The sequence below is a fragment of the Acipenser ruthenus genome, chromosome 5 (genome assembly GCF_902713425.1).
Source record: "Acipenser ruthenus chromosome 5, fAciRut3.2 maternal haplotype, whole genome shotgun sequence".
In the NCBI taxonomy this organism is placed as follows: Eukaryota; Metazoa; Chordata; class Actinopteri; order Acipenseriformes; family Acipenseridae; genus Acipenser; species Acipenser ruthenus.
Window position 1 is genome coordinate 1,347,938 of NC_081193.1, and position 262,063 is coordinate 1,610,000.

The 262,063-nt window shown below is 41.3% G+C and overlaps 7 protein-coding genes and 1 long non-coding RNA gene across 16 annotated transcripts; 4 read left to right on the forward strand and 4 right to left on the reverse strand.

Annotated features, from left to right (window-relative positions):
* Positions 1 to 47,274: 47,274 nt before the first annotated feature.
* On the reverse strand, positions 47,275 to 65,544 carry LOC117402409 (glutaminyl-peptide cyclotransferase-like). Its single transcript, XM_034921213.2, has 7 exons — positions 65,356 to 65,544; positions 58,848 to 58,994; positions 56,435 to 56,716; positions 54,813 to 54,980; positions 52,436 to 52,535; positions 49,447 to 49,563; positions 47,275 to 49,016 (listed from the first exon to the last, which is right to left on the reverse strand). Exons 1-7 carry the CDS (start codon positions 65,467 to 65,469, stop codon positions 48,871 to 48,873), a joined length of 1,074 nt encoding a protein of 357 aa, XP_034777104.2. The 5' UTR covers positions 65,470 to 65,544; the 3' UTR covers positions 47,275 to 48,870.
* A 2,594-nt stretch (positions 65,545 to 68,138) lies between these two features.
* On the forward strand, positions 68,139 to 85,584 carry mocs3 (molybdenum cofactor synthesis 3). The gene is made up of 13 exons (XM_034004500.3): positions 68,139 to 68,396; positions 68,658 to 68,799; positions 70,535 to 70,627; positions 71,234 to 71,354; positions 74,161 to 74,235; positions 74,617 to 74,734; positions 75,014 to 75,122; positions 77,164 to 77,226; positions 78,337 to 78,500; positions 80,293 to 80,340; positions 82,084 to 82,180; positions 82,672 to 82,779; positions 84,714 to 85,584. Exons 1-13 carry the CDS (start codon positions 68,307 to 68,309, stop codon positions 84,869 to 84,871), a joined length of 1,386 nt encoding a protein of 461 aa, XP_033860391.3. The 5' UTR covers positions 68,139 to 68,306; the 3' UTR covers positions 84,872 to 85,584.
* A 150-nt stretch (positions 85,585 to 85,734) lies between these two features.
* Positions 85,735 to 88,317, reverse strand: LOC131737077 (uncharacterized). Its single transcript, XR_009328641.1, has 2 exons — positions 88,051 to 88,317; positions 85,735 to 87,203 (listed from the first exon to the last, which is right to left on the reverse strand). It is a non-coding gene; the product is annotated as an uncharacterized LOC131737077 (long non-coding RNA).
* An 82-nt stretch (positions 88,318 to 88,399) lies between these two features.
* On the forward strand, positions 88,400 to 200,072 carry LOC117402894 (serine/threonine-protein kinase D3). 3 transcript variants are annotated; one of them, XM_034921398.2, is made up of 19 exons: positions 88,400 to 88,494; positions 89,543 to 90,465; positions 145,561 to 145,699; positions 151,449 to 151,580; positions 152,783 to 152,940; positions 156,384 to 156,576; positions 158,262 to 158,339; positions 163,334 to 163,517; positions 164,189 to 164,312; positions 166,476 to 166,553; positions 180,191 to 180,467; positions 186,591 to 186,643; positions 187,071 to 187,143; positions 187,270 to 187,376; positions 187,925 to 188,086; positions 188,396 to 188,494; positions 196,192 to 196,465; positions 197,115 to 197,200; positions 197,349 to 200,072. In XM_034921398.2, exons 2-19 carry the CDS (start codon positions 90,172 to 90,174, stop codon positions 197,520 to 197,522), a joined length of 2,685 nt encoding a protein of 894 aa, XP_034777289.2. In that variant the 5' UTR covers positions 88,400 to 88,494; positions 89,543 to 90,171; the 3' UTR covers positions 197,523 to 200,072. The 3 variants fall into 3 exon arrangements, with proteins under 3 accessions (XP_034777289.2, XP_034777291.2, XP_058879486.1); XM_059023503.1 differs by lacking the exon at positions 88,400 to 88,494 and adding an exon at positions 89,236 to 89,329; XM_034921400.2 differs by lacking the exon at positions 89,543 to 90,465 and having other exon boundaries at positions 88,442 to 88,494.
* Positions 200,073 to 204,784: 4,712 nt separating this feature from the next.
* Positions 204,785 to 222,545, reverse strand: LOC117402896 (protein arginine methyltransferase NDUFAF7, mitochondrial-like). Of its 4 annotated transcripts, none has more exons than XM_059023506.1 (10): positions 222,241 to 222,545; positions 219,506 to 219,681; positions 218,990 to 219,070; positions 218,448 to 218,558; positions 216,545 to 216,758; positions 215,295 to 215,353; positions 213,792 to 213,905; positions 211,699 to 211,842; positions 209,779 to 209,952; positions 204,785 to 208,377 (listed from the first exon to the last, which is right to left on the reverse strand). In XM_059023506.1, exons 1-10 carry the CDS (start codon positions 222,308 to 222,310, stop codon positions 208,165 to 208,167), a joined length of 1,356 nt encoding a protein of 451 aa, XP_058879489.1. In that variant the 5' UTR covers positions 222,311 to 222,545; the 3' UTR covers positions 204,785 to 208,164. The 4 variants fall into 4 exon arrangements, with proteins under 4 accessions (XP_058879489.1, XP_058879493.1, XP_058879491.1 ...); XM_059023510.1 differs by lacking the exon at positions 219,506 to 219,681 and adding an exon at positions 219,408 to 219,456 and having other exon boundaries at positions 222,241 to 222,542; XM_059023508.1 differs by lacking the exon at positions 219,506 to 219,681 and having other exon boundaries at positions 222,241 to 222,542.
* Positions 221,774 to 236,015, forward strand: cebpz (CCAAT enhancer binding protein zeta). Of its 2 annotated transcripts, XM_059023505.1 has the most exons (18): positions 221,774 to 221,874; positions 222,651 to 222,853; positions 227,025 to 228,538; positions 229,027 to 229,258; positions 229,766 to 229,928; positions 230,234 to 230,322; positions 230,736 to 230,789; positions 231,168 to 231,270; positions 231,537 to 231,605; positions 231,763 to 231,829; positions 232,638 to 232,744; positions 232,982 to 233,045; positions 233,436 to 233,638; positions 233,765 to 233,794; positions 233,954 to 234,052; positions 234,457 to 234,527; positions 234,683 to 234,764; positions 235,694 to 236,015. In XM_059023505.1, exons 2-18 carry the CDS (start codon positions 222,701 to 222,703, stop codon positions 235,837 to 235,839), a joined length of 3,246 nt encoding a protein of 1,081 aa, XP_058879488.1. In that variant the 5' UTR covers positions 221,774 to 221,874; positions 222,651 to 222,700; the 3' UTR covers positions 235,840 to 236,015. The 2 variants fall into 2 exon arrangements, with proteins under 2 accessions (XP_058879488.1, XP_058879487.1); XM_059023504.1 differs by lacking the exon at positions 221,774 to 221,874 and having other exon boundaries at positions 222,585 to 222,853; positions 233,436 to 233,627; positions 233,763 to 233,794.
* LOC117403037 (protein CEBPZOS-like) lies at positions 235,451 to 239,275 on the reverse strand. Of its 3 annotated transcripts, none has more exons than XM_034004879.2 (5): positions 239,198 to 239,275; positions 237,703 to 237,821; positions 236,633 to 236,677; positions 235,894 to 235,981; positions 235,451 to 235,758 (listed from the first exon to the last, which is right to left on the reverse strand). In XM_034004879.2, exons 2-4 carry the CDS (start codon positions 237,818 to 237,820, stop codon positions 235,896 to 235,898), a joined length of 249 nt encoding a protein of 82 aa, XP_033860770.1. In that variant the 5' UTR covers position 237,821; positions 239,198 to 239,275; the 3' UTR covers positions 235,451 to 235,758; positions 235,894 to 235,895. The 3 variants fall into 3 exon arrangements, with proteins under 3 accessions (XP_033860770.1, XP_033860772.1, XP_033860771.1); XM_034004881.2 differs by having other exon boundaries at positions 235,451 to 235,806; XM_034004880.2 differs by having other exon boundaries at positions 235,451 to 235,981.
* Positions 239,276 to 257,002: 17,727 nt separating this feature from the next.
* LOC117403350 (hepatocyte nuclear factor 3-beta-like) lies at positions 257,003 to 260,137 on the forward strand. The gene is made up of 2 exons (XM_034005431.3): positions 257,003 to 257,442; positions 258,239 to 260,137. Exons 1-2 carry the CDS (start codon positions 257,374 to 257,376, stop codon positions 259,406 to 259,408), a joined length of 1,239 nt encoding a protein of 412 aa, XP_033861322.1. The 5' UTR covers positions 257,003 to 257,373; the 3' UTR covers positions 259,409 to 260,137.
* The last annotated feature ends 1,926 nt before the right edge of the window (positions 260,138 to 262,063 follow it).

Consider the following 262,063-nt stretch of genomic DNA (forward strand, 5'->3'; position numbering starts at 1 on the left):
AGTATAACAACTGATATGTTTTTTGGAACTGAATATTATAAATCTTGGAATAATTGTTGCTGTGTTGTGTGTACGCAAAAGCTGATGTTAATGTATTCTATAGAAGCTGAACAACAGCTTGGGGAGAATCGGAAACCTTCCCAGCAGTGGCGTCATTTAGGGTCGGCTCCTTCAGTTCGGCAAAAACATTAGACTGTATGCTGGTGTTGACAAATGTGAAAGCGAGAGAGGCTACCCCTTTTGGTTTTTTCGTGATTATCTGTGTAAAACTTTACTACATATTTCTACTTTCGACATTCACAGAATGGTGGTGCTTATATTTAGCTCTTTATGTTCATTGGTTTATATTTGATACAAAGTGTCATTCTTTATGGAAAGCGGATGAAATGTATCAAACTGAACTCGAGGTTGTGACTCTGTGAATACAGGACCTTTTTCTTTCAATGATCTGAAATAAGAGTAGTCTAAAGTCCCTAGCTGCTAGTGTAAAACGGGTTTTAAAACACGATGCTGTAGTGCTATTTTTTATCTGGGATATCAGAAGCTGGCAGCAGAGCGATTCGGTTACGTTCAAGCCTTTACCCACTTTTAAAACACAAAAGGTTCAGTGAAAACAACGACCGTAACATTACGCACTTTATTACTGTAAAATGAGACTTCGTGGAACAACATTTTGGAGTTTGTTATGAACCAGTGCCCTGAGTTAAAAATACTCGCATTGCACAGTTTGTATAATTTATTTTAAGAATGAAAAGAACGTTGACAAAGCACAGCACGCTACCTCATTGTAAAGTGCATGTTTTTTTTCTCATTCATGAATGCTATTTGGCACACAGAATGTTCAATGTTGACACAACTTTGCCCCCCAGATTGTTTTTGACATGACGCCCGTTTCCCAGGAATATAGGCGGAGCTCTGATGGAGGCGGAGCTTGTTGTGGCGGAGCTTGATGTAGGCGGAGCTCTGTTTTGCTTCTGTCACTCAGTGGCTAGTTGCCTGTTCTGTCGGACAAGCATGTTGCCAGATCATGAAAAAATGACTAGACTTGGAGCGAAACCCTCCAGATTTCTACTTTACTACATTGATATGAAATGATGGAAAAGGGATGACATTGAGCATTCCTACGGGTATTGTTGAAAACAAAAACAAAAATTGACTGTAAAAATGAGCTTATTTTGGTGATTACTGGTGTTTGAGAATCAGCCCAGAATCTCGGACATTATAAAAGCAAAGCGGCCCAGAACTCCGAAAAAGCAGTCTATATGTAAAACTGTGATTACATTACAGGTAAAGGAAAGAATCCTGTAACAAAACTGGAATAGTGGGCAGGATATATATTTGCAATTAAAATAAATCACACAAACGATTATACAGTGCCTTGCGAAAGTATTCGGCCCCCTTGAACTTTGCGACCTTTTGCCACATTTCAGGCTTCAAACAAAGATATGAAACTGTAATTTTTTGTGAAGAATCAACAACAAGTGGGACACAATCATGAAGTGGAACGAAATTTATTGGATATTTCAAACTTTTTTAACAAATAAAAAACTGAAAAATTGGGTGTGCAAAATTATTCAGCCCCCTTAAGTTAATACTTTGTAGCGCCACCTTTTGCTGCGATTACAGCTGTAAGTCGCTTGGGGTATGTCTCTATCAGTTTTGCACATCGAGAGAATTTTTGCCCATTCCTCCTTGCAAAACAGCTCGAGCTCAGTGAGGTTGGATGGAGAGCATTTGTGAACAGCAGTTTTCAGTTCTTTCCACAGATTCTCGATTGGATTCAGGTCTGGACTTTGACTTGGCCATTCTAACACCTGGATATGTTTATTTGTGAACCATTCCATTGCAGATTTTGCTTTATGTTTTGGATCATTGTCTTGTTGGAAGACAAATCTCCGTCCCAGTCTCAGGTCTTTTGCAGACTCCATCAGGTTTTCTTCCAGAATGGTCCTGTATTTGGCTCCATCCATCTTCCCATCAATTTTAACCATCTTCCCTGTCCCTGCTGAAGAAAAGCAGGCCCAAACCATGATGCTGCCACCACCATGTTTGACAGTGGGGATGGTGTGTTCAGGGTGATGACCTGTGTTGCTTTTACGCCAAACATAACGTTTTGCATTGTTGCCAAAAAGTTCGATTTTGGTTTCATCTGACCAGAGCACCTTCTTCCACATGTTTGGTGTGTCTCCCAGGTGGCTTGTGGCAAACTGTAAACGACACTTTTTATGGATATCTTTAAGAAATGGCTTTCTTCTTGCCACTCTTCCATAAAGGCCAGATTTGTGCAGTATACGACTGATTGTTGTCCTATGGACAGAGTCTCCCACCTCAGCTGTAGATCTCTGCAGTTCATCCAGAGTGATCATGGGCCTCTTGGCTGCATCTCTGATCAGTCTTCTCCTTGTATGAGCTGAAAGTTTAGAGGGACGGCCAGGTCTTGGTAGATTTGCAGTGGTCTGATACTCCTTCCATTTCAATATTATCGCTTGCACAGTGCTCCTTGGGATGTTTAAAGCTTGGGAAATCTTTTTGTATCCAAATCCGGCTTTAAACTTCTCCACAACAGTATCTCGGACCTGCCTGGTGTGTTCCTTGTTCTTCATGATGCTCTCTGCGCTTTAAACGGACCTCTGAGACTATCACAGTGCAGGTGCATTTATACAGAGACTTGATTACACACAGGTGGATTCTATTTATCATCATTAGTCATTTAGGTCAACATTGGATCATTCAGAGATCCTCACTGAACTTCTGGAGAGAGTTTGCTGCACTGAAAGTAAAGGGGCTTGTGGCAATGCGCCCCGCCCCTGTGTGCATTTGTGTGTTTTGTGTGTATGCGTGCGTATGTTAATGTTGGTGTATAGATTGGTACACGGGATATAAACGGGTCTGTGTTTCACGTGTGTTTAAAGTGTATAATTATATTTAGGCACGAGGATGGCACATCACTTCACGTGCAGATAAAATGTGTATAATGTGTGGCACGGGGTTGCACGTAATGAATTCACGTGCTGGGATTCAAGTGAGTAATTAATTAGTAATTGAATCCCAGCACAACAGTATATATAGATGCACAGTTTCACTCAGTCGGGGTTGGGTGTTCGGAAGAGGAGAACGGGTGAGAAAGAGAGAGAGGAGTAATTTAAAGTAAAGATCGTAAATAAAGTGTTTGTACTCACCGTGTTTGTTTGTCTGTCCGTGCACCGTTTGTTAAGTGTTTAGTCCGTTTTGTATGTCTATTTATTTTGGCGTGTAGTGCCGTGTCCCGTGTTTTGTTGTTTCAAACCTTTTATTTTCTGTCTGTTTATTAAATGCTGAACGCGATCACGCGTTCAGCCTCACCAAAACCCCATCTCTCTGTCATTTGTGTTCCTGTTTCTGGTCTGACGCCACCCACTCCGGCCGTCTTTGTGACACGTGGTGTCATCGTGGGATAGCCGCGCCTCCAAGCGTCAGACCAGGAGGGGTTTTGTTTAAAAAAAAAAAAAAAAAAAAAAAAAAGGATTACAAATATTGTTTTTGGGGGAAAAAAAAAAGAAAAAAAGAGAGTCAATGGCAGAAGACGCCATCAAACTGCGGGGCTGGTTCCTGGAGAATGCTGGGCTGGAGGCCCAGTCTCTGCCCATGGTCGTCCGGGCTCTGTGGATGATGGACTGTGAGAGATGGGAGGCATATCAGGAGGAACACACCCCAAACACCTTGGAGGAAGGTGTGGAGTTTGTCCTCAGCTACCTGGAGGCAACCATAAATGGAACAGCAGCCCAGGTAGCAGGACCACCAGCAGAGGAGTACCTGCTGTCCCCATCTCCACCAGCAGAGGGTGAGTACCTGCTGTCCCCATCTCCACCAGCAGAGGGTGAATGCCTGCTGGTTTTGCCTCCACAGCCCGAGCGGGAGGAGCCTGAGCGTCCACAGCCCGAGCGGGAGGAGCCTGAGCGTCCACAGCCCAAATGGGAGGAGCCTGAGCGTCCACAGCCCAAATGGGAGGAGCCTGAGCGTCCACAGCCCAAATGGGAGGAGCCTGAGCGTCCACAGCCCAAGCGGAAGGAGCCTGAACGTCCTACGCCTGAGTGGGAGGAGCCCGAACGTCCTACGCCTGAGTGGGAGGAGCCCGAACGTCCTACGCCTGAGTGGGAGGAGCCCGAACGTCCTACGCCTGAGTGGGAGGAGCCCGAACGTCCTACGCCTGAGTGGGAGGAGCCCGAACGTCCTACGCCTGAGTGGGGGGAGCCCGAACGTCCACAGCCCAAGAGGGGGGAGTCGGTGCGTCCACAGCCCAAAAGGGAGGAGTCGGTGCGTCCACAGCCCAAAAGGGAGGAGTCGGTGCGTCCACAGCCCAAAAGGGAGGAGTCGGTGCGTCCACAGCCCAAAGGGAGGCAAGTCGGGGCTTCCACAGCTCTGGGACCCAAGCCACCAGCAGAGGGGAAATGCCTGCTGGTTCAGCCCCAAGAGCCGGAAGGGGAGGGGTTACAGGCTCAACCCCCTGAAAATTTTTGGGGGGGAGAAGGGCAGGATGCTGGTGTCCCCCAGCAGCCTCTCGCTATGCTGCTGAAGGCAGCACGGCGTGCACATGCCCAGCCGCCACAGCAGAGGGAGCCAGCACCGCCAGGAGCAGAGGAGCAGGAGCTGCCTCTGCCTCCGCCACCACCACCGCAAGGAGCAGAGGAGCAGGAGCTGCCTCTGCCTCCGCCACCACCACCGCAAGGAGCAGAGGAGCAGGAGCTGCCTCTGCCTCCGCCACCACCACCGCAAGGAGCAGAGGAGCAGGAGCTGCCTCTGCCTCCGCCACCACCACCGCAAGGAGCACAGGAGCAGGAGCTGCCTCTGCCTCCGCCACCACCACCGCAAGGAGCACAGGAGCAGGAGCTGCCTCTGCCTCCGCCACCTCCAGAAGCAGAGGAGCAGGAGCTGCCTCTGCCTCCGCCACCACCACCGCAAGGAGCAGAGGAGCTGGAGCTGCCTCTGCCTCCACCACCGCCAGGAGCAGAGGAGCTGGAGCTGCCTCTGCCTCCACCACCGCCAGGAGCAGAGGAGCTGGAGCTGCCTCTGCCTCCACCACCGCCCGGAGCAGAGGAGCAGGAGCTGCCTCTGCTGCCCGTACCTCCGCAGGGAGTACGGTGGCCGGAGCCCCACAGGAGGGAGCTGCCGGCTACGAAGAAGGGGGAGGTCGGGGGACCACCTGCCCCCGCAGCTTTTTCGCTGCAGGACGGGACCAACAGGCTGTCAGCCGTGCCACTACCGGCAGGGGTGCTGACAGCATGGCCAGCCATGGGCCCACTGAAGCCTCCCTTCCCAGCCCGAGACTTTGTCCTGGACTGCTGGGTTTTTAAGGGGGGAGGTGGCCGTTGAGGCCATGTGTGCTGCGCACAAGGGGGGGTATATGTGGCAATGCGCCCCGCCCCTGTGTGCATTTGTGTGTTTTGTGTGTATGCGTGCGTATGTTAATGTTGGTGTATAGATTGGTACACGGGATATAAACGGGTCTGTGTTTCACGTGTGTTTAAAGTGTATAATTATATTTAGGCACGAGGATGGCACATCACTTCACGTGCAGATAAAATGTGTATAATGTGTGGCACGGGGTTGCACGTAATGAATTCACGTGCTGGGATTCAAGTGAGTAATTAATTAGTAATTGAATCCCAGCACAACAGTATATATAGATGCACAGTTTCACTCAGTCGGGGTTGGGTGTTCGGAAGAGGAGAACGGGTGAGAAAGAGAGAGAGGAGTAATTTAAAGTAAAGATCGTAAATAAAGTGTTTGTACTCACCGTGTTTGTTTGTCTGTCCGTGCACCGTTTGTTAAGTGTTTAGTCCGTTTTGTATGTCTATTTATTTTGGCGTGTAGTGCCGTGTCCCGTGTTTTGTTGTTTCAAACCTTTTATTTTCTGTCTGTTTATTAAATGCTGAACGCGATCACGCGTTCAGCCTCACCAAAACCCCATCTCTCTGTCGTTTGTGTTCCTGTTTCTGGTCTGACGCCACCCACTCCGGCCGTCTTTGTGACAGGCTGAATAATTTTGCACGCCCAATTTTTCAGTTTTTTATTTGTTAAAAAAGTTTGAAATATTCAATAAATTTCGTTCCACTTCATGATTGTGTCCCACTTGTTGTTGATTCTTCACAAAAAATTACAGTTTCATATCTTTATGTTTGAAGCCTGAAATGTGGCAAAAGGTTGCAAAGTTCAAGGGGGCCGAATACTTTCGCAAGGCACTGTATATATATATATATATATATATATATATATATATATATATATATATATATATATATGCTATTTGATAGAAAAAAGTAGATCACCACAGAAAGCCAATTCTTACATTCGTGGATAACATAACAATTTATATAAAGTAATAGGTAACAGTCACCTGTTGTTTGTTATATTTGTACAGCAAAATAACACATTATTTTTTTTTAATTGGAAGGTTCTGGAAAGCAGATCTCTCTCTCTCTCTCTCCCTCTCCCTCTCCCTCTCCCTCTCTCTCTCTCTCTCTCTCTCTGATCACAATGCCTCTAAGCTTTTCCACTTGTGTTGATGTCATATTCCTGTGACAGTAAAGGACCAATCAAAACGCGAGGCTGTTATGCGGTTCCATCCGGAGATAGAACAGTGTATGTCTCGCGAGGGCAGTTTCCTGGGCTTCACAGCTTTGTATATTTTCTCCTGGGGTTACATTGGCACATGATATTTCACATCACAACCACATCTGCCATGTTTGAGGGAGGGTTTGAATTCATTATGAAAATAATTAAAAAAGAACCTCTAGAAAAACCTCTTAAAATCCACATTTACCTTTAAAAAAAACCTTTGTTAAATTCTTACCTCCAGAAATCCCTGAGCTAGGAATAAAAACCTCTGACAACCCTGCTGACAAATTCACAGACACTCCACTCTCTAGGGTGTGTCCCGTGAAAATGGGTCCCCTGAAATACTAGAGGCAGGTAATAAGTTCCTAATCCCTGACTATACTAACAATGGGGTAACATGATATAACTGAATACAGCTCATATCATAATGATATCTATTAAGTGTTGTATCAGGATTTTAACTTTGTAACAGCTACTACAGCATTTGCTGTGCTAATGTAACACAATGTTATTAAAACAAAGCCGAAGCACGCCTGAAGTATTATTTAAATAGGATTTATATTAAAATTGAAGCTGTAGTTATTATGGTCTACATTTTCAAAAGACGGGTGCTGCTCACTGTAGATTAACTGCATCAAACAGTTATACATGCTTCGTATATTTTTCGTATTGCATTTCATGTATTAAATGTGCCATGTTTTTCAAAGTACTGGAGGAAATGCTTAGAAAAGACGACCCTTTGTACAGTAGTATCTAACTTTTTACAAATCCCTCAGCTTTACCTAAGTGTGTACTTTTGTACATGGAGGAGGAGGATGAGGAGGATTCAGACACGTTATGGGTTTTCTATTAGTTGTGTTTTATGTATCAGTAGAAAAAAAGATCACATTCCTTTCAAACAGAGTCCATGTTTGTCAGATTTATGAATGCAGAAACTCCACGTGTTTCAATAGTTCCTCCTAGTCTGCATTCTTGGAGCTCAAATATTCAAAGCTGTTTTTTAAATCCCCCCTTCTGGAGCTTGAACAAACGGTTTGCAAATGTGTTTTTTTTTTAATGCCATAATTTTCAGACTCTGATCTCACAATCTTTAAAACATGTTTTTTTAGATTGTTAATTGAAAATAAAACTGTGCTTAAACATAACCTTTGCATGTGTGACTCTGCTGTTAACCATTTTTACAGAAAGAGGGGGACAACAAAAAATAATTCTTTTAAAATGCGACCAAAAACTAAAGAGTGAGAGAGAGAGAGAGAGAGAGAGAGAGAGAGAGAGAGAGAGAGAGAGAGAGAGAGAGATCATGTTCAGTATCTTTATAAAAGAAAGTCACAAAAAGGAAGAGAAATTGAGCTGACTGCTCCATTTCTACAAGGTCTGCCAGGCTCTGAGTATTTCACATGATGTACACAGTGTCTATCTATATTTTATACTGCAGATAGCCCCATGTCCACTAGCAGGACAGGAGGTGACCTGCAGGGAGGTCATGGAGTGGGAACCAATGGGAACAATGATGTAAACCTTTACATATCAAGCAGCCCCTATCAGATGGTAAATATAGCTCTATTCTGTGTGCTAGCATTATTGTGGGCAGTGTAAGCTAATACAGGACATTTTAAACATATTTACTGTTCTTTAGGTCAGAGGGCAGGTACTTCCACGGAGAAGCAGCTATCCATGAAAAAAGAATTGTAATCTTTAAGGAAGACAGGCAGCCCTCGTGCTTGGGGATGTGTTTAAAGACAAACAGATCTGATTGAGAATGAAGAAACAAAGAAAGTGTCCTTTAGAGAAACGATGTGCAGACTCGAGAAGACAAAGCTTAAAGGCAGCTACATGTTTGGGATATTTCAGTTTTGATCTGTTTATTACCTTGTTCTATATGTTTTTGACCTGTTTATTATCCTGTTCTGTGTGTTTCTGACCTGTTTAATATCCTGTTCTGTGTGTTTTTGACCTGTAATATCCTGTTCTGTGTGTTTTTGACCTGTAATATCCTGTTCTGTGTGTTTTTGACCTGTTTAATATCCTGTTCTATGTGTTTTTGACCTGTAATATCCTGTTCTGTGTGTTTTTGACTTGTTTAATATCCTGTTCTGTGTGTTTTTGACCTGTAATATCCTGTTCTATGTGTTTTTGACCTGTAATATCCTGTTCTATGTGTTTTTGACCTGTTTAATATCCTGTTCTATTTGTTTCTGACCTGTTTAATATATTGTTCTGTGTTTTTGACCTGTAATATCCTGTTCTGTGTTTTTGACCTGTAATATCCTGTTCTGTGTGTTTTTGACCTGTTTAATATCCTGTTCTATGTGTTTTTGACCTGTAATATCCTGTTCTGTGTGTTTTTGACTTGTTTAATATCCTGTTCTGTGTGTTTTTGACCTGTAATATCCTGTTCTATGTGTTTTTGACCTGTAATATCCTGTTCTATGTGTTTTTGACCTGTTTAATATCCTGTTCTATTTGTTTCTGACCTGTTTAATATATTGTTCTGTGTTTTTGACCTGTAATATCCTGTTCTGTGTTTTTGACCTGTTTATTATCCTGTTCTATGTGTTTTTGACCTGTAATATCCTGTTCTATGTGTTTTTGACCTGTAATATCCTGTTCTATGTGTTTTTGACTTGTTTAATATCCTGTTCTGTGTGTTTTTGACCTGTAATATCCTGTTCTATGTGTTTTTGACCTGTAATATCCTGTTCTATGTGTTTTTGACCTGTTTAATATCCTGTTCTATTTGTTTCTGACCTGTTTAATATATTGTTCTGTGTTTTTGACCTGTAATATCCTGTTCTGTGTTTTTGACCTGTTTATTATCCTGTTCTATGTGTTTTTGACCTGTAATATCCTGTTCTATGTGTTTTTGACCTGTAATATCCTGTTCTATGTGTTTTTGACCTGTTTAATATCCTGTTCTATTTGTTTCTGACCTGTTTAATATATTGTTCTGTGTTTTTGACCTGTAATATCCTGTTCTGTGTTTTTGACCTGTTTAATATCCTGTTCTATGTGTTTTTGACCTGTTTAATATCCTGTTCTATTTGTTTCTGACCTGTTTAATATATTGTTCTGTGTGTTTTTGACCTGTAATATCCTGTTCTATGTGTTTTTGACCTGTAATATCCTGTTCTATGTGTTTTTGACCTGTAATATCCTGTTCTATGTGTTTTTGACCTGTTTAATATCCTGTTCTATGTGTTTTTGACCTGTTTAATATCCTGTTCTGTGTGTTTCTGACCTGTTTAATATATTGTTCTGTGTTTTTTACCTGTAATATCCTGTTCTATGTGTTTTTGACCTGTTTAATATCCTGTTCTGTGTGTTTCTGACCTGTTTAATATATTGTTCTGTGTTTTTGACCTGTAATATCCTGTTCTATGTGTTTTTGACCTGTAATATCCTGTTCTATGTGTTTTTGACCTGTTTAATATCCTGTTCTGTGTGTTTCTGACCTGTTTAATATATTGTTCTGTGTTTTTGACCTGTAATATCCTGTTCTGTGTTTTTTACCTGTAATATCCTGTTCTGTGTGTTTTTGACCTGTAATATCCTGTTCTGTGTGTTTTTGACCTGTAATATCCTGTTCTATGTGTTTTTGACCTGTAATATCCTGTTCTATGTGTTTTTGACCTGTTTAATATCCTGTTCTGTGTGTTTTTGACCTGTTTAATATATTGTTCTGTGTTTTTGACCTGTAATATCCTGTTCTGTGTTTTTGACCTGTAATATCCTGTTCTATGTGTTTTTGACCTGTAATATCCTGTTCTGTGTGTTTTTGACCTGTAATATCCTGTTCTATGTGTTTTTGACCTGTTTAATATCCTGTTCTGTGTGTTTCTGACCTGTTTAATATATTGTTCTGTGTTTTTGACCTGTAATATCCTGTTCTGTGTTTTTGACCTGTAATATCCTGTTCTGTGTGTTTTTGACCTGTAATATCCTGTTCTGTGTGTTTTTGACCTGTAATATCCTGTTCTGTGTGTTTTTGACCTGTAATATCCTGTTCTGTGTTTTCGACCTGTAATATCCTGTTCTATGTGTTTTTGACCTGTAATATCCTGTTCTATGTGTTTTTTATAATTCTATTTTGTTGTTTATGCCCATACCAGTATTTATTAGGTTTATTAACTAATGTGCTTTAAAACCAAAGAAATGAAAGATGAATTCCTAAGTGAGGTGGGTTTTGTTTTAGTTGAATGACCATTAGGTTTGTGCAGCTGTATTATTATTATTTATTTCTCAGCAGACGCCCTTATCCAGGGCGACTTACAATTGTTACAAGTTATCACATTATTTTTTACATACAATTCCCCATTTATACAGTTGGGTTTTTACTGGAGCAATCTAGGTAAAGTACCTTACTCAAAGGGTACAGCAGCAGTGTCCCCCACCTAGGATTGAACCCACGACCCTCCAGTCAAGAGTCCAGAGCCCTAACTACTACTCCACACTGCTGCCCTAACCACTACTCCACACTGCTGCCCTAACCACTACTCCACACTGCTGCCCTAACCACTACTCCACACTGCCGCCCTAACCGCTACTCCACACTGCCGCCCTAACCGCTACTCCACACTGCCACCCTAACCGCTACTCCACACTGCTGCCCCTAACCGCTACTCCACACTGCCGCCCTAGCCGCTACTCCACACTGCTGCCCCTAATCGCTACTCCACACTGCTGCCCCTAACCGCTACTCCACACTGCTGCCCTAACCGCTACTCCACACTGCCACCCTAACCGCTACTCCACACTGCTGCCCCTAACCACTACTCCACACTGCTGCCCTAGCCGCTACTCCACACTGCTGCCCCTAACCGCTACTCCACACTGCTGCCCCTAACCGCTACTCCACACTGCTGCCCTAACCACTACTCCACACTGCTGCCCCTAACCGCTACTCCACACTGCTGCCCCTAACCGCTACTCCACACTGCTGCCCTAACCACTACTCCACACTGCCACCCTAACCGCTACTCCACACTGCTGCCCCTAACCACTACTCCACACTGCTGCCCTAACCGCTACTCCACACTGCTGCCCTAACCACTACTCCACACTGCTGCCCTAACCACTACTCCACACTGCTGCCCTAACCACTACTCCACACTGCTGCCCTAACCGCTACTCCACACTGCTGCCCTAACCACTACTCCACACTGCCGACCTAACCGCTACTCCACACTGCTGCCCTAACCACTACTCCACACTGCCGCCCTAACCGCTACTCCACACTGCTGCCCCTAACCGCTACTCCACACTGCTGCCCCTAACCGCTACTCCACACTGCTGCCCCTAACCGCTACTCCACACTGCTGCCCTAACCACTACTCCACACTGCTGCCCTAACCGCTACTCCACACTGCTGCCCCTAACCGCTACTCCACACTGCTGCCCTAACCACTACTCCACACTGCTGCCCTAACCACTACTCCACACTGCTGCCCCTAACCGCTACTCCACACTGCTGCCCTAACCGCTACTCCACACTGCTGCCCCTAACCACTACTCCACACTGCTGCCCTAACCACTACTCCACACTGCTGCCCCTAACCACTACTCCACACTGCTGCCCTAACCGCTACTCCACACTGCTGCCCCTAACCGCTACTCCACACTGCTGCCCTAACCACTACTCCACACTGCTGCCCTAACCACTACTCCACACTGCTGCCCCTAACCGCTACTCCACACTGCTGCCCTAACCGCTACTCCACACTGCTGCCCTAACCACTACTCCACACTGCTGCCCTAGCTGTAATTGCTGCCCCTCTACAGCTGTCATTTTGTAGATAGATTTCCCATTTACCAGCTCTCAGTTAGTAAGCCTGATAAATATATTTTGCAGGGTTTGTAAACCTGGTCAATAATTATCTAAGCAGAAACAATGAACACGTCAAACAGGTAGACTATTGAATATTATGGAAGTGTAGATATACTGTACATATACTGTAAATACCCTGTAAATGTAAATACCGTGTAAATGCAGCAGTGTGGAGTAGTGGTTAGGGCTCTGGACTCTTGACCGGAGGGTCGTGGGTTCAATCCCTGGTAGGGGACACTGCTGCTGTACCCTTGAGCAAGGTACTTTACCTAGATTGCTCCAGTAAAAACCCAACTGTATAAATGGGTAATTGTATGTAAAAATAATGTGATATCTTGTAACAATTGTAACAGGCAGGAGTATTTGGTCTCTTACCCTCGAGCACAATTACACTGTTAGAGTGCTAAGCCCAGTTTGCATACCAATTAAAACCTTGATGTTGTTCTTTTTCAGTTAAGGGGAGATGTAGGGAAAGAGGGAAGCTTAAGGGTTCATTTTATCAACCTGCACTATTGAGCCAAGATAAGCCACAGCTAATCACCATGGATGGCATCACCCATCAATGTGAGCTGAACCCGGGATTAGGCTACTCCTGTGCTCTTGAAGGGACTGATAAAACACACAATGGGGTTTAACTGTGAACTGCATCTGAGGTGTTAGTGAACTAGTTCTCTCTGCAATCCTTTTTACAAACAATAGACTATACAGTGGAAACAAATACTTCCTATTGTTTGCTGCAAGTGTAAACACAAGGGGTACTTTGATCATAGATTAATCATGAAAACTATGGGTTACTAATTTACATGACCAGCAAAAGGACCTACCATGCTAAGAAGCAGCAGTAGGTTTATCTTTGTACAGAATCTAGCTTCAAGGCTACCAGGTTTCCCAGTTAAATGTTTGTGCTGTGCTTTTTGTGAAACAAATACTGGTACTGGATAGAAAAGAGCAACTGTACAGTGTGTTTTCTGAAAGTTCATTTAATACAAATGTGGGTTCCTTCTTGGAGAAGAAATCACTACCACACACAAAGAGTTGTGTGTTTTACCACTAGAAGAAAAAGCAGTACATTGTAAATACATTCCATGCCTTAGATTACTAGAATACTAATAGAGAAGTCTCTTTCCTTGGTACCAGAATTTTATCTTGTAGCCTTTCTACTGTATTAGAAACTGTGGGAACTGCTACCCTTTGACACCGATAATGCGTTTGGTATTGTACGTGTTGATCTGGTGTTGATTCATCTGCCATCCTAACACTATTACGCATAGTGATTTATTTCTGGGTCCTCTTGTTTTCTGTTTATTATAGTGAAAGCTTGGCTAGTCAGAGACCTGGACCATTAGCGCTACTAAGCTGCACATGCTTCTGTATTTTAATAAACCAGTTATATATTCTTCTATTCACATTTAACCAGTGAGTTTCTTTATCATTGGAAGATGCATACTCTTGAATTTGCTGGATTGTACACTAAATGAAATAAGCTATTTACACTGTTGTAACCAGCTCCATTAAAGTATGATTGAGACCATAACTATATAATGCAACCTTTCTAAATTCCAAAGAAATATATAGTGCAGCCTTGTCTTTATTTTTCATTAGAAGGAAAGTCTTGTTTACATACTCTAAAGTAGATTTTAAGTTGTATCTTTCTCTTCCATCTAAACACTTTTTCAACCCCTTTCTCAATCGTGGTGTCAAAGAGCTGCATACATTCTGTGTCTGCAGTTGTAGAATTTCATTTTTCACGTTTTGTAAAGTAAAACACTAATGAAAAACATTGTTTCTGTTATGATTTTAAAACCAAGCCCATGAGTCAAAGTCATACACTCAGACAGGAGAACATCTGTTTCATAGCCATTTCTGGGCAGGTCACTGTTTCAACAAAACAACAAACAATCTTTGATGTCTTTACCAAGCAGCTTCAAAACACAGCTTTTGATGACTCTTAGCTTTTGTACAAGAGTCATCTTCAATTATTGTTTGTAGGGGAGCCTTTGTGGTGGTAGCTTGTAGGGAGGACAGATTTAATTATTCGAGTCCTTCAGTTTTGTTAGGTTTCTCGTTTCATTATACTTGACCATGATGGTGGGCTTGTTGAGCTGCTCCACGTTTAATTAAAGATAGATCCCACACAGCAGTTTACCGGACATGCTGTACTCAGCGAGGCTCTTGATTATCTAAGACGTAGCAAAACACGAGTGCGGGTGTTTACACATGAGTTCATGTGATCTTTCACATCTTGTTTTAACCCTTTACTGCCCAGGGTATGTTCTCATACCTATTTAATGCTGATTTTCTCAATGTCAAATCCACTGGACACCGGGCAGCAACACCTTGTTTTGGCAGTGCTTGTCCTAAAAGGCGCTATATACTGTAATGTATATAACTGTAATGTATATGTTACGGCCAACATCCGGGCATTGTTGTCAGTGCCCAAGAGCAGCGGCCAATGACAGCATTGGCCGGGCAATGACAACATTGCCCAGTAGTAGTTGGTCAATGTTGAAAAAATCGTATTATTACGACTAAAATAAAAAAATAAAAAAAAAAGTATTGCTATTCAACCAGATAATGCTCTGACAAAATCTTTCATTTTAAATAATAAAAGTGAGATTTGGCAAAGCACAGTGTGTAGGAGTGTTTTATACATTATACAATACAGCTGTATTCAACCAAATGTACTCAATATTAATACAGCCAAAGACACAGAGCTAGTGTTAAAATCAACACGATGTATCCTTTTTTTTTTTTTACAATACAATATTTTTTCTTTACAGTGTACTTCTTGCAGCATGACAGGTTACTATGACACTTACAGTTGCACAGTTTACCATTAGCTTTTTTTTATGTACACTTATTGGTAAAACTTTGTTTTGCAAGAACCTTTTTTTATAACAACAACACAAAAAATGTTTATTTTCAGTGTAGGCTACTTATTGCTGCATGACAGACTACTAACTGGGAAGCTGGCTTGAAATTCGTTAAATTCATGAAAAATCGAGCATATCACAGTGGCATTAGAAGATCCCCGTACAAAGCAATGATCTAAAGCTAGAGTCGGTGGTCTGAAAGAAGCGATGGCAAAAGTCATTAGTGCGTTTTAAAACCTCAGTAAATTAAATGGTAAGTTATTAAATTAAATTGACGTCATTGGCCGTAACATATATATAACTGGAATGTGTATAACTGTTGCAATTCAAGCCCACTAAATCAAGGAGCATCTCTATAATTAAAGGCAAAGTAGTAGATAAAACATTCTTCATTAATGGTGAGGCAATACCAACAGTGTCTGAGAAGCCAGTGAAGAGTCTTGGGAGATGGTACGACAGGGATCTAAAGGACACAGTTTGTGTGGGAGAAGTTAGACAACAAGCAGTGGAAGGGTTGAAGAGCATAGACAGCTGCGCTCTACCAGGTAAACTAAAACTCTGGTGCTTTCAGTTTGGTCTACTGCCGAGGTTGCTGTGGCCACTGACTGTGTACGAGGTTTCTTTGACAACAGTAGAGAAGCTGGAAGCTTTAATCAGTTCATACATCAGGAAATGGTTGGGAGTTCCACGCTGCCTCAGCAGAGTGGGACTTTATGGTAAAGGAATACTGCAGCTACCAGTCTCTGCTCTAACCAAGGAGTTTAAGTGCGCCAAGGTCAGACTGGAAATGACATTAGTAGAGTCACGCGATAAATGCATAAGGGAGGCAGCACCTGTGTTGAAAACTGGAAGAAAGTGGGCGGCAAAGAAAGCTGTGGAAGATGCAAAGGCTGCCCTTCGAATTGGTGATATCATGGGGCAAGTTCAGCATGGAAGAGGGGGTCTTGGTTTCAGTTCAGCTTCTCCTACATGGCACAAGGCAGCCCCAGCTCAAAGGAGGAAGCTGGTAGTCAACGAGGTGCAAAAGCAGGAGGAGAGGATGAGGTGTATAAAGGCCATTTCCCAGGCCAAGCAGGGAGAATGGATAGGATGGGAGAGTGTGGAACAACACAAGATTGGCTGGCTAGACCTATGGTCAATGGAACAGAGCAGGATCAGTTTCCTCATCAGGTCAACATATGATGTTCTCCCATCACCACAGAACCTAAACCTCTGGGTAGGAGAGGATCCCTCATGTCCTTTGTGTTCATCACCTGCAACATTAAGGCACATTTTGACAGGATGTAAGGTGGCTCTTAGCCAAGGACGGTTTACTTGGCGCCATGACCAGGTGCTGTGATGTTTGGCCTTAGCATTGGAAGACAAGCGTAACATGACCAATAAGTTGTCACCTGTTCCATCAAAACATTACACACAAAAGACAACATTCCTCCGCCCAGGAGAGCAACCACCAAGAAAAGGTGTTAAAACCAATCCTCGCCCAGGACAACTGGAAGCTGCTAGAGACTGGAAAATGCTGGCAGATGTTGGTCAACGGCTTATTTTTCCACCTGAGATTGCCACCACTAACCTTCGACCAGATATTGTCTTGTGGTCTGGATCAGCACGCCTTGTTCACCTGGTAGAGTTAACAGTGCCATGGGAGGATGCTGTAGATGAGGCGTATGAGAGGAAGAAACTGCGGTATGCTCAACTAGCCACTGAAGCGGAACAGCGAGGATGGAGAGTTCGGGTTTACCCAGTGGAAGTGGGTTGTCGAGGATTTGTGGCACACTCTACAACCCGGTTTCTCAGAGACGTCGGATTCAGTGGCCAAGAGTTGCGTCGCACAGTGAAGAACTTATCTGAAGCAGCAGAGAGGAGCAGCAACTGGCTGTGGTTGAGACGGAAAGATTCTGGCTGGGGAGGCCGCACTGTGGTTGATCCCCGGAGCCAGCATCGCAGCCGTTGTGTGTGCTGATGCGCCAGGGAGGCAAAATAAGCTGATCCCTGGAGCCAGCATTACACTTCAGCCATTAACACCAGACAGAAGGATATCTACATCATCATATGGAAGGAAACGTAAATGGATGGAGACACATATGGATCACATTAGTTTACTGTAAAGCTACGTCTTAGTTGGTGCTTATCTTGGCGAGAGCCAAGTTCAAATCAGCATGAAGTTTTAACATCTACTCTCGTGTAATGGAAATCATGTAGATTAAGGTGTCATGAGCTAGTCGACGAAACACCAGGGATGGAAGGTGCCCACTTGAAGAGAAGTACTCTACTAAGATAAGCTGAGAAGGTACAGCATGACAGCAGCAGGGCACATACAGCGATCCATACAATGCTGTGCTACCGACGGGATAACCCGTATTTAATCTTGCAAATGCACTGTAAACAATACAATACCAAAATACAACATACATCTACAGCAGGGGTGCACAATTCCGGTCCTGGAGGGCCGGTGTCCCTCCTGGCTTTTGTTCCAACTGTGTTCTAAATTACTTAATTAGACCAATAATTGGTAATAATTGGTCCAATTAAGTAATTTAGGGCAAGGTTGGAACAAAAGCCAGGAGGGACACCGGCCCTCCAGGACCGGAATTGTGCACCCCTGATCTACAGCATAGAGCCCTGCTTTCAAACAAGCATTTCAAGGATCTCTACACAAGTGGCAATTGAAAAAGAGCTCCTGGACTTCACAATCTAGTCCACACTGCCAATTAAAACATGACCAGAAAAGTATCTTACTGTTGTCTTTAACAATGTGCAGTGAATTGGCATCCTTGAAGGAACATGCTCTGAAGTGGAGTGTTGCAAAAAGAAGATCTGTACCCTTAAGTTAAACTCCCTCCTAGTTTTCCACTTAAGTGTTCCTTGAGGATAAGGATATTGCAGAAAGCAGATTAACACATTTAAACCAATACCCTAGATAAGGGATAATGTGTCCTGAAGTGTTAATCTTAAACTTGATACCGAATGGGGTTTTATGCATCCAGACCCTGATTCTCGAGACATTTTATACACTACAAAAGTCTTCAATAACACTCAATGGTAGAATGTGTCATATTGTACATGTATTTTATATATAATGTGTCCTCTCCTAATCCCCAGGGTCCTAAAGCCTGAAATCTATCTATCTATCTATCTATCTATCTATCTATCTATCTATCTATCTATCTATCTATCTATCTATCTATCTATAGATAGATAGAGATAGATAGATAGATAGATAGATAGATAGATAGATAGATAGAGTGATGGAATGGATGCTTCTATCAGGCTTTAGGACCTTGGAGGGCCATCTTGCTAAAGGCCTCCTAAATTGGATCATTTATTGTGTAATTAAGGATAATGAGAAAATGATCATCAGCTGCAACCTATAACATTAATAAATAAAAAGGCCCCAGGTTGTGTGTTCTGGGGGTTGCTGTGTTAAGGCTAAGGCCTGTGTAGAAAGAAAGAAAGAAAGAAAGAAAGAAAGGTATTTACTGCTTATAGTTCTGTAAATGTGGGGTTTTGTGACGGGTGAACAGCTAGCGGTCCCGTAGAGTTAGAACTTAAGAGAAGTTTAGTTAGAGCTCTCTCTCTATCTATCTATCTATCTATCTATATATATATATATATATATATATATATATATATATATATATATATATATATCAGTGGCCAAGTTTGTCTGCCCTTTAAAATGAGACCCAGCACACAAAACTTGACGTTTTAGCGGTTACGCGCACACTTAATAATACACAAATAAACAAAATAAATACCTAGCTCCTTCGGAGCACCAGCAAACCACTCGAACAGCCCTGTCTAGCCCAGGACCGCTAAGCTGTTTGCCCGTTATAAAACACAATACACAGTTTTACAAAAATGCACAATATACTTCGTACACACAGTACTCTCTATGGTGACTGATCGGAAACAGCGCACACAGCCTTTTGTTTCCTTCTACTCAGCAATCCTGAATTAATAAACTGCAAGGCTTATATGCCCCACAGTAACAAGTGTGGGCAGCTGGCTCTAATCTACAATGATCATGCCCACTGCCAAAATAATTAATAAGTAATTCAATTAAATAAACGTGCATTTGCATGTGTTCTGGCAGGGAGGCTTTTAACCCCCCACTGCCCTGTTACAATGTATATATATATAGAGTCAGTGCTTGGAAATCCCGGCCTGTGATTGGTTAAAATATTTTTGCACCACTCAGTTCTTCTGAATGGAGACAGACATCTGTTATAGATGCAACTAGAAACACACAAGTCTGTAGTTTAAGGGATGTGCTTTAAAACATTCAGAAGGGTTCTGGGGTGTGTTTAAAACATTCAGAAGGGTTCTAGGGTGTGTTTAAAACATTCAGAAGGGTTCTGGGGTGTGTTTAAAACATTCAGAAGGGTTCTAGGTGTGTTTAAAACATTCAGAAGGGTTCTGGGTGTGTTTAAAACATTCAGAATGGTTCTGGGTGTGTTTAAAACATTCAGAATGGTTCTAGGGTGTGTTTAAAACATTCAGAAGGGTTCTGGGGTGTGTTTAACACATTCAGAAGGGTTCTAGGGTGTGTTTTGTTCTTTAAGTATGAGCTGGTCTGAAAAGGCCAGGTTAGGGCGGGGTGCAATGTGTCTGCGTCAATAGGAAGTCAGGGCTGGCTGCCCTGGACCGGACCGCAAGTGGTATCCCGCTTGCAGCTTGTTCAGAATGCCGCCACTAGAATTCTGACTAAAACCAGGAAAAGTGAACATATTACCCCTGTTTTGGACTCTTTACACTGGCTCCCTGTGCAGTATAGAATTGATTTTAATATTTTGCTGTTAACTTACAAGGCCCTGAATGGATTAGCACCTAAGTTATTTGCAGCAGTTACTGACCCCGTATCTTCCAAACCGCACTCTGAGATCACAGGATGCGGGGCTGCTGGTTATTCCTGGGGTTAACAAAAGCAACACGGGAGGGAGGAGGGCTTTTTCTTGTAGAGCTCCTAAATTATGGAATGCTCTGCCTTCGTTCGTCAGGGAAGCTGGGACCGTTACAGTTTTCAAGTCAAGACTAAAAACGCACTTTTATAAAATGGCTTTCTTATCTTAGTGGGTTTAATGTAACTTTAAAGTTGCTGCTTTTGTATTGTTATGTGTATACTGTTTAAATGGTCTGACACTTGTATGTGTGACATGCTATACAAATGTACTGTGGTTTGTTCTTTTTTCTGCTATGTACTGCACAGTGCTTTGCAATACTTTGGTATAATAAGCACTATATAAATGCTATATATATATATATATATATGAGGGTCCAGGAATTCTGCTGAAATAGTTAGTAATTGTTTTTTTTAAAGCAGAAACAACAATATATAATCATTCAGGAACACACATAATATGATATTAAGAAAGTCAAGGAGGAATACATCTATAATTAAATCAAAATCTTAAAGTGTTGCAGGAACGCAGCATTTATTTTCTTGCTAGTTTTATAAAGTTTCAAAAAAAATTCCACTCTGAAAATTGGTTTCTGCCTTTGAAATTGTTTCAAAACAGGGCCCTGAAGTAGTGTGTTGGCTTGGCAAAGTACATCTGTTGTTCAACATCTCTGAAATGTGTGAAATTTCTGATTTTCATGCATGAGCTTTTGGTAATCCACTTACAGTATGTTCACGATCCTGCTGGAAATAGCTGTACTTGCACATTCATGTTTAAGTAGGACTGTAACTAAATTAGAAAACAGCAGGAACCAGCTGGCTGCAAGCCACATACAGCTTGATAGCAAAGGCATTCCACCTGTCCTGTTTACCTGTCCTGTTTAACATCACTGTGATTCAATCACACCCTGTACAATCCATTACCTGTCCTGTTTAACATCACTGTGATTCAATCACACCCTGTACAATCCATTACCTGTCCTGTTTAACATCACTGTGATTCAATCACACCCTGTACAATCCATTACCTGTCCTGTTTACCTGTCCTGTTTAACATCACTGTGATTCAATCACACCCTGTACAATCCATTACCTGTCCTGTTTAACATCACTGTGATTCAATCACACCCTGTACAATCCATTACCTGTCCTGTTTAACATCACTGTGATTCAATCACACCCTGTACAATCCATTACCTGTCCTGTTTACCTGTCCTGTTTAACATCACTGTGATTCAATCACACCCTGTACAATCCATTACCTGTCCTGTTTAACATCACTGTGATTCAATCACACCCTGTACATTGCAACACTCAGCAGCTGCTTGCATCAGATTTTCAGCTCCCCCCCCCCCATGTTTGTAGTTTGTAATTTTCAAATCTAGTTGGTATGTGCTAAGATGTACTATACTTCCAGTACATAGAACAAACAGTCATTGGTGATACTCATTAAACTGTTGTGTATGTAATTACACAGCTTTTGCACCAGCAGGTAAAGTAAATTAGAAACTGCCATTATTAATAGGCCAATTGGATCATCTAGTATATTTGAAAGATATCTAAGAATATTTGAAAGATAAACTGTAATATTAGTATTTATTACTGTGAACTGTTGAGATTTTTAAAGGATCTGCTATTTTACATCTGGCCATATCTCTGATTACATGCAGTACAGTACTTAAAAAAGCTCTTTATTACAGGTCTGATTACATGCAGTACAGTACTTAAAAGAGCTCTATTGCAGGTCTGATTACATGCAGTACAGTACTTAAAAGACCTCTTTATTACAGGTCTGATTACATGCAGTAGAGTACTTAAAATAGCTCTTTATTATCTGATTACATGCAGAACAGTACTTAAAAGAGCTCTATTGCATGTCTGATTACATGCAGTACAGTACTTAAAAGAGCTCTATTGCGGGTCTGATTACATGCAGTACAGTACTTAAAAGAGCTCTATTGCAGGTCTGATTACATGCAGTACACTACTTAAAAGAGCTCTATTGCAGGTCTGATTACATGCAGTAGAGTACTTAAAAGACCTCTTTATTACAGGTCTGATTACATGCAGTAGAGTACTTAAAATAGCTCTTTATTACAGGTCTGATTACATGCAGAACAGTACTTAAAAGAGCTCTATTGCAGGTCTGATTACATGCAGTACAGTACTTAAAAGAGCTCTTTATTACAGGTCTGATTACATGCAGAACAGTACTTAAAAGAGCTCTATTGCAGGTCTGATTACATGCAGTACAGTACTTAAAAGAGCTCTATTGCAGGTCTGATTACATGCAGTACAGTACTTAAAAGACCTCTTTATTACAGGTCTGATTACATGCAGTAGAGTACTTAAAATAGCTCTTTATTACAGGTCTGATTACATGCAGAACAGTACTTAAAAGAGCTCTATTGCAGGTCTGATTACATGCAGTACAGTACTTAAAAGAGCTCTATTGCGGGTCTGATTACATGCAGAACAGTACTTAAAAGAGCTCTATTGCAGGTCTGATTACATGCAGTACAGTACTTAAAAGAGCTCTATTGCAGGTCTGATTACATGCAGTACAGTACTTAAAAGAGCTCTATTGCAGGTCTGATTACATGCAGTACAGTACTTAAAAGAGCTCTATTGCAGGTCTGATTACATGCAGTACAGTACTTAAAAGAGCTCTATTGCAGGTCTGATTACATGCAGAACAGTACTTAAAAGAGCTCTATTGCAGGTCTGATTACATGCAGAACAGTACTTAAAAGAGCTCTATTGCAGGTCTGATTACATGCAGAACAGTACTTAAAAGAGCTCTATTGCAGGTCTGATTACATGCAGTACAGTACTTAAAAGAGCTCTATTGCAGGTCTGATTACATGCAGTACAGTACTTAAAAGAGCTCTATTGCAGGTCTGATTACATGCAGTACAGTACTTAAAAGAGCTCTATTGCAGGTCTGATTACATGCAGTACAGTACTTAAAAGAGCTCTATTGCAGGTCTGATTACATGCAGAACAGTACTTAAAAGAGCTCTATTGCAGGTCTGATTACATGCAGAACAGTACTTAAAAGAGCTCTATTGCAGGTCTGATTACATGCAGAACAGTACTTAAAAGAGCTCTATTGCAGGTCTGATTACATGCAGAACAGTACTTAAAAGAGCTCTATTGCGGGTCTGATTATTATTATTATTTATTTCTTAGCAGACGCCCTTATCCAGGGCGACTTACAATTATTACAAGATATCACATTATACATTATTTCACATTATACAGATATCACATTATTTTTTACATACAATTACCCATTTATACAGTTGGGTTTTTACTGGAGCAATCTAGGTAAAGTACCTTGCTCAAGGGTACAACAGCAGTGTCCCCCACTGGGGATTGAACCCACAACCCTCCGGTCAAGAGTCCAGAGCCCTAACCACTGCTCCACACTGCTGCCCAGTACTTAAAAGAGCTCTATTGCAGGTCTGATTACATGCAGTAGAGTACTTAAAAGAGCTCTATTGCAGGTCTGATTACATGCAGTAGAGTACTTAAAAGAGCTCTATTGCAGGTCTGATTACATGCAGAACAGTACTTAAAAGAGCTCTATTGCAGGTCTGATTACATGCAGTACAGTACTTACAAGAGCTCTATTGCATGTCTGATTACATGCAGTAGAGTACTTAAAAGAGCTCTATTGCAGGTCTGATTACATGCAGTAGAGTACTTAAAAGAGCTCTATTGCGGGTCTGATTACATGCAGTACACTACTTAAAAGAGCTCTATTGCAGGTCTGATTACATGCAGTACAGTACTTAAAAGAGCTCTATTGCGGGTCTGATTACATGCAGTACAGTACTTAAAAGAGCTCTATTGCAGGTCTGATTACATGCAGTACACTACTTAAAAGAGCTCTATTGCAGGTCTGATTACATGCAGTAGAGTACTTAAAAGACCTCTTTATTAAAGGTCTGATTACATGCAGTAGAGTACTTAAAATAGCTCTTTATTACAGGTCTGATTACATGCAGAACAGTACTTAAAAGAGCTCTATTGCAGGTCTGATTACATGCAGTACAGTACTTAAAAGAGCTCTTTATTACAGGTCTGATTACATGCAGAACAGTACTTAAAAGAGCTCTATTGCAGGTCTGATTACATGCAGTACAGTACTTAAAAGAGCTCTATTGCAGGTCTGATTACATGCAGTACAGTACTTAAAAGACCTCTTTATTACAGGTCTGATTACATGCAGTAGAGTACTTAAAATAGCTCTTTATTACAGGTCTGATTACATGCAGAACAGTACTTAAAAGAGCTCTATTGCAGGTCTGATTACATGCAGTACAGTACTTAAAAGAGCTCTATTGCGGGTCTGATTACATGCAGAACAGTACTTAAAAGAGCTATATTGCAGGTCTGATTACATGCAGTACAGTACTTAAAAGAGCTCTATTGCAGGTCTGATTACATACAGTACAGTACTTAAAAGAGCTCTATTGCAGGTCTGATTACATGCAGTAGAGTACTTAAAAGAGCTCTATTGCAGGTCTGATTACATGCAGTACAGTACTTAAAAGAGCTCTATTGCAGGTCTGATTACATGCAGTACAGTACTTAAAAGAGCTCTATTGCAGGTCTGATTACATGCAGAACAGTACTTAAAAGAGCTCTATTGCAGGTCTGATTACATGCAGAACAGTACTTAAAAGAGCTCTATTGCAGGTCTGATTACATGCAGAACAGTACTTAAAAGAGCTCTATTGCAGGTCTGATTACATGCAGAACAGTACTTAAAAGAGCTCTATTGCAGGTCTGATTACATGCAGAACAGTACTTAAAAGAGCTCTATTGCGGGTCTGATTATTATTATTATTTATTTCTTAGCAGACGCCCTTATCCAGGGCGACTTACAATTATTACAAGATATCACATTATACATTATTTCACATTATACAGATATCACATTATTTTTTACATACAATTACCCATTTATACAGTTGGGTTTTTACTGGAGCAATCTAGGTAAAGTACCTTGCTCAAGGGTACAACAGCAGTGTCCCCCACTGGGGATTGAACCCACAACCCTCCGGTCAAGAGTCCAGAGCCCTAACCACTGCTCCACACTGCTGCCCAGTACTTAAAAGAGCTCTATTGCAGGTCTGATTACATGCAGTAGAGTACTTAAAAGAGCTCTATTGCAGGTCTGATTACATGCAGAACAGTACTTAAAAGAGATCTATTGCAGGTCTGATTACATGCAGTACAGTACTTACAAGAGCTCTATTGCATGTCTGATTACATGCAGTAGAGTACTTAAAAGAGCTCTATTGCAGGTCTGATTACATGCAGTAGAGTACTTAAAAGAGCTCTATTGCGGGTCTGATTACATGCAGTACACTACTTAAAAGAGCTCTATTGCAGGTCTGATTACATGCAGTAGAGTACTTAAAATAGCTCTATTGCAGGTCTGATTACATGCAGTACAGTACTTAAAAGAGCTCTATTGCAGGTCTGATTACATGCAGAACAGTACTTAAAAGAGCTCTATTGCAGGTCTGATTACATGTTGAACAGTACTTAAAAGAGCTCTATTGCAGGTCTGATTACATGCAGTAGAGTACTTAAAAGAGCTCTATTGCAGTACCTTTCCTGCAGAATCAGTGTGAACTGAATAGACTGTTGCTGCTGTTTTTAATGTCTGAATTCAAGGAATAAATCGTACAGTAACAGTCACAACTGGGCTTGCAGTTAGAACATAACCAAATACTATGTGTTGCAATCAACCTTAATGTATTGTTAACTGTCTAATTTCCTAGTACTATAAGAGTCTGGAACTGTGGTCATAACCGATACCTCATGTGTCAAGTTTCATAGTCCTGTTTCTCAGAGAAAGATGGATAATTTAAGTTTGGCTGTACCATGCTCCTTTGTTATTTCACGATACGATAATTCACAAATTCGGGTTATTCACAGCAAGCCGACGTCAACAGTAAACGAATTGTCATGTACTGTACTTAACTGTAAAAAGGATCTTCACTAGTTCACTGTTTTCAATATTTCACAAAAAGGAGAACTGTATTGCAAATGACTTTGTTTACAACATATTCAAATGCTGTGAGTAAAACCAGTATATATATTTACAACATATTAATTACACTATGTAACACAATTTTTGTTCCTGGGTAGTAAGTGTTATTTCCTAATTGCTTATGCCTCAAAAGTATAGAAAATGGCTATTATTCCCCACAAACTTTGCTTTTGTGACCAGGACAGTGATATTTTGAAATTTACCTATTTCCAATGAGAAAACGGGCGAATTTGTGTCTTTTCGTTCACATAAAGTTAGAAAAAAACAACATATGAATCCAAATTAACATGTATTTATACTAAAGTAATACAAAAATGACTACAAATGATTTAGAAGTGAGTAGTTTTTCGAGATTTACGATTATACTGTAAATCACTTTCACGAATCAGCCCCCAAATGTAGTCTCCCATCATGTTCTCGTTATACTGTCCTTGGTAGCGGCGTTCAAAGTCCAGTATATCCTGGTGGAAGCGCTCGCCTTGCTCCTCCGAGTACGCTCCCATGTTCTCCTTGAATTTATCAAGATGAGCATCAAGGATATGGACTTTGAGGGACATCCTACAGCCCATTGTGCCGTAGTTCTTCACCAGAGTCTCAACCAGCTCCACATAGTTTTCGGCCTTGTGATTGCCCAGGAAGCCCCGAACCACTGCGACAAAGCTGTTCCAAGCCGCTTTCTCCTTACTAGTGAGCTTCTTGGGGAATTCATTGCACTCCAGGATCTTCTTTATCTGTGGTCCGACGAAGACACCGGCTTTGACCTTTGCCTCAGACAGCTTCGGGAAGAAGTCTTGAAGGTACTTGAAGGCTGCCGACTCCTTATCTAGAGCTCTGACAAATTGTTTCATAAGGCCCAATTTGATGTGCAGTGGTGGCATCAGCACCTTCCGGGGGTCCACCAGTGGCTCCCACTTGACGTTGTTCCTCCCCACAGAGAACTCGGTCCGCTGTAGCCAGTCCCGCCTGTGGTAGTGCGCCTTGGTGTCCCTGCTGTCCCAAAGGCAAAGATAGCAGGGAAACGTGGTAAAACCGCCTTGGAGACCCATCAGGAATGCCACCATTTTGAAGTCTCCTATGACCTCCCAGCCGTACTCGTCTTACTTCAAGGCGTCCAGCAAGGTCTTGATGCTGTTGTAATCCTCTTTGAGGTGCACTGAGTGAGCCAGGGGAAGAGACGGGTACTTGTTACCATTATGGAGCAGCTATTTATATTACTGGAAAGTTCTAGAAAGTTCTAAAAGTTACTCCAAGTTTACTCAGCACTGAATCTATCTGGAATGTTCTGGAAAATAGGTAAATTTCAAAATATCACTGTCCTGGTCACAAAAGCAAAGTTTGTGGGGAATAATAGCCATTTTCTATACTTTTGTGGCATAAGCAATTAGGAAATAACACTTACTACCCAGGAACCCAAAAAAAAAATAAAACATTTGTTACACGGTGTTATTAGCTGGAAGTGTCTGCATCTAAACTGAATGATTAATTACCGGACCACTACCTGGTCCCAATAAACCCAAATAAAAAAGTAGTTTGCAGGGTGCCAAGGTTCTGGAATGGCAGTGCTGTGCATTTCAAGCCAAGGTTCTGGAATGGCAGTGCTGTGCATTTCAAGCCAAGGTTCTGGAATGACAGTGCTGTGCATTTCAAGCCAAGGTTCTGGAATGGCAGTGCTGTGCATTTCAAGCCAAGGTTCTGGAATGGCAGTGCTGTGCATTTCAAGCCAAGGTTCTGGAATGGCAGTACTGTGCATTTCAAGCCAAGGTTCTGGAATGGCAGTGCTGTGCATTTCAAGTAGGCTAAGCCAGTGCTTGCAGACATCTTGCAGGGAGTAGGCCAGTTACCAGACAGTCAGTGAGCCACACTGCCTAGCCATGACACTGTAATGGAGCTATAGGGGTCATGTTTGTAGGATGCCTCCCCTGTCACTTTAAACAGAACGTCTCCTTTCTTGTTTACAGGACTATAGTGCTCTTTCGGAAACATTTCTTTTATGATATTTCCTCTTTACGAGTGTTTTCTGCGTCTGTCGTAGGATTTCGTAGGAAATGTAAAGGCTCTTTCTATCCACAGGCTCTGTCCCATTGTTAGTATGCATGGAAGGGCTGCCCTCTGCAGAACCTCTTCCTAATTACACAGCACACACAAGGCACATTCCTTGAGACTCCTCTTACATGGAATAGGCTGAAACTGTCTGTTGCGATGAAGGTCCATTAGCATGGTCGCTGGTGGAAGTGACTGCTTCTGTCCTGATTCTTTGCTTGCTTGACCAACGGCTCTCCAGACCATGAGTGGGGAATCCCTTCTCTCCTGATAATTGGGGGGGGGGATTCTTCTCTCCCAGATGTGTCATTAGAAAGAAACAATGTCACAGTGATGTCTGTGCTTTGATGTCACAGTGCTGTGCTTCGATGTCACAGTGCTGTGCTTCGATGTCACAGTGCTGTCTGTGCTTCGATCTCACAGTGCTGTCTGTGCTTCGATGTCACAGTGCTGTGCTTCGATGTCACAGTGCTGTCTGTGCTTCGATGTTACAGTGTAGTGATTCGATGTCACAGTGCTGTCTGTGCTTCGATGTCACAGTGCTGTCTGTGCTTCGATGTTACAGTGTAGTGATTCGATGTCACAGTGCTGTCTGTGCTTCGATGTCACAGTGCTGTCTGTGCTTCGATGTTACAGTGTAGTGATTCGATGTCACAGTGCTGTCTGTGCTTCGATGTCACAGTGCTGTCTGTGCTTCGATGTTACAGTGCTGTCTGTGCTTCAATGTCACAGTGCTGTCTGTGCTTCGATGTCACAGTGCTGTCTGTGCTTCGATGTCACAGTGCTGTCTGTGCTTCGATGTTACAGTGCTGTCTGTGCTTCGATGTCACAGTGCTGTCTGTGATTCGATGTTACAGTGTAGTGCTTCGATGTCACAGTGCTGTCTGTGCTTCGATGTAACAGTGCTGTCTGTGCTTCGATGTAACAGTTCTGTGCTTCGATGTCACAGTGCTGTCTGTGCTTCGATGTCACAGTGCTGTCTGTGCTTCGATGTTACAGTGCTGTCTGTGATTCGATGTCACAGTGCTGTCTGTGCTTTGATGTCACAGTGCTGTCTGTGCTTCGATGTCACAGTGCTGTGCTTCGATGTCACAGTGCTGTCTGTGCTTCGATGTCACAGTGCTGTGCTTCGATGTCACAGTGCTGTCTGTGCTTCGATGCCACAGTGCTGTCTGTGCTTCGATGTCACAGTGCTGTCTGTGCTTCAATGTCACAGTGCTGTCTGTGCTTCGATGTCAGTGCTGTGCTTAGATGTCACAGTGCTGTGCTTCAATGTCACAGTGCTGTCTGTGCTTCGATGCCACAGTGCTGTCTGTGCTTCGGTGTCACAGTGCTGTCTGTGCTTCGATGTCACAGTGCTGTGCTTCGATGTCACAGTGTAGTGCTTCGATGTCACAGTGCTGTGCTTCGATGTCACAGTGTAGTGCTTCGATGTCACAGTGCTGTCTGTGCTTCGATGTCACAGTGCTGTGCTTCGATGTCACAGTGCTGTCTGTGCTTCGATGCCACAGTGCTGTCTGTGATTCGATGCCACAGTTCTGTCTGTGCTTCGATGTTACAGTGCTGTCTGTGCTTCAATGTCACAGTGCTGTCTGTGCTTCAATGTCACAGTGCTGTCTGTGCTTCGATGTCACAGTGCTGTCTGTGCTTCAATGTCACAGTGCTGTCTGTGCTTCGATGTCACAGTGCTGTCTGTGCTTCGATGTCACAGTGCTGCCTGTGCTTCGATGTCACAGTGCTGTGCTTCGATGTCACAGTGCTGTCTGTGCTTCGATGTCACAGTGCTGTGCTTCGATGTCACAGTGCTGTCTGTGCTTCGATGTCACAGTGCTGTCTGTGCTTCGATGTCACAGTGCCGTCTGTGCTTCGGTGTCACAGTGCTGTCTGTGCTTCGATGTCACAGTGCTGTGCTTCGATGTCACAGTGCTGTCTGTGCTTCAATGTCACAGTGCTGCCTGTGCTTCGATGTCACAGTGCTGCCTGTGCTTCGATGTCACAGTGCTGTCTGTGCTTCGATGTCACAGTGCTGTCTGTGCTTCGATGTTACAGTGCTGTCTATGCTTCGATGTCACAGTGCTGTCTGTGATTCGATGTTACAGTGTAGTGCTTCGATGTCACAGTGCTGTCTGTGCTTCGATGTAACAGTGCTGTGCTTAGATGTCACAGTGCTGTCTGTGCTTCGATGTCACAGTGCTGTCTGTGCTTCGATGTTACAGTGCTGTCTGTGATTCGATGTCACAGTGCTGTCTGTGCTTCGATGTCACAGTGCTGTGCTTCAATGTCACAGTGCTGCCTGTGCTTCGATGTCACAGTGCTGTCTGTGCTTTGATGTCACAGTGCTGTCTGTGCTTCGATGTCACAGTGCTGTGCTTAGATGTCACAGTGCTGTCTGTGCTTCGATGTCACAGTGCTGTGCTTCAATGTCACAGTGCTGTCTGTGCTTCGAAGTCACAATGCTGTCTGTGATTCGATGCCACAGTGCTGTCTGTGCTTCGATGTCAGTGCTGTGCTTCGATGTCACAGTGCTGTCTGTGCTTCGATGTCACAGTGCTGTGCTTCGATGTCACAGTGCTGTCTGTGCTTCAATGTCACAGTGCTGTCTGTGCTTCAATGTCACAGTGCTGTCTGTGCTTCGATGTCACAGTGCTGTCTGTGCTTCGATGTCACAGTGCTGTCTGTGCTTCGATGTCACAGTGCTGTCTGTGCTTCGATGTCACAGTGCTGTCTGTGCTTCGATGTCACAGTGCTGCCTGTGCTTCGATGTCACAGTGCTGTCTGTGCTTCGATGTCACAGTGCTGTGCTTCAATGTCACAGTGCTGTCTGTGCTTCGATGTCACAATGCTGTGCTTCGATGTCACAGTGCTGTGCTTCGATGTCACAGTGCTGTCTGTGCTTTGATGTCAGTGCTGTGCTTAGATGTCACAGTGCTGTGCTTCGATGTCACAGTGCTGTCTGTGCTTTGATGTCACAGTGCTGTCTGTGCTTCGATGTCACAGTGCTGTGCTTAGATGTCACAGTGCTGTCTGTGCTTCAATGTCACAGTGCTGTCTGTGCTTCGATGTCACAATGCTGTCTGTGCTTCGATGTCACAGTGCTGTCTGTGCTTCAATGTCACAGTGCTGTCTGTGCTTCGATGTCACAGTGCTGTCTGTGCTTCGATGTCACAGTGCTGCCTGTGCTTCGATGTCACAGTGCTGTCTGTGCTTCAATGTCACAGTGCTGCCTGTGCTTCGATGTCACAGTGCTGTCTGTGCTTCAATGTCACAGTGCTGTCTGTGCTTCAATGTCACAGTGCTGCCTGTGCTTCGATGTCACAGTGCTGTGCTTCAATGTCACAGTGCTGTCTGTGCTTCGATGTCACAGTGCTGTGCTTCGATGTCACAGTGCTGTCTGTGCCTCAATGTCACAGTGCTGCCTGTGCTTCGATGTCACAGTGCTGTGCTTCAATGTCACAGTGCTGTCTGTGCTTCGATGTCACAGTGCTGTGCTTCGATGTCACAGTGCTGTGCTTCGATGTCACAGTGCTGTCTGTGCTTCGATGTCACAGTGCTGTGCTTCGATGTCACAGTGCTGTGCTTCAATGTCACAGTGCTGCCTGTGCTTCGATGTCACAGTGCTGTGCTTAGATGTCACAGTGCTGTCTGTGCTTCGATGCCACAGTGCTGTCTGTGCTTCGATGTCACAGTGCTGTCTGTGCTTCAATGTCACAGTGCTGTCTGTGCTTCGAAGTCACAATGCTGTCTGTGATTCGATGCCACAGTGCTGTCTGTGCTTCGATGTCAGTGCTGTGCTTCGATGTCACAGTGCTGTCTGTGCTTCGATGTCACAGTGCTGTGCTTCGATGTCACAGTGCTGTCTGTGCTTCAATGTCACAGTGCTGTCTGTGCTTCGATGTCACAGTGCTGTCTGTGCTTCGATGTCACAGTGCTGTCTGTGCTTCGATGTCACAGTGCTGTCTGTGCTTCGATGTCACAGTGCTGTCTGTGCTTCGATGTCACAGTGCTGCCTGTGCTTCGATGTCACAGTGCTGTCTGTGCTTCGATGTCACAGTGCTGTGCTTCAATGTCACAGTGCTGTCTGTGCTTCGATGTCACAATGCTGTGCTTCGATGTCACAGTGCTGTGCTTCGATGTCACAGTGCTGTCTGTGCTTTGATGTCAGTGCTGTGCTTAGATGTCACAGTGCTGTGCTTCGATGTCACAGTGCTGTCTGTGCTTTGATGTCACAGTGCTGTCTGTGCTTCGATGTCACAGTGCTGTGCTTAGATGTCACAGTGCTGTCTGTGCTTCAATGTCACAGTGCTGTCTGTGCTTCGATGTCACAATGCTGTCTGTGCTTTGATGTCACAGTGCTGTCTGTGCTTCGATGTCACAGTGCTGTCTGTGCTTCGATGTCACAGTGCTGTCTGTGCTTCGATGTCACAGTGCTGTCTGTGCTTCGATGTCACAGTGCTGCCTGTGCTTCGATGTCACAGTGCTGTCTGTGCTTCAATGTCACAGTGCTGCCTGTGCTTCGATGTCACAGTGCTGTCTGTGCTTCGATGTCACAGTGCTGTCTGTGCTTTGATGTCACAGTGCTGCCTGTGCTTCGATGTCACAGTGCTGTGCTTCAATGTCACAGTGCTGTCTGTGCTTCGATGTCACAGTGCTGTGCTTCGATGTCACAGTGCTGTCTGTGCCTCAATGTCACAGTGCTGCCTGTGCTTCGATGTCACAGTGCTGTGCTTCAATGTCACAGTGCTGTCTGTGCTTCGATGTCACAGTGCTGTGCTTCGATGTCACAGTGCTGTGCTTTGATGTCACAGTGCTGTCTGTGCTTCGATGTCACAGTGCTGTGCTTCGATGTCACAGTGCTGTGCTTCAATGTCACAGTGCTGCCTGTGCTTCGATGTCACAGTGCTGTGCTTCAATGTCACAGTGCTGTCTGTGCTTTGATGTCACAGTGCTGTCTGTGCTTCGATGTCACAATGCTGTGCTTCGATGTCACAGTGCTGTCTGTGCTTTGATGTCACAGTGCTGTCTGTGCTTCAATGTCACAGTGCTGCCTGTGCTTCGATGTCACAGTGCTGTCTGTGCTTCGATGTCACAGTGCTGTGCTTCAATGTCACAGTGCTGTCTGTGCTTCGATGTCACAGTGCTGTGCTTCAATGTCACAGTGCTGTCTGTGCTTCGATGTCACAATGCTGTGCTTCGATGTCACAGTGCTGTCTGTGCTTTGATGTCACAGTGCTGTCTGTGCTTCGATGTCACAGTGCTGTCTGTGCTTCGATGTCACAGTGCTGTGCTTAGATGTCACAGTGCTGTCTGTGCTTCGATGTCACAGTGCTGTGCTTCAATGTCACAGTGCTGTCTGTGCTTCGATGTCACAGTGTAGTGCTTTGATGTCACAGTGCTGTCTGTGCTTCGATGTCACAGTGCTGTCTGTGCTTTGATGTCACAGTGCTGTGCTTAGATGTCACAGTGCTGTCTGTGCTTCAATGTCACAGTGCTGTCTGTGCTTCGATGTCACAGTGCTGTCTGTGCTTCGATGTCACAGTGCTGTCTGTGCGTCGATGTCACAGTGCTGTGCTTAGATGTCACAGTGCTGTCTGTGTTTCGATGTCACAGTGCTGTGCTTTGATGTCACAGTGCTGTCTGTGCTTCGATGTCACAGTGCAGTGCTTCGATGTCACAGTGCAGTGTTTCGATGTCACAGTGCTGTCTGTGCTTGTTGCACTCATATAGAGTGCACACTATTGCTACTCTCGGTGCTTCCACCTCACAGCTCAGCCCTGATAAGTGATGGCCATGCATTCAGATTGCTCATGTTTTATTGCTGCTTTACTTTTAGTCTATACAAAAACAACATGCATCATAGGTGAGAATCTACTAAGAATGTGTGATTCCTCCACTTTAAAGGTTCCAGCACTAAATGAACTGTATGACTTGCAATGAAAAATCCCTGAATCCACTTCAATAGAAGTAGGGGCGGAAGAGAAGCCAGTAAAGCAAAGCCAGATTAAACACAATTGTGATTGCCTGTTTAAAATGGCAGTTCTACATGCCTGTTTGTGTTCTTAGAAAAAAACCCTGCCTAACATACCTGAGTTGATAATTGAAATTCACTGTGCGCTTCATAGAGGAGGCCCCACCCATGGCTCGGGGACTCAGTGACTTGGGGAACTTGGCTGCTTTGGAATATGGAGAGGCCTTTCTGGGACAAGTGAATCATTCCATTGTTATCACAACAGGCCTTCCTGTCAGGGAGTCAATAGCAGGCCCAGCGGAATCCCCAGCAGAGCCATGGCAGCTCCTGTGATGTCACAACACCTGTTCCGCTCTGGAATCACACAATAGCTGCTTAACTGATGGGAGGCATGCAGCCAAGCCCTTTGGATACAAATAATAACAGACACTGCTCACAACTTCCAATAACGATAGGTGGCAGGATAAAGGACACGTCAAAACTATTGACTTGTGCATCATCCAAAGTTAAAAATAAATACAAAATACACATTCCAATACAGCAATAAGCAATGCCTTAGAATCAAGTCTTTAATAGAGTGATTTGCATTTGGAACAGTTAATTCAGTTCAAATGGATATTATCACATTTGCTTTGTTTATTGTATGGACCCATCATTTAAATATAATTTCAGATCTGCTATTTTCTACTTGTTACGTACAGTAATGCAGATAGAGACAGGAAAACACATAGACACATAAAGAGATATGAAGATATAAAGAGAAAGTACAACCTTAACCACATATTTATAGGAAGATCACATACACAACATATTTCTAACAGACATCATCAAACAACATTTCAATGAGGCACTGTGACAACAGAATGAGTTTCAGAATTATATTAAACATTGCTTAACATTGTCATACTGCAGTGTAAAACACATAGGGAATCTGATGTGAGTCAAGATATAGAGACTGAAAGAACACAGGGAATCTGATGAGTGAGTCAAGATATAGAGACTGAAAGAACACAGGGAATCTGATGAGTGAGTCAAGATATAGAGACTGAAAGAACACATAGGGAATCTGATGAGTGAGTCAAGATATAGAGAAAGAAAGAACACATAGGGAATCTGATGAGTGAGTCAAGATAGAAAGACTGAAAGAACACAGGGAATCTGATGAGTAAGTCAAGATATAGAGACTGAAAGAACACATAGGGAATCTGATGAGTGAGTCAAGATATAGAGACTGAAAGAACACATAGGGAATCTGATGAGTGAGTCAAGATAGAGAGACTGAAAGAACACATAGGGAATCTGATGAGTGAGTCAAGATATAGAGACTGAAAGAACACATAGGAGTTTATGTTGACTCAGAAATGTCTTCATCTAGACAATGTGGGGAAGCTATAAAAAAGGCTAACAAGATGCTTGGATATATTGTGAGAAGTGTTGAATTTAAATCAAGGGAAGTAATGTTAAAACTCTACAATGCATTAGTAAGACCTCACCTAGAATATTGTGTTCAGTTCTGGTCACCTCGTTACAAAAAGGATATTGCTGCTCTAGAAAGAGTGCAAAGAAGAGCAACCAGAATTATCACAGGTTTAAAAGGCATGTCGTATGCAGACAGGCTAAAAGAATTGAATCTATTCAGTCTTGAACAAAGAAGACTACGCGGCGATCTGATTCAAACATTCAAAATCCTAAAAGGTATAGACAATGTCAACCCGGGGGACTTCTTTGACTTGAAAAAAGAAAAAAGGACCAGAGGTCATAAATGGAGATTAGATAAAGGGGCATTCAGAACAGAAAATAGGAGGCACTTTTTTACACAGAGAATTGTGAGAGTCTGGAACCAACTCCCCAGTAATGTTGTTGAAGCTGACACCCTGGGATCCTTCAAGAAGCTGCTTGATGAGATTCTGGGATCAATAAGCTACTAACAACCAAACGAGCAAGATGGGCTGAATGGCCTCCTCTCGTATGTAAACTTTCTTACGTTCTTCTTCTTACGTTCTTATAGGGAATCTGATGAGTGAGTCAAGATATAGAGACTGAAAGAACACATAGGGAATCTGATGAATGAGTCAAGATATAGAGACTGAAAGAACACATAGGGAATCTGATGAGTGAGTCAAGATAGAGAGACTGAAAGAACACATAGGGAATCTGATGAGTGAGTCAAGATAGAGAGACTGAAAGAACACATAGGGAATCTGATGAGTGAGTCAAGATAGAGAGACTGAAAGAACACAGGGAATCTGATGAGTGAGTCAAGATATAGAGACTGAAAGAACACATAGGGAATCTGATGAGTGAGTCAAGATATAGAGACTGAAAGAACACATAGGGAATCTGATGAGTGAGTCAAGATATAGAGACTGAAAGAACACAGGGAATCTGACGAGTGAGTCAAGATATAGAGACTGAAAGAACACATAGGGAATCTGATGAGTGAGTCAAGATAGAGAGACTGAAAGAACACATAGGGAATCTGATGAGTGAGTCAAGATAGAGAGACTGAAAGAACACAGAGGGAATCTGATGAGTGAGTCAAGATATAGAGACTGAAAGATCACATATGGAATCTGATGAGTGAGTCAAGATATAGAGACTGAAAGAACACAGGGAATCTGATGAGTGAGTCAAGATATAGAGACTGAAAGAACACAGGGAATCTGATGAGTGAGTCAAGATATAGAGACTGAAAGAACACAGGGAATCTGATGAGTGAGTCAAGATATAGAGACTGAAAGAACACATAGGGAATCTGATGAGTGAGTCAAGATATAGAGACTGAAAGAACACATAGGGAATCTGATGAGTGAGTCAAGATAGAGAGACTGAAAGAACACAGGGAATCTGATGAGTGAGTCAAGATAGAGAGACTGAAAGAACACATAGGGAATCTGATGAGTAAGTCAAGATAGAGAGACTGAAAGAACACATAGGGAATCTGATGAGTGAGTCAAGATATAGAGACTGAAAGAACACATAGGGAATCTGATGAGTGAGTCAAGAAATAGAGACTGAAAGAACACATAGGGAATCTGATGAGTGAGTCAAGATATAGAGACTGAAAGAACACATAGGGAATCTGATGAGTGAGTCAAGATAGAGAGACTGAAAGAACACATAGGGAATCTGATGAGTGAGTCAAGATAGAGAGACTGAAAGAACACATAGGGAATCTGATGAGTGAGTCAAGATAGAGAGACTGAAAGAACACAGAGGGAATCTGATGAGTGAGTCAAGATATAGAGACTGAAAGATCACATATGGAATCTGATGAGTGAGTCAAGATATAGAGACTGAAAGAACACAGGGAATCTGATGAGTGAGTCAAGATATAGAGACTGAAAGAACACATAGGGAATCTGATGAGTGAGTCAAGATATAGAGACTGAAAGAACACATAGGGAATCTGATGAGTGAGTCAAGATAGAGAGACTGAAAGAACACAGGGAATCTGATGAGTGAGTCAAGATAGAGAGACTGAAAGAACACATAGGGAATCTGATGAGTGAGTCAAGATAGAGAGACTGAAAGAACACATAGGGAATATGATGAGTGAGTCAAGATATAGAGACTGAAAGAACACATAGGGAATCTGATGAGTGAGTCAAGATATAGAGACTGAAAGAACACAGGGAATCTGATGAGTGAGTCAAGATATAGAGACTGAAAGAACACATAGGGAATCTGATGAGTGAGTCAAGATATAGAGACTGAAAGAACACAGGGAATCTGACGAGTGACTCAAGATATAGAGACTGAAAGAACACATAGGGAATCTGATGAGTGAGTCAAGTTAGAGAGACTGAAAGAACACATAGGGAATCTGATGAGTGAGTCAAGAAAGAGAGACTGAAAGAACACATAGGGAATCTGATGAGTGAGTCAAGATATAGAGACTGAAAGAACACAGGGAATCTGATGAGTGAGTCAAGATATAGAGACTGAAAGAACACATAGGGAATCTGATGAGTGAGTCAAGATATAGAGACTGAAAGAACACAGGGAATCTGATGAGTGAGTCAAGATATAGAGACTGAAAGAACACAGGGAATCTGATGAGTGAGTCAAGATATAGAGACTGAAAGAACACAGGGAATCTGATGAGTGAGTCAAGATATAGAGACTGAAAGAACACAGGGAATCTGATGAGTGAGTCAAGATATAGAGACTGAAAGAACACATAGGGAATCTGATGAGTGAGTCAAGATAGAGAGACTGAAACAACACAGGGAATCTGATGAGTGAGTCAAGATATAGAGACTGAAAGAACACAGGGAATCTGATGAGTGAGTCAAGATAGAGAGACTGAAAGAACACATAGGGAATCTGATGAGTGAGTCAAGATAGAGAGACTGAAAGAACACAGGCAATCTGATGAGTGAGTCAAGATAGAGAGACTGAAAGAACACAGGGAATCTGATGAGTGACTCAAGATATAGAGACTGAAAGAACACAGGGAATCTGATGAGTGAGTCAAGATATAGAGACTGAAAGAACACAGGGAATCTGATGAGTGAGTCAAGATATAGAGACTGAAAGAACACAGGGAATCTGATGAGTGAGTCAAGATATAGAGACTGAAAGAACACATAGGGAATCTGATGAGTGAGTCAAGATATAGAGACTGAAAGAACACATAGGGAATCTGATGAGTGAGTCAAGATAGAGAGACTGAAAGAACACAGGGAATCTGATGAGTGAGTCAAGATATAGAGACTGAAAGAACACAGGGAATCTGATGAGTGAGTCAAGATATAGAGACTGAAAGAACACATAGGGAATCTGATGAGTGAGTCAAGATAGAGAGACTGAAAGAACACAGGGAATCTGATGAGTGAGTCAAGATATAGAGACTGAAAGAACACAGGGAATCTGATGAGTGAGTCAAGATATAGAGACTGAAAGAACACAGGGAATCTGACGAGTGAGTCAAGATATAGAGACTGAAAGAACACATAGGGAATCTGATGAGTGAGTCAAGATAGAGAGACTGAAAGAACACAGGGAATCTGATGAGTGAGTCAAGATATAGAGACTGAAAGAACACAGGGAATCTGATGAGTGAGTCAAGATATAGAGACTGAAAGAACACAGGGAATCTGACGAGTGAGTCAAGATATAGAGACTGAAAGAACACATAGGGAATCTGATGAGTGAGTCAAGATATAGAGACTGAAAGAACACATAGGGAATCTGATGAGTGAGTCAAGATAGAGAGACTGAAAGAACACAGGGAATCTGATGAGTGAGTCAAGATATAGAGACTGAAAGAACACAGGGAATCTGATGAGTGAGTCAAGATATAGAGACTGAAAGAACACAGGGAATCTGATGAGTGAGTCAAGATATAGAGACTGAAAGAACACATAGGGAATCTGATGAGTGAGTCAAGATATAGAGACTGAAAGAACACATAGGGAATCTGATGAGTGAGTCAAGATAGAGAGACTGAAAGAACACAGGGAATCTGATGAGTGAGTCAAGATATAGAGACTGAAAGAACACAGGGAATCTGATGAGTGAGTCAAGATATAGAGACTGAAAGAACACATAGGGAATCTGATGAGTGAGTCAAGATATAGAGACTGAAAGAACACAGGGAATCTGATGAGTGAGTCAAGATATAGAGACTGAAAGAACACAGGGAATCTGATGAGTGAGTCAAGATATAGAGACTGAAAGAACACAGGGAATCTGATGAGTGAGTCAAGATATAGAGACTGAAAGAACACAGGGAATCTGATGAGTGAGTCAAGATATAGAGACTGAAAGAACACATAGGGAATCTGATGAGTGAGTCAAGATAGAGAGACTGAAAGAACACAGGGAATCTGATGAGTGAGTCAAGATATAGAGACTGAAAGAACACAGGGAATCTGATGAGTGAGTCAAGATATAGAGACTGAAAGAACACATAGGGAATCTGATGAGTGAGTCAAGATATAGAGACTGAAAGAACACATAGGGAATCTGATGAGTGAGTCAAGATATAGAGACTGAAAGAACACAGGGAATCTGATGAGTGAGTCAAGATATAGAGACTGAAAGAACACAGGGAATCTGATGAGTGAGTCAAGATATAGAGACTGAAAGAACACAGGGAATCTGATGAGTGGGTCAAGATATAGAGACTGAAAGAACACATAGGGCAGTGATGGCGAACCTATGGCACGCGTGCCCAGAGTGGCACGCAGAGTCGTATTTGTTGGCACGCCGAGTGAGCAGTTATCTGCTTTTTTTTTTTGCACGCCCTCTGAGTGGCACTTTGGAAAGCCAGTCAGTTTGATTTGCAAGGACGGCCCCGCCCCCAGTAATTAAGCAGCGCTAACTGTAGCCGTTATTATCTACACGTTCATGATTGGCTGTTTATGCTGCTGAGCTGCTTTATTCAAGTACCCTGGGAACAGAAAGTTGATCAAAAACAGTAAGTCTGTCCCATGGAGGATCAAATGTAATTGTGGTCAGCTATGGATGTGTCAGCGGGACACGCGGGGAGGAAGGGATCGTTAGCCTGATGCTCGTAGCATTTTACTGACTGTCATCTGCTCTACTAATCTTTCATACTTTACACTCGGGGTCGGGGGTCTGCGAGCCTAAAATAGGTTGAAATTACATAACCAAGCACTTTCGGCTTACGTTTTTTGTTAAAAAGATGTACAGCTTTTCGCACACGTGTTAATGTGCAGTGCAAGGTCTTTTGCAGGTGTCACTGGCGGCAACACGTGCATTGAACTTTAAAGCAAATGTCCCACGCAGTTTTGATTGTCAAACCTTTCCCTTGTCATAAATACCGAAAATATATTTCACTGTCACATACTCGTATCTCAAACTATGTAATCTTTGTTTGATGCACTGTTTTTTTTTTTTTTTTTTTTTTTTAAATACTATTTTAATCTTAATTACGGGTCATACTGTGGTATGTTACCCCTCTTCATACAGTGGGGAAAAGCAGGTTGTAAATTCTCAAAAAACAATCGTCTCAAAATAAATTATGCCTCTGATATGTAGAGTACATTTGTGGATACTCCTTTTTTTTCAAGGTAGTTTGACACCACAGAAATCTTTTAGAAATATGTATGTTATCTGCTACTCGTCTTTTAAATAGTTATTTTACAAAATGTAAAATCAGTAGATATGTTTTATGTAAGTAAATATACAGCTGGAAAAAAATGACGGTACAGCGGTAATAATGGCTGCCACTGTGTGCAACTGCAAGCAAAAAAACAAAACCATTATGGCCAGGGTTACTGGTGCAGCGCGCCAATTGAGCAAACGTCTGATATTTATTGTATGATGCACTGTGATTGTTGCTTTTACTGATGTTTAGCATTATAATTCTAAACTTAATGCGTCATGAAATGTGATTTATGTATTTTACGGTAGTTTAGCAATATAATATTCAAATTATCTATTTATTGTATGATGCACTGTTATTCTTCTACATGCTGTGAAGTGCTTTGAGATGATGTTCTACTATGAAAGGCATTATATAAAATTAAGATTGATTGATCTTACTTGAATAAGGATTAAAGAGTCATTGTCCAAAATATATAGAGGGGCATATGCAAAGGTTGATGGGTCCCTGTGAGGTGTACTATCACTATTGCTTTTTATGTCTGTAAATTTACAAAAAAAAAATGTGCAGTGTACTTAGGGACAGGGAATGGGGAATGTAAGGGAATTGCTTAGGACAGATTGCGAGTTCTCAGGGACAAGCGGAAATTATGGGAGGTGAGGGGAGACCAGCATTAAGTGCCCAGTGAAGTATAAAGGGGAACAGGAGTGGGATGGGGTTGGAAGAGAGAGAGAGTGTATGTTTGGTCTGGCAGTTATGATGGGGATGGGGATATGGATGGGATGGGGGGGAGGGGATGTGGTGCAATATTAACTGTGGTCATTTTTTGTTAGGTATGGCACCCAGCAAATATCTGCAATAGTGGGATAGCTGTTCATGCTGAAAGCTGCTGTTGTATAGATACCTCTTCTGGGGAGATGGTAAGACAACCTGTTTCAGCGTGCTTCTATGAACCACGGGTTGAAAAAATGTCAGTGGATATTCAGCAGCAGAAGTCCCATTAGTCATAGGAATGTAAATATTGTTCCCCCACACCTGCTCTCCAGACAAGAGAGGGGGAGGGGGGTTCAGGGTTTGGGGAGGTTGCGAGGTGATGAGGGCTGATGGAGGGGTTCTGTCCTAGTTCATGTAATGTTCTTGATTATTTTGTATTGTGGATTGCTGTTTTTTTGGTATGTTTGCTTAATAAAAACTTAATTACAAAAAAAGGAAAGTAAATATTATTTTAAAAAGTTACCGTTTAGCCGCCAGATAACCTTTTACACGCCTAATTAATCATTGGCACCCTTGGCACTTAGTGATGTATATTTAAAAAAAAAATCCAACTTTGGGCACTCCAGCCAAAAAAGGTTCGCCATCCCTGACATAGGGAATCTGATGAGTGAGTCAAGATAGAGAGACTGAAAGAACACAGGGAATCTGATGAGTGAGTCAAGATATAGAGACTGAAAGAACACAGGGAATCTGATGAGTGAGTCAAGATATAGAGACTGAAAGAACACATAGGGAATCTGATGAGTGAGTCAAGATAGAGACTGAAAAAACACATAGAGAATCTGATGAGTGAGTCAAGATATAGAGACTGAAAGAACACATAGGGAATCTGATGAGTGAGTCAAGATAGAGAGACTGAAAGAACACAGGGAATCTGATGAGTGAGTCAAGATATAGAGAAAGAAAGAACACAGGGAATCTGATGAGTGAGTCAAGATATAGAGACTGAAAGAACACATAGGGAATCTGATGAGTGAGTCAAGATAGAGAGACTGAAAGAACACAGGGAATCTGATGAGTGAGTCAAGATATAGAGACTGAAAGAACACATAGGGAATCTGATGAGTGAGTCAAGATAGAGAGACTGAAAGAACACAGGGAATCTGATGAGTGAGTCAAGATATAGAGACTGAAAGAACACAGGGAATCTGATGAGTGAGTCAAGATATAGAGACTGAAAGAACACATAGGGAATCTGATGAGTGAGTCAAGATATAGAGACTGAAAGAACACAGGGAATCTGATGAGTGAGTCAAGATAGAGAGACTGAAAGAACACATAGGGAATCTGATGAGTGAGTCAAGATAGAGAGACTGAAAGAACACAGGGAATCTGATGAGTGAGTCAAGATATAGAGACTGAAAGAACACAGGGAATCTGACGAGTGAGTCAAGATATAGAGACTGAAAGAACACATAGGGAATCTGATGAGTGAGTCAAGATATAGAGACAGAAAGAACACAGGGAATCTGACGAGTGAGTCAAGATATAGAGACTGAAAGAACACATAGGGAATCTGATGAGTGAGTCAAGATATAGAGACTGAAAGAACACAGGGAATCTGATGAGTGAGTCAAGATATAGAGACTGAAAGAACACAGGGAATCTGATGAGTGAGTCAAGATATAGACTGAAAGAACACAGGGAATCTGATGAGTTAGTCAAGATATAGAGACTGAAAGAACACATAGGGAATCTGATGAGTGAGTCAAGATAGAGAGACTGAAAGAACACAGGGAATCTGATGAGTGAGTCAAGATATAGAGACTGAAAGAACACAGGGAATCTGATGAGTGAGTCAAGATATAGAGACTGAAAGAACACAGGGAATCTGATGAGTGAGTCAAGATATAGAGACTGAAAGAACACATAGGGAATCTGATGAGTGAGTCAAGATATAGAGACTGAAAGAACACAGGGAATCTGATGAGTGAGTCAAGATATAGAGACTGAAAGAACACAGGGAATCTGATGAGTGAGTCAAGATATAGAGACTGAAAGAACACAGGGAATCTGATGAGTGAGTCAAGATATAGAGACTGAAAGAACACATAGGGAATCTGATGAGTGAGTCAAGATATAGAGACTGAAAGAACACAGGGAATCTGATGAGTGAGTCAAGATATAGAGACTGAAAGAACACATAGGGAATCTGATGAGTGAGTCAAGATAGAGAGACTGAAAGAACACATAGGGAATCTGATGAGTGAGTCAAGATATAGAGACTGAAAGAACACATAGGGAATCTGATGAGTGAGTCAAGATATAGAGACTGAAAGAACACATAGGGAATCTGATGAGTGAGTCAAGATATAGAGACTGAAAGAACACAGGGAATCTGATGAGTGAGTCAAGATATAGAGACTGAAAGAACACATAGGGAATCTGATGAGTGAGTCAAGATAGAGAGACTGAAAGAACACAGGGAATCTGATGAGTGAGTCAAGATATAGAGACTGAAAGAACACAGGGAATCTGATGAGTGAGTCAAGATATAGAGACTGAAAGAACACATAGGGAATCTGATGAGTGAGTCAAGATATAGAGACTGAAAGAACACAGGGAATCTGATGAGTGAGTCAAGATATAGAGACTGAAAGAACACAGGGAATCTGATGAGTGAGTCAAGATATAGAGACTGAAAGAACACAGGGAATCTGATGAGTGAGTCAAGATATAGAGACTGAAAGAACACATAGGGAATCTGATGAGTGAGTCAAGATAGAGACTGAAAAAACACATAGAGAATCTGATGAGTGAGTCAAGATATAGAGACTGAAAGAACACATAGGGAATCTGATGAGTGAGTCAAGATAGAGAGACTGAAAGAACACAGGGAATCTGATGAGTGAGTCAAGATATAGAGAAAGAAAGAACACAGGGAATCTGATGAGTGAGTCAAGATATAGAGACTGAAAGAACACATAGGGAATCTGATGAGTGAGTCAAGATAGAGAGACTGAAAGAACACAGGGAATCTGATGAGTGAGTCAAGATATAGAGACTGAAAGAACACATAGGGAATCTGATGAGTGAGTCAAGATAGAGAGACTGAAAGAACACAGGGAATCTGATGAGTGAGTCAAGATATAGAGACTGAAAGAACACAGGGAATCTGATGAGTGAGTCAAGATATAGAGACTGAAAGAACACATAGGGAATCTGATGAGTGAGTCAAGATATAGAGACTGAAAGAACACAGGGAATCTGATGAGTGAGTCAAGATAGAGAGACTGAAAGAACACATAGGGAATCTGATGAGTGAGTCAAGATAGAGAGACTGAAAGAACACAGGGAATCTGATGAGTGAGTCAAGATATAGAGACTGAAAGAACACAGGGAATCTGACGAGTGAGTCAAGATATAGAGACTGAAAGAACACATAGGGAATCTGATGAGTGAGTCAAGATATAGAGACTGAAAGAACACAGGGAATCTGACGAGTGAGTCAAGATATAGAGACTGAAAGAACACATAGGGAATCTGATGAGTGAGTCAAGATATAGAGACTGAAAGAACACAGGGAATCTGATGAGTGAGTCAAGATATAGAGACTGAAAGAACACAGGGAATCTGATGAGTGAGTCAAGATATAGACTGAAAGAACACAGGGAATCTGATGAGTTAGTCAAGATATAGAGACTGAAAGAACACATAGGGAATCTGATGAGTGAGTCAAGATAGAGAGACTGAAAGAACACAGGGAATCTGATGAGTGAGTCAAGATATAGAGACTGAAAGAACACAGGGAATCTGATGAGTGAGTCAAGATATAGAGACTGAAAGAACACAGGGAATCTGATGAGTGAGTCAAGATATAGAGACTGAAAGAACACATAGGGAATCTGATGAGTGAGTCAAGATATAGAGACTGAAAGAACACAGGGAATCTGATGAGTGAGTCAAGATATAGAGACTGAAAGAACACATAGGGAATCTGATGAGTGAGTCAAGATAGAGAGACTGAAAGAACACATAGGGAATCTGATGAGTGAGTCAAGATATAGAGACTGAAAGAACACATAGGGAATCTGATGAGTGAGTCAAGATATAGAGACTGAAAGAACACATAGGGAATCTGATGAGTGAGTCAAGATATAGAGACTGAAAGAACACAGGGAATCTGATGAGTGAGTCAAGATATAGAGACTGAAAGAACACATAGGGAATCTGATGAGTGGGTCAAGATAGAGAGACTGAAAGAACACAGGGAATCTGATGAGTGAGTCAAGATATAGAGACTGAAAGAACACAGGGAATCTGATGAGTGAGTCAAGATATAGAGACTGAAAGAACACATAGGGAATCTGATGAGTGAGTCAAGATATAGAGACTGAAAGAACACAGGGAATCTGATGAGTGAGTCAAGATATAGAGACTGAAAGAACACAGGGAATCTGATGAGTGAGTCAAGATATAGAGACTGAAAGAACACAGGGAATCTGATGAGTGAGTCAAGATATAGAGACTGAAAGAACACAGGGAATCTGATGAGTGAGTCAAGATATAGAGACTGAATGAACACATAGGGAATCTGATGAGTGAGTCAAGATAGAGAGACTGAAAGAACACAGGGAATCTGATGAGTGAGTCAAGATATAGAGACTGAAAGAACACAGGGAATCTGATGAGTGAGTCAAGATATAGAGACTGAAAGAACACAGGGAATCTGATGAGTGAGTCAAGATATAGAGACTGAAAGAACACAGGGAATCTGATGAGTGAGTCAAGATATAGAGACTGAAAGAACACATAGGGAATCTGATGAGTGAGTCAAGATATAGAGACTGAAAGAACACATAGGGAATCTGATGAGTGAGTCAAGATATAGAGACTGAAAGAACACAGGGAATCTGATGAGTGAGTCAAGATATAGAGAGTGAAAGAACACAGGGAATCTGATGAGTGAGTCAAGATAGAGAGACTGAAAGAACACAGGGAATCTGATGAGTGAGTCAAGATATAGAGACTGAAAGAACACATAGGGAATCTGATGAGTGAGTCAAGATATAGAGACTGAAAGAACACAGGGAATCTGATGAGTGAGTCAAGATATAGAGACTGAAAGAACACAGGGAATCTGATGAGTGAGTCAAGATATAGAGACTGAAAGAACACAGGGAATCTGATGAGTGAGTCAAGATATAGAGACTGAAAGAACACAGGGAATCTGATGAGTGAGTCAAGATATAGAGACTGAAAGAACACATAGGGAATCTGATGAGTGAGTCAAGATAGAGAGACTGAAAGAACACAGGGAATCTGATGAGTGAGTCAAGATATAGAGACTGAAAGAACACAGGGAATCTGATGAGTGAGTCAAGATATAGAGACTGAAAGAACACATAGGGAATCTGATGAGTGAGTCAAGATATAGAGACTGAAAGAACACATAGGGAATCTGATGAGTGAGTCAAGATATAGAGACTGAAAGAACACAGGGAATCTGATGAGTGAGTCAAGATATAGAGACTGAAAGAACACAGGGAATCTGATGAGTGAGTCAAGATAGAGAGACTGAAAGAACACAGGGAATCTGATGAGTGAGTCAAGATAGAGAGACTGAAAGAACACATAGGGAATCTGATGAGTGAGTCAAGATATAGAGACTGAAAGAACACATAGGGAATCTGATGAGTGAGTCAAGATAGAGAGACTGAAAGAACACAGGGAATCTGATGAGTGAGTCAAGATAGAGAGACTGAAAGAACACAGGGAATCTGATGAGTGAGTCAAGATATAGAGACTGAAAGAACACATAGGGAATCTGATGAGTGAGTCAAGATATAGAGACTGAAAGAACACATAGGGAATCTGATGAGTGAGTCAAGATATAGAGACTGAAAGAAAGTGGTTGTCGTAGTCATGGTCTGCACCAGAGCTGGCTAATCAATACATTAAAATTGTATTTACTATAAAACCGGTTCAGTTATTCTGCCACGGGTAAATGGTTGATGAATTACATAACTTTTTTTTTTTAAAAAGTAATGGTATCTATTTATGTATGTGTATTTGTAAAATACGGGAGACATTTAATTAAGTTCCTGTCCTTTGTAAACAGCGAGGATGTTGACTGCAGTTCCTCCGCACCCCACTAGATGGTGCTGTATCGACAGTGGGATGCAAGTATGTGCTGAGTTTCTGAAATTGAATGAGTAAATCACAACTTTATCAGTGTTTATAATGCAACTAAAAGAAAAGGATTAAAAAATAAGCTGAAAAAACTAGTTGAATACAACTTTTCAAATGTATGCATCAACCTTGTCTGCAAAATGTTATAAACCAGCAGACACATGATTTTCTAATGGAAATAACCTTTGATGTGCGTTCCATTACAAGGTATGACTTAACTGTGGTTTAATATTTGTTGTAAGAAGATGAGTCTAGAGTTGACTAGACTCATTCAAACAGGATGAATACTGGCTAATCTGGGGGCTTTTCATTGGTTTGGGAATATTTGTATTTTACTGCACAGCAGTTTGTGTTAATGATGTCCAGCTCAACAACACCGCTGTGGTTGAATTCAAACTAAAGCCATACCTACATAAGACACATTTCATTAAACATATTCCTGTCATTTTATTTAACATCATGTAATCAAACGCACTACAAAATTAAATCGCCATAACAGTAGTGCAGTATTTTTCGTTAAGTATATGGGAAACTACAAAGTGGTATGTAATGCAATATGTTAATGATATATGTAATGATATTTCATTGCCTCAACCCCACAGATGACTGCTATTGTAGCCTTACGGCTTTAGGTACTCCAGCACAAAGACTTGGAGAATCTTATTCAAGTTTTCAATGGTGGATGAGTCAAGGTTTTCTTCATTGTCATCCATGGTGTGCCAGACTGCAGGGAAAGGCGTTGGTATCAAGTGCAGAATCCGAACTCCTTCAGGAAGATAAAAGAAACATTGCTGTTAATGTGTGCCCCTTCTCAATCAAGACAGATCTGTGACAGGAATGAACTACTACTGGATCTGTTGCTTGTCTTGTTTAATCATTAGTCTGGTAAGGATCATTTTGGTAACGTATTTGTCTACCACCACAAATTTTGGACAATACATATGGCTTGTGTTACCTGTACTGTAAACACAGCTTGAGTTACCTCTATTATAAACAGAGCTTGAGTTACCTCTATTATAAATAAGAACATAAGAAGAACATAAGAAAGTTTACAAACGAGAGGAGGCCATTCGGCCCATCTTGCTCGTTTGGTTGTTAGTAGCTTATTGATCCCAGAATCTCATCAAGCAGCTTCTTGAAGGATCCCAGGGTGTAGGTTTCAACAACGATATATTCAAAATATTATTTTCCAGTACCTCTATTATAAAACGGTACGTGATCATCATCAACAGGCCCAACATGAATGTTAGGCCAAAAATATTCAATTTCAGCGTGGTGATTCTTGAGCTCCCCCATCGCATGCAGCCGTCGCTCTGTATTGTATAAAGAAGAAGAACAGCAAAGAGATACATTAGCTGGTCAGGCATCACGACAGCGTCTATGTGCTGGAAGACATGCTTTACTGGAATTCACACGCAGGCAAAGGGCATAAACACACGTTGTGCTTGCTGGCCAGCGACGTTGTGCAATAAAATGAATCAATATGTTACATCATGCAGTGCAAGGGGACAGCCAGGCCACTGTTCAGGTGCTGTTCTCAAGCATTTACTGCATAATACACAGTAATTCACACTGCCCTATCAGCAGTATTCACACTGCCCTATCAGCAGTATTCACACTGACCTATCAGCAGTATTCATACTGACCGTTCAGCAGTATTCATACTGACCGTTCAGCAGTATTCACACTGACCGATCAGCAGTATTCACACTGACCTATCAGCAGTATTCACACTGACCGATCAGCAGTATGAGAGCAGTATTCACACTGACTGATCAGCAGTATTCACACTGACCTATCAGCAGTATTCACACTGCCCTATCAGCAGTATTCACACTGACCGATCAGCAGTATTCACACTGACCTATCAGCAGTATTCACACTGACCTATCAGCAGTGTTCACACTGACCTATCAGCAGTATTCACACTGACCTATCAGCAGTATTCACACTGACCTATCAGCAGTATTCACACTGCCCTATCAGCAGTATGAGAGCAGTATTCACACTGACTGATCAGCAGTATTCACACTGACCTATCAGCAGTATTCACACTGACCTATCAGCAGTATTCACACTGACCTATCAGCAGTATTCACACTGACCTATCAGCAGTATTCACACAGACCTATCAGCAGTATTCACACTGACCTATCAGCAGTATTCACACTGACCGATCAGCAGTATTCACACTGACCTATCAGCAGTGTTCACACTGACCTATCAGCAGCATTCACACTGACCTATCAGCAGTGTTCACACTGACCGATCAGCAGTATTCACACTGACCTATCAGCAGTGTTCACACTGACCGATCAGCAGTATTCACACTGACCTATCAGCAGTATTCACACTGACCTATCAGCAGTATTCACACTGACCTATCAGCAGTATTCACACTGACCTATCAGCAGTATTCACACTGACCTATCAGCAGTATTCACACTGACCTATCAGCAGTATTCACACTGACCTATCAGTAATATGAGAGCAGTATTCACACTGACCTATCAGTAATATGAGAGCAGTATTCACACTGACCTATCAGTAATATGAGAGCAGTATTCACACTGACCTATCAGTAATATGAGAGCAGTATTCACACTGACCTATCAGTAATACGAGAGCAGTATTCACACTGACCTATCAGTAATATGAGAGCAGTATTCACACTGACCTATCAGTAATATGAGAGCAGTATTCACACTGACCTATCAGTAATATGAGAGCAGTATTCACACTGACCTATCAGTAATATGAGAGCAGTATTCACACTGACCTATCAGTAATATGAGAGCAGTATTCACACTGACCTATCAGTAATATGAGAGCAGTATTCACACTGACCTATCAGTAATATGAGAGCAGTATTCACACTGACCTATCAGTAATATGAGAGCAGTATTCACACTGACCTATCAGTAATACGAGAGCAGTATTCACACTGACCTATCAGTAATATGAGAGCAGTATTCACACTGACCTATCAGTAATATGAGAGCAGTATTCACACTGACCTATCAGTAATATGAGAGCAGTATTCACACTGACCTATCAGTAATACGAGAGCAGTATTCACACTGACCTATCAGTAATATGAGAGCAGTATTCACACTGACCTATCAGTAATATGAGAGCAGTATTCACACTGACCTATCAGTAATATGAGAGCAGTATTCACACTGACCTATCAGTAATATGAGAGCAGTATTCACACTGACCTATCAGTAATACGAGAGCAGTATTCACACTGACCTATCAGTAATACGAGAGCAGTATTCACACTGACCTATCAGTAATACGAGAGCAGTATTCACACTGACCTATCAGTAATATGAGAGCAGTATTCACACTGACCTATCAGTAATACGAGAGCAGTATTCACACTGACCTATCAGTAATATGAGAGCAGTATTCACACTGACCTATCAGTAATATGAGAGCAGTATTCACACTGACCTATCAGTAATATGAGAGCAGTATTCACACTGACCTATCAGTAATACAAGAGCAGTATTCACACTGACCTATCAGTAATACGAGAGCAGTATTCACACTGACCTATCAGTAATACGAGAGCAGTATTCACACTGACCTATCAGTAATACGAGAGCAGTATTCACACTGACCTATCAGTAATATGAGAGCAGTATTCACACTGACCTATCAGTAATATGAGAGCAGTATTCACACTGACCTATCAGTAATATGAGAGCAGTATTCACACTGACCTATCAGTAATATGAGAGCAGTATTCACACTGACCTATCAGTAACATGAGAGCAGTATTCACACTGACCTATCAGTAATATGAGAGCAGTATTCACACTGACCTATCAGTAATATGAGAGCAGTATTCACACTGACCTATCAGTAATATGAGAGCAGTATTCACACTGACCTATCAGTAATATGAGAGCAGTATTCACACTGACCTATCAGTAATATGAGAGCAGTATTCACACTGACCTATCAGTAATATGAGAGCAGTATTCACACTGACCTATCAGTAATATGAGAGCAGTATTCACACTGACCTATCAGTAATATGAGAGCAGTATTCACACTGACCTATCAGTAATATGAGAGCAGTATTCACACTGACCTATCAGTAATATGAGAGCAGTATTCACACTGACCTATCAGCAGTATTCACACTGACCTATCAGCAGTATTCACACTGACCTATATTCTGCAGTCTGGAGAACCATCTTGCAGTGCTTGCGAACTGGCTGCCAAAGCGGGGATTGGGCGCACCAATTAAATCCAGCAGCACAAACAGATCCTGATAACAAGAAAAAAGAGAAAAAGCACTAGTGAGGAATGGACTGCGGTTCTCTGGACAGATGAATCCAGGTTCCATAGGGGTCAGTCCTCAGAAAGATCCAGAGATACAGGTTCTATAGGGGCCAGTCCTCAGAAAGATCCAGGTTCTATAGGGGCCAGTCCTCAGAAAGATCCAGAGATACAGGTTCTATAGGGGCCAGTCCTCAGAAAGATCCAGAGATACAGGTTCTATAGGGGCCAGTCCTCAGAAAGATCCAGAGATACAGGTTCTATAGGGGCCAGTCCTCAGAAAGATCCAGAGATACAGGTTCTATAGGGGCCAGTCCTCAGAAAGATCCAGAGATACAAACACAGTACAGCAGGTGCATGTATAAATATAAGCGTGACATACGGTACATAGGTATAGAGCAGACGTACAGGCTCCTCCACATCCCCAGATTCTCATTGTCTCAATATCTTGTGTTGTATAATAGTGTTCTCTAGTTTACAGTGTCAATATCTTGTGTTGTAGAATGGTGTTCTCTGGTTTACAGTCTCAATACCTTGTGTTGTATAATAATGTTCTCTGGTTTATAGCCTCAATATCTTGTGTTGTAGAATGGTGTTCTCTGGTTTATAGTCTCAATATCTTGTGTTGTATAATAATGTTCTCTGGTTTATAGCCTCAATATCTCGTGTTGTAGAATGGTGTTCTCTGGTTTATAGCCTCAATATCTTGTGTTGTAGAATGGTGTTCTCTGGTTTACAGTCTCAATATCTTGTGTTGTATAATAGTGTTCTCTGGTTTATAGTCTCAATATCTTGTGTTGTATAATAATGTTCTCTGGTTTATAGCCTCAATATCTTGTGTTGTATAATAGCGTTCTCTTTTTTATAGTCTCAATATCTTGTGCTGAAGAATAGTGTTCTCTGGTTTCATCCCAATAAGCCATTCTCTTGACATATTTAAAACCAAGTTCATGCCAGTGTGAACTATACACCTGTAGGCAATGATGCCCTGTGATGGTCACACTGCCACACTACAAAGAAGGGAGTTACTGAGACTACACTGTAGCTGTAATATCTGGGATGTTTGACTAAACGATTGCCTTTTACATATACAATGGAAAGTTGAATCTGCTTCTCGGGTAAAAGCCTGGCAACACATGTTACTCCTATCGTAAAGCACTAGCCAGAAGGCTTATCTACCTTTCTTGTAAGTTCTACACACTCCTATGAAAGAACACAAGAGGGATCTGGGAGTGTATGTGCTGTGCTCCGCTGTCATGACCGCTCTGTACTCACTGTCCTGTGGGATCTGGGAGTGTATGTGCTGTGCTCCACTGTCATAACCGCTCTGTACTCACTATCCCGTGGGATCTGGGAGTGTATGTGCTGTGCTCCACTGTCATGACCGCTCTGTACTCACTATCCCGTGGGATCTTGGAGTGTATGTGCTGTGCTCCGCTGTCATGACCGCTCTGTACTCACTATCCCGTGGGATCTGGGAATGTATGTGCTGTGCTCCGCTGTCATGACCGTTCTGTACTCACTATCCCGTGGGATCTGGGAGTGTATGTGCTGTGCTCCAGTCATGACCGCTCTGTACTCACTATCCCGTGGGATCTTGGAGTGTATGTGCTGTGCTCCGCGGTCATGACTGCTCTGTACTCACTATCCCGTGGGATCTGGGAGTGTATGTGCTGTGCTCCGCTGTCATGACCGTTCTTGTACTCACTATCCCGTGGGATCTAGGAGTGTATGTGCTGTGCTCCACTGTCATGACTGCTCTGTACTCACTATCCCGTGGGATCTGGGAGTGTATGTGCTGTGCTCCACTGTCATGACTGCTCTGTACTCACTATCCTGTGGGATCTGGGAGTGTATGTGCTGTGCTCCACTGTCATGACTGCTCTGTACTCACTATCCTGTGGGATCTGGGAGTGTATGTGCTGTGCTCCACTGTCATGACCTCTCTGTACTCACTATCCCGTGGGATCTGGGAGTGTATGTGCTGTGCTCCACTGTCATGACCGCTCTGTACTCACTATCCTGTGGGATCTGGGAGTGTATGTGCTGTGCTCCACTGTCATGACCGCTCTGTACTCACTATCCCATGGGATCTGGGAGTGTATGTGCTGTGCTCCACTGTCATGACTGCTCTGTACTCACTATCCTGTGGGATCTGGGAGTGTATGTGCTGTGCTCCACTGTCATGACCTCTCTGTACTCACTATCCCGTGGGATCTGGGAGTGTATGTGCTGTGCTCCACTGTCATGACCGCTCTGTACTCACTATCCCATGCAGCTGATTCGTGTCCCTGGCACCCGGCGGGTGTGAAGTGGATCCCATCTTCTGGGCCAGGTGTCGTGAACCATAGAGAGAGTCTGTGGAGGACCACTGGTGCAGAGCCTCCTCTCCATCGAAGAAAATCAGCTGCAGAGAGAGCTCTGGATTGGAAGTCTGCAATTGAAACAAAACACATTTACAATGGCTACAAACTCACAAGCTGGAAAGACTAAAAAAAAGGTGATGCTGACACCTACTGGATTAAAGATGTAATGCAGTATAATTACCACAGAAGGACTGTGGCATATTTTGCAAGTATTGTCAGATTAGAATTCTATTCTTATTAATTTCTTTAAATTTTGTCCAAATCAGTGCTGTGGTAACAGGCTAATCTGACGCATCACTAAATATTCACCTTTTGGCAAATATCACTAACTGCAAAAAGATTTAAAAACAAAACCAGTGTACAGTAATGAAACAGGCTGTGCAGTTCAGCAGCTTGTTCACAGGGAGCTTCCTGTGTCACTGACTCCTGGATCATACTGACCAAGCTGATCAATCAACATCTTCCTGTTTCGCTCAGAGAATCTTGCAGTTTTGCTCAACTTGGAATAACGACTAGAGGGCTCCATCGGTAAACAATGGTAAAAAAAGTCTTTCTCCTCTGATGAGCGCTGGTGGCCTTTGTGAAAAACAGCCTCGGTTGCCAAACCACTATCAGATGACCTTCATGGCATCCTTTAGGCTGTCTCCCACAAAGGCCACAGATTATCTGGGAAAGAGAACTAAAAGTTCAAGGTTTGAACGAAAAAGTAAAAAGTAATCATAAGGTAACAGTGCTCCTGTCTAAATGTGTTTGTGAAAGCGACCACAAGGCTTAGTAACAAAAAACTGGTTTTGAATGGGTTAATATAACAGGTAAATGAATAAGACTTTTCAAGACTCCAACTAATGATCTCAGTAAAGTGAAAGGACACTGCGGTCTCAATGAGCTCCAATAACAACAGGCATCCTCATTCCTTTATAACTGAAAATTCATCCTGCTTCAATTTGTGCTTAAATAGTCTTACCCTATTAGTGACCAGCTGACATTCCTTAAATATGAGTGACTTACTTTACCATGTACCCCTTAAAAACAGACAGGGACACCAGAGACATCTCTGATCTTACTACACAGATACCATGTACCCCTTAAAAACAGACAGGGACACCAGAGACATCTCTGATCTTACTACACAGAGAGCACAATACTGCAGGTGTAGCATGGGCCATCTCTGATCTTACTACACAGAGAGCACAATACTGCAGGTGTAGAATGGGGCATCTCTGATCTTACTACACAGAGAGCACAATACTGCAAGTGTAGAATGGGGCATCTCTGATCTTACTACACAGAGAGCACAATACTGCAGGTGTAGAATGGGGCATCTCTGATCTTACTACACAGAGAGCACAATACTGCAGGTGTAGCATGACAGCATCTCTGATCTTACTACACAGAGAGCACAATACTGCAGGTGTAGCATGGGGCATCTCTGATCTTACTACACAGAGAGCACAATACTGCAGGTGTAGCATGACGGCATCTTGTGCCAGCGATGACTGTGTTGATAATGTATTTGCCGCACCTTTCGTGACAGGAGCTCCTCGTCCTGAGCCTGTGCCAGTTCTAGCAGCATGGCACACGGTGCTGCCGAGTCAGTTGCTCCGACAAACTGGCGCCTGCTCTGCTGCGGAGGGAAGTACTTGGAGTCGTAGTGGCAGGCGAGCACGAGGCGCCGCTTGGCTGCCGGGTTCACGGTGGCGATTATGTTGGAAAAGGTCAGCGGACCGTAGGGAGTGTCCGCCTGGAATGTATCCTCCTCCGTCTCCCAGCCTGCACGGAGTGATCCCAGTCTGTTCAAAATGTGCTGTGAAAAAAATTAAAAGGGATTTAAAAAAAAACAGGGTAACCCAGATAGACATGAAGCTCCTGGAGCCACTGATGTTTAGTGGCTGGAAAGTTTGCATTAAAGGAGCGATAAGCAAAACTTCCATCAAATCTCTCATTGCTTATTAGCCAGCAGCATCACCACTGCTCCCCTTTTCCTTGTGCTGATTTCTTTTTCAACCGCCACGCTATACATTTAACCTCACATCAGCTGACCTTGCTCCCTTACTGTCATAGTTCCAGATTCACTCAAATAAGAGGGAACTACAAAATAAGCAGCAAGTTTGTAAAATCTAGATGGCCGGTTTTAGAGACCATAATTACCACTAATCTTAGGCTAGCCATGGTACCTGAGATAACCCATTAGTGCTAATGGGGGTCTGGGAAACCAGGTGATAGTGCACTTAAAAAACAAAAATTATCTTAAACTCCTTATTAGAATAAACAGCTGTTTTTACAGCTGTGTAATTGTACTGAGCTACTTGGATCACGTTTTTGCACGGCACATTTCAAATAACAAATAAACTACACATGGCTCTACACAGTAGAAATGTGTGGACATCATTGGTTTGATTGCCCCGGGCCCCTGATGAGCACGTTGCTAATTTGTTCAGAGCCAGATTCTCCAGGAACAACGTTTTAGGAGCATCTCCACATACATCTCATCCTAACCTTAAAGTCACTATCAGACTGCAAAATCACTGCTCAGCCCCCCGATGAAGGCTCTACCGTGTGTTAGAGCCTTCATCGAGAGGGTGATATCGTTATCAGAAAACCAGTTTTTGCATTATTTTCTTTCAGAAAGAGAGTATTTATTTTATTTAGAATTTTCTGTCCAATAGATGTGAACTGAGCTTTCATTAAGGCAAGTCAAAATGAAAAAGCCGGCACTTGCACAGATTGATTTTAAATTTGATTCACAGGTGATGCGGTGACGTTCCAGCGGGCAGACATTTACTGTCTATTAGAACCCTGCTAGAGCTGGAAGCTGATTGGCTGATGATACTGAATCGTTTTCTAATGAAATATTATTCTCTATACCAAAGATACGCTATTCAAAGTGTGGGAACATTTTATACTAGACGTACCAACAACCTGCACCTGAAGATGCAACCTGCACCTGCAATAAATACAATGTACCCCACTGAACTATAAAACCAGGATCTGCATTTAACCACAATATCAGCAAATCTCTACTAGCCTTGCATTTAAAGTAATCAACTTTAAAGAAACACTTTATCTGGTTGCTGTGCACTGTTGCACAATGTTTTTGCATAACCCACAGATCCTGACAGTCACTGACCTGGCACACAGCAAGACTGCCTGATGAGCCCGGGTATCTCTGCACCAGCAGGGGTCGCTCATAACCCACAGATCCTGACAGTCACTGACCTGGCGCACAGCAAGGGTGTCTGATGAGCCCGGGTATCTCTGCACCAGCAGGGGTCGCTTATAACCCACAGATCCTGACAGTCACTGACCTGGCGCACAGCAAGACTGCCTGATGAGCCCGGGTATCTCTGCACCAGCAGGGGTCGCTCATAACCCACAGATCCTGACAGTCACTGACCTGGCGCACAGCAAGACTGCCTGATGAGCCCGGGTATCTCTGCACCAGCAGGGGTCGCTCATAACCCACAGATCCTGACAGTCACTGACCTGGCGCACAGCAAGGGTGCCCGATGAGCCCGGGTATCTCTGCACCAGCAGGGGTCGCTCATAACCCACAGATCCTGAGTCACTGACCTGGCGCACAGCAAGGGTGTCTGATGAGCCCGGGTATCTCTGCACCAGCATGGGTCAGAGCTCATAACCCACAGATCCTGACAGTCACTGACCTGGCGCACAGCAAGGGTGTCTGATGAGCCCGGGTATCTCTACACCAGCAGGGGTCGGAGATCATAACTCCCAGATCCAGACAGTCACTGACCTGGCGCACAGCAAGGCTGCCCGATGAGCCCGGGTATCTCTGCACCAGCAGGGGTCGCTCATAACCCATAGATCCTGACAGTCACTGACCTGGATCACAGCAAGACTGCCTGATGAGCCCGAGTATCTCTGCATCAGCAGGGGTCGGAGCTCATAACCCACAGATCCTGATAGTTACTGACCTGGCGCACAGCAAGGCTGCCCGATGAGCCTGGGTATCTCTGCACCAGCAGGGGTCGGAGATCATTGTGCCACATCCGGGTGACATCAGTCTGTGCTAAGACTCGCTGGGTGTCTCGTGTGGTCATCAAACTGGGCTTGTGGAACAGCTGATACAAAAGACAAATAAGACAGATATTACAGAGATGAAATACAGAACACTAACAGCATGTACTATATTACTATACTATATACAGTATACTATATAACAGATTTCAAATTGTGAGCTAAGATCAGGTTTAGAATGCAATGCACACAGTCCTGAACTGCTTTTCCACAACAGCCCAGTCTGCAGTCCAATGATGTGTCCAGACACTGGGAATGCTTCCTCATATCTGTAACAACGTCCAGTTACTGAGGTATCTATGGATCAGATACACACCATGGGATGCTGCATGCTCTTTCCAATTGAATTCCTTCTAGTGTTCATTATATAAAGAACTTAACTAAAACTTCTTTACAAATGTAACTAGGTTATTTTATAATGTAATCAACAGCTGCGTATGCACTCATGCACCTTTGAAATGTACACTATTTTCCCATGCCCGTTTCTACGTTTTGTTTTTGGACAGTAGTCCTACAGATAAGAGTCAGTCACTGTGACTTCATTAAACTGTAACAGCCTGTAATTAGCAGTGCAATACACACTACCCCTCTATTAAGCATTTGGATGAAAAGTGCATAAGAAACAGTTAAGCTGTCCCTTCTAGGATTGTGAGAGATCTATATTAAGGGAGAATTGGTAGTAGATTGAACATTTACCTGCCATGGAAGCATTAAAAAATTCCAGACTGGATCAGAAAAATCCTCAAATGACAAAGTGCAGTTAAAATGTCCTAGACTGCAGTTTTTTTAAACACAAGCAGCAATATGGCAAGTTATATTCCTTTATTAATGTGTTTTACCAGAAAAGTTATATATTCTCATATTCAGACCCCAGGGCAAGTTTCATCATGTTATAACAGAAAACACTGAGCACTAACCTAAATCATTACACATTATAAAGTAAATAATACTGTATTAGAATTCAGCCAGCTGTTTCTTTATGACGAAGGCTGAAATAAATCCACAGTTTTTTAACATCTGCAGAATATCACACTTTACCTTTGGCAGCCAAATTACCTTTTCCAAAAGACAAAAAAAGAAACCAGCTAACTGCGCACACTGCTATCCAACAGTTAGTGGCTCACCCCTATGTCTCAATACTGAGAATTGCTGCTTACATGTCACGGCGACAGACAACCAGCCAGGCAACTACACAGCACACAGGAGAATGGGTTTCGTCATCTCCCCTAAAGGAATCTTGCAAACTCTTTTTATGGTACTTATTCAGTTCTATGTTTTCCCCTATATGCAGAGATAAGGAGATGTTTGTGGTTAAAGGAATACTTTATTATTTATTATTATTATTATTATTATTATTTATTTCTTAGCAGACGCCCTTATCCAGGGCGACTTACAATCGTAAGCAAAAAACATTTCAAGCGTTACAATACAAGTAATACAATACGAGCAAGAAATACAATAACTTTTGTTCAAGTAAAGTACAAGTTTGACAAACCACAATTCAATAATACAGCAGGTAATAGTGATAGTTACATCAGGATATGATTAAATAGTGATAGTTACATCAGGATGTGATTAAATACAAAGTACTACAAGTTAAAAACTTGGCAGATTACAGTATTCTGAAGTACAGGATTAAATGCAGTAAAATAGGGGCTGATAAGAGCAAAATAAAGCACATTTACATGAAGGGTGATAGTGTCCCAGGATACAAACAGAGGAGTTCTACAGGTGCTCTTTGAAGAGGTGAGTCTTAAGGAGGCGCCGGAATGTGGTCAGGGACTGGGCAGTCCTGACATCTGTAGGAAGGTCATTCCACCACTGCGGAGCAAAGGTGGAGAAGGAGCGGGCTTTGGAGGCAGGGGAGCGTAGCGGAGGTAGAGCTAGTCTTCTAGTGCAGGCGGAGCGGAGAGGTCGAGTGGGGGTGTAGGGAGAGATGAGGGTCTGGAGGTAGCTGGGTGCAGACTGGTCAAGGCATCTGTAGGCTAGTACAAGAGTCTTGAACTGGATGCGAGCGGTGATCGGGAGCCAGTGGAGCGAGCGGAGTAGTGGAGTAGCGTGGGCGAAGCGAGGCAGAGAGAACACCAGGCGGGCAGCAGAGTTCTGGATGAGCTGGAGCGGACGGGTGGCGGACGCAGGGAGGCCAGCCAGGAGGGAGTTGCAGTAGTCTAGGCGGGAGAGTACCAGGGCCTGGACCAGGAGCTGGGTAGCATAGTTGGTGAGGAAGGGTCGGATTCTTCGGATGTTGCTCAGGAAGAATCGGCAAGTGCGTGCCAGAGTGGAGATGTGCTGGGAATAAGAGAGGCAGGGGTCCAGGGTGACTCCAAGGTTCTTAGCTGAGGAAGAGGGAGAGAGTGTGGTAGATTCCAGAGGAACAGAGATGGAGAGATCAGAGGAGGGGGAGGAGGAGGGAAAGAAAAGGAGGTCAGATTTAGAGAGGTTGAGTTTGAGGTGATGCGAGTGCATCCAGGAGGAAATAGCAGACAGACAGGTAGAGATACGGGAGGAGATGGTGGAGTCAGAGGTGGGGAAGGAGAGGAAAATCTGAGCATCATCAGCATAGAAATGGTATGAGAAACCATAGGATGCGATGAGGGGGCCCAGGGAGCGGGTGTAGAGAGAGAACAGGAGAGGACCCAAGACTGACCCTTGGGGGACCAGTTAAGAGAGGGTGAGGTGTGGAGGTTGCTCCACGCCAGGTTACCTGGTAAGTGCGGTTGGAGAGGTAGGAGGAGAACCAGGCCAGAGCAGTGCCAGAGATCCCCAGGTCAGCAAGCGATGATAGTAGAATAGAGTGATCAACAGTGTCAAAGGCAGCAGAGAGGTCGAGGAGAATTAGGACAGAGGAGAGAGAGGCAGCTCGGGCACATTTAAGTGAGTTGGTGACAGACAGGAGGGCGGTTTCAGTAGAGTGAGCAGAGCGGAAGCCAGATTGGAGAGGGTCCAGCAGAACCTAGCATTTTAGCATTTCTGATCAGTGCCTGATACTGTAATTGTAACCTCTTCACTTGCTCTAGACTCAATATTTACTCAGTTCTTTGAGGTTGGCTAACATGGAATTCTTCATTGGCCCAGACTAGTAGATGCAGTTTTGCAAAAATTCTGTTTGCTCTTCATTGGAAGAAAACAAAGACACATCATTACAAAAATGTGTTTGTTCGATATTTAATTGAACTATATTTTTAAAATGACACAAACAGTATTGTACTGTGATTCTTGAAATGTATTTTTGTTTACGACTGTAAGTCGCCCTGGATAAGGGCGTCTGCTAAGAAATAAACAATAATAATAATAATAATAATAATAATAATAATAATAATAATAATAATATTGTAATGTTTATTATTGTAAGTAATTATATTTGCCATTCCACTTCCATATTCTTGTTAAGCAGAACACAAATGGCACAGACTATGGTTCCCTAATTGCAGTGCTCTGCGTGATGTATATAATTTTTTCCCCTCACTAAGCAAAGAAACTTGTATCTGCCTATCCATCCACCAATAATTACATATAATAAGTGTTATTATCCAAAGCAAAGGGATGTGTGACGGCAAATCCCCTTCTTTCATTATACCTTGTTTTCTAAAGTGCTAAGTTCAAATGTGGTCATTTATCTTTCTGATACACTACAGGGGGATGAACAAAACGTCATTTTTCAAAACATGTTGTGTGAACACATCTGATTCAGCGTTGAGGCAAATGCAAGAGAAGCTTGCCAGGTAATGTATGTACCTATGAATACCAGATCCAGGGTTCAAAGTGGAAGCGCCAGCTCCTCTAATGCTAAAGGAAACAGAAATGAATTGAGCACATCCTGTAATGCAGAGCATGACTGTAGGTTGATGTGTTTGTGAGGAGTTGTAAATGACCTTCAAACTGAGCTATGTTCAGAGCTCTCATTGGTCAAAAAGTCAGTCACTTCCAGAGAAACATGCAAGACAATGTTTTCACTCTTTCTATAACAGGTAGGACCCACAGAGTTATTAGGAAAAATCAAGTGGAGTGTGTTATTAGGCTTCTTGCACCCTGCTTTCACAATGGAATCCAATTGAAATACAGTCACACACACACACACACACAGACGCATACACACACACTGACACACACACACACACTGACACACACACACACACACAGACACACACACACACTGACACACACACAGTCGCACACACACACACACTGACACACACACACACACAGACACACAGACGCACGCACGCACACACACACAGACACACGCATGCACGCACACACACAGACACACACAGACACACAGACGCACACACACAGACACACACAGACACACAGACACACACACACACACACACACACACAGACGCACGCACGCACACACACACACACACACACACACAGACGCACGCACGCGCACACACACACACACACAGAGACACACACAGACACACGCACGCAAGCACACACACACACACACACACACAGACACACGCAAACACAGACACACACACACAGACACACACAGACGCACACACACAGACACACACAGACACACACACACACACAGACACACACACACACACACACAGACACACGCACGCAAGCACACACACACAGGCACAGAAACACACACATTTAAAAGTCTGTAAGGCTGGTGCATGGACTATTTTGAGGGATTATTTGCTCAAGAATACAACTAAAGTAAGTTTACAAATACTTTTAGACTATTTTTACATACTGTACACATTAAAGTAAAATACAGAAATACAAGATATACAAATAAACTCTTTCTTGGTGTCTTCCAGAAATAGAACAGAACACAGAAGAGCTATAATCACATGCTGTGAAACAAGATCACCTTCTTAGAGAAGAGAGGCAAGGCTAGAAAATACAGGAAACGAACTGGGAGACAGTGTTCTGTGATGCTTTGGCACAGCCTGGATCTTCACCCAAGCAATGCAGGGAACAAGGCAACACAATACAGCACCATTGAAAATACAGATTTAATTGATGCTTTCTATCAGTGACAAGTTTCAGATGCTAGTATATATTGTAAGTTACATTCACATGACAAACTGTTTTAAATGTGACCAATGGGATAAAATGGACTGCACACTATTTCATAAAATAACACACAGGGCGCGGCAATCCACAGACAGGCGGAGGGCGAGCGCGAACCCCGGACCTCTCACACTAAAGCCTAGCGCCGATACCGCTGTACAAAATAGTCGGTTCCTTTGTAAGGCGCGTATATCGGGCTTATGTCCCTGTGTGTGATTAAGTGACCTACCACCAGTCCCAGTGCACGCATGTCCAGGGCCCTGGTCCGGTCCCGTTAGAGCACGCCAGCGGACATGACAGCTTTTGTCGACCAGTGGGCTCTAGTGGCGTGCTATGTATATATACTAGGATCTATATATTTTTACATTTTCTATCACATTGAGAGTGCATAGCACAGTTGTATGGTCATTTTAGGCTAGTAAGCGCTCTTTAGGTGAAAACTGTTCTGAAAAACACTGAAAAACAGCAATGGGTCAGCTTCAAATGTGTCTAATAAGAGATCAATAATGAATGCAGTGTGTTACCATAGCAACAAGGCACCGAGAGGAGAAATTCAGAAATAGATTAATTGATTTACCTAGAACCACGTGGTACTGGCATTTCTGCAAGCACGGCAAACGGCTCTCTAAATTACAAGTAATATTTAACACCAGTGTTACTTTGTAATATAATACAGGACATTGCTAAAAAGGACATATGTTTACATATTTTAGCAGATGAAAATAAATAAATCATATTCTATTACATTACATTTGTGTTTAAATCTGTGTACCAAAAAACATCATACATTTTTATTTGATCTTGTATGCAACCTATGAAAAAGCAAGGGGTTTTAATTTTTAAAATAATTATTTTAGACAGACATTAGACAGACATGAAAAAACTGAAGCAAAGCAGCACACTTAAAAGGAGTTCCTGTCTATTCTGTACAGACCCAAATCTGCCTGCCTCTGCTGTACTTGACAACAATATTTTGTTTAATTTCTTTAAGTCGCTTTAGCGTCAGCTAAATAATAATACCACTAGGACTACTACGACTACTACTACTAATATACCAGTATACAGTATATCAAATCGTAGTTATTTATTTTAATTTAGTGTTGATGGTTATTGTCGAACTACAACTAATTACATGTAAAAAAAAAAAAACTATTTTAGAACTGCATGTGCAAACAAAACAAACAAAACAAAAACAAATAATGATTAAATGGAATTATATAATAATAAACAAACACGTCTCTATATTATACCAAAAGCGTATGGCGTACTTTAATTCAACAGTCTTTGGTCATATGACAAAATCTTTGTTTTAAAAGCTCAGCCTGTTAAGCAGGTTTCAGTGAATGTGTTTTTTGGAACCAATACCTTTTCTTGCGTCCATGGTACTTTACCGGTCTGTCCTGTGGCCCGGCTGATAATTACCATCAAACAAAATCCAATACCTAGATACATCACAGTGGTCCTGCAGCAGCCAGACATCTCTCCGTGTTGGACACACACATACACACACACACACACTGGTCGCTTTCACCCCCCCGCATCGACAGTATGTATGTAATGTGAGTCACAGAGGGGAGGGCCCGGAGCATTCGTCTACGTCATTCATCCATTAATTCAATAATTCACCCGCAGCACGAAAAGTCAAAGTGAGCGTTTCTAAGAGAACGGTCTTCACATTCCAATGTATTATTTATGAATCACATGGGTTCTCCCATATCTGGACAAGACAATCACAGTATATCTCTCTACCATGCCCACTGTCACCCTCCCATGCTGAACCTACTCACTCAACCATTATGTGTATGCAGAACCAATTGACCCAGGTTACTTTAAAGGTTGTGCAGGTTTTGATCTGTTTGAATATTTCTGTGAGAACACAAGCTACAATGTAACAGCTGGGGTCAGTCTTGTGTTGGGCTGGGAACTTTACCCTGGGAAAGGGGGTGACGTTTGAAAACTTTGACAAATGCTTACTTCTGTGTAGAGAAACATCACTAATAGCCCTGTTATTCTCAGAAGACTAGACACAGAGGCTACAAGTAGCAATGGGGTGTGACAATACCCCATTTACCCCGCAAGATACTATTATTGCATTCAAAGGGTATTTTCTTGGAAAAGGGCAATAAAATATGAATATCTTTCTTCAGCTCCAGCATAAACGACATTTTTTAATGAACTGAAAACAAATCTGAGGTGTATCCATACGTTAATTGATCAGTCTGAGGTTCCATGTGTTAATTGATCAGTCTGAGGTTCCATATGTTAATTGATCAGTCTGAGGTTCCATACGTTAATTGATCAGTCTGAGGTGTATCCATACGTTAATTGATCAGTCTGAGGTGTATCCATATGTTAATTGATCAGTCTGAGGTTCCATACGTTAATTGATCAGTCTGAGGTGTGTCCATACGTTAATTGATCAGTCTGAGGTGTATCCATACGTTAATTGATCAGTCTGAGGTTCCATATGTTAATTGATCAGTCTGAGGTTCCATACGTTAATTGATCAGTCTGAGGTTCCATACGTTAATTGATAAATCTGAGGTTCCATATGTTAATTGATCAGTCTGAGGTTCCATACGTTAATTGATCAGTCTGAGGTGTATCCATACGTTAATTGATCAGTCTGAGGTGTATCCATACGTTAATTGATCAGTCTGAGGTGTATCCATACGTTAATTGATCAGTCTGAGGTGTATCCATACGTTAATTGATCAGTCTGAGGTTCCATGTGTTAATTGATCAGTCTGAGGTGTGTCCATACGTTAATTGATCAGTCTGAGGATCCATACGTTAATTGATCAGTCTGAGGTGTATCCATACATTAATTGATCAGTCTGAGGTTCCATACGTTAATTGATCAGTCTGAGGTGTTCCATACGTTAATTGATCAGTCTGAGGTGTATCCATACGTTAATTGGTCAGTATGAGGTTCCATACGTTAATTGATCAGTCTGAGGTGTATCCATACGTTAATTGGTCAGTATGAGGTTCCATACGTTAATTGATCAGTCTGAGGATCCATACGTTAATTGATCAGTCTGAGGATCCATACGTTAATTGATAAATCTGAGGTTCCATACGTTAATTGATCAGTCTGAGGTGTTCCATACGTTAATTGGTCAGTCTGAGGTGTGTCCATACATTAATTGAAGCACTGTACTCTACACATACTGCACAGTGTTTAAGTGCACTGTTAATCAGAAGTTCATATATAAAGGGGTATTTTCATCTGGGTTAAATAAATAAACGGAATGAATGAATTGTAAAGTTGCACCAAAATACCTTGTGGATTACATGCAGTTTATTGTCATGTTTAATTTGTCTGACCACAATAATAACAAGCACGAAGATCCCAGCTGGCTATCGGGTGCAGTATGTTGCTTCTAACAGTTGGATCAGAAAATATTAGGCTACCACAAATGCATAGATACTTTCTTTAATCCAAATATTTGATATGCTGTCTTCTCTGATAATCACATTGACTTAATTTGCAGAAGAACAGGGGTGTTCTGTGAAGTCCAGTAAAGGTCAATCAAACTGTGGCTGCCCCCAGCCCAGAATCAATAAAAAAAACACACATCTGCTGATTTATGGAGCGAATATTCTGTGCTGACATGCCATTAACAGTTTCGGGAGCTTGTCTTTTTTCCCTATAAATATTGAACAGCTTTCCTTTACGATTTGCTTTTAATTCGATCAGTTCAAAACAACATCATACGCATTTTTAACAGTAGCTATATAAAACTGTACTGTACACCTTGCACCTTGAAAATATTTCATTAGAGCGATATGCCTGCAAAATATTTTGCTGTAATGATAGTAAAAGGGTTATGCTATAGCTGCAAAAATAGTTGTATGCAACCAAACCTCCAAGATTCAAAATCGATTCACTAACGAAATTAGACATCCTGAACACTGTACACATAATTTCACAGGTAGGTGAACAAGAACGCATTTTTCTTGCATTCCACTGAAAAAAAGTTAGTTTCCACCAGACCAGACGTCCTTAAAAATAAACGAGTACAACACGTATAGAAAAAGCTCAATTTGCCATGTCACATGAGGGTTAACAGGCTAACGATTAGCCTTCTCCCCCAAATGATACATAACCAGCTATGGTTGGGATCAGTGTGGAACCTTGGCGATCGCGTCATTGTAGGGGTGGAGTTAATGTGCGCGCCGGCGTCTGAGAATCACGTGATGAAGTCCACGTGGGCCGCTCCAGTTGTACAGCCAGGAAGTAGAGAAATAGCGAACAGCGGTGTGAATTTTGATCAAGATTTACATTTTACAGAGACAAGAATAAAGCTGTTATGGAGCGCGAGATAGAAAGCTTGAAGCAACAGTTGTTGGCGAAAGACAATGAAATAGCCGTCTTAAAGGAAAAGCTTGCATTGCAAAAGGTATTTTGCCATCAGTGCCTTACTACAGTGTGGACGATATTGAATCATTCATGTGTGTGTTCCAGTCCAGTTTATTAGGTTATAAACACGTAAAGTAAATAATAAATATGAAAATCAGTTGCTCTTTAGGAAAGATTGTGATCCTAGTTTTTGATAACAACTCAGCAAAATAAATACTGCAGCAGCAACTACTGCTCTGTGTAGGAAAGGCGGAGACCAAACAGACAGGTCCTGTTTTATGTATACGTCCTTTTCCTTTAGGATTCCCGGTGCACTTCTTCAACAGCTGGTTTACAAGTAGTAGTCACAGAGCTGAGCCGTTTGGAAGAAAGGACAGCCCTTTCCAATGAAGAAATCATGAGGTATAGCAGACAGCTTCTCCTGCCGGAGCTCGGTGTCAAAGGTACCTGTCTACACTCCCAGCATGCTCCGGGGTTCCTTTGCTCATTTGAGGACTACTTTTTAAATTTTTGGAGCATTTTTAACTGGCATATCTACCTGCTGTTTTAATTTTGTCATTAGCAATATTGTTGTGTAATTTGCTCCTAACCGGAAAAAGTTGTCTAAAATATAACGTATCAAACTACATAGATACTTCTTGAACATTCACGATTACTGCATATTTAGGGTTCTGATTTTTTTCAATGACAAATCAATTTGGTACTTAAATGGTTTAAATTAGCTAATATTTATTTTTCTCCCAAATTAATTACATGATTGAAGTAATGTTATTTCAGCACATATGCAGAATGTAATGTTGGTGTGTGTGTGTATGTGTGTATGTGTGTATATATATATATATATATATATATATATATATATATATATATATATATATATATATATATAATATAATCACATGTTGTGGCGTAGAAATAAATATAAAAATGTAATTAGTAATCGGTTCAGTTTATTCCAACCCCTCGATGCTATTAAAATCGGTGAACTTAACCCTTGAATATTATCTGGTTGTCACTCAAAGACCAGACTCGAAAGCACCAATTTGAGGACTGAAGGTGCTGTAGGTTGCTGAAATATTTGTTTTCTTTTAAAAAGAGGAGTGTAGGTTGCAACACGTATATCTCCATGCTACACATTGTTTGCGTTATAATGTGTTTATTTGAATTCAATATATGATAATATTTCTAAAAACAGCCCTTATATTTGAATTGCGTTGAAATGTTGCTTTTAACTGATTAACACAGCTGAAACAATACAAAAAACTCTCTTCTAGTCTTTATATGGAGACATATGGAAGACGGAAATGCATGACAGCCTCATATGATGATACAATTTTTCCCCATATAAAGCAATGGAAAAAAAGAGTGTAACACTTTGCCATCTGTAGTCCCATTCTTCCCCAGCAGATGGCAGTATTACCCACAAACACATTTGTCAAGAGGTGGGAAGAATCTGAATGTTGTTGAAACTTTGAGATAAGTCCCCCTAACCCTCTGTATTTTATTAAGGTATGAGGTTATTGATTTGAATTTTAACTCCTAGGATTCAGTCACCCATGTAGTGTAAAGACTTCAGGACCTAGTCCTAAAGAAGAACATTATATGTTCATTATAAACTTAGACGTGTTGTGTAAACTTCAGCTCCTTACTGATTTCCAGTGCCTGGGAACAGGAGGTTTGAAAATAAAAGAACGCTTTCCAGATAATTGCATTCTGTTTTAGTAAAGCAGACTGCTATAGTGTTCCAAATCAAAAACTACTGCATATGCTGCTGATATTTCAGTGCTGAAATAACAATGTTCTTCAGATGTTTTTAACATTAACAAAATCTGTGATGGTCAGTTGTGCTGAAACTTTTTTTTATTGGCTGATTTAAGTTATTATTAATCTATATTCATAGACCTACTTGTATTTTCCTAAAAGAGAGAGCAATACAATGTAATACCTTTAGCTAATTGGGTTAGCTTTCAATTATAGGTTTGACTGCTGAGAATTTAAAGAAATACAGCATCTTAAACGCTGATGTCATCGTATTTCATGTTTTGACCTGAGAACGATGGACTGAGCTTCAGCATTTGGACATTTGGAGAATGTTGCATATTTTCTTTTTTTTTGTTGTTGTTGATCATACTATATTATTTAGGTTGAAACACTTGATGCATGTGATTCTGGTTGCAGGTCAGTTAACCCTTTCAAACACGTCTGTCCTGGTTGTTGGGTGTGGAGGGCTGGGATGCCCTTTGGCACAGTACGTTGCAGCAGCTGGCATTGGTAAGGAACTTAAACATAAAGGGTCTGATCAGAATGGAAACAGATCTGAAATACATGAAATGTCATTTAAGTCACATATTTTTACAGGCAGAAAAGACACTCTATAGAATGCACTGTGAGATGTTTGATTTTGTACACTACTTTTTTGGCCTCAAAGTTTCTTCTTTTTTATTTAATATGTTTTATAAATTTAGACGGTCCGATTACGTTCCCTCACCGCAGCTCAGGAGAACCGACGGTTCAGTGGGTGTCCTCCGATCCACGACCGAGCCAGTCGCCTCTGTATCACCACTCAATCTGTCTTCTGAACATTATATCGCAGCACACTTGTGTGTGAATAAATCTATCTTCAGAAGTGTGCAGCAGTATGTCACTCTGAATGCACCGTTAAGGCCCTGTCCACAGACCGTTTGAGCAGTGCAAGCCCCCTTGAAGCTGTGAGGCAGCTGCAGGCGTCAGCGTGTTCTCTAAAGTGTGCTTGCTGTTTTTCCACCAGCTGTGCTTTTGTTTGTTGATTGCAGGGAGAGCACATGCTTGATTGACAGTATTGAGTGTGTTCAGTCTACTTGCAGTCCTTGTACTTCTCCTCAATGGGTTTATTAACAGGTCGTTTGGGGCTGCTTGATTATGATGGGGTTGAGCTGAGTAACCTGCACCGGCAAGTTCTACATGGAGAGGACAGACAAGGCAGGCCCAAAGCACTGTCTGCAGCAGAGTCACTGAAGAGGTATGGGATTCACTGTACACCTGCATAGTGTTCTCTGCCTGGCCAGTGTATACCAGCAGCGAGAGCTTGCATGGACTGGCAATAATAATAATAATAATATTGAATGCATATGTGCAGCCACTGCAGTAGCGTCTTAGAACCTTGTGTGTGTGTGTGTGTGTTTGTGTTTGTATATGTATATATATATATACACAGTGCCCTCCATAAGTATTGGGACAGTGAAGTCAAAATTGCTATTTTGCTGTACACTCAAACAATATGAAAACATGAGTAAAAGATTAATATGAGGCAAAAGTACAGAATGTCACCTTTTATTTCTGGTGGTTTCAAGACATACATGTTTTACCAACTAAGAATAACAGCACTTTTAGAGTTCCATCCCCTCATTTTATGTGAGCATAAGTATTGGGACAATTCAACTTAAAGCAAGTATAAGAAGTATAAAAGCTAGTATTTAGTCGCAAATCCCTTGCATGCAATAACAGCAGTGAGTCTGCGACCCATTGACATCACTAAACTCTTGGTATCGTCCTTTGAGATGCTTTTCCAAGCCTTTACTGCAGCCATTTTCAGCTGTTGCTTGTTTTGGGGAGTTTCTGACTTCAGTCTCCTCTTCAGCAAGTGAAATGCATGTTCAATCGGATTTAAATCAGGAGATTTACTTGGCCAGTCTAAAACGTTCCACTTTTTTCCCCCTGATGAACTCCTTGGTTGCGTTGGCAGTGTGTTTTGGGTCATTGTCCTGTTGCATTGTGAAGTGCCGCCCAACGAGTCTGGTGGCATTTTCTTGTACATTGGTAGCCAAGATGCTTCTGTACACTTCTGAAGTCATTCTGCTGCTGCCATCATTCATTACATCATCAATAAAGATGAGTGAGCCTGTTCCAGAGGCAGCCATGCATGCCCATGCCATGACACTACCTCCACCATGCTTCACAGATGAGGTGGTATGCTTTGGATCATCTGCAGTTCCTTTTTTCTCCACACTTTTGCCTTCCCATCACTTTGATGAAGGTTAATCTTCGTCTCATCTGTCCATAAAACTCTGTTCCAAAACTCTACTGGCTCATCTCTGTACTTTTTAGCAAATTCTAATCTGACCTTTCTGTTTTTGGTGGTGATCAGAGGTTTGCATCTTGCAGTGTAGCCTTTGTAATTCTGCTGCCAAAGTCTTCTGCGAACAGTAGATTGTGACACTTTCACCCCAGCATTCTGGAGGTTGTTGGTGATTTCACTGACACTTATTTTAGGGTTGTTTTTCACAGCTCTGGTCATTTTTCTGTCATCAACTGCTGTTGTTTTCCTTGGCCGACCTGGTCGTTGCGGATTGCTGAAGACACCAGTGGTTTCTTTCTTTTTCAGGACATTCCAAACTGTTAATTTGGCTATGCCCAACTTTTGTGCTATGGTTCTAATTGAGTTCCTTTTTTCTTTTAGCATCCAAATCGCTTGCTTTTCTTTCATAGACAGCTCCCTGGTCTTCATGTTGGATTATGCCTACTGACACCAAGTGCAGACTCCAAAGGCAAAAGCAAAGGATAGAACTGAGACTACACATTCATAGCTCTTTTATGTGTGAACAATCAGTGCAACAGGAAACACCTGATCAATTAGAAACATCTGTGAGCCAAATGTCCTAATACTTATACTCACATAAAATGGGGGGATGGAACTCTGAATGTGCTGTTATTCTTAGTTGGTAAAACATATGTGTTGAAACAGCCAGAAATAAAAGATGACATTCTGTACTTTTGCCTCATATTCATCTTTTAATCGTATTTTCATATTGCTTGAGTGTACAGCAAAAATAGCAATTTTGACTTCTGTCCCAATACTTATGGAGGGCACTGTGTGTGTGTGTGTGTGTGTGTATGTGTGTGTGTGTATATATATATATATATATATATATATATATATATATATATATATATATATATATGTAAATAATTGTGTTTCATAAAGTCGAATGAACCCTGTTACGTTGAGATTGAATTACATATCGCTTTGTAGTTTTTCATATACTTAATGAAAAGCTGAAAAAAATTGACAAATGTGACCTTTCGAAGTGTGTTTGAAAACAAAGAGTAGAGGTACTTGGAGGCTTTTGATGCCATGGCAACCACACTCACTCTATTCTATTTAAAACTATGAATGTGTTTGTGATGTACTTTACTATATGTGATGTAACAATCTACTATTCCTTTCTATTTAAACACACCTTCAGGCATCATGTATATTGGTCCATGCAGTTTCCTTTATTCTTCTGTATTGTACATTATCTAAAGTTAATGTAGGTCAGATGTAGGTCATTCATGTTATGTGTTTTATGTAAATCTTTTGTAAACTGTTGAACTATTGCTTCATTTACTTTTTTATTTAATGTTTGACCTGTGATTTATGTAAACAGGACCTTTTCATGAGACATGAGAGGTTTATAAATGATTTTCCATTCCAATGGAAAAAATAATTCTTGTATGATTTAGTTATTTAGTTAGTTTTTATTTCATTAGTGTTCCAAAGCTTCCCTTTATAATGTTGCATTTTCTTTTGTAGTTTACAGGTTCAGTGATGAAAATCCATTCCTAAAAGTACTGCTTGTAGCTACTATATAGGAGATGTGTTGCTTTGCTGTATTTTGTTTTATTTAATACAAGTATCCTATCCTTATCCTATTAAAATGTAGACATGACTGACAGTAGCACTGCGTAAAGAAATGTGTTGCCTGCTGTATATAAGTGTACAAACATCATCACTGCTAAATAATGCATGAGTGTAATTGGAACTGAACTGCTGTTTCTTCATGTAGGCTCAACTCTAAAGTACAGTATGTACCTTATAACATGCAACTGACTCCTGACAATGCCCTGCAGCTCATTCAACAGTATCCTTTTGTGTTGCAAACAGTCTCAAAACTAAACTCAGATGTGCTACACAGGCTCACTGTTACAGTTCTGAAATATGTCATACCCATACATGTGTCCTACCTGTGTCCTCTGCACTGTGCATGTGCAGGACAGGTGGCAGTCTTGTCTGTAGTTTGTAGACCTGTGGTGTAGTTAAACAGTGAGAATAGGTCATGTTAAGTGCACAGTACTATACACACCTTTTACAAAGGGATCAAGAGCGGACCATGTCTTTCAAAACAGCATGGCTTGTAACTGTATGACTGTATTTTAACTGCTACTAAGTAAGTATTATTTAGCCGTTATATGAAATGGTTGTAATGATGAAGGGTGTTTTTCCTGAATGCTGATGTTTTTATGTATGACATTGTAGCTGACTGCTCAGACAATGTCCCCACACGCTACCTGGTTAATGATGCCTGTGTTCTCAGTGGGAAACCTTTGGTTTCGGCCAGTGCTCTGAGAATGGAGGGACAGGTAGGAACATCTTGAATGTCAACCAGGGCTGATCTTTCTACATTATGGGGTGAATGTTAAAAATCTACTGTAGATAGTAGCAGATCTTCATACTGTCAAAACTGTACATAAATCACATTAGTGTTTGGCTATGGGGCGATTCATTCACCCACTGGTCTCAACACTGCAGACCGGTATACAGATCTAGGAAAGATAATTCCACTCTGCAAATAACTGAAAATCTTTAAGGAAACAGCTAGGTTTGTCCTTATGTAAACTCTCACTGAAATGTGCCTTCAGCTCACCGTGTATAACTACAGAGGCGGTCCGTGCTACAGATGTCTTTACCCAAAGCCTCCTCCACCGGAGACCGTTACCAACTGCTCAGACGGTGGGGTTTTGGGTGTTGGTAAGTCTCCTCTTTCCTGCATTGTGAAGTCAGAGGGAGGGGTTCTGGGTGTGGGTAAGTCTCCTCTTTCCTTCATTGTGTAGTCAGAGGGAGGGGTTTTGGGTGTTGGTAAGTCTCCTCTTTCCTGCATTGTGAAGTCAGAGGGAGGGGTTCTGGGTGTTGGTAAGTCTCCTGTTTCCTGCATTGTGAAGTCAGAGGGAGGGGTTCTGGGTGTGGGTAAGTCTCCTCTTTCCTGCATTGTGAAGTCAGAGGGAGGGGTTTTGGGTGTTGGTAAGTCTCCTCTTTCCTGCATTGTGAAGTCAGAGGGAGGGGTTCTGGGTGTGGGTAAGTCTCCTCTTTCCTGCATTGTGTAGTGAAGTCAGAGGGAGGGGTTCTGGGTGTGGGTAAGTCTCCTCTTTCCTGCATTGTGTAGTGAAGTCACAGGGAGGGGTTCTGGGTGTGGGTAAGTCTCCTCTTTCCTGCATTGTGAAGTCAGAGGGAGGGGTTCTGGGTGTGGGTGAGTCTCCTCTTTCCTGCATTGTGAAGTCAGAGGGAGGGGTTCTGGGTGTGGGTAAGTCTCCTCTTTCCTGCATTGTGAAGTCAGAGGGAGGGGTTCTGGGTGTGGGTAAGTCTCCTCTTTCCTGCATTGTGAAGTCAGAGGGAGGGGTTCTGGGTGTGGATAAGTCTCCTCTTTCCTGCATTGTGAAGTCAGAGGGAGGGGTTCTGGGTGTGGATAAGTCTCCTCTTTCCTGAATTGTGTAGTGAAGTCAGAGGACTGGAGAAGCAGAGTAAGCCCAATGCTTGATATCAGTGGGAAAGGGGCTCTCAGATCCTGCAAATCATGCACCGGCATTACATGCTATAGAAGAGCAAGGCAGTGTTTTCATCACTGTGTTGCTGATAAGCTGTAGAAATGAGCTTGCCCTCAATTATTTATGGGTTGAGTTATTTAAAAATAAGCCACTCTGTGATATTGGAGCTACATGAGACTGTGACATTCTGTTGAGAGTACTCCAACTTAGACTTTACTACTGGTAGGATAAATGTGTTTTTCTTTTCATGAAAAAATGAAGCAGGGCACACAAGAACATTTTGATAGTTAAAACTTCATATGTAGAAATATGAAATAATATCTTCCGTGGTCAAACTTGGTCATTTCGCTGGTGATTTGCCCCTGTTATGGTTTAATGAGACTGACCTCAGTCTATACTTTCTTGTTGAGTGTGCTTTTTTCACAGGCGGTTCCTAAGAGATTTATTGGCATTTTGGTCAAGTAGTTACAAGACTCAAAGCCAGGAGGTTCTGGGTCTGAATCTCAGGACAGCCACTGACCCCAGTGTGTGCTCAAAGGCATCCACTTCACTTCCTTGTGCTTTTGTCAATCCAGCTGTACAACGTGGTAGAAAGGTTGTACACATCTAGAAACAGGCTGATGTGTCTGGGCAGGGCTGCCCTGTGGAAATAAATAATGCTAGAACAGAGTGTCAATGTCAGTGGCTGTGGTTTAAATGAGTATAATTTATTTCTTTAATACTATTACTCACTTCCCTCATTGGTTTCAAATAATGTTTACTAATGTGCATAGCAACAAGAAAGCTTCTGCTTTACTGGTCGTTTTACAGAAGGCAGATTGTGTCTTGGTTGGCTTTATTAAGACTGCAGGATGGTCCTGTTCTAAATACAAAGTGCGAGTTTAACAATAAATAAACAAACAAGGCACTCGTTGATGCAACAGGTTCATTAACACTGCTGTCACTGCTGGGGTCCTGGGGTTAAACTAGTGACTCTAGTGAAAAGAGTTTGGGTCTTGTTTTGACGCAAGAGCAAAATTAACAAAGTAGAAAGCAGCTTCATTGCAGTAACTGCAGGAAAGAACCATTGTTATTGTTTGGAGTCGTTTCTTGTAAGTTTTATTCCTCTCTGAAGAACCACAGTGCAGGAAGCAAAGTGTCTTCAGTCCCTATATTTCCATAATGGTATCCCACACTGATCGTGAATAAGTATTATTATAAAATGACTATATTATTGATGTTTAATGACTTTTATATCCCCTCTAATGTAGTTCCAGGAATCATGGGATGCATTCAAGCCCTGGAGGTCCTGAAGATCGCTTCTGGAAAAGAATGTATCCTTTGAAATATATTGGAATCTGTTCTCCAGACTTTGCATACAGATTCATCTTTCAGGGATATGCTGATTGTGCAGAGATGGGTGCGCTGCAGTGCAAAAGTCTCAACTGAATAGCCCCTATTGTACACTTAAAGAAAGATCTACAGTATATACTGGCATGATTTAATATGAACCCTCACAAATGTTTTGCATCTTTTTATGTGGGGAAAAAATACACAGAAGCATATATGGTTTGAGAGGATGGTTTTTAATAACTGAGAAAAAAGGACATTTTTAATGGCAAATGGTGCAACATGTAGATCTGCCCTTGTTTACATCTGCAGTTAGTGTAGTTACTGCAGTGTCAGGGCAGTTCCAGAGGCAACAGCAGAACCCACATCCCTTTACTGAGTCCCTTCGCTACAGTTAGTGGTGACGTAGCTTTCGGGTCTCAGTATCGTACAAGCACAGCCCTCTCACTGTTGGATTGTCTTGCAGATGCTCTGTAGTTTGGGGAAACCTCATGGTCAGGGTTGGATTAGTTCAAGCCAACTTCCACTGAATAAGAGGAAGTGAAAATGTTTACTTCTGGTTTGTTCTTTTTTTCTCATGATGTGACTTTAAGTGCGGTTTAGCTCAGATTTTGGAAATTTTAATTTAAATTGTAAAAGATGAAGATTATTTGCAATATGTATTTTGCTACTCTTATTATTTCTTTTTTTTACATATTTATCATACGGTAGTCAATGCTTCTACTGCTTTAGTAATGAATGTTCATTCTATCGAATATGGTAGAGGTTTCAGACTAAATAATGCCAAATACTACTCTATTCTTACAGTAATGTGCAGTTATCATGCTGCAGTGACAATGTGAAGTCACAAGGGGAGCTCCATTGTTGGTAAGCTCACAAGCATTTCCACTATTGTGTGTAAATAATTGCAATGAGTGTTTATTAGACCATCGTTTGCCAGCATTAAATTATATATATATATATATTTTTTTTTAAAGTTCTGCATGCTGTATGATAAGAGCTTGTTGGATGAGGTTGGATTCTGACTTGATTTCCTCTTCTAATATATGCTCCAGTATTCCAGTTGCCCTTTCCTTTACTGTGCCGTTCATCAGCTTCGTATCGGCAGCAGATGTTACTGTTTGACGCCCTGGATGCTCGCTTTCGTACAATTAAGCTGAGACCCAAGCAGGCTGGCTGTGTAGTGTGTGGAGAGAATCCAACTGTGAAAGCCCTCGTGGACTATGAGAAGTTCTGTGGGTCTTCAGCAGCTGACAAGGTCAGAGCAAGCTTTGTAGTTCAAACTTGTATCAGTGTAAATAAAGCAGTGCTCTGTTCCCCTGTTTATATGCACAGTCTGTACCTGTGTGAGGCATGGATTCCATGATTCTGCTTGGACACCAGTCTAGAGCTGGAATAGGGTGGTGGTGCGTGGGCACTTGTGTTTTCTATTATTATTATTATTATTATTATTATTATTATTATTATTATTATTATTATTATTATTATTATTATTATTATTTATTTCTTAGCAGACGCCCTTATCCAGGGCGACTTACAATTGTTACAAGATTTCACATTATACAGATATCGCAGTATTTTTACGTACAATTACCCATTTATACAGTTGGGTTTTTACTGGAGCAATCTAGGTAAAGTACCTTGCTCAAGGGTACAACAGCAGTGTCCCCCACTGGGGATTGAACCCACAACCCTCCGGTCAAGAGTCCAGAGCCCTAACCACTACTCCACACTGCTGCCCTAGGGTTAAAATAGTTCATTACAAAAGTATTGATTCACTGTGCATGAAAACATATATATATCATTTGTTTTTATCCCTTAAAAAATCAATTAAAAAATAAAATAATAAAATATCCCTGGCTTTTTTTTTTTTTACTGGACATGCACATGCTCAAGGCTACCGCGTACCTTCATGTTTGGTTCAAGTTAGGGTTAACAACCTATACTGTTTTCCTTCCAGTATGTCTTATATTTCATCAAGGGACAGTCTGTGCTCCATTTGAATCCACATTTGGCAGTCTGTTGGTTTCAGGCTGTGGTCGTCTGGAAATATATTTCTTGTGACCATCAGGGCCATAACTGGCAAAAACAGTTTAAAAAACAAAGAGCTTGACTTTGTAAATACAGCTTGTCCTTGTTTTAACCGGCCCTCCCCTTTGAGAGAGATAGATAGAAATACATTCTTCATTATTATGATGTTAATAAACCAGCTAATAATTCCAGTGTGAACAGTCCACACAAACACTGCTATCTGTTACTATTCTCAGTGCATCTGCAAGAAAATATAAAAGCAGGCTGTTGTTTATAGTTGGAAATAGAGAGATAACATTACAAGCAGATTGTGTGAATGTTTTAATACAATGAGTCTAGTGTGTGCATGCTTTTTGTTTTTATCTCTGCTTCTTGGAGCCAAGATGTCCTTGGAAATGAGATGAATATTCTCAGTAGGATTATTCCTGATTTAAATGTTGTACACAAGGGACTATTAACAATGACTGACATATTAGGGGGTTGGGGCTGGCCAAGGGTGAGGTTGATACTCTTGGTTAGACTAGCAGTCAGACGTGTGGGACAGTTTTATATTGGAATATGGTCGACATAGGCTTGGTGATTTCTTTCTTCATGAGAGTGAAAGCTCTAATATTGTATTTATAGCCATGATGTATGTTACAGACACATTCTTGTTAAAGATAAATGGGACAACTGTTTCAAACTGAGATTAAATGTACCACACAGAAAAATAGCTGCAGAAGAACGGGGTCATATGCAGGGCAACAATGAGAAAGTGTTTTAAACTAAATGAAAGTTGGTCATGTGGTATTAGTGATTATGTTGTACTTTCTGAGAACATCATTGATCATTGAAGTGTAATGTGTAAGGATCGGAATTTTAATCTGTACATTTCCCAGAGAATGTTACATTTATTACAATTTATTACACTTGTTAGCCATATTAGACTTTGGCAAGGACTTCAGCTGTCTCAGCAGTTTTTAACCCTAACTTTATATGTTGTTTTTTTTCTTCTTTTTATGGTGTTCTGGCATTTCCAGTGCAGGAAGTTATGTTTGCTACCAAAAGAGCAAAGAATATCTGTGCAGGTAAGGTTTCCAAAGCGAATCTGTCTGTGTGTTTAACTGCACCTGCACCGGGGAGGAGTACAGGGAGTAAGAGAAAGAAGGATAATTCAGTATCCCATCAGGGGAAGTTGTATGAGTTTGCAAACCTACATCCACACCGACTCCTGCTAATATCTGTCAAACCGGTTCTGTTGGCAGCTTCACATTGCCAGTGTTATGGAAGCTCCTCAAGAACCCTTCACTTTGAGATGTGACCTCAAGGGGACGTCGGGTTGGGGTCATGTGACTTTGGGGGTTTTTCGGCATCATACTCACTACTCCCTAGTCAGCTTCGATCATGGGTGCTGTACAAGAAAAGTGAACCCTTGCCTGACCGTTTTTTTTGGAAAGCTGCCAGCACCACAGTGTCAGAGCCTTGTGATTCAGAAACTGTTTGTGGTAGATACTTTCTGTTCGCAGGATTGTGTTGCTTACCAACAGCAAGGTGCCATATTAAGGTCAAGGTCACTTTTGAAGCTGCAGCTGCACAGAGACAACGTGCACTTTGACTATGTGTCTTAATGTTTTGTACATGTCTGTATTCTTAGTTTTTAGTACTGAAGTTCTGTTTCCAGTGTTGTCTAGTAAAAGTGAAACATTTTACTGACGCATTATTATTATTATTATTATTATTATTATTATTATTTGTTTATTTAGCAGACGCCTTTATCCAAGGCGACTTAGAGACTAGGGTGTGTGAACTATGCATCGGCTGCAGAGTCACTTACAACTACGTCTCACCAGAGCCGGTATTTGAACACAGCCTCCAATATGGCCAGACTTCAGCGTCTGGCCATATTAAGGATACAGACCGCTCACAGATAGTTTTTCGAAGTTGTATTCTATGATTGTCTCAATCCAGTTCCGTTACAGGTGGTGTCCAGTATAAACCTTCACTGCTGCACTGGTTTTAACCCCAGGATATACCAGTGAGACGATCTTTTTTCAGAATTCCAGTTTGCTTCTTGTTTACAAACCATTCCATCTAATATGATATACCTTCGATTAGGCTACAGGGGATGTTTTGCTTTTTGTTCACAGAAACTCCCATTTGTAATTTTTTGGTTGAAGATTGAATATTCTGAGCCCTGTTGTACGGCTCTTTACAAGTTGAGGACCTATAAGACTTTTCAGAGATGGGTGAAAATGATATCCCCAAGGAGCTTGGACAATCATTGGGAAGTAATTCAGGGATGGAGATAAGACTCCTATGGCATATGAGTTTCACCCATTCCAGGTTTTATCACGAGATTGATTAGCCACAGTGTATGGGTAACAAGTATAGTTGTGTCTTATTAAATTCAGGAACAGACCACACTGCTATGCAATGGGAGTGTTATTTCCATCCCTGTAATTGCTCTGGATCTCAGGGCTCCAACATGTACAAAGCCAGTCTGTGGTACCAACGTTCCTTCTCTTCCAAGCCATCCCTCATCCAGACAGAGCCCCACAGGTATGCTCTTGGGGTTTTGTACAGCCGTATACAGGAGGTGGGTGGACATTTAAAAGTGCATTGGGTTTGCCAACTCCTCAACCATCCTCGCCTGTCCCACCTAAACGGAAAGCTTCAGTTGGCTTTCATTTTGACTTCACATGGTAACATATCATTTTGACCTGTTTTGTAAAGCCATTCGTAGCAAGGCATTTTGCATGAAACGTTTATTTTGGGTTGCTGGAAAGCAGGACCAGACTGAAAGATGTGATCACGTGTTTTGTATTTTGCAGGAGTACAAACAGGTATTGAATACCCGGATCCCTCACCTTCTCGTGGATGTCCGTCCACCTGTAGAGGTTCACATCTGCCATCTGCCTTTTTCACTCAGTATCCTTTGTGGCCGGTTACCTGGTTATGTATTTCTAGTCCTATTAGCAACACAAGTATTGTTCCTGTCTATTCAGTTTGTTAATATAGATACTGTATTTTGAATGGATATTTACAGCAGGCACCTTGTGTGCTTTTCTTTAAGGCTTGTGCGATAAGACATATTGAGGTATAGTGTTGACATTGAATGTGTTGTCATGTTTATAAAACAAATCCATGTTTTCATGTATACTGTGATAGGGGTCACAACTAAAAAAGGGGTTGCTGAATAAAGTTGCAAAAGAGCTGCCATTTTTATGTAACAGATGCTTTTCATAGTCGCACTTTTAGTCAAAATAAATAAATACTTTTTTGTTGTCTGGTTGTAACTTCTTGATGTAATTATCTGTAAAGGGATTTTTAAGTGCATTTCTTTTTTATATTTCTTCCTTCTGGTGTACCCTTTTTTCTGTTCAATATAATATGTAATGTTTCTTTTACACTGTGATCAGACATTCCTCTTGCTAGTTTAGAAGACAAGAAAGCACAAGAGCTAGAACTTCTGAAAGAGAAAATCGCTGAAGTGAAGCAACAGACAAACCAGGAATCTGTTTTTCCAGGTACTGTACAGTACTACGTTTTTGGCTTCTTGCAAGCAAAGTTATCATTTTGTCTCTGAAAAGAGAGGCATCTGTGTAAGAGCAAGGATGCAAACCGTGGAAGGTCCCTCTATAGTGGAATACCCCACATCATCCAAGATGCTAGGAGTACGCTTATTGTAGCAGAAAAGGTAAGAAATTGATTCTGGTCCCTCTATTCAAGCACAGATACCTTTCGATTGAAGTCCACCCCACAATACAGTTTTTTTTTTAAGTGTAATATTTATTAAACAGTTCCATGAATATGAAACTTGTATTTACTTCTAAAGAAGAGCCAGTACCACACAAGTTCAGCTGCATGTCTGGCATACAGTGGCTCTGGTAAGCTGTGCATTCCCCAGCCACTGCAGTGAACATGTCATTTTCTTCTGAGGCAGTTTGCTCAGCTCACACAATAGCCTTTTTGCAGTCCAATGCCCCTTGCTGTTTAGCAGGTAGGAGCTAGAATTGAACTGAGCAAAATATAACCTGAGCTTCTTCAATCTATTTAAGCCTTTGTTGCTGTAAATCAGTCCTTCTGGACATCCACACTGCAGAGCAAAATGACATGGTTGCCAGGTGATGCCCTCTGTGTAGAAATATTATCCGTGTCACATCACAGCTGCCTTGATGATACATATTTAACTCTTTAAACACTTGCACAGAACATGCAGTACAGGGGCAGGCCTTTTTATTTTACTACTTTGGGTCACATTCCACATTTCCAGCATTAGAAGAAAATAAAAGTACAATAAAAATGATTCAAAGCTTTTTTCTTGCATTTCCTGCAGAGATCTGTTGTATGAATGCATTTAGCAGAGGGCTCCACTGTTAGGAAGCCACAATCTGGAGGCACTCCTCTGTTTATGCCCTATTTGGACTGTTAAGATTCAAAGTTTTGCATTGCATATATTGATTCCAAAGTGATATTGGCCCACCCTTGACGGATGCCATCTTGTGAAAAATAATCCAGTTTTGATTATTTTATTATTTGCACAATATTTAGCATTTTGTGGCCCCATAGTTACATTTTTATGCAACTGTCAACTGTGGATATCCTGATAGTGATCCCCCCCATTACTGTTACAAAATTCTTGGCTCATGTGTCTGTGTGTCTCCGTAGGTATTACTATCAATGTGCAGACACAATTTTGAGAAAATGTCCCCACAAAGATAGTAACTCCTGAAAAAACGACATTGTTGTGATGTCCCCACTTTGTAAAACACCTTTTTAATAACTAAATATGCCTTCAAAAAAAAAGTGCCAAACTATTTTGTTTGTTGTCGACTTTCACCCTGTGTGGAGTTCTGTCTGACTGGAGTTAGAAATAGTAAATAAAAATATAGTGAGAGTCAATGACAATTCCGCACAAATATAAGAATGCAAACGTGTGCGTCAGTGTGTGTGTGCAAGTGCGTCAGTTCGTGTGTACGCGCGCGCGTCAGTGTGTGTGTGCGTGCACGTATGTGCGTCTGTGTGGTCAGTGTGTGTTTTTGTGTGTGCATGTGTGCGTGCGTCAGTGTGTGTGTGTGCGTTCGTGCGTGTGTGTATATAGAAACTGTCCACACTTTTAGATTCCCTTGTCCTGTTTCTGTATAGCATGTCTCACTTCACTTTCTCTCTTTCATGTCTCTGTCTTGTGACAAAGTGCAGTTCAGTATTCAAGCAGACAATAACCCTGTGTCCTCCAGATGTGGGGTAGACTGTCTTTGAATACAGCATTATTTATTTCAGGGCAAAGCATTTATGACATATTGTAAGTCATTTGTTGTCTGTTTGGGCATTTGAATGTATTCCAAGGCACCAAAATATTGAATAAAGATCCTCTAACTGTATCCAGATAACATGACTCAACCTGATATGTGCTGCACTGCCTTTGTTGTTTCAGTGACTATGTTTTCTCTTTTTCCTTTAGTGTATGTGATCTGCAAACTTGGAAATGATTCTCAGAAGGCAGTGCAGATTTTGCAGATGATGTCAGGAACAGAACTGCATTCTGTGCTAGTAAAAGATATCCAGGGAGGATTAATGGCTTGGGCTCGCAAAATTGACCCAACATTTCCCCAGTATTAACATTTTCACTGTGATCTAATCTGTGTTTAGTTTTTTTTAATTTCAGACATGTTTTGCATATATTTACATGTGATCTGTTTTTCATTATCATTCATGTTTACAGTATTAATAGTTGATCACATTTGCTCCAACATAAGGTACCAATTAATTTTTGATAGTAAAGCATTTCAGTTTTACTATAGACCATTTGCCAAATCTTTTAACACCTGTGTACCTTACAGAACCATTATACCATGGCAAAGGTGAATATTTACACATTCTCCTTATCTAATAGTCTTTTACTAACCCATATTGATTAGTGGTTTCAGAGGGTTTGTTCAAAATATGCTTTAGTAAGTCCATTTCACACAGTAGCAATAAGAAACTGCAATGTACAGACTAACTTTAATGTAGAAAGTATTGATACAACTGTGACGTTCGTTGGGGTTATGATTAATCTGTGTATAATTATCAAGCATGTCTATTTGCAGTCACTGAAAAAAATCAGGAATTTCCGTAGGGTCTTTTTTTTCTCCACACAGATAAACTTTAAAATCCACTTTTACCTTGCCAACATCCCGAAACAAAAGATGTACTAATTCATCTTAAAACGTTAATGATTCATGATGTTATTATATGGTATTCAGGTATTGTGTTGGTTATAAAATATGAATTGCTATTGATGGTTCATAAACATTTGCCACCTATTGGATTATTAAACTCGTTCCATCATACACATGGTTTAACAGGTTTACAACAGATAAATCAATGATGTTTAATTTCTAATTATGTATGGTTTTCTAGTGAGGTATGATACATTTCACACATGACTTTGTGTACTTTTGCGTACAAAATGCATTAAACCAGTGGTCTGGAGACAGATATTAGCCTTTCAAACAATCATTTTTATTGCAAAATGTTCATTTCCATTCTTACTACATTATAAATGTCTTAACATTGGTTATCTTTAAAGTCTAGGTTCAGATGATCATTTCAAATTGTATTTGTTTATATGTGTGCAGTTGCTATTTGGTTTATTTGGCTTTGCGGTTTACATAAAGTGTAGCTACAGTTTTTTTTTTTTTTTTTTTATAAGCATGGCATGATACTGTATGAATATTTCAAATATACTCTAAACAGCTGTGGTGTTCTACTGGAACCCAAGCTGTTTAGAGTACACTATGAAAATGTGTGTTTGTCTATTTAAAATATTTATCTAGGAGAGTGGAACATTTAATCAGTTACAGCAGCAGCAACTAACTTGTTTCTATACAAAATAGATTCAAGACAAAGACAAAATTACCATCTGCAGTGGGTGGCAAACATCAACAGAAATTGCTCTAAGTGTGGCTGGCACACCTTGTGTATGTAAACCCTGACAGAAATTCAATTTGTTTTTGCTTTGTTCATGGTACAAAGGAAAAGCCTGTGATGCTATCTTGGTAAGATTTTTAAATGATCTAAGGAATACACCAATATAATATTTCTGTGGAGTCCTAGAGTGTTTTCTAATCAACTGTTACTGTGTGCTGCATATAGAATAATATACTACTGGCTTTGAAGTTTCTTCACACAACAACTAAAACGACCCCACAGTGGCTTCAAAAAGCATTGGAACACCCCTGATTGTTTGTGGTACTTGGACATGTGTTGCCCATTTTATCCCTCTCAGCCCACATGCTTACTAAATATCTTTGTAACCCTAAATAGAAAATATTCACCTAAAGTGAAAGATTTGAATTAGTATTACACCCCACATGGGCAGCAACACCTCACATGTTATCAATGCACTACCTACCAATTGTGAATTTCAGAGAGGAGATACTTGTTTCTGCAATGGTAACGGCCAAGAGGGGTTAAGGGACAATTAATATAGATTCTGCCGTTGATCATTCAAAACGGGTAACATTTTGGGTGTACTGCTTGCTGTGGTGAGACGGGACAACTTGTTCATTAAAATATTTATATATATATATATATATATATATATGTATATATATATATATAAATACCGGACAGTTCTCTATTCAAAGGTATATAGTTGCCAAGCAGTCTGCGTGGGGTAAAGCACCAGCCATACTTTTAGAGCCTTGTAGGTGGCTCTCAATTGAACATTTAGTGCTGGTGATCATTGCTACTGTACAGTGCAAGTTGTGGAGGCGTGTCCCGTTGAAGACTTCACCAAAGCGTCACAGATGGCCTGTATCCATTCACGCTGCTCAGATTCACTGTTTGCTTTCAGGAAGAATGTCCTCTTGCCCCCCTTTGGAGTAATTGTCCAAGTGAATGTCATCTCATTGCCATCGACTTCTTTAACATGGGCACCTAAAAGGCTGATTTTCTTTTGTACTGCCTGCGTTTAAATAAACAAGATGTAAGCATGAAGTCCAAACTCACCAGTGTTACAATGCTACTGAGGAATTGAAATGTACAATTTCACTTACTACATGCTCAAACTGGACTTTACACGTATAAGCAAACATTTAACTTGTATAAGCAAGTTAACTGCTCTTAGTCAAACCCACTCTTACATGTAGTTATTTCCTGTAGTCTCTGTTTTTTGCTCTTATTTGAATTTGATCTTTTGCTATGAGTTTTACAGTACTTTACAACTGCTCTTATCTGTAATGTGACAGGGAGGGTGGAATGGAAAGAGCGAGGGAGGGAGGTAGTTATATTGTTCAAAGGGAAGGGGACAATGTTTTTTGTGTTTAAGTTCTGTAATTTTATTTCTGTTTTATTATTTCTGTTTTGTATTATAAAAGCTTTGGCAATACCCGAGCGCTCTCGTCATGCCAATAAAGCATTTTTTTTTCCTGTAATGTGATACTTTATAATGTGATAACTTGTAATGTGATATTTTGTAACAATTGTAAGTCGCCCTGGATAAGGGCGTCTGCTAAAAAATTATTATTATTATTATTATTATTATTATTATTATTATTATTATTATTATTATTATTATTATTATAAACTGCTACAGTATATTTTGGTTTTGAGAACAAACATAGTTAACAGTATTCATACTAACAAAATCTAGACTGTAATGGTTCGCTTTAAATGACACTAGATGAATTCCACAATGCAATGTACAGTACCTGTGTTTGGGAAACACTTGCGTTGTTGCCCTGGAAACAGAAGCGTTGCCATAAGCGACGCTCACTTCAGAACTCCTAGCGAGCAGTGCCGTGTTTTCTTACCTTTTCATTCTCCCCATACAAAAGCTGTGTTTCTTTTATCACGAACCAGGCAGGCTTCCAGCGATAGGTAAACTGTGTTCGCTTTGATAACCATCCCTTTTTATCTGAAACTAGTTCTGCTGAGTCTCTTACTACGCCGTTAGAGGTCGCAGGCGCTTCAGCCATCATGAAATCACAGCGAATAACGGAATAGTGGGCTGTGTTTGGCATGCGCGGTGAAAACACCCCTCTCCCCTCGTGATGTTATCTGGGAGATGTAGTTTTTTGATGAGCAGTAACCAATACACGTAAATGGGAAAGCTGGTCTTTTGAACTACAACTACCAAACGTTTCCAATTCTTCGCTTCAACTGAGAGGATAGGGGCGGGGGGAACACACATCTGGAAAGGGATAATAAGATGCGCATGAACTACGATAAAGAAAACTTTTGAAAGAGAAACAAATGTAAGTGTATTGTTTGTTTTAACGTAATTTGTCAAATCCCATCTCTAAGGGCAGCAGTTTGGTTATTAAGAGCACTACAATAAAAAAGGGTATGGATTAACTTGTGTTATTGTGTGCTTGTGTACGAAATTAGAGTTACAACTTTTCGTGCAACGTTTTTGTCAAGGAAATAAAACCGCCCATGGAAAGAAGAAGTCGGTTTTTATTATCAAATAAAAAAAACAAACAAACAAGCAAACAGTTATTTTAACACAAGTGTAATTATTATGTAATAATAAGTACATATTAGCAATTGGGTGGATACGAAAAATTCCTTAACACTGCGATTCTTTGTTGCTGGCATATTTTGTGTAACTCCTGTAACGGGATTTGATCAGCCAGCCTTAGGAAGTGGAAGAGTCCACGCAGATAGTAAGCCGGGTCCCCAGATGTGAACAACATGGCTTTCCAGTAAAGCTGACCTTATATATTACAGGAAAGATTCCACTTTGTAAACCACGTACAGAACATCGTGTCTTAAAGACAACGTTTGCAGATAGATGCTCAACATCTCGCAACATGTTCTCTTTTGCAGCCTTGACTTAATATACTGTGCAGTCTTTACTTATTTTAGCGCCTGGGTCTACATAATACCCAAGCAACCGTCAATGCATTCCCAGTGTTATTAAATACACAGCTGAGAAGAGTCTTCTATTGACATACAGTGGCTTGCGCTAAGAATACCCAGTTAACAGTAGATTATATGTGAAGTGTTTCTGTGAGCTGCATCGGGAAATGAAGTTTCGCAGTACTCGGATTAATTGTTTTGTTTTTTTTTGCAGTTATTAAACAGAAGGTAATGTTACTGTTTTTAATGTCGTGAATATTTTAATAATGATAATCATAAACCCTGCACATATGTATCCTACTCTGTCGTACATTAATACGAAACGATTGGTAATCCTCCCAGAATAGTTGATTTATTTATGATTCAACACTACCTCTCTGTCAAAGCAAGAATATATATATAATTGTGTGTAACAAAACCCCTGTCTTTTTTGTGTCTCAGAAATTGCTGGAGATTTCCGGCGGCGGAGGTGGGGCGTCGTGTTGATAGTCTGAGCTAATACTATTCAGGGAGAATGCGGTTTTGAAGAAGCTGGCTTTACATACAGTTCAATTGAGGAACTCAAACGACAAAGTCATTAACGCGCTTGTGGAGTTTGGAAAAAGTCATCATTGCAAAAGTGGCTTTTTCTGTTTGTTGTCTGAAAGTTTTTTTAATGCGAAGGAGCGAGGAGACAAACAGAAAAAATCCAGGAGGGGCAAGAATGAGACAAAATTCAACGGGCTGCGGCTGACTGCACACATGAGAAAAACAATTTTCTACCCGCAGTAACTTTCTGGGGGGAACGTTTGCGAAAAGACTGGCGATAAATGTAGTATTCACCAATGCATTGGATTTAAACAGCTGAACACAAAATAGGACACGTGTCTTTTACCAAAAAAACACAGCTGCTGATCGCTTGCATCTGTTTATCTACGTTTGTGTCGGATAGCAGCACCGTGTGCAGGTTACGCTGAACATAGTTCAATATACCGCTACACACATTCCTCATTCATCATCTTTACTAACTTCTTCAAACAGAACACCACCTTTTTTCATCATCAGTATATTCATCTCAAAAAGGAAATCAAATGTCCTCCTGTAGCAGCGGCTCTCCTCCATCCCTGCAGAAATCTTACCCCCATCCTCAACACCCAGCTGCTCCACCGACTCCTTCGCCGTCCCCAAGCCCACCGACAGCTTTCTACAGCCGGTTATCAAACGGGAGCCTGAGCGCTCCGAGTCCTACGAACTCTCGAAGTTCTGTCCATGGGGTATCTTTCCTCCTGCAAATCGGACTGACCAGGGAGACTGTGACCATCGAATCTCAGGAACCCTCACTACCCGCTGTGAAAGACCTAGTCTGTTCTATTGTGGACCAAAAGGTAAATTAGTATTTATTTATTAATAATAATGTTATTACAAAAACGGCGGGGGTGGCTATAAATTGTGAACTAATTACTAAAACGATGGTTTTTAATCCTGCAGTTCATCTGGCGTACACAAGTCTGACAATGTCACAACACACCAATGGGATTAATTATTTATGTCAACGTTTCCCTGTAAAGTCAAATGAGGAGATTGTCAATTCAGTGCTGTTCTGCGGGGAGATTCGGTTTCGCTCTTGTTTTAATTTATCTAATGGATTTAGAACTGCACACTTCCCAGGGAATACAGGTATGATTATTTAATGAACGCGTATTTAACACATGCATTTCAAACATCCGTTTTATTGAAGCTTTCGTGCTTTTTTCAAATGCTTGATCTAGGGTAAGTGATGAATAGCTGTATAGTTTTCACTTTTATTCGTTTATCTTGCTATGTAACTTTATTAAACATGTTGTGTCCTACATTGGTTTCTATGCTGGTCAGTGTTCAGGTGTATACCTGCTGTTTCCCGTTATTTTATACCTCGGATTAAAAAAGTACATGTACATTAGAAATGCAGAAGAGGAGCCCTAAAAGTGGAAGCTGTTTGCATTGCCACATGTGACGTTAAAGGCACATGGTCAAACCAGCAAATTAAACACGTGAGAGCTCTCATTGATCCTGTAACAGGCCTCTGTTAATGAAAATTGTTTATTTTTGAATGCACATGTAAGCGTCTCTCTGTATGTATGGATAAAGGTAATCTTGCTGTGTTTTGTACTGTACTTTCCTAATTGTTAGTTAATCAGCTAGTTCATCTTTATTCTGACACTTCTATACAGTACAGACCCACACAACCATTTATCAGGAGTCATTTAAAGGGTTTCTTTATTTCCACCCACAGAATGCACAGTGTACTCCCCCACATCCAACTCTTTTGAATTCTTATTATATTGTTAAAGCCTGTCTGGCTAGGCGTTCTAGTTTTAAAGTATCATTTACCAGATTATTTTATGATGGCTTTCTTGAACAAATTGCGTTGTTGTTGGCATTATTATGATAAGTGACAAACTATGTTCTTTTACTATTTGGTAACTGACCATTCCCATCCGGGCTATGTGGACAGTAAGCTGTTCCTGTTACTGCAGTGCTTAGTGAGGCTTCTGAACTGGGGCATGGCAGTTAGATAGCAAGGGAGCATGGCAGTTCAATTAGCAGCATATGGAAGCTGGGCCAACTCAGAGTGAATTCAGTGAGGCTCCTCCTGGGCCATTCATTTAACATGGCAACCCTGTGGCTGCTCACTGTGTTGCTCAGGTCCTTGTGTTAGTACAGAGCCATTCATCTAACATGGCAACCCTGTGGCTGCTCACTGTGTTGCTCAGGTCCTTGTGTTAGTACAGAGCCATTCATCTAACATGGCAACCCTGTGGCTGCTCACTGTGTTGCTCAGGCCCTTGTGTTAGTACAGAGCCATTCATCTAACATGGCAACCCTGTGGCTGCTCACTGTGTTGCTCAGGTCCTTGTGTTAGTACAGAGCCATTCATCTAACATGGCAACCCTGTGGCTGCTCACTGTGTTGCTCAGGTCCTTGTGTTAGTACAGTCTGGACCATTCATCTAACATGGCAACCCTGTGGCTGCTCACTGTGTTGCTCAGGTCCTTGTGTTAGTACAGAGCCATTCATCTAACATAGCAACCCTGTGGCTGCTCACTGTGTTGCTCAGGTCCTTGTGTTAGTACAGTCTGGACCATTCATCTAACATGGCAACCCTGTGGCTGCTCACTGTGTTGCTCAGGTCCTTGTGTTAGTACAGTCTGGACCATTCATCTAACATGGCAACCCTGTGGCTGCTCACTGTGTTGCTCAGGTCCTTGTGTTAGTACAGTCTGGACCATTCATCTAACATGGCAACCCTGTGGCTGCTCACTGTGTTGCTCAGGTCCTTGTGTTAGTACAGTCTGGACCATTCATCTAACATGGCAACCCTGTGGCTGCTCACTGTGTTGCTCAGGTCCTTGTGTTAGTACAGTCTGGACCATTCATCTAACATGGCAACCCTGTGGCTGCTCACTGTGTTGCTCAGGTCCTTGTGTTAGTACAGAGCCATGCATCTAACATGGCAACCCTGTGGCTGCTCACTGTGTTGCTCAGGTCCTTGTGTTAGTACAGTATGTGTAAAATGACTGCCCAAGTATAAATAAATGTTTGGTTAACTGTTTGTAGTATCTTCTTTTTTTTCTTGTGCAAGATAACTACTGTACTATGACAAGTTCTCTAACTTGCTATACTGGGTAATGGGAAGCCCAATAAGCTGCGTAGTATTTTCATTCGGAACCATGCAGTAAAGCATTTCAAAATGTTTTCCTAAGATGTTTGCATGAGAGAAATTGAGTTATTGTTGATTAGATAACATATTAAGATCAACATCCTTTCCCATGGAAATTATTCAGCAGTTGCTGGTAATTCCGACAGATAAGGCTTTTAAACTTGGAATGGTGTGTTTGTTTTTTTCTTTTACTGTCATTGTCATAAAACAACACGCCGTAAAACTTTAAATAAATGGCCTGCCGTTTATTTACAATATTTGCCTGTAGCTCGGCGCCTATCTGAGACTCAGCGTTTATTATGTAAGATCACTAACATCTGCAAATTCTTCAGAGGCAATTATGAAAAAGCTGCCTGCACACAACCTCATAGAAACAACATAAGTAAATTACAACATTCCAGCAACGTCATTAAAGGTTTTAAAATGAATAACGTCATAAAAAAACTGTATGCATTACGTGTACCTTAAAATAAATTAAATTCTGTTTCCTTATCATTGATTCTGAGCCTCAGGGTCTCTTCATCGCTGTTGAAAAAAAAATTGGTAAGCTCGCTATACAGCCATGTGTGTGTATTGACTGGAACATTCAGTATGACGCTGTGACGGAAATATAATGAGTTCTGGTTGTAAATCTCCCTCTTGACCTGTGAGGGCACTAAGTAGTGAAAGGGAAAGGCTTTGGACAGGTTGGCCTGACAGTTCATTCCCTGGATTGGGAAGTCAGTCAGCCTGGAAAAAGGCAAGACTCCGTTGCAGGAATGTATTGACCTGGAAGGTAAACGAGGTAGCAGCTGCAGGCAATAGAGTCAGCTGCAATCGTTTACCAAGGGGTCGTGCATAACAGCATAAAAGGGGCTGGAGAATTGTAAGTCTTTTCCTTCGTTTTTGGTTTTGAAATAGACCCGGAAGGACCCGTGCACTGTGTATTACAAGTATCGTGAGTGTTTGTTTTGTTTGTCTTGTCTATAATTGTTACTTGTGTGTTTATAGATGGCTAACATGTTCCGGAGCTGTCGCTAAGAGCCAGCACTGAACCCGGAACAGCACTGCACGATTTGTCACTAATTAAACTGTATCACCCACCACGAGCACCACAGCACGCACCCAGGACTGGTGACCGTGGTTGTATATTGTGGGAGAGATACTGTGTTTATTGTTTAGGGCTGCAATCCCTGTTACTGTTCTCCGTGTTTTACGCATCGCTGTGTATAACCGGAGTTTATTATTTGGTCACCAGACCTGGATTATAACGAAAATAAAACTTATATTTTTTCATACTGGATTACAAATCTGTCTGTTTATTCCTGCACTGCATCACCTCTGCACCTGTACATAATCAGCAACCACTTTGCCACAGACACGCATCATAGTATAATTCATAACCTGGCGTTTAAGAGACCTGGTGTCTAATTACCATATTTCACAGAAGCCCCAGCACTTATTAGAGACCCGGCAAGTATTGGAGACCTGGCGATTTATTTGAGGTTTTGCAGTACACTGGTTTGTTGGCATGTTGCGTTCTATGAACAGAAACAGGTTGTTCTTTATAAATAAATGAAAATATTATCGTTCCTTGACCATTGTTTCTTTATAGTTCTACCATTTGTGATTACAGTGCACAGTGCAAAGAGGTTTGATGATGGGATTATACATGACTGTGGGGAGTTCTGGTGAAGTGGTAACACACTCCAATAGTTGTCATGTTCATTTGATTGTACTGTGTGATTGTACTGTGTGATTGTACTGTGTGCCTAAGCAGACCTTTTCGCATAGTTCACTGTGTGTTTCTAGTTCGTTTGCACAGGGGCAAATATACTGTCATAGGAATGTGTATGTTGTCTTGATCTGATTCCTGGCTTTTTTTAAATTTCATTTTGTTACCTTTTTATTGGGTCAACTTAAACATGCTTTCAAGGCAATGATTTATCTTAATCAGGTGCGAATTGAGTGAGATGATGTGAAAAGATGGCCTATACGCTGACATTGTGTAGAGAACCTTCAGAATTCCTGTTTGTCACACACACGACACTATTAAATCCTAACCTAGCTATTCGTAAGTAATTAACCTGTAAAAAGTTCAGTATTAAAATGGAGAAGAGTTGAGCTACCAACCTAATTATTAAAGTGATACACAATTTAAACAGTAGGACACAGTAGTTTATTCTGCTAAATTACAATTACATATTCTGCATGCATTCTTCACTGCTGTTGCTTGTGCTTGAGCAGGTAGTAGGAGTTGGTGGAGGATGATGGATTTGGGACAGTCCCATGTGTCAGGGAAACCCCCCTCCCCTGCCCTCTGTCTCTCCCCGTTCCAACGCCCCTGACTTTCACAGAGCAACAAAAAGATTAAGATAGTGTTTTGCGATAAAGATATTCGGGGCGGGTTAGAGTACTCAAGTACTCAAAATAATTATAATTACTCGAGCACTCATTTATTACTTGAGTACTAAAAAATTTAAATAATATCTCCATGAATGTAAGTTTAATATATTGAACCGACCCGGTCAGTTCAGGTTGGCAGACTTTTGTTTCATCTGGTCCTGTGCATTCACGTTATCTGTATTGTTCCGAGGTGGGACCATACCACTAGTTTCAGTAGTGTGGGTGTGTCTGTGTGTGTGTATGTGTGAGCTGCTGTTGGGTGCAGACCATGTCATCTAGACGCCCTTGCTCTGCCCCCCCCATGAGAGTAGTGGTCCGCTCTCTTCTCTGTGTGTGAGGGGACTGATAGAGCTGGAGATTGTGTGTGTGTGTGTGTGTGTGTGTGTGTGTGTGGAATAGAGCAAGATAAAAAGTGAGTGAGTTTTTAGGATAGAGACAGGAGGAAGGATTTATTGTTTTTGTGGTGTGGTCCTGACCCAGACCCTGGACAATATTTTATTCACATATACCACCTTAACACTAGCTACGAAGTCATTTTGATGGGTTGAGGTTTTCAAATTTAAATGACTCGTATCTGAAAGTTATGTGGCTGTCTGTTTATGACTTTCCCTAAATAAATACCCTGACGGTGTTTGAAAGGCAGGATCACGGAAATAAGGAAGTTATAAGCCCACCCACCTAGCAACAAAGCCGTCATTTTGACTGACTTTAATACATGTTTTTATTTTGAATGTAACCTACAATATTATATATATATAATTACACACAGCCACCAGTTCCTTTGTTTAATACAAGGACTGCACCAGGGAAAATATCAGTAGGAGAGATTTCATCAGAAGCTAGCCACTGCGCTTCGGCAGAAACATTTCGATCAGAAAACTGCAAAGCTGCAGGCTGCAGCAGCTCAACCTGGATTCTGTGCGGCACCAAATGACACACGCAAGATCTAACACATGTTAGTTTCATTTTAAATTAAAAACTACTTTCATTTTTACAGTTTTGTATATACCTGTTTACACACTAGTTTCTTTTAAACTGTTTATTATGTTTTAGTCATTTTTTGAAGTAGTGCTTTATGTGTGGTAAGTTAGAAAATAAACCCTTTTGTGTTTAATTGTTCATTTAAATATGGCGTTTCGGCTGTGCAAATGTTTGAAATGACTTTTGAGTTGTATCCAATAGTTTGTCTTTCATTTTAGTATTGATGTTGTTTAAAATGTACCATGATAATGACTGTACAGCGGTGGGTTTTAGATATGAGTATAACCACAGCGGTTCTAGTGGTAACGTGGTCATTTTTGTGGAGCGTATGTAGAATAATATTGTCTGGCATTAGGTTCGAGTACTTGAGTACTCAATTTTTAACGCTCGAATACTCAAGCACTAAGTTACTCGAAATTCCCACCCCTAAAAGATATACACCTCTTTATTAGTTGCAACTGTGGTGCAGGCTTTTTGTGAGGAAACATGCAATCTATGTACTGTATCTTAAAAAACATTTATGGTCTTTTTTCATCCTGTTAATACTTAATATGTCTGTGTACAAAAAAATAGAATTCCAGACGGTACAGAAATTATTGTGGCCTTTTATTTGGGAAGCTGCTGATCATGTGACGTCTCCCTGCCCTCTGTGCCTTTACTAAGTGATCCATTACAACCATGGACAGTGGAACAATTACAAGGGTCAGTAGTGTCAATTGTCATATTAGTTGCATTTTTATAATTCTCTTTCTATTTTGTGATGTTTCCCGGTTTTGAATTTGCTTTAGAACTTGTCTGAAGAACCCTAAATGCCTGGACTGAACATAAGAAAGTTTACAAACGAGAGGAGGCCACTCGGCCCGTCTTGTAAGATCTTAGAATTATATTACACAAGCATTCCAGTTTTACTTGCATAATGAAGGTTACAAAAATGAGAGGAGGCCATTGTTTCAAGACAATGAGGCTTATTGTTCCAAGAATCTCATCAAGCAGCTTCTTGAAGGATCCCAGGGTGTCATCTTCAACAACATTACGGGGGAGTCGGGGCTCCCGAGTGGCGCATCCAGTAAAAGCACTCGCTAGAGTGCAGGATGCGCTCTATAGCCTGGACGTCGCGAGTTCGAGTCTTGGCTATTCCACAGCCGACAGTGGACGGGAGCTTCCAGGGGGCAGCGCTCAATTGGCCGAGCGTCGCCCGGGGGGAGGGAGGATTAGGTCGGCCAGGGTGTCCTTGGCTCACCGCGCACCAGCGACCCCTGTAGTCTGGCTGGGCGCCTGCGGGCTTGCCTGTAAGCTGCCCAGAGCTGCGTTGTCCTCCAACGCTGTAGCTCTGAGGCGGCTGCACGGTGAGTTCGCAGTGTGTAAAGAAGCGGGCGGCTGACGGCACACGCTTCGGAGGACAGCGTGTGTTCATCTTTGCCCCTCCCGAGTCACCGCAGGGGTGGTAGCGGTGAGCTGAGCCTAAAAAATAATTGGGCATTTCAAATTGGGGAGAAAATAATAAAAACTAATTGGCAACGACTAAATTTATAAAAAAAATAAATGTAAAAAAGTGCCCCCTATTTTCTGTTCTGAATGCCCCTTTGTCTAATCTCCATTTGTGACCCCTGGTCCTTGTTTATTTTTTCAGGTAGAAAAAGTCCCCTGGGTTGACATTGTCAGTACCTTTTAGAATTTTGAATGCTTGAATCAGATCGCCGTGTAGTCTTCTTTGTTCAAGACTGAATAGATTCAATTCTTTTAGCCTGTCTGCATATGACATGCCTTTTAAACCCGGAATAATTCTGGTTGCTCTTCTTTGCACTCTTTCTAGAGTAGCAATATCCTTTTTGTAGCGAGGTGACCAGAACTGAACACAATATTCTAGGTGAGGTCTTACTAATGCATTGTAAAGTTTTAACATTACTTCCCTTGATTTAAATTCAACACTTTTCACTATATATACGAGCATCTTGTTGGCCTTTTTTTTTTTTATAGCTTCCCCACATTGTCTAGCTGAAGACATTTCTGAGTCAACATAAACTCCTAGGTCTTTTTCATAGATTCCTTCTTCAATTTCAGTATCTCCCATATGATATTTATAATGCACATTTTTATTGCCTGCATGCAGTACCTTATATATTAAATGTCATTTGCCATGTGTCTGCCCATTTCTGAATGCTGTCTAGATCATTTTGAATGACCTTTGCTTCTGCATCAGTGTTTGTCACTCCTCCTGTTTTTGTGTCATCTGCAAATTTAACAAGTTTGCTTACTATACCAGAATCTAAATCATTAATGTAGATTAGGAATAGCAGAGGACCTAATACTGATCCCTGTGGTACACCACTGGTTACCTCGCTCCATTGTGAGGTTTCTCCTCTAATCAGTACTTTCTATTTTCTACATGTTAACCACTCTCTAATCCATGTGCATGCATTTCATTGAATCCCTACTGCGTTCAGTTTGAGAATTAATCTTTTATGTGGGACTTTGTCAAAAGCTTTCTGGAAATCTAAATAAACCATGTCATATGCTTTGCAATTATCCATTGTCGATGTTGCATCCTCAAAAAAATCAAGCAGGTTAGTTAGACACGATCTCCCTTTCCTTACTGTTACCATATAGTTTCCATAAGTTGCATTCAAGTCATATGACAACACTATATGAGCTCTGCCAGCCCCCTACTCTGTTTATGTGCAGAGTGGAATCTCCAGACAAGCTCAAAACCAGGGAGAGACAGATCCGCACAAAAATGAGAATAACTACTTAATAGTGGAGCAACATAATCCAGAACTGTTTAGAATGATGGCAAACACCACAGAACACTAAGGGAAATGCAAATATCTATTACAATGACATTTACAATGATGGCAAACACCACAGAACACTAAGGGAAATGCAAAGATCTATTACAGTGACATTTACAATGATGGCAAACACCACAGAACACTAAGGGAAATGCAAAGATCTATTACAATGACATTTACAATGATGGCAAACACCACAGAACACTAAGGGAAATGCAAAGATCTATTACAATGACATTTAGAATGATGGCAAACACCACAGAACACTAAGGGAAATGCAAAGATCTATTACAATGACATTTAGAATGATGGCAAACACCACAGTGCACTAAGGGAAATGCAAAGATCTATTACAATGACATTTAGAATGATGGCAAACACCACAGAACACTAAGGGAATTGCAAAGATCTATTACAATGACATTTAGAATGATGGCAAACACCACAGAACACTAAGGGAATTGCAAAGATCTATTACAATGACATTTACAATGATGGCAAACACCACAGTGCACTAAGGGAAATGCAAAGATCTATTAAAATGACATTTAACCTACTTACAGTACTGTTAATCTGTGTTTTGTTTATTCTTACAGTATACTGTAAGTCAGCAATGTCTTTACTTCCAGTAGGATTGTTACGATACACCAAAGTCATGATACAACAATATTTTTTGATTTTTATGTGTTTTAGGGTGAGCATCCTGGATTTCCCTTTGCATGGATTTATGGTTTTTACTTTTATGAACGGAACTATATATTTGTGATTTCCAATTGATGAAATATGTACCAACCTTAAATGATAAGGGAGGCATGTGTTCATGGTCACGGATCGTGCGTACAGTATGAATCATGATACTACACAGTACTGTATGCACCACAATCTGAGTTTGATAGCTGGTCGCAGGCGTTGTATCTCAGTTGCTTTCAGTTTGAATTAATTCCATGGACGTGGCTATCAACACAGTCCAGACCTATTAGAAATGTTGTTGTACTACAAGTCTACTGTGGTACACACCCCAGGCATGCCTCATTGAGAATGACTGCAGTTTGTACTGAATAACACACCCCGGGCATGATTCTCAGTGAGGCATGCCCGGGGTGTGTTATTCAGTAGAACACACTACAGTGATTCTCAATGAGGCATGCCCGGGGTGTGTTATTCAGTAGAACACACTACAGTGATTCTCAATGAGGCATGCCCGGGGTGTGTTATTCAGTAGAACACACTACAGTGATTCTCAGTGAGGCATGCCCGGGGTGTGTTATTCAGTAGAACACACTACAGTGATTCTCAATGAGGCATGCCGGGGGTATGATATTCAGTAGAACACACTACAGCGATTCTCAATGAGGCATGCCCGGGGTGTGTTATTCAGTAGAACACACTACAGTGATTCTCAATGAGGCATGCCGGGGGTATGATATTCAGTAGAACACACTACAGTGATTCTCAGTGAGGCATGCCCGGGGTGTGTTATTCAGTAGAACACACTACAGTGATTCTCAATGAGGCATGCCCGGGGTGTGTTATTCAGTAGAACACACTACAGTGATTCTCAGTGAGGCATGCCCGGGGTGTGTTATTCAGTAGAACACACTACAGTGATTCTCAATGAGGCATGCCCGGGGTGTGTTATTCAGTAGAACACACTACAGTGATTCTCAGTGAGGCATGCCCGGGGTGTGTTATTCAGTAGAACACACTACAGTGATTCTCAATGAGGCATGCCCGGGGTGTGTTATTCAGTAGAACACACTACAGTGATTCTCAATGAGGCATGCCCGGGGTGTGTTATTCAGTAGAATACACTACAGTGATTCTCAATGAGGCATGCCCGGGGTGTGTTATTCAGTAGAACACACTACAGTGATTCTCAGTGAGGCATGCCCGGGGTGTGTTATTCAGTAGAACACACTACAGTGATTCTCAATGAGGCATGCCCGGGGGTATGATATTCAGTAGAACACACTACAGCGATTCTCAATGAGGCATGCCCGGGGTGTGTTATTCAGAAGAACACACTACAGTGATTCTCAGTGAGGCATGCCCGGGGTGTGTTATTCAGTAGAACACACTACAGCGATTCTCAATGAGGCATGCCCGGGGTGTATTCTACTGAATAACACACCTTGGGCATGTCCAATTGAAAAAGTTTAAGAAATATAAAATGTAAACACCAGTAACTAAATTAAAAAAATAAATAAACATGTGGAATATATTTGACTTTATTAATGATTCAATGGAATCAACCAAAATTACACATTTCTCAAATTATAAATTTATTTCCAATTATTCACAATTATTGGCCCCCTTGTTTTCAGTACTTTGTGCACCCTCCCCTTGCAAGGATAATGGCACTGAGTCTTTTTCTATAATGTTTAATGAGATTGGAGAACACATTGGGACGGATCTTAGACCATTCCTCAATACAGAATCTTTCCACATCCTTGATATCCTTCAGTCTGCGCTTATGGACTGCCCTCTTCAATTGAAACCACAGGTGTTCAATGGGGTTCAAGTCCAGAGACTGAGATGGCCATTGCAAAATGTTGATTTTGTGGTCAATTAACCATTTCTTTGTGGATTTTGATGTGTGCTTGGGGTCATTGTCTTGCTGGAAGATCCACTTGCGGCCAAGTTTCAGCCTCCTGGCAGAGGCAACCAGGTTTTTGGTTAAAATGTCCTGGTACTGGGTAGAGTTCATGATGCTGTTGATCTTAACAAGGGCCCCAGGACCAGTGGAAGCAAAACAGCCCCATAACATCAAAGATTGAAAGTGCCTCTCTTTCAGTTCGATTGAGGTGAAGTTCACATTCCTGCAGCACAGTGTAATGTTGTTTTGCTTCCTGCGGTCTTCGGATCCTCACTTACTAGTTATCTTTGGTCTTGGCTCATAGAGCAGAACATCCAATTACTGCTGATATTTTCTGGGCTGCAGTAATGCATCGGCAAAAAGTATGAATTACAATTGGGATGGGAAATTAAATGCTGTGTTGATACAGAAGAGGGTTTTATTACACATGACTATCTGTATTCTGTTTAACTGTTGACAGACACTCTGTTACAGACACATTTTCTATTTTAATTTTATTGTTCTGAAAATGATCTAATTTACAGTAACTAGAAGGTCACACATTCAGTTACTAGTCTGCTGGTAAGTAAGTGCCTTTAACAGGTGGAACTTCATGAGTAATAAAGAACAGGGTATTTTATTTAAGCTGAAACATTATTGAGAATCACATTTGACACAGTTAGATCTGAATAAAGATGCATCTTGAATGGTAATGTCTAAAAAACACACCTTTTCCTTTCTCTAAACTCGAGGTCACTTCAATAATATCTGTCTTCAACCCACATGTTAATCAGTTAAACACATAGTAGGAATGCCCACTATAAATTATTGTTGTAGTACTGATAGTGATAGAAATGACTGGGGTTCAAACCCACAACCCTTTAGTTTGCAGGTGTGCTCAGTTCCTCTATGCCACTGGGGCTGCTGATAGTACTGTCCAGTAATAGCATTATTCATTAACAACAAATGCGTGTGACGTGAAACGCAGTGGTGTTCTGATTGGCTTGCTAGAATAGTTCATCAAAGGATGTTTGTTTTTTGAGACGACCCTTGCCAAAATATTTGAATTTTAGTAGATACAAGTCCTTACCATACCCTTGGAAGATGACGCCTGTACATGAGTGTGCATGCAAGTGTGAACATCTGGATACTGTATTGCCAAAAACAAAAAAGTGAATTAATTGAGAGACCCTTTTGTCATGTATGAGCATTTATGGGTCAGTGTAGTCAATTACATGAAAATAAAAAACAATTCGAATAGCATATTACATGTTCGAGTACACGAAAAAGTCTCATATTAGCTACTAGTAGAAGCAAACGCGTCTTTTTTTTTTTTTTTTTTTTTTTAAATGCTGTCGCTTGACAAGTGTTCAGAATCAGTGTAATGCGTTCATGCGAATGAGATTGGCATACTAAACATGAGGACCCCAATTAATCATGCAATGCTTGTAACAGTGAAGTTCTATAGTAAACGTATTCTGTTTGAAATTGTAGCCAGTTTTGTTGCCTTGTTTTCAACTAATGTTAACGGAGCCCCTGTAAGGACTGCACACAGCCGCTGTTGAAACTTGGTAAACAAATGGATATAGCAAGTGCTGAAAAGGAAGCCAGACTTTAGTAACATTGACATTAGAATGCTAATTTATGTTTATGTTGAATATAAAAGGCATACTAAATGCTAAGCAGAACACCACAATCGCTGAGAAAACAGCGTGGAAGTAGTTTTTTTTTAACTCTGTGGACTGCAGTACAATGTAAAACATCTACTGTTGACTTTCTGTGAATGGATGGAGTAACGTCAGCATTTGCACTGACCATTAAAAGTACAACCAGGTCCTTGTTTTGAATTATTTACAGGTTATTGAATAAACCAAGTAACTTGAACAAAGAAATCTTATCATGGGTATTATTTGTAGACTTTGTGAACCCGGACGGCTCCTCCGAAGAGTGAACTTTAACTTTAGCGGCTTACACTTCTTATGCTGTCTGCTGTAGTGCACTTTATTTATTTGATTCTTTATTTCGGGTATTTGAATACACGAAAATGCTGGCCCCCGTGTATTTGAATAGGAAACTATTTGAAATTCCCATCCCTAATCTGCAGGAGTAACCCTGAGTTTCTCAGAGAGTGAATAAAGATGGTGCAGGAGGGAGGGGGGGTCTTCTCTTGTACAGCCCCAATGTTGTGGAATGCTCTACCATCTTCAGTCAAAAAAGCAGGGCATCTTTCTACTTCTAAAACCGCATTGAAAACTCATTGTCCCCGGTTCAAATCCCACCTCAACCACTGACTCATTGTATGACCCTGAGCAAGTCACTTAACCTCCTTGTGCTCCGTCTTTCGGATGAGACGTAACTGTAAGTGACTCTGCAGCTGATGCATAGTTCAAACACCCTAGTCTCTGTAAGTCGCCTTAGGCGTCTGCTAAATAAACAAATAATAATAAGAAGAATCACAGTACAAGTATTAATACAATTAAGAGCAAGATAAAATACAATCACTTCTAGCACGTACAAGTATATGACAAAATACAATTCAGTAACGGAGAAGATAACAGTGTCAGTTATAGTTACATCAGGATATAATTAAATACAAAATACTACAGATTAAATGATACTTGACAGATTACAGTACTCTAAAGTACAGGATTAAATGCAGTAAAATAGGGAGCAGATAAGAGCAAGTAAAGTGCATTTAAGGAAGAGTGATAAGTGTCCAGATGGAACACTTATAAGTTTAGCACTGACTGTGTATCGTTTTAGACAGTCTTTTGAACTGTTTTATAGGAATTCTCTTTGTCTTTTAAATGTTGTATAATATTGTAAAATGTTGTAAAGCACCTTGAGGTCCTTGTGATGAAAGCTGCTATATAAATGTAAATAAATAAATAAGGGACTGGCTCTGACTGCTTTGTGTTTCTAAGGGACTGGCTCTGACTGCTTTGTGTTTCTAAGGGACTGGCTCTGACTGCTTTGTGTTTCTAAGGGACTGGCTCTGACTGCTTTGTGTTTCTAAGGGACTGGCTCTGACTGCATTGAGTTTCTAAGGGACTGGCTCTGACTGCTTTGAGTTTCTAAGGAACCGGCTCTGACTGCTTTGTGTTTCTAAGGGACCGGCTCTGACTGCTTTGTGTTTCTAAGGGACCGGCTCTGACTGCATTCAGTTTCTAAGGGACCGGCTCTGACTGCTTTGAGTTTCTAAGGGACTGGCTCTGACTGCATTCAGTTTCTAAGGGACTGGCTCTGACTGCTTTGAGTTTCTAAGGGACTGGCTCTGACTGCTTTGAGTTTCTAAGGGACTGGCTCTGACTGCTTTGTGTTTCTAAGGGACCGGCTCTGACTGCTTTGTGTTTCTAAGGGACTGGCTCTGACTGCTTTGTGTTTCTAAGGGACTGGCTCTGACTGCTTTGTGTTTCTAAGGGACTGGCTCTGACTGCTTTGAGTTTCTAAGGGACTGGCTCTGACTGCTTTGTGTTTCTAAGGGACTGGCTCTGACTGCTTTGAGTTTCTAAGGGACCGGCTCTGACTGCTTTGTGTTTCTAAGGGACCGGCTCTGACTGCTTTGTGTTTCTAAGGGACCGGCTCTGACTGCTTTGAGTTTCTAAGGGACCGGCTCTGACTGCTTTGAGTTTCTAAGGGACTGGCTCTGACTGCTTTGTGTTTCTAAGGGACTGGCTCTGACTGCATTGAGTTTCTAAGGGACTGGCTCTGACTGCTTTGAGTTTCTAAGGGACTGGCTCTGACTGCTTTGAGTTTCTAAGGGACTGGCTCTGACTGCATTCAGTTTCTAAGGGACTGGCTCTGACTGTTTTGAGTTTCTAAGGGACTGGCTCTGACTGCTTTGAGTTTCTAAGGGACCGGCTCTGACTGCTTTGAGTTTCTAAGGGACCGGCTCTGACTGCTTTGAGTTTCTAAGGGACCGGCTCTGACTGCTTTGTGTTTCTAAGGGACTGGCTCTGACTGCATTCAGTTTCTAAGGGACTGGCTCTGACTGCTTTGTGTTTCTAAGGGACTGGCTCTGACTGCATTCAGTTTCTAAGGGACCGGCTCTGACTGCATTCAGTTTCTAAGGGACCGGCTCTGACTGCATTCAGTTTCTAAGGGACTGGCTCTGACTGTTTTGAGTTTCTAAGGGACCGGCTCTGACTGCATTCAGTTTCTAAGGGACTGGCTCTGACTGCTTTGTGTTTCTAAGGGACTGGCTCTGACTGCATTCAGTTTCTAAGGGACTGGCTCTGACTGCTTTGAGTTTCTAAGGGACTGGCTCTGACTGCTTTGAGTTTCTAAGGGACCGGCTCTGACTGCATTCAGTTTCTAAGGGACCGGCTCTGACTGCATTCAGTTTCTAAGGGACTGGCTCTGACTGCTTTGAGTTTCTAAGGGACTGGCTCTGACTGTTTTGAGTTTCTAAGGGACCGGCTCTGACTGCATTCAGTTTCTAAGGGACCGGCTCTGACTGCATTCAGTTTCTAAGGGACCGGCTCTGACTGCATTCAGTTTCTAAGGGACTGGCTCTGACTGTTTTGAGTTTCTAAGGGACCGGCTCTGACTGCATTCAGTTTCTAAGGGACTGGCTCTGACTGCTTTGTGTTTCTAAGGGACTGGCTCTGACTGCATTCAGTTTCTAAGGGACTGGCTCTGACTGCTTTGAGTTTCTAAGGGACTGGCTCTGACTGCTTTGAGTTTCTAAGGGACTGGCTCTGACTGCTTTGAGTTTCTAAGGGACCGGCTCTGACTGCTTTGAGTTTCTAAGGGACCGGCTCTGACTGCTTTGTGTTTCTAAGGGACTGGCTCTGACTGCATTCAGTTTCTAAGGGACTGGCTCTGACTGCTTTGTGTTTCTAAGGGACTGGCTCTGACTGCATTCAGTTTCTAAGGGACTGGCTCTGACTGCTTTGAGTTTCAAGGGACCGGCTCTGACTGCATTCAGTTTCTAAGGGACTGGCTCTGACTGCTTTGTGTTTCTAAGGGACCGGCTCTGACTGCATTCAGTTTCTAAGGGACCGGCTCTGACTGCATTGAGTTTCTAAGGGACTGGCTCTGACTGCTTTGAGTTTCTAAGGGACTGGCTCTGACTGCTTTGAGTTTCTAAGGGACTGGCTCTGACTGCATTCAGTTTCTAAGGGACCGGCTCTGACTGCATTCAGTTTCTAAGGGACCGGCTCTGACTGCATTGAGTTTCTAAGGGACCGGCTCTGACTGCATTGAGTTTCTAAGGGACCGGCTCTGACTGCATTGAGTTTCTAAGGGACTGGCTCTGACTGCATTCAGTTTCTAAGGGACTGGCTCTGACTGCATTCAGTTTCTAAGGGACTGGCTCTGACTGCTTTGAGTTTCTAAGGGACTGGCTCTGACTGCTTTGAGTTTCTAAGGGACTGGCTCTGACTGCTTTGAGTTTCTAAGGGACTGGCTCTGACTGCACAGGGATCTAATAGCAATCCAGCAGCTCCTGATCTCCAGAAATGAAACAGCCTTCTGAGTGGTTGGGGATTGAACAGGAAAAGCGTTTGAAGCACCGTTCTTTCACGCTGGAACATGATCTTGGTTGGGAGCATTGCCTTTCCTGAGATCTGCAGTAGCCTTGTGGTTAAGTGCTTTACCAGTTATTGTAGTGTTTTACAACTTCTTGGCAAGCTGTTAACCCTTTCCTACTGTACATTACAGACTACCAGGTAGATTAGCAATCCAAAAGAGTTGTGGGTTCAAGGTAATACTGTTTGATGGCAATTCAGTCAACTGTTCCTTACTTTTTAGTATTTTCTAAAGAGATGATTATGGAATAATTAATTGTAAAATACCTGCCCCCATACATTGCATACACTAGGCCTCCAATGAAAACTGATCTCAAATAAGACTTTTTTTCTGCTGATATTTTCTGTTCAATATCGTATGCAAATTAACAGTGAAACATCTGCCTACTACCGAGAGTACATAGAATGTATTAAAAATTACTACAGAAGTATTTTAATTCTTCTAAATACTGGGGCTACAGTAGCTCAGCAGTTTTTAGTTAATGGGTAAACACCAGCAGAATGAGTCTAGATTTGAGAGCCTCAGTCCCCTGATTTTAAATGCTCAGTTACTTCACTTCCTAGGACCTTTTTTTATGTTGAAAGTTTGTTATTCAATTAAAAGGTCTGTAATGTTTTCCTGTATTGTGCTTTTTTAGATTGTATCACCACCACCTCTGAATTCATATGGTCACCACAACTCTTTGTAATGTAACATTTCACAAACGTCAGTACAATCAGCACTCAGATATCCATTACCCAGATACACATCCGTCACGTTTTACCACCCTTGTATTAAGAATAAAATCAATCCCTATTATTATTATTTATTATTATTATTATTATTATTATTATTATTATTATTATTATTATTATTATTTATTTCTTAGCAGATGCCCTTACCTAGGGCGACTTATAGTCGTAAACAAAAAATACATATATATGTAATAAATTAATGCACTTACCCGTCACACGCGATTTCCGACTCCGTCACCAGTTTTCTGATACAAAGCCCATCTCTTCAATGTTACAATTTATTTGAATATATGTCACAGCTGTCTCGCATGCCACATCAGTCTCGCATGCCACATTATTGTGCAGTTACACAGTGCTTCCTCCAGTTTCACATGACGAAAATGCAGCCAAATCAAAGCGAACGAGAAAGTAATGTAACAGTTAATCATTAAACAGTTTTAGATACTGTGATGTGTTTATTTTTTCAAAAAGTATGTACTGTACTACAGACAACGTGTCGTCTCTTTTGGCAAGTATTTTCAGAATCCTATCGTTCTGAATTAAAATGAAAATATAGTACTGTGGGGCTCCCGAGTGGCGCATCCAGTAAAAGCACTCGCTAGAGTGCAGGATGCGCTCTATAGCCTGGACGTCGCCGGTTCGAGTCCAGGCTATTCCACAGCCGACCGTAGACGGGAGCTCCGAGGGGGCGGCGCTCAATTGGCCGAGCGTCGCCCGGGGGGAGGGAGGGTTAGGTCAGCCAGGGTGTCCTCGGCTCACCGCGCACCAGCGACCCCTGTAGTCTGGCTGGGCGCCTGCGGGCTTGCCTGTAAGCTGCCCAGAGCTGCGTTGTCCTCCAACGCTGTAGCTCTGAGGCGGCTGCACGGTGAGTTCGCAGTGTGTAAAGAAGCGGGCGGCTGACGGCACATGCTTCGGAGGACAGCGTGTGTTCATCTTCGCCCCTCCCGAGTCAGCGCAGGGGTGGTAGCGGTGAGCTGAGCCTAAAAATGATTGGGCATTTCAAATTGGGGAGAAAATAATAAAAACTGATTGGCAACGACTAAATTTTAGGAAAAAAAAAAAAAATATATAGTACTTTACCAACAAAACCAATACTGTACATCTAAACGGGAGCCTACTTACTTTAAAACACAGTCCTTTCAGGTATGTGTTTTTGCTATTGTATCTTTTTTGGGTTCCCTGAAAAACAGACAAGGGTTGGAACGGACCAAAGTGAAATAATGGGATATGCGTCACACTCGTTTAACCGTCGCTGAAGTCTGAGTTACAGGGTTGGATATGTGAGTGCTGCCTGTATGCTGTCATTTGTCTTCAGTCTTGGCACACATGTTAAATAAAGCCTGCTGCTTACAGCTGTCTTGGCAGTTTAACATCAAACCTCATTTTTCTTCTCTAAAATTACTAAATAATTTACCAGCTTACATGTATGTGGCAATTGAAATCAGTTGCGAGTTAAATTACACAGAGCTAACCATTTATCCAGTAAATCCTTCCTATATGTATTACCATCACTTTGCAGACCTCGCATTTTCCTATATGAGTAGCAATTAGTGAACAGAAAAAATGGTGAAAGCTTTTTCCCCCGTTCTGTACAAAGTGCTGTAAAAGTTTGTTTGCAAGTACAGTAGGACTTTTTGAAAGCAGCAGGTTGGATTATTTTTGTATTTTTGAAGTTCTTCACAAAGTCTGCTACTCAAGTGCACAGCATTTGCTCTGTTTTTGAGGTGTATGGCTCTATTCACAAAGTTAGGCAGCAGCGTGCAGTATTTGATTTTCACAAAACTCTTCTGTCTGTCTAGAACAGTTTATTGAGTATCAGACTATATTCATATAGTGTATGCTGCAGTGAATTCAGGCATCATACAGCACTAGGTACTTCTGAATGTCTCCCTTCCTTAGGGTGTCCAAACAGAGAGCTTCATGCACAAATGGAACTGTTCTTAAAGATTCCGAAAGAAAGATTCTGTTATCACAAATGAGGCAGCGCTGTGCAGTAAAGCAGTTCTATTTTCTCTCATGCACCAATTTCAACACCATCCTCCTGAAGTATCATATTTTGTGTAACTCTCCAAACTATTTTCCTGTCAAAGGTGAACTTGCAGTCCTTTCCAAATGATCCCCTCATGGGCCATTCCATTGAAAGGGCTGTGTGCAGATTTACAGTAAGCCTATGAGAAAGATTATTGTTATGGATGAACCCTGCCGTACCATCCAGCCCTTATTAAAATGCAGTGACTAGCGCCCCACATAGACTGATGTTAATCAGACATACCTTGAACAAACTTGCAATGCTTCACTTTACTTCAGTCTCTATGAATAATCTTCTTTTTTTCAGCTTGTCAGCATGAAAGGTTTCTTTGGTTGTAACACTATATTTTACAGCATCATTACTTCCTTAATGAGTCATATCTACTGTAATTTGGTCATGTAGTCAAAGTTTCCTTTTCAGCATGGTACCCCAGATCTGTGAACCATGTGGTAGCCCGAGCCCGAGCTGACCAGCCTTTGAAACCTGGCATTTCAAACCTGTTGTGTGATATGCTTTTATATTATTTCTGTTTGTTATATTTGGTGGAATACTTTGGTACATATTACAAGTTCTGCCAGCTAAGTATCACAAGGGAGCAATGTGATCTGTTTAACCCTCTTCTGGTCTTTCTATGGGGACATACTGAAGACACAAGTAATATGTGATTGCAGTTTGGATTATGGACTGCAGATGGAACTGGCAGCTGCCTGGTTGGATACTGGAACGAGATGAGTTTTACACACTGCTTTCATGGTGTAGACGGAAACAACTCCAGAATTCTAGAATGTACTGCACTGTATCAGAGAGCCCTTTTCCTGCAGGTGCAGCCTGCTGACTTTGCAAATCAAAACGAATTGTTTGTCATTGACAATTACATTTCAAGACTTAAGTCTTATGATCTGTCAAAAATATAAAGGGTTTGTAATTGATTTGGAATTCATTTTTCTAAAGTTTTTCCTGGTGTATATCTTGGCCTAATAAACGGAGGGGATTCAAAAGTCAGCAACTCCGTTTCTGTCAGAAGCGATGATTAAGCTTCCAGAGGAAGGACATTTGCAGTTTTTGGCTCTGGCGTTGGAAAAAACTGTAAATGTTTCCTCAAAAGGCAGTTTTATGAACACAGTGCCTAGGTTTTCTGTGTCTTGTTGTAGTAATTAAGTACTTGTCTTTCATATGCATTTCCAGTGTATAGCCTAATTATTTCTGTACTGTATCTGATTACGCATGATTTAAAACCCAATACAACATTTTTAGAGGACTGTGACAGGATGGACCATAGGGGTCTTCAATTGTAAAACAGGAGAGTTTGTTTCAACAAATTCAGGTTTTTGTTAAACTATTTTACACAACAAAGGTTTGAAAACGAAACAAGGGTGAAACCTGAGGCTATGTTTCTTTAACAAAATAAACAAAACCGTTCACATCATAAAGACAGCTTCGTAATGCCAGTGCTCCTCCTGGTTCTGGTGCTGGTTGCCACACGTCTGTCTCTTATTTCTTCAATCTGAAAAACACTGTTAGTTTTGATTTGAATCTTAGTTTCACCCATCTCATCCCGACCCGACCCGTCCCGTCTCCTTTGTTTACATCCAAAGCAACCCCAAGTAAGGCAGAGCATTCCCTTTTGTACACAGAGCTACGCTTCTGTAGTGCGTGAAACACCAATCTAACTACGTCAGGTGTTTATAATTTCCATCTGACTAGAGTGACTGACCTGCGCACATGCCCTGCCCCCTTCACCAAGATGGTGTCCCCCATAAAGGTGACTGACATCAGTCACATGATCCTGGTGAAGGAAACCTGAAGCTGGCTCAGCGCCCTCTTTTGGTCTGGAGGTGGGATTACTGACCAGACCCTCCCTAACCCATCACAAGGACAGACTCAGATGATAGTCAGGTAACCCTGTGTTTCAACCGATTGTCTGATAACCAAGATATGATTGTAAAAGAGTACAAATAACTTTTAGAAACAAAGAAAATAAGTGTTTCTGGTGACAAAGAAAATACGTTCCCATATTGCCTGGTGTGGTGTTCTAAATTACAGCTATGGCCAAAACATTTGCATTGCCTCGAATTGAAGGATTGACACAACTGTATTCCTTTGAATTTAAAATGCACCTCAAATTTCCCACCCTCAATTTTGAGAAGAAAATAAAACATCAAATAAATCTGCATTTACAAAGATACAACCTCAGTTATGCATATGGAGGCAGTTTGCGGCCGTCTGTTATCACACAGAGCATTACAGTTACGCGCTGTTTCTCATTTCCAGTCGTGATTACTCACACCTGTTTTTCTCTCAGTTTGTAAATTGTGGTATTGCTTGGCATGTCAAAAATACGGGGGCCTGATCAGCATTTCCGATCTGTCCAAGCTGGTCCTGTTTGTTAGAAATGCTGAAATTGTAAAAGCTTCTCTTTTGAATTCCTCAGGAAGCTAGTGACGCTTCTTTGAAAATGGCTGCCTGTATGTCATGGGTGAGATCGGTCAGGAGCGTTTTGGCTCATCTTTTCTCAGCCTTTGGGCAGTGACATCTTTGTTATTTTCTCGGCAGTCAGTCACGTTGCTGTTTGTGTAGTCGGGTTGTCATGTCTTTGTTTGTTTTTTCTCAGCAGTCAGTCACGTTGCTGTTTGTGTAGTCGGGTTGTCATGTCTTTGTTTTTTCTCGACAGTCAGTCACGTTGCTGTTTGTGTAGTCGGGTTGTCACGTCTTTGTTTTTTCTCGGCAGTCAGTCACGTTGCTGTTTGTGTAGTCGGGTTGTCATGTCTTTGTTTTTTCTCGGCAGTCAGTCACGTTGCTGTTTGTGTACTCGGGTTGTCATGTCTTTGTTTTTTCTCAGCAGTCAGTCACGTTGCTGTTTGTGTAGTCGGGTTGTCACGTCTTTGTTTTTTCTCAGCAGTCAGTCACGTTGCTGTTTGTGTAGTCGGGTTGTCATGTCTTTGTTTTTTCTCGGCAGTCAGTCACGTTGCTGTTTGTGTTGTCGGGTTGTCATGTCTTTGTTTTTTCTCAGCAGTCAGTCACGTTGCTGTTTGTGTAGTCGGGTTGTCATGTCTTTGTTTTTTCTCGGCAGTCAGTCACGTTGCTGTTTGTGTAGTCGGGTTGTCATGTCTTTGTTTTTTCTCGGCAGTCAGTCACGTTGCTGTTCGTGTAGTGTCTTTTTATTGCTTATTTTTAATACACGCATCACTATACTGTACTGTAACTTAAGACGCAGGATATTTAAGAAGCAAAGATTGTTCCAGAAGTGCGTCTTAAATTAAACAAAAACCCTATGTGAGCATAATTTAGATATTTGATTTAACGTCATGTAATCAAAGAAACCACAAAATGATTTTGGGAAAGTCTACTGGAAGCCTTGATAGTAGTACAGTATTTCATGTTGGATTTCGAAATGTCACATTTTTCAATTTGTGTCAGCTTTTCATTAAGTATATGGAAAACTACAAAGCGGCATGTAATTCAAGATGTTACCGTAACATTATTCAGCAGGTTTCATTCGACTTGTGGCCATAGCTGTACACAGCTTTGAGGGTGTTTTTATTCTTCCTTGCATGGTTTTCTGAGTTGAATTTGAATAATGTCATACTAAATGGTAAAGCCTGTGATTGAAAAGCTGCATACTGCTTAGTAACGGACTGAGCTTTACATTGCCCTGCAGGTTCGTGGAGAGGATCATTCTCAACATGTTAAATGTTGCTATGGAGACAGAGGCTAGAGGCTTGGAAGTACCAACAGGCCTAAGAGAAGCTGCAGCTGGGAGAGTGGCAGGGATGTGAAGTACTGGGAACGGGAGAAAGGGAGCGTCGGCTGGCTTGGGGGCTTTACATGCTGCTAAACAAAAGGGAGTTTAAAGCGAGGACCAAAACACATACTTGGAATACAAAAATAAGTTCTATATAGCGATGTAACCTTGCCCTACGTTAGATGTTTAGATGATTATCAATCACAGAATTGAAATTGTTTAATGTAATATATAAAATGTGTAAAGGTCATTGCTATCTATGATGGAATAGTGTGCATTACTGAATCAGAAATTGACAAAATTAATTAGGAGGGTCATATTGGTACTTTTCAAATACTTTTTTGGTATAGATTTAAAATACTACTGTACCATGTTTTCAAAAGAATCATCAATTGTGAAGTATGTAGCAGGTTTAGATGCTTTTCTTCCTTCTAGGGAAACCCAGCCTACATTTGAAAAAGCCCAGATTCGTCATTCGTCAGCGGGAACGAGCGCTAGTGTCCCCTTCATGATCATCTTTCCACCAAGTCTGCATTGACTACACACATGGCATTTGTTGTATTAAAGCTGAAATTCGTTGCCTTAAAAGCGATGTGATTATGCAAGTTCTGCCTGTGGTGGAGGGGACACTTCCAAGGCAGCTCAGGCAGGATGTCGCAGGCTCACAATTGCTAAAATATATAAACCTGTAATGTTTGGATTTGCTAAGTGCTGTTACCAGCTTAAAACAAGAAAGAATGTGTTTCCATGAAAAGATCAAACATCTGTGAATGAATTATTCCTCTAACATCATGCTGTTTTTCTGTTCGAGATGAATATAGCAGCTGATTTATATTGCAGAGATCTTTACATGTTATCAGTCCATCACTAGAAACAATGAAAATGAAAGAAAGACATATATGATCACTGTTGCAAATGAGTGCTTGAATTGAGTTTTGTTGACCTGAAAGTAAATATGTCTGAGAACACAGGCATTGCAAACTGTGTTTTTTGTTAACAGTGTTTTTTGCAAGGCTGTATGCTAGAAAAGTGACATTGGAGGTTTGCTGGCAGAACTCGATTTGCATTGCATCCAGTGCTTGTCTTACTTTTAAAACAGGGGCAAGGCATCAACCCTGCGTTTTATACACTGAGGGCAATCGACCCTGCGTTTTATACACTGAGGGCAATCGACCCTGCGTTTTATACACTGAGGGCAATCGACCCTGCGTTTTATACACTGAGGGCAATCGACCCTGCGTTTTATACACTGAGGGCAATCGACCCTGCGTTTTATACACTGAGGGCAATCGACCCTGCGTTTTATACACTGAGGGCAATCGACCCTGCGTTTTATACACGGAGGGCAATCGACCCTGCGTTTTATACACGGAGGGCAATCGACCCTGCGTTTTATACACGGAGGGCAATCGACCCTGCGTTTTATACACGGAGGGCAATCGATCCTGCGTTTTATACACGGAGGGCAATCGACCCTGCGTTTTATACACGGAGGGCAATCGACCCTGCGTTTTATACACGGAGGGCAATCGACCCTGCGTTTTATACACGGAGGGCAATCGACCCTGCGTTTTATACACGGAGGGCAATCGACCCTGCGTTTTATACACGGAGGGCAATCGACCCTGCGTTTTATACACGGAGGGCAATCGACCCTGCGTTTTATTCACATTGAGTGCCAGAGTGATGAAAACAATCCAACAGGTTTACAGTGCTGAGCATTGATTTACGACCTCTCTGCACATGGGCTTCGTCACACTAATGTGGATAAATAATGGGATACACAGGCCAAATAATATGTGTGCAGAAAGACTTTAGGAGCGTGGCTAAAGTTATTTTTTTAAAAGTGGGTGGAATATTAAGAATGATATACAGTACATGCTATGAAAAGTACTTTACATCATATTTAAAATACAGTCCAACTGCCTTGACAAAAAAAAAAAAAAAACTACTAACTTTTGATCTGTTTTTTTACAGTGAGATTCTTTTCTTTCTACTCTTGAAAGGCCAATTATCGTGGTCTTACAAAGTGTCACAGTACTTTTTTCCTCAATAGAAAGGAGCTGTAAAGTGTACTATTCATTATACTAGATCATGGCTCTCATCGTTCCACCTAAACTGAGAATCTGATACATTCTGTTACCTTATAACTGATAAAGGGATGTGGAATCTCTCTAAATAGGCATTTAACATTATTACATTGTTTGTTTGTTTGTTTATTTTTGTTGCTGTTCTGCAAGTTTTACAAGTTCTTACCACTCAATACTTGGTCATTGTAATTTTGAAATTCGCTGTATCTCGGTGTCTTGAAGTTGTCTGGGTCTTCTCGTCAGTCTGGTATCTATCTATTTATTTATTTATTTATTTATTTGTTTGTTTGTTTATTTCTTAGCAGACGCCCTTACCCAGGGTGACATACAGTTGTGTACAAAAAATACATATCAAGAATTACAGTACAATTAAGAGCAAGATACAAAATACAATGACTTCAGTCCTAATAAAAGCAAATACAAAACACAGTACGATCTGATATTGGGGCAGTTCAAGAGCAGATAACAGTGTTGATCAGGGTTAGATAAGAGTGCAAGTGAAATACAAGATATTACAGATTGGGTTCAGTGCAGGATTAAATACAGTAAAATAGGGAGCAGATAAGTGCAAGTTAAAGTGCATTAAAGGCAGAGTGCTGTATTGTCCAGAAGGGAAGAGTTGAGTTTTACAGGAGTTATCAGAAGAGGTGTGTGAGGAGGCGCCGGAAGGTGGTCAGGGACTGGGCAGTCCTGACATCCATAAGGTCGTTCCACCACTGCGGGGCGAGGGTGGAGAAGGAACTGACTCTGGATGCAGGGGAGCGTAGAGGAGATACAGCCAGTCTTCTAGTGCAGGCGGAGCAGAAAGGTCGGTGGGGGTGTAGGGAGAGATGAGGGTCTGGAGGTAGCTGGATGCAGTCTGGTCAAGGCATCGGTAGGCGAGTACAAGAGTCTTCAACTGGATGCGAGCGGTGATCGGAAGCCAGGGGAGGGAGCGGAGCAGTGGAGTAGCGTAGGAGAAGCAAGGCAGAGAGAACACCAGGCGAGCAGCGGAGTCCTGGATGAGCTGGAACAGACAGGTGACGGATGCAGGACGCAGGCCGACCAAGAGGGAGTTGCAGTAGTCTAGGCAGGAGAGTACATTATAAACTCTACAGCAGCAATTTCACACGTGTCATTTGATATAAGAAGGAAGGATTCGTCACAATCAATGTTAGTGTTTTAAAGGTCTCGCCTGGGCTGTATACTGAATATGTCTGTGTCAAAAGCAACCTGTCACAGTAACATCTGTGTGTGTGTCATAGAAAACCCCAAGGAGAATTGTAAATCCAGAATGGTGGATTTAGGGCAAGGTTATCTATCTTTTCATGATACTGATGCTAGCCCTAATTTTGTATTTACAGGCATGGTGGAGTCTTATGTTAATAATTTCTTATGAGTGCTATGAGTTCAGTGCTACAAATATGTTAACAAACTGAACAAGCCTGATTTGAAACCTGGGTAAGATAGAAAAAACAAATGAAATAATATACAGTACTGTCAATCATGCTGACAAGTGCACAAACAGAGTGAGGATTTACCCTTGTTATGAAGTGGTACTGTATGTTTATATGATTCTACACGTCCCCGGTCACAGTGTCTGAAGTGTACGATTCTACACGTCCCCGGTCACGGTGTCTGAAGTGTACGATTCTACACGTCCCCGGTCACGGTGTCTGAAGTGTACGATTCTACACGTCCCCGGTCACGGTGTCTGAAGTGTACGATTCTACACGTCCCCGGTCACGGTGTCTGAAGTGTACGATTCTACACGTCCCCGGTCACGGTGTCTGAAGTGTACGATTCTACACGTCCCCGGTCACGGTGTCTGAACTGGTGTGCAATTGTGTTTTTTTTAAGTATTTGTAATTCGCGGGATACGCTGTATGGATGGAAGCTTCACTAACACTGAATGTCTCCTGTGTTTTTAATGTGTTTTCCTCTGTGTGTGCACAGCATGTTTCACTTGTATTCATAGAGCACAGGCATCCTCTCTGAATCTGCACAAGACAGAAGCAGCTGCCCTTCAGTCACAGAAAAACAGCAATGCTGCATTAAGAGACTAACATGAGCAAGTGAGGGCTTTTATTCAGGGATTCTTGTATTTATTCAAATAGCAAATTAATAACAAAGCACCGTGGTTAGAAATGTTGCTTATTTTGGTCCACCGGCATTAACCAAGATTCTGACGGAGGCCGTTTTTTAAATTCTGTTCATGATATGCATGGTTGCCAAATAAAATAGTAAAACTATGTATCAAGGACTAATACAGTAACCATCTGTATTTGAATGTGCAGCTTTGGTTTCATCTGTGTAAGTGTAAGAATGATGGAAAAAACATGTATATTTTAAATCTCAAAAAGGACCTTCCCCTTTTACAAAGATAAAAGCGAAAGTACTTATGTTTTTGAGGGACTGCCTGTTTTAGTAATGTTTTGTACAGTACCCCTGCAGTGTACTTTTAATGACAAGATAAATTACCCACACGTTTTGGATTTCAGCCAATCAGAGGTTTGCGCAGCATTGTAGCAACCAATCCGCAAACAATATTGTATGTTGCTAGGAGCATTCGTTAAACAGAAACTGTCACATGCGCCCTAAAACCGCTGTGATATTAGTGCTACAGTACCACTTCACCAGATACCCTCAATCGAGCAAAGGGCGGTCCCAGACTGTTATACTGCTGCAATTGGACACTTTTGTATCCCTGTACCAATTCTCTCCTAATGACATAATGTTATGCCTCAGAAGAGGTCAGTAGTCACAGATGTAACAGAGACAATACAATAAAGTTACTGTTAGTGCTCAGAAAAGGACACATTTCTAACCATTATGTTAATGGATGCAGGTTCATGCAATGAAAACCATGTGTGGCATTTTCACTTTCTTTTACCTCACTCAGCGCTGTAGTATTCATGGAAACGGCTGTGGTGGAGTAAACAGATGCAAAAAATAAAAAGGGGTCAGCGTTTTGAAGTGTTGTCTTTGCTTGGTTTGTTTTTCATGATTTTGAAAGGAAGTGCACTGGGTTGTCTCAAGTTCCCTTTTCTTAAATGTACTATCTTGACATTTCTATGTTTATACCCATATCTCACCTCATAGAAATTCAGGATTCCAGAGGAATGATTGTTTCTGATAATGACTCTACTCCTTGCGCAAATTCACTGCCCCAAACTTGATTTGGAGGGAGAAAACCTTCATTTTATCTTCTGACCCTGTAGAACTATGCTTTTTGTAGTTTTATGTTTATAAAGAAGTTTATAGTATTAAGTATACACTGGAGATAACAGTAAGTTATAATCAAAGTGTGTTCCCACTAGTGTGTTCTGGGATCTCTGAATGGTTTCATCTGAATCAGAGTTTTACTTTTTAGGGGACTGACCATTATGGCTTAATTATACAATTGAATACAGGATTTCCATACCTAATCAAAGGTGTGTTTTTTGTATACTGTACATTATAGCATACAGGGTGGTAATTTTGCTTTAACTGCTGAATCTCATAGAAAAGAAGCGTGGCCTGTTTTGAGAGCAGAGAGCACATTGTACCTGTTTCAGTTTAGTTTACTCCTGCTGTACTACCACTCTGTAAACACAGAAAGACTTCATTAATTAACACATACATGGATTTCATTGGAGGCATCAGGAATAGAAATAAGAGTTATGTTCATAGCGGTTTGATCCCATCCAGGCTTTACAAGGATCTAGATTAGCATCTGTATATTCGTGACAAGTTCTGGTATGTATTTATTCTTATAATAAAACCAATAATGGCTCAAACTATCCTTAGGGTATTCACAGGAAAAGAAGAAACAATAATTGCTTATAAAAGCTGTCAAGACCACAGTTAAAGGGCCATCAATAAATCTAGTAAGAATAAGGTTAGCCAGATACAATTGGGTAAGATTGGTCAAACACTTGGTCATGCAGAGACTATCGGTGAGTAAGTATGCTTTTATTAAGTATTTTGTACAGTATGCACATTTACAGTAATCAGTAGCTTCATAGATTGGAGTAAAACACTTCTCAAGAAGGAACTCGTGTGAGCTGATTCTCATTCTAAATGCATGTCTCATTGACTTTTAAAGTACAGTGATGGGTGCACTATCTACACACACTTTGCAAAGTAAATGCTGCTGTGCTCTGGTATACAGGCTACACAGAAGCCAGCATGCTGATAAGGTCTTTTGAGCCATAGCTTCTAGTCATTCAAACTGTCTGATGGTGCAGAAGAGGATGTCAGCATGGGTCTGTAGTCCACTGGAAAATGAATTGAAAATGATCGTCTTAATAAAAATAAATCTAAAACCTGGATGTGGGAAGGCCAGATTCCATTGTGCAATTACTTTGGCATGTAGTTAAGGGGGAACAAAGGGAGGTGTCGGGGAAACACAATATGAGTACGTCTGGCCTCTGTGAATGGAATGTGTGATACGGCTGTGTCAGCCTTGGTTTAACGGCTCAACCCTAAAGAATTGTCCTGTGGACTGGGAATGTGTCCCACTTTACACAGTACAGTAATTGTACACAGAGTCGGGCTCCAATTCATATCTGCCTACACTTTAACAGAACATTGTATTGCAAGAAAAGCAGGGGATGTTATTTAAAAAATCATCAGTGTTAAATTTTACAAAATTATTAAGTGAGGTGCAACATGAGGGGAAGATGAACTACGAGAGAAAGAGAGTTGGGCCAGTCCATTCAAACTTTCTAACGTAGATGAGGCCTGATCTATCAAATCAACTAAATCAGGTTTGCTTTTTTCTGTACTTGATCATGATCTGCATAATTTACACTGTGCATTAACTTGAGTATTTTACCAGAACATTTGAATACAAAGAAATAGTTATTGCAGTATTCTAAAACTGTTCAAAGCATTCATTTCTATAATAAAAATGAGGAATTTCACAAATTAAAGCCACAGCAGTGCAAAACCAATCATTGATTACCAATTGATTACTGCATTATAAACCATGTATGAAGATTAAAGGCGTTTTTACTGGAAATTAGTATTCCCTGTTTAATATGTTACTGAGCAGTGCAGTTTGTGATTGGATTCCCAGCTATCCCAGCAGCCCCTGTATGCAATGCAAACCAGATGAATGATGAATGGTAATGGTTGTACAGATGTGTTGTGCAGTTGGCTCTTTGAAGCCTTCTGCTCCAGCTGTGATGTATTTAGCTTGGCTCTGCACTGCAAATAGGAGCAGCTAGTTTTAATATGTAATGTAAAGCACACTTCTTCAATGTAAAGGCTCGTGCACAGAAACAGAAGCCAACCAAAGCATTCAGTCTGAACAGAGCCTTTTCAAATAGGGTTAAGAGCACCCATTACAAGACAAAAGTACACCATACTGACAACGTAGGGTGCAAAGTGTTACAATCCACATGGTGATCAATCAGAAACGTTTCCGCCCTGGACAGAGCAGATATGAAGTTGCATTGATCCTTCTGCATGCTCATGCTTGCTTCCCTCCAAGTATAATAGAAAGTTTATCAGCATAGAGGATGCTGCTAGACCTGCAGACGGTGTGATGCAGTATTTCATCTGGACTTGTGCTATTATTATACATGATCCCCTGATACAGTACACATGATCATGTAACTATAAAATAACACTAGAGCTTAAAGAATTTGTTTAGTGTTTCTCTTATTTTCCCAGTAATGTGTAGTACAATGACTGACACACAGTGAATCGCAACACCCCTAATGCAAACAAAATCTAGAAAGTTTATGAAATCCCACGGTCATTCCATGGTATTACTGACAGAATCCAGAATGTTTATGAAATCCCACGGTCATTCCATGGTATTACTGACAGAATCTAGAAAGTTTATGAAATCCCACGGTCATTCCATGGTATTACTGACAGAATCCAGAAAGTTTATGAAATCCCACGGTCATTCCATGGTATTACTGACAGAATCTAGAAAGTTTATGAAATCCCACGGTCATTCCATGGTATTACTGACAGAATCTAGAACGTTTATGAAATCCCACGGTCATTCCATGGTATTACTGACACAATCCAGAAAGTTTATGAAATCCCACGGTCATTCCATGGTATTACTGACAAAATCTAGATGCACAGAATGAAAGGACATCATCACATATTCCCAGATTTGATACAGTCAATAAATTGTGCTAAAGAAAAGCCTTGTCAAGGTTGGGTGATTTAAATCAAGTCGATTTTTAAATTATTTGATTTAAAAAAAAAAAAAAAAAAAAAAAAAAAATCATTGATTTTAAATATTCTTTTACTGCCAATTTTATATAGTTTCTCAAGGAAAAGGCATGAAAAGTATGTTTTAAAAACCTTTTATTAACACAAACATCTTAAACTCTTACTGTCTATGAACTAAAATGTGCCCCAAATTTTATATTAAGGCCTAATTTAATTAAAATTATGAAGCATTTGTAGTTCTCTTATCAAGTAATTCAAGTGAATACATTGTTGAGTTTGCATGTTACCTCAATCTGCTAAGGATCTTTCTGGAACCCATTTACTTATAAACAGAAAATAAACTCTTAGTTGTTTTAGAAATTATTTTGTAAACAAAATGTCTCAGACCAATATGACCTGAGATATATAATCATTGAAAACTTAAGCTGAAAGATGGATTAGGATGTATCATTCTGAGTGTAAAAGACAAGGCTGTTCTGATGCAGTACCTAGTTAAGTGTGACAGGGGATTTCACTCTGATGCACATTAAAAGGCAGTTAACATGACAATGCGTGATGTAATAATAATGGCCGTGGTGAAACTCCAGAAAACCTTTTTAGAATGCAAAACATATTGTAGTTCACATGTAGAGGATGCCACAATGATAAGTAATTTTGGTTTGGTATATAACTATTCACAAACCATAATTTGCAACATCCTAAGAACGTTAAATTTACAGTATTTGGAGGTAGAGCTACAACTACGGTACTATTAAATCAATTTTACATTTTTAAAAAAGTCAGATTTAAATTATAATTTTTTTTTAATCGCCAACCCTTGTCAAGGTTCATCACAAATGGATAAGCTATGGCCAGATATGTCAATTTGATAATTGCTTTTTAAGGAGGCTTTGTGGTCCAGTGGTTAAAGAAAAGGGCTTGTAACCAGGAGGTCCGCGGTTCAAATCCCACCTCAGCCACTGACTCATTGTGTGACCCTGAGCAAATCACTTAACCTCCTTGTGCTCCGTCTTTCGGGTGAGACGTAGTTGTAAGTGACTCTGCAGCTGATGCTTAGTTCACACACCTAGCCTCTGTAAGTCGCCTTGGATAAATGGGTCTGCTAAATAAACAAATAATTATAATAATAAACTGCAGTGTTCATACAGACATACAAACACTAGCTCAGTGATTGAACATGCACCCCCCCTCCCAGGAGGTGATACAAACACTAGCTCAGTGATTGAACATGCACCCCCCCTCCCAGGAGGTGATACAAACACTAGCTCAGTGATTGAACATGCACCCGCCCCCCTCCCAGGAGGTGATACAAACACTAGCTCAGTGATTGAACATGCACCCCCCCCCCCCCCTCCCAGGAGGTGATACAAACACTAGCTCAGTGATTGAACATGCACCCGCCCTCCCAGGAGGTGATACAAACACTAGCTCAGTGATTGAACATGCATTACCCCCCCCCCTCCCAGGAGGTGATACAAACACTAGCTCAGTGATTGAACATGCACCCGCCCCCCTCCCAGGAGGTGATACAAACACTAGCTCAGTGATTGAACATGCACCCCCCCCCCCCCTCCCAGGAGGTGATACAAACACTAGCTCAGTGATTGAACATGCACCCCCCCTCCCCCTCCCAGGAGGTGATACAAACACTAGCTCAGTGATTGAACATGCACCCCCCCCCCCCTCCCAGGAGGTGATACAAACACTAGCTCAGTGATTGAACATGCACCCCCCCCCTCCCAGGAGGTGATACAAACACTAGCTCAGTGATTGAACATGCACCCCCCCTCCCAGGAGGTGATACAAACACTAGCTCAGTGATTGAACATGCACCCCCCCTCCCAGGAGGTGATACAAACACTAGCTCAGTGATTGAACATGCACCCCCCCCCCTCCCAGGAGGTGATACAAACACTAGCTCAGTGATTGAACATGCACCCCCCCCCCCCCTCCCAGGAGGTGATACAAACACTAGCTCAATGATGATGTGAGTTTTCTATTTCAAGCTCTTTATATTTTGAGTACAGTGTAAACACCTACAATGATCGAGAAGGAAAACACCCCTTTCTTTTAAGGTGTTTTTTTCCATTACATTTATACTAGCAGGCAATTTGATAAATGGACGTCAGTAGTTGAACAGGGTGTTGCTGGATGCAGTAGTGGAAATGCAGATTACTTGAATGATTTTTTAATTTAAATAGAAACATACCCTCCACTATCTGGAGACTAGGCTTGTTGAGTGAAAACAGAATTTGGCTGTGAAACATGTTATTTTCTTTACATACAAAATATGAGACCAATATTTGGGCCCCCGACATATTGAGCGTTGAGTATTCTGAACATCCGTACCCACGGACTCTACTGACGGTAACGCTGGCAATTTCAAATGAAAAATGTTGGGTACACTGAACGAAAGGACCGAGCAGGTTATTGGCTGTGGTATAAATAAAAATTCCAGTACGGTATTCCATCTCTGAACCAGCGACACTTGAATGAAGACCGCAGATAAAGCCCCTCAGACCCGTGCAGTATACTAAATGTACACAGCAAGAGGATTGCTTTCACGCACGACTGCTGTACCTTCAGTAAATATCGAGTTGTTTTCATGAGCACTCTCGCTTTCACACACGACTGCTGTACCTTCAGTAAATATCGAGTTGTTTTCATGAGCACTCTCAATTGTATGTGGTGATAGTAATGTAGTTGGCCTTTAAAAATGCTAATAAAAGATGATATTAATATCAGCACACCCACCCCTCCTTCAAATACTGTGCCCTTCAGCTTCCTGTTGGGTTGAAGTGGGCAGCAGGTTTAATTAGTCTCATGAAAAGTACAGTGAGTTCAGGTTAACTTTTTTATGTACTCAAAACAGTGCAACATGTTTTCTAAATATATACCTGTACATGAAAGGGTTTAACAGAATATTGTTTCTAAGTGTTTTCTGGTCTCCAATTTCTGCAAAGCCCAGTGACCTCGGGTAGATTCTAGAGAACAGGCACTGGTGATAGAAATCTGAAGCAGCTCAGTGCAGTTTCCTGTAATGTTTTATTGGGCCCTTCATTCAAGTGATTAATGGATATCTTAAAAACATTAGTGCAGTTAAAGCTGCTGCATGTAATGTGGTATTTATATTGTATAATTAATATAAACGGAAGCTTTATCACTGTATGTTGTAAATGCATCCTTATATTGACGTATTTAATGTGGTGTTTATACTGTATAATTAATGTAAACGGAAGCTTTATCACTGTACATTATAAATACAGTGATTTATATTAAGAAGTTAAAGTTATTGATGTATTTAATGTGGTGTTTCTATCATTTGATTTTCGAGCTATAGAACTAAAAACCCTAATTAACGTAGATTCAAATTTAAATAAACTAAACAATTCATTACAATGCCATTGAGTGCCTCCACTATGTGCCTTGTAAAAGATATACAGTTTACTCTACTGTATACATTGTATATTGTGTGTTTTAAATTGAAAGTATTATAATTAATTATTTGAATTTGCTCAGTTTAATGAAGGGACATGCACTGTATAAAGACAGAGCAGCTGTTACCTGTATGGACTCAGTTCTTCCACAGTGTAATGAATCACCCGTTTGCAAAAGCACATCTACTCTGTGAGCAAGCATCCGCTTTCAGATGATAAAGATACGAAGGCAGAGCACCACAGTGCCTCCTTAGATACTCTTACAGTGACAAGGCAATGTGAACACTTTCTCTCTTGAGTTTTTCCCAGTACAATATCATATTTATTTTTGTAGTTTTCTGTTTGTGCTCGTGGCATTTTAAACGCATTTACTGTTGATAAGTTTTGTTTTTTAAATAAATAAATACACTATACAAAAATGTTGAGCACTTCAAAACAATGTTTATTCAAAAAGTACTGTTTAAATACAAATATAAATCAGGTTTGAGTTTTTGTGTTTTGCTTTAAATGGTAAAGTAATCATGCTTATGTATGTGGAGTACATTTATTCACCTGTTCACCTTGCTTGTGAGCTCAGTTACTGCTGCTGAGCAAGGGTTAAAGTGTTGATGTTGTTATCCCCAAGCAAAAGTGCACCACGCTCGGAGAACACACGTTTAGCTTCATGGCTCCGACTCTTTGCAACTCTCTCCTGGCTTCCGTGCGTGATGCTCCCACCGTTGCTCGCTTTAAATCAACTCTCAAGACCCTCCTGTTCTCTCTTGCTTTCCATGATCTTTAAGCCTGATATCTGCTATTAGCTGCTGTGTTGCTACTATTTCATGTGTTGCATTGTTTTTTACTGAATATCATGTATTATGCATTTCTCTGTTACTGCATCTTGTAAAGTGCTTTGTGATGGTGGTCCACTATGAAAGGCGCTGTATAAAGTAGATTGATTGATTGATGTGTGAGGACTGGCGTACTGCAGCAGAGAAAGGATTCACGTGCAGTTACTTTTCTTACCAGTCCCCAGTTCTTTGACAGGATTTGCAAGATCAGTGTCGGATTATATAGTCTAAGCAAGGATTAGGACTGCAAAGCTCTTCAGCCATGGTTCCAACCTAGGGGTACGAATTGTATTGGTGGGGGGGGGGTCATTTTGCATTGCGTTTGTGTGGAGTGAATATTTATAAATATGGTCCAAAAAGGAATGCTGTTTCACATTATCAAAATTCTGGACTTTTTGTTTTTAAAAATGATTCAGCAGCTTTTGATATCTAAATAAATTGAATTTACCAGTCTTTAGCATGTCAAAAGTCTCTGAATTGGATTAACTGGAATTACTGGAGACTGGAAACTTTAAAGCCCATTCCCACCCCTTTCTAATCCTGCTATAGTTGGATTTTCCTCGTACTGTCAGCACTAACCTTACCCTATTAAAAATAATGTCAGTATGTGATGTGGATTAGAAATACTGCACCTTGCAGCGAATGTAGAGAGTACATAATTACACAGTTTGGTTTCAACGTAGTTTTCTTTTAGTGTTTTATAACATTCACACATCTCCCTGGGCAGTTTACAGGCAAGCCCGCAGGCGCCCGGCCAGACCACAGGGGTCGCTCGTGCGCAGTGAGCCGAGGACAACCTTGGTCAGCAAAGGAATAGCCTGGACTCGAACCGACGACGTCCAGACTTTAGGGTGCATCCTGCACTCCACGAGGAGTACCTTTACTGGATGCGCCACTCTGGAGCCCCCTAAATGACCACTCCTGACACGATTCACTCATTCAGCACTGTACACCTATAGTTATACTTCAGGAAAGTTGTCGAAAGCGAAGTTGCTTTTAGTATTACTACATAACCTACTGTTTGTATATTAATGGCTGAACACTGCAGACGTGTGTGCAGGTCTTTGGGGAGATGACTCCACTCACACAGCAGACCAGTCTCCTACCCAATAAAGGCACTCCACCCACAGCGCAGGATGCGCCCTATAGCTTGGAGATCCCCGGTTTGAATCCAAGCTATGCCACTGCCGACCACCGACGCGAGTTCCCAGGGGGCGGCGAACAATTGGCCAAGCCCTGCCGAGGCAGGGTAGGGGTTAGGTCGGCTGGGGAGTCCTTGGCTCAACGAACACCAGCGACTCCTGTGGCTGGCTGGGTGCCTGCAGGCCGGCCTGTACGCAATTCAGAACTGCGCGGTCCTCTGACGCTGTAAGTTCTGGATATGGCTGCACGGCGTGCTTGTAGAGTGGACTGCTGACGGCACTCATTTCAGAGGACCTGAGTGCTCGTCTTTGTCTCTCCAGAGTTAGTTCGGGGGTTGCAGCAGTGAGCCAGGTTGAATAATAATCAGGTTGAATAATAATTCCAACATCAGGAAGCATAAGATGTATAGCTGCAGATATATTTATTACAATGTGAATGTAGAGTTATGTGGTGCAGTAATCCTGCTGGCTAGTACAGTCTGTAGACATTATACCTTGTGTCGACTTTACATAGAGGATTATTTCACCTTGAAAAAAATTTTATTTGTCTGTGCCTTATTTACCAGTTTATTACACATTATTTATGTATGAGAAGAAGAACCCACTTAATTATCTAACACAATATTGCTATGCGTAATTGTTCAGTATTTACAAGCTCATTGGCGTAGACTCCTGGTAATAAGAACACATGTTTTTGCTGTTACTGTATCTTGAAATTGATCTTAACAAGAGATGTTTCATGCTTAAGTTTTTCAGCATGTCTGAAAATTACCGCCAGTGCCTGATCATGTTTACAACAAAAATAAAGGTAGAACGCTTGGATAGTAGAGCTGCTATTCCTGGGAAAACCATGTACAGACGTCGTAGTGCTGCGCCAGTGGGGGTCACTTTCTGGTAATTCAGGCTAGTATTACTGTACTATTAAACATGCATTGCTATACAAAGGGTGTTTACAGCAACTTTAAGATTTTCGAATGACACTAAAGAATCATTCAAATTGTACCAGTGAAGTAACTGGAGCATTCTGCTTGTCATCCTCTCCAAGGATGGTTAGTGTAATCATTGTTAAATGTTTGTCTTAAGATTCTGTTGTAGCTCCAAAGAGATTCGTTAATGTAAAGTTTTGCGTGTTCTACCGATGCAAGCTGCTCTGTCCTCCCTGCGCGTTCACTAGCTGAAGTGCCCAGTGAATGATCAAAGCATACCGAGGAGGCCTGCATTTTAAAACCATCACATGGGTGCAAATGTCAAAAATGAAACACAGAGCAGTCAATGTGTTAAGGCTTGTTTTTAATTTTCAAGCCATTGGCAGTGTAATAGGAATGTATGGTTCAGAGAGTATGGAGTGCGATTCTCATGTTCTGCTACAGTATCCAACGAGACAAGGACAGTATGCTGATCATCACATGCTCAGCCTCCCTTTTACTTTGTTTGGAATATCTATTTATTTCAAACATGTTGCTGTCAGGAAGCCTATCATTGCTTATGTAACTAACAGCAAAGCAAGGTCGCGGCAAACAGTAAACGCATTGTTGTGTTGCCCCCTCGGCATGTCAGTGGTTTCTTTATGTTGCCACTGCAGTTGCCAGGCTTGCTGTTCCAGAAGGTTCTGTTCTACTGTAACTGAGCCTGTAGGAGATGGTTATTCATCTGTTATGGGTCAAGGCATTCAAGCCATGGATATCATAGTATGTTGTAAAGCTGTTTTGATATTGTTACATAAGCACAAGACAGACTGCGTCTCACATTTCTACCAGGTAAGGGATAAAGAAAGCTTTCACACAGGAGCTTCTTCATGTGTACTGTGCACCAGTAAGGGCATGTTCTTATTGGTCAGAATGTCTTGCGCCCCTTTCACACTGGCATGCTCTACCCGGGTCAGGACCCAGTGTCATGCGGGTTGGGTATGCGATTTCACACTGCGTCTAGCATTCTATCTCGCTCAACCCGGGTCAAAGCGTGTTGAGGTTGGTCAACCCTGGTACGACCCAGGTACGTGGTTTCACACTACGCAGGATTGTGACCCGGGTAGCCAGAACCTGGGTCTGGACCCGGGTAGGAGTGCCAGTGTGAAAGGGGCTTTAGTCACAAGCAGGGATCGCTTACTGTTAGACTGGTAAAAGGAATTCGCTAAAACCATGGTTACTGTCAGTCATGTTTTCCCTTTACTGGAAGTGGATGAAGAGGTGAAAGTTCTTTAATAAACCAATGCAGCAAATGCACAGCAGCTTTTTGGGGTGTGCGTGCGTACGTGTGTGTGTGTGTGTGTGTGTGTGTGTGTATATATATATATATATATATATATATAATATATATATATATATATATATATAAAACCTCGGTACCCGCCTGGTTTTAAATGACCCAATTTGACCCCGGTCTCATTTTACTGTCCGGGTATTGATTATTCATTTGAGACTTTAAAGAAAATGTGTAAAATATGACAATGCAGTTGTAAGCGCGGGTCTCTGTCCGGCGTAATAAAGACAACGTTAAAACAAGCTTTGCATTAAGCCTTTTCTTAACTGACAGGATCTCAATGTTTTACAGAAAACAATAACACAGCGAGCGGCAAGCACACCTCAATAATAAATGCGGTGACTATTCTTCTCAGGAACTAAATTGGAAAACAAAACAACATAACATCCTGTTGGTTTATGTCAGTGATAGCTCTGCGATCCATTAATAATAACCGGATGGCTTTCAATACGGAATGATTTATTGCACACATATGAACTGTTTTCGTTTTGTGTTAAATAAAAATATATGTGTGGAGCACATTAAGTAAGTGTGCTAGTGCTTCCTCCTCTGAGTGAAATTTCCTTGGCAGAGTTTGCAAATTCCTTTTTCTCCTACTTTGGGAAAGAAATTCCACACAACGTTCCTTTGCTGGATGCTATGTTTTAAAACAACAACAGCGGAATATAGCAAATAAATATCGCAAAGAATCAAAATATATATATATATATATATATATATATCCTCTCCTCTCTAGCTTTGCTCATTGCTGGATAGGTGCATTGCTTTGTACTGTTTTAAATGACAAGTGTTTTGGTCATGCAGTTCTAAGTTTTGTATAAGGGTGTGTTTAGTTCACCAGTGTGATGAAAGTCGCTGGGGTAAAACACTTTGGAAGAGGAACCCTGTTGCCTAGGCTACCCTGTTGCAACAGCATTAAGTATTGATTAGCATTAGCAGCTAACAAAGTATGCCATTACTACAGAAGAACTTTTCATGCATGTATTGTACATGATCACTAGCACACTGGCGAGCTCTAGTGTTTGTGCTCTGTTGAGTATAGAAACAGGTTGTTGAGCACCACGCTTTCAATTATTAACAATGTGTTTGCAATTGTTCCGAGTGGGGGACAGGGGAATATAACATTACTGCCTAATGGTTTATTTATTTAGATAGAGATGGCATTAAAAGGAAGTCCTTCAGTTTACCACACAGGTATATATCAGCACATCCAAACACACAGTTTACCTGTGATTAGTTAAAGATAACTGGAATGTAACATTACAGCAGTCCATTGACTGTCCCTTACAGTGTTCTAAGCACATTTGAAATGCACTAGGTTGTTTAGATGTCACTGGATTGGCATGTGTTCTTATTTATGCTGACATGCGATCTCTTGTGGATTTTGTTTCAGACGGTTAAGCCCGCCGCACACAGCCCGACTCAAGCCGTCTCGACTCATCTCATCTGAGTTTGCACAGATTCTACGATCAGTTGTGCTCAGTTTTGGTTTGACGTCACAATTGAGTTTTTCCCGACTGGGTGTCGCACACTGCTAGACTGAATTACTGACCACAACTAGATACCGGTGATTACTATGTGTGCACATTTAATTAATACTGCCCTGTACACATTTTTGTATTAACTTAGCCCACCATAGCGACCCTCATATTATGCATGGCCTCGTATGCTGATTAGACAGCGGAGACAGCGCCGTGAGGCAACCAAAAGAAGTGCTTAGCCTATTAATTTAGCTACTGACCATTCACACCGTGCAAACGTTTCAGGCAGCGTTTGACTTTTTGTATAGTTTGTCTACTACACTTTAGCCTGTGGTAAATAAAATCCAACATACAGCTACTCAGAACTACTCAATAAGCTGTCAAGTGTTTGCCTGGAATTGGAAATGTACAGTAGTTTACTGTATTTTGCGTCATGTGGGGCATAGCTGTTTCACATTTGTATTTTGTTTCCAGTGTTTGTGCCCTTGCCCTATGACATGGATGTATTGTACAATTGCAGGTGCACTAATTTGCAGAGTCCCTGCTTTACTGTATTGCTTGCTTTTACCCGAGGACACATTCCTATTGTTATAAATGCTATTGTTAAAAACATGCTGTACACAAGGCCCCAGAGAGAACAGCTGTGTGAGATGGGCTTGCATATATATACACACAAAAAAAACACCCAGAAACAGGTGTGTGTTGCTATACATATAGGTTTTTCATGCACAATGAGTGAGGCTTACTATATGAGGTTTACATACTGGGGTTATTCCATAACAACTCAACCAGAGCTGTTGCCCGACCTAAAAAAATTCACCTAGGCCTGCTGAGTTCAGAAATGCTAATCAGACCAGAAACATACCCTGGGCTCAACTTAGACGCTACCATCATGTCGAGAAATACCTTGTTCGAGAAAAAAATACCAGGAGCACCTAACTCACTTTTGGCAAGTTGCCAGACGAGGGGTAAGTGACGAGTTTTATTCAAACTTCAGCTCATCCCTTTACCCTATAGGGGATGCAGGTCCTAAAATGTTAGTATTGCTGTAAGAACCTTAGGGACACCTCTAACTTTTGGTTTCAAGTACCCCCCAACTGGTCAATAAGCCCCTGTGAAATTTGAATTTTTTGTATTTCATCCAGTTTAGGCCAAAATAAGATTTTGGATTTTTGGCAGATTTTTGAAGTTTCATTTGTCATGCATTCAAGCATTGCTTATGGCCACTTTGGTGAGGCTAACGTACCACATAGTCCTAACCGAACTGGCGTTATTGTTCAGTTTTGCATTGTCTGTGGTTAGATCTACAGTAAAAAGGGACAGGGTGTGCATCCAGTGGTACTAGCTTGGAGCTGAGGGGTCATGAACTTTCATGTGGAACTTAGATTTCTTTGTTACAGTGATACACTTGAAACTAGCAAAACCTCACTTAGGTGCATTTTTAAAAACTACAAACTGATAGTCGAACGAGGTTCTACACATGATGGTAGCGTCTAAGTTGAGACCAGGGTGATTTTTCTGGTCAGGGTCATTTTTTCTCTTTAGGTTGACCTTTGCCAGGTTACAGGTCGACGGGGAAATTAAAAAAAAATTCTGAACTCAGCGTTTCTGAAACCCCCCAGGTGAATGTTTCTCGCAAAATCTGAGATGGTCAGGCAACGTGTGGAATGAGCTGGTGTGGAATGACCCACTGACATTGTTTACTCAAAGCTTTTAAAGTTTTGAGAATGTTTTAGAGGTTAATAGATCAGATGCTATTTATTCACCTTTTCTGGTCCCAGTGGGTATTGGGTTTAATATCAAGAATGAAACTCTAGTGGTGTGCTGACTGTGTATCTTTTAATTTCTATAAAGTGGAACAGTAATGGAGGGTATAAATCATACAAAAAAAATAGGAAGTTTGAACTCTGAAAAAGACATTAGGGCTATTAATGATTTGCGTTTAAAAATCTAAGGAGATCATAATTCCACCTTATCTGTGTGGAGTAGTGCAGTGTGTTATCTCTAAAAGGACAGGGGAAATAACTCTAAACAGTATGTTGTGCTGTACTGTTGCTCTCTCTCTCGCGCACGCATGAAACGCATGAATGGCTGCAAACACACAAATACAAAAATGGCAACCAGCTTCATTTCAGGGCTGTTGAAATGAACTTTGTTATTGTTGTGACCTCTGCAAATAAAAATCTGATTTTACATTTCACGCCTATTTCGTATTTCGTGCCCCTTCAGTCTGAATTTGAGACCATGATAAAAATGATCACACAATGCCATTGAATCTACAGTGATAATTTAGGCGATGTTATTGTTGTATTATTATTTAGACATCTGGCGATTTAGCAGCTGACTGACATTTTGTAAAAGTCCTACTGTATGCCTATAATATAAACAGCTGTGTAGACTTGCTTTAGATAAGTCTAACTGGACCAGGGAAAGCTTCAGTTCATTTCACTGCATCATTTTTCAACAATACAGGGAGTCTAAGCATACATAGATCTGGATGTGCCAATCATTAGGCAATCATCCCGTCAAATATTTCTAAACCATAGAAATAAATGAACATTTTTCTGAGGCATTACTATTGTGGCATGTCTGATAAAGCCTAGATTTTCTTTTTCAGCTTTCAAAAAATGTGTTCTTTTTAAGGCAAGGTGGAAAAGAAAACAAACCACACCACTTGCATAGAATTCCCTGTGTTGCTTTTAAGTGGAGTCATCAGAAAAAATTCTTTGGCTTGTCCTAGTGAGAGACTGTGCCATGCACGTCCTGCTGAAGCTGCTGCCTGACCCTGAGACATAGCCTTGTTGCACAGGCACCTCTCCTGTATTCACTCCAGTATTGTCATATCATAAGGGTATGGGGCCAGGAGAACTCCTGCCAGGATTGGGAGTGATTGGAATTATCATTAATATTGCTCAACAGCAGCTGTTTTCCATTTAAATCTACACCCTTTTCCTCTCTGGTAAATTATATAACTTTTTTTTTCTTGTTGTCCTTCTTAATTATGAATGGAGATTGAGAAAAGGCAGATTTTGTATTTCAAACCTTACAGTAACAGCCAACAAGACCAACAATAAGAAACCATGCCATTCTTCAAAGTGTCTGTAGAAGCAATAAGAAATCATGCCATTCTTCAAAGTGTCTGTAGAAGCAATAAGAAACCATGCCATTCTTCAAAGTGTCTGTCCTTGCAATAAGAAACCATGCCATTCTTCAAAGTGTCTGTAGAAGCAATAAGAAACCATGCCATTCTTCAAAGTGTCTGTAGAAGCAATGAGAAACCATGCCATTCTTCAAAGTGTCTGTCCTTGCAATAAGAAACCATGCCATTCTTCAAAGTGTCTGTAGAAGCAATAAGAAATCATGCCATTCTTCAAAGTGTCTGTCCTTGCAATAAGAAACCATGCCATTCTTCAAAGTGTCTGTAGAAGCAATAAGAAACCATGCCATTCTTCAAAGTGTCTGTCCTTGCAATAAGAAACCATGCCATTCTTCAAAGTGTCTGTAGAAGCAATAAGAAACCATGCCATTCTTCAAAGTGTCTGTAGAAGCAATGAGAAACCATGCCATTCTTCAAAGTGTCTGTCCTTGCAATAAGAAACCATGCCATTCTTCAAAGTGTCTGTAGAAGCAATAAGAAATCATGCCATTCTTCAAAGTGTCTGTAGAAGCAATAAGAAACCATGCCATTCTTCAAAGTGTCTGTAGAAGCAATAAGAAATCATGCCATTCTTCAAAGTGTCTTCAAATTGTAGAAACAATAGGAAATAATTTTGTAACAGCTGTAAGTCGCCCTGGATAAGGGCGTCTGCTAAGAAATAAATAAATAATAATAATAATTATAATAATATTAAAAAATGTATTTAAATTGGACCTATCAAAGTTTTTAAAATCATAAAACAATGGTAATCAACATATAGTAGTTCAGTACAACTAAAACTAGTAAGACCAACATGCCCATCTTGTATTCCTCTAGCAATAGAAATCCTAGCAGGTTAGGAAAAATAATGTTTTTTTGGATACAGTAGACATAGCAATTATTAGAAAGGGGATTTGCATTGCTGGACAATTGTGTAATAATGGTTGTACTTAGTTTTATTTTTTTTGTATATGTTGGATTGTTTTCAACATTCAGAGTTTGTATTTCTCTGGCTGTGATCTGGTGCACGCTCAGCTCCTCTCGCAGAGTGCAAGTAAAGAAATAGGATGTTGCTTTTCCTATTGAAGAGGCTGCTTGCACAGCTGCTGCAGAGCGCTCGTGTGTCACATGACCCTTAAAGGGTCAGCAAGTGTGTACATCCAGCTCTGTGTGCAGCGTGAGCCCTGCTGCCCCTTCACAAGAGGAAGTGACTCGCCATCAACACCGCTCGCTCACATCCTCAACACAATATTGGGTGGACTTTTTATTTTTTTACTGTCAGGATGTTTACCATAGTCTCTTCAAGTGCCGGTATGACAATGAGGTTGTTTCTTTCAAAACAGAAAACTTGGAACTGTATTTCAATGATATTTTTTGTAGGGCTTTGAAAACTACTGTCTTAAGTTTTTTAATTAATGAACTCAAACTCGATGCAGCTTTGTTCTCTAGGTTACATTGTTCAAGCAGTGTTAGTCGCTTCTTTGCATACAGTAAGTTTACGATTACGGTGTAAAATAAGCACGTTTTTAATAAGGCAGTGTTTAGATTCATAAAGCGGAATTGTATGCATTCAAACTTTCATAATCTATTTATTAAATGGACAACTGATAATGCACCATAGCATGGAATACATTAGTACAGTGAACTACAGACGTGCTCAAATTTGTTGGTACCCTTACAGCTCATTGAAATAATGCTTCATTCCTCCTGAAAAGTGATGAAATTAAAAGCTATTTTATCAAGTATACTTGCATGCTTTTGGTATGTCATAGAATAAAGCAAAGAAGCTGTGAAAAGAGATGAATTATTGCTTATTCTACAAAGATATTCTAAAATGGCCTGGACACATTTGTTGGTACCCCTTAGAAAAGATAATAAATAATTGGATTATAGTGATATTTCAAACTAATTAGTTTCTTTAATTAGTATCACACATGTCTCCAATCTTGTAATCAGTCATTCAGCCTATTTAAATGGAGAAAAGTAGTCACTGTGCTGTTTGGTATCATTGTGTGCACCACACTGAACATGGACCGGAGAAAGCAAAGGAGAGAGTTGTCTGAGGAGATCAGAAAGAAAATAATAGACGAGCATGGTAAAGGTAAAGGCTACAAGACCATCTCCAAGCAGCTTGATGTTCCTGTGACAACAGTTGCAAATATTATTAAGAAGTTTAAGGTCCATGGAACTGTAGCCAACCTCCCTGGGCGCGGCCGCAAGAGGAAAATCGACCCCAGATTGAACAGAAGGATAGTGCGAATGGTAGAAAAAGAACCAAGGATAACTGCCAAAAAGATACAAGCTGAACTCCAAGGTGAAGGTACGTCAGTTTCTGATCGCACCATCTGTCGCTTTTTGAGCAAAAGTGGGCTCCATGGAAGAAGACCCAGGAGGACTCCAGTTTTGAAAGAAAAACATAAAGCCAGACTGGAATTTGCTAAAATGCATATTGACAAGCCACAATCCTTCTGGGAGAATGTCCTTTGGACAGATGAGTCAAAACTGGAGCTTTTTGGCAAGTCACATCAGCTCTATGTTCCCAGGCGAAAAAATGAAGCTTTCAAAGAAAAGAACACCATACCTACAGTGAAACATGGAGGAGGCTCGGTTATGTTTTGGGGCTGCTTTGCTGCGCCTGGCACAGGGTGCCTTGAATCTGTGCAGGGCACAATGAAATCTCAAGACTATCAAGGCATTCTGGAGCGAAACGTACTGCCCAGTGTCAGAAAGCTCTGTCTCAGTCGCAGGTCATGGGTCCTCCAATAGGATAATGACCCAAAACACACAGCTAAAAGCACCCAAGAATGGATAAGAACAAAACATTGGACTATTCTGAAGTGGCCTTCTATGAGTCCTGATCTGAATCCTATCGACCATCTATGGAAAGAGCTGAAACTTGCAGTCTGGAGAAGGCACCCATCAAACCTGAGACAGCTGGAGCAGTTTGCTCAGGAAGAGTGGGCCAAACTACCTGTTAACAGGTGCAGAAGTCTCATTGAGAGCTACAGAAAACATTTGATTGCAGTGATTGCCTCTAAAGGTTGTGCAACAAAATATTAGGTTAGCGGTCCCATCATTTTTGTCCATGCCATTTTCATTTGTTTTCTTATTTACAATATTATGTTGAATAAAAAATCAAAAGCAAAGTCTGATTTCTATTAAATATGGAATAAACAATGGTGGATGCCAATTACTTTTGTCAGTTTCAAGTTATTTCAGAGAAAATTGTGCATTCTTCGTTTTTTGTGGAGGGGTACCAACAAATTTGAGCACGTCTGTATGTACTTTGAGATCAGTGGTGTAACCAGGGGTGGTTTTAGGGGTTTGAACCCCCACCCCCCCAAATGAATTATTCAACTACAATTAAAAATGTCAGCCATGTGGAAAAATCTCGATCCATCACCAGCCCCCCTCCCGAACGAAATCCTTGCTACGCCAGTGTTATTAACCATCATCAAATCTCCATCCATCCCCAAAACAAAATCCTGGCTACGCCACTGTTTTTGAGGTCCATAATCACAGGTGGTTTCACTGCTCTACCGACTGTGTTGTCTATTTAGAGTTATAAGGACACAACAGCTGCCGCATGGTTCTGGTGCTCACACTGGTACTGAGCGTCCCTGTGAGGTGAGGGTGCTGTCTGGTGCTCAAACTGGTACCGAGCGTCCCTGTGAGGGTGCTATCTGGTGCTCACACTGGTACCGAGTGTCCCTGTGAGGTGAGGGTGCTGTCTATGAGGGTGCTGTCTGGTGCTCACACTGGTACTGAGCATCCCTGTGAGGTGAGGGGGCTGTCTGGTGCTCACACTGGTACTGAGCATCCCTGTGAGGTGAGGGGGCTGTCTGGTGCTCACACTGGTACTGAGCATCCCTGTGAGGTGAGGGTGCTGTCTATGAGGGTGCTGTCTGGTGCTCACACTCACACACTGGTACTGAGCATCCCTGTGAGGTGAGGGTGCTGTCTATGAGGGTGCTGTCTGGTACTCGCACTGGTACTGCGTCCCTGTGAGGTGAGGGTGCTGTCTATGAGGGTGCTGTCTGGTGCTCACACTGGTACTGAGTGTCCCTGTGAGGTGAGGGTGCTGTCGATGAGGGGAATTGTCATTCCACTGCCACATCTACTTTAGCTCCTGAAATCCTCAGAAACCCTTTGAGAAGCCAACTACATATTTGCAGTGTTATGGAGACTTCTCAGACAAATTCTTAACTTTGACCTGTGACCTACTTTAAGATGGGTGAACATGTGACTTTTTGGTTTCTGGATGATAAAGACCTAATATTTTGAGATACTGGCTTCATACTCAATACACAGCTGTATTCTATAAGCCTCTACTGTAGGTCACTTTTGTTCATGGGTATCTTACTAGAAAAGACCTGGATACTTCGTTAAGTAATTTTACCAAGCTGCTGACGCCACAGTGTCAAAGCCTTATCTCTCTGACCCGTTGAGTCACAAGTGTCAAAGCCTTATCTCTCTGGCCCGTTGAGTCACAAGTGTCAAAGCCTTATCTCTCTGGCCCGTTGAGTCACAAGTGTCAAAGCCTTATCTCTCTGGCCCGTTGAGTCACAAGTGTCAAAGCCTTATCTCTCTGGCCCGTTGAGTCACAAGTGTCAAAGCCTTATCTCTCTGGCCCGTTGAGTCACAAGTGTCAAAGCCTTATCTCTCTGGCCCGTTGAGTCACAAGTGTCAAAGCCTTATCTCTCTGGCCCGTTGAGTCACAAGTGTCAAAGCCTTATTATTATTCATTTCTTAGCAGACGCCCTTATCCAGGGCGACTTACAATTGTTACAAGATATCACATTATACAGTTATCACATTATTTTTACATACAATTGCCCATTTATACAGTTGGGTTTTTACTGGAGCAATCTAGGTAAAGTACCTTATCTCTCTGGCCTGTTGAGTCACAAGTGTCAAAGCCTTATCTCTCTGACCCGTTGAGTCACAAGTGTCAAAGCCTTATCTCTCTGACCCGTTGAGTCACAACAGTGTCAACAGTGACTAAATAAGCCTGTGACTGATCATTGGCCGCTGATGTAATATGGCTGCCGTATTGAGGTCATGTGGCTTCTAAATCTCTGGGGTAGGCCAGATGTTTTTCACTTACCCATTTTACTTCATGTTTACAGACTGTTCCATTTGAGATGTCTTTCCCCTTGCAGTGTGCCTCTGGGGATGCCTCTAGGGGGGTTCACAAATGGAAGATGCTTTCAAAACTGTTTATTAAACAGATGTATTTTACCCCCTTGTGCTAAAGGGTATCCAGTGCTAATTAGCATACAAAGCACAACTCACATTGGATTGCATGTTGTTCATTATTTGATGCCAGGTATTTTTTATTGAATAGTCTAAAATACCGTAATTGAATATAGTGCTATTATCTATGTGTTCAATTGTGGGAATGGTGAAAAGAGATCCTATTGGAAAAGAACATCAGATTTTGTGGGATGTTTGTAAATTGTAGAATTTGGGCCCTTTTAATTAAACATACAGAAAATACACAGCATATGAAATGATTGTAGAGTAGATGAGGCCTCACCGACACAGCGGGGATTTACTGTATATTCAGCTGAGCAGATCCTTAAGGTGCATACAGTCTGTGTTAATCACCAGGGAAAGGCTAATGATTATAGCATCCTATACATGCTGTGCATACAGTAATAGGCTGGTGATTATTGCATCCTATACATGCTGTGCATACAGTAATAGGCTGGCGATTATTGCATCCTATACATGCTGTGCATGTGTAGTAATAGGCTGGTGATTTATTGCATCCTATACATGCTGTGCATACAGTAATAGGCTGGTGATTATTGCATCCTATACATGCTGTGCATACAGTAATAGGCTGGTGATTATTGCATCCTATACATGCTGTGCATGTACAGTAATAGGCTGGTGATTTATTGCATCTTATACATGCTGTGCATACAGTAATAGGCTGGTGATTTATTGCATCCTATACATGCTGTGCATACAGTAATAGGCTGGTGATTATTACATCCTATGCGTGCTGTGCATGTACAGTAATAGGCTGGTGATTATTGCATCCTATACGTGCTGTGCATGTACAGTAATAGGCTGGTGATTATTGCATCCTATACATGCTGTGCATGTGTAGTAATAGGCTGGTGATTTATTGCATCCTATACATGCTGTGCATACAGTAATAGGCTGGTGATTATTGCATCCTATACATGCTGTGCATACAGTAATAGGCTGGTGATTATTGCATCCTATACATGCTGTGCATGTACAGTAATAGGCTGGTGATTTATTGCATCCTATACATGCTGTGCATACAGTAATAGGCTGGTGATTATTGCATCCTATACATGCTGTGCATGTACAGTAATAGGCTGGTGATTTATTGCATCTTATACATGCTGTGCATACAGTAATAGGCTGGTGATTTATTGCATCCTATACATGCTGTGCATACAGTAATAGGCTGGTGATTATTACATCCTATGCGTGCTGTGCATGTACAGTAATAGGCTGGTGATTATTGCATCCTATACGTGCTGTGCATGTACAGTAATAGGCTGGTGATTACTGCATCCTATACGTGCTGTGCATGTACAGTAATAGGCTGGTGTTGCATCCTATGCGTGCTGTGCATGTACAGTAATAGGCTGGTGATTATTGCATCCTATACGTGCTGTGCATGTACAGTAATAGGCTGGTGATTACTGCATCCTATACGTGCTGTGCATGTACAGTAATAGTCTGGTGTTGCATCCTATGCGTGCTGTGCATGTACAGTAATAGGCTGGTGATTATTGCATATATACATGCTGTGCATACAGTAATAGGCTGGTGATTATTGCATATATACATGCTGTGCATGTACAGTAATATGCTGGTGATTATTGCATCCTTTACGTGCTGTGCATACAGTAATAGGCTGGTGATTTATTGCATCCTATGCGTGCTGTGCATGTACAGTAATAGGCTGGCGAGTCCATCCTAAACATACAACACAAAAGCTGTTTACTTGGAGCAAAGAGAGAGTTTTAACAGTTTGTTCTGACTCTGATTCTGAGTTTTTGCAACGTTAAGCAGCTGTGTGTTTTTATTTCTGTTGCAGTTTCTTCAGTAGTCATGCTTCAGGAATGTTTTGTATTTCAGCAATCTGAAAAACACGCTTGATATGCACAGGTTTTTTTTTTCTTTCTCACTCACTCTCTCTAGAGATTTTCAAAAGTGTGCTCCTATTCTTTTTAGGCATGTTTGGATTTGAAATATTGGGTTTAATTTTGATAGCAGATTTCATGCATTCTGCATATTTGACATGAGATAAAGGCCCAGGGACTTTGAAGTATGTTGGTGGCCTTATTGTCTTCTTTCCACATGGATTTGCAGCCCAGAGCATTGGTTTGTGCTGGGAGCTAGCCCAGGGAAAGCTGCAGACTGGTACTCAAATAAGAACATAAGAAATTCTAGAACGAGGAAAGGCCATTTGGCCCATCTATTATTATTATTATTTATTTCTTAGCAGACGTCCTTATCCAGGGCGACTTACAATTGCTACAAGATATCACATTATTTTTACATACAATTACCCATTTATACAGTTGGGTTTTTACTGGAGCAATCTAGGTAAAGTACCTTGCTCAAGGGTACAGCAGCAGTGTCCCCTACCAGGGATTGAACCCACAACCCTCCGGTCAAGAGTCCAGAGCCCTAACCACTACTCCACACTGCTGCCCATCTATGCTTGCTCGCTTTAGTACCAGCATGGTCCATTAGCACTCAGGAGAGGAAAAACAAAAAAATCTGAACCAAGTTAGTAGAGGAAATGAAACCTCTGGGAATCCGTGGCTAAACGGACCGCCCTTCCTCCAGGCGGCTAGCTAAAGGTCTCATTATGGTGAGAGAGGGTTATACAGTGTTGTTCATGACAGCATCCAGTCTAGTCTTGAAGGATCCGATAGTCTCTGCTTCAACAACTCTTCCGACAGTCTGTTCCAGTGGTTCACCACCCTTTCTGTGAAAAAGCTCCTTCTCCCCTCGGTTCTGAATATGCCCTTCTTCAGCTTCCCCCTGTGGCCCCTGGTTCTGCTCTGTGACCTGTGGAAAATAATTCTCAGCAGTTACTTTGTTAAACCCCTTGACAATTTGAAATACCTCTATTTAGTCGCCTCTGGTCCTCCTTCTTTCTAAACTATACAGATTCAGCTCTTTCAGTCTATCTTCATATGACATACCCTTCAATCCTGGAATTAATCATGTTGCTCTCCTCTCTACTCCCTCCAATGGCTCTATGTCTTTCTTATGACATGGGGACCAGAACGGGACATAATATTCTAGGTGTGGTCGTACCAGCGCATTGTATAATTTTAATATAGCTTCTCTTGATTTTATATAACCTAACATTCTATTTGCCTTTGTTATTTATTATCATTATTTATTTCTTAGCAGATGCCCTTATCCAGTGCGACTTACAGTCGTAAACAAAAAATGCATTTCAAGAATCACAGTACAAGTATTAATACAATTAAGAGCAAGATAAAATACAATGACTTCAGTTCTAGTAAGTACAGGTATATTACAAAATACAAATTATCGGAGCAGATAACAGTGTCAGTGATAGTTACATCAGGATACGATTAAATGCAAAATACTAGATACTGAACAACACTTTTGGCAGATTACAGTACATTACTCTGTAAAGTGCAGGATTAAATATATATAATAGCTTCTCTCCACTGTCTAGTTGGCTTAAGAGATTCATCCACTACTACCCCCAAGTCCTTTTCATACATAGCCTCCTCTATTTCATTTCTATTCATGCTGTGCTTGCCTCTAATGTTTTTGCGCCCTATGTAAGCTTGTGTGAGAGAACGCATGTCGAAGCGTCAAACTCCCGAGTCCCTGGTGCTTGTATCATTTGCACAATCCTGTGCTGAGGGAACCATTGCAGACCTGGATTCTCCAACTAACATCTGGGAGTCCTATAAAGATGCTGTGGAACACACGTATTATAATATCCTTACAGGATAGATTTGAGGCTGTTGAACACAGCTAATGTTTTAATACATAACACGTTTCTGAACATGTTCCCTTTTGGGCTGTGTTGAAAATGTAAGCGCATCATATTTTGAGTCATTACAGCAGATGTGAAAGCAGGCTCTGTGGACGTGCTGTTCTTGGAGTGGCCAGTAGTTTTGCTCAGTTAGTGGAATTCCTGTAGCATTGTGCTGTATAACTTTGTAATTGCCTCTACCAGCCCCCAGCAGATGAAGAGCAGTCTGTCCTAGATGAGCCACAGCAGACCAATGCTGGGTTCTGCCCATAATAAATGAAAAGGCAGAAGTGGTCTGTAGCTTGGCATCTGCTTTGGTGGTGCTGGGTGTAGTTCTCAGCTGTGTAGCTTTAGCAATGCTGTTTGCCAACACAACAGAGCATGCCCTATACACAAAGGCATCATGTTAACGGTCTCTTTAGAGTACCAGGGTTGCTGTACAATAACCTTACATTTTATAACTGTCCTTGAGGCACTTCAGTTCTGTAGGGGTTTGTGAGATAACTATTCTATTCAGTCTAAAGCTGACTTCCAAAAAAAAACTGTAGAACAAAAATGGATTGATCTGTTTGGCTGTTAATGGTCTTGAGCCTTTATCTTTCTGTCTTTGGCAGGCCTAATTTAGTATTGGGGGTTCAATGTGGTTCGTCAGTCATGCGAAAATGCCAAACCATAATGATCGTTAAGTACCAAGCTATTGTTTTGACCAGCATTTATGTGGGCTGAGGCTTTACTATTGTGTCTGTTTTTATATTGGACTTCATAAAATATCTCCCGAATAATTAAATTCACAGTAATTTACAACACCCTGTCATTCATTCAGAATGTTGAAAGTAAAACAAACTTTGTGGTAAAACGAAGATGCAAGCAGAGATATGAAATGTGTTGTTTTTCATCCCTTTTCCACTGGCACATCCGAGCTGTCCGGGCCCCAGGCTGTTTCTCCAGCCGAGGGAGAACCAAACCGTGAAACTCTGGCCTCACAGCGAATGTGGCTCGGAGCCGAGCCGGGCCAGGGGCAGAGTTACTGATTTACGTCATTGCGTTGTGTCAGTCAGTACACCTTGTTTACCACACTGTGTCTAAGGCTGAGTATCTTGCTATTCAGGTCTGAGAAGCAATCTTTCCCTCTTTGCGTAATCAGCCTGTCGATGCATTTCAGTTATATTCAGTAATATATGAATAACGAAAACGAAGAAAAACACAAGCATAACCTCTGGATCCGCCATTCTCAGTTTAAAATCCAGCTCCTCTTAATACCGCATCATCTACAAGCAGGCTCTGGGGCGGGGTCACGAGCAGGCTCTGCGGCGGAGTCGCGAGCAGGCTCTGCGGCGGGGTCACGAGCAGGCTCTGGGGCGGGGTCGCGAGCAGGCTCTGGGGCGGGGTCGCGAGCAGGCTCTGGGGCGGGGTCGCGAGCAGGCTCTGGGGCGGGGTCGCGAGCAGGCTCTGGGGCGGGGTCGCGAGCAGGCTCTGGGGCGGGGTCGCGAGCAGGCTCTGGGGCGGGGTCGCGAGCAGGCTCTGCGGCGGGGTCGCGAGCAGGCTCTTCCTGAGCCCAGCGCAGCCCATTTGTACAGTGGAAAGAGGGACTTGTTAACACTGCCAGGCTGTGGTGTATCAAGTCAGGTGACTAGTTGCAGTGTTTGTAATTGGAACTGCTCTTTGTGATGATGTTACTCGTATTACTCTACTGAGGTGCACTGTGCTGTCTCTGGTGGGGTCAGTGCTTGAGGTCTCCTGACATGTACTATACCACAGAAGACTTTGTGGTCGAACTGTGATTAATACCCAAGACTCGCAGTCTTCAGCTGTACTGTATCCAATCACAGGTGTCTAACAGAAACAAGGATCACTTTATTTGTTTCTTAAACTGTTAATTTCCTCTGAGCTATTACAGTATCTAATGCTTTTTAATTGATTTTTTTTTTTTTTTAATTTGCATTTTGATGCCAATTTCCAAATCATTATCTTACACCTTTTACTGTGTTACTGTAAATGGAATCATAGTCCAGTGATCATCGTAACAGTGCAGAATTATCCATGCTTTATACAGGATCCGAGGATTCGTTTGACCATTTCTCTTCATTGTGTTAAAAAAACAGTTTCAGCAGTAAATTCAGATAAAGGTTAGCCGAGTATGAAATCTTCATTTGATATTTCTGGATTAGACACATCTGATCACAGAGCTAACAACTGAATTTCCTCCTGGCAAAGGCATATATAATGGTGAGCTTTTACTTCTTCACACATGCAGGCAACCACACGCCTGTCAGCTTTGAAATAGTGCATTATATTGCAACTTTACACGGATTAAAGCTGGAGATCAATGGCGTGTGGGTGGAAAGTTTGTAGCCCAAAAACTTCAGTCATAAGAAGAAAATGCTGTTTATGGGGCTGCTGAGATGTTGCATGCACTAATTCCCAATCTGTTTTTTTTTTTTTCTTCAGTTCCCAGAGTGTGGTTTCTTTGGGATGTACGACAAAATCTTACTCTTTCGCCATGACCTGAACTCTGAAAACATCCTGCAGAGGCTGCTGTCAGCGGAGGAGATCCATGAAGGAGACCTGATCGAGGTGGTCCTCTCTGGTAGGTACCTCACTCCCTTCCAACAGGAGCCACACTGAGGCGGGGCAGGCAGAGCTGCTGCTGCTGCTTCATGTGTGTATGTGTCTGTATGTGTATCTATGTGTGTGTCTGTGTGTGTGTCTGTATATGTCTGTGTGTCTGTATATATCTGTGTGTGTGTGTCTGTGTCTGTATGAGCCTGTGTGTGTGTGTGTGTGTGTGTGTCTGTGTCTGTATGAGCCTGTGTGTGTGTGTGTGTGTGTGTGTGTGTGTATATTGTATAAGTACCCCACTTGACCTACAAACAGGAACAGCTTTTCTTGGCTGATGATCAGTACCCTGGAGATGAGATGGGAAAGCGCTGTTCCCTGCTCCTGATGGTCCCTGTACTCTACCTGTGTATGGGAAGCACAGGCTGCTCAAACCCTTAATCTTATAACTAGTGCTGCACAGATCTGAACAGTGTTTCCTTTTTCAATCTGTTGTTCTGATAATGGAGATGTAAAAAGGGTACATGGCTCTAGATATAGTTTTAATGTTTGCTTTACATATTAGATCAAAGAGCCAGCTGCCCTATAGGAAGTACTCACCCCCCTTGGGAGTTTTCAAGGTTTGTTGTGTCAGAAATCGTGATGCATCTAAATGGGATTTTTTTTCTTTGATTTACACAACCTACTCAACACTTTCAATGTGTGAAAAAACAAATCAATTAAAAATAAAAACCTGAAAAGTCTTCATTAGATAAGATAAGTATTCACCCCCTTTGCTATGACACTCCTAAATAAGCTCAGGTGCACCAGTTGCCTTCAGAATTCACACAATAAGTTAAATGTAGTCCACCTGTGTGCAATAATAGTGGTTCACATGATTTCAGATTAAATACACCTGTCTCTGTAAGGTCCCACAGTTGGGTAGTGCATTCAAAGCAAAGATACTACCATGAAGACCAAGGGGCTTTCAAAACAACTCCGGGATAAAGTTGTGGAAAGGCACAGATCAGGGGAGGGGTATAAAAAGATTTCAAAGGCATTGAATATTATTATTATTATTATTATTATTATTATTATTATTATTATTAATTTCTTAGCAGACACCCTTATCCAGGGCGGCTTACAATTGTTACAAGATATCAAATTATTTTTACAATATCCCTTGGAGCACAGTCAAGTCGATCATTAAGAAGTGGAAGGTATGCGGCACCACCCAGGATCTGCTTCGAGCAGGCCGTCCTCCCAAACTGAGCAGCCGGGTAAGAAGGGCATTGGTCAGAGAATCCACCAAGAGGCCAATGACAACTCTGAAAGACCTACAGCGTTCCATGGCTGAGATGGGAGAAACTGTCCATGTGTCAACAATAGCTCAGGTACTCCACAAATTTGACCTGTATGGAAGAGTGGCAAGAAGGAAGCCATTTCTGAGCCCATGTAAAATCCTGCTTGGAATTTGCAAAAAGGCATGTGAGAGACTCTGAAAAGATGTGGCAAAAGATTCTGTGGTCCGATTAAACAAAAATTGAACTATCTGGCCTAAATGAAAAGCGTTATGTCTGATGCAAACCCAACACAGCACATCACCCAGGTAACACCATCCCTACTGTGAAGCATGGTGGTGGCAGCATCATGCTATGGGGATGCTTTTCATCGGCAGGGACTGGGAAGCTTGTCAGGGTAGAGGGCAAAATGGATGGAGCTAAATACATGCAAATCCTTGAGGAAAACCTGCTTCAGTGTGCAAAAGACCTAAGACTGGGACGGAGATTCACCTTTCAGCAGGACAATGACCCCAAGCACACAGCCAAAGCGACACTGGAGTGGCTTAAAAACAAGAAAATGAATGTCCTAGAGTGGCCCAGCCCAAAACCCGGACTTGAATCCGATTTGAGAATTTGTGGCAAGACTTATAGATTGCTGTCCACCAACGATCCCCATCCAACTTGACAGAGCTTGAACAATTTTGCCAAGAAGAATGGGCGAATATTGCACGATCCAGATGTGCAAACCTGGTAGAAACTTACCCCAAAAGACTCACAGCTGTAATTGCTGCCAAAGGTGGTTCTACCAAGTATTCACTCAGCGGGGTGAATACTTATCTAACCAAGACATTTCATTTTTTTTTTATTTTTCATTAACTGTTGTTTCACAATAAAAATTGTCTTGCCTCTTCAAAGTGTTGAGTAGGCTGTGTAAATCAAAGGAAAAAAATCCCATTAAATGCATCAAGATTTCAGGTTGTAACACAACAAACTGTGAAACTGTCCAAGGGGGGTGAATACTTACTATAGGCACTGTATGTGTGTGTGTATGTGCATATATATAATTTTTTTTGTTTGTTTCTATAAATGTCTTTATCTGGCTTTGTACTTACAGGGAAGTTTTCTTATGTGATCCTCTTGATTCCAGGTAAACCGAGTGAAACATTTATAATAGAGGTAATGATTCCAAGCCAGCTGGATTTACCCCACTGCTTGATGGAGATACTGTCCTGTCTGGAAGTGATTGCAAGGGAGAAGTAGTCAGTGCTGCTCTTGTATCAGGATTGAAAAAGCTAGCCTGATGAATACCCCTTAGAGGAGGATTTAATGTACAAATAATGAAGGTCTGCAGTATAGTTTCTGCTCTTTATTTAAGTATTTCCCTTCTAGAATTTGATCTAGTTAAGCATACAGCAGTATCCATTGACAACTGTTGCCAAATTAGGTTTCCCTCCACCTCAAATGCCTGCTGTGGTTTGGCTCTCGTTGCAGACAGGTGCCTAGCACTTACCCGGTACCCAAACAGCAGCAAGTTTGTTTTTTCCCCTCTGAGCAAACAGCTTCCTGAACACAGCGGCCACGACAGGTTTGAAGTCAGCCCACTTCCTCACGCTGTCGCTGCTGCACCACACAGAAAGCAAGGTGCGCTGCGTACACTAGGTACCCTGGAGGGCTTTTGTAACCGTCATGAATAAAAGATGCTTTGGTTCCAGTTTCCCTGACCCCCAATCCTTCTAGGATGGTGTGTTTTTGACAAATACATTCTGTGGCTACAGTACAAGGAGGAAGGTGTGTAAATCCAATATGCTTACCAAGAGTGTGGAAGTGTGACAGGGCAGAGTGGCAGAGCAGGGGGAGGAAGTGAGACAGGGCAGAGTGTGACAGGGTAGAGTGGCAGAGCAGGGGGAGGAAGTGTGACAGGGCAGAGTGGCAGAGCAGGGGGAGGAAGTGTGACAGGGTAGAGTGGCAGAGCAGGGGGAGGAAGTGTGACAGGGCAGAGTAGCAGAGCAGGGGGAGGAAGTGTGACAGGGCAGAGTGGCAGAGCAGGGGGAGGAAGTGTGACAGGGCGGAGTGGCAGAGCAGGGGGAGGAAGTGTGACAGGGCAGAGTGGCAGAGCAGGGGGAGGAAGTGTGACAGGGCAGAGTGGCAGAGCAGGGGGAGGAAGTGTGACAGGGTAGAGTGGCAGAGCAGGGGGAGGAAGTGTGACAGGGCAGAGTAGCAGAGCAGGGGGAGGAAGTGTGACAGGGCAGAGTGGCAGAGCAGGGGGAGGAAGTGTGACAGGGCAGAGTGGCAGAGCAGGGGGAGGAAGTGTGACAGGGCAGAGTGACAGAGCAGGGGGAGGAAGTGTGACAGGGCAGAGTGGCAGAGCAGGGGGAGGAAGTGTGACAGGGCAGAGTGGCAGAGCAGGGGGAGGAAGTGTGACAGGGCAGAGTAGCAGAGCAGGGGGAGGAAGTGTGACAGGGCAGAGTGGCAGAGCAGGGGGAGGAAGTGTGACAGGGCGGAGTGGCAGAGCAGGGGGAGGAAGTGTGACAGGGCAGAGTGACAGAGCAGGGGGAGGAAGTGTGACAGGGCAGAGTGGCAGAGCAGGGGGAGGAAGTGTGACAGGGCAGAGTGGCAGAGCAGGGGGAGGATGTGTGACAGGGCAGAGTGACAGAGCAGGGGGAGGAAGTGTGACAGGGCAGAGTAGCAGAGCAGGGGGAGGAAGTGTGACAGGGCAGAGTAGCAGAGCAGGGGGAGGAAGTGTGACAGGGCAGAGTGGCAGAGCAGGGGGAGGAAGTGTGACAGGGCAGAGTGGCAGAGCAGGGGGAGGATGTGTGACAGGGCAGAGTGACAGAGCAGGGGGAGGAAGTGTGACAGGGCAGAGTAGCAGAGCAGGGGGAGGAAGTGTGACAGGGCAGAGTAGCAGAGCAGGGGGAGGAAGTGTGACAGGGCAGAGTGGCAGAGCAGGGGGAGGAAGTGTGACAGGGCAGAGTGGCAGAGCAGGGGGAGGAAGTGTGACAGGGCAGAGTGGCAGAGCAGGGGGAGGAAGTGTGACAGGGCAGAGTGGCAGAGCAGGGGGAGGAAGTGTGACAGGGTAGAGTGGCAGAGCAGGGGGAGGAAGTGTGACAGGGCAGAGTAGCAGAGCAGGGGGAGGAAGTGTGACAGGGCAGAGTGACAGAGCAGGGGGAGGAAGTGTGACAGGGCAGAGTGGCAGAGCAGGGGGAGGAAGTGTGACAGGGCAGAGGCCCTGCACACCAAGACATGTGTGTTTGTGGCTGCCTATTCACAGCCACACTGTGATTAATTGAGTGAATGGTGGTTGATTGAAGAGTGTGGAATGTGGCCAGGTGGTAATTGAATGATTGGTTGTCAATGAGCCCTGCGGTCACACCCTGTAAAAGAAGAAAGCAGGAATGTTTGAGGGTTGTGTAGGAGAGTTCGGAGCGGAGGAGGAGTGTGCTGGGAGTACAACGTGAGTAAGTGTAGACCACCGGGATGGCTGATGCACCAGCATGAATGCAGTTCTGTTAACTGCTGCTGTGTGCGTTTTAACATTCCCATTTCATAGTGGATTGTATGTATGTATCCATTAACTAACGCTTGTGGTGGAAATCTGCTTCTTAAATGTCCTCCCTAATGGCTTGTTCCTCATGAAACATCAGGCATTTGTGCAGGCAGGATGAAGAAGCCCTCCCTGCCAGCTGTGTGCCAGCAATGCCCCTCAATCAGTGAGTCTGTTGCCTCGCCACATACTGAATCGAGCTGATCTGCAACCAGGGGGTGGACATTTTATATACTACACAATAAAGATAACAAATACCAGTAGTGTTTATGCTGCATATTATCTCAAAGTACCTTTTTTTTGGCTTGAGCTTGCAGTGCAATAGCAAGGCGCTCTTTCTAAATGCACTAGAATATAAACTGAACTCGTATGGAATAGTTCTTCCAGATTCCAGATCTTCTGCCAGTTCATTCGGTTATTTTTTCTGATGCCCTTTGCTTCCTTAAATCGCCGTTTAAACATTTGGCAAGAAAAATAAACAAGTAAATAAAAAATCTGAACTAGCATCTTGCAAGATTGAGTCACAACTGGTGCAATACCAATAGTGATATTGAAGAAATTCATGAAATTCATTGGCGCTGTCACTTGTGACTTCTCATCTAGTGCACTAACCTTATAGTGGTATGTCATTTGCTCTGCTTTTTCTGAAGAAATAAGCCACGACACCAGTGTTTGTCTACCTGTTTTATTTGTCTATCTCCAGGCACTCTGTCTTCCTGGCGGATAATCCTAACAAAGAAAGATCAATAACAGATGTGACCAGCACTGGAAAAAGCAATACTGCAGTTAACACTTCAACCCTAGCAATGACACGGAAAGTTAGAACGTTTTAGTGCGCTTGACATTTCACTGTGGAAACATTGCTCAACTGAACCTTTATTATTATTAAAGTCAGCCTTTGCTTGCCTTAACTTTTGGTTTTTTTATGTTTTTTGTTTTGTTTGTTCTGGTATTTTTAAGTTTCATTTTAATTCCAGCTTTGGCCACAGTGGAAGATTTCCAGATCCGACCCCACACTCTTTATGTGCACTCTTACAAAGCGCCCACCTTCTGTGATTACTGCGGGGAGATGCTGTGGGGCCTTGTACGCCAGGGGCTGAAGTGTGGAGGTAAGGGTCTTCACAACTGAAAGAGAGCAGGGACCTAAGAGGCATGACCCAGTGAAAAGGAAATAAAAACTGATGTTTTAAACCCTGCTGGTGGAGTAATCCTAGAGGCATGGGGTGGCTTTCTGAAGGATGTTGCGGTTCTTTCAGGGACTTCCTGGCACCTGTTATTTAAAACAAGTTTCTTTTGAAGCTGATTTCACTGGTTTTACTGGGACTCAGCACATTATGGCAATGGGTGGAGAGGGCCACCATCAAAGCATGCTTACTCATGTCAGCAGGTTTATTTTTTTTTTGGATCCACAGTAATGAGAAGTCAGCCAGGGGAGGACATGGTATAATTCATATAATGAATCAGTCAGATGAACCACAGCGTTAAATCCTAATGCGTGTCATTTTTGAAACGTTGCTTAGGCATTTGCTACATTAAGCTATTCCATACTGGCAAAAGTTTTGCATCACGTAAAAGTTTAGGATTGAAACATAATTTAAAAAAAAAAACTATATGAACATCATTTTACATCTTTTATTTAACATCATGTATTCAAAGAAACTAGAAAATGCAAAAGTTTCATGTTAGATTTTTAAATGTGTCATTTGTCCATTTGTCAGTTTTTTGTTCAGTACTGTTTATGGAAAATGACAGAGCAGTGTGTAATTCAATATGTTAACATAACATTATTAAACAGGTTTCATTGGACTTTACGAAGCAAAATTAGTTCATTCTATAGGGTGATGCAAAACCTTTAGCTATAGCTGCTTATATAATAAAGCGTGTCAGAAAATAGTCACAGTCATCTGATCCCGCCAGCCAGTAAAGAAGATGCTGCTACAGATATATAGAACACATTTCTTAATGCAGGGTTCACTATATTACTACTAATAAAAATACTGGTTTATTTGTCTACTTCTACATTGTTCGTATTCACAGTTAGGCAAAGAAAACAACCTTAGAGATGCAGTACTACACAGCCTTTGCTTCCATACTGACGTCCTAGTAGTTTTGGAGCCATCTAGTGGACGCTTTTAGGAATTAACATACCTACAGTACAGTTGTTTTATAGCAGGATAAAAAGCTGTACAGTATTTCACCAGAAGAAAACAAAACAACAAAAAAACAGCATTTTTGTGGGCTTTAATTATGTATGTGCATACTGTATGTCTTGCTATTGTAAAATGCTATAGTAATGTATTCATTTTTGTAGGGTGTGGGCTGAACTACCACAAGCGCTGTGCCTTTAAAATACCAAACAACTGCAGTGGAGTGAAGAAGAGGCGCTTGTCGAATGTCTCTCTGCCAGGACCTGGGCTGCCTGTCCTGAGACCTACTCCCATTGAACACACAGCAGTGTCCATTGAGGAGGTATGACACACACAGTACACTACAATACAATACTGCTCCCATTGAACACACAGCAGTGTCCATTAAGGAGGTGTGACACACACAGTACAGCACAGTACAATACAATACTGCTCCCATTGAACACACAGCAGTGTCCATTGAGGAGGTATGACACACACAGTACACTACAATACAATACTGCTCCCATTGAACACACAGCAGTGTCCATTGAGGAGGTATGACACACACAGTACAGTACAATACAATACTGCTCCCATTGAACACACAGCAGTGTCCATTGAGGAGGTATGACACACACAGTACAGTACAATGTGACTGCCTGCTGAATCCTTATATTCACAGCAGCCAAATAAGAACCTTGTTTACTCTATTCAGTGTTCCCTTTGTCTGAAGAGAATCATTTATAACGAAAGGTAATTTAAGCAAACTAGGCTGACTTTATCTGTTACTGAAAGCGATTGTGTGACTCCTACTGCACGTCATAAACTGTTTAACACGCACACACACAGACACACACACTCTCACAGACACACTCACACACACTCTCACAGACACTCTCACAGACACAGACACACACACTCTCACAGACACACACACACTCTCACAGACACACTCACACACACTCACAGACACACACACACTCTCACACACACACACACACTCTCACACACACACACACACTCTCACAGACACACACACTCTCACAGACACACACACTCTCACAGACACACTCAGACACACACACACTCAGACACACACACACACTCTCACAGACACACACACACTCACAGACACACACACACTCACAGAGACACACACACACTCACACTCACACACACTCTCACAGACACACACACTCACAGACACACACACTCTCACAGACACACACACTCTCACAGACACACACACTCTCACAGACACACTCACACACACTCTCACAGACACACACACACACACACTCAGACACACACACACTCACAGACACACACACTCTCACAGACACACACACACTCACACTCACACACTCTCACAGACACACTCACACACACACTCACAGACACACACACACTCACAGACACACACACACTCTCACACACACACTCTCACACTCTCACAGACACACACACTCTCACAGACACACACACTCTCACACACACTCTCACACTCTCACAGACACACACACTCTCACAGACACACACACACACTCACAGACACACACACACACTCACAGACACACACACTCTCACAGACACACACACACACTCACAGACACACACACACTCACAGACACACACACTCACAGACACACACACACACTCTCACACACACACTCTCACACTCTCTCACTCACACACACTCTCACACTCACACACACACTCACAGACACACACACACACTCTCACACACACTCTCACACTCTCACAGACACACACACTCTCACAGACACACACACACACTCTCACAGACACACACACTCACACTCACACACACTCTCACAGACACACTCACACACACTCTCACAGACACACTCACACACACTCTCACAGACACACTCACACACACTCTCACAGACACACACACTCACAGACACACACACACTCAGACACACACACACACACTCTCACACACACTCTCACACTCTCACAGACACACACACTCTCACAGACACACACACACTCTCTCACAGACACACACACACAGACACACACACTCACAGACACACACACACTCTCACAGACACACACACACTCACACACACTCTCACACTCTCACAGACACACACACTCTCACAGACACACACACTCTCACACACACTCTCACACTCTCACAGACACACACTTTCTCACAGACACACACACACTCTCACAGACACACACACTCACACACACAGACACACACACTCACACACACAGACACACACACTCTCACACACACTCACACTCACAGACACACACACACTCTCACAGACACACACACACACACAGACACACACACACTCTCACAGACACACACACTCTCACAGACACACTCACACTCACACGCACACACACACACTCTCACACTCACACAGACACAGTTGAACTGTTTTAACAGCAGCGGATCTTAATAGCACATTTTAGATTTTTTACATCTAATTTCTCTGTGTTTTTCATTGTATTTTGTTTTATATAGTAAGTGGGTCAATAAATCAACCCTTATGGAAAAGCTGCATGAAAACAAAGTAAATGCATTCAGATCCCTCGCTTAGATCATGAAAATCGACCCCTTTATATTTTAAGTGCTATGGAAATGTCTTTCTGCTTTTAATGAACATTATGGTTAATCCTGATTGTGAAATAAGATTTTTTTTTTTTACCATGAAAATAAATACAGTCGTGTTAAGTATGATGGATAGGGCCTCATTCTCCTTGCTGGATCTAATCTTCAGAACAGTAACGCTGATAGGTTTTACTTTTTTATAATAAGATTATTCTTTTATTTGGCACACTTTAAAAAGAAAAAATGTATTTAACTAAGTACATCATTTAAATTGTGATCATTAGCATTTAGTTCCAGTAATTTCTTAATCTTGAAAGTGAGTGTATTTACTTTAAAAACTGTGACTCACGGGGGGTCCCCGAGTGGCTCATCCAGCTAAAGCGCTGCCGCTGGGAGCACAGGGTGAGTCACACAGCTTTGACAGCGGCACTTCACGTCCGGGCTGTGCAAAGAGACCGAACTGTGCTGGGAACTCCGAAGGGGCGTCACATTAGCTCTGACGCTCCCGGGGTAGGGGATGGGAAACCGGCAGGCATTGCTTCTCCTCATCGCGCAACAGCGAACACTACTGGCCAGACACCGAGCACATTCAGAGTGGATAAGAGGCAGGGCTGGTCTCTGTTCTCCGGGATCGGTAGCCCGCCCACCTCTGCTCTGGATTGCTCGGTGTAAAAGTGATTCTGGCTTTAGGCTTGTGAGATCGGAGGACGCTCACACGCCATCTGTGCTGTGTGTGGATCACTCCCATTGGATGGTGATTATCAGTTCATCTCAAACATATTTTGAATGTACTTGACGAGTCATTTTTACAGTAATTTGCTTGCTACTTTGTCAGTCTCGGAAAATGCAGCTTCCTAATAACGTTCAGTTGTTAGCTCCCACTCTTTTGCTTATGTAACTGCCTTTATATAACCCTGTTTACAAACCATTCTAATGACATGCAGTCTTTTGTCCTTGCAGATGGTCAATGAAGATGTAATTTATAAGTTGCGTCTGTGAGCCAGTGGTTTTTTCTGAACATCTAAACTGTGTGTCTAAAACATTCAGATCAGTTACTCCCACACGACACAGCTCGCAAAATACAATACAATGCTTTCTCGCTGAGGCGTTTGTCTATAAGTGTATCCGGGTCACATTCCCGCACTGCTATAACTATATGATTAAAGTTCTGTGCTTTGCTTCAGCAGCGCTCTCACCAAGAGGCCGGCAAACGCATCCCTTCCTGGAGTGGCCGTCCCATTTGGATGGAGAAGATGGTGCTGGGGCGTGTGAAGGTTCCTCACACCTTCGCTGTGCATTCGTACACGCGGCCCACCATCTGCCAGTACTGCAAGCGCCTGCTCAAGGGCCTCTTCCGCCAGGGCATGCAGTGCAAAGGTAGGCTCCACCACGCTGGCTTAGCAGCACCCACTTTCTGACAGGAGAGATTGCTGCCTAGTGATCAGCACGAGGCCCCTGTCTGCAGAAACAAGGCTGTGTTCAATATGGAGCATACAGGTAGAACTGTTTATTCATAGCCTTCTGATGTGCGAGAACTTTGTCCTGCATTAATCATTCTTTTGTTGGCAAGTGTGGAACTGCTGACATGATGGTAGTTACTCATGCCTGTAGAATCCCAAAACAGTTAAAAGATGGGTTGAGATAGATAGCCTTACATAAATATATTTGCTGAAAACAAAGTCAAAACCGGTTCTTGTATTAAGAAGGCCCGTCCTCTGTTTTATAAGTAAGGTCAGCAGTGTGGAGTAGTGGTTAGGGCTCTGGACTCTTGACCGGAGGGTCGTGGGTTCAATCCCAGGTGGGGGACACTGCTGCTGTACCATTGAGCAAGGTACTTTACCTAGATTGCTCCAGTAAAAACCCAACTTTATAAATGGGTAATTGTATGTAAAAATAATGTGATATCTTGTAACAATTGTAAGTCGCCCTGGATAAGGGTGTCTGCTAAGAAATAAATAATAATAATAATACATGATGGTCGTGCGGTCTGTCTAGAGGTTAGCAGTGTGGATCAAACACACTGAAGCTGATCTGATACTCTACACAGCTACTGCAGAGTGCTCCTCTAGTGTGGCAGTACGGTTTCTGGTCTATTGTTATTGGTGACTGCTCAGCAAGGAGCCATGTTCAAGTGTTTATTTATTTATTTATTTATTTATTTATTTATAGAAAGTTAGTCGTTGCCAATTAGTTTTTATTATTTTCTCCCCAATTTGAAATGTCCAATTATTTTTTAGGCTCAGCTCACCGCTACCACCCCTGCGCTGACTCGGGAGGGGCGAAGATGAACACACGCTGTCCTCCGAAGCGTGTGCCGTCAGCCGCCCGCTTCTTTACACACTGCGAACTCACCGTGCAGCCGCCTCAGAGCTACAGCGTCGGAGGACAACGCAGCTCTGGGCAGCTTACAGACAAGCCCGCAGGCGCCTGGCCAGACTACAGGGGTCGCTGGTGCGCGGTGAGCCGAGGACACCCTGGCCGACCTAATCCTCCCTCCCCCCGGGCGACGCTCGGCCAATTGAGCGCCGCCCCCTGGAAGCTCCCGTCCACGGTCGGCTGTGGAATAGCCTGGACTCGAACTCGCGACGTCCAGGCTATAGAGCGCATCCTGCACTCTAGCGAGAGCTTCTACTGGATGCGCCACTCGGAAGCCCTATTTATTTTTTTTACAATATATATTTTTTTTAATTGATGAAAAATACAGTAAATATGTTGGTTGGGAAACGATTGTAATAAAGCTAGGAACGAGGGGCAGGGTAGCCCCCCACATTCCACAGCGAACAGGCTACTAACACACTGGACCTCGGCTTAGTTTAACACATTATTATTATTATTATTATTATTATTATTATTATTATTGTTGTTGTTATTGTTGTTATTGTTATTATTATTATCATTATTATTATTATTATTATTATTATTATTATTATTGTTGTTGTTAAATCAGCTTGTCTGCTGTTTCTTTTTAAAACAATCTTTATTTATTTATGTATGCATGTATTTATTTTGCCTGTGTATGTACTTATTCATTCATTCATTCATTCATCTTATTTTATTTTTAGATTGTAAATTTAATTGTCACAAGCGCTGTGCATCCAAAGTCCCCCGAGACTGTCTTGGTGAAGTTTTCTTTAACGGAGGCAAGTACATTTCTATTCATAAGCTATGCATGTGACCAGGGCCGGCCTTAGGCTGTGCGGGGCCATAGGCGGTGATGTCGAAGAACATCAAATGAACCGTATCTTCAAGTGAGTATATAGGTGCATCATGTAATCATATGCACCTCCATATACTAATGTTAAGATACAGTAAATAATATTCATGATATTAAAATGTTAATCAATACTTGTTTCAGTTTGCTTGTTAGACTTTATCATTTTATGTAATTCACAACTTCAAAGCACAGAGAATGCCAGTCTACTTCAAACATATCACGTATTAACTTTTTTCTTTTTCTAAAAAGGCCTATTGAAAAATACTGTAATGCCTGACTATAATGCGTTCCCTTTCAATTCAAAGACTACCACCAACATTACTATGGGATACGCCTGCCTATTGGGTAGGTAGCACTGAGCTCTTTATATCAGAGCTGCCGATAGGCCCCTCCTGGGATGACGCACTCAGTCCCGCCCACCGAGAGATTAAAACCGTCATCCTGAGGAAGCCATTTCTCTTTTTGCTTCTCAAGATGGTACGGTAAGACCTCTGTGTTTAGCTGAGCGTGTTGATAGAAAAGAGCTTCTTGAGTCGACTGCAGTTCCCCTGCATTCGTGTTGAAAGCCGGCTTGCCGCTTTCCTGGAATCGGCAACTACGAAATCAAATTCCTTTTTCTGTCCTTCAGCTCGCTTGCGTTGCAGGCTGCCTTCTTTGTTACTGTCTGTCATGTGTGTGCGACTGCCTGTGCAGTACTATTCACGTGTGTGTGTGTGTGTGTGTTTTTGTTCCTTTCTAAAAACTACAGTCTTGGGAGAATACAGTTCCTCCCACGGGGCTAGGCCTTGTCGCATCCCCGCTGTCGAGTGATTCCACCAGCTGCTATCTGGCAGCTGGATTGGGCCTTGTTTGTTTGGCTGCTGCTGCGCGTCCCCCGTCTGTGTTAGACTGCTTGACCCTCCTTGTCTGGGTCATGCTGTGGATTAGCTGCAGCGCGGTTGTTAACAACAACAGCAGCCAACCAGCCGTGTGTTCCTCCACCGGGCTCTGTTTACATACACCCCGCTATAGAGTAGACCTCGCCGGCTGCCTAGGCCCACCCACCTTGGGGAGTTGGGCCTCCACAAAAAGCAACAGTGTGTTCTTCCCCAACTGTTTCTACCATATTTTTTGCTGTTTGCTTTTCAGCTCGCCCGCTGCAGCTTCGGCCCTTGTGTCTCCCTGTTGCGTGCTACGCACTGACCAGGTGTGTGACCAGATGGTTAGGGTAGGCACCGTTGCATAGCTGCCCCCCGGTGCTTCGGTACCTCGGTGCAAGCATAGCCCTCGGTACCTTGGTGCGCACGGTGCTCGGTGCACACAGTACCCGGTGTTAACAGCGTCCAGTGCACGCGTTGTTCACAGCGCTCGGTGCTTTGTGCACATGGTGCTTAGTGCACACGGTGCTCGGTGCACACGATACATGGTGCAATCGGTACCTGATCACAGCGCTCGGTACAACCGGTGCACACGGTGCTCAGATCACGTGATGCTCGGTGCACTTGGTACATGCGGTGTTCGGTGCACGCTGTAGACACGGTACAGAACACTCCATCGCAATGACGAGCAAGGCCGGGTTTCACGCCTGCATATTCTGCAGGGCCAAAATCCCTCAAGAGGACAGACATACCCAAGAGGCAGAGGGAAGGCAGGTTATGGCCAGCCCATACACCAGCGTCCCAGGAGGTGGTTCCAGAGCCACCGCCCTAGGCAGCCTCCCCAAACTGCCCCGCCACAACCTCAGCAGCCCCAGCGGGGCCCATGAAGACTTGCGGCCTCAGACCCCCTTTTCGGCACACCAGATGCAGTACTGGCGTGCTTGCACTTCGGACACCTGGGTGCTTGCCACCGTGCACAATGTTATGGGCTTCAGTTCCGCTTGGGACCTCCTCCCTTTCGAGGAATCACAAATATTTTCGTGACAGAACCTCTCCAGGCCTCGGTACTTCAGAAGGAAGTGGCTGCCTTGCTGTGCAAGCGAGCCATTCGCCTCGTAGACCCCACCTCCCACGGAGAGGGGTACTACTCGAGATAATTTCTGGTACCCAAAAAAGATGGTGGCTTTTGCCCCATCCTAGACCTAAGGCTTCTCAACGGGTTCTTAAAAGAAAGGAGGTTCCAGATGCTGACGCACCATCACATTCTCCAGTCAGTCCGGCCGGGCGACTGGTTCACCACTGTATTTTCATGTTCCCATTCGTCCAGAGCACAGGAAGTATGTCCACTTCACCTTTCAGTGAAGCGTTTACGAGTTTGCTGTGTTGCCGTTTGGCCTCTCCCTAGCTCCTCGTATGTTTTCAAAGTGCGTGGACGCTATCCTGGCCCCCCTGCGGCTGCAGAGGATCAGAGTAATAAACTATCTCGATGACTGGTTGATCAGTTCCTAGTCATGAGAGAGAGCAGTGGCCAAACGGCGGTCGTGACAGAGCATCTGGCGAGGCTGGGCCTCACCATCAACGATGCAAAGAGTCGGCTTACACCGGTGCAGTGCACGACATACCTGGGGCTCTGTCTAGACTCCAGTACGATGCGCACATACCTGTCGGACGACAGAGTAGCAGCTATCCAAGGTTGTCCTCTCCCTGTTTCGACAAGTCACTCGGGTATTGTGCCTGAAACTGTTGGTTCTGATGGCCGCAGCCATTCAGCTGGGTTTACTCCGCATGCACCCGCTGCAAGCGTGGTTCAATGCGTTTCACCTACATCCCAAGTGCGACACACTATCGGCTGATGGTGTCTCGTACGTGCTCCGCAGCCCTATGCTGGTGGAGGACGACCTCTCACCTGCGTCAGGGTGTGCGGATGGTAGTGGTTTTGTTGGTGACAACAGATGCTTCCAACTTGGGCGGTCTGGGAAGGCAGAGGAGTCCGCGGATCTTGGTTGGACCCCTGGGCATCGCTGCACATGCAGACGGTCTCTCTTGCTCTCCACCACTTCCTCCTGGTGCTGAGAGGTACACATGTGTTGATCCGGACAGACAACACTACAGTGGTGGCGTATGTCAAGCAGCAGGGTGGCCTACGGTCCCCGGGGTTACATCGCATTGCATTCAGGCTCTTGACATGGGCTCACGGCCGACACACATCCCTGGAGTGGTGAATTGGGCAGCGGACCTTCTCTCGTGGGAAGGTCTGCATCCGTCGGAGTGGTGACTCCACCCTCAGGTGGTGGAACGCATTTGGGAACGATTCGGGAAGGCGCAAGTCACAGGTCGTAGACGCCCTAGCGCACGAATGGCCCTGAGTGCTCCTATACGTGTTTCCGCCAATCCTGTTACTCCCGACCTTTCTCAAAGGTCAGTTTAGAGAAGGTGTCATTTCTCCTAGTGGCCCCCAGGTGGCCTAGGAGAATCTGGTTCTCGACCCTGTGCCAGCTGTTACAAGGCCAGCCTGGGAAATCCCTCTTTGCCTGGATCTCCTCGGTGAGGCAAGAGGCACTCTTTGGCACCCGGGTATCTCCAGGTGCAAATTTTTTGGCTACACGGTTTCTTAAAGGCGCACGGTGATTACGTCCTCCCAGGAGGGCTGTTCTCCCCGAATGGAGCCTTGATATTGTACTGGAGACTCTCACGAAGGCCCCATTTTACATGATGAGCTGCAGCTACAATGTCAGGGGTGCAAATCATTTAGAAAATTGGTGCTAAACTGTTTTGAAAGTTTAGCACCCGAGAGCCTATATTGTTGCTAAATTATCAACACCACCACCAGTAAATACTTTTAACAATGTACCCCATATCTAATCACGCCCATATTTGTAATATTGGGGAACGGTAGCCTTATGGTTTCCTATAAGTTACCGATCTTGGGTGTCGCACAATGCGCTTGTACCCCTTTCCCTTTTTTTAACTTTTTTTTTTTTGGGGGGTTTTTGCCATTTTTACATTTTTTAAAATGTTTGTCCTTTTTATTTATTTTTTGGTTTTGTGGGTTTCTTTAATTTGAGATACATGGCTACTGTACTGATCCAGCAATGGGGTTACTAAATAAACTAAAATGTTGGATCCAAACATAGCCCTGGACCTTCCCCTGAATGAAAGAGGAGGCCATGCAGAGTTTGGTTGCACTGGCTCCTGCGGGATCCGAATGCATAAAGGAACAGACAGACAGACAGACAGACAGACAGACAGACAAACTTTCTTCTTTATATATTAAGATAATCTGAACACCAAAATTGCTATACAGTATTAAGAAACCTCAGACGGCACTCCTGAGAACCCCAAACGTTCGACATATTAATAAAAAAATAGCTTGTGAATTCAGCTACATTGAATTGTATTAATGGATTAGATTTACATCAGCTGCAACCACCGATTTGGTTTTAACATAATCCGTGATTATATGCATCTAGCCAAAGCATGAGTATTTTTTAATCAACAAAATGTGTTTATAAACTAGCAAAGCTTAACTTTCGCAGTGCAATGAAGAGGCGTGCTATGTATTGTTACATGTTAAGTCTACTATTGCCCACATAGCTTTTTGACTTGTTGAACAAAGATGTAATTGATAACTTTATAAAAGTGTGCTAGAATCTAGCACTGAGTAAGCCGTTAAATTGATTCTTTTACTGGGCGGCTCACTTACTGAAAGCGCCCACTGGGTGCATTAGGTAACCGAGTGGCTCAGAGTGAGTTTTTCTGCTTACTGTGATCACAGATAGAATCTTACCTATCCCATTGCTTTGAGAACAGGCATAGTCTGTCTCTGACTAACCCTGAAAGCAATGGGATAGGGATCATGGAGCCAGTGCAACTTTCATTACCAGCTGAACACTCACCTCTGCTTGTGCGTCGGAACATAAAGCAAGGCAAGGCACAGTACAGTCAGTGCTGGATTCAGAGTGCCTTTCAGAGCCTCGGATTGCACTGGGAGTGCCGTGCTGGTGAAGCGTGTGGATCCAGCACAGTCGCTGGCTTATTCCCTGCTGTGTCCCTCCATCCCTAGAGCCTGCCAATGCAGGCCCGGACTCCGAGCTGCCCATGGAGGTGGACAGCGGGGACATGAACAGCGACGGCAGCAGAGGGCTGGACGACCCGGAGGAGCCCTCCACCCCTGAAGACAAGATCTTCTTCATGGATTCTCCTGATCTGGACGGGGAGAAAGATGAAGAGCAAGTGAAGACGATAAGGTATCAAAGAGCCCTTATCAAGAGCAGGGTTCAGTTAGACACATTGGGGATAATGAACCATATACACCTACCACAGGGAAAGGGTGGGAATCCTTTCTGTTTGTTTCCACTGGCAGCAGACCAAGATTAGTTTGAAATGGGGTGGAAATCTGTCTCTAGAAATTGCTAGGATTTATATTAATCGTGAGTGTGGGTTTTGGGAGGGGGTGGGAGAATGTGAAGGCAAACTACTATCGATCAAATATTGGTAATAACACAGAAAATATTATAAGTCTACAGTTGCAGTCTTTGACCTTTTCTGTAAAGCCCAGCTGCAGATTTTAGATTGCAAAGGGAACAGGCAGTCCCAGTTTGATGTTGGAATGAGATGAGATTTATAGACTGTTTTCCAGGCTCAGAACGTGGAATCTATGAATAGTTGAAATGACTCAAATTCCTCTGCACTGTGATAACCTTATCCTTGTAAGTTGAATAATTTTAGCTGTAAATGTTTAATACATTGTTTTTGTTTTGTTTTTTGTAAATGCTCATCACATACAGAACAGATTATATTTGGCTGTCCATAAAATACATAACAGTTATTGCAATGCTTGACAAACAGTTGTGATTGTAACTCTGCACCTGCGTTTGAGGCTTCAGTGACTTGATCCAGTTCTCCTCTTCTCTGGTAGTCCTTCTACAAGCAGCAACATCCCTCTGATGAGAGTGGTACAGTCCATGAAGCACACGAAAAGGAAGAGCAGCACCATGGTGAGGGAGGGCTGGATGGTGCACTACACAAGCAGGGACAACTTGGTAAGAGCCTCCACTAATATCCTGTTTAACAAGTATTGTAGTCCTATAACGCAAGAAGTCATGGGTTTAACCCTGACCAAAGGACATGGAACCCATAGGTAATGCAGCTGGAGTGGAAAACCAAGAGCCACAAGGTGGATCATGAAATCTCATCTGTGTTTAGTGCTCTCACTCGCTAGAGATGTCTTATTAGACAAAACATACCGTAAAGTGTATCTGAAAGCAACATTAGTGTTTTTTGCTTTTTTTTTTAGTCGTGAGTTTACTTAGTCATCTCAACATCATGTTTTCTACAACTATCAAAAATGCATTTGCTGCTTGGGACAGTGCTGTTTTTGTGTGTAATGTTTGCACAACCTCATAGTACGTCGGCTGACAAATGACCTCACAGCGTCTCCATAGCAATATGTCAACAACACAGCTGCTGCCTAGAGAAGTAGAACCGTTTCCATAGTTAACTGCAGTACTGTATTTTGCCATTAGAGGGCAGCAACCCCCTGAAATCTTCACAATTTTATTTTATGTAAACTAATATGGCTTGTGTAAATTAAGAGATACACGAAGCAACAAAAACAGAAAATTGCAGGATTGTGACTCTGTGTTCTTGTGTGCTCTGCTCTGTGTGTCAGTGCAGGATTGTGACTCTGGGTTCTTGTGTGCTCTGTGTGTCAGTGCAGGATTGTGACTCTGTGTTCTTGTGTGCTCTGTGTGTCAGTGCAGGATTGTGACTCTGTCTTCGGTGTGTCAGTGCAGGATTGTGACTCTGTGTTCTTGTGTGCTCTGCTCTGTGTGTCAGTGCAGGATTGTGACTCTGTGTTCTTGTGTGCTCTGCTCTGTATGTCAGTGCAGGATTGTGACTCTGTGTTCTTGTGTGCTCTGCTCTGTGTGTCAGTGCAGGATTGTGTCTGTGTTCTTGTGTGCTCTGCTCTGTGTGTCAGTGCAGGATTGTGACTCTGTGTTCTTGTGTGCTCTGCTCTGTGTGTCAGTGCAGGATTGTGTCTGTGTTCTTGTGTGCTCTGCTCTGTGTGTCAGTGCAGGATTGTGACTCTGTTTTTGTGTGCTCTGCTCTGTGTGTCAGTGCAGGATTGTGACTGTGTTCTTGTGTGTCAATGCAGGATTATGACTCTGTGTTCTTGTGTGCTCTGCTCTGTGTGTCAGTGCAGGATTGTGTCTGTGTTCTTGTGTGCTCTGCTCTGTGTGTCAGTGCAGGATTGTGACTCTGTGTTCTTGTGTGCTCTGCTCTGTGTGTCAGTGCAGGATTGTGACTCTGTGTTCTTGTGTGCTCTGCTCTGTGTGTCAGTGCAGGATTGTGACTCTGTGTTCTTGTGTGCTCTGCTCTGTGTGTCAGTGCAGGATTGTGACTCTGTGTTCTTGTGTGCTCTGCTTTGTGTGTCAGTGCAGGATTGTGACTCTGTGTTCTTGTGTGCTCTGCTTTGTGTGTCAGTGCAGGATTGTGACTCTGTGTTCTTGTGTGCTCTGCTCTGTGTGTCAGTGCAGGATTGTGACTCTGTGTTCTTGTGTGCTCTGTGTCAGTGCAGGATTGTGACTCTGTGTTCTTGTGTGCTCTGCTCTGTGTGTCAGTGCAGGATTGTGACTCTGTGTTCTTGTGTGCTCTGCTCTGTGTGTCAGTGCAGGATTGTGACTCTGTGTTCTTGTGTGCTCTGCTCTGTGTGTCAGTGCAGGATTGTGACTCTGTGTTCTTGTGTGCTCTGCTCTGTGTCAGTGCAGGATTGTGACTCTGTGTTCTTGTGTGCTCTGCTCTGTGTGTCAGTGCAGGATTGTGACTCTGTGTTCTTGTGTGCTCTGTGTGTCAGTGCAGGATTGTGACTCTGTGTTCTTGTGTGCTCTGCTCTGTGTGTCAGTGCAGGATTATGACTCTGTGTTCTTGTGTGCTCTGTGTGTCAGTGCAGGATTGTGACTCTGTGTTCTTGTGTGCTCTGTGTGTCAGTGCAGGATTGTGACTCTGTGTTCTTGTGTGCTCTGCTCTGTGTGTCAGTGCAGGATTGTGACTCTGTGTTCTTGTGTGCTCTGCTCTGTGTGTCAGTGCAGGATTGTGACTCTGTGCTCTGTGTGTCAATGCAGGATTATGACTCTGTGTTCTTGTGTGCTCTGCTCTGTGTGTCAGTGCAGGATTATGACTCTCTGTTCTTGTGCCTGTTTTAGAGAAAGAGACATTTCTGGAGGCTGGACAGTAAATGCCTGACTTTGTTCCAGAATGACACTGGAGCCAAATACTACAAGGTAAGAGTCTGCTTTTCAGTGTGCTTTCTGATGCTTTGAGATACTGGCTTCATACTCACCACACACCAGTATTTAAACACTGTAGTTTAAACATGACATTGACCTCTCTGACCTAATGTAGCAGCTATATTGAGGCCATGTGTCTCTTGTGCTTCAGGGGTATAGAGACTTTAACAGTTTCTTGGTGTAATCACTTTGGAGTTAGTGTCTTAACATGTATAGGTGTGTTCTGTGATTTTCAAAATGAAGTTCTGTATCCTATCCAGTATAAAGGAACTATCACTGAGCACAGTGAGATAATCAAAGAGCAGAATAAATAGGACATACCTATGTGTTAATGTGGACTGAAGGAGAAGCATTGACAGGAGGATCTAAGCAATTCCCTAATGCGAACTTTATAACCAGTGAGAGCTTAGTTTGAGATGCCACCTTCCTCTGCACACCGCTGCCCCTTTTATCTCGAGTTGATTCTTTGATGCTGCTTGGGAAATACCTATCCCATACCAAATGCAGTCTCTGAACGTTCTGTAGTTCCCGGCACAAAAATGTCCGAAATATCTTTTCTGCATAATCCTTAAAGGTGGAGACAGAAGATGTGGGTAAACTGTGTACAATGGCTGCACCATCAAAGATTTTGCAGTCAAATTGACTTGGAGGTTCAGGTTGGTCACAGTTGTCCAGACAGCACAGCAAATCTGACTTTGTCCCTGTGCAGAGTTTGCCAAAGTTGGAGAGGGAAGGAGGATACAGCTGATTTTCATGACTGAAGAATACCTCTGGATCTCCTTCACGCAGCTGGTTAACTATATAGAGACGTCCAAACAAGCTTACATCATCACGCAGTGCAGCAATTTGCTTTGCTTTGGGTTTATCGTTGCGTTTGGGTGACTTGAGGAGAGATAGAGAGTTTTTCTTTACTGGCTCATTTAATCGACTTCGTTCTATCGTCCAGTACCACCTCCTGAAATTTGACATACTGTTGTTGCCCCAAAGTCTCAATGTTCTGAACGGTATCCACAACAGAGTCATCCACACAGTCTCGTGTGTGCAGGATCAGCAGCTTGGGACAATCATCTAGGAACGGGTTACTGTACTGACTGATAACCTCAATGAGGTTGTTGGTTTGGCGCTTGAACAATTCTTGTGACGATAAACCCTCTTCATGGTGCTAATAATTTACTTTAGGGTCATCCTTCTGGAAGTACTCACTTTCAAATCACTCAGCAGCCTTGCTTGTTCGGGGCCGGCACTCATCCACCTCCGAAGGCCATCTGGATTTTCCATGAGGCCTATCGCACCCCCAGTGCTCTTTACCTTAGCATTTTCTGGCTCATGTACCTGATCAATTAGAAGAGCTGAGTACCTGCGCGCTGTCTTGTTACTGTGATGTCATAATGATGTCACAGCCCTTCCGGTGTCCTGATTTTTTTTTTGGAGCTTGTCATTTTTTTAATCTGAATAGATGTCAACCTTCAAAAAAAAATGTGGTGCTTTTGTCCGGTGCGTAATGCTTTTGGCCATTTTCTTCATTAAGCCACCTGACTAATTGGGACGAAGATTTAGTTAGCTTTAACCGACTAATCAGGAGTTAGCTTGTTGTTACATTAAAATGTATTTATAAATATGAATATATTAATGGACACACTTTCAAATACAGTTCGACCACGATTGTACGTCACCAGCAAATGTGATGTTGTTTATCAATATGTTTGTTAGCACTATTATATATTTATTAAAAATACACAACCCCACACCCATTTTCTAAAGATTTGGCGTCTCTAATTGTTCCAGTCCTGGGTTTGTCAATTACAGATGATGTTTCCCTGTGCTTGTTGATTATGCTTCGGATACCACACCTTGAAAATCGAGTGATGCGAGCTATTTCACTCAATGTTTTTCCTTCTTTATACAAGTCAATATTGTTATAATAGTAGAAAACACTAGTGGAGGCTTTGAGTGAATTGCTGATGCTCATAATGCATCAGAGTAGAAAAATGCAACATGTCTAAGACTTTTGCACAGCAGTGTACGTTTCAGATAAAGGAGAGAGAGAGGAAAGACATAGGTCAGTCAAGATAGAGACAAAGTGATGAGAGAATATAAGCAGGACTAAAGTGAAACAGGTCAAAACAGGAAATATAGGTGTCAGAGATGAAAGAGATAATCGCGTACTACTTATTTAGCAGAGGCAGTCGGCATGAAACACATTCACAGTGTCTTCACTGTTTTGTGTTGTGGGTCAGTTGATCTCTAGTAGAAATCTAGACTTAAAGGCAGTTAATACACAATTTGTATGTTCATATTTTTGTATGCCTTATCTTTTGGTCAAACGTACTGGAAAAATGTCTAGCAGGATATATTTCTATTTTTGCCCCAGATCTTTGTCTTTGTCCTCAACCAGTCACAGGCATGCAGTGAAGACTCTAGAAAACTGTAAAACAGGAAGTATCTGTGGCAGGTTCATTTTGTGGATGTCTCACTGCGGACATAATTACAGCAACAAATGTTTTACGCATGTAATCTATACATTATAAACTGAATTGAGTAATTATGCTAATTTTGTAGCATTTATACATTGCAGATTTTTAATAGAAGCAAAATTAGTGAATGTTTCTTGCCAGCAAACATTTCATGTTTTAAAGTATCCTTAACCCTTCGCTGTCGAAAGCTGCTCCAGATTGTAAACCGAGAGGTATTTATAGATGGACCCTGTTTTTCACCACAGACATGTGGGACATCTTGTGATCTTAACAAATGTGAGTGTGGGAAGGTGAGGTGGCGAGCAGATGTAACCTTTCACCCACCACATGGTGAATCACCAGTTTAATCAAACCTTTGTGACTGACCGTTCTTGTCAACCTTCTTTTCTGGTAGCAGGGCACAGCAGCAAGCAGGACAGAAAGAGCCCAATGATTGTGTAATTCAGAGGCTCCTGTTCTGTCACACAGTCCTTGGCTCAGCTTTTGTTTCCTGTACCTTTTTGCTATATTTGCAGTTTTATTAAGAGTGACAATCCTTTCCTATATCTATATTGGGCTTTTTGGGGGGGATTCTGCAGACTGTTGCTCATTGCAGTACTGCCGTACACATCAGGGCTGTGCTGAACTGCTATTCTACAATGGGTTATTTTTGTTATCATTATTGAAAAGTGCATTGATTGTACGAAATATATATTTGTGTTTTCATATTTCTGCTGTTGTGTATGGACAGTTCAACATAGTGAATTATACATGTGAATGATAGTGTGCCATGCTGCTTATGTAAACAGTGTTTTGGTAAACATCTTAGTGTGGAGTAGTGGTCAGGGCTCTGGACTCTTGACCGGAGGGTCGTGGGTTCAATCCCAGGTGGGGGACACTGCTGCTGTACCCTTGAGCAAGGTACTTCACCTAGATTGCTCCAGTAAAAACCCAACTGTATAAATGGGTAATTGTTTGTAAAAAATAATGTGATATCTTGTAACAATTGTAAGTCGCCCTGGATAAGGGCGTCTGCTAAGAAATAAATAATAATAATAATAATAATAATATTAATAATGCTAAATTGAGTCAATGATGTCCACTTCACGTTGGCACTTTCCCCAAGGCTGTGTGTGGCAGGTGTTCAATGCTAAGCACGAATGGAAGTGGGTTTAAAGTCCTGCTGGTGTTATAAAGGTGTTTAGCTGAACCGGAAGCAGCATGATGTGCATTTTTTGAATTGGAATGCTTGGCACAGGGAGAAGTGTTGTTCCTCTCCTGGTATTTATACACTGTGATTGAGACATGTACATGTTATTTAGGACTTTTGTATGAGAACATTTCATTTCAGCCCGGTGCTAAATAAAGGGGAAGTTAATTAAAGGCTCAATTTCTGTAAATCCTGTTGACTTTATATATATATATATGTGTGTAATGTACTTTTTTTGGTTTTAAATAGGGGAACTTTTACTTGAGGTTATTGCAACAACTTGTATTAAAAGCAGTAGCCACACAAGACTGATTTATTAATTTCAAATTGCAACTGATTCAAGTATATTTAAAAATAAATGTATTTTGTAAATACCCCCTAGGGTAATGGTCCCCCCCCCAGGGTAACCTGTTGTAAAATGAATTGCACAGAAAGATACATATCACATCATAAGAATATAAGAACGTTTACAAACGAGAGGAGGCCATTCAGCCCATCTTGCTTGTTTGGTTGTTAGTAGCTTATTGATCCCAGAATCTCATCAAGCAACTTCTTGAAGGATCCCAGGGTGTCAGCTTCAACAACACTACTGGGGAGTTGGTTCCAGGCCCTCACAATTCTCTGTATAAAAAAAGTGCCTCCTATTTTCTGTTCTGAATGCCCCTTTATCTAATCTCCATTTGTGACCCCTGGTCCTTGTTTCTTTTTTCAGGTCGAAAAAGTCCCCTGGGTCGACATTGTCTATACCTTTCAGAATTTTGAATGCTTGAATCAGATCACCGTGTAGTCTTCTTTGTTCAAGACTGAACAGATTCAGTTCTTTTAGCCTGTCTGCATACAACATGCCTTTTAAACCCGGGATAATTCTGGTTGCTCTTCTTTGCACTCTTTCTAGAGCAGCAATATCCTTTTTGTAACGAGGTGACCAGAACTGAACACAATATTCTAGGTGAGGTCTTACTAATACATTGTAAAGTTTTAACATTACTTCCCTTGATTTGAATTCAACACTTCTCACAATATATCCAAGCATCTTGTTGGCCTTTTTTATAGCTTCCCCACATTGTCTAGATGAAGACATTTCTGAGTCAACATAAACTCCTAGGTCTTTTTCATAGATTCCTTCTTCAATTTCAGTATCTTCCATATGGTATTTATAATGTACATGTTTATTGTCTGCATGCAGTACTTTACACTTTTCTCTATTAAATGTCATTTGCCATGTGTCTGCCCAGTTCTGAATGCTGTCTAGATCATTCTGAATGACCTTTGCTGCTGCAACAGTGTTTGCCACTTCTCCTATTTTTGTGTCGTCTGCAAATTTAACAAGTGTGCTTACTATACCAGAATCTAAATCATTAATGTAGATTAGGAATAGCAGAGGACCTATTATTTATTATTATTTATTTCTTAGCAGACAACCTTATCCAGGGCGACTTACAATTGTTACAAGATATCACATTATTTTTACATACAATTTCCCATTTATACAGTTGGTTTTTACTGGAGAAATCTAGATAGAGTACCTTGCTCAAGGGTACAGCAGCAGTGTCCCCCACCTGGGATTGAACCCACGACTCTCCAGTCAAGAGTCCAGAGCCCTAACCACTACTCCACACTGCTGCCCTATTACTGATCCCTGTGGTACACCACTGGTTACCTCGCTCCATTTTGAGGTTTCTCCTCTAATCAATACTTTCTGTTTTCTACATGTTAACCACTCCCTAATCCATATGCATGCATTTCCTTGAATCCCTACTGCGTTCAGTTTGAGAATTAATCTTTTATGCAGGACTTTGTCAGAAGCTTTCTGGAAATCTAAATAAACCATGTCGTATGCTTTGCAGTTATCCATTTTCAATGTTGCATCCTCAAAAAAATCAAGCAGGTTAGTTAGACACGATCTCTCTTTCCTAAAACCATCCTGACTGTCTCCTAGGATATTCTTACCATATAGGTAATTTTCCATTTTAGATCTTATTATAGTTTCCATAAGTTATATCATGTAATAGAAGTCAGGCTTATTGGTCTGAAGTTACCTGGTTCGGTTTAGTCTCCCTTTTTGTGGATCGGTATTACGTTCGCAATTCTCCAGTCTGTTGGTACAACCCCTGTGTCAAGAGACTGTTGCATGACCTTGGTTAGCGGTTTGTAAATCACTTCTTTCATGTCTTTGAGTACTATTGGGAGGATCTCATCCGGCCCAGGGGATTTGTTTATTTTAAGAGCTCCTAGTCCCTTTAACACTTCTGCCTCTGTTATGCTAAAGTTATTTAAAACTGGATAGGAAAAGGTCGACCTGTGGGGCATGTTGCCTGTGTCCTCCTTTGTAAAAACCTGTGAAAAGTAATCATTTAATATATTTGCTATTTTTTTTTTCTTCGTCTATGATTTTGCCATTTGTGTCTCTTAGACATTTAACCTCCTCTTTGAATGTTCTATTATTATTATTATTTATTTCTTAGCAGACACCCTTATCCAGGGCGACTTACAGTCGTAAACAAATTGCTGTTATAATATTGTAAAAACATTTTAGAATTGGTTTTAGCCCACTTAGCAATGTTCATTTATATCTCTCGCTTGGCCTTTCTAACTTCCTTTTTGACTTGTGTTTGCAGTTCCAAGTACTCTTTCTGTGTACTTTGTTTTTGGTCCCTTTTAAACACTCTGTAAAGTGCCTTTTTTCACTGAATATTTTTTTTAATTGATCTATTAAACCATTTTGGCCATTTTGTTTTAGATTTAGATTTGTCTACTTTTGGGATGTAATTGTTTTGCGCCTACATTTATAACAAACAGCCATCCTTTTCCTGTGGATGTTTTCTCTATTTTACTCCAATCTACTTCTGTTAGTCTCTGTTTCATACTTTCATAGTTTGCTTTTCTAAAATTGTAAACCTTAGCTTTAGTCATTACTTTTGGGGTTTTAAAAATCACTTCAAATGAGACCATGTTGTGGTCTGAGTTTGCCAATGGCTCTCTGACCTCTGTTTTAGTTGTTCTGTCTTCGTTATTTGAAAAGACTAAATCAAGGCATATAAACACTGTTACATATCATAGCATACCAGTCATGTAAACACTGTTAAAGATACATATCATATCATACCAGTCATGTAAACACTGTTAAAGATACATATCATAGCATACCAGTCATGTAAACACTGTTACATATCAGTCAGGTAAACACTGTTACATACCAGTCATGTAAACACTGTTACATACCAGTCATGTAAACACTGTTACATACCAGTCATGTAAACACTGTTACATACCAGTCATGTAAACACTGTTACATACCAGTCATGTAAACACTGTTACATATCATAGCATACCAGTCATGTAAACACTGTTACATATCATAGCATACCAGTCATGTAAACACTGTTACATATCAGTCAGGTAAACACTGTTACATATCATAGCATACCAGTCATGTAAACACTGTTACATACCAGTCATGTAAACACTGTTACATATCATAGCATACCAGTCATGTAAACACTGTTGCATATCATAGCATACCAGTCATGTAAACACTGTTGCATATGATTTGTATATTAGTGTAGTCTGCCAGCACTCCAGATAAGGATTTGGGTCATTGAATTATTTACTTTCCAATTTAGGCACTAGGTGAGTAAAAAAATGTATTTTGGGTGATTAAAGTGCAACATTAACTTGAAGTCATGTGTACTTTCAATGATTACTATGATTTCCATTACACGAGAGTAGATGTTAAAACTTCATGCTGATTTGAACTCGGCTCTCGCCAAGATAAGCACCAACTAAGACGTAGCTTTACAGTAAACTAATGTGATCCATAGGTGTCTCCATCCATTTGCGCTTCCTTCCATATGATGATGTAGATATCCTTCTGTCAGGTGTTGATGGCTGAAGTGTAATGCTGGCTCCAGGGATCAGCTAATTTTGCCTCCCCAGCGCATCAGCACACACAACTGCTGCGATGCTGGCTGCTAACTTCTGGGGTCTGCAGTAACTGTAGCCTTACATTTTAACTGTAATGTTACTTTGAACTAGTGTACGAAAACAATTATTCTATTTGCTTTATTGACCACAAAAAGTATGGCTGTAAAGCAAATCAACCCAGAAACAGATACTGCGAAACGATAATATTGTATTCCTTATTGATCACCTTGCTATAGCAATAAAAAAGCATCCTGACCCTCTCCAAAAACACAATATTGTTTTTATTCTATAGATTTACCTTCCAGAAATTCGGTTGCCGGAGAGCTCAATTGGTAGGTTAGTTTGGGTCGGAGTAGGATGACACTGAGAAATCCTAAGGATCAGGAATCCAGTTGCTTATTCACCAGTCCCAAACACGCATCACAAGTGAGTGGAACCTTGGTAACATGCAAACTCAAGCTGTGCAGTGAAATTGCAATGCGTATTCTTTAGGCAGTACATTTAAACGTCATACGCAATTCACATTTTTTTTCAGTGCTTAAAACACCCAGTATGCATCTGAACTGGAGCGCTGTGTTCTACTATTGCAAATGCTTTGCAAGACCGTTTCTAATCCACTGCAATGTTGACAGTTCCTTTGCTGATGGTCTGGAGGAGTCTTTCCATTTTGGATGTTAGTTGTGTTCCATTGCCAGACTCAAGCTCCTTCTGGAGTGTTTTGTTTACTATAGTTTAGTTTGGAGTCAGTATTCTGATGTCATTTCCTTCCGATACCAGCCATGTGATAAAGAAAGACATGGATTTCCTGTAGGTTTTTTCGCATTGTTCTCTTTGACTATGAGGGAATCCTTCAATAAAGCCTGTTGGTGTACATGTGTACTGTAGTAATGTTTACAGTGTAGCAGAGCCAAGGCAAGACACGTGTGCTGCAACTCATTTTTAAAAGTATTCCACTATCATAATTAGGAAGACATTAATGATTGAGGTTGTGAACTTTTAGTTTAGTCATCAGGGTAGGTGTCATCGAAATATCCCATGACTCCGGTTCAGTGGTTAACACGCTAGTTTCCATTTCTTTATGTTCAACTAGTGAAACCGAAAGTGTTATCAAGTATCCCACACTCAAGATACAGTAGCACAGTTTGACAGCATCTTGGCATCGCCTGTATGCATCAGGTATAGATTTCAGGAAAGGGAATCTCACAGGCACAATAGAATGACAGCACTAAGATTTGTCCCATGTTTGTTGGAAGAGGATCAAATGGGCCACTCTGGGTTATGGCTCCTCTATAGGGCAACACCCCCTAAAACTAAAGTGCTACTTGCTGTCAGGTGTTGGTTTATGTATCTGGTCCAGGTTTTCCTCATTTAGAATTTAAACTAATAATGTTTCTTTTCCAGAAGTAAACTCCTCCAATGACAGCCTGCATGTCTCTGTGTGTGATGGTATAGTAAACTCCTCCAATGACAGCCTGCATGTCTCTGTGTGTGATGGTATAGTAAACTCCAATGACAGCCTGCATGTCTCTGTGTGTGATGGTATAGTAAACTCCTCCAATGACAGCCTGCATGTGCTGTGTGTGTGATGGTATAGTAAACTCCAATGACAGCCTGCATGTCTCTGTGTGTGATGGTATAGTGAACTCCAATGACAGCCTGCATGTGCTGTGTGTGTGATGGTATAGTAAACTCCAATGACAGCCTGCATGTGCTGTGTGTGATGGTATAGTAAACTCCATTGACAGCCTGCATGTGCTGTGTGTGATGGTATAGTACAGGGGTTCCCAGACTTTTTCACCCGAGGCCCACCTGTTCAGCTGCATTTGGCACTGAGGCCCACTATTAGCACTCCTTGGGAAAATGTCAAATGAAAAACATTTTATATGTTTAAACCAGTAACATTATAAATAAACCTAATCTAAACTGCCCTTCATTCATTTAAATAAATATTGTGGAAGATGGAAATCACATAGAATATGCACTGAGTGAAAATAAAAAAATTGAAAAACTTTAATTTTAGTAAATAAAATAAATTGCAAAAACTAAACAGCCGTTTCTATTAAACATTTAAATTAGTCACAATACAAAGGGGAACGAGAGCCTTGCAGAAGTTAGTTTTTTCGCCACTACTCTGTGCAACCAAATACAACTTGCAAAATCACATTCAGGTGGCTTGCAACATCCACCCCCCCTGCCCCCCCCCCCAAAAAAAAAATCAGAACGCAGCTGCACCACTTAACCAAAAGAAAACTTATGAAAATAAATCCATCTGCAGCGAAATTTGAATCAGTCAAAAAACGTTTATTATTATTATTATTATTATTATTATTATTATTATTATTATTATTATTATTATTATTTTCCAACAAAACATATTGTAGTGTTATTTTAAGACGATTGTCAACGAGCCAGTAATTAATAAAATAGCAGTATATCCAAACATTTTAATAAATCAATTACCGGTATGTAACAAGATTTAGTTTGATTAATAACTTGATTTAATTACTATTGAAACATACATCAAAGTACTCAATTTTTTAAATGTTAATAGCTAATTAGTCACAAAAATGTATTCATCATAGGCATCAATTGAATTTTTAAATGAATGTGATGGTATAGTAAACTCCAATGACAGCCTGCATGTGCTCTGTGTGTGATGGTATAGTAAACTCCAATGACAGCCTGCATGTGCTCTGTGTGTGATGGTATAGTAAACTCCAATGACAGCCTGCATGTGCTCTGTGTGTGATGGTATAGTAAACTCCAATGACAGCCTGCATGTGCTGTGTGTGATGGTATAGTAAACTCCTTCAATGACAGCCTGCATGTCTCTATGTGTGATGGTATAGTAAACTCCAATGACAGCCTGCATGTGCTGTGTGTGATGGTATAGTAAACTCCAATGACAGCCTGCATGTCTCTGTGTGTGATGGTATAGTAAACTCCAATGACAGCCTGCATGTCTCTGTGTGTGATGGTATAGTAAACTCCAATGACAGCCTGCATGTCTCTGTGTGTGATGGTATAGTAAACTCCAATGACAGCCTGCATGTCTCTATGGGATGGTATTTCCTGATTCGGCTCAGTGAAGCAAACACAGAAAAGTGATTCTATGGAGACAGAAAACTCATGGAAAATCTGTCACCTCAGGACCATGGGGCAATGAAAGGCTCTACTCTTATTTGGAAATGTGTTTCAGATGGTTAAAAACAATTAAATAAAAGCAGCATCTGCAACAATATGTGTGTGATCGGCAACACATGCTGAAGTAATTATTTTAAAATAATAATAATGTTAAAAAACCTTCACAGGTGGTCCCTGAGTGGCTCACCTGGTAGAAGCACAGCCGCGTGGTGTGCAGGGTGAGTCACACAGCCGTGTGGTGTGCAGGGTGAGTCATACAGCCGCGTGGTGTGCAGGGTGATTCATACAGCCGCGTGGTGTGCAGGGTGAGTCATACAGCCGTGTGGTGTGCAGGGTGAGTCATACAGCTGCGTGGTGTGCAGGGTGAGTCATTCAGCTGCGTGGTGTGCAGGGTGAGTCATACAGCCGTGTGGTGTGCAGGGTGAGTCATACAGCTGTGTGGTGTGCAGGGTGAGTCATACAGCCGCGTGGTGTGCAGGGTGAGTCATACAGCCGTGTGGTGTGCAGGGTGAGTCATACAGCTGCGTGGTGTGCAGGGTGAGTCATACAGCCGTGTGGTGTGCAGGGTGAGTCATACAGCCGTGTGGTGTGCAGGGTGAGTCACACAGCCGCGTGGTGTGCAGGGTGAGTCATACAGCCGTGTGGTGTGCAGGGTGAGTCATACAGCTGCGTGGTGTGCAGGGTGAGTCATACAGCTGCGTGGTGTGCAGGGTGAGTCATACAGCTGCGTGGTGTGCAGGGTGAGTCATACAGCTGCGTGGTGTGCAGGGTGAGTCATACAGCTGCGTGGTGTGCAGGGTGAGTCATACAGCTGCGTGGTGTGCAGGGTGAGTCATACAGCTGCGTGGTGTGCAGGGTGAGTCATACAGCCGTGTGGTGTGCAGGGTGAGTCATACAGCCGCGTGGTGTGCAGGGTGAGTCATACAGCCGCGTGGTGTGCAGGGTGAGTCATACAGCCGCGTGGTGTGCAGGGTGAGTCATACAGCTGCGTGGTGTGCAGGGTGAGTCATACAGCTGCGTGGTGTGCAGGGTGAGTCATACAGCTGCGTGGTGTGCAGGGTGAGTCATACAGCCGTGTGGTGTGCAGGGTGAGTCATACAGCCGCGTGGTGTGCAGGGTGAGTCACACAGCCGCGTGGTGTGCAGGGTGAGTCACACAGCTGTGTGGTGTGCAGGGTGAGTCATACAGCTGCGTGGTGTGCAGGGTGAGTCATACAGCTGCGTGGTGTGCAGGGTGAGTCATACAGCCGTGTGGTGTGCAGGGTGAGTCACACAGCCGCGTGGTGTGCAGGGTGAGTCATACAGCGCAGGTTCAGTGGGGTCCCTGAGTGGCTCACCTGGTAGAAGCACATCCGTGTGGTGTGCAGGGTGAGTCATACAGCGAAGGTTCGCGTCCTGCCTGTGCAAAGTAGGCCGGTCTTCGCTGGGGACTCTGAAAGGAGCGTCGTATTGGCTCAGGTACTCCGGTGGGTTAGGGAGGTAAAACCGACAGGAACTGTTTCTCCTTTCTCCAGAAAGTCTGAGCAGAAATTATATTTGGACACATTAAATTAAAAAAAAAAAAAAAAAAAACACCTTCAGATTTTAGAGATTAAAGGGTAAGTAGCATCGAATTATTTCTCGCCTCCAACTTGTACAAAATGCTTCTGCTAGAATTTTAACTTGTGTCAAGAGGCGAGAGCATATCACCCTGTTCTGGCATTCTTGTTTTGGCTCCCTGTTAGCTTTAGAATAGATTTTAAGGTGTTGCTGTTAACTTAAAGCTTTAAATGGTCTTGCACCTCCATACCTTAAAGATCTTTTGGAACCCTGTGTCCCCAATCGCCCACTCGATCACTGGATGCTGGGTTACTGTCTGTTCCTATTTTTCAGAAAAAAAAACTGGTAGTAGATCTTTGTTGTATGGCACCTAAATTATGGAACAGCTTGCCCATCAGAATTAGAGAAGCCCCTTCAGCCGATGCCTTCAAATCTGGACTAAAAAAAACATTTTCATAGCCTGGCATTCTCATCCAGGTGAGCTGATATTCTCGAGCTGATATTCTCAGGATACTACTACCTGCAGCATAGTGTGTTTAAGAAGTGGCACAGCAGACAGAAGTGACACAGAGTTCAGCAGAAAGCCAGAGATAGCTGCACCTGCTCAGAGATACCAGAGACCTGTAAATACAAGGGGAATCACGTTAATCTCAGATCTCATTTACTGGGCTTTTACATTGATTTGATTTATTATTACAGGACTTTACTTGAGGGTTATAACTACAGTCGTGAGTATTAAAAATATTCCACCAATATTCCAGATCGTTCTTAAGACAGCTGTGTTTGTTCTAGAAGTGAAACTTGAAAGTCCACACTTTATTTTGAAAGGGAGTTTAGCAGTGTGTTTTTTTTTTTGCTTCTTTGCATTGGGGTTTTACCGCTGACTCTCAGTCTCAGCCCAGGGATCCCCCCGTGGTATTTCTGTCAAGACGCTGGTTTCTTATCCACTAGTTAGTGTTTTACTTTGTGCTCAAGCCCTTTTGATTGGCTTCATAACTACCTGCCTCCAATGGTTTTTACTTAAATGTTTGAGCTGTGCCTTTTTAATTCATTATATACAGAGCATTTCAAAAAACAGTTTGTAGTAGTCACATGTGTAACTTTCAAACCACAAGAACTTCATTTACTACATTCACCACAAGTGGCAAGGAAGTCGGACAAACTGAAGATTGTCTTTACTTTGCAGATGGGGAGGGCAGCTTTAAAGTAAACCCACCTAGCTCTTATCTAAAGGGGCTGTGCACAGTTTGCTGAAGCAGTTCAGTACAGCTCACGCAGTGATAAGGACATTTTGATAACTTCACTTCATGAACACAGACTCCTTTCAGACAAGCTTTTGATTCCTGCTGGTTTTTTCTGCAGGAAATTCCCCTCTCAGAGATTCTCCAGGTGGACTCGGCTCGGGACTTTACTAATCTGGCACAGAGCAGCAACCCTCACTGCTTTGAGATCATTACTGATACCATGGTGTACTACGTGGGAGAAAGCAGTGGAGGGTGCTACCAGAACCCTGTGCTGGCTGCCTCAGGAGTGGGCTTTGAGGTGGCCCAAAGCTGGGAGAGAGCCATTCGACAGGCACTCATGCCTGTTACCCCTCAGGCCAGTGTGGCCGCTGCTGCAGGACAAGGAAAAGATCACAGTAAGCAACCATGCTTTTGATTCATAAGGCTCATTTAAACTTGGATGCAAGGGGGTGCACATTTCTGCAGTTGATACCATGAGTTAGGTTTTTAATCCTGCTGTAAAGCTAATGTGTTTTTACTTTAACAAAACGTATACATTTATTTTTTTGTAAGGGGGTCCTTTTATTAAGATAGATTTAAGGCAGTGAATATATTCTAGTATATTAGCTTTCAAAGATATGCCTGCTGGTGTTATGAAGTAGTGTTCTGCGATACGTCAGTTAGGGAGCATTGGTACAACATGCACAGCTTCATGATATTCAATACTATCACGATACTTTGGATCTTATGTCCATTACATTTCTTTTTTTACAAAGTGCATAAAAGGCTTATACACAGTTGATAATGCTACAGCATGGTGGAATATATATATATATATATATATATATATATATATATATATATATATATATATATATATATATATATATATATTTATTTTATTTTTTTATTATAAATTATATATATATATATATATATATATATATATATATATATATATATATATATATATATATATATATATATATATACATTTACATTTTTTCTGCTGAAAACAAGTTCCAGTGTATTCAAAGGTCATTGCCACCAACTAAAAAATTCAAATAAAACTTGTGTAAGAAAGTGCAACACTTAATGTAAGACACCATTTTCTTTATTTCTTAAATATAAAAAGAGAACTCTGGTGTTTCGGCCAGATTCAAATACTCCAATTACAAGGAATCTCTTGATTCTTATATATAACAAAATAACACAGAAATACTTTTCTTGGAGCAGACTTTTTATAACTAGGCCAGATGTTTTACATACAGGGGTATCTCAGAAGTGCTAAAAAAAATTTGAACAAAATTGATTCACACGGTTACTGCAAGAAATGGCTTGATGAGGTTCCTGCTTCAATCAATAAACAACCAAATGAGCAAGACAGACCAAATGGACCTCCTCTTGTTTGTAACATTTCTTACGTTCTTAAAAAGTCACATACATCATAACACCTCCATGAATCTATATTGTTCAAATCTTTTAGAAAGTAAAACAAGTAAACGCAGTATAATGCTACACTAGACTAGCCTGGTTGATTCGTGTACACGCTAAAACATTTTTTTTAAATGAACAGTGATGTGTTACATTAGGGAATACACACATTGTATTTCTTCATTTCAAACACAATTGTATAGTGTTAGATAGTTTGAAAATCACCACTTCCAAATAATTTAATAACATTAGTTCAGCAGATTAAAAAAAAAAACATATTTCTGGCAAAGAACTGCTTCTGATAGTACTTCAAACGCTGCTAACATACGCAAAGCAGTAGTGAATTCAAAGTTGAGCATTATATTTAATGCTACATTTCTAAAACAAACAGGCTACTAATGTAGATGCCTTCCTCTTACATGCTATTAGAACATAATTCTGTCCTATTCAAGCCAACTGCCTCAGTCAAACCAACGTCCCAGTGCACCTTAAATAAGAACAGAAGACATTTTACTAGCAAGAGGAGGCCATTCGGCCCATCAGGCTCATCGGTTGTTAAAAATCTTGCAAAGAAAGTAAATTGGCTGCTATAATAAACTGTAAATGCTTTTTATTGCGTTCATGCTGAACCTGCAGCTGTCTGCATTGGCAAACGTTTTCAGTGTGACTCGGAAGCTTCTGAGGTCCTGTGCTTTCATCTGCAGGTGTCACATTGATCCTGTTATCTGTAAGAAAACTGATATGCTGGCAGTGAAGTCTGTATTCAGCCTGGTCAGTCCAACGCTCATGCATGCAATCCAGAACACAGGATTTCAAGCTATCACATTACATACACACAAAATACAGATTAACACAAAATCGAAACAATATAAAAACATTGCTAACATTTTTGACATGCGCTAGTTTTAATGACACGTCTGCAAAGTATATTTTTGCAGCTTATAGCAAATGCACTGTAATGAAATAAACAGGCATCAGTGAACTCCCTTTTGATCAGCTCCTAGCACATTGCTGTTTTATTTGTTATCCTTGCTGTGCCCTTTTTTTAAAGTAATACGCATTTACTTAAACTGAAGAAACAGTAAAAGATAAAAGTAAACTTCGGCAGAGAGATCGGGGTGGCGATCTGAAAGATGTTTCTATAAATTGGTGGTGTTTCCTCCCTTGTGTTTCACTTCTTTAAAACACTTTCGACATTTTGGCTGTCCGCCTTCAACCAGATTGTTGTCATCTGGCTAAAATCCAAATAGTTCCACATCAAGCTTCTCTCTGGCATTCGCCATGGCTGCTGCAGTAATTTAATTTTCCCAGAGCGTGCAGGGTAGCTGCTCACTAACGCTGAACGGAAATGAGTAAACTTCGTTCATATTGTTTTTAAAGCACACAATTAGAGTTTTGTTGCTTTAAAAACAATAGTATGAAGTGTTGGTGGTAAGTTTCCTTACATTATAAATGAGGCATTGCTGAAGGAAGCATTTTGATCATGCATTGCTGTGGTAGCTGAGCTTTTAGTTGAAGGAACAGTATTCTTGACGACATTGAAGGAGACATGAGGGTGGAATGTGAGGCAAACTCTAATTCATTTTACGGTCAGTTCTTAAATCCTCAGCCCATACCCATTGATAATTTCTGAAAATTGTGCCTTCGAACAGGACTTCCCTATCTACCGTTTGCTGTTTTTCTTTGTATTAAGTATTTTATTAATGTTTGTATCTGATAACATGCATGCCAGCACCTGGAACATGAAAGAGTTTCTTAAATGTGCAGTACTGTGTGATTAAAGGATGGTGCAGGGTGATTGACTAACACCTGCTGTGGCATATCATGTCATTAGGGTTGCAAATCAGTCTACGCTGTGTTAGGTGGAGGTGGTGGGGGGGGTGGGGGGGGTGTATGTATATTCCACACAGCGCATACTAAAGACAGTATTGGACACAGACATCTTCACATGGCCTTAAAAAAGTATAAAAATGTGCCATTTGAAGCATTCTAACGAATGAATGACAGAATTGCAGCACATGAGTAAATATAACACTGCATTTCTGCCAGCTTGCTCTTAATCATGTGGCTGCATTAGTTGTGCAAATAGGTTTAATATCTACAAATATCACAGGCTGAATTATCCAGATTTAAAAGGGACACAGTGTTGAGAACAAATACTCACTAGATTTATCTTGTAACCAAGGTCCCCTTAATTGTGCTGTACATTGTGTGTTTAATAACTCATGACCACAGTCACTGGTATAGACGTGCCATTACACTGGCAGGGAAAGGAAACAGTCATTAATAACTGTCCTATATTTATATTGGACATAAGTACTGCAATGTATTTGCATTTCACTCATTTGAGCTAATCTTGCAGTTTGTTTAATCGCTCATCTTAATGGCTGCTAAATTCACAATGCACTGTATACTGAAGCGGTAACTACAGGGCACAGCAAGTGTAAAAGAACAGAACTGTCTTCAGCTATAGCTATTAGAGGAGTGTATCCAATCAAAGACAAAGTCCAGGATGCTGTACAGCACTAGTGAGGGAGAGCACTGCATGCGCCCTGCAGCTATAGCTATTAGAGGAGTGTATCCAATCAAAGACAAAGTCCAGGATGCTGTACAGCACTAGTGAGGGAGAGCACTGCATGCGCCCTGCAGCTATAGCTATTAGAGGAGTTTAGGAAATTTTTAACTTGGCTCCGGAATGTTTATTTTAAATATTTTGCTTCCAGTTTAGTCTGACTTTTTAATGGAGTGATTCTGCTCAAGACCTTAAGATCTGCGCTTATCCAAACTGTCCCAGTGAAAGTGAATGGCAGATGATCTGCGCTTATTCAAACTGTCCCAGTGAAAGTGAATGGCAGATGATGTGCGCTTATCCAAACTGTCCCAGTGAAAGTGAATGGCAGATGATGTGTGCTTATTCAAACTGTCCCAGTGAAAGTGATTGGCAGATGATGTGCGCTTATTCAAACTGTCCCAGTGAAAGTGAATGGCAGATGATGTGCGCTTATTCAAACTGTCCCAGTGAAAGTGAATGGCAGATGATGTGTGCTTATTCAAACTGTCCCAGTGAAAGTGAATGGCAGGGAGAATCCACGTCAAACAATCCACAATACAACTAAGATGTATTGCATGGATTCAATTCTTTTAATAAAAAAGTTTATCCAATTTTTCACAAGTGGACGATTGTTTATTCTGGGATATGTATTGAAAAAGAGATTTGCTTGTGGCTAAATGGCCGACAAATACCCCAGCCCCTGTGTTTTGACATTCCTATAAAATGAATACATTTTTGGGGTAACACTGCACTTCAGAGATGGCTTGCTTATTAAAATAATTTCCATATTTAAAGACTAGAGCAGCTGTTCCCAAACCTGATTGTCACGTACCCCCTTCCAGACCGATCACCTGTCTGCGTACCCCTAGCATACAGCTTTATATGTTCATGTTATTTTTAATATATTGTAGCGATCCGTGTATTGTGTTTGCATACTGTATTCCCTCTTGTTTCTACTATCTGTGCTGTTAATACCGCTGTATCGTGTTCCTCTCCCCCCGTCTGTATTCCCTGTAGTTGCGGGTTCGCTCTGTCCCTGTGGCTGTGCGAGCTATCCTGCACGCATGGTGCGCCCTGGTCCCTGTCCTTGGCTGTTGGTTGTGTGTGCCCATTGGTCCTAGTGTGCGACTGGGGACCAATGGAATAGCTGTTCACTCTGGCACCCGATTAGCATAAAGCGGCGGGGCTAAGTTATAAAAGGGGGCGTTGCTCACTCAGTGTGGTCGGTCCAGAGCAAGTGGCTAGAGCAGTGGGCTCTGAAAGAGATCCTAAATAAAGCTTTGAGCCTGGAAGCAGCGTGTTGTCTCCTTCTGTTCTGCCTACTGCGTGAAACGCTACAATATGCTTTCATAATACACATAATACATACATTATATAAATGACTGGAATAATATAATTAGCGCTTCTGATTTTCAGGTTTAACCGAGAAAACCCGATAAAACACCACTGATACAATAAATAAATAAATAAATAAATAAATAAATAAATAATCAGTGTATAATAAACACTGGGAAAACACTGGAAATGGTTACTCAATTCACGTCGACTTCATCACCACTTGCCCACTTAAAAAACAAAAACAAATGTCCCTCGATCCTCCTGACTTGTATATTTATGATTGATTCGTTCTGAATACTTTAAACCCGAATGGAGGCTTGTTAAGCTGTATTACAGTTAAGATACGGAGGATTTAAAACAAAATTGCGAATTGTGGCGAAATGTGAAAAAAAATGCCTGCACACAAAAACCGCAAGAGAATGTGCCCGTGACCAAAAGGATTTCGTAGTAGAAGACAGCAAAGGAAACTGAACTAACTGAACAAACCGCCCAAGCATTTTGAAAAGTAACCGAAAACAATAAATTCATACAGTATATAAAAAGCTAAAGCCCCGAAAAAACGGTTTACATAAAACTCGAAAATAGCTGAAAATAGGCACCAAAATATGTAATTAATAAAAAACGAAAAACAGTAGTCCTAAATATAATATATAATTGGTGCTGTACCGTGATTGGTGGTGAGGGCTCTGTACGTCATTGTCTCTGTATATCTTTGTTCTCATTGGTACCTCTTGGAGGGTTGTGATTAAACGTGAGCGCGGTAAACCCAAGTGCCCCGCAGCTGTGTGATTGTCTTGCGCAGCACAGCCTCACTTTTTATTTCTGAAACTAACTAGCGTCACGCGCATTTCACAACAGAAATTAAAAGCAGTTCCAGTGCGGTTTAATGATTTGAGTCTGACAAGTCTTAGGAGAATGCAAAAAAAAAAAAGGTTCGCCGTTACACAATTTGTCCTGCGTACCCCCTGGACTAGACCATTATCTTATTCAGGGATAGCAAGATATTTGATAAGTGGGGGTGGGGGGTGCAATTGCTCCTCAAACCAGCAGTATTTTTGTTAATGTTTTTTGGTAGACTAGAGTCTGCACATATATACTAATACTACACCTGTGTTGTGCATCGCTCACTTTGGTTTAAATGCGCTGGCCTTCACATGTTGTAATCCAGGGTGTATATTACATAAAGTTAACATCAAGTTCTGCTGTCTTCCAACAGAGGAATTGTCTATCAGCATATCTGTTTCCAACTGCCAGATTCAGGAGAATGTGGTAAGTTAAACATGCAATATGCCCGGAATATGCAGATGTGGTGGATCCAGTTTAGCAGATGTCCAATGACTTTAGGTGTAAATAATTGTATAACACACACACACTCCTCCTAATCTAGGCAGCAATATGAGAGTTAATACAAGAGAAGCATCTTTCTCACCTTGTATCACACGATAACATTTTAAATGAACATATTAATTTAAAATATGTGCACTGCTCCAAACAATTGAGGGATAATATAAATATATATATATATATATATATATATATATATATATATATATATATATATATATATAATTTAAAAACACAAAATAACTGAACTTGTTTAGAGTTTCTCCTGTTTTATTTTAAACTTACTGAAAACACATGTTTTTTAAAAGCTGTTTTAAATGGATTTTAATAACAGCCTTGTCCTTTAATGCAGGATATAAGCTCAGTTTACCAAATATTTGCAGATGAGGTTTTGGGATCTGGACAATTTGGAATTGTATATGGAGGTAAGATGTAATACAGTACTTCTAAAACTGACAAGCTGCAGATGTACAAATGAACCCTAAGCAATGAATAGCAGCGTTCAATACTAACTGTCCCCTCTCCTTTGTACATTGTGGAACATGGGGTAGGAAAGCACAGGAAGACTGGAAGAGATGTTGCCATCAAAGTCATTGACAAAATGAGGTTCCCAACCAAGCAGGAGAGCCAATTGAGAAATGAAGTAGCGATCCTTCAGGTAAGGACAGGCTCTCCTTTATACAATGAACTAAACAATGTATACATTAACCCAGGGCTTCCCAAACTCGGTCCTGGGGACCCCCTGTGTCTTCTGCTTTCCAACTGAGCTCTCAATTACTTAACTAAACCCTTAATCAAACTCCTAGTTTGCTAAATTAGACCTTTTTAATTGTTCTCCGCTCCAAAAAAGTTGCAGAGTTCAAGTTACTTATAAAATGTTGTAGTTAACTTAACATCTCCGACCGTTTTAGAGCTGAAAACAATTAAAGGTCTAATTAAGCAAATTATGAGTTCAATTAAGATTTAGTTAACATTGGGGTCCAGAGGGCCGGGCCCTGATTGAACCTAACAGTGGATTGTTAAATACAGTATAACAATAATAACATGTAAAAAATCTAATAAAAACGAATACAATCTTTGACAAGCATGTTGACTGTAGTTTCTAGTATGGGTGACTTGCAGGCCCATTGCCCACATGTGTGCAATGGAAAGACCCCTGTCGATGTTTCTCTAGGCTATACTGATACAGATTCCTTCACTCTGCAGAACCTGCACCACCCTGGCATTGTGAACCTGGAGTGCATGTTTGAAACTCCAGAGAGGGTCTTCGTTGTCATGGAGAAGCTCCATGGCGACATGCTGGAGATGATTCTATCCAGTGAGAAAAGCAGGCTGCCGGAACGGATCACTAAATTTCTCGTGACACAGGTGACTTCTCTCTTTGATTGTCAAGTGCATTCTATAATAGAAATGGGTATGAAACAGACTGATGCTGCTGCTGACCATGAAATAGAATAGACATGTTTAATAGTAAATACCTAAATGAACTAGCATACCTGTTTTTTGGCCAGATTTTTTTTCACTGTTTTGTCAAGTATATTTCTTGTTTGTGTGCATGAAGGGGTGAGACGGGTCATTTTGTATCATGTTAGCAGGGCTGAGAACAAACCTGGAATCAAGTGAGTTTTACTGCGTTTCGTGAAAGGTAATACAATGACTTTTTCAAATGTCTTCCAGATCCTCGTGGCTTTGAGGCATTTGCATTTCAAAAACATCGTGCACTGTGATCTGAAGCCAGAGAACGTGCTGCTGGCCTCTGCTGAGCCTTTCCCTCAAGTAAGTTCTGTGCAAGTGTAGTGCAAGCCTGACGGACTGTCACATTCCCTTCATAGCATTCACTTGAAGCAATAACAATCCTGTTATAGGAACGCAAGAGCAGCTTTTAAAGATGATGGCTTAGTTTCAAATAGACATGCATCCCTGTTCTGATTTAATAGTGTGTTTTTTCATGTCTGTGGTTTGAATACATTTTCATCCAAGTTGCCTTTTTTATATTTTTTACTGTAGCAACCATAAATACTTTAGATCAGGGGTAGTCAATAGGCTGACCCAGGGTCCAAATCCGGACCGCCAGAACATTTTGACTGGCCAGCCAAGTCATATGCCATGCCAGTCTGTGTTTTTACTTGCATTCACATTGGAAATGCTGTGAATTTGAGACGACTTGGTTCTCATGAGTGTGGTGTGCGAGGGTACAGTAGGTGTGTTATGAGAGTGCTGTGTGCGAAGGTACAGTAGGTGTGTTATGAGAGTGTGGTGTGCGAGGGTACAGTAGGTGTGTCGTTATGAGAGTGCTGTGTGCGAGGGTACAGTAGGTGTGTTATGAGAGTGTGGTGTGCGAGGGTACAGTAGGTGTGTCGTTATGAGAGTGGTGCGTTGGGGTACAGTAGGTGTGTTATGAGAGTGTGGTGTGCGAGGGTACAGTAGGTGTGTCGTTATGAGAGTGTGGTGCGTGAGGGTACAGTAGGTGTGTTATGAGAGTGCTGTGTGTGAGGGTACAGTAGGTGTGTTATGAGAGTGGTGTGCGAGGGTACAGTAGGTGTATGGTTCTTATGAGAGTGTGGTGTGCGAGGGTACAGTAGGTGTGTCGTTATGAGAGTGGTGTGCAAGGGTACAGTAGGTGTGTTATGAGTGTGGTGTGCGAAGGTACAGTAGGTGTGTTATGAGTGTGTGGTGCGTGAGGGTACAGTAGGTGTGTCGTTATGAGAGTGTGGTGCGTGAGGGTACAGTAGGTGTGTTATGAGAGTGTGGTGCGCGAGGGTACAGTAGGTGTGTCGTTATGAGAGTGCTGTGTGCGAGGGTACAGTAGGTGTGTCGTTATGAGAGTGTGGTGCGCGAGGGTACAGTAGGTGTGTCGTTATGAGAGTGTGGTGCGCGAGGGTACAGTAGGTGTGTTATGAGAGTGTGGTGTGTGAGGGTACAGTAGGTGTGTCATTATGAGAGTGTGGTGCGTTAGGGTACAGTAGGTGTGTCGTTATGAGAGTGTGGTGCGTGAGGGTACAGTAGGTGTGTCGTTATGAGAGTGTGGTGCGCGAGGGTACAGTAGGTGTGTCGTTATGAGAGTGTGGTGCGCGAGGGTACAGTAGGTGTGTCGTGAGTGTGGTGCGCGAGGGTACAGTAGGTGTGTCGTTATGAGAGTGTGGTGTGCGAGGGTACAGTAGGTGTGTCGTTATGAGAGTGGTGTGCAAGGGTACAGTAGGTGTGTTATGAGTGTGGTGTGCGAAGGTACAGTAGGTGTATGGTTCTTATGAAAGTGCGGTGTGCGAGGGTACAGTAGGTGTGTCGTTATGAGAGTGCTGTGTGCGAGGGTACAGTAGGTGTGTTATGAGAGTGGTGTGCGAGGGTACAGTAGGTGTATGGTTCTTATGAGAGTGTGGTGTGCCAAATAGTTGTCTTTGTTCAAGACTGAATAGATTCAATTCTTTTAGCCTGTCTGCATATGACATGCCTTTTAAACCTGGAATAATAATGGTCGCTCTTCTTTGCACTCTTTCTAGGCAGCAATATCCTTTTTAATAATAATATTAGTAATATCTATATTTTTATATAGCACCTATTATTATTATTATTATTATTATTATTATTATTATTATTATTATTACTATTTGTTTATTTAGCAGATGCCTTTATCCAAGGCGACTTACAGAGACTAGGGTGTGTGAACTATGCATCAGCTGCAGAGTCACTTACAATTACATCTCACCCGAAAGACGGAGCACAAGGAGGTGAAGTGACTTGCTCAGGGTCACACAATGAGTCAGTGGCTGAGGTGGGATTTGAACCGGTTTCTTTAACCACTGGACCACACAGCCTCCTCTGGACCCCCATCACAAAGCACTTTACATCGGCAGGCTGTGAACTGTGCATTATATGCAGAGTCACTTCCAATAGGACATTGATTTAACATCTCATCTGCAGGATGGAGCACAAGGAGGTTAAGTGACTTGCTAAGGGTCACACAGTGAGTCAGTCAGTCAGTGGCAGAGGTAGGGTTTGAACCTGTGACCTTCTGGTTACATGTCCTGAACTTTAACCACTGGACCACACTGCCTCCTTTTTTGTAGCGAGGTGACCAGAACTGGACACAATATTCTAGATGAGGTCTTACTAATGCATTGTAAAGTTTTAACATTACTTCCATTGATTTAAATTCAACACTTCTCACAATATATCCGAGCATCTTGTTGGCCTTTTTTATAGCTTCCCCACATTGTCTAGATGAAGACATTTCTGAGTCAACATAAACTCCCAGGTCTTTTTCAAAGATTCCTTCTTCAATTTCAGTATCCCCCATATGATATTTATAATGTACATTTGTATTGCCTGCGTGCAGTACCTTACACTTTTCTCTATTAAATGTCATTTGTCATGGATGCTGTCAAGATCATTTTGAATGACCTTTGCTGCACTTTTTGTGTTGTCTGCAAATTTAACAAGTTTGCTTACTATACCAGAATCTAAGTCATTAATGTAGATTAGGAATAGCAGAGGACCTAATACGGATCCCTGTGGTACTCCACTGGTTACCTCGCTCCATTTTGAGGTTTTTCAGGTCAAAAAAGTCCCCTGAGTCTACATTGTCTATACCTTTTAGGATTTTGAATGCTTGAATCAGATCACCGCATAGTCTTCTTTGTTCAAGACTGAATAGATTCAATTCTTTTAGCCTGTCTGCATACAACATGCCTTTTAAACCCGGGATAATTCTGGTTGCTCTTCTTTGCACTCTTTCTAGAGCAGCAATATCCTTTTTGTAACAAGGTGACCAGAACTGAATACAATATTCTAGGTGAGATCTTACTAATGCATTGTAAAGTTTTAACATTACTTCCCTTGATTTAAATTCAACACTTCTCACAATATATCCGAGCATCTTGTTGGCCTTTTTTATAGCTTCCCCACATTGTCTAGCTGAAGACATTTCTGAGTCAACATAAACTCCTAGGTCTTTTTCATAGTTCCCGTCTTCAATTTCAGTATCTCCCATATGATATTTATAATGCACATTTTTTTTGCCTGCATGCAATACTTTACACTTTTCTCTATTGAATGTAATTTGCCATGTGTCTGCCCAGTTCTGAATGCTGTCTAGATCATTTTGAAAGACCTTTGCTGCTGCAACAGTGTTTGCCACTCCTCCTATTTTTGTATCGTCTGCAAATTTAACGAGTTTGCTTACTAACCACAATCTAAATCATTAATGTAGATTTGGAATAGCAGAGGACCTAATACTGATCCCTGTGGTACACCACTGGTTACCTCGCTCCATTTTGAGGTTTCTCCTCTAATCAGTACTTTCTGTTTTCTACATGTTAACCATGTAATTGTTACACAGCCTTTTTCCGTGGATGTTTTCTCTGTTTTATTCCAATCTACTTCTGTTAGTCTCTGACTTTCTAAAATTGTAAACCTTCGCTTTAGTCATTACTTTTGGGGTTTTAAAAAACACTTCAAATGAGACCATGTTGTGGTCTGAGTTTGCCAATGGCTCTCTGACCTCTGTTTTAGTTATTCTGTCTTCGTTATTTGAAAAGACTAAATCAAGGCATGCCTCCCCTCTAGTCGGTGCCTTGACAAATTGCGTTAGGAAGCAGTCATTTGTCATTTCCACCATTTCAATTTCATCTGTGGTGCTCCCCACTGGGTTTTTCCATTTTATAGTGGGAAGTTGAAATTCCCCATTAGTATGGCTTCTCCTTTGCTGCACGTATTTCTAATGTCATTGTATAACAGATTATTTTGCTTGGCGTCTGAATTTGGCAGTCTATAGCATGCCCCTATTATTATTCCCTTTGCTTTTTTGTCCATTATTATGACCCATATTGATTCTGTGTTGTTTTTTCTTCCAGATTTAACACCTGGGCTTCAAGACTATGTTTGATGTATAGCGCTACCCCTCCGCCTCTTCTGTCCTGCTTGTCTTTCCTAAACAGTGTATACCCACTAATATTATATTCGTCTCCATCACTCTCGGATAACGACGTTTCTGTAACACCTGTCACATCGTAGTTACTTGTTAGTGCAGTAGCTTCAAGTTCTAACATTTTGTTTCTGAGACTTCTAGCACTTAGATAAATACATTTTATGGCTATCTTACCTCGTTGCCCTTGTTTTGATATAGTCTCACTTCTGTTTTATTGTTGATTTCTCCCCCCTTCCTTTCTAGTTTAAATGCTTCTGAACCTCCTCGAGGATCCTTTCTCTGAGTAGATTTGTTCCCTTTTTGTTTAAGTGCAGTCTGTCCCGCCTATATAGATAGTCCTTGTTATAGAATGTGGTCCAATGTTCAAGGAAGGTGAAGCCTTCCTGTGTGCACCACGAATTTCAGCCACGCATTTAGATGATTTATTTCCAGCTGTCCGTATTCTCCTTTGCAGGGTGCTGGCAGTATCCCAGAAAGTACCACAGTTAAGTAATGTAATTAATTTGCAGTCAGTGTGATACCTCAAGAAATGCGCTGAGCAGATGAAGAACACACGTATGGTTGCATAATAGTTCTGAGTAACATTGCAGTTCAAATGGAAGGCTCTTTTTTAATCTTTAACCTAGCCTGTTACCATTAAAGATTGTACAGTATTTATCAAGATTACTCATGACTTCAAGGTAATGTTGCATTTTACCCCCTGAAAATACATTGTACTCCCTCAGTGTTAAATTTGAAGGTAGCAGTGTGGAGTAGTGGTTAGGGCTCTGGACTCTTGACCGGAGGGTTGTGGGTTCAATCCCTGGTAGGGGACACTGCTGCTGTACCCTTGAGCAAGGTACTTTACCTAAAAAATTGCTCCAGTAAAAACCCAGCTGTATAAATGGGTAAATGTATGTAAAAATAATGTGATATCTTGTAACAATTGTAAGTCGCCCTGGATAAGGGCGTCTGCTAAGAAATAAATAATAATAATAATAATAAACTACTCCCAGACCCAAAACCTTATCTGGAGCAGTGTTTATAGGTTTGTATATTTTTATTTGAATTCACTTGAAAGAGGAAGCACAGGCATTTTTCAATTGATTTTTTTTTTTTACCTGGTGCTTCACTTTTGTTTGCTGCAATATGCTTTGTTTTTGCAGTGGTGAAACACAATGTTTGGCTCTGCTAACACAGACACACACAGTAGTTATACAGTGCCTTGCGAAAGTATTCGGCCCCCTTGAACTTTGCGACCTTTTGCCACATTTCAGGCTTCAAACATAAAGATATGAAACTGTAATTTTTTGTGAAGAATCAACAACAAGTGGGACACAATCATGAAGTGGAACGAAATTTATTGGATATTTCAAACTTTTTTAACAAATAAAAAACTGAAAAATTGGGCGTGCAAAATTATTCAGCCCCTTTACTTTCAGTGCAGCAAACTCTCTCCAGAAGTTCAGTGAGGATCTCTGAATGATCCAATGTTGACCTAAATGACTAATGATGATAAATAGAATCCACCTGTGTGTAATCAAGTCTCCGTATAAATGCACCTGCACTGTGATAGTCTCAGAGGTCCGTTTAAAGCGCAGAGAGCATCATGAAGAACAAGGAACACACCAGGCAGGTCCGAGATACTGTTGTGGAGAAGTTTAAAGCCGGATTTGGATACAAAAAGATTTCCCAAGCTTTAAACATCCCAAGGAGCACTGTGCAAGCGATAATATTGAAATGGAAGGAGTATCAGACCACTGCAAATCTACCAAGACCTGGCCGTCCCTCTAAACTTTCAGCTCATACAAGGAGAAGACTGATCAGAGATGCAGCCATGATCACTCATGGATGAACTGCAGAGATCTACAGCTCAGGTGGGAGACTCTGTCCATAGGACAACAATCAGTCGTATACTGCACAAATCTGGCCTTTATGGAAGAGTGGCAAGAAGAAAGCCATTTCTTAAAGATATCCATAAAAAGTGTCGTTTACAGTTTGCCACAAGCCACCTGGGAGACACACCAAACATGTGGAAGAAGGTGCTCTGGTCAGATGAAACCAAAATCGAACTTTTTGGCAACAATGCAAAACGTTATGTTTGGCGTAAAAGCAACACAGCTCATCACCCTGAACACACCATCCCCACTGTCAAACATGGTGGTGGCAGCATCATGGTTTGGGCCTGCTTTTCTTCAGCAGGGACAGGGAAGATGGTTAAAATTGATGGGAAGATGGATGGAGCCAAATACAGGACCATTCTGGAAGAAAACCTGATGGAGTCTGCAAAAGACCTGAGACTGGGACGGAGATTTGTCTTCCAACAAGACAATGATCCAAAACATAAAGCAAAATCTACAATGGAATGGTTCACAAATAAACATATCCAGGTGTTAGAATGGCCAAGTCAAAGTCCAGACCTGAATCCAATCAAGAATCTGTGGAAAGAACTGAAAACTGCTGTTCACAAATGCTCTCCATCCAACCTCACTGAGCTCGAGCTGTTTTGCAAGGAGGAATGGGCAAAAATTTCAGTCTCTCGATGTGCAAAACTGATAGAGACATACCCCAAGCGACTTACAGCTGTAATCGCAGCAAAAGGTGGCGCTACAAAGTATTAACTTAAGGGGGCTGAATAATTTTGCACGCCCAATTTTTCAGTTTTTTATTTGTTAAAAAAGTTTGAAATATCCAATAAATTTCGTTCCACTTCATGATTGTGTCCCACTTGTTGTTGATTCTTCACAAAAAATTACAGTTTCATATCTTTATGTTTGAAGCCTGAAATGTGGCAAAAGGTCGCAAAGTTCAAGGGGGCTGAATACTTTCGCAAGGCACTGTACAATTCTATTGTTTTGGCAGAGAAAGAACTCATGTACAAACAAGTCAGCAAAAAAGACAGGCGAGTGAAAAAGACGTTGTTTTGATTTACCAAAAAAGCAAACAACTCCCGTAAACCAAGTGAAGAACTCTAAAACCAGCAGCATGTGTAACAATGATATTTGTGCAGTGATGTGTTTGCTTGTGGGTATGGGGATAGGGGGCAGTTAAAATGAGCTCTGGACCTTTACCTTGCTGTAACTAAGAATTTCAGACCTTCACGTGAAATGATTGCGGATTCAATGAAGGTACATTTTAATGATGTGAGGATTTAATGAAGGTCTACAGGGAGTACAATGAGTATACACTTCAAGCATAACAACAACAAAAAAATAGTAAGTAACACCACAGCTAGTAGGATGTTAACCAGTCCCCATCATGATATATGTCTGCAAGGTCACATTTTTACACTCCAATTGGTTCAGTTATTTTGCTTAGGGCACAGGTAGCTGCAGCGACAGCCTCACAGACATCCCCATGTTGAGGCATATTGACAGAGCCATGTATGAGTTCAGTTTATTATGTACAGTACTGATAGAGCAGTGTATGAATTCAGTTTATTATGTACAGTACTGATGGAGCAGTGTATGAATTCACACAGTTTATTATCTATGTATGTATGTATTCACAGCTGTGTATAAATTCAGTTTATTACGTACGTCTTGATTTATTGTGTGCCTTGTGTTTGCAGGTGAAGCTATGTGATTTTGGCTTTGCCCGGATCATTGGGGAGAAATCGTTCCGGCGCTCCGTGGTGGGGACCCCAGCCTACCTCGCCCCGGAGGTGCTCAGGAGTAAAGGGTACAACAGGTCCTTGGACATGTGGTCTGTGGGTGTCATTGTATATGTGAGCCTGAGTGGCACCTTCCCATTCAACGAGGAGGAAGATATCAATGACCAGATTCAAAATGCAGCCTTCATGTACCCACCAAATCCCTGGAAAGAGATTTCTGGTGACGGTAAAGGTACGCTGCCTTTATTATTATTATTATTATTATTATTATTATTATTATTATTATTATTATTATTATTATTATTATTATTATTATTATTATTTTTAGCACCACATGTTTGTCCTACTGAGATGTACAGGTTCCCCTTGTGCAACCTCTTGAATGTCTGTGTATTTCAGAGTGACTGAACACTTCATTTTTTAAAGAAATTTTGAAGTCCAAAATTTTAGGCTAAAGTTGTGCAAAGAACTGAGTAGTATGGCCAAGAACTTATTTTCTTAAACATAAACCATGAAAAGCCTGTAGAGAAAAAACCATGTGGCACGAAATGTGTACTTCAAGACTTAGTCATAGTCAGAATAAGAACTGTATTGAGAGGAAAGTACCGATAAAGTACTTTTAGTGTTGTGGGGTGGGAGGTCATGGGAGGTCATGGGACACTCATGAGCACATAGGTCACCTGGGTGAGATTCTAGCTCTGCTTCTGACTCACTACATACTCTTGGGGGCGTCTTCAATCTCCTTGCGCCCACCCAAATGAGATAGAAAAGGATTGCTGGAATGAAATCTGTTTTCATGTTAATGATAATTCAATTGAAATCCTTTCCTTATGCTTTTTATATTAGTTGACACACGTGTTGTTTTCCATTCCTTTCAATAGCAACTGACTTAATAAACAATCTTCTTCAAGTGAAAATGAGGAAGCGCTACAGTGTGGACAAGTCCCTCAGTCACCCCTGGCTACAGGTAATATACCTTGTGTATACCCGCGCACACACACACACACAATGGAAGGGAAGGGTCATATTGTTTCAGTTAGTCCAGTAACTCTCTTTTAATAACATAAGCTTCATCTGTGTTTGTTAATGGATTGAATTTTGCGTCCCCCTCCCAGGATTATCAGACTTGGCTGGATCTCAGGGAGTTTGAGACTCGGAAAGGAGAGCGTTACATCACACACGAGAGTGACGATGCGCGCTGGGAGGAGTATGCGGACGAGCACAGCCTTGCACACCCTAAGCACTTCATAATGGCACCCAACCTCGACGACATGGAGGAAGATCCCTAGTCACCAAAACCCAGTCTGTTCACAGGCCAATCTAGAGTGCAGGAGCCCTGCCGCTGCACACTCACAAAGCCACCTGGAACTGCTGCACCAGAACCAAGCACACACTGCTTCAGCTGGGACTGCCTGGCCAGATTGTTACCTAGTAACCAAAACACGTGTGCACTGGGCTATTAAGGACTGTGTGGTAAGGCCAGGCATGTCACACAGGTGTGGGTGTGAACTTGTAACTGAGGTGGTGTAGCTTCTACCAAGGTCAGTTACGTGGACTTCAGGTTTTTAAAGTGATTTTAAAGTATTAATCAGATATAGTAAGGCTTTCTTTTCCAGTACCTCTCTTATCTCGCTGCCTTCTTACAAGCCATAAAATACTAGGTTACTGAACTCGGCGTTTTAGGCTAGGAGAATATTTTCTATCTATGCATATATCCTGTGGAAACAAAACTTGTACTCAACAGCACAAGCCAGATAAGGGTTAAAGCTTGGACCAAATGAAACAGTAAGAGCATGGATATTTATATTGACAGTCCCATTCCATAGAAACGTCTAGCGTAGCATAAGCAGAATGTGAGGAGAAATATAATAAGTTATTTTATGTGTATTTAAAAAAAAAAAAAAAAAAAAAAAAAAAAAAAAAACAAACCTTTCACATTTTGTTGTTTGAATGTCCATTCCTTTCTGAAATAATGTTGGGTCATTTCTGAACGAGAGACGAAGGTTTCTTCTCCAATTCAAACTATTTAAACTGGAACACCTATGTAATGTTATGCTATTGTTTTGCCCACATCCTGCATTGATTTGAGATTTTTGCACAATGTTAAATATTTAATCTTAGTGTAAAGGACCAAAGTTAAATATAAAAAAATCAAAGTGATTGTTGGTTGGCATGACGACACAATTAGAAGTGTCTTTTAACCCATGCAGTATTTATTGTGAAACTCACTCTGCAGGGGAGGACTCACTTTACTCATTTCAGTAAGGGCTCCCTTCTCATTGGTCATTTGCTCTGACCTAATTAAGAGAGCCTCAATGCAGCACCTGAAGCAACCTGAACTAACCTGAAGCAAAATCTGTATTCCAACGTGCTGGAAGTTTATTGCAGACCAAACGGGATTATTCATCTCAGTAGGTATATCCCATTATAACCATACAAACAGTCAGTTGTTTGATCCCAATTATTATACAAGAACCTGGCAAAAAAACAAGATGTGTATCAAATCCAATATTGTGCATGTGTATATTTCTTCAATGTCTCATTTTGGAATCTAGTGTATCTTGCGTTTGAGTCCAATCCAATGACAGAATGATCATGAATAGCATTGTTTCAGATTACGCTGCTTTGCTAAGCAGATGCAGAGCTTGATCTATGGAAAGTAATTCTGTGAATGCAGTTTAATTGAGGCTTAAACATACTTTCTATTCCATACATCACACTTTGTTATATAAAAAGAATACTCTGAATGTTCATTGAGCGCTGTGGTAATTTTACCCTGTGGGGCTCCCAGGGTATTCCACAATCATTCATGGATGATCACTCATGGGTTATCCTTTATATATACAATGAAGTCAGTCTTAACCTAGTATGGTACCGTGTGTGCGAGTGTGTGTATCACACGAGCCCCGCGTCACATAGGCAGTGCACCAGCATGCTGGATTTGTGAGCCCCTTTCAAACCAGTCAGTGCATTACCTGTTTTTATGCAGTCTTTGAAGGATGCCACTTAGTCCGTGGTTCGTTATTCATTCCTAAGATGTTGAATATTATCATAGACGGCTTTCTGGCAACGTCAGAATACTGTGGATTAAATGTAATTGGCAGTGCAGTTGAAACTTGGTTTAGGAGAAATATGTTCCTGACTTGGGCAATTCAGTAAAAAAAGTGCTTACAATCTCTGCGTCTTACAGCACAAAAAAAATGTTATACTACCACATTAAATACATGTAGAAATGTATTCTGAATGCCAAATTCAATAACGACTTAATAACAATTGACCTCAGTGTTAGATTAATAAAAGGTAATACTTGTTTCATGCCGGAAACATTTAATGGTTTAAAAAAATAAATCCCAATTACTGCCTAAACCAGAAGATGAAGTTCCGGTTTGCCTTTTTCATTTAGATTCATTGACCAAATGAAATTCACCGGCAAATTCTACTCCATTCTAATGCTTGTCTTCACTGATATGACATTTTACATTAAAAAAACAGCATTAACCCTGATGAGAACACAGCATAGCAGCTGTTACAAAGCTTTGCATTAGGTTTAATGGGGGCCCCTCTTTGCACTTTCATTTGCTTCCATTTACTGTTTTCCTACCACCACACTCGATTAACATTAATGATGTTTGACTTGAATCGATGTTTGAATTAGCGCCAGTTTTGAAAATGAGCATTGGCCACAGCGTTTGTTACTGGCAGTTTCAAATACAAAATGGGAAATGCAAACTGCACTCTCTTGTCGTAATAGCAGGTTATCTGGAAATGTGATGTCTTTATCTCTTATGAATATGTATGTGTATAATAGGTTTATAATAAATATATATGCAGCCAAAAAATGTTTAGCAAATAACACAAGGATAGTGCACAGCGCTTTCTTATGTCATGTTATGAATTATTTGTGTCGGCAGAATCAGCAGAGCTGCACACACAGGAACGATGTGGTTTTTTTGGAGACCAAGTGAGGCAGGCTGTGTTTTAAGACAACCTAAAAACTTCATGGAAACCCGGTTTAAGAAAGCTGTACGAAATCACCAAGTCGCACAAGGCCAAATTTGAACTCGGCACAAACACACTGCCTCCAGTATTTTAATATGAATTACTTTATTTGCATTTGGAACTAGCATTTCTCAGTCTAAAAAAACTACATGGAAACACACACAACCCGAAACTACTACCAAAAAATTTATTTCCCTGGAGATTGCCCCACTGTGTAATCCATATAACCCTAGGTCGCTTCCTCCTGTTGATTTCTCTCCCATGTATTTTCCGAAGTACTGGTCCCTTCACATACAGTGCCTTGCGAAAGTATTCGGCCCCCTTGAACTTTGCGACCTTTTGCCACATTTCAGGCTTCAAACATAAAGATATGAAACTGTAATTTTTTGTGAAGAATCAACAACAAGTGGGACACAATCATGAAGTGGAACGAAATTTATTGGATATTTCAAACTTTTTTAACAAATAAAAAACTGAAAAATTGGGCGTGCAAAATTATTCAGCCCCCTTAAGTTAATACTTTGTAGCGCCACCTTTTGCTGCGATTACAGCTGTAAGTCGCTTGGGGTATGTCTCTATCAGTTTTGCACATCGAGAGACTGAAATTTTTGCCCATTCCTCCTTGCAAAACAGCTCGAGCTCAGTGAGGTTGGATGGAGAGCATTTGTGAACAGCAGTTTTCAGTTATTTCCACAGATTCTCGATTGGATTCAGGTCTGGACTTTGACTTGGCCATTCTAACACCTGGATATGTTTATTTGTGAACCATTCCATTGTAGATTTTGCTTTATGTTTTGGATCATTGTCTTGTTGGAAGACAAATCTCCGTCCCAGTCTCAGGTCTTTTGCAGACTCCATCAGGTTTTCTTCCAGAATGGTCCTGTATTTGGCTCCATCCATCTTCCCATCAATTTTAACCATCTTCCCTGTCCCTGCTGAAGAAAAGCAGGCCCAAACCATGATGCTGCCACCACCATGTTTGACAGTGGGGATGGTGTGTTCAGGGTGATGAGCTGTGTTGCTTTTACGCCAAACATAACGTTTTGCATTGTTGCCAAAAAGTTCGATTTTGGTTTCATCTGACCAGAGCACCTTCTTCCACATGTTTGGTGTGTCTCCCAGGTGGCTTGTGGCAAACTGTAAACGACACTTTTTATGGATATCTTTAAGAAATGGCTTTCTTCTTGCCACTCTTCCATAAAGGCCAGATTTGTGCAGTATACGACTGATTGTTGTCCTATGGACAGAGTCTCCCACCTCAGCTGTAGATCTCTGCAGTTCATCCAGAGTGATCATGGGCCTCTTGGCTGCATCTCTGATCAGTCTTCTCCTTGTATGAGCTGAAAGTTTAGAGGGACGGCTAGGTCTTGGTAGATTTGCAGTGGTCTGATACTCCTTCCATTTCAATATTATCGCTTGCACAGTGCTCCTTGGGATGTTTAAAGCTTGGGAAATCTTTTTGTATCCAAATCCAGCTTTAAACTTCTCCACAACAGTATCTCGGACCTGCCTGGTGTGTTCCTTGTTCTTCATGATGCTCTCTGCGCTTTAAACGGACCTCTGAGACTATCACAGTGCAGGTGCATTTATACGGAGACTTGATTACACACAGGTGGATTCTATTTATCATCATTAGTCATTTAGGTCAACATTGGATCATTCAGAGATCCTCACTGAACTTCTGGAGAGAGTTTGCTGCACTGAAAGTAAAGGGGCTGAATAATTTTGCACGCCCAATTTTTCAGTTTTTTATTTGTTAAAAAAGTTTGACATATCCAATAAATTTCGTTCCACTTCATGATTGTGTCCCACTTGTTGTTGATTCTTCACAAAAAATTACAGTTTCATATCTTTATGTTTGAAGCCTGAAATGTGGCAAAAGGTCGCAAAGTTCAAGGGGGCCGAATACTTTCGCAAGGCACTGTACATGTGTTGGTATTGTATTTGAACAGCGTGTCAGCGTTGGTGTTTTGTTTAACATATTCCTCGAGATGACATTTGGCCTGAATTTGATGGCACACTTGCTGCATTCTCAGATTATTGCATGCGTTAACCATTCAGTGTGAACGATCTGAAACAAAGTGCATTAAACAAACTGCACAGATTCACCTTGTAAGAGCTGGTCTGAGTTACAATGAGTAGAATACAGGTAGACCACAGAGGCTAAGCTGCTTACCTAAGCAAAGGATTGTGACGTGGACTGGCTTATGGACAAGTGCGTTTCCAATCACACGGCCCTGCCAGTGGAGCTCAACACATGCTCAGCGCTCACTAAAGGCTTTGTTTTTTTTTTTTAAGTCTGTAGATTTCATTGAATTAAGCTTTGTGATTGTTGTATTACATGTCATCTAGTTTAATGTAGCTGTCCAATGTATGTGTGTTTGACTGCTCATGGCTAAGCTTTCTCACAGACACTGTGTGTGTGTGACTGCTCATGGCTAAGCTTTCTCACAGACACTGTGTGTGTGTGACTGCTCATGGCTAAGCTTTCTCACAGACACTGTGTGTGTGTGACTGCTCATGGCTAAGATTTCTCACAGACACTGTGTGTGTGACTGCTCATGGCTAAGATTTCTCACAGACACTGTGTTTGACTGCTCATGGCTAAGCTTTCTCACAGACACTGTGTGTGTGTGACTGCTCATGGCTAAGCTTTCTCACAGACACTGTGTGTGTGTGACTGCTCATGGCTAAGATTTCTCACAGACACTGTGTGTGTGACTGCTCATGGCTAAGATTTCTCACAGACACTGTGTTTGACTGCTCATGGCTAAGCTTTCTCACAGACACTGTGTGTTTGACTGCTCATGGCTCAGCTTTCTCACAGACACTGTGTGTGTTTGGTTTGTTTTATGGATATATTTGTTTTTAGTTCTGATGTGTGGAGCTACCTTTCTTCCTAAGTGCAATTTTAGCAAATGTATAGATTTGGCTTTTTTGCCTGTTGAACACAAACCATTCCACATTCTATCACTTGTTATTATTTTATGCCCCAATCCTTTATTATTAAATCACTGAAATATATGTAAAAGAAACATGTTCCTATGAATCATGTACACTTGTGCATCCCTAACTTCACTGTATTACAAACACTGCAATTGCATAGATCTCCAAAGCTTTAAGAGGCAAAATAGAAAGGTATATCAATTTCACACATCTGAAACAATTCAGCTGCTGATGAACTTTAAGAGCCAACATAACCCACTTCCACCACGCACACACCCACACATCACTCTGCAGAACATCTCCTGATTGAAGTTACCTATACCAAATACATATTCAGACAGTACTGTGGAAAGCAGCACATCTGCACCTGAAACAAGATAGAGCTTGTACAGCACAGTATGAACCAACACTGATCCCATGATCCCTGCTGTATTAAGTCATGTTACCCAATAATACAGCCTAGCAATTAAAACCAGAAGCTGGAGACATGTACAAACCAGTGATTAAAAACAAAACCAGTGATCCACACAGCTTGGCTTAACTGTCAGTGACAACAGGATACCACAGGCCTGCCCTGCCATCTGTTAACCTGCCCAAGTGTAACCAGCATATGAAATGTAATGGTCTTGCACAACAATAACTGTATTTAATTGGAGGGTTTAGGAAATGGATTTAGAACCTAGTAAACATGGCCCATTGTAAAAGATGTTATAACAATGTACCTTCTTTGTTAAAAATTCCCTTAAAATACATGTAAGAAAAATTATCACAAAATACTGATTTAAGGCCAAAAAAAGTCTTGGTTTTAACACTTCTAAGCTTAAGCTGGTATTGAAAGTGCTGTATGTTTTTACTTCGTTTTATTTAATGTTTGTAAGAAGTTTTAGTTCTGTGATGAACCAATGGTAATGTAGTAAGGGCTATTTAATGCAGTTTCACTGGTCAGCAAAAAGCTACCAATAGAAATGTCTGAATGGAAATGTATTTTAGTTTTTTGTAGTATCTCTGATGTGATAGGCAAAACTGAAAACTGTTAATGAGAACTGAATGACTTGTTCCTGAGAGTCTTTTGAACATCAGTTGCCACTGGATTGGCAGGTGTTTTGTGTATTTCAGTATTTAATAAAACTCTAAGCATCTTTACATGTTTTTAGGGTTCCATTTTGTATTGAAGACGATGCCAGTAAAAAGCTTTCATTTGTGAGCCCTGGCTGAACCTGCTTTCAGGGACTAGAGAGGACAGTGATTGGAAAAGCATGTTACTCGTTCTCCCAAAAAAGGAATCCGCTTGAGAACGCTAGCCACAAAAGAAAGCCTTTCAAACAGCCTGCTTTATCTAAGTGGGGTCTTTAGATACTTGGAAATGACTGGTGAAAATGAACACAATCTCAAGTTTGCCATTCCAAAGGGCAGCCCTTGAGCACATTACAGATCAAACAAGTCAAAAGACACGGTATTAACAGCGCTCAATACAGTTAAGCGTTATGATAACCAGATGCCTCTTTGTGCATAATGAAGAAGTCTTGCATTTTTCCATTTGCGGTTGCTTTGATGATCTGTTGATGGACAACATAATACAGAATTGAACACCACTGGCTCCCCCAAGGAATGTCCAAAGGTAGGACACATGTACCATTTATTATTATTACTTAACACAACATTAGATGCACATTTTGCATGAACAAAGACCCTTTCCTGGCCTGTCTAACTTTGTCTGAAATGAGTATAATTTACTATTCCTGCTACACGAATGCCAAGTTTGAAATGTTGTAATGGCTTTGTTGTGCTTTTGACACCGATTCAGAATAGAACATAAAGCATTTTATAAAGGGCTTTGCAAAGCTCTTTAAAAGCAGGGCAGCCACTATCAAGCCACATGCAGTCGATCAACCCAAATCCTGGGCGTCTCATGAGCCCACACTGCCAGTTATGAAGCTGGGGGCTAGGGTGAGACTTTCCATTTGTAACTTGAGCCAGATATGAGGTGATGAAAGGCATCAGAACATAAGTAACTGAATTGGCCCTCAATGCACTTTTTCAGAAAGCTGTATTAGATTGAAAGTCGTGTACTAACCAGCATGAATTACATTGAAATGGTGTACAAGCCAGCCTGGTTTTACATTGAAATGGTGTACAAGCCAGCCTGGTTTTACATTGAAATGGTGTACAAGCCAGCCTGGTTTTACATTGAAATGGTGTACAAGCCAGCCTGGTTGTACATTGAAATGGTGTACAAGCCAGCCTGGTATTATTATTATTATTATTATTATTATTATTATTATTATTATTATTATTTACTATTATTATTATTATTATTCAGACACCTTTATCCAGTTCGACGTACAATGGTTGCAAAATATCACAGTACAAAGTATCGCATTACAAAATATCACATTGTAAAGTATCACATTTCAGAATATCATATTACAGATAAGAGCAGTGCAAAGTACATAAAATCAGTATCAAAAGATCAAATTCAAATAACAGCAAAAAATAGAGAATACAATAAATAATTAGAGCGGGTTCAACTAAGAGCAGTTAAATTAAATGAAAATGATTTGCTTATACGAGTCCAGTACGATGAATGCATTGAAAGTGTTCAAGCCAGCCTGGTATTACATTAAACTGGCAGGAACGGGTGGGACCGGGAGTAAAGAGTTTTTTAAATGTGATGAGAGCGGAACTAAAGGCTACAGGAAGAGCACTACAGGACCAAACTTTAGTTTGTCAGACGAGCTACAAGAATATAATATTAAACTAATGAATATGTGATGATGTAAAATAAAAACCAATCAAATTCCTGGTATTAATTCTAACAGGAAGAACAGCTGGATGGTAGGCTGGTCCAACTCCATTTAACGCTTTATAGTGCAAAGGCTTGCAAATCTATTCTCTCCCAGACTGGGAGCCAGAATAGTTCCCTCAGAACTGGAGTGAAAGTTGGTTATCAGTCACTCCCAGGTTCCTAGCTATAGGAACTACAATTGGTGTAGTTCCATTAATATTCGGAGGGGTAAAGCTATTCGAGCTTCTTGAGAGTTGCTGTCGATCCTAATAATAAAACCTCTGAAGGGTTTAGTTTCAACCAATTTAAATTAAGCCAGGTATCCACCTTTGACAGACCGTACTCCAGTCCAGCCTTCAACTCTTCAACATTGCCTGAGAGATACACATATAGCTGTGTATCATCAGCATACTGGTGGTGCTGGAGTCCACATACCTCAATGATCTCCCCCAGGGGCTCTATATAAAGATTGAATAAAACGTGAGAGAGTGGATCCTTGAGGAACCCCATATTTGACCAATGACAGCGATGACACATTGGACCCTACTGACAGCCTGCTGGTACGGTTGGTTAGAAAAGACTTAAATAAAGACAAAGCTAGACTAGTAATACTAAAGCAGTTTTCCAGGCAGTTAAGTAAGATCCAATGGTCAACGGTGTCGAAAGCCACTGAGAGATCGAGGAGGATGAGAACTGCAGCACGCCCAGCATCCAAGATCTTCAAAATATCACCAGCAACACCATGGAAGAGGCGAAAACTGGACTGAAAAGGATCTAGAAGGGCAGAAGAAGACAGATAGTCCTGAAGCTGGGACCCAATTACATGTTCAATAACTTTTGCCAGAAAAGGTAAATAGGAGAAATCAGCGCACTTTTAAAATGAGTTGGAAAAATCCCTTCAGTGATGGCTGGTGGCAGGACAAGGATCAGCTAAAAAAAGGTTGCAAGGTTGCGGCTGTCATCAATGACCAATAGGCTGTGTGGTTCAAATCCCCCCTCGGCCACTGACTCATTGTGTGACCCTGAGCAAGTCACTTAACCTCCATCTTTCGGGTGAAACGTAATTGTAAGTAACTCTGCAGCTGATGCATAGTTCACACACCCTAGTCTCTGTAAGTCGTCTTGTATAAAGGTGTCTGCTAAATAAACAAATAATAATAATAAACCAATATGACAGGGCATCTTTAAATTTGGGTTTTTCTATTGGTAAAAAAACAAGAAGTGTCAGCTGATATAGTGGCATGGATCTTTATAACTTTCTCAATAAAGACATCTGGTGTAGATTCACATAAATCTGGGGAACCTTCAGGAATATAAAGATGGTCTATTTTGCTTAGTCTTGAGACAATCTGAAATAAGGCCTTAGGCTTATTTATAGCAATATTAATCTTCCCAGATAAATGTTGCCATGTTGCTTCTGCTGTCGCGCTGTTGTGAGCTTTTTGCAGAGGTTTTAAAGCATCCTTTAATTCAGAGTTCTTACTTTTTCACCACATGCTTTCTATTTTTCTAAGTTCTCTCTTGCTGTGCTAGTACTGGGGTGTACCAGGGTTGATTTAAGATAAGTCATGGATTCACAGTTGTCATCAACAAGCAACTGAATATGCTTAATTAAAATATGTTTTTGATCCCTGGACTGGTGTTGCATGTGTTCAGAAGCCACTGTGTCCCTCTACAATAGGAGTTGGCCAACCCTGGCATAAGCAACTAACTTTTTTTGGGGGGGGACTTTAACACATTTTTTAAGTACGCATTTGATTGGTTTAAATTTACAACATCTCATATTGATTGGTTTAATATTACAACATCTCATATAGATAGGTCGAAACGAAAAGCGACCATGGACAGGGTTAACGAGCTACAAGAATAAAGTTATTGTAGCTCGTCTGACAAGCTAAAGCTTGGTACTGCTCTTCACAGCCTTCAGTCTTGCTGCCACTCATTCCTGCAGCCTTCAGTTCCACGCCCATCCATTCCCGTGAGATTTAAAACTATTCCCGGTCCCAACCGTTCCTGCCAGTTTCATTTCCATTTCCATCCAGACATAGAGAAATGTATTCTTATACTGTGGGAATCCCGCAGTAGCCCCGTCCTAATCTACTGTACAAGCCAGCCTGGTATTACACTGAAAGTGTACAAGCTGCTCTGAGTAACAGAAGCTAAGTCTGCTTCCACTGATAACCAGACCTGGAAGAGTCGGTTCAGAGCCCCAGCTCACTGAAACCTGACACAGGCAGTGCAGCTGCTCCTTTCTGTTCAGCTTTCTTCCCCCGTGTTTGAACGGCTATTCTGCTGTGTGGCACCAGGGCAACAAACTTAAATCTTTCTCCCATTTTCTCAGGGTTCATCATCATGTCAAATCCCTGAACTAACTGCTTCCGTGTGGATGAATCGGTACAGCTCCTCAGGAGTACCTGGAAAAGAAAGGGAATCCGTTTCATAAAGATCTGCAATGTAATTCCATTCTGAATCCATACTTCAGAATCCTGAACCTGCCCTAGCGCGGGTTATACAGCAGGATGAAGTGCGGTGGTATTTAAATCTGCCGCTGTTTGGATCATTCAGATTGATAGTAGGGATGGGAATTTTAAACGTAAGAACTCTAAAGAAGTGGTTAAACATTGAATAATATGCTAGACATATGACTGGTCATGTGACAAATTTCACCAAGTGAATATTTAATGTATTAATTTTAGTAATTTATCATCATGTACAGTCAGTCCGTCGCGTATCCGACTGCTGTGGTGCCACAGTAAGGGTGGATATTATAAAAAGGAAGGGGTTTGGTGATTGCCTCCAAGTACTTTTTCTAATTGGTGTAATAGAAAGATTGACACTGGGGCGGGTTTTATTCTCCGTCGATCTGGCTCTTCATTGGTGCGTTCTGTGTTCATGCTGTATTCAGTCCACACGGGGTAAGAAAAGCATTTTTTCTGACGTTTGTTATATATTTGTAATAAAATTGTATCTCTAAACAAAGGAACGAGGTAAAGCCACATTTAGAATTATTTTGAGGAACCGGGCGAGAGAACCGTGGTATGTAAATAATTATGCCAAACAAAATTGCCGTACCACAAAAACACAAGTTCAGTCCTTCACCATTTGAAATGAAAACCATTCAGAATTACTGTGGATGGAGTTACAGATGGCAGTAAAAAGCGAACATCCATAATAAACAGAACACTCTAGATGGCGACTGTGAATACGTACAACACCATTTTAAAAGGAAGTTTTTTTTCAATATTAAATTCAGAGAACGCATAAGTGTAAATGAATTCTGTATAGGCTTTCATTTACCAGTGCACTGTTATGCAAATCATTTGTTTAAATAAAAAAAAAGTAATAATAAAAGTCCTTGATAGATATGTAATTTGTCAACAAAAGGGGTTATTTAAAAAAACATCCTGGGTGATTTGATTCTTAAAAGCGGACGGATACGATTACTGTGGTTGAGAATGAGAGCTTTGTTCCCTGCAGTGTAATGGGTTGACCACTAGATGTCGTGAGTTCCTACATGTATGCACAGGGTCCACACGAAGTATTGTTTAGTTAGTGCTGATCATTTACACTGCCCTCGGCCACGTCACATTACAATTAGCAAAAGCGCCTCCGCACATCAGCAATTTAAATACACATCTCTGGCTTACTTATTTGGCTTACTTATTTTACTTACTTACTCTTCAACATGTTTCTTTATGGACAGTGATGGCGTGTAGAATACATATGGTAGAGGTTTAAGAAGAATGGGGATTATTATGTGGAGCACCGTGATGTATCGCTCAGTCAGAAAGCGTTAAGGGGTTCTGTACATCTACCTGCAGCCTGACATCAATACCCATGTTCTGCAAATACTGCTGCTGTGTGATTGGTCCAAAAGTCAGCACCCTTTCATCCGTCATCCTCCTTAAGTATCTGAAATCCACATCGGCCGTTAAATCTGCAGTTCCTGGTGCCACGAGGACGTCGTGGAGTTTGTGACCATGGAAACCCTGTGCCAGAAAGCAGAATATGAAAGAGGTAATTACATGAAGACACACACACTACTTACATATCCCTTGCCTTGAGCAGAATCCATGTTGCTTAAAAGAGACCGCAAGCAGTTTTCATGGCGCATGTTCAAACCTTTTCTGTGGACGGTTTATTTGTTATTTGTCAATTTATAGTATTAGTCACACTTAACTGAAATTCTCCCTTCTTTTCCCAGCCGACAAGAGGTTGACTACAACAGATACTATCGATCACCTACTCCGCTAATCTTGTCAAGGTCTGCCACTCCTATTAAAGGCATGGGTCTACGTTGAGCAGTTAACTCTCGATATCATGACTTAGTTCTACTCTCCCGGATGACCACCTGCCTTTATAACACCTACTCAACTGAGACACGCTTCCTTACTATACAATCTTTATTCATTTTTTAAAATTTTGGACCAATGGTAAAATGTATACTGTAATGTCATTGAAATGTAATTAGTGATTTATTAACTTTCATTAACTGGAGACAATACAAAATAATTGATTATTTTAAATCAAAACAGTGGGCAGTACTGATGGCCAAAACAATAAACCTGAACATACAAATCAATTCATACACAGTACAGTGAGCTGGTTCCCACTCACCCCTTCAAGTCACTGTCGGGAAACAGTCCCTCTGTATACCCATGGTCTTTTTCTGTTGAATAGTCAGTTATTTGTTCCATATGTCTGTAAATACTAAGAGCCCCAAGACGATAAATATGGACTAGAAATCTTTGTTTGTCTTCACTTCCAAATGTACAGTGTCCACTGTGAGAGCTGGTACTCAACCTCCTGTTTGTAAAGCTACTGTATGCAGCTCTATACAGACTCAGCCTAGCTAACCATGGAGTGTATCTGCAGCTCTATACAGACTCATCATAGCTAACCATGGCGTGTATCTGCAGCTCTATACAGACTCAGCCTAGCTAACCATGGCGTGTATCTGCAGCTCTATACAAACTCAGCCTAGCTAACCATGGAGTGTATCTGCAGCTCTATACAGACTCATCATAGCTAACCATGGCGTGTATCTGCAGCTCTATACAGACTCAGCCTAGCTAACCATGGAGTGTATCTGCAGCTCTATACAGACTCAGCCTAGCTAACCATGGAGTGTATCTGCAGCTCTATACAAACTCAGCCTAGCTAACCATGGCGTGTATCTGCAGCTCTATACAAACTCAGCCTAGCTAACCATGGAGTGTATCTGCAGCTCTATACAAACTCAGCCTAGCTAACCATGGCGTGTATCTGCAGCTCTATACAAACTCAGCCTAGCTAACCATGGCGTGTATCTGCAGCTCTATACAAACTCAGCCTAGCTAACCATGGAGTGTATCTGCAGCTCTATACAGACTCAGCCTAGCTAACCATGGCGTGTATCTGCAGCTCTATACAGACTCAGCCTAGCTAACCATGGCGTGTATCTGCAGCTCTATACAGACTCAGCCTAGCTAACCATGGCGTGTATCTGCAGCTCTATACAGACTCAGCCTAGCTAACCATGGCGTGTATCTGCAGCTCTATACAGACTCATCATAGCTAACCATGGCGTGTATCTGCAGCTCTATACAAACTCAGCCTAGCTAACCATGGCGTGTATCTGCAGCTCTATACAAACTCAGCCTAGCTAACCATGGCGTGTATCTGCTATATATGCAGCTCTATACAGCCTAGCTAACCATGGAGTGTATCTGGAGCCACAGGGCTGTTCTGCTCACTCTGAAAGTGTCCATCTTGTCTCCTGCGTGTCCGTAGTCCGCGATCAGAGCCGCGCCTCCATCTTCACTGATCCGATTGGTCAGTCTCTGAACCAGGACTCCGCCCTCAGGGCACACCTCTACATGCTCCCTCTCTTCATCAGCCTAGACAAGCAAAAAAAAAAAAAACTAAAGTCCAGTTGTTTAGCAATACGTTTAGCAGTAAGCTTTTTTAAAGTGTGCTCTTTACAGCTTAGTGTCAATATTGTGTGAAAGAAGACTATGAATCCACTGTATGCGTGAAAGTGTGAACTGTCATCCCCATTGGGAGCCCTGCAGGTGACACAATGTTAAGAGCTCTAGAACTCTGACACGATATTAAGAGCTCTAGAACTCTGACACGATGTTAAGAGCTCTAGCACTCTGACACGATGTTAAGAGCTCTAGCACTCTGACACGATGTTAAGAGCTCTAGAACTCTGACACGATGTTAAGAGCTCTAGAATGCCTTTTGTTCAGCGGTTCAGATGCACACTTAGAGGGATGTGGTAGCCAGTTTGCACCAGCCTTTGTCTTGCTACATGTAGAATTCCTTTTTGAAATATCAGGCAAAATCATTACATTTGTACATGCGTGATATAATAGTTAATAAGGAATGTCCACACCAAGTTTCAGATACACTATACCAACACAGAATTCATAACACATCTTTTAAAACGTAAAGAAGATTAAAATAAATGATTATGATACTTGAAAGCTCAAGGATATGATGACTAGATCATTTTGCAATATCTTTAATAGGTTGCTCTACAGGGAAGGAAGAAACAGACAGCTTTTGTCAATCACAACTATCCAACCCTTCTATACAACGATCTCAATCTCTGAGGCATTCTCTCGGAGCAGGGGCTGCTGTGCCAGCTAAATTAAACAACATGTCTGTTCTCATTCTTATTTAGCATTCTGCTACCCTTGTGTAAAGCAAAACCAAGAGAAGGGACCTGGCAGTCTTTTGGCAACACCGTTTTAAAATGTCCTTTTTCAAATTGAAAACAACATCAGCTAGACTCTATGCATCTAGGAGAACACCAGCACTGGCAGGCAGGGGCTGGGATTAATAACTGTGCTGAAAACGTCTGCATGATGAAAGGCTTGGCAGTCCATTTAAAGTGTCTGTTAAACTAGATCAAATAGAGCTCTAATGCTGTAGAACATGGTTTAATGGAAAACAGACATTTTGTTTTTAAATGATTTAAAATCTGCAAGACTGAAGCAATGAATCATATGAATATTTAACCCAGGGTTTTCAATTCGTTAAGGTAGGTGGTAGAGGCACTGATCTCATTGTGGCGCATAGCGCTGAGGGGGGGAGAGTGTGGGACATTTTTTAATAAAGGGATTAAAATTGTATATTCTGGTGCATTTGTGCATGGTTTAAGCATGTGCTAGACGAGTAGTGGTCTGCTTGTAGTGTCTGACAAAGCACTCCATTAGTGCAATGAAGGAGTTTTATTTCAGCACTGCTCACAACAAGGCAAAGCAACAAGAGAAATGTACTTTTGGAGCATCAAGGCCCCTGCAATACAAGACTGAAAGCTCCCATGCTGCAGCTCCCATGCTCAGCGGCAGTCAAGTCCTGATCTGACAGCATGTAAAGCTTACAGCTCTTATGATTACATGGTACTGTTTATTTTTCGATAATAATATGTCATTAAAATATTTTTGTTAATAGCATGTGTGCAACACACAATTCTTAAGTGTAGTTTTATTTTTCGCTGTTATTCTAAATTTTTTGAATGGAACTGTTCATTTTAAGCAATTTTTTTACGCAACAGTACTCGCACACTGTTGCATGAAACTGGGGTTACCATATTCTGCTGGTGTTGATATACAGCACCTCTCTGCACTTATACATCAGCTGACAAGGGGCTCTGCTGATATCCCACCATGCCTTGCTTCTTAAGGAGTATGTGTTTGTTTTTTGTTTGGTGCTTATGTATAGCTATTCTAGGTTATATATCGCCTTACAGTACAAAAAATGAACTCAATGATAATACCCCAAAATAATCGTAATATGTTTTAATAAAAGTAGCTTGTTTTGAAATCACGGATTTAACCTGCAGAAGGGTGGAGGAAGCCAGAGTTGCAGATGGTGATAAAACAAAGCGGAGTTTGTTGGCCACTTGAGGATCGATGTCAATCAGCATCTCTCGCCAGCCTTTGTCTGTTTTCTAACAAAACAAAAACAAAAACCAGGTCACCTTTACAAGGAAGGAAAGACATACCAAGACCCAAAGCTTGTCTACAAGGGTGTGAATCCGTACCATATACTGTATAATCATACAAACGGCCACATGGCTTTATACTTCTACAAATGGACACATCTGTTTCCTGTGAAAACGCAATCACCCCTTTAGTTTCATGTATAAGACACTGCTCCTGTATGTGGTTGTGCAAACTTATTTTGAGAAAGAAAGGAATTCACAAGTTAAAGGTGCAGTGCCCCTTAAATGTGTTTTCATTTTTCAGAAGATAGTTACATGATGAGTCTGTGTGAAAACATTTCATGCACAGTATAGAATGAGTTGCAGGAGGATGGTGGGTTCTTTAAACATTCCATGCACAGTATAGAATGAGTTGCAGGAGGATGGTGGGTTTGGGTTTGGGTTTTTTAAACATTCCATGCACAGTATAGAATGAGTTGCAGGAGGATGGCGGGTTTGGGTTTGGGTTCTTTAAACATTCCATGCACAGTATAGAATGAGTTGCAGGAGGATGGTGGGTTTGGGTTTGGGTTTTTTAAACATTCCATGCACAGTATAGAATGAGTTGCAGGAGGATGGTGGGTTTGGGTTTGGGTTTTTTAAACATTCCATGCACAGTATAGAATGAGTTGCAGGAGGATGGTGGGTTTGGGTTTGGGATTTTTGTGCAATTGATTGCAACCCATGGGTTCTGTTGTGGCGTGACTGAAGATTTCTCCTTTTTGCCACAATGTACATCACGGCTGCAGCAGCAAACATAATCGCAGCTTGTCAATGGTCTGCCATCACCAGTGTAAAATACGAAATGGACAAACGTGTGTGTCTGTGTCTGTCTCTGTGTGTGTGTGCATGCGTGCGTATATATCGCATGGTGCTTCACCTGGAGAGATCGGCCGCTATTGCTTGCGATCGAGGGAGTGCAATCAATCGCATGAGATAGCATATCGTGGCCTTAAGGGAGTCTGCTAATAATAATAATAATAATAATAATAATAATAATAATAATAATAATAATATGACCAGGGTAAGGAGAGGCAGGACAGTAGCAACAGCCAGAGCCATGTTTATGGGGCAGCAGCGTGGAGTAGTGGTTAGGGCTCTGGACTCTTGACCGGAGGGTCATGGGTTCAATCCCCGGTGGAGGACACTGCTGTACCCTTGAGCAAGGAACTTTACCTAGATTGCTCCAGTAAAAACCCAGCTGTATAAATGGGTAATTGTATGTAAAAATAATATGATATCTTGTAACAATTGTAAGTCGCCCTGGATAAGGGCGTCTGCTAAGAAATAAATAATAATAATAATAATAATAATAATTATAGGCAAGATGAATCGGGAGGAAATAATAATCTGTACCTGAAATTTGTGGATAGGCAAGGCATCAAAAAACTCATGAGCAAGGTAAATGCTGAAGCCTATTTAGAAAAAAGATGAGTTTATGTCAGTTACTGATCTTAATGAAAGTTTACATTTATTTAATGTAAAATATATTCTGTTTCCAAAGTTGCCCTAGTGAAAGGACTGGTGGAGAACAGTGTATACCCAGCTCCACATAGTAAAGATCCAACTGCATCTCAGCGTTCTGGAAGCATGAGAACAGTGTAAACCCAGCTCCACATAGTAAAGATCCAACTGCATCTCAGCGTTCTGGAAGCATGAGAACAGTGTAAACCCAGCTCCACATAGTAAAGATCTAATTGCATCTCAGCGTTCTGGAAGCATGAGAACAGTGTATACCCAGCTCCACACAGTAAAGATCCAATTGCATCTCAGCGTTCTGGAAGCATGAGAACAGTGTATACCCAGCTCCACACAGTAAAGATCCAATTGCATCTCAGCGTTCTGGAAGCATGAGAACAGTGTATACCCAGCTCCACACAGTAAAGATCCAATTGCATCTCAGCGTTCTGGAAGCATGAGAACAGTGTATACCCAGCTCCACACAGTAAAGATCCAATTGCATCTCAGCGTTCTGGAAGCATGAGAACAGTGTAAACCCAGCTCCACACAGTAAAGATCCAATTGCATCTCAGCGTTCTGGAAGCATGAGAACAGTGTAAACCCAGCTCCACACAGTAAAGATCCAATTGCATCTCAGCGTTCTGGAAGCATGAGAACAGTGTATACCCAGCTCCACACAGTAAAGATCCAATTGCATCTCAGCGTTCTGGAAGCATGAGAACAGTGTATACCCAGCTCCACATAGTAAAGATCTAATTGCCTCTCATGAAGCATGAGAAACACACAAGAGGAACGCTTCCAGTGTTCAGAATGTTAACCAGACCAGCTCGCCATTCAATTAATGGTTTACCTATTTGTATAAGCAAGTCAATTAAATTATTCATATTAAATAAATGCCAGATATGAGAAAAACATTTTCCAATATGGAAATACATTGAATACACATTCTTCAAATCTCCGTCTTCTTCAGAAATGTAGCAACCTTGTTCATGACATTGTATTGAGAAGCAAACAGAACTGTACTATTATCCGCATAAACAGAAATGGAATCTTCTCTATTGAAATCTCCAGTGGACATGAACATGCACGCTTACTGTGTATTATAGATTGCTTTGCATTGAAAATAATCATCATTCTGACAATACCTCTTGGAACATCCTCCATGCCTCTGTACCAGTACACGGGATGCCCTGTTTTCGTGGTTCCTCTGCGATACACTGGATCGTTCTCATTGTCTGCAGTCTCACTGTCCTCTCCAGTCAAACTCTGCGCCTGCACCTTACTGAGCTTGGGACTCACCTCCACCAGGTGAACAGACACGGCTGATTCACCCATCACTGACTTCAGCTGCTTCAATACCTGAGGAACAGGAGAGACACCGTTAACCCATCACTGACTTCAGCTGCTTCAATACCTGAGGAACAGGAGAGACACCGTTAACCCATCACTGACTTCAGCTGCTTCAATACCTGAGGACCAGGAGAGACACTGTTAACCCATCACTGACTTCAGCTGCTTCAATACCTGAGGAACATGAGACACCGTTAACCCATCACTGACTTCAGCTGCTTCAATACCTGAGGAACATGAGAGACACCGTTAACCCATCACTGACTTCAGCTGCTTCAATACCTGAGGACCAGGAGAGACACCGTTAACCCATCACTGACTTCAGCTGTTTCAATACCTGAGGAACAGGAGAGACACCGTTAACCCATCACTGACTTCAGCTGCTTCAATACCTGAGAAACAGGAGAGACACCGTTAACCCATCACTGACTTCAGCTGCTTCAATACCTGAGGAACAGGAGAGACACCGTTAACCCATCACTGACTTCAGCTGCTTCAATACCTGAGGAACAGGAGAGACACCGTTAACCCATCACTGACTTCAGCTGCTTCAATACCTGAGGAACAGGAGAGACACCGTTAACCCATCACTGACTTCAGCTGCTTCAATACCTGAGGAACAGGAGAGACACCGTTAACCCATCACTGACTTCAGCTGCTTCAATACCTGAGGAACAGGAGAGACACCATTAACCCATCACTGACTTCAGCTGCTTCAATACCTGAGGAACAGGAGAGACACCGTTAACCCATCACTGACTTCAGCTGCTTCACTACCTGAGGAACAGGAGAGACACTGTTAACCCATCACTGACTTCAGCTGCTTCAATACCTGAGAAACAGGAGAGACACCGTTAACCCATCACTGACTTCAGCTGCTTCAATACCTGAGGAACAGGAGAGACATCGGGCAGCTCAGTCTGAGCTTCAGAAACGTTTATTTAAGCCGGGCAGGATGAGACGTGAACGAAACAGAAGCTGCAAGCAAACAGGATGCTGTTGATTTTCTATGTAGTGGTTAAAGAAAAGGGCTTGTAATCAGGAGGTCCCCGTTTGAAATCCCACCTCAGCCACTGACTCATTGTGTGACCCTGAGCAAATCACTTAACCTCCTTGTGCTCAGTCTTTCGGGTGAGACGTAGTTGTAAGTGACTCTGCAGCTGATGCATAGTTCACACACCCTAGTCTCTGTAAGTCGCCTTGGATAAAGGCGTCTGCTAAATAAACAAATAATAGATGCCGTGTGAGTATCTTCCACATGCACTTAAACAAGTTGTCAGAGGTACACAATAGAATATCTAAAAGAAATAGCACAGCATTCAATTTAATTCTCAAAATGATCTGACTTATATCAAGGAAAATGTACTTGAATAGTTTAAGAGAACAGTTGTGTTCAAACACAAGCCTGTATTTTTGACGAGCATTATTATCCTCATAGCTTCAGTGTGCTGTACCCAGTAACTGTTTTATTGTAGCACAATGACTCCCTCTGCCGAATTTCTGTTGTACTGCAATCAAGAAGTTTAAAAATGAGAACGATGAGAAGCAATTTTGAGAGATCATGTGTACCAGGTTAGTTAGTTCGTTCTGCAGGTTAGTTAATCATAATTATCCTGGAGACCACAACAGTATCAGTACCATTGTATCAGAATCCCCCTAGCACTGTACCAGTCAGAGGCAGCTTTCTTGGTGACTCACCCGCAGAACATCACTGATGAGAGAGCCTCTGCCTGGCCCAAACTCCACCAGCTGAAACTCCTTTGGTTTTCCTGCAGCCACCCACTCGCTCACACACCAGATCCCAAGCAACTACCAATGGAACAAAATACACCACATTAGCCGCATTCTACCCTGACTGACACACAAAATACATATCCAGAAATGTACAGATCCTGCACTTCAGGTATTAATTAAAAATTAACAGCTGGAAATTTCTGTTGATTTGACTTTTTTTTCCTTCTAAATTTCTGTAACAATTCCTTGGATTTTTTTTGGGTGTTTATTAAAGAAAAGCACAGGTAAAACTGAAATGTGTTTTTACATTTTCAATACATTTCATTTGGTACATTTGCTTCTGATTAGACCAGCCTTTACTTAAACAATCTCATGTAGTATCAGATAAAGTAAATGTATTCTTTACAGAAATAGCATCTTACAGATGGAGTCTTGTTTCTTTGTATTAAAAAAGATGAAGTGTTCTTCAAAAGGCTGATCATTGTTAGATGTTATTTCTACCATACCTCCCCAAAGATCTGACTCATTTCAGGTGATGTAATAAAGTCTCCTTCAGCGCCCAGCATATCATTATGTATGTAATAACCCTAGAAAAAGAACAAAGCTAGGTATGTTAACAGGGATTTAAACATTGTACAGAGCGGTACAGTACACACATTTCTTCTGCTTTTTACTTTGACTGCAGGAGCATTCCTCGCTGGAAGTGTCAGTAGCTTTCCTTGCTAGACTCTATTATTTATACATGCTTACAGTGCCAAGATCTGACTGTTGTCTAGAATATTTCAATTGTAATGCAAATAAAGCAGGGGAGTCCAAAGCTGGCTCTTCCACTCCTGGTCTTTGTTCCAGCCTTGTTCTAAATGGTTTAATTGAACCTATTAAGACTCCATCTAGACCCTGCAGTAGGTCATGATCTCATTGTACCTGTTAAACCTGGAGTGGAATGGCCCTCCAGGACTGGGATTGGAGACCCCTGAAATAAAGGCTGCAGATTTAGTTTGATGTATTTCAGTGTCTCATACCGAGACTGGGTTTGTTAAGACTTCTCTCATGTACTCTGCCACGGAGATGGGACCAGTTGATCGGATTTTGGATGTCAGATGTTTTAACACTGGAGTACTGTAATGGTGTGCCTCTTGATTGTGTGTTGTACGGGTGCATAGCGGTCTCCATTGACCGCGACACAGTCCAACAGGGACTAGGAAAGATCGAAAGAATATCATTTTAGGCACAATTTCAGAACACTTTACATATACATATACATATATATATATATATATATAGATAGATAGATAGATAGATAGATAGATAGATAGATATATTAGGGCTGCAACGAAGGGTACATTTTGACCAAAGGAAGGTTCGGACCTTCGATTGTACTCATTTGCATAATTTATTGGTGAATTCACCATAGCTACTAAGAACATAAACCTTTTTATAGCTTCCCCACATTGTCTAGATGAAGACATTTGAGTCAACATAAACTCCTAGGTCTTTTTCATAGATTCCTTCTTCAATTTCAGTATCTCCCATATGATATTTATAATGCACATTTGTATTGCCTGCGTGCAGTACTTTTCTCTATTAAATGTCATTTGCCATGTGTCTGCCCAGTTCTGAATGCTGTCTAGATCATTTTGAATTACCTTTGCTGCTGCAACAGTGTTTGCCACTCCTCCTATTTTTGTATCGTCTGCAAATTTAACAAGTTTGCTTACTATACTGGAATCTAAATCAGATTATCAGATTAGTAATCAGATTAGGAATAGCAGAGGACCTAATACTGATCCCTGTGGTACTCCACTGGTTTATATGCGATTGAAAATCCTATTATTTTACAGGTAATCCATATAAATGGAATAAAACATCCATATGTAGTTTAAAAATACATTATATAGATCAGTAATCATGTTTTTACAATTTAAATATAAATACACCTTGTTTATTTACACGTAATTGAGCCTGCTTGCGATCTATACAGTAAGCTTGCATTGCAGCAGCACCAACTGCAGCGGACAAAGCTTTATTTAACAGTCACTGTACCAAGCAGGTTATCAGTCACATTTTACTACTACTAAAAAAATATTAATAATACTACTAATATGAACTTGTGCTTGTCAAGTGAGATTGGTTATACCTCCATGATAAGAGTCGCTTGCACAGTTTGCATTCAGCTTTTTTTGGTCGTCTGGGCATTTAACAAAAAATCCCAAACAGCAGAGGGGTTTCGAGACAGTTCAATACATCTTACAACTTACACTACAACACTTTGCTGTCGAGACGGCGAATGAAGAAATGAAAGGTTTGCCTCTGGATAACACGAGCTGGAGCGGAGAGGGGGCGGGTGGTGCTCATTTTTCGAAATTGAAAGTGTTAGTGTATATTTTGTATGTTTCAAACATATTCTACCATAGCACTTCTCTTACACTGTCTTGTACACGAGGTATTCAGTACATATTGTACTGAAGCAATACCGTCACTAGAGGTACGAGCCCACTGCTTTGGATACTATACCCTGCTCCATACACGGCAGCGGCGCCATGTAGAGTTGCTACATAACGATTTGGTATCGGATTTTAATAACAACTTTTGTTTACTTAATATGCATTATACAAATCAAAAGATCGAATTTTGCATGCGAGTGACATTTAATGTGTGATTTATAGTATTCACACAATGTGAAACAGTTTCTGTTAACAGGAAGAAAAAAAAAATACAATGCGTGTGCCTGTCTGTTTTAAACCTCTGAGGGTTCGTCAATCTTCGAACGAACCTTCGGACACAGCCCGAACATAGCCTATATTATATAATTAGGGTTGCCAGTTGTCGCTGGATCGTCCTGGTTTTAAAGAAGGTGTCCCAGGAATTCAATATGCGTGTCCTGGACACTAAATGCCAGGACCACACATTGAGAAGTTAGATCAATCAGGATACAATATTACTGCAATAGACCCACAATATGAATGGGCTGTCAATACCTGTGTAGTAATAGTATTCTCAATGCTTCATATTGGATGAATATCATTTTATTATTTATAACACATTTATTTTCGAAAAAAAAGTATATAAATGGACATTGACGAAATGTTTTTGGTTTCTTTTTAAATCACTCGATCATTCATCCTTGACCATGACACGCTTGAGTGACTATGACTGAAGCAGATGCACTTAATCACCTAATTAGTGTTACCGTTGATTGGACCCTGGATATGGAGTGATTATGCAGCTGTTGAGCTGCAAGCTTGAATAAAAGCAATAAAGAAAAAACAACAACATGCCACGTCTGTCAAGAGAGCAGCGCCTTCGTGTGATCCGCATGTTGGAGGCTGGACTAGAGCAACGTACTGTGGCTCGCTGTCTTGGGTGCTCACAGCCAGCGATTTCAAACCTGGTGAGGCGGTATAACCAGACACACTCTGTTAATGACAGACCACGAACTGGGAGACCAAGAGTCACACCACCTGCCCAAGATCGACAGATCATTTTGCAGCATCTTCGTGATGTTAGTTGTTAATCAGCACAATAAAAAGTCACTGCACCTGAACTAAAACAGAGTTTGTCATTTTTCGACCACATCTAGTGAATTTTTGTATCCAAATATACGTGATACGTTTCTTTTGATGCTCAAATATAAGTGATACGTTTATTCTGATGCTCGGTATACTGCCATTACTTGTCACACACACACATTTATATATACTTAAATCCTCCAGAGACAGCAAGTTAGTCTTTCTTTCGCTTACTTTATCATACTTACCTACAATTCGTGAATTCCACACCAATTTATTTGCCACGAATAAATGCTGAAATCGCATTAAGTGCTTCATAATTATGTACAGTTAAAATTCTAAAATAAACAGCGCTTCAAGCTTCTAAATAACCTCCAACTACCCCCGTGCAGAACCAGCTGTCCGGGATCCTGGGATCCTGCGTACCGGGATCCCTAAGAAGCAACTTTCAACTTTGACCCCAGTGCAGGTCCTGTCAGCGCAAACACAAGCAAATCAGAAAGCCAGGCTTCACATGCTGTGAAAAACATTAATGTTGATATTTTTTTTTATTTAAAATGGTACTCGTATTATTATTATTTGTTTGTATATCCAGAATGGTGTTTTTGCGTTTTCCGTCTGTGTAACAGGAATCAATTTGAGAGTTGTTCCCTTCCAGGTGCAGCTGTATTTCTCTGCTGTGTTAAAAAACCTCCATGCTTGAAAAACATGGCTGTGAAACGGCAGGGTAAGCTGGAGGGGCTTGGCGATGATTTGGAGGAGGAAAACGAACATGGAGAGGATACTGAAGAAGGTGGAGAAGACGAAGAATCAGACAAGAGTTTTAACCTGGATGAAGTTCTACTCTTGGGAGGAACTAAGGTAACAAACGCGATACTGTATAACTACGGTGACTCGCTCCACAGAAACTTTTCAAACACGCAACTAAGCACAATACAAAATAGCCAAGTTATTGAGCAACGAAAACCTTTCCATTTCTAGAACTGTTTATAAGTGTATTTTCTGATCGCTATGTAACTGTCAGTCACTGAGAATAATTGAGACACCACGCTGGATCTGCGTGCATTGTGTAGTTCGAGTTATACTGCCTCGTAATGAACAGTGAATTCGTAGATATGTTTTATAATATTTATTACAGTCTGTATGTTTGTTGCTTATTGCTAACTACATTAAATGCACAGTTTCAGATCCTAAACTGCATTGTGATTAACTGTTTTTTGCAAAGTATGGGGTTTATAAACAGGCAACAATAATTCACATTTTCTTTCCAGACAGTGTTTTTTTTTTTTGAAAATTCTAAAATGCTTTTAAGTCACTGTAGATAGCAAAATACTGCCGGATCTACATGTCGAAATGATAGGCACGATATTACAGTACCCATACAGAAAAAGGATTGTGGCAATATTCTCGCTTCAGTCACATCGACCACGTTCATACTGGGCCTCGGTTTCAGCTCTGCAAACCCCGTTCACGTTTGAGGTTTAAGGCGCCTTTGCGCGTTCACGTATGTGACTGAAATGTGGCAGATTGCTTGTTTTTTTGTGGAACGGTAGCCTGCACTCAGGATAGAAGAGCTATCGCAATATACAGTAATCACTGATTTGTATAAGATGTTTCTTATCAACATGTCATACTTACCAATATTAGGAAACTGTTCATAGGGACGCTCGTCCCCGGTGTTGGGTGGGAGTCGTACTCAAAAAACACTATCATTTAATAGACATATCCCCAACTCCACACCACACGACCATCATGACAGCAGTGCTGCCCGATTTTTTTTTTTTTTTTTTTTTGCAAAGACCCGACAAATTTTGTAAGTAACCAGCCAAAAAGTAGCTAAATTGTGTCTTTTAAACCAGCCAAAAACCTGCCAAAAACCTGCACTTACATTTAAGACTTAAATATGTTACAAAAGCATATATAAGTGTTACATATTTATTTATTTAAAATAAAAATAACACGGGTAAGTAATGTTATAAACTATGTAATTATTTATATATGTGCTTTGCTTGTCTTTTCTCAATTACAGATACAAGCACTGCTGTTTCTTATGTGATGAGATCAAATGTGAGCTACTATTTTCTTTTTGAGTCAAATTTAATTTTCCTTAACTGTCGGCGTATACAACAATAAATACAATATACTTTATAATTATATTTTGTACTGATACAGTTATTAATTTGTTACAAATTAAAAAACGAGCTTTTTTTATTTCTCCCTATTTTACAATTAAACAAGAACCCCGGTCAAATGCATACAAGTTTCAATCTTCTGTAAGAATCCCCATATTAACCAGTACTGAAGAAAGAAGTAGACGGGTTCACTATTTTCTTCAAGCAAGTCACTTCACCTCCTTGTGCTCCGTCTTTCGGGTGAGACGTAGTTGTAAGTGACTCTGCAGCTGATGCATAGTTCACACATCCTAGTCTCTGTAAGTCGCCTTGGATAAAGGCGTCTGCTAAATAAACACATAATAAAATTCAGCCGGATTTGATTAATGGAAGTGTGGGCATTTGTGTGATTTGTTATTTTAGTGGATGCTGAGCTTCAGAACAAAGTCACGCCCCAGGGAGAGGGCGTAGTATAGACTATATATATATATATATATATATATATATATATATATATATACTATAGTGTTGATTGAAGTCCTGCACTGATGGCGACTTCATAATTAGGGCGTGATTTCTTCCGGTTTTATTTTTTGTGTAGTTAGGGTTTTTTTTTTTCGTTTTTAATTATTGTTTTGCAGTTTATTTTTCTGTTATTAAAAATAAACACCACTCAAACACATCAACTTTCGGTTTCTATAATAATTTAAATTACAGTAACATTTCTTAATTGTAGTACTTTAAAACTGTCAATTATTTAGGTTGCTTAATAATAATAATAATAATAATAATAATAATAATAATAATAAATATAGCTGCACCAGGGTCCAAGCGCCACACAATGCGTCCAATGACCATATTTCACACGTGGCATAGTTGCCCATTGGCCTCTACTAATCTGTGTAGCATATTGTACCATAGGAGCATATATGGATTGCTAGATGTGTTTCATAATAACCATTACCCTATCTGCAAAGGAGTTATAAGCTAGTTTTGCATTTTACCTTAAGGAAAGGTCAAAGGTCACGGCCAAGGCAATTTTTGAATAGAGCATATATGAGTTCAGATATGTGTTCCATATTAACTCTGACACTGTCTGCACTGTAAATTAGTTATAAGCAAGTTTTACATTTGACTTTGGCGTTCTTATCTTTGTATAAGTTAGTGATCGTCAGATGTGTCGGCCGCACTAAGAGCTCAGCGTGTTTTTCACTAACTCTGCTGTCTGCGCATGTTCTCCTCGAGGCTCGAGCTATGTTATGCCTGGGTGTTATTAGCTACTTGCCTTACAGACATCAAGCATTGGATGTCACAGAATTTTCTAATGTTGAATTCAGATAAAGCAGAGGTTATGCTAGTGGGCTCACAGAACCAACTAAAAGGACATGTGGGATTACATGAGCTTGACCCTTGCAGTCTCTCATCAAAACTTAAACTAGAAATTAAGATATCTTTTGATCTTGATCTATCATTTGAGATGCATTAGGGAAGTTACAAAAGTATCTTTTTACCATTTGAGAAATCTAGCCAAACTTAGACCAATTATTTCCATATCTGATTCAGAGAGACGAATGCATGCCTTTGTTCCATCTAGAATTGATTATTGTAATGCACTTTTTTTCTGGTGTCCCAAAACGTGTGGTATCCCGCTTGCAGCTTGTTCAGAATACCGCCGCTAGAATTCTGACTAAAACCAGGAAAAGTGAACATATTACCCCTGTTTTGGCCTATTTTACACTGGCTCCCTGTGCATTTGCAGGAGTTACTGACCCCGTATCTTCCAAACCGCACTCTGAGATCACAGGATGCAGGGCTGCTGGTTATTCCTAGGGTCAACTAAAGCAACACGGGAGGAAGGGCTTTTTCTTGTAGAGCTCCTAAATTATGGAATGCTCTGCCTTCGTTTATCAGGGAAACTGGGACTGTTACAGTTTTCAAGTCGAGACTAAAAACACACTTTTATAAAATGGCTTTCTTATCTTAGTGGGTTTTAATGTAACTTTAAAATGGCTGCTTTTTGTATTCTGTGTATACAGTTATTTAAGTGGTCTGACTGGCAGTTGTATGTGTGACATGCTATACAAATGTACTGTGGTTTGTTCTTTTTTTCTGCTATTTACTGTACAGTGCTTTGCGATACTTTTGTATAAAAAGCGCTATATAAATACATAAACAAACAGCAAATCCCTGTTTGGGGTCGGGGTTCATGCAAAACTAATAAAAGCTTCTCTATTCCCTCACTTCTTGGTCTTTGTCTCGCTTTCCCTCGCTCCTATCTTCTTTCCCTCTCATTCACTCTGCGTTATTCTCATGCACTCTCGTTCTGTGCTCTGGATTCTTTCACAGCTAAAGGCCTTCTCTCATGCCTCTCTCTGTCCCTCACAGCAACTGCGGAATGGAATCTGGTATTTTGAGATTGTGTAGATGCTTGTGGGTCTTAATTCAGTGCAATGTGTTCACGCAGACATGCACGCTTATGTCTTATTAATATAACAAGGAGACAGATTGAAGATGAGTTACCCCTGTTTAGCCAAGCACATCGTCAGCAGAGCCTACAGTAAACAAATGGGCAGTAGAATTAATAAACCATAGTGAATTAAAAAAAATAAAACAAATACTGTGTGCGTGTATTATATATATTATATATTGTGTGCGTCCCTTGTTAGTAGCTGCCAGTCTGTTTTTCATTCAACAGTTTCCTTCAGTTTTCTTGACAGTTATTGGAGATTCGGCATTCGGACGAATCTTAATAACTTGAATTCGGTGCATCCCTAATTTTAACCCTAGATTTAGAAATCAAGGCTATTTCAAATAAAGAAGCACCGCTTTTAGCGTTCAGTCTGGTTGTTAATTTCAGTTAATTTGTTAATTTGTCTACTTAATTTCATAATTGAATTAAAACTATGTATCTGTTTCCATAGGCGGACTTTGTTATGCTTGACTCCCTAAATGAGAATGTGGAGTTAGTGGATGGTGGGAAGAAAAGTGCCATGGATGACCTCAAAGAAGGGGAGTTGGAGAACTTCATCGAAAAGTTAGGCATCCGCTCCTACTCCCAACGGCTGCAAGTGTTGAAGGAGGAGCCTGACGTGCAAGAGAAGAAAGCAGAGGGTGAGAAGAAGGAGAGCAGAAAAGCACAACCCCAGACAAGCAAACAGATCAAAGCAGCTAAAGTTCAAGATACTGCTGCCAAACAGGAGGGCAAGAAAAAGCCTGTGCAGCTGGATGAGGTGAGCAGCACCACTCGCACTGGGAAGAAGCACAAGCAGCAGAATGTGTTTGAGTTCCAGCAGAGGACACTGCTGCTGATCAAGCCAGGTGGCAAGTGGTACAACCTGGAGTACACCACTGAATTCACCTCTCAGGCTCAGGACGACTCAGAGTCAGAAATCGCCCAGTATAAAGCCCTGGCTCAAAAGCTGTTTGAGGCAGAGACAGGCTTGTACAAGAGCAAGAAGAACTTGCAGAAAGGCGGAAACTCTGCCTGGATGAAAACGGTCGTCTCAACTGGGACGCTGGCCGATCGGATGGCAGCCATGACGCTCCTGATCCAAGACGCTCCCGTCCACAGCCTGCACTTTGTAGAGATCCTGGTGAATCTGGTCAAAAGGAAAGGCAGCCGACGGCAGAACCTGATGGCCTTGGACACCTTGCGGGAGCTGCTGATCTCAGACCTTCTCCCTGAAAACCGCAAGCTGAAGACCTTCTCCGAGCATCCTTTCAGCGACCTGGAAGGGCGATCCAGCGGGAATAAGGACGCCAGGGACCGGCGGCTCATCCTCTGGTACTTCGAGCACCAGCTCAAGCACCAAGTGGCTGAGTTTGTCATGGCCCTGGAGACACTGGCTCATGACACGGTGGTGGCGACCAAGGCCCGGGCCCTGGCGACTGCCCACGAGCTCCTGTGCAGCAGGCCAGAGCAGGAGAAGGCTCTGCTGATCCAGGTGGTCAACAAGCTAGGCGACCCGCAGTACAAAACTGCAGCCAAGGCCTCCTACCTTCTAGAGACTCTCCTTCACAAGCACCCCAACATGAAAACAGTGGTGTGTTACGAGGTGGAGCGGCTGCTGTACAGGCCCAACGTTAACCTCAAGGCCCAGTATTACGCCATCTGCTTCCTCAACCAACTCGTCTTGAGCCACGAGGAGAGCGACCTGGCCAGCAAGCTCATAACCATCTACTTCTCCTTCTTCCGGGGCTTGGTGAAAAAGAAAGACATTGAGTCGAAAATGCTGAGTGCCTTGCTCTCCGGTGTGAACAGGGCTTATCCGTACGCCAAGGTGGGAGATGAGAAGATCAGGGAGCAGCTGGATACGCTCTTCAAAGTGGTGCATGTTGTCAATTTTAATACGGCTCTGCAGGCCTTGATGCTCCTGTTTCAAGTGATGGATTCTCAGCAGGCTGTCTCTGACCGTTACTATGTTGCACTCTATAAGTACGTATTTTATTATGATGTCTAATGCGCTGCTTTTTCCAGCTTGTCTTTTTCAAAACCAATGACTTTGTTTTAAAAAAAAAAAAAGGCTTTTAGGAGGCTGAAATTGCAGAATTTGTGAATTTGCCATTTTTTTTATAAGTGATACTTTTGACTTATTGAAGTGCCATATTTAACTCATTCACATCAACCATTCAAGGGGTCTATTCCTAGTAAAATAAGTATTTCTGCCCTGCATGGAATTACAATGTGTGTATAAAGAGTTAATCCTGAAGATGTTGTCAGTGTTGGATAGTGGTAGGAGTTTGGTTGCAGTGCAAGGGATGAATAAATATTTAGTCTAAAAATACATTTCAGCCATTTCTACAGGAACAGAACATACCAAGTAACAAGCTAACTACTGCCATCTTAAAGCAGGCTTTTGAAGTGTTATGAGTGTGCAGGTTTGTAACAGATTGAAGTGTTCTGAGAGTGCTGTGTGTTTGCAGGAAGCTATTGGATCCAGGCTTGGCTTTCTGCTCCAAACAGTCCATGTTTCTGAACCTGCTGTACAAGTCCCTGAAGGCAGACATCGTGCTGCGCAGAGTGAAGGCGTTTGTGAAGAGGGTGCTGCAGGTCAGCTGTGAGCAGAGCCCCACGTTCATGTGCGGAGCGCTCTATCTGGTGTCTGAGGTGATGAAGGCCAAGCCAGGCCTGCGGGTGCTGCTGCAGGAGCACGGGGTAATCTTTCAATAGTGCTCTCACCTCGGCAAGGGACAGCAAACCTGAGAACTCTTAACGTTGCAATGCCACAGTAGTTCTGGAACAAATATTCAAAGCATTTTTAGGTGCATAAATTACTGTGATAGAATTTGTAAACGTTGTGTGAAAAAGGTATCATACAAAGGAAATGTCAGGATACGTCATTGAGGCGTATGTGGTACTATTACATAACTGAAAATGAGAATGAAAGAATAATCTGTTTTCATCCCAGCACTGGTTTAAATACTACTATAAAAAATTAATTGACGTTGCATGCAGTGAACATTGATTTGCTGTTTTGTGTACTTTTTTCTATTTTGCATTTTCTTAGTTGTTAAATAAGATCTATAAAATTCTAACGCATAGCAAAATGAACGTGTATGTGTTTGTTTGCTGTAGTTTTACTGGCTTGGGCCTGCAGATATTCCCTTGGTTTCTGCAGAAGAAACATACCTGAACATTTTCTGGGTTTTGTTTTGTGTCCAGGAAACTGACGAAGAGGAGAAGTTTAAAGATATAGATGAGGATGAAGAAGAGGAACACTTTACGGATGTGGACAAAGAGTGTCAAGGAGAATGCGAGAAGCAGGAAGACAAATCTGAAGGCCCCAAGCCAGCTGCATCATGGGTACATCACAAAAACCTCAACAGTAAGTTTGTTCCTTTTGAAATGCAAAGTTCTTTATAAAAAGGAACAGCAGCCATATCACTTTGGCTTTTCATCTTCTCTCCCAATGTACTTTGCTAATAAGAAGCTGTCACCGATTTCTCTGAATTGTGGTAGTTTCCAGGAGTATGCTACTTCACCCTTATTATCTAACTGTAAAATACAACTTGGATTTTCTTGGGTCTTCAAGTAATCTGCTATAATAACCAGCTCCTAGAAAGGCCAGGGACATGGTATTGCAACCACTGCTTCCACAGTTATTGGTTAACACAGATTCCTATTCTGCAGGTGGAAAGAATGTGGGGGTTTACGACCCTGCGCACAGAAACCCTTTGTACTGCGGGGCTGACAGCACCAGTCTTTGGGAGCTTAAGAAGGTATTAACAAGTTTACTAACACATTGTGCATCTGCTTGGCTAGCAAGATATGAGATCCATGTGTACCTTCCTGTCTTTGTGTATAATTTGAGCACCCCTTCACCTCTTCCAAAACCCTTTCAGCTATCCTGTTGCTTCTCCTCTTTAAGGGGGATTCCGATTTCCTCATCCACATGGCCAGGAAATCATCTCTCACCCAGTGTGTTTCAGGAATAATCTCTGCACAATTATAATAATAACATAAGTACATCTTATCAATAAAGGTCAATTCCATCTGTTTGTGTTGTGGGGTGTAATAGTAAAAGGATGTTGAACCCTAACATTTGCCCACATGCTGTACATGCAACTACTGTGGAACTGTTGGATTCTGTTTTCTGTCATTTTGGATTTAGTTTTCTTTCTTTTTCTTCCAGCTCTCTGAACATTTCCACCCCTCTGTGGCGCTTTTTGCCAGAACTGTCTTGCAGGTAAGAAACCCAGACCCTGAACACATGCGCTGAAGTAACCCGATCTGATTCAAAATGTATACCGGTAGTTACACAAGATATATTAACAAGCTTGACAATGACAGTAATGCCTGCTTTACATGCATCTGTCCAGTATTGTGCATCTTTTCATCACAATTCAGGGACAGCTTCCTGAGCCACGGTTATAAATACATTTTCCAGGCTTCCCTATTGTGCTTAGACTATCCCGCTACTGCTGTAAGCAGCTATTAGAAATTCATATTTCAAGCGGGGTGGGGGTCGCGGTTATTTACACCGTAGTTCTGAATTATTTAGAGACAAGGTTTTACCTCGGATATGAGGATGATTCAGTTGTGAATGTCACTTCCTGTTCTTTAGGGAGATTTCATCCAGTACACCGGTGACCCGCTTCAAGACTTCACCCTTATGAGATTCTTGGATCGTTTTGTTTATAGAAACCCGAAGCAGAATAGAGGCAAAGGTAATGACAATGGCACCATCATCTCGTATGGATTTTAATAGTGTCATATATTTATGTATTTCTCATAAACAATAGATAGACACCGCAATGTGTATACAATTCTTACATCACCTCTAAACAATGAAGAGTACTTGTACATTGTATACCAAACCCATGGATGCATGTAATATAACTAAGTTAAATGATACAAAGACTCGTACTGTATTTCAAAACATTTTCTTTCAGTCCCTGGCAAACACGTCAATTTTCTTTTTCTGTTTCTTTAGAAAATACAGACAGTGTTGTTATGCAGCCCAAACAGAAACTATCTATGAGTAACGTGTGCAGTTTCCCTGGTAAGTGACTTTCTTTTTGATGTCTAAAACCAGCATGGTTTTCTTCAACACAAACTAATTGACTTTTGAAATGCCTGTTCATGGATATACCGATAGATTTCTATTTAATTGTTACATTGGTAGGTTCTCCTCTAAAACAATTCCTTTCTTTTCTCAGTGAACAGCCAGCAGTTTCTTGACAGAGATGAGAGCCAGATACCAGTGGATGAGGTGTTCTTCCACAGGCAAGACTCATTTTAAATACTGGGCAAGGCTAGTGCTGGACAGTGTGGGGAAGTTACTGTTAAGCGGAGGGAACACGACGCCACTTTGTGGCTTGGAACTTGGTTTCAGGAGACTGCATGGCACAGCAGGGGAGACAGGGCTTGATGCAGCAGAGTTTCTTCAAACTAGGTCTCCGGGTCTCCTGGAACCAGGTTTCAAGCCACTGTTCCTGAAAAGTGGCTTCGTGTTCCCTCAGCTTTACAGTTACAAGTTGCTTGAACAAAAGTGTAACTAGTAACAGTAACTTATTATGCTTATAGTTCTCAGATTTTTTTTCCTGTTTGGTCAGGCTGCAGCACGAAGTGTTATTTTAAGATCCAGCTCTCGCTGTGTTCAGCAAGATGAGAGATGTGACGTGATGTTGGACTTGCATTGTTGAAGCACTGTCTGATTTTCATGTTATGCTTCAAAGTAGTCTTTTTTAAATGTAACAAAGTATATATGTACGTTATTCATTCACAAAGAAATGTAATGCATTACCACTTACAAGTTACTGAAAAATGTAATCCGACTACTGTAATGCATTACATACAACACTGGTGTAAAAGATCATTTAAACAGCTGCTGCATTCCAGGTACTGCTCAAAGCAGTACACCTTTATTCAAAGCACAGTCTGTTTCTTGAACTTGTGGGGTGTGGATTTATGACAAACCCATTGTTCAGTGAGTTGTGGGGAGGATGGCTTTAAATGAAATGCTTTTCCAAAGCAGCCCGCCTCCCATGTTCAGCTGTGCTTGTGCTGACTGCTCTTGTATTTGAATATCCAGATATTTCAGAAAGCGGGACACGGAAAAGCATTTGCGGAGGCCCCATGGAGGCGGGGATAACGAGAGTGTGGAAGACGTGGAGGACGAGGAATTTGAGAAGATCCTGGGTATGTGCCGCGCTGCTTTACACTCTGTGCATATACTGTTCACGAGCCACAACGTAGACATGGCAAGTTAAACACTCACGCTCACCTCGCACGTGAAAATATTCTCAAATATAAAATGTCTGAGTAAAAGTGTTTCTAGCTGTGATACATAAGCGTGAACTATATAAAGCTTGAGGAGCAATCAGAGGGAGCCAGCATAGTGTTTTGATAACTTATTCCACCCCCCCACCCCCACAGATTCATATGAAGGCGATAGCTACTTTACAGCATTGGAAGAGGGTGACAATCTGGACTTTGCTGGGTAAGGCTCTGTTGCATAACAGAGATTATTCTTCATTACTTTTTTTTGTCCACATACAGCGCTTAACTTTTTGTATGAAAGGTGCTATATAAATAAAGTATTGACTGGATGACTGATGCACAAATTCTGGAAACAACAAATAATTTTCAGAAAGACTGTAGGTGCTTTTTTAATTTCTCAGTTTACCTCACTTACTAAATTATGAGTTATCCCTAATAGAAAATCATCTCTTAAAAAATATGAAAAAGATGAAGTATAAAGACTGACAATTAAAATACACAAGAGGTTACCACCACCGATTTGTATCTGTTTGTTTTTTTCTGTCGGAAGCAACAAAAAGGTAAGTTTTAAATAATAAATAAATTGTAGTTAAACGTGTGTTCTTTACAGCAATGTGAAGAGGAAGTCCCGAAAGGGAAAGAAATCCGCAGAAGACTCTGATTCAGACCTGGATGAAGAAGATGCTGAAGATCTTGACGATGAAGAGGTGTCTCTGGGCAGCATGGACGAAGAAGATTTTGGAGATGAGCTGGAAGATGATGGAGGAGCATTCATGGATGTGGATGATGATGATGATGATGATGATGATGAAGGTAAATTGAACCATTTTAATGGGGCTTGCAAAATATATCATTTTATATTCTCATTCAGCACGATGTAACTTTACAGACTGCCCTTTGTGTACAGTATGTAACATTCTGGTTTGAATTATTTTGCAGATTTTGAAAATGGTCTGAATACATTTGAAGGTAAATATTCATTGTTAATAAAGCTGTCTTGGTTTCTCCCTTTTATAACTTCTCATTCTGTTTTGTGTTCAGTCTTTTTGTGGTTAAAAACGCATTTTATTCAGACCCCCAGTAGACTGGCTGGTTTACAGGAATGCTAAATATATTGTGTGCGGTTAGGTGAAGACCGTGAAATTGATGAAACTCCACAGACCAGTGTCAAGACAAAAACTGGCAAAAGAAAGAACTCTGAAGAGCTGGACTTCACAGGGTCTGCTGGTAAATATAAAATATTTGTTGTATAAATATATAGATGTCTGACTGGGCATGTTTCTTGTGAAATATATAATAGGAGAGGCGGACACAATCTCATACATGTGTCTTATTTGTATAAGTACGCAGTGGTAATCCTATCTGCAATATGGCGTCCTCTTGTGGTCTGGTGACTATATCCCCAAAACCGTTTCCCTTTTACAATAAACGATTCCTGCAAGCATGCATGAAATGTGTGACTGACAGACTGGGTGTTAGAATAAGTAAGTAACTAGGACTCCTATTTTTAAGTGGAATACATCCCGTAGAATAAAGTGCTCCAGGGTGGAGGTAAATCAGGACGCTCCGACACACTGAGTTGTATCAGTCTGCGTATTACAAGATTAATAAGATCGTTGTTGCTGTTTCAGAGTCAAAACCAGGACGGAAAAAGAAGAAAGGATTTAAAGACGAGGGCAGCATGTTTGCTGCAGCAGAGGAGGTAAAGAAAATTTAGTTATTCAAAGGCATTTGTTACCAGACATTAATCCTGCCAGCTCGATCAATATCAGGACAATCTACTTCATATTCTCAGATGGTATACATTTAATGTTTGTATTGAACTGTTTCTCTGAGGACACTTTTTTCTGTTTGCAGTTTGGTTATCTGCTGGATGAAAATACAGGATCGAAGTTTGACAATATTGGCATCAATGCAGTGGCGAACAGAGATAAAGCAGGTAACTGTCAAATCGCATGAGTGCTATGAACTAGTTGTACTCTCTGTACTGTATGTCACCAAAAATACACCTCGGTAGGAATCTTCATTTTTTGTACAGAAATGTACAAAAACATTTTATTTTGGTATTGAATTGCAACCCACAGTGCATAACCAGACCAGACCTCTGTCATTCTGCTGCAAATGTGTGCAACATCTCACACTTCCTTTTCAAAGGGTTATGGTTTTTAAAATTCAGGACCACAGGCAAGGAACCAGTTGTCACCTAATAGCTGTAACTATAGGATGTGTGGGGTATACTTTATCACTGTCTTGCTCGCAAGCATAAAATGTAAAGATAACTCATCCACACTACCTAAATCATGCATTGAAGCCATGCGATTGCCATTCACTTTGTTAACATGTGATTGTGGTGTATGATTAAGGCACTGTGAATAAGGTAATTCTCTTAACTGTATATTAAATGTGATCTTTATGCCATTAAAGTCGTAACATTTTTTTACCTTTTTTTATTTTAAAACGATTACAGCTAAAGTACTTATGAATTTGGTCATGTTGAAAGAGACGTCACCAAAACTGATTTAAGGGAATATCCTCAAATTATAATTAGAAAAGCCATATTTCCATAGATTGAGGTAAATTACATCTGTAGATGGAAGGCGTCAGTCCGAGCAAATGACCAATTAGTAGAAATCATGATCTTTTAATTGAATTCCATTTTGAGCACAGGTAGTACTTTACAAAGGAGAGTAAAAACTTTTCAAACTTCCCGTCTCCACTGCTGTTCGCTCCTCATACACTTAATGCGCCCTGGAGTTATCACACTTATCCTCAGATATCGGTGGTCTTGCATGACTTAGTAAGGTAATGTCCTTTGCAGATTTCAATGATATGGCTGCTTGATTTGATTTTGTTTCTCTTCTCTTCCAGATATCAAGCAGCTCAAGTGGGAGACTCAGCGAGATGACTGGCTGCGTGGCAGGGATGCCAAAACTCTACGGAAGAAGAAGACGATGTTCAAGAGAAAGAAACCTCTGGGAAAGCTGAAAGCAAGCAACAAGAAAGCAAGAAAATAAAACGTGCATTTCAGATGGACAGTGCGAGCGGTTTTCAAAGTGTTTTGTACGCACCTCTATGCTTCGTTTTTACTGGCCCATGCTTCGTGGTCCTTTTCTCGGATCCCGTAGATCCCTGCCCACTCATTCGACTTGTAATAAACTAAAGGGTACAATAAAGATGACAGGTAAATCCACGGTCAGGGCTGTGCATGTCTTTCTTTTTAACTGCAGGTATTTTGTTCAATCTCCTTTTTTTGTTATTGTGAATCTCTAATCTGGAGCAGTTGCTATGTGAGTTCCTTTTCACTTGCCATTCGGTCCTTGTCCTCAAGTAGACCACTGCAGATCTGGGGGACTAGGAGATTGAGGTTGACATGGTCTTACCTGTGTTTATCTAGTCAACACATTTGTTATGTGCAGGAATATCTATACAAGTGTCTAAATAATTGAAGCAAGTAAAGTCTTTCATTTAAGCCCACAATCACACTTGTTAACTCCAAGGGACCATACACAAGTGGCCTCCATTTCCACAGGTGGTTTAATATTCAGCACATGATGGGTCACTTCAGATAGTCCTTCATACTGGTTTAAATCTATTAATTAGTGCAAGGGCCAGTTCTTTATAGATCCAAATAGGCTGGTGAGAGTGGTGGAGCCAGTTTCACAGAGAGAACTAACTTAGACTGCAAAGTAGAGTAAATACCCTGGCTGTTTGTTTCTACTATAGACAGGTTAGATCATGTCAATCTTGAGTTAAGAACCCATCAATGAATGTATGTGAAATTACTGTTGTACCGTTTTGCATACCCACCTTCCAAAATTGATGGGAACCTCCGATTCATTGTATTTCTAAAATCTGTAAAGTAAGAATAAAAAAATATTCATACTAAAATTGTGAAGTTTTGCTATACAGTAAATCTATCTTTGACATTAAGCAAATGGACTGTCTGTAATACCTACAGTACAAGCATTGGGGACCCAATGACAATCTCAAAAATGCCCTGTGCACAGATTATTTTTTTGTTATATCACTGTCATCCACAGCACTACAATAATGCTTAATTTATAAATACTAAAAGAAACCTACTAAAAATCAATGGCAGTGTTACTTCTACTCATATAGTACTGATACTTTAAATGTTCAAGTAATCTTAATTATAACAACAATTGAACTAAAAAATCTGATCTTTTGACCCATCACTGTCCCATTTAACTTCCAATTCCATACACACATTTCTAATGAATTCATTAAAGATTGAGCCTTAGTGCATGGGGAAACTATTACCAATCTCCAGGGCACGATGGTCAAGCTAAATGCATCCCAGCATGCATGAGAAGCATAGCTACGGACCTTCCACAAGTATTAGGACAAAGCAAAGAATGCAGAATTCAACTTTGTACACGTATTGCCTGTTCTACCTCACCCAGAATGCTTGACTACTAAATAGTTTTTTTTAATTTTTTTTTTAAAGAAGCAGAACATCCCAGAAGTGCATCCTAAACACTATCCATTTACTACCAATGAGGAACATGCATTATTCATTTTACTTTAGTGCTATAATATAGTACTTCAAGGTGAGGGAAGATGAAGCAACTATCAGGAACTGGCTTGAAACCTGGGAGAACTAGTTTGAGGCAACTTTGCTGTATCAAACCCCAAGTCTCCCTGCCTGGTGTGCCATGCATTGCCCTGAAACCAAGTTCCAAGCCACACCGTCTTCGTGTTCCCTCAGTTTAAGGCTTTGGTGGGACGATCAGACCGAACTCCTATCCGGGATTAGATGGACTGTACCGAAGGATGCACACAAGTGACCATCCTCTGCATCTTTTGGTTCAAGTTGGCCTGAATTTTTAAATCAGCCTATTAAAATGACTTACTACCTTGACTGGTGTTCATCCTTTGAAACAGACAATAAGCTCCGACCACACCAGCAACTTCTAATAATAAAACGCCTTTAAAGATTTTTCGTGCAAACGGTTCCATGGTTTTGGGAGGCATCCTGAAAGAAGCACAGCATTTTACAATAAGTGTCAACACATAGGTCAAACAACAAGAAAATGCCAAATAATTACAAAAACCTTAGGTAGGCTGGTCGGTGGCACTCTATCCTTTTCTGGCTATAAAAATCGTATTTGTAAATTGCTTCGAGCCTCTTGCCGTTGTTTTTCCTTTAGTCCACATTAACACGCATGTCCTACTTGTGTTCTTTTTTGTAGACTGCTGATTAAATTTGAGCCACACGTCTTTATTGTGTTGCTTGTAGCTGGCGGCTGTGTGGTCCAGTGGTTAAAGAAAAGGGCTTGTAACCAGGAGGTCCCCGGTTCAAATCCCACCTCACTCACTGACTCATTGTGTGACCCTGAGCAAGTCACTTAACCTCCTTGTGCTCCGTCTTTCGGGTGAGATGTAATTGTAAGTGACTCTGCAGCTGATGCATAGTTCACACACCCTAGTCTCTGTAAGTTGCCTTGGATAAAGGTGTCTTATAAATAATGTATTATGCTTTGTTCCTCGCTTTGTGATGGTGGTCCACTATGAAAGGTGCTATATAAAATAATGATTGATTGATTGTATGTGTTAAATGAGGCCTCTGTCTCAATGGGTAAATCTTATGTATAAATCAATAAATACAAAATAATATGAAAAATGTGTGTTACTGTAGCAACGCGACGAAACTTTACAGCAGGATGAGTTCTTCGCAATCCATGGCATTATATTTTTAAACCGAGTTGTTGTCTCACCGTGACCTTTCCCATTATGCACACGGTAGTGTGTACAGTCAGAAAAACTACCACTTAGGTTCCTTTCACCCCTTCATGCGTGAAATACTGAAAATAACTGGGCGAAAACGAGTTTTTGACACATAATAAATATATATTTCATTGATTCTTATTCATTTTTTTTATTCTATTGCGTCATACGGGTAAAATGCATTTTGTGTCTTCTATATGTGCTGTTATATTAATAAACGCTGGAAGAGTTATGTGTTGTCCGTCCCGAGGTCGCCATGCCCGACTAGCGTTAAAATCGTGTTCTCGGTTTGCTACTTTAAGGGTTATTGCTTGAGTATACATTTAAAATGTCAGGACAATCACAAAAACAACACGAATGCAGATCTAACGCAGGAGTAGCGTTCGTATGTGCACTACTAATAGAAAGTACTAGTAAATACACAAATGAAACACTGCAAGGACATCCTGCACCAAACACACGCGAGTTAACTTAAACACGTTTCGGAATGTATCTAATTGCTGTTGTCCGACTCAGCGTAAAGACTAGATGAATACGACAGAAATCTACTGTACTCGTGGTGTATACCTATCTATCTATCTATATATATATATATATATATATATATATATATGCAATACACACCTTCCTCTCGTCCTTCCGTTGTGGTAGAGACGAGGAGTACTACGGAGCAGCGTCAGGTTCAAACTTCAGCGGTAGCTAGGTTTTGCAGGAACTCGAATTTTAATTAATGTATTTTATTTATTTATTTATTTATTTATTTTAATCTTCAACCCGAGAACTGTAATATATATATATATATATATATATATATATTGCAGTTCTCGGGTTGAAGTTTTAGTTTTAGTTTTAGTATATCAGAATATGACTATACCACAAAAAGTACCCCAAACTGTTATTATTTATATTTACTCATTTATTCAAAACTCACAAACTTGTTTAGATGAAAAATGTTTCTTTTAGGATCAAACAAAGTTATTTTTAGTGCTGTATCATTGGAAAGATGTTTGCACCGTATCGATCTCTGTGTGATACAGTGTTGCACACTGGGTTCTGATATAGCATTGTATTTTCATATATACATTTTTTAAAAATGTAATCGCTGCTTCACTGCATTATTCACATATGATATGTTCAGTCCTAGAATGTGAATTCTGCCTAAGAATTATTATTATTTTTTTTAAATGTATTTAGTGTTGTTGCACTTAAACAAGTCTATGACATGATTTTGAAATATTGTATTTGCTCTTGAATGTATTTGTATTTGCTTGCGATTGTAAGTCGCCCTGGATAAGGGCGTCTGCTAAGAAATAAATAATAATAATAATAATAAATAAATCTAACATAGTTTTTAATATTAGGAGCTACTGTACATGCAAACAATGTCATTGACACTGTGCAGTGCTTTGTTATAAAATAAGCAGTCGATGGCATACAAAACTTTAGTAGTACGGATACATACACTATTTAAATATGTAAGAACGATTTGAACAGCATTTACTAGAGAAGCGCATGTTAACATTACGCGCGGTAGCCACCAGAGGGAAGTCAAACGATCCCATATCTGTGAGCATAAACCAATTCACCAACAGATGGCGCTCAATACAACAGAATGGTCATGATTAGGGGAAAACATATACCAACAGAGTATATAGGTTGTGCAGTTGAGGGTATAAAAATAGAACGCTGGTAAACCAAACACATGACTAAGCTGCTGCACAGATGGAAATGTAATTTACAATGATTTAGCGTCAGTCATTATGCGGGATATAGAAGAGACAGGCCTTCTTTGCTACAGATCATACAGTTTGTCATAATCTGTTTGTCTGTGAGTCCAGTCCAAATGTTCTTCTCAATGTCATTTTAAAGTGCACTTGGAGGATGACTTGTGATGAGTTGCTAAGGACCTTTATTATGGGATGAAATAAATAAATAAATAAATACTACTAATAATTATGGAGTGCATCATAATCTCAGGTTATATGAACGCTATCTATCTGTCTGTTTTAATTTCAAGAGAGACACATGTCCAATTGTATTAGACCCTTAAGTCTGTTCTTAAGTTGAAGGTATCATACTCTGGGGTGATAAGGAGGCTGTCTTTCCATCTGATTGTCTGGATGTCACTCTTACTTACATTTTTACAGCTCTCTAGAGATTGGTTTGTCTTATTGTGATCAAACTTTCTAAGGCCCTGTCCACACTACATAACCGATCTTGAGAAACGGTTTAATGAATCCAGTTCACAGCGTCCACACTGAAGTACCGTTTCATGTTTAGTCAGGCTTGATACGTACAAACACTATTAAAATATTATATTATCCCACCATGCAAATATGAAGCTCGTGCTGACGGAAGACATATAGTGCTTCTTAGCATGAATGCTATGGCTTTGCTTATTAAAAGCACAAGGTACGTTTTATCATAATGTGTGCGTTTTGTTTTGAACTCTCCTTGACCAATTTCATTGCACCAAAACATATCAGAAAGCATTTGGGGATATTGGAGGATACACAAAAAATGTAGTTTGGTATTACAGCGTCCACACTTCTGCCAAACCGCACTACTAGAATTTATTGAGTTTATCATAAACTGGGAGGATATGCAGGAGGCCTGTCTGTATACCACACCTCCAATTTTACATCTATCTAGAGGACTGTGTATTCAATTATGATGAGACATCAAGAGGACATGTTGTAGAACATGTTAATAAGAGGGGTATTTGGGATAACCCTGTTTGAACTAAGTTGATGCTTACCTTTAGAGAAGCGCTTATTCAGTCATGATGAAACCTGGTCTGGACAATGAAGATATTGAGAGTGTCAGAATGCACAGCCATGGCAAGGGAGGAATCTCACTGGGCCATGCTTCTTTCATTTGACTTTATGAAGCAAAATGAGTTAATTCTATAGGGTGATGCAAAACCTTTGGCCACAGCTGTACATACAAATCACCATCATTTTTGTCTCAGCTTTTTCATAATTTGAGACACAGGGTTAAGAAGCAGCTGTAGCCGTGGCTTCACATTCTATTACGTGGCCTCACTGCCACCGAGTGGATGTGCTGTGCAGGCCACACACGCTTCCTGAAAGCTGGCTAATACGCATCCCTCTAAAGGAGTCGTTTAACTCAATATTTGTTTGTCTGTAATACACAGATTCCACCAGGCAGGGTTCAGGTGTCTCACTGAAGGGGAGACAGCTGCAGTGGAGAATAGGCCAGGAAGCTGCTGGAGCTCTCCTGCAGGGTAGCTGTGTATCACAAGCAGCCCATTGTGTTCCTGATGCTTGTCCGAAACCCCAGGGTGCTGATGAGGTGCTAATGTGTTGAGTGGCTGTGTCATTCTGCTACAGAATAGTTAGCCTGTTAGGGTCTGTGAGACCAAAATGAGGCTATACATTGAGACTGAGACTAAGCAGAGGGTGTCCTTGGATAGGTAAACACAGATTGGACACTTATGTTGTCACCCTGGCAGGGAGCATTGTCACTGATCTCCATGTGATACGTAGCTTATGGGCAGCTCGCTAATTTGCCCCGGCTCCATGCTGCTTCTCAGTAAACACTACAAATTGCCGATCTGCATCTGGATTCCTGTCAGGTTGACACAGGAAGGAAACGGCTCCCAAACAATTATGAAAATCCCCTATGCAAGATGTTTCTGCACACATTCTCAATGGAGGAGGATTTCAAGTGATAAGATATCAGCGCTGGGGGAACCTCAGTTTTCAGAAATGACAGCACTGGCTGGATATTTAAAGCACATCTCAGCACTGCTAAGAAATAAATAATAACATCACTTTCCAGGAGGATTTACAAACCAGCATTCTTCCTCAGTGGAATAGGAACCTATTTATAAAACACTGTGTTTTATCCATTGGCTGCAGAGCTCTCACATGACTCTGGAGTGCTGTTAGTTTAGCCTGGGCCAATCTGAATCGTTACTAAGACCTTTGTGACAGCCGAGTGCAAACATCACAAGGCCCTGTTTTTTAGTAGAAGCTTTTGTGACGTCCTGTAAATGAAATGTGGACAGTGTCCAGTATATTGCAGGATATCAATAAAAGTCAATGGCAATGAGACTCTGCTTGTCATATAATAATGAGAGACACAAAGTAGACCACCGATTTAGCTATAGGCCCATCATCAGTGTAAATCGAGGCAGTAGCCAGCCAAACATTTCTGACAGTGTTTGACATTACAGATATGAATGGCCAACATGAATGATATTGTATGGACTGCTGGAATGGATAACTGCTGCACTTGAATTCATATGAATGTCTCAGATGTGTTGTTAGAGTTACAGCTGTGTTGATTTGTGCAGGACATTTCTATTTTTTACCATGCTCCTCTGATCCGCTGCTAGTCATTTCTTTCTTGTGTTCTTGAGTAACAATACAGTAAATGTATTTGTTTAAATTGACACGCTGCTTCTTTAAAACGTTATGCTCCCTTTTTTATTTTAGATACTGTGAGCAGTCCTACTGCAGATGGGCAAATTACAGAGCACTAAATAGCACTAACTTCATCCATGCTATTTTACACCATTTATAATGTGTTACGGAATCCATACTTTTTTTAAAACACCAAATACGATTACTGTATCTCTGAGAGTCTTTGTACAATCATTGTAATTCAATTATATTTATAAAACAGGGGGTGTACCTGAGTGGTTTACCTTATAAAAACACGGCCGTGTAGTGAGCAGGGTGAGTCGTAAAGCACGGCCGTGTGGTGTGCAGGGTGAGTGGTAGAGCACGCCCGTGTGGTGTGCAGGGTGAGTCATACAGCACGTCCGTGTGGTGTGCAGGGTGAGTCGTACAGCATGGCCGCGTGGTGTGCAGGGTGAGTCGTACAGCACGTCCGTGTGGTGTGCAGGGTGAGTCGTACAGCACGGCCACATGGTGTACAGGGTGTGTCATACAGCACGTCCGTGTGGTGTGCAGGGTGAGTCGTACAGCACGGCCGTGTGGTGTGCAGGGTGAGTCATACAGCACGTCCGTGTGGTGTGCAGGGTGAGTCGTACAGCACGGCCGTGTGGTGTGCAGGGTGAGTCGTACAGCACGTCCGTGTGGTGTGCAGGGTGAGTCATACAGCACGTCCGTGTGGTGTGCAGGGTGAGTCGTACAGCACGGCCGCGTGGTGTGCAGGGTGAGTCGTACAGCACGGCCGCGTGGTGTGCAGGGTGAGTCGTACAGCACGTCCGCGTGGTGTGCAGGGTGAGTCGTACAGCACGGCCGCGTGGTGTGCAGGGTGAGTCGTACAGCACGGCCGCGTGGTGTGCAGGGTGAGTCGTACAGCACGGCCGCGTGGTGTGCAGGGTGAGTCGTACAGCACGGCCGCGTGGTGTGCAGGGTGAGTCGTACAGCACGGCCGCGTGGTGTGCAGGGTGAGTCGTACAGCACGGCCGCGTGGTGTGCAGGGTGAGTCGTACAGCACGGCCGCGTGGTGTGCAGGGTGAGTCGTACAGCACGGCCGCGTGGTGTGCAGGGTGAGTCGTACAGCACGTCCGCGTGGTGTGCAGGGTGAGTCGTACAGCACGCCCGCGTGGTGTGCAGGGTGAGTCTTACAGCACGTCCGTGTGGTGTGCAGGGTGAGTCGTACAGCACGTCCGCGTGGTGTGCAGTGTGAGTCGTACAGCATGGCCGCGTGGTGTGCAGGGTGAGTCGTACAGCACGCCCGCGTGGTGTGCAGGGTGAGTCTTACAGCACGTCCGTGTGGTGTGCAGGGTGAGTGGTAGAGCACGTCCGTGTGGTGTGCAGGGTGAGTCGTACAGCACGTCCGTGTGGTGTGCAGGGTGAGTCGTACAGCACGTCCGTGTGGTGTGCAGGGTGAGTCGTACAGCACGTCCGTGTGGTGTGCAGGGTGAGTCGTACAGCACGTCCGCGTGGTGTGCAGGGTGAGTCATACAGTGCAGGTTTATGTCCTGGCTGCGTGCAGTAGCAGATCTTTGCTGGGGATTCTAAAGGGAGTGGCTCTGGTGCTCTCGCAGGTTAGGGAGGCAAAACCGGCAGGGACTGTTTCTCCTCATCGCGCCACATCGAACCCTGCTGGCCAGGCACCCAGTGAGCTCAGAGTGGACACCTGTAGAGCAGGTCTTTGTACTCCAGAGGCTGGTAGCTCGCTGACATCTGCTCTTGAGTAACTGGGTTAAAAAGGAAGCTGGCTTGGTCGTGGGATAAGGAGGACGCCCTAAACCTTCAGATCTCCTGAGCTGTGTGGGGAATTGCTGAGGTGAGGAGAAAGCATTGGGCAAAAAAAAGTGATACATCCAGTTACTAGTTAGAAATGACATATTATATGAAAACTGGAATCTTTCAGCTATTTATTTATTTGTTATTCAAATCCTGTTACACTGAGAAACAACAGTAGTTTGAATAAAGAAATATCATAAAGGCACCATATATACAGCAGCCTGTCATTGAGCTGAATTACAGATTCAGTTGAAGTAACACATAACTGACTTTTTAAAAGACAGTACATATTTTTAAATGCAATTGCTGAACGGATGGATTGATGGAGATATTGCTGGGATGGTTTATGTTGAACGGATGGATTGATGGAGATATTGCTGGGATGGTTTATTCTGAACGGATGGATTGATGGAGATATTGCTGGGATGGTTTATGCTGAACGGATGGATTGATGGAGATATTGCTGGGATGGTTTATTCTGAATGGATGGATTGATGGAGATATTGCAGGGATGGTTTATTCTGAACGGATGGATTGATGGAGATATTGCTGGGATGGTTTATGCTGAACGGATGGATTGATGGAGATATTGCTGGGATGGTTTATGCTGAACGGATGGATTGATGGAGATATTGCTGGGATGGTTTATGCTGAACGGATGGATTGATGGAGATATTGCTGGGATGGTTTATGCTGAATGGATGGATTGATGGAGATATTGCTGGGATGGTTTATTCTGAACGGATGGATTGATGGAGATATTGCTGGGATGGTTTATGCTGAACGGATGGATTGATGGAGATATTGCTGGGATGGTTTATGCTGAACGGATGGATTGATGGAGATATTGCTGGGATGGTTTATGCTGAACGGATGGATTGATGGAGATATTGCTGGGATGGTTTATGCTGAATGGATGGATTGATGGAGATATTGCTGGGATGGTTTATGCTGAATGGATGGATTGATGGAGATATTGCTGGGATGGTTTATGCTGAATGGATGGATTGATGGAGATATTGCTGGGATGGTTTATGCTGAACGGATGGATTGATGGAGATATTGCTGGGATGGTTTATGCTGAATGGATGGATTGATGGAGATATTGCTGGGATGGTTTATGCTGAATGGATGGATTGATGGAGATATTGCTGGGATGGTTTATGCTGAACGGATGGATTGATGGAGATATTGCTGGGATGGTTTATGCTGAACGGATGGATTGATGGAGATATTGCTGGGATGGTTTATGCTGAACGGATGGATTGATGGAGATATTGCAGGGATGGTTTATTCTGAACGGATGGATTGATGGAGATATTGCTGGGATGGTTTATGCTGAATGGATGGATTGATGGAGATATTGCTGGGATGGTTTATGCTGAACGGATGGATTGATGGAGATATTGCAGGGATGGTTTATGCTGAATGGATGGATTGATGGAGATATTGCTGGGATGGTTTATGCTGAACGGATGGATTGATGGAGATATTGCTGGGATGGTTTATGCTGAACGGATGGATTGATGGAGATATTGCTGGGATGGTTTATTCTGAATGGATGGATTGATGGAGATATTGCAGGGATGGTTTATTCTGAACGGATGGATTGATGGAGATATTGCTGGGATGGTTTATGCTGAACGGATGGATTGATGGAGATATTGCTGGGATGGTTTATGCTGAACGGATGGATTGATGGAGATATTGCTGGGATGGTTTATGCTGAATGGATGGATTGATGGAGATATTGCTGGGATGGTTTATTCTGAACGGATGGATTGATGGAGATATTGCTGGGATGGTTTATGCTGAACGGATGGATTGATGGAGATATTGCTGGGATGGTTTATGCTGAACGGATGGATTGATGGAGATATTGCTGGGATGGTTTATGCTGAACGGATGGATTGATGGAGATATTGCTGGGATGGTTTATGCTGAATGGATGGATTGATGGAGATATTGCTGGGATGGTTTATGCTGAATGGATGGATTGATGGAGATATTGCTGGGATGGTTTATGCTGAATGGATGGATTGATGGAGATATTGCTGGGATGGTTTATGCTGAACGGATGGATTGATGGAGATATTGCTGGGATGGTTTATGCTGAATGGATGGATTGATGGAGATATTGCTGGGATGGTTTATGCTGAATGGATGGATTGATGGAGATATTGCTGGGATGGTTTATGCTGAACGGATGGATTGATGGAGATATTGCTGGGATGGTTTATGCTGAACGGATGGATTGATGGAGATATTGCTGGGATGGTTTATGCTGAACGGATGGATTGATGGAGATATTGCTGGGATGGTTTATGCTGAACGGATGGATTGATGGAGATATTGCAGGGATGGTTTATTCTGAACGGATGGATTGATGGAGATATTGCTGGGATGGTTTATGCTGAATGGATGGATTGATGGAGATATTGCTGGGATGGTTTATGCTGAACGGATGGATTGATGGAGATATTGCAGGGATGGTTTATGCTGAATGGATGGATTGATGGAGATATTGCTGGGATGGTTTATGCTGAACGGATGGATTGATGGAGATATTGCTGGGATGGTTTATGCTGAACGGATGGATTGATGGAGATATTGCAGGGATGGTTTATGCTGAATGGATGGATTGATGGAGATATTGCTGGGATGGTTTATGCTGAACGGATGGATTGATGGAGATATTGCTGGGATGGTTTATGCTGAATGGATGGATTGATGGAGATATTGCTGGGATGGTTTATGCTGAACGGATGGATTGATGGAGATATTGCTGGGATGGTTTATGCTGAATGGATGGATTGATGGAGATATTGCTGGGATGGTTTATGCTGAACGGATGGATTGATGGAGATATTGCAGGGATGGTTTATGCTGAACGGATGGATTGATGGAGATATTGCTGGGATGGTTTATGCTGAACGGATGGATTGATGGAGATATTGCTGGGATGGTTTATGCTGAACGGATGGATTGATGGAGATATTGCTGGGATGGTTTATGCTGAATGGATGGATTGATGGAGATATTGCTGGGATGGTTTATGCTGAACGGATGGATTGATGGAGATATTGCTGGGATGGTTTATGCTGAATGGATGGATTGATGGAGATATTGCTGGGATGGTTTATGCTGAATGGATGGATTGATGGAGATATTGCTGGGATGGTTTATGCTGAACGGATGGATTGATGGAGATATTGCTGGGATGGTTTATGCTGAACGGATGGATTGATGGAGATATTGCTGGGATGGTTTATGCTGAACGGATGGATTGATGGAGATATTGCAGGGATGGTTTATTCTGAACGGATGGATTGATGGAGATATTGCTGGGATGGTTTATGCTGAATGGATGGATTGATGGAGATATTGCTGGGATGGTTTATGCTGAACGGATGGATTGATGGAGATATTGCAGGGATGGTTTATGCTGAATGGATGGATTGATGGAGATATTGCTGGGATGGTTTATGCTGAACGGATGGATTGATGGAGATATTGCTGGGATGGTTTATGCTGAACGGATGGATTGATGGAGATATTGCAGGGATGGTTTATGCTGAATGGATGGATTGATGGAGATATTGCTGGGATGGTTTATTCTGAACGGATGGATTGATGGAGATATTGCTGGGATGGTTTATGCTGAATGGATGGATTGATGGAGATATTGCTGGGATGTTTTCTACATTGTTTGCCTTGTACCTGTGACCTCAGTGGGAATTACATATCGGATTGGTTTTCTTCTTGAAATGCCATTGAGAAGCCAGTCAGCTTGCTCCTGCAGCTTTCTGCTCCTGCTTTGATGTGAACCTGTTTGCCGTATCTAAGGATGTGCAGCAAAATATCTGAAAGAGCGGCAGGGGTTTTGGAACACAGCATTTTGCATAAGATATTGCAGATGCACAAACAGTGGCATTGAAACCTAGTGTCTGAGACCCAGTCCTGTTTGCTTCAAGCACATAGAAGATATAAGATCCTGCCACACAACAACATCTTTAAATATAAATGATGTTTATTTGTAGAAATTCTTACCCATGGAGGTAAGCAATGCCTTTGCCTGGGGCTGGCTGTTCCTATGTAATAACTGCACTCTTCTTTGGATTTTGAATAGCTGTATTCATTTTATTTAACTGTATTGTATGCATTCCCAGTCACTGTGCTTTTCAGATTCATTTGCAGGTAAACACACTGTGGCAGACCTCAAACCAGAACCCAAATGGAGTTGTCACAGCTGTGGCAGATAAAGGCACGTCCAAACTGCAGCCCTGTCTGGAATGTTTACTGTCACCGCAGGCTGTTGGCAGCAAACATCTTCCATGGATTTCTGAAGAAAGGGGATCTTACTATTAATTTTGCTTTGACAAGTTACAAGCTTAACCTATTGCCCTCTCTTCTTTAAAGAAAGATTTTTAGAACGCCGGTAAAATGACCCATGTCTTTGAGCTTTAGAATAAATCCAAAGTGAAGCTTTAAGAGAAACTGCCCAACAGTATGTGTATGTGTATATATATATATATATATATATATATATATATATATATATATATATATATATATATATATATATATATATATACATACACACAGGTAAGTCACTTTCAAACTTAAACAACATCAATATACCATCCTATCTGAAAAAGGCAGAGCACTAACTTCACCAGAGGCCCTTTTTCAGAAGCTGTGACAATGTAAATTCTGCCACTCATACAACCCAAAGACTGCACCTGCTCAGGACTTGCCAGAAAAGACGGTATAGAGAGGACCCCACACTTACTTGTTCCAGTAATATTTTCAACTGCAGCCTGGAGAAGCCTGGACAATGCTTTCATCATGGTTCTCTTCTTTTAATTATCCACAGTTTCAGGTGGCCTGCATCTCACTGTGTTTGTGATGCTGTTGTTATCCAGTTTGAAAAGGTTATTTCATAGAGTTGTTCTGATCGCCAGCAAGTTCTTCTCCCACAATCTCTCTTACATCACTTATATATGTGCCCTTCTGGTCTCTGAGTCTATAGACACAGCGGCTGTGTGTGCAACTTCTATATACACAATTTTACGTGTAGCTTCACAGTAGGGAAACCACCCCTATTTCGAACTGGGGGAGCTTTCAATAAAGTGACAATACAGTGTCAATGGTAAATATAGTCTTTGCCCTTGTAAAACACACTCAGTTATGGAATTTTCCATAATATTGCCAGTTGTAAAATAAAATGAAAGATGCCAGAAAGATGCAAGATGCCAGAAAGACTTAATGAACAAAAACATCCCGGGTGATGCGGTAAGTCAGCAGCAGATATTAGAGACACACACGCTTTTCATTCACTATTTTGACATGTTTGCACAGCGCAGCCACAACTCAACAGAAAACAGGCTTCTTTCCAGAATTTGGGAAAGAGCAGAAAATTGATTTTTATTCATTATGGATTGTTATCTGAGATGTGATTCAAATTCTCTCTGAAGCCTTCAGTCCACAATGTCTGTAGATGAGTAGGGTCTTCAGACTTGAGGAGGCACTAAACGTGTAAAAATACTCTCAAGAGAGTATTTCTGGGGCTAGATCCATGTCTGCTTCTGAACTAGTAACCTGGTATGACTGTTCCTTTACAAATAAAACCATAAGGACTCACATTAAACCCCAACATTACGATGCTTTATAACAGCCTTATCTTCGAAACCTGGACCTATACATCTGTAGTAATACTTCTGTGGCTGGAAATTACTAAACATGTATGTAAGCTATTCTTCTATTTCCTTTTTCTTCTTTTACTTTGATTTTGCTTCTATAAACAGCTAGTTGAAACATGTTGTTAATGTAGTTTGAGGGAGTGTTTAGGAAGAATTCAAGATGGGTGGCTATAGCTAGAAAGAGTGGATATGACACAATGCTGCATCATCAAGCCTTTGGGGTCAAAGTTTTATTTTTTGTGATGTGTCTCTAGAAGTCAGGAATGGCAATAACAAGACCCTTATATTGTGTGTAAAACCACAGGGATCCAAACCAATTAGACCAATTGATGTGATTGTGTAACATTTGAATAAAACAAAAATGACATGTTCCTGATTTGAATTATACACCAAGTGTTTAGTGTGCTGGTAATCCATTGCTGTTTCGTATTTACTGCTACAAATGTATCCTGCATTCATTTAAATACAACAACAGACAGAACTGGAGACTCAAACTGTTCCACATGACACTGTGTTGATAAGCAGGTGCAGACCTTGATATTATAGGGGAGACCGGGGACAGTTGTGACATTTTTTACCTTTCTGTCCATTACACACAGACAATTTGATCTAGTTTGACCAGACTTTGATACAAACAAGTTACATCTGTCCTCTCCCAATCCCCATAGTTATCCTGTGTTAAGATCTGATAGACATACAGCAGGAGAGCTTGAAATGTAATGTGTCCGATGTTACAATTGACCCCATGGCCAGGGTCTATTGTAACGGGAGGTGGGGTCAGATGTAACATTCTGTGAAGTATCATTAAATAAACAACAACACATTTCATTTAACTCAAGAACTGAATGGTTTATTGAATAAGATCAATTTCACATGAAGCAAATATTTTAGTTTTTATTTCATTAAAAAACTGACTATCTTTACTGAAAAAAAATCATATAAAGCATTTTTTTATATTCGACCATTTTAGCTGTTTACCATCCCTAAAATGATTGGCCTTTTCAAGCAAGAATATGTCACTCTGGTCACAATTGTGACATAGGATCAGTTTGTTTCCTTCAGTGCAAGCTTCATGTGTCCAAATATAGTTGAGCTAATATTGTATGGGGTCAATTGTAACACATGTTACAACTGACCCCAACCCAGGGAGCCATTATTAAAACTAAGAGCAATCAGTGGTGTCAATTATAAGTACGAGATCAGGGATAAGAATGCTAAAGGCCTGGATCCATAAACTGGATAACACGGGTATATATCACAAAAAAAGAAAACTGGGGAAGAAAAATACTCTCCTAGGTCAGATTTTTGTAGATAAAATCTCAGGTCTGGCACAGGCAGCTCCTCTTCCACAGGCAGACAGAGAGCTGAACTGAGCATGTGCGGAGTGAGTGATGGCACTCTAGCTTGCTTCTGATTGGAGAAATTCAAAGTGTTACAACCGTCCCCTGTTACAACTGTCCCCAGTTTCCCCCTTTATATATTGATCCTTCTACAAACGATCATAACATTATTTTAAGGGATTTCAAATTATTTTAAAATAGTAAAAAAGCATTATTTTTTAAAGATAATGCTCAGATTGTAATAATGGCATGTCAAGTTAAGCATTATGTTTAAAAGGTAACGCCTTAAATCAACGAAATGGACCAATAATAGGATATTAAGCAAGTGTTGAATATCTGTTTAACAATGGGACATTACAATCCAGAATAACTTCACTTCTATTAAGAGCTGCTGTGGTGTGGAAATACTTTGCTTGTTGAGTTACGCAGGTTTACAACACAATGCTACCAACTTATTACTGTGGCTTTGATTTACAGTGTGTAAAATCAAAGGTTTTAAACGCAACATTTATCTGTGGCTTTGAGTTACAGTGTGTAAAATCAAAGGTTTTAAACTCAACATTTATCTCATGTAAACGTTATAAATGCCTTTTAGTGGGGTTTTTAAAAATGCATTTAGATTGAGAGGCACAATAAAATGAAGTGTTGCCAAAAATATATATGAATACTAAAATGTGCTTATAATCTGCCGTATAAGAGTGCTGTTTAATTCTTAAACACACAGTTTACAGTGAAGGGATATAGCTTTCAGGGATTCCGCAAAGAAAAACCAACAACCAAAAAAACAAGTCCAGTTCAGTTCAATATCTACCCCCCCCCCCCCCAGGGCAAACGTCATTTATTCCAGAATGGTGTTACATTCTAAGAGTGTTTTATAGAATGTTGGAACAATTCCAAACGTTACTCCATTTGTGTTTGAGTAATATTTATATAGCATCTTGGCAGAAAAGGTCCAAATTAAGTGTGGCAATTGAAAACATTATTCCACTATAGTAAATCGGATTAATATGCATTAGTGTTTAACTCATCGGTACCTGATCTCTTTCTAGTCTGACAAACAAACACGTGTTTAGTTTAGTCACAAAGATCACCCCAATCTACTTATTAAATTGACCCAGGTGCAGTCTGCCCTGGTCGGCTTGAACAGTGCTGATAAGACCGAGGTCTCTGGAAATGTTCCTGAAAAAGACAATGACTTGAATAAAAGTTCTTATCTTGACGCACCTTCATGATAAACAGCTAGAATCCTGGTACAAGCGAGTGTAATCGGGTTGAAGACAATAAAGGAAATGTTGAATGAGTTTTAATATACAGATTTGAATATGCTTTACTTATTGTTATCTGTCTTCTATAGATATATAACTTTACATTAAGGTATAGAATTATTCAAACAATGGGCCCTGTTAGTACCTCGGGTGTTAATACCAGCAATTAGGACACGTGCAGCTTTGACACAAATAAACAAGGGCATTTAAAGATGAACTCTTCCTCAGCTTCCCGGAGAAGACGACAGACCTGCTATTCCTCTTGGAAGCAAATACACACTTGTGATGCATATTCCCACCAGGAAGTCACACTAAATATATTCTTAATTAGTAAACGTGTATTGCGCGTTTGGTGGCGTTCTAGAACCGGGGTCCCGTTTCCCAAAAGCAACTTAAACCTAACCAGCATCGTAAGACCGTTGCAAATGCACCGTTTGCAATCTGCAGTGTTTCCAGAACATCATCATTGTAACTGCAGTCGAGTTCACGAGTGATCTGGCGTGTTCTTGACATGTTCGTGGAGGTTGGGATGCACTGTGGGAACATAAAGACGGGACTTAGCAAGGGCTGCTTGTTGCTGTGAAGCGCCAGCAACACCGCAGACGCCCTCGGAGTCGGCTCGCTGCGATAAACTTTCACATATGTGAAGTCCTGCTATTTCTTGCGAAGCTCTTTGCGTCTCGCAGGACCAGTGTTTGAAGCATTTACTTTTATTGCAATCTCTTCACTCTTGTTCTTTTTTGTTTGATTCCTCGCATTAGTTTTTAGTTTACAGAACAATATGTTTGCTTGCATTTTCAACCAACGGTTTGATTTACAAGAAAAACTATCATATATAGACTACTCCATACGTTTGTTTCAAATGTGTTTCCCACACAGCCCCGAAGAAGCTCTTCAGACTGCCTAACGATACACGTGAACGTCACGAACAAGCTACACTTTAACGTGCGGTTTTGAGAAACGCACGTCAAGCGAGACTGGAAGCAGACGCACGTTCTTGCTGACAATGGTCGTGAACTCCAAGTACTGTACTTCTGCTGTCGGGGAACGAGCCCCAGATCCACCTGTTATCGGGGAACGAGCCCCAGATCCACCTGTTATCGGGAAACGAGCCCCAGATCCCCCTGTTATCGGGGGACGAGCCCCAGATCCACCCCCATACAAGTGGACTGTTAAGAGTAATACAAAGCAGACTGCGTGCGTAAGTCCAAGCACTGCCCAGCAAATTCGGTCGTACTACTTACCACAAAGTTACCACAAAGTAACTACAAACTACCACAAAGTACCCCAAAGTAACCACAACCCCTGAGTAATCACAAAGTACCACAAATATTCTTTAAATAGCATACACAACAATGCATTGGCATCATTTGATACTGTATTGCGTTTCACTGCAGTACTTCATAAGAGGAAAAGTTTTTTTTTTAAACACGTGTATATAAATGAGGATAACTAAACGTAACTTCATTAATGGATTTTTATACAACACAGGTAAATCACGATCTGACCCGTCTACGTTTTTCTTCTCTCTTCTCGTCTGCATCTCCCTGCACGACAGGAACCCGCTGTAAACCAGCCTTCTGGCTGTTAGGTCCGTTTGTGCGATCTATGTGTAAATGTCTTTGATCATTGACCGTGCACCTTTTTTTCCTGTATAAATAAAAATACAAACATAAATGTACTACAATGGCAAAGAAAAGTCAAATACTTCTTACACAAATAACTCAACTAATGTTTACTATTGGACACTTCCTTGTGTTTTTCTTCAAGCAGACAGCAGAGGGCGCTCCCACACTCTATTTCAGTTAAGATTGCATTTCTCTAGAACAGTGTCAGATGCAGAGATGCGCAGCATTGTCACTTATTTGGAGGATGTGTACAGAATTCTATCATACAAAAGTCTAGAACATCCAAAATGAATTAAACATAATAAATAAATAAACTAATAAATGCATAAGCATCGAACATTGTTAAAACGTGTACGTCTTTGTATTTGCTTTGTTTAACTTATCCATGTTGGTTTTGAAATAAGGCTCGTAAAAAATGGTAGTTCTTAAAATTATTAATAGCCTACACAGTAAAATCATGTTATGCTTCAAAACGTTGGCCGTAGATGTTTTATAAAATAAAAAATAAAAATATTAAATATAATATTGTGGACTGCTAAAATAATAGGCTGTCTTAAAAACTGTTAATAGCTTATTTAAAAAAAAAAACTGAAATCAAGCTCAATTGTGCTGTGTATTTTATTTTACTCATTAAAAATCCATAATAACAATAATCATTTGAATTAAAACAATACAATATAATGTGTGCTCTTGTATTAACATGTAAAACAGTGTATCTGACAGGTTTGTCTAACGTCGGCTTTATGCTTCCATATTTCAATATCGATCGGCTCTTAGTGCAACAAGAAAAAAAATAATTGAAATTCTACAATTCAGCTCTATGCAAACAAATTAGTTTCCATGTTGGTATACACAAGAAAAAAACATTGAGCGCTGTGATCCCGAATACTTCCAAATGCAATAGAATGAGAATGTGTGAGTGGGTTCGGTCACTCGAGTATTCGCACATTATATGAAAACAGCTCCCGGAGAATTCTACCACTCGCTGTCTCTGTGTAATAGGCAAATATATTAGCAGTGAAATAGTACGATTAATTCCACTTCAAAGAATAGCCGTGTTTTCAGAAGGCTGCTTTATCAGCCATCGCTGAAGAGAGCCGCTAAATCTCAGATGATCAAACACATTAAATAAACTGTACTCTGTTTAATATCTCAAACAGAAAGAGTGTCCCGCTCAATCAATAAAACACCAGGGCACGGGGCTGGGACTGAGCAGTATTTAAAACAAGGGAAATGCACATTCTAGACGTTGTTTCATAAAAGGATATTCTTTTAATATAATACAGTATCTCTTAGCATATTTACTTTTAATGACGAGGAAAGCAACTAAAACGACAAAGCATTGTTAGCCTACAACTGTTGCATTATTTTCATATATAGGCTATATATTCTTTTTTTAGTTGGACTTTAAATTATACTTTCCATGTGAAAAGCTAAGATTAATTTTGTTTTTGTTTTTTGTTTTTTTATTCGGGCCGATGTGAATTTTTTATATAGCCTAAACTATTTTTTGGTAAAGTCACTGTGTGGAATTTGCTTTCAAATATTTGCTTAAGTTGCGAAACATTCAGATACGCAGGGAGCTGAGAGCTTGGAGTAACCTTGGACCCCTGTACCGACACCAGCCTTAAACCTTTCCCCGTACCAACACCAAATCTCATTCCATTATAAACAACAAAAAACACGCAGAATATAATCTTCCTACGGAAAATACCACTACCTCAAAACTGCACCGTATTATTATTATTATTATTATTATTATTATTATTATTATTATTATTATTATTATTATTATTATTATTATTATTATTATTATTATTAGTAGTAGTAGTCGTATATGATTTCCAAATAAACAATACATAAGAACATCTATTTGATTTAATAAATCATTTTTCAATAGGCTATACTGTATGGCATCAGTCATCCTCGATATGCCGAAGTGGTTTATTTAAACTGATAAGTCCTCAACGAAAAGTGGAATTGTCATCAAATCGTAAACACGTGTGCATGACAGCGTTGTTTTACTGTCTGATACCGCAGAATGTTACATCTATTACAAAATAAGGGGTAGTACTGTGACTTTGAGGTTATTAAAACATACAACGATTTTAAACCCCAGTTTGACTGAAGAAAATGTAGATAAAAGACGTAGTATTTAATTATGTATGTATGTATATATTTATGTATTTTGTTTTATTCAACATTCTAAAAAAAGAAAAGAAAAAAGTGTATCTCGTACTATAAGTTTAACCCCCTGTCTTTGTTTCTATTGAGAACAATCAGATTAGGGTTTAATGAATTCATTCAAATGGCTTTGTTCTTTTTTAGCCAGGGCAGGTGTACAATAGGGGGCCAAACCGAAGAGGCTCACGCCAAGGTGTGAGCTGATTATTCAAATAGGGCTCCGAAGAAGTAGGGATTGGAGGCTCGCTGCAGCACACAGCTATATCACAGCGTCTGCAGACAGCCACCAACGTCACTTCGACTCTGTCATCAGCATAGACTTTCCAGCGCCTCTGGGCACCGCGATTCTGAAATCTACACATGTACGAGCACAAAACTGCACAGCAGACCAGCGCTTTGAGAAACCCGTTGCCAAATATTTTGGTTTAGGAAAGTTTTTTTTTCATCTTCTCTCCAAAAGTAGTAGAACACAGATTCTGCTGCTTCCGCGATGCTGGGTGCAGTGAAAATGGAAGGACACGAACATTCAGACTGGACCAGCTATTACGGAGAGCCCGAGGTGGGTAGCTATACTTTTTTCTGTCTAAAGCCGATCCCTTTTATACAACTCAATATTAGCCTTGAGATAATATTAACTTTGTGATCAAATATTGACTTGAGGCGACTCCAAATCCTGCAGATCTCCGAGCGGCACTATCCTAACAAAGTTTGGTTGACATGCAAGAGAAAACTTTTTCCCCACGAATTCTTAAATCGCCAGATAGATTTTGACAATGCTAATTAATTGATAGCCTATATTTCTCAATGGCTATATATATATATATATATATATATATATATATATATATATATATATATATATATATATATATATATATATATATAATCTGTTTGTTGATTATTTTTTAACTTCTGGAAGAGACGCCAGTTTATCATAGATAATTCACTTTTATAGAATGTTATTGCTGCCGATAATTTGACGTGTCATTTTAATCAGTAGTCAAATTTTGTTAAAAACTAAAAGCAGCTATTTCATCAGTTGTCTATCAGAAAGAGGTAGCTATTAGAAACTCAAGACACATGTCTTTATCGTTTGTCTATTTTATCATTTTGCTATAATGTAAAATTGAGACGTCTCTTATTATTTTAAATAATAACTGTCAACAAAATTACCGCTTTGAACAAAAACATTCAACTAATATATATATATATATATATATATATATATATATATATATATATATATATACATACATATAATTAAGTGTGTTGACTAAATATACTCGTGCATTTTGATAAAAACGACAACATTATTGTTGTTTTTGTCTAAACCCTTTCTGCTTTTCTTCATCTAGTGCTACACATCGGTGGGCAGCATGAATTCGGGACTTGGCATGAACAGCATGAATACGTACATGAGTATGCCAGGAATGAGCTCCACGGCCAACATGACGGCCAGCTCTATGAACATGTCCTACGTGAACACCGGGATGAGCCCCTCAATGCCGGGCATGTCAGCGTGCACAGGGGCCATGAACGGCATGGGCGCTGGGATGGCGGGCATGAGCGCCTCTCTCAGTCCCAGCATGAGCGCTATGAACGCCCAGCCTCCATCCATGAATGCTTTGACATCCTATACGAACATGAACGCAATTAGCCCAGTGTACGGGCAGTCTAATATCAATAGATCAAGGGACCCGAAAACCTACCGAAGAAGCTACACGCACGCCAAACCCCCTTACTCTTACATCTCCCTCATCACCATGGCCATCCAGCAATCTTCCAACAAAATGCTCACCCTCAGTGAGATTTACCAGTGGATCATGGACCTTTTCCCTTTCTATCGACAGAACCAGCAGCGCTGGCAGAACTCGATCCGCCATTCTCTGTCCTTCAATGACTGTTTCCTTAAAGTGCCGAGATCACCCGACAAGCCTGGCAAGGGCTCGTTCTGGACCCTGCACCCGGATTCGGGGAACATGTTTGAGAACGGCTGCTACCTTAGGAGACAGAAGCGCTTCAAGTGTGACAAGCTTCCAAAGGACTCGGGCAGGAAGGCTTCTGATGGGGGCTCTCACAGCAGCTCCGAAAGCTGCAACGGCAACGAGTCTCCCCGCTCCAATGCGTCCTCTTCAAACGAGCACAAGCGATCCATGCCAGACATGAAGTCAAACCAAGCACTGAGCCCCGGACATGCGGCTTCCCCAGCGTCTCAGGCACAGCATCTGATGTCCCAGCATCACTCGGTCCTCGCCCATGAAGCGCACCTAAAGCCAGAGCACCACTATTCGTTCAACCACCCTTTCTCCATCAACAATCTAATGTCCTCCGAGCAGCAGCACCACAAAATGGACCTTAAAACGTACGAGCAGGTGATGCATTATTCTGGTTATGGGTCTACCATCTCAGGAGCCCTTTCCATGGGTTCAATGGCCAGCAAAACGAGCTTAGACCCCTCGCAAATTCCTAGCGACACGTCTTACTATCAAGGTGTGTATTCCAGACCTATCATGAACTCTTCTTAAATGTTCTGAGACCAATTGAACTCCCCCCCCCCCGCGATTTGTACATTTGTAAAATGATAGTTTGTGAACACGCATTCCGAAATATTTTTGATGTTTCTCACTGACTCTAGGTGTCCAGGTTGTTTAGTATTTTTTGTAAACGGGTGTTAATGTCATAATCTGTGGCAAAACCTTTGTTTTCATACCCTGCAGCTTTTACGGACCAAAAACGTTGTATTGTTGAAAAAAGACGAAAAGAAGCCGCAATATATTGTGTAATTGAATGATAGACGCTGTTTGGCAGAGTGAAGTTCTTCAAACGACTAATTCATCTTTTCTGTATTCCTTATTTATGTCGTATAAATGTGTGTTCTGGTAGAAAAAAAAAAAAAATACATAATCTATATTAAAGTGTTATTCCAAACTTTTCGAATATTCTGTGTGTGAGTTTGTTCCATTTGTTTACTAATTTCTAATTACATTTACTTGGTCAAAGTCCCTATAAAAAACAATACTCTCGAAGCTTTGTATTTCGACTAGAAAGTTACAGAATAGATAGATTGAACAGATTTATAAAGGCTGTTGCATTAGTATTGGTAAAATAATGTATTTATTGTCGAAACAAGAGAATCACTATATTTTTTTTAGAATAGCTTCTTTACATAAAGAAACTTGTAAAAGTGTTACACATGTAAATAATGTGGTTTTGTAGCGTGAATTGAGAATGTATAAACAAGTCAATAAAAGTAATAAAGCAATGTAGTTTGCATCTGAATAACATTGTATTTATAAAACAGCCTTCATTTTCTCGCTTGTTTTTAATTTTCAGAGGTTAAATCAAATAGTTCATTTCCTGTGTGAGCGGCGCCAGCAGGTTACCAGGTTCTCGTGTCTGACCTTCCTGTCCCTATATTAAAAGGTGCAGCTTCACGAATAAGACAGTCCCGAAGGGTTCATTTTCAACGCAGCATATTTCCATCATAACGCACCGCCAAATGTTTAAGAATGAAACAAAGTCTTAAAGATCAGATTTTAGACATAAGTCAGTGTTACAAACTTCAGAGCACATACGACACGAGTGAACCTAAAGCGTGAATTAGACCATATAAATACATAATTCTTTTTACGTCTCTAAAATCTGTTGCATAGGGTTTATGTTTAGACCTTTTTACAGTGTGGATGAAAGGATCTTTGTCTGTGGGTTTTTAGCTTCAGACTTAATTCACTATTTTAAACACACACACACCACCACGCACGCACGCACACACACACACACACACACACACACACGCACGCACGCACACACACACACACACACACACACACACACACACACAGTTTATTGTTAATAAAAGAAAACACACAAACACACACGCATAATGGACAAGATTTTTATGGAACCAGGAAAATACTAATAATTTAGCAATGTCAACTCAGTGTTTTAAATACTACTCCTACTCCTACTACTTATTATTATCATCATCATTATTATATATCGTCAGTAATAAATTGTTATAAAAACACATCATAAATGTAACTTTATTATTATTATTATTATTATTATTATTATTATTATTATTATTATTATTATTATTATTTGATCATGATCAATTAAATTAGATGACAGATATATTCCATGTCTGACCAACTATATATATATATATATATATATATATATATATATATATATATATATATATATACGTACAATCGTGAGTTTATGATATTTCATTTGTATTACTATAAATAATACTTACAAGCTCACATACATACATACATACATACATACATACATACATACATACATATACCCCCAAAATAGGTAAATATAGGTATTACATAAAAGGGATATATTGCAAATTAGTCGATTTTGTTAAAAAGTTGTTGAACACATTCAAATATGTTATTCATAAAACTCCAGGTATCGTTCACTACAGCAACACGAATATTTAGGATAATAGTTATCTGGTAACATTTTGGCCCCTTTTTTTTTGTTCAATGATGTCCCTTTAGGCTTCCCAGAGATAAACCAAAATCGTACCTAAATAACAAGGATCAAATTCTCCCTAAATTCCAGATTGTAGAGAGAAAGCAGGCCTGGCCACAATTCCCCAGTCTCTCTCTCTCTCTCTCTCTCTCTCTCTCTCTCTCTCTCTCTCTCTCTCTCCCTCCCCTCGGGGAGGATACACAAGATGCGATCCAAGCATGAAATTTGTTTCATTACCACATAAAAGCCCCCCCGGGGCGCAGGAGAATAGATGGGGAAAATGGGGCAGATTTTGGAACAATGCGTGTGAATGCGATGCTCTAACCTGCTATGTTCCATACCACAGGCCCATTGTCAGGGGGGTCGTTTTAAACTACTTAGTGTCCCCCACTCCACTGATCCTAACAGATAAGATGGAGTTCTCCCCGAATAAATCAAAACCGGGGATGTCATTTGGATGACTGAAACCGCACGTTTTTTTTCTCCCACAGACCATCATTCTGCAGCGCCCGTAACTTGCCAATGCCGCCTGCAATCAAACCACGCTCCTTTTGTGTACAGTCCATTTACTGTTGAAACCCCATTCTGCAAACCGGTTTTAACACCCGTGATCTGTGAATAAACAAACTCAGTAAACAAACAAAAAAATCTAACAAACCCAAATTCCAAGAAGGTAAACTTTCAACAGC

Bases quoted from the DNA above. Each gene is read 5' to 3' on its own strand.
- mocs3 (XM_034004500.3), top strand. From the start codon at position 68,307: ATGGAGCGCGAGATAGAAAGCTTGAAGCAACAGTTGTTGGCGAAAGAC. The intron at 70,628-71,233 runs GTAAGGAACTTA...GTTTATTAACAG, and splicing joins CGTTGCAGCAGCTGGCATTG to GTCGTTTGGGGCTGCTTGAT. The intron at 75,123-77,163 runs GTAAGTCTCCTC...CCTCTAATGTAG, and splicing joins CGGTGGGGTTTTGGGTGTTG to TTCCAGGAATCATGGGATGC.
- cebpz (XM_059023505.1), top strand. From the start codon at position 222,701: ATGGCTGTGAAACGGCAGGGTAAGCTGGAGGGGCTTGGCGATGATTTG. The intron at 231,830-232,637 runs GCAAGACTCATT...TTGAATATCCAG, and splicing joins GATGAGGTGTTCTTCCACAG to ATATTTCAGAAAGCGGGACA. The intron at 234,053-234,456 runs GTAAATATAAAA...TTGCTGTTTCAG, and splicing joins GGACTTCACAGGGTCTGCTG to AGTCAAAACCAGGACGGAAA.
- LOC117403037 (XM_034004879.2), bottom strand. From the start codon at position 237,820: ATGCCTCCCAAAACCATGGAACCGTTTGCACGAAAAATCTTTAAAGGC. The intron at 236,678-237,702 runs GTAGTAAGTCAT...CTTACTTTACAG, and splicing joins AAGGATGAACACCAGTCAAG to ATTTTAGAAATACAATGAAT. The intron at 235,982-236,632 runs GTGGGTATGCAA...TGTACCCTTTAG, and splicing joins GTTCCCATCAATTTTGGAAG to TTTATTACAAGTCGAATGAG.
- LOC117402409 (XM_034921213.2), bottom strand. From the start codon at position 65,469: ATGTCTGGCTGCTGCAGGACCACTGTGATGTATCTAGGTATTGGATTT. The intron at 54,981-56,434 runs GTGCGGCAAATA...TTTCAATTGCAG, and splicing joins AGGAGCTCCTGTCACGAAAG to ACTTCCAATCCAGAGCTCTC. The intron at 49,017-49,446 runs GTACTGGAAAAT...ATCTTCCTGAAG, and splicing joins CGTACCGTTTTATAATAGAG to GAGTTCGGATTCTGCACTTG.
- LOC117402894 (XM_034921398.2), top strand. From the start codon at position 90,172: ATGTCCTCCTGTAGCAGCGGCTCTCCTCCATCCCTGCAGAAATCTTAC. The intron at 90,466-145,560 runs GTAAATTAGTAT...TTTTTTCTTCAG, and splicing joins GTTCTATTGTGGACCAAAAG to TTCCCAGAGTGTGGTTTCTT. The intron at 145,700-151,448 runs GTAGGTACCTCA...TTTTAATTCCAG, and splicing joins GATCGAGGTGGTCCTCTCTG to CTTTGGCCACAGTGGAAGAT.
- LOC117402896 (XM_059023506.1), bottom strand. From the start codon at position 222,310: ATGAAGCACTTAATGCGATTTCAGCATTTATTCGTGGCAAATAAATTG. The intron at 219,682-222,240 runs GTAAGTATGATA...GATCTTTCCTAG, and splicing joins GTGGAATTCACGAATTGTAG to TCCCTGTTGGACTGTGTCGC. The intron at 213,906-215,294 runs GTACAGATTATT...TTGTTTTGTTAG, and splicing joins TGCCTATCCACAAATTTCAG to AAAACAGACAAAGGCTGGCG.
- LOC117403350 (XM_034005431.3), top strand. From the start codon at position 257,374: ATGCTGGGTGCAGTGAAAATGGAAGGACACGAACATTCAGACTGGACC. The intron at 257,443-258,238 runs GTGGGTAGCTAT...TTCTTCATCTAG, and splicing joins GCTATTACGGAGAGCCCGAG to TGCTACACATCGGTGGGCAG.